Source organism: Thunnus albacares, chromosome 10, assembly GCF_914725855.1.
Source record: "Thunnus albacares chromosome 10, fThuAlb1.1, whole genome shotgun sequence".
Taxonomy (NCBI): Eukaryota; Metazoa; Chordata; class Actinopteri; order Scombriformes; family Scombridae; genus Thunnus; species Thunnus albacares.
The window spans coordinates 30,967,237-31,255,594 of NC_058115.1; the positions used below are offsets into that span (position 1 = coordinate 30,967,237).

Sequence of the window (288,358 nt, forward strand, 5' to 3'; positions counted from 1 at the left end):
ATAAATGTGGGCTTTCGGGCCTTTGTGGCATTAGAAGTAAAATAGACACAACCAGCAGTTTTACAGACAGCGTCATCCCAAGAAAAGGTTTTATTTTTTGTTCAGTCTTCATATTTGTGTTTTAAAAGGCAGTAGGTATGATTTTCACTGTGATAGAACTTCCATATTAATGTTAACATATAAATATGTTAATATGCTAACATTATGATGTTAGCATGCTAACAAGCTTACACACTGACATCCTAAACATTAGCATGAGCAACATGAGCCCTTTAAAATGCAAAAGATCACATAGTAAACTTTATAACATGCTAAATGTTACATATTAAGATTTAGTAGTTGTTAACATGCAACTCCTGGCACATTAACATGCTCATATGAGTGAAAGTTGAGCCACGTCTGAAAATGTAGAGAGCCTGACAAGCTGAGTCAACATCCTAATGTCACTTTGGGGGATTTTGGGCCTTTTCAACAAGTATGTCAGACAGAGTGTTTTCTGCATGACTGTGTATGATGACAATTTTAGAATCAGGAATGTCAACAATCACTGAATCTGAGGGACAGATTAATGTTGTAGACTGAGAGAATGCATATAAATCTGACATGCTAATCTTTCCGTTGAGGCCTCGTGAGGCGGTCTAGTAAAGCTGTTTGTTCCCAGACGTTCAGGTGTATGTGGGTCCAGATAAGAATATCTAAACCACCATCACTTGTTATTACATTTCATAGGAGTATTACCTACCTGATTGAAGGAAACTTGATATAACATCTGTTTTAAAAGTGAATTGAACAATGAAAACTGGGTTAAAACGCCAGATCAAGTGGTGATATACTGCTGATCATTTTGGGTGAATGAAAGCAAAATATTGTGATACTGTATGGATCCTCATCAAGAAACTGTCAGATTAATTTCAGTGCACATTGTGGGAGAATTTTTCCTTGTTTTCATCTCTTCCTCTGAAAAAACTACATTTCTATACAGCTCCAGTGTTGAGATCTGCCGCTGCACAGCACACACACTACCCAGTATAATGCTGCCCTTAAATCAGATACACTTCTGTCTATAAACTCACTGTTGCAATATTCATCTCTTTACCATATTATGTCCAACTGGTTGGTTTTATAGTCTCTGTTAACCAAAAGGTACAACTGTCACTGTGTGAGCCTCACACAGAACCCTCCCTGTTTAATGTGTTTAGGTTGCATAATGACTTGATTCTTCTACCACTGGGAGGCGCTCTGTGATCAAGATGTGCACACTTTCTTGAGAGTTGTTAAAAAATACAGCTTGTCTCTTCTTTAAATTGTAACTTATTTTTCTGTGCAGAGCTCAAGGACAGTTAGTTTTTTTTTCCCAGCGTAGTCGGCACAGTTGGAAGGGGATTAAATATTTACTAGTTTGTCTTATCAATGATCCTCATAAAACCAAATAGTGATGTGAATCAGAAGCACATGGTCCAGATTGTCACTGCCTGTGTGATTTCTCTCAGCAGAAAGCAAACTTTTGGAAAATTCAGCAGAGAAAATTCCAACATGACTTTGCTGAAAACCTCAAGAGTTAAATCATCATCATCTCAGACGTCATCCAGCTGGTAGGTTCAGTTATGAAATGCAAAAGTACTGAACTTTCTCTGGTCAAATGAGGCTGAATTTCAGCATTGAGGGCTCAGTGAGACAGATGGGTGTTTCAGTTCTGTGCCATGCATCATATGGCCCAGATATTTCTGCACAATCTGAAACTTATAACACTTTATTGATCCTCCAGAGAGGAAATTATATTTTACAGCAGTACAAAAAAGAGACCACAGAGGTAGGTAGGAACTGGATACCTGAGCAAAGTGACACAGTAATTATACATGAAGTATACCATATATAACAGATAATGTAGTATAACGTGAATTCAAAGCTGCAACATGTAACTTTTTGTCAATAAAAATAAAAATCTCTGTTCATCAAGCTGCTATCACAGACAGATTCACAGCTGGTTCGACCCTTGAACTGTCCCCGTGGATGACGCCCAGCAGGACGGTCACCAGCGAGGCGTAGAAGAGGGTGGCACAGCAAATGTAGAAGGTCCAGCCGAGGTGCTTCAGCAGCTCAGGTTCCTGCTGTTCGATGGTCACTAAGAAGGCGATCAGTGCGCTGGCGCAGAGAGCAACTGCAGAGGAGAGGATGAAGATTACATGAAATGTCCTCATTACATGCTGTAACTGCAGGACGGAGATTTGTCAAATCCATGATGCTCAGTGCTCAGAGGCCACCGGTAGAACATGTTTCATTACATGCAAGTAAATGAAAGCACCATGATATCCTTTGGGCAAATGGGAAATTATCTAGATACCGTATTCTACCTTAAAAACAGGCAGTAAATTAGCTTTCACTTTTAACTTTATACCAATTTTTTCTCTATTGTTTCATAAGTAACCAAATAGCCTACCTCAACTGAAGTTTACATTATGTAAGAAACTTAACGCTGACATATCAGACATCAGTGTGCTTAAATGCACCAATAGGGAGTATATTGAATAGACCTTTAATTCAAAATACAAATGAGTCATAATTACATCATAATTACTCTTACTGGTTTGTAGAACAAAGAACTAACGTGGTAGTAAAGTATAATTTTAATAGATAATTTTAATAATAAATCCATGCACTTTTCATGCACAATTACAGTAGATACAATACTAGTAAGTCAGTTTTTATAGTTTTTAATAGTGTGGCTAAAGGGGCATTGCAAAATATTGCCAGAGCACAGGTGAGCCACCTGCTTTCAGCATTCACTGATATTCAAACTGCTGCCTGGATCTACAGTTTTGTGCATAATTCACTGTTTGCTGTATATACAGGGACCAGTGTTGTTGCTCTGTGGTGCTCCCTGGTGGTCATTTGAATAACTGACAAGATGGCCTTGCTGGATAAAGAGATAGTGATGTTTGCATGTATACAGTTGAAATGTACAGCTTTAGTCAGCTGTATGTCATACTGGTAATGATGTTGAGGAGCAGAGCAGCGATGGCCTTCCTTCCTCTGGTCAGAGCAGGTCTGACGGTGAGCAGAGCAGTCAGAGACAGCAGACTGGAAGCAGACAGAAACATCCACGACAAACTGTAGCTACCTGCAAGTAACAGATTTAAAACGTTATAACAAGTGATGGTGGTTTAGATATTCTTATCTGGACCCACATATGCCTGAACGTCTGGGAACAAACAGCTTTACTAGAACGCCTCACGAGGCCTCAACGGAAAGATTAGCATGTCAGATTTTTATGCATTCTCTCATCAAGTTTGACAGAGTCTACAACATGATCTGTGATGCCCTCAGACTGAACGGTTGTTGACATTCCTCATTCTGAAATTGTCATTACACACAGTCAAAAAACACTCTGAACTGTAATCAACCTGGGGTCAAACTGTGGTCTGACATACTTCTTGAAAAGGCCCAAGATCCCCCAAAGTGACAAGGTGACATTAGGACGTTGACTCAGCTTGTCAGGCTCAGCTCTACATTCTCAGACTTGGCTCAAATTTCATCAGTCTAATCTGTCTGTCAGCCTCAGCTGACCTCTATGTGCTTTGAGCTGAATTGTAGATTTAGCATGCAGCATATCAGCATGTTAATGCGCCAAGAGTTGCATGTTAACAACTACTAAATCTTAATATGTAACATTTAGCATGTTATAAAATTTACTATGTGATCTTTTGCATTTAAAGGGCTCATGTTGCTCATGCTAATGTTTAGGATGTCAGTGTGTAAGCTTGTTAGCATGCTATCATCATAATGTTAGCAAATTAACATGTTTATATGTTAAAATTAATATGGAAATTTTATCACAGTGAAATCCACATCTACTGCCCCTTAAAACACAAGTATGCTGTTGAAGACTAAAATGATTGAAAACCTGCTTAAAAATAAAAAAAAAAATACAATTTCCAGTGAATTTTGACACTTCATTTTTAATGCAACATTGACAAAAAGTCTAAAAGTGCTATGGATGAAATCATAACAGCTACTGGATCAACAGATCCATCTCCATGACTCCATCTGCAGATTGACATCGTGTGAAATGATCGAAAGCTCTTAAATGGAACTTGAACCCGCATACACGTACTGCACAATTTAGTTTTTATGTACAATGACGGATACGGGACTCTTGCAGTAGCTTTAATATGAGTTTCTAGTTTCTATGAAAAAGTATTGACTGACATGTATAAACCCCATAACCTACACCTGACTAAACCACATCCTTTCTTGGATTGTTAACTGATGATGGTGATTACCCCCCAAAAAACATTAGAAGACATAACTTCCATAAGTTATATTTTTTTTGTCTAAACCTGTCTTTAGTTAAACGATGCTTACCCAGCCAAGCTGGAAACGTGGTGCAGCTGGAGAAGCCTTTGTAGGCGCTGCAGAGGGCAAAGAGTCCCTCGCTGGCCCCCTCGGTCTGAACCAGCCACTGAGGCGAACAGAGACTCATTGTGTACAGCAAAAACTCCACAGATAACAGGGTTGTCAGCACAGTCACTGGATTCCTCATATTACCCTCCCACACACACACACAAACACTGTCTCCCTTCAGTGGGTCTGATAGTTTGACTGTCTGGATAATGTTCGTTAATTCTTCTCTGCTGGAAGAAGCTGCAGTCTTCTTCTGGAGTTCGGTTTTCTGTTCCTCTAGGTTTTTAGTTTGAAGGCCTAAACTGATGTAAATATTTCTGTCACCACTTGAGCGAGGTACATAGTCCACAGAAAGTTGTTGCTCGTAGGTGTGACATGTGTCTTACTCAATGAAGGTGAAGCTGAAGAGCAGAAAATGCTTTTTGTAGGCCTCTCCTTGACTACTAACATATTATGTGACTGGGTCTGATATATTAAATAAAGTGTATTTCCGCTAACAAATATTGGCTTCTGTCTTGCCACAGTCGATACAATTAATGTAATATACTGAAGCAAATAAAGCATGTTTGCTTTTATCCTGAAGCTAATGTTGACCAGCGGGTTGCCATATTGAATCCATGCTCAATGATTAACACACTTTTGTTGTGTATGTTGAATACTTTTTCTTAATATCCTTTTGAATGAATAGACAGCAGCCTTGAAATTTCCATCAAGTGAAGCAGTAGGGCGGATAATACCTGACCTTTGTTTTTCATGGTTTTGAGACTGAGCCACTTAGACAATAGTGAGATTTAAACTGTGGCAGCAGTTTGGGGAAGGCCCTTTCCAGTTTCAACATGATTATGCCCCTGTGTACAAATCCAGGTCCATAACAGCCTGGTCGCCAGAATAAAACGTTAGCATTGTACGTATCATCTCAACATTTCTAAAGTGACGTAGTTCACATGTGATCTATATGAGTTGATCTTTTCTGTACAGGAGGAGGAGGGGCAGGTGGTTGGTTTGTAAGTTGGCAGCAAATTGGAAAATCAGCAGAGAAAACGGTTCAAGACCACCTCGAAACCAAAACCAATGTCCGCTTCCTGTTTCAACCGACAAAAGCGGGTGTTTTTAGCGAGACATTGGGAGATTTGCAGCCGTTTTTCTGGCGAGAAAACCGTCTTTTTTTTAGTGAGACATCAGCTGTTTAACTTTATGTTTTATTTTTATTTTAACCCAAACCATGATCTTTCCCTAACCCCAACCAAGTGGTCTTTGTGCCTAAACCACAGCGTTGTCACACCATTAAACATCATTATTCAACAGGTAGAAATATTAATATGCTACATTTGTAGAAATGTTGATATGATACGTAATTCACGTGTTGAAATGTATATATTCAATGTTTCTGTGGTTTGCAGAAACTTTCAATGCCAACGTTTTCTTCTGGCGACTGGGTTGTCCATAAAGAAATGGTCCCAGTTTGGTGTGGAGGGACTTGGCTGGCCTTGTCCACAACCCCAACCAACACCTTTGGGATGAACTGGAACGCCAACTGTGAGCCAGGCCTTAACGCCCAACATCAGTGTTGGACCTCACCAATGCACTATTGTCTGAATGGGTTCCAACATCTAGTGGAGAGCTATAGTGCCCGAAACCATGAATAGAGGAGGCTGGTAAAGCAGCAGATCAATGCCCATGGTTTTGGAATTACAGTTATAATCATATATGGGTGTAAAGGCTTCAAGAATGGTTTGTATACAGTGTTGTGCAACCACATCTGTTCCAAATGTCCACACTCAAAGGCAGGGAGAAAAACATGCCAATTTATAAAGTGGTGTGATTCAATGAATTGTACAAATGGGCATAACGGCGCACACTTTTGGACAATTTCTCAGCCTATCTTCTCACCTCTAGACACCTGGCAAATCCCTGTGTCTAAATATCAATTGCTGTTTTGAAACGTTACAATTGTCGGATGCATTCGCCCTTCAGACTAACGAACGGAGAGGGAGTTTCAGTCACAGTGAAGTGATCAGACAAGCACTTTGTTTAAGACACACTGCCCAGATAGCGATATTGCTGTGGCCCAGATCTGGCCCACACCCGACACTTTCGGCACGCTCATCCGGCCCACATACCGCGTGGAATGATGGCACTTGGGCAGTCCGCTCATGTTTCCCAGATCTGGGCCACAAGCAAACCGTATGTCAACCAAGAACAAACCAGATAAACCAGAACTGGCCCACATCCAGGATACACATACCTGAGAGCACCACATCTTTACCAATAAAGGCCCACATTTAATTTGGGATATTTGGACCATATTTGCTATTTTACATGTGGGCCATTTCAGGCTCACATCCATTTTGTCTGGGCCAGAAAAAGGCTGGCATTGCCGCATCACTGTCTGAAGTGGCCCACTTCCGTATGCTATCTGGGTGGGGCCTTAATGTCAATGTGTCCACGTACATTTAGTCATATAGTTTAAGTTGTAGGCAATGACTTCATTTGTCATTTTATAATTTGCTTTGTGTGCTCACGTGTTCTAGCTTTCATCAGGGAGAAACACAGCAAGTGCAAAACCACTTTCATGCAAAAAAACAGACATTTTTTGTCTTTTTTAATGTCTCACCACATAAAGGAGATAGTTTCTTTATGCATATGGAGCGCCATGAAACTTGTGTGTCACACTTCACAAGGAAAAAGAGAATAGTGTTAAATTTTCCCTTTACGTAATTTTAAAAAACTCATATACTTGAATGAAAACACTTCTGTCTTTAGTCTTTTCTTTTTCTCTCTTTGGACTTTTCATACTCAGCTCTACATTTAGCAGTAGGCTGTGTCATCTATATAGCTGTATACGTTTTTTCAGAGCATTCATTTTGACGTGTCATAGCAGGAAAAATACAGGTGTAACTAATAATCGTTCCACTTTAGTCTCCCAGACAACATGAGGGCCCAGAAACCTGCACATGTAAATGGAAAGCAGCAATGATTCATGTTATTAATTACACCTGTACTTTTCCTGTTATGATACATTAAAATATCTGCCATGAAAAAAGGTGTTAGGCACTAATATTAGCATATTAGCATATTAACACACTATAATATCTCCCTCACACACACACTCGTACTGTATACACTCTGTCCTTAGCTGACCAGTAACAGGTAATATACTGTGTGTGTGTGTGTGTGTGTGTGTGGGCATGTGTGTGTGTCCCATGGGTTGGGTTGGGGTGGGGTGTAGTTAGGACTGTCAGATCCTGTCCAGTGTGCCAAAACAAACACCCCCATCAGCAGGAGGTTACATCCAGTGTGGGACCCTGCGGCTTCACGTCTCTCTGGGAGTCTCCGCCGTATATTTCCTCTCCGTTTGGTGGAACTTCATCATCCTGTTCTGGCTGGAAATTCATGTTGACATTTGCCCATATTTCACATCACAGTAAATGTAATGTAAATGCAGAGTGCTGCTAGTGGAATCCTGTTTGGTCAAACCTGTGAAGGTAAAAGAAACACATAAACACATAAATTTACAGATTTTGTGTATGACAGTCCAAGGTAATCATAAGACTAAACGTTGAGAGCTACATTAGGGGCCCCATGATGCTGCATTGCTCATCACATACAGATGACAAAACTGTTGGATGGATTGAAAATAGAAAGGATGTAAAATTTTGTAATTTATAGCTTTACCATGTGGAAGATGTATTTTGACTCAGATATACTTTGAACTGAATGCTACTATTAGCAGGTTAGCTTGCTACATTTCTATTAAGCCTTTTGTTTTGTTGAAATTGGCTTTACATCCTGATTGTTTGAGATTTTCCTGCCACAAGAGGTGCAAAAAAAACTAACAATCAGACGATTGAATGATATGGGATCTGTACAGGTTCACACAGTCCAGTCCTGATGAGTCAAATCAGGCACAGTTGTTTGGGGAGGGATTGAAAGCCCAAACACTGCAGTGACACATGGCATGAATAACGTCGGGACAGCAACACACAGCCATGTGATATTTTGTTGTTTCTTAGTCCAGCTGCCTTGTTTTGACGCGTATGAAGAAGATTCCAGTTTTGATTCGCATTCCAAAATTGAAAGAGTGCCCAAATCTGGATCAGATATTTCAGAGCATGAAGACAAGAACGCAGATCAGATTGGAATGCGATACGGACTATCTAGAATTCCTGCTATCAGCATGATCATGTCCTCATTCATATCATGTACACACAAATGCATATGCACAAATATATATGTACAGGAATATAAACACACTTGAACACATGGCGGGAAGGAGACAGATCAAGCTTGAAAAAGAGATAAAAACAGACGAAAACAGACCCTCAGAATCACACAAATGCACATGTTCATACATGCACATGAACGTAAACACGTATACATGTATTGTATGTGGTTTTATCTGATGAGAGAGTGGAGGTTGTGGTGGAAAATGTTTGTAACAAACAAGATGACATTGTAAGAAGCCTGGAACAGCCAAAGATACCCTTAAAGAAAGATTAATTACACTAATAAGTCTTAAGTAGAAACATAATGTTCGGTTTTGCCCTGGGCTGGTGTTGTACAGTCATGATTTATGAATAATACATATGCAGCTCTGAGCCTGCTATATGGTTGTTACTTGGAAGTTCATTTCTCCTCTCTGCACACTAGACTCAAATATGTGACATTTAGCAGCCTGTTGGCATTCAGCAGTGGTACTCAAGCTAGCAGGAGACTCCCATTATGATGTCTCTGTGCTTCTGATGAAGGAGATTTAAAGCTCAGATAGTTTTTGCTGACGACTCAGAGGCATGTATGAACCTGTGAGTAACACAACTAAAGGCAGGAGTTTTTATATCTGCTGATGTTGTGAAATAAGCTTAAAAAAGGACCTCAGGGTACTTCTTGAATCACTGTATCAATTGCTAGAGGATTATTGACGCAAATGTGGAGTTTTGAACAATTGTGAAGACAGGTGGTCTGGTCACAATGCTTGTTACACCAAGAGCCCAGAAGATACTGTAGGTTTTGATGTTAGATCAGTGCACATACACTATATACTTTATTTACTCAAAAACTGTACTTTTGTACTTTTGAGGTACTTTTCTTTACTTGAGTATTTCTATTTTACAGTATGCTACTTTTACTCCGCACATTTATCTGACAGCTATAGCTTCTAGTTACTATACAGATTAATATGTCACTATGTAGATAAATACGCAAAAGCCTGTAAAAACAGTGATCCCCAACCTTTTGGGATTTTGATTTCTTATAAAAAAGCAGTATTTAATTGAGGCTTTGCTGTTCCCTCTGGAAACAGAAGCTTAGTTCCTCTAAATTAACTATGTGAAAGTACTTCAAACAAATGGGGGAAAAGCTGATTATTTGTTGTGAAAGGCTTTCCCTTTCTATATGATTTAATTTTAATGAGCAAGTTGGACTGAAATAAGAAAAACAATACATGGAAACTAATTGTGAAATGAACTGTTTTGTTGTGCGCCGGTATAGTGGCAACAGGAGAAAGTGACTGTCCAATTAGAGCCGAGTATGTTACTCAATTACTGGCTTAACACGAGACTGTCCTCCTAGGAAAATCGACACAATAGGTGGTGATGTCAGTCGCCCAATATAGTTACGTTTGATCTAGTTACATCTAGCCACCGTAGTAATTATGACCCAGAGCAGTGGTGCAGTTCAGATGACGTATATGTGGACAGCTTTCCTCATTCAGAGGAGGAGGGGTGGATTGAGGCAAAACCGTAACTACGATCCTTGACCTTAACCACAGCGTTGTCATCATTATTTTTTTTAACAGTGATGTGTAACAGTTTTGGGAAGCACAGATAAATGATCTGGGACTTGTAATTATACGTCTTCTAGCAGGTGCTCAACCCGTAGTGTTCTCACGTGCTGTTCCTGTTTCTCTAGTTTGTTGTGGTTTAGAAATGGTGGTTGAGTCCCCATCTGCAGCTACGTTTCAGGTGAAGATTCCTATCTCTTCACATGTGGTCTGTTGTCTATTACCTAGACATTTAGTGGAGTAGATCTAGATGGATTAGACAGATATAATGCCATGGTTGTCTGTTATCTTGGCCTCTTGTGGTGTGGTTAAATGGGTAATGTCAGGTGGTTGAACACTGGTCCACAACTATTGGATGGATGAACATGATGATGATGATGATGACATTGGTGCAAAAGCTGCTAACATGCAAACAAACAACATTCAGCTCAAAGTACAGCAGAGTCAAGACAAAAAAGCCAAAAGTTATGCTGAAAGAGAGTTTTGAAGAGATCACTCATATACAGTATCTGTATATGAGTATGCTAAATATGAAGCTATAGCCAGGGAAGGGTTAGCTTAGCTTAGCATAAAGATTGGAAACAGGGGGAAACAGCTAGCCTGTGTCTGTCCAAAGTAAAAAAAAAAAAATACCTGCCAGCACCTCTTACGTTCACTATTAACATCTTGTTTGTTTAATCTGTACAAGAAACTACAATTTGTCTTTGTTAAACTATGTCTGTTGAATATCCCATAAATTGTACACATTGTTTAATATAAACTCATGGTCCTTGAAAACTCTAAATTTGATGTCTCAATTTTCCCTTAATTTGCACTTCAGGCCACTTATCTAGCCTAAACTTTAAATTAAGTAATTAAAAGTGGTGAAATATAACAAGGTATATTTACTCAAGTACTATCCTTAAAGAGGACCTATTATGCTTTTCCTTATTTTCAGTCATATATATAATTCACAGTGTCAGATGTTAATATTAAACGTAGCCATAGTGTTAAATAATGAGGTAAACATGTGTAGAATTAATCCCAGTGAGCAAAAAGCACCAGCTTCAGACTGCGCTGAAAGCTCGGTTTCCAATGTTTTTTTCTGCTTTCAGCTCAAGCCGACGTCAGCTCGTGACAGATTTTTTTATATGGTCATCAGCTCCACACACAGTGCACCAGTTCACTGCTCCGCTCCACTGACATTGTGGCATTTTTCCATTGTTTTGGGGTAGTCACGCGGAGCCATGACTGGAGTCAAGCTGGCACGCTGTGAATATTTTTCCATTACACAGCAGGGCAAAGTAAGATAAGTAGTTCACCTGTTGGAGGTGAGCTGGTCGTCTGCAGCTCTTCATCAAACATCATCATCACTGTTTCTGCTTGTACTATTCCTCCCAGCATTATATCTAACTGAACAAATAGCTGCAAATATCTCCATATCTTGTTGTGTCAACCGTTTTTTTTGCATCGCTAACAAAGGTCTGCTAATTCATTGAGGTACACATTAAATTTCCTGTAAATTCTTCACAGTAAAAGTCTCCTATTATTTATTCATTTAAAAGCTTTTTTTTTAAGCAGTAAAGCAGGAAATGTTGGGTTTGCATCAGTGATAGCTTAACACGACTCTGATACGCCCCTTGACAGACTTCCAGAGCTCTACAATATTTCACAAACATCACAAAGATAGAAGAAATTTTCTTAAACATTAATTAAATTCATCATCTCACGACCCCTCAAATTTATCTTGTGACCCAAGAAAAGCAGTTCAAACAAACTCCACCTCAACCAGCTACAACAATAAAATACTGCTTACGCATTGATTTACCAATGCTTTGTTAAATGTATTTAACAGTCACAGCCCGATTTTCTGCAAAACGAGTACTTTTACTTTAGTGTTTTAAGTAAATCTAGCTGGTAATACTTCTATACTTATACTTGAGTAGGACTTTATATGCAGGACTTTTACTTGTATTGGAGTATTTTTACATTGTGGTATTGATACTTTTACTTAAACCTGCAATGTGGAACTTTTACATATAAATCAACGTCTGTTGCAGTCAAGCCCTCGTCAAACGAGTTCACACAATGCTAATTAAGCCTATCACCGCCAGATAAATCTCTCTGTATTTCACAGTATATCAGAGTTTGTAATCGGGTTCGACATTCCTGCACCAGGCGGATGAATGCATGAATGCAGACTTCCGCCAGCCGAGCCGGCTAACTTCTGGTTAGCTCTCTGCTAACTTCTGGTTAGCTCTCTGATAACATGAAGGGGGATAAAATAATTTAATCATGTGACTCTTCTAGACTTTCCAAATGTTATCGGACCAAATGGATCAAGTTCTGATAGTGAAACGAGTAATTTCATGGGGGTTGTGTGACACTCAAAACAATTTATCTAGGCTACTGTTTTACAGCCGCAACAGTAGCGACAGAGTAGGCTACGGCGGAGCCTATGATATAAGCACATGTTGAAAGTGTTTTTGTAATTTTTCTCACTGCCAGAAGGGGGAGACAAAAGTCCTGCACTCTAGATTTAAGTAAAGGATGTGAGTACTTCTTCCAACACTGGTTATTAAAACTCTTATGGTTCTGTAAGAACAGACTAAAGACTGTAGTTGTTAGTGGTTTTATCTCTTAAAAGTATTCCATGCATATTTACCTTAGTGTAATCTTATTTACTAACTGTTTAAGGGGGTTTAAGTTTTTAAATTAAGAGGTCCTTTGTGTAAGTGAAGCAAAATTGCTTCTGCCAACACCTCGGCTCTCCTAAAAGTACTTTCTGTCTGCCAGGAAGTGAAAGTGTTCTCAGTGTAATGAGACGAGACAGAGGATCTGCCCTCCATCAATCCACACTTCAGCATAAAAAAAAAAGTTTTATGTTTTATGTGCTGAAAGCTGAAAGCACTTCAACTCTTTTTTTTACTGCACTGCCTCGAGTCCCAGCATCTGATGTGTCCAGGCAGAGTGTTGGTGTATGTGTGTGTCGTGCCAAGATTGGAGCCAGATACAGTAAAAATCTGTTGTGTGTGTGTGTGTGTGTGTGTGTGTGTGTGTGTGTGTGTGTGTGTGTGTGTGTGTGTGTGTCTGATGTCAGTACACTGTGTCCGAGCCGCAGTTTCAGCTCTGGTTTACACGTCACCAAACTGTCTGCTGCTGCTGCTGCTGATGTCTGCTGCTTTGACTCAGTCCAGTGTTTCAACAGAGGTGAGTATTTAACCCCTTTATCATAGCTCCCCTTCCCCCCTTAAGTAGGTTTACAGTTTGAAAAATCCACACTGACTGACATTATCATATTTATTCTATTACTAGTTTCATTGGAACTATGTTGTATGTTGATATTTATAGTGAGTGAAATATTCAAATCTAAAACTTTTATGGCTGAACCACTCTTATCATCTGGGATTATTGTAGATGTTTTTTGACATAGTTTTAAATACATTTACCCTAAATTCAGCAACATATTTGGTATTTTTTTAAACTTTGAGCTGTCCTTTAGAGTTTAAAATACATTTTGGGTTTTTTGAACAATGTTTGTAATGACTGACTCACTGGTGGATCAGTCAGGTTTATTAATAGATACCTAAAATAGCGCTGCAGTCATAGCTATAGTCAACATATTGGTTAAGTTTGAGTCAGTTCTTATATCAAATCTAATACTTATACCAGTTATGGGCTTGCTAGGATGATTCATGTTCAAAAATCTGGGTCTTATTTCTATATTTCGGCCATCATTCTTATCAGCTGTGATTGTATTTACCTCACCAACTTCATTGCAGAGATCTGGGAAAAACAACAACATCACTAAACTGCAGTTCAACAGTGAGAGAGCTCTGACATGTTGTAAACAAACCCTGCAACTACAATAATGACAACTTGAAGTCATGAAGTGAGGTTATGTAACTTCTGAATGACGGGGTCTTGCAGCAACAGCCGTACTTCTGCAGTAGCTTATGACGGCTAGCTACCGTTTGTTGTGTCAGTTTGCTGACTTTATGACTCTTTTCTACTTGACACAGCTAAACATGTGAATGTTTTAATTCCAAAAGTAAAACAAGAAGTGTACACAGAGACTATTACCAGGAAATGTTTTCTTCTTCTCTCTCACAGGATTGCTATGCATAGCTGTAGGCTTCAGCTAGCTGTGCTAGCTAGGCTACTTGCATTGTAAAATTCATACTGTGTGGAAGTAGTTGAGAGGTACAACATGGTCCTTGAAAGTTGAAAATTAGCTAAACTCTACAGAGCCCCTGAAAGTCCAAAAAGATTATTTTAATTATTTTTATTTTTATTGCAAGAACTTGCATGCACAAGTTGTCATCATCTGTTCACAACATTTTGTGTTCACAATATAGCAACTCACAAGATACTATAAGCATTTTAGTAAAAAGACAACAAACATGATTTCACACAGAATTGTGACCATGTAAAAAATGGTTTTAATGACCCCAGAGATGCATCATACTGGTCCCCCAACAGTTTCCCTTTCTGCCTGTGGATATTTTCCTCTCAAACTCAGTCAGGTCACCTTTAACGCAACTGAATCAAGACAATCTCATGAAATGAAGGGAAATTCAACATACCATCATCCCGAAATTAACAATTGCGGCCACAGTGGTTGCTGTTGAGCAAAAGTTACATATTTTATGCTTTTAAAGACAATGCCACAGTTTTTATTATAATTGTACACAAATCCATTGAAGAGACCCAAACCATCAGCACATTTATCCTATGAAGTATTAATTTAGTAGCCACAGCCTGATAGCTTATCCCTCTGTGTCATCCAAAAACCGTAAACACATAAAAAACATGCACAAATATATTGTCTATTTTCTATCTAGTAAACAATATTACGCATGTGCTGTCATCTGATTGTATTAACAGACAAACCTCATGTAGTAATAACATGTTTTGTTATCACCTTTACAGATTTTGTCTGACCACAGATTTCAACACGTTCTCATCCCAGGTTGTTAAGTTTCCTCCCTCTGTGGCTGAATTCAAACACCTACTGTGGGCGACTGCGTGACCTTTACAAATCCTTGTAAAACTGGACTGGGATCCCGGTGGTCAAGCAGTGAGCTCATCTGCTGTCCTGTGTGTCGGTGTAATTACAGCCTGTAACCCTCCATCAGGGTTAGTCTCAGTGTGTGTTTGAGCCAGTCTGTTTTGAGGAACGGCTAAATCACAGACTTCCCTGGAACAAACAAACATGTCCTTCTGTCACATTTTAGGCATTCGGCTGTTCAACTACTCCAGACTGAAGAACAAAGACAGTAACAATATAGTACACTAACACCTAATACATTTTCAATGTCAATACATATCACAATTTACCCACACAAGGGAAATATGCTTGTACATACTTCACATAACATTTATGCTCTACATCTACTTCTATTTTATTACCACTTTTATTCTTTCTGCAGACCTTCTCTCTTAGGTAACACAAAATTTGATTGTTTTCTGCTTCTGTAAATTGAAGAAACTAAGAAGTAAATACCCTACAGCAACTCATAACTCAGTATAATCTGAAAACTCAAACTTTTAAAAGATGTAGATGTCCCAACGTAGAGGGCTCTGGTAAAAAAAGCACTGGGTCGTCCAGCAAAAAAAGTTGCAGCCCGGTGCCCTGAAACAAGTTGATAAGTTGAACTTATTAACAAACAGTTGTTTATTTCCACATCCAGCAGTCATGGAGCAACATTATCATTCATTTAGAGTCGTGTTTCTGCCCACCTGGTGAATGTAAGTCCAATATTCACTCTATTTTAGCTCTTGTTTTTGCTCTCTACCAACTCCTGAGGGAAATCTTTAGCTGCTAAATACTCCACTATGTTCACCAGCTAGTCACTAGGTGTGTGTTTGTTTGTCATTTGGTGCTGAGCAGATGGTGCACAGTGGGCTTTTAGAGCTTTTTTTCTCTGAAAACAGCTGCCTGCTGTGGCCCAAAACGACACTGTTAGAGCGCTGAGAGTGAACAAAAACAGTAAAGTTGCAGCCGGACAGCTGAACAATGAGCTGAAACTCGTTATATAGCTCCGTAAAGTCGATGGGAGCTGCAGAGTCGCTGATAATTCTCTGTAAGTTCATCACTACGAGCCACACCTCTGTCATTTGATACATTGGTATTATAAAAACATCGATTATAGCCGCTTTAAACAAAATGGAAGGAACAATGATTGTTGACATGTATTTAATGAGCTTCCTGGAAACAAATTGCTGACATTGTTGGTTCATTAGTACGGTGGCTACCTCAAAAAACAGTTCTCATTTCCAAGGCGTCAAATACAGATGCTAGTGTCTGTATAAGACGCACCAGGCTAACTCCAATCTAACTCCAATGCAAAGCCATCCACGTCATTATTAAACAGCATGAGACAGATGACGTTTACATAAGTTGACATTTTCCTTCTGGTTTGGTTGGATGGCTAGATAATAAAGTGGACTTTGCTGCAGGAGACCACAGTTTGCCTCCCGCTTCCAACCGCGAGTGTCACGTTCCCAGCCACGACTCTGAACGGTTTTCAGTTGTGGTGTTTACTGTTGCTATGATGACGTTTCAAGTGATCCTTTCAACCCAAACCACGATCTTTCTCTAAACCTAACCAACTGTTTTTTTGTGCCTAAACCTAACCAAGTGGTTTTTGTGCCTAAACCTAACCAGACCGCACCAGATGGTCTGAGCGTGTGATAGTGCCATGGATTGATCTACATTGGATTTAGTTGAAAGCCTGGTGCGTCGCCAAAGGGTGCCTCGTGTGTCTGCATGTGATGCCAGAGGGGTGTGACAAAGCGTCGGTATTTGACGACGTGGGATGAAAACGGGACTGCCGACTACTTTGCATCCATTAATTTGAGACTTTTAAGTCTTTTAAGTTTCTTTTTGTCAAATTCTTACACAATAAAAATAAGTAGGACAGGCAGGTTTTGCATAAACTGTCACACAGTCTGATTGTTTAATTATTCAACCTGTAAGCACTGAAGGTCTCTGCTGTAGTATGTGAAAAAAATCAACTTGAGACTTAACTTGGTGTTGCATGACTTCAGAACACTGTAACCACATTAAACTTATGCAAAGAAAATGATTGGGAAGTTTCGTTCTTGAGGCCGTTGTGAAGATTTCTATTTTAAATATCATTTCTGTTTTGTCTGGTCGACCAAAGAGAGACAATGCACAGCCAACATGTCATTTACTTCTCAAGTTCTGCTCACATGAGCAAAAATCCCCTCCAAAAAGACCCATAAATTCTTTTAGGTGGTCGTTTATAGTGTACCGTGTGTTTCTGCTGTTATGTGTCAAGCTGCAGCAGCAGCAGCAGCAGCAGGAGGAGGAGGAGGAGGAGGAGGAGTAATGTGACTGAAGGCAAAACATCTATCAAAGTGAAAAGACTCCCTGTCCCTCAGCATACAGTAGTAATCATTTTAAGAGCCAGTGTGACTTTATAGAGGAAGCAGTGGTTAAAAAAATAGCTTTGATGTTTGCTATTGGGTTTAAATATTCGGAGTCCTCCGCTGCCTTCGTCTACCCTCCCCCTGCACTTCTCTCTCTCATTTACAGTTTCATAAATACACTGAAGGTTGATGTTGACTTTTACAGGTGAGCCTGGAAGGCAGAGAAACTTTAACTGAATTGAAAAGTTAATTAAAGTCAATTAAATTAAAAAACAAACAAACATGGAAATCTGCCATAACGCTTTACTTTAGCTTTTATAAGCAATATACAAACATTTAACCCTCCTATTGTCCTCGGGTCAAATTTGACCCGTTTTCAAATGTTTTTATATCAGAAATATGGATTTCTTTCACCTAATTGCCTGAAAATCACATGGATGGTTCCACACCACACACTTTAAAGTAAAAGTAATGATCACTACTCTCATTTAATTTGGGATGTTTTATTAAAATTTATAGCATCTGTGGACTTTTGTCCTCCCAAGTCAAAATTGTAGTCAAACACCTTTGTAATAATGTAAAGTGTGTCTTCATAGTTGCTGACTGTACTGTAAAACAACAACAGAAAAACAAACAAACAAAAAAACATATAAATCACCATATAACTGCTTACATATATATGCTTATATAAATGTTTGTGTGCATGTTACTGAATAATCCTCACAAATGTTGTGCATGTTTGAACAGTTTAATCATTTCAGTTGTGTTATGAAGTAAAACGCACGAAAACCAAAACAAAATCAAATAAAAAGTGAATACATTTTGGTCAGCATGCAGCTGGGACATATTGATACCTAAACTGAAATAATGATACTGTTTATTACAATCAGACAAAATTGTAGATTAACTGTGAGACATAGAAGCAAGTCTTTAACCTCATTGTGTAACATTGTGAAATCTCTCACTGAGCATCTTTTATTCTGAAAAACTGAAATTTCCAATTTTACACCATTTTGATCTTTGAGCAAAATGCTTTTCTTGTGCATTTTATTTTTTTTAACCATTCTTCCAACAAATTTCATCCAATCTTCACCAAATCTGGTACATGACTATATATTATATTCTATATTCCAGTAATAGGTCACCAAAGTCTTGGTTGTGACATATAGTATTCCCAGGATTTACATCAACTTCAGTTCATACTAACCCATAGTTGTTAAAGGGATTTTATATTCAACCATCCACTTGTGTGCCTAGAATTGGCCAGCCAAGTGAAACCTAAAACACACACAGATTTGAACTTACGATACATAAAATATTATAAATTACACAAAACATATATCAATATTTAAAACATGTTAAAACCCCATTGCATAAGCTCACATAAAATACAACATAAAAGTGCATCCAGCCGTCATCATTCAACCCAATTATCAATAATTAAATATATCATCGCTACCCACAAACTGTTGAGGACTCATGATTATCATCTACAATCCAACTGAAATCACATTTAATCATCCCTCTTTGCAGTCAAACACAGATTAGATTAGAATGAAGAAAACAGGTCTTAAAAATATCAAAAATGTTCCTCTTTGTGTCACTCGGTTGACATTAGCTAGCAGGCTACCGATGTTACGCTGTACAGAACAGAGACAAAGTAAACTGTTGTAGCAACAAATCATGGACAGACAGTGTGTCACTAACAGGGATTTTGAAGAGAAACGACCAAACCAGCATCTAACAGGTCTGAAGTGACATTTGCAGCTGTTTAATGGGCTGCAGCTGAGCAGCTAATTAGCTAACTAGCTGCTAATTAACGTTAGCGGTGCACTTTTCCCCAGTGAATGTTTGTTTGGTGGCTCGTTCAATAAGCTAAGCCGCAGGACAAGATGTGTGTTCACATTCGTGAGTCAGATAAGAAGGAAACTTTAGCAGGAAAGTTAACGTGGGTTGTTGTTCAGAGTCTGTGGCACTTGGGTTGTGTAGCAGGATGCTATCAGGCTCAGTGTGACTGTCTGCTCTGCCTCTGATAGAACAACATGTTATCGCTTTATGCAAGATTTGATTTGCTGTATCACAGTAAGGACTCCATCTACGTAGGCAGATGATGGAACGATATTTAATTGAAACATTGTATATCAGAATTTGAAATATAAATTTCTCCTTTTTGGTTTCTTTTTGGATTTGTTTCTGGAAGGAGAACACAGGACATTTATTTAGAGCAGATATGTCTGATGCGGTAGACAGAAAAAGGCAATTTAATTTCGGTTCAGTAACTCCCAATTGTTACCATTGTTTCTTATCTGGATCTAGACGCAGATTTTAAAAAATGTAAATATTTTCAGTTAAGAATTGTATTTTTAGTAAACAGTTTTGGAGTATTCTGCAGCCTTAGATATACTGTGTGAATGCTGTTTAGTTTTATCTGTTTCAGCTTGACTGATAAGAGGCCAAATACTTTTAAATTTTTGTCCTCTCGCTGCTTTCTTCTTTCTTTTCTTTTTTTTTCCAATGTGTGACGTGGCACAGAGATGTACAGTATGTGTGGCTTTCATAGTATTTAATAATTTGACTTTTGAACTGTCTGTAAGCGTGTGGTGTTGTTACAGTGATGGTTGTTTCAGATCTAAACGTGCTTAAACCTGCAGAGCTGCGGATGGATAATTTAGCAGCAATTGAAAAGAACATAATTATAACCCTGCAGTTCATCATCTCTGTGAGACTTGTTAAGTCAAATACAGTGAGACAACTGCCACGTATACAGAGAGAGAGAGAGAGGGAGAGAGAGAGAGAAGAAGGGGGTGAGAGGGAGAAGAAGGGAGAGGGGGAGAGGAAAAAGAGAGACAAAATGGTGTGAGAGGAGAGAGGGGAAGATAAAAGAAGCGAGACAGAAAACGTAGACAGACTGAGGAAAGAGGGGAGGAAGGGTGAACGAGAGGATAAATGAGGTGGGCGGAGGAGAGAGAGAGAGAGTCTCACGGTATAACGACACCTCCTCCTCCTCCTCCTTCTCTTCTCTCCATCATCGGCCGGACTGTGGCTTCCAGGCAGAATGGAAAACGCCACGTTGCATCGCAGCTTTTTTTTTTTTTTCTCCTCCTCTCCTCTTCTCTCCCTTCCTTCCTCCCTCCCAATCCAGCTGTTCCTCACATCAGCTCTGTTCTACATGGTGGGAACAGACAGGAGTAATCTATAGGAAACACAACAAACCCATGCCAAGTGTTTCCATAAAAGGACGGATTTGGAGCTTGATTGCTTCTGTCTGTCTGCAGACCGCAGGTGTTTGAAAAACTGAATCATGAATCCCAGCTGTGATGAGGTAAATGTTCCACAGGCCAGACGTTTTTTCTGTGAACTCTCCAGAGGATTGAATGTTTTCACTGAGTTCCAGCCCTGCAAAGGAAGCCAGACCGATGCTACGGAGCTGTAACATGCTCATAAACAACATAATGGAGATGCTTCCGTATCTTTCATACTGCTCACAATAACAATGTGTTTATAGTATGAGCAGGGTGTGAACTTTTATTTGTACAGCACATTTCTAGACACAAAGTCACAACAAATGTTTTCTTTTAAATCAAGCATGAAACTATTTTAAAAATGAAGTGATTAATATCATGCCTGATGATGTCAGATGAAAGGAATCATAAAAAAAAGTCCTTACATGAGTTCTTAAGAGCAGCGGAGGTGAATACTTAAAGCTTAAATTTAACAATAATAGAGATAAAAGTTTATTTACATACTGTACATTTACACAGAAGTTTTCTAAAACTCTTCAAAAATAAATTTAACGGGAAAAAAAGACATAAGGCAGACATTAAATAACGGAGGGGTATAATAAGTATTACTGAGTCGGATTATTGTTAGATTATTATATCGTATGTATGTATATTGTATGTAGCTCTTCCCTCCATGTGATCACCCTGAAACAAAGATGCTTCATGACAGCTGTCGTGTATCTGAGCTTGACCTCTGACCTCCCTTAAGGAGGAGTGCTAGACCGGAAATACAGACGTGTCACAGCGGGTGTGTCGCAGGGTCAAGAAGGTGAACATCAAACACGTTTCCTTAAATTAGATCCATGCAGCTGCATCTCCTTTCAAGTTACGTTCATGTGCAGTTAATTTACATTCACATCCAGCTTCTTTTTTTTTTATTGCTTCAAGTCACTGCTGATTTTTTCAAGACAAGACAAGACTACAGTCCAAGTGGTTTAACTTCCTAAACATAATCATAAATACCTTTATTTAATCACTTTTTGGGGCATTTTATGCCAATTATTAGATAGCGATAGTGGACACCTGACAGGAAATGAGAGAGAGAGACAAAAGTCACTGACTGGAATCAAAACAGACCAAATCTGAACCCCCGACGCCATTAGTACAATAAATATTTCGCAGACACAAAATGAATGAATTGAATTGGTTTCCCACAGGTCATTTCAGGACCCTTAAAGACCTCTAATGTGGAGATATCAGTGTGCGCAGACACTTGACATATTATGTGCATCTGTTGTCCTGTTTTTGGAACATATAAGCCCTGACAGACTCCAACACAGATGTGGACAGCAGTGTGGACACACACACATGTGTGATTCTGTAAATACAGTGTTATATATGCATGCTTCTGCATTTCGGGGCACATAGAGCATGTTCAGTAGAGTCCTGTGACTGACTTCCTGTTGCCTCCGTGCACACATGATTGGCTCAAAATTAATTTGATAATGCTGCTTTTCTAGTATTTTTAAAATTCTATTAGATGAAGTTGTGATTTTACAAAAAGTAATGGAGAGCTTGTGATGCTGAGTGTATTGATTGATGATTATGTGTGAGGAAATGATGATGCGATGATCCTACAACACCAAATGCGGCAGCTACGCCAAAATGACCTCGCAGCTCATGCAGCACTGTTCCTGTGTGTGCCACCATCCTGTTCCTCATCTTCATCATTTAAAACAAACTACTGTCACTGTCATTATAAATCATTTATCAATACATGTGGTTAAATGTGCCAAAAGTTCAGTGAGCATCCCTACAGAATCTGTAATTTAGAATTGTTTTATTTTATTTTATCACTATTCTTGCTTTTCTTTTTACTTTAAAATGTTATGTTTTGAAATAGGTGTGACCGTTTTAAAGAAAGATAATGCACTTTTTTAACAACCATAAAAAGCTTATCTTTAGCTGTACACATGAGTGAAGAAACATCCAGAAAAAGTTTCATTCCCAGACTGCAGATTTTTGTCCAGACTGGGATGTCGCTTGGTGAGAGCGGAGAGTTAACATTAGGCCCTGCCCACATTTGTGGGAGGGTGTAATGGGAGGTTTGAGTAGAGTGTGTATATGTGTGTATGTGTGTGTGTGTGTGTGTGTGTGTGTATGTGTGGTGGTGGTGGTGGGGGAAGGGGAGGGGAGGGGAGGGGAGGGGGGGTCTGGGTCCTAACTGGGACATCCCACTGGAAATGTCTTCTGTGTGAAGTGGTGAAGCTGTTAGATTGTTGCAACCCTGCACACAGCTGACTTCTCTCCTGGTTTCCCTGCTCTGTAAAGTTGAAGGTAAGAGCTCTCACTCTGCACAGCATCTCCTGACTGTTTATCATGTGACTTTAGCGACGTGTAGAAAAAGACTTAAGATTTTACTCTTTTGTAACTGCAAGATTTGGTTTCTGAGGGCATTTAGGGGAAAGAAAGATCTAAGTTTTAAGAACTTATTTACTTATATACTAATTTGTATTTTAGTTTTTTTGTGGCAAAGTGCCATCAGGCCATAAAACTACACTTCTGTGTTTGCGTAAGAGTTTGCAGAAGTTGTACTTTTAAGCTCTAACATCAAGTCAGATTAGTTTTGTCAGTTGCAACAAATCTACACATTTATTTTTCTGTCAGTGTGACCAAAAGTAAACCAAGCCTCAAAGTCTCTTCTTTGCAAGGTTTTAACACATAAAGTTCAGCAGCTACTGTATTAAAATTCAACCCAGTGTTGAAAATCCATGCAAACAACTGCCTGCATGGTTGTCTGTGTTGATTTCTTAATTCCTCCACTGATTTCCACTATTTAAACTTTCTTTGAAACACACTTTAAACTGAGTGACACCTGATTTAAAAGTAGCTGCGACCTCAAACCTCAGTCAACAATCTCCCCTGTCATTACCGCTAAACAGCTGCGAGGAAAATCACTGCCTGCAGGTAAACAAGCTGTGATTATGAGAATTAATTCTCTGTGGAGGTATTGTGTGCCACATCGGCAATAGGAGGGGGAGGAGGAGGAGGAGGAGGAGAAAGAAGAGGAGGAGGAGGGCTTGTGGGTTAAGGCTTAGGGGAGGAGGGAGATGCAGAAACGCTGATATATGCTCTTTAATTTATGAACTTTTTGTGTTTTTATGTAATTTATATTTCAAAAAAGTCACTGTAAGAGTTTGGATGCAGAAATGTCTTTGTTTTTTTTTTTGAGGATTCTCAGTTTTGTAAATGCACTTCTGCAGAGTTTTTTCTGTGAAACACTCCTGCAAATAAAGTGACTGAAACAAACAGAGAGAGGGATGAAAGAAAGAAAGAAAGAAAGAAAAGAAGAGAGAGAGGAGGAGGTGTAGAAGTGGGGGAGGATGGGATTCCAACAAAGCCTGATGAGTGAAACGGGAACGTTTCTCAGACAAATATCTCTCCCCTCTGTAACTCTCCCCCCTCTCTGATTACTACCATGTAAAGGAATGCGGGTTGCCTTGGCGATCGGTTACCAGCTGTTTAAAACGCTCTGAGTGAGTTAGTTCAGATGCCTTCAAGTGTCACTCATGTTCACCCAAAGAGAGATGAGATGTGTAGAAAGAGACAAAAAAAAAATCTCGCGTACTGTTGGTGAACAATAGTCTGGAGCTGTTTGTCACGGTTTGCTCGAGGCTTTAGTTCAAATGAAGTGAAATCCAAGATATATCGTGTGGCAACTGACCCTCCCTCCCCTGTTTCGTCATGACAATACCCTCAAGCACAAAGCCAGCTTCATAAAGAAATGTTTTTTTCCAAGTTTGGTGTGGAAGAACTTGTTTGGCCTGCACAGAGCTCTGACCTCAACTCCATCCAACACCTTTGGCATCGGTGTCCAGGGCCTTATCATCCAACATCAGTGCTTGACCTCACTAAGGCTCTTGTGGCTGAATGGGAGGAAATCTCTGCAGACAGGGTGCAAAACTGGGTGGAAACCAGAAGAGCAGAAGCTGTTATAGCAGCATATCAATGCCCATGGTGGCAGAATCACATGCTTCACATATAAGTGTTTTGATTTTGATGTCTGAAAACTTTTCAATCTCCACTAGAGTTTGAAATAAAGTTGTGTTTCCACAGACGTTCAGTGCAACGCAGATTCCTCCTTTCTGTCTTTCTTTTGAGTCTAAAAGAAGTTCTTGTTTTTCCGTGTTTGTCACACCTGTCGAGGATCTTTCCCAGCTGTCTGTGGAAAGACTGCAGGACAATGTGTCCGCATTAGTATGAGCGAGGTAGAGACAGAGTGTCTCTGGCTGGTTAATTGTTGAGGTGGCAGGTCTGGACCGAAGTGGGTGGAGGAGGAGGAGGAGGAGGAGGAGGAGGAGGTGGAGGTGGAGGAAGGGATACTGGGAAATATCAGGCCAGCTTGGCAAATCTCTAGAAAGGCTCTAATCCCCTTGACAGGAAGGACTGCTGTCTGGGCTCGACGTGGAGAAGAAAACCCGGAGTTTAGTGTCAGCGAGAGAAAGAAAGAGAAAGACAGAGATTATACCAAACAGACAAGAGAGAAAAGAGGAGAAATACCAAGAGAAATGAAGGTATAGAAAGTAAGGAAAGAGACTAAGAGTATATAAGAAGAGAGAGTCAAGACAGTAAATGGGAAAGATTACGTGTGAAGTAAGAGAGGATTGGAAAAACACAAGTGTGACTCAGTCCTACTCAAGTGGAAAAATCTTAGTGACTTCAAATTTCTGTCTGAACTCTTCAGTTACTGTTTTACTCAGAGAAAGTGAAGTGACTGATTCACTTATTCAGGTTGAAGATGTGTTTCCATTCGGTCTCTTAACACTTCCTATCAATCAGGCATCGTTAGCGGGACAAGTGATGCCCTTTGCTACTTTCTGCTCCATTAACTTTCTGTGGGTGGAGATCGAGACTCACGCTGACTCAACAGTTCATCTTCAATTGATTACAGACTTCCTGTGTTGCAGGAAGAAATGAGCAGACAGTATTAAGATCAGACAATGTAGATGCTTTCTTGAGCTGCTGGTTAAATCAGTGTTATCGGTGATTAAAGTGCAGCTAAACCTACATTTTCTATGAAGCTTGAACTATTGCCATTAGGAAGACATAATAGCAAAATTGCCAAAATTATTTTTACATAGATTCCTGCTGGCTGGCTGCCATACTGACCACATAGAGTCAATGTCTCCTGACCTCATAGAGTTTACATACAACAGAAAGAGTGATACTGATCACTGGAGATGACAAATGTACTTTAACCATAAATCTGCACCCAAGAGACTTTGACTGATAACATCTAAAAAGCAAATTACTTTTATTGAATCTTGATCTGTCCAAGGAGGAAAAAGAGGAGAGCAACATCAAAATGATAGCCACAAAGACAGAGAAGAGCAAGGATGAAAGAAAAATGTGATCAAAGCCAAATGAAAGACAGCAAATCATAATTTTCTGCTGCGATTCACTGAAAAAGACTCAAGAGAGTCTGAAATCAATCATAATGACACGTCTAGTGACTGCACAACAACACAGCGTTGTAGTAGAGACAATGACCCTTTACAATATATTTTGGCTTCAAACCACAGTGGAGACCTCAGACAGAGAAGACTTGAAAAGACAACAACAATGTGGAGGGAAACTGTTCTGTGGAAAGCCAGAACCTGGGGACTTGTCCTACTGGAAGGGGAAGGGGGGAGGGGAGAAGAGGTCAGGTGACGAGGACCTCAGGTTACACAGATGCTGACTTTTCTCCTCCATTCTTATCCACTCTCCTCTTCTTGTTTGTGCTCTTTGTGCACAGTGTTTCCTGAGTGATAGGGACGACTGTTGGTGTCTCTGAAAATTAGCCTTTGTCCAGCTAACTTGAGGGGATTTCCCCCCCTCCTCCTCCCGTGCTTTCGAGAGAGGAAATGACTTTGTCAGGTGTCATGTTGCGGGTCGAGTAGAAGGAGGTAGTTTGGTTTGAAGGAGTTTGATATTCAAACATCAAAGCAGTGAAACCTTTCATCGATGTGGAGCTCACATTCCCTGGAAACTACGTCAGCTAAAGTCAAAGTTTGTTGTAGCAGAGCTTAACTTAGCTATTGAGTCCTGTTTCTCTAATAGTAAACTGATATTTGGCCAGTTTTTTTGCATTCCAGCAATCATTTTCATTGTGCTCAGCATCTTTTGGGCAGGTTTCCTAAATTGTCATCTGCACCTACAAACTTTTCACAAGGAAAAATGACAACAGATCAGATTTCAAAGATTTGATCCAGACTGTTTGCTGTTAGATTCATTTTAAAGGATAGAAATGGTGTTACTGTATGTTCTTGTTCTCATCAATGAAGTCTATGAAAAGACCAAAAGGTGTTATATCATGGCTCCTCGCCAAAGAACTGCATATTAAAACATGATAAAAAAGCCATACTGCCAAAGCAACACATCACTCATCGGTGTCTCACAGTGAGATGACCAAAGATCTCACCACGTTCCTCTCACAATTATCAATTTGCTACAAAATTGCACAGTTGTAAAGAGGCATCCAGTGGCCTTAAGTTTCTTTCAGTAATCTCAGTAATAATAGCAAAACATCAAGAAATCACAGTGAAGCAGAATTGATCAGAACGATACAGATTAGTGTTAAAAAGTGAAATTTGGAGCAGCAGAGTAGACATCACTCTTACATTTACACCTTTTCCATGCAGCCTTAATTTGTTTGAACAGACCAAATCCAAGGGCCATTAAATGATAATTTACCATCGGTCACTCGGGGATTTATTGACAACAGTTTACGTTTTTTTGACAGTGTTTTTACTCAGTGAACACAAATGGCTTAGCGAGGCTTTACTGCCGGACTCTCTTGACAGGGTTTACAACACCTGTTTGACCTGTTTGCATCAGTCCCTCATAAAGACCAAATGGTGGAAGCCAAGAATCTTCTTCCTCATGTAGGAATTTCCACATCTGGAATGATTTTCCAGAAATGTCTGCTGTTTGGAGGGGGCAGTGAAGAAGCTGTTGAAGACACGGAGACATGACGTCCAACTGTCACCTCTTGTTATGACATAATACTCAACCAGCATCAGCTCTGAGACAAGTGATACTGGAGTTGAAAAGTGATCTTCATCTCCTTCTTGATGGCTTCTTGGAATTTCAATCTTTCTTTCTGTCATGAAAAACGGAGACAGTAGAGGAATTGCTGGAATGTTTTTTTTTATTGGATTTTGGATTCAAACATTCAGCTTTTCTTTGCCAGGAAACAAACTGTTAAATCTTCATATTTTACAGCTGTAACATGAGCCCATAAATCTGCATTTTTGACGGTATTTCATTAACTTCGATCTTCCTTCTTCATAACAGTCCCCAGTCTACAGAACTCAATACAGACAGAGGAAATCACTGTTGGTTCTCGGAGCCTTTATAGCATACTTGCTTCTTCACAGTCCTTTGCACGCCAGTGTTGTTTGTCGGCACTGTTTTTCTGGCAGACAAACTGCTACAGGTTGTTTTTTTCCAGGTTTCCAAACCCGCCTGTTATGTCACAGAGGAGAAGAAGAAGAAAGAATTCCTCTAAATCTGTTCCCCTTTAAAGAGCGACGGAAAAAAAGGAGACAGGCCCAGAGAGGGGGACAGGAAAAAAGAGAGAGATATTAGAGAGAAAGTGAGGGAGATATCTGTATTTGCGGCAGGTTGTTTTCCTCCGTAGAGAGTTTACACTTGCTTACCTAACTAACCTCCCAAATTAAATACATTTGAGGGGAAAAAGAGCCCCTTTATGAGCCTGAAGTTTCCCCTTTAGCCTCGACCCTGTTTGATTATGAGAGCAGCTTTCCAAATAAAATAATTTGTTTTGCTGTTACGTCGTTCATTCCGGCCTCCGCCTTCCTGAACCCGAGCCGAATGACTCTCTGACCAAATAGGAATATGTTAAAGCAGACATACGACGGGAACACTGTGTCCCTCCAAATCAAACACCTTTTGGAGATGAGACCTTTTTTTTTTTTTTATTTTCCTCTCCTTGCGATCTCATTTAGCTCTGCTTGCTCTCCGTCAGACACGCTACTTATAAGTGTGTCAGAAGTTCTTTTTATGAAATTTCCCGTCAGGCAGAACACCTTTTTTTAGCTCAGCTCTTTGAAAGGTACAGAGAAGTTTCCTTGTGCGCAGGTTATTTGGAGACGTCACTGTCTGCGTCCTCTGCCAGAGTTTCTGTATTTTTCCACGTCCAAGCCCGCTCATGACTTCTTGGCCCGACATCTCTGGAGCTTCACAAACAGTGGTCACCATTGTAAAAGTCCTGATGCTGAATTAAGCACTGAAGAGTTTGAAATTCCCTCTGACAGGACAAAAAAAACAATGCAACAGCCAGCATCTTTTATTCTCTTCAATCAGAGGTTATTCACAGGAGATTTCCAGTACAACCACAGTATTCATCCATTTGTCTTGCTCACTGCAGAAGCAACAGCTAAGGGACAGAGGAGAATCTCTTGTTTTCTCAGCCTATCTGGGATTCAAAGGGGCTTTTTTTTTACAGTCATGGTCTTGTTTTCTCCAGCATCAAAGGAACAGGCTCCCACATCTATACATCAAAACAGGAATGCAGATCCAAGATATGATTTACTGGATTATTATCAGCCTGTTAACACATAAAAAAGTAGGAAGCATTTTAACCCTAACCCTAACTGACTCTAACCCCTAACCCTAACTAACCCAAAGATAAAGTAAAAGTAGCTTAAAATGGAACAAATTAGCATCTCAAAACTCAAACCTCAAAAAAGTATTTTTACTAAGAAGTCAAAAATCACAAGATAATATTTTGTTATCCCACAAAAATTAAATAGAGGTAAAAAAACTACACATATGTCGTGACAAAAAAAAATCTTGCCTCAAGGTCCATTTAGTAGCTGTTCCAGAGCTTTCTACCATATCAAACAGTACTCATCAACTAATTGAGATGCTCAGTTACTAACGAATTGTAGATGTTCAAACTTTCCATGATTCTGAGGACTTAAAAGTTTAGGTTGAAAGTTCAGTCTTGACAAAACAATCTCACCTCGAGGTCCATTTAGCAGATGTTCTGGAGCTTTCAGCAGTATCACACAGTACACACTCGTATCCTCTCTGACCTTTTGAATGCAGCTGCTGTGCTGTCGCTGAATGGTGTGAAAAGAATGCAAAACTGACCTCGTTTCAACCTTCAGAGGACACAAGAAGTTTTCTCTAAACAATGCTAAATCTCAAAAGCCTGGATGATAAACTAACGTAGTACAAATTGTAGATACTTACAGGATTTGTGTAAATTATGAGAATTCTTTTGCTTTAAATCAGTTGTATAATGTAAGAAAATGTCAGCATTGCAGTTAGTTTTGAAGTGTATCACTGTTGGAGTCTCTCCAGTCACGCTCTGAGGGTTTTATCTGATGATAAAACTTGTACAAACTCGCTGCAAGAATGAATGATACAACTTGATTACACCAAATTTCCAACATGTCAGTCAATTATGAACTATTTTGAGAGTAACAACGGAGGAAAAATGTGCCTACAGGCAAACAATCAATAAAACTCTGTAGTCAAGAAAGTAGACAGAAAGCTCGTGTGTTGCTTGGGGGTTTGTCAAACAACTCACGCAATAACGTCAACACCCTCCGACTCGGGTCGTCTGTATGCAAACTTTACCCTTTTCGCTGCATCTGTCCAAACATGTAGCCCTTTTCAGACGCTTTGTACCGAGAGGCCCTCCTGCATTTTTCAGGACAACTAGCAGCCAACTGAACAAAGTGTTCCTCCACCCCCTTAAGATATCAAGTCTCAAGGCGATGTTTTTGAGAGCAAAGGTATTCATCTCCTTGTCCTAACTGATAATTGCAGCAATTTCCAAAGGTCAACTTTCCAAAAGAAGATTGGATTATTTTCTTATTAATATATCATTGGTTTGAACCTGTTGCCTTCTTATCGGAGGTCCAGGAATTCAAACTATTCCAAGCTCTGTTTTGTAAATTGTATTATCCCCCGCTGATCCCCTGCAGCGTTCAGTATATTGCACAAACCGTGTCAGCTCACTTCAGCCTTATTGGCCTGCATGAGGAATTTCATAGCAACACTTCAAAAACAGATACAGACACACAGGAGATATAGCCTGTTGTTTTGGGGTTGTTGAGGCCAATTCTAGTTCTTTCTGATATCCAGCCAAAACAAATGCAAACAATGATATAAAAAGGAAATGGAGTGAATGAAATAACAGTGAGAATTTTTGATCTTTGCAGGCAGCCTCACCAGACACTTGAACTAACCCCTATATACGTCCTTTGATGTCAGAGATTATTTCTGGATGTCTGCGTGAAACAGCTGACTCTATGGGGGTTCAGAGGGAGATAACTAATACAGAAAGAGAGAGAAAGACCAAGCAATGTAATGCTCCATTACCAAACAAAAGAACCCTTATTTAGTCCTTCAGATGAGACATGATCAAGGGAGATGGAAGCAGAGAATTACGTATCGAGTCCCCAACAATGGATGCTCAGACAGTTAGATGGAGAAGAGAGGAAGACAGATAGACAGATAGGGAACTCTCATCTCACAGCAGCCACATTTTATCTCAAAGGAAATCTATACCTGTCTGTGTATGGAAAAGTCATATTTTCCAACTGGTTTGATGAAAAAGAGCTTGTTGTAGCACGTGGACTCGAAACAGACGATGAAATTATGACCAAAGACCCATTCTTCTTCTTACATAACCCCCACAAAATCACAAAAAAAAAATAGACAAAGTAGATTAAAGAGGATTTTATTTGTATTAATAAAATAGTCTACAGCCATGTAGTGCTAAAAAGCTGGGCTGTAAGCTAATGATAGCTTGCTAACATGATCACAGTGGTTATGCTAAGATGTTGATGATTAGCAGCTATAATGATTACAATGTTCACTGTCTCAGTTTAGCATGTTAGCATGCTAACCTTTGCTAACTAGTGTTAAACACAAAGTACAGCTAAGGCACTAAAGTCATTACTAATGATCCAGGAGATATTTCAGTTTTGACCAAAATGGTGGAACGACCTGAGAGCAACGCTGCTAGCATGGCTAAAAATACAAATAAAAATCTTTCATAAGAACCCAACCAGACGTATTACCCAATTTATGCTTATTTCATATATATATATATTGGAAAAAAGAAACAAGTAATTAAAGTATGGAAATGCCAAAAATATGTTGGTAGGAGGTAGAGAGTGTTGTGATTACATAGTTTGTCCACCAGAGGGCAATGACGAGTTTATTTTTCAACTATAAAACTTCCAACTCAGAACATATTTTGGTCACGGTTCTTTCATAACAATTATTAACTTTAAGAACACACACAGAGCGAGTTGCAGACCAGCGTGAGCTTCAATGCAAGTCCATCAAAATTAAAACATGTCGTACAACTCATCTCCAGTAGCAACCGGCTTTAGTCGGCTCAAAAATAGAAGATGGCCGACAGTGTTTGGTGAATAAACCATGGCGTAACTTCTTTCATAAACAAATTGATCCTTAACAAAAACGTATTTTTATGTTAAAAACAAAAATACATATTGATTTAAAAACAACAACCTCATAAACATTGCTAGTCCAGTATCAGGTGGCCTCTATTTCATAGTAATCTTGTTGCCATTTTCTCCCATTAAATGAAAAATCCAGGATATGTACGAACATTACTGTAATTACTGACATGGACAAAGTAAATGCACATGGAGGCTTATTCTTATTTATAAATCTGATATTACAAGCCTTTTGGTGGATGCTTTTATCCAAATCACCTCCTATTATCATTAAGTATCATAGAAGTGGCAGCAGTGGGGAGTTGAACCTCTAACCCCGGCAGAGTTAATGCCTTGCTCCACCAATCCAGCTACACATAACACCCACATCAGGGTCAGATTCTTACATATTTGTCTTCGGTTTACAAATGTAAATATGTGTTTAGAGATTTACTGTAACAGACCAAATGGAAAGCGCAGTAATTCTCCAATCAACAGGTACGGTGGAAAAATAGAAGGAGTGAAAGTATGATGCCTCGGGTCATGGAAAAAACGCTGCACGGAGCTGTTTACATGCCTGTTTCCATCCAAACGACAGGAAGATACACTCGCCAGGCCTCGTGTTTCTGTCTGAAGCCTAATTTAGTGCAATCAGCTTCTGTGCATGTCGACAGCAGCTCTCAGATTTTAGCGCTCCTGACTGATGAAATCATTCATTCAGCAGACAAAATAATGTTCTGGGTGTTTTTTTTTTTTCTTTTTCAACAAAACCACAAACAGCTTCAACCAATTTCAACACGACCTGCCAGTAAACAAAGCAGACACTGAGGGTTTTGTTTTGGGGAATTGGAGAGCTTCCATTAGTCAGTAGTGAGAGTGGTGTTGCGTGTTGCATTCAGATGCCTCTGTTATCTTCACAACGCCTGCAGGGCTTCATGACGTGAGAAGAGTTGGTTATTGTTTAGACTTTAGATGTTTCTGATTCTAATTCTGATTTTATTTGAGTGGAATCAGCCCGAGCAGGCGCTGCAGACATGAATTAAAATAGGAAAATAAACTAAAACATGGTTTAAGTGAGAGCCAGCTTTATTTTCAGCAGTTCCAGGCCTCCATAATTGGTCATTTGCATGCAAAATTGTACTGCACGCAATTTGAAAGTGTAAAGTCGTGGTATTTATACACAGATTGAAGAGAACAGCCTGAGAAAAACCTGTATCGGTGTCTGTCCTCTTCATTTCTGCTCACACTATCAGGAACGTGTCTCTTTAAGGGGAGAAACAATCATAAAAAAAAAACAATATTACTGGATTTGAATGTTTGGGGATGTTTGCGTGACTATGAAAAGAAAATCTAAATGAAAGAGAAGTTATCTCACCTGTCTCTTTGTTTGTTTCCACAGACTTTGAAGATGAGGGTGTGGATCATCTTCCTTCTGTGCCTGGCTGGCCACGCCATGGCTGCTCCCGTAAGTATACTTTACGTGTGTGTGTGTGTGTGTGTGTGTGTGTGTGGTCTGCCTTTGTCTTCTTCTTTACAGGCATGTTCCTCTCTGTGTGTGTGCTTTCCTGAGTGTGTGTCTCCTCCTTTCACCTTTCCTGTGTGATTATGTTTTATCGTGACAGTTACCATGTGTGCCTTTGTCTGTGCGTGTGTGTGTGAGTTCCTGTGTATATATATCTACTTGTGGGTGTGTGTGCATGTTCACATAGCACGTCTGTGAAGATGTTTGTTTTCCTAAATCAAATTGCTCCCCTGAGTGTAGGTTTGGCTGTGTCTTCATGTGTATAAAGACTCAAGCTGTGTGTGTGTATGTGTGTGTGTATGAGATCTTTTTCTGACTTCCTTCTGTCCAGCGCTTTCCTGTGACCATCCAAGTGTGTGTTGATATGTTCGTACAAGTTATAAAAATTTAATGTGTGTGTGTGTGTGTGTGTGTGTGTGTCTCAGACTGAGGAGGATGTCATCGTGGAAGAGTCAGTAACTGAGGAGTCAGTGACTGAGGAGCCAGGAACTGAGGAGCCAGTTGTTGAGGTCAGTCCAGATGTTCATCCTGTTTTTACCTGCCAAAATGTACTTGAAAAGTCTTTAAAAAGCCTGAAAACATTTTGACATTACACCAACTTGAGACCCTAAATAGCTGATGAAAGACTTAAAGGTCAATTGAGTAGCTGTTCTGGAGCTTTCTGTAATATCACATGAGCTGCATTAGCGGGTGGATTCGGCCCAGTCGCCATAGAAATGTAATGTTTATTCTATCTGAGCACTTTCAGGACGTCTCGTCCATGTTTGCCAACCTCAATTAACAACCAAATAAACTGCAAACAGGTCTTTGATAAAGAACAGACACAAATATTAACGTCATATTTTTATAATAAACCAGTTCTAATTAGAGAAGGATCACCAGACGTGTCTTGTTTTTTTGTCACTCTTTCAACATGGTGGCTTGTCTTTTGTCATAGTGGGTTTTTTTCCACCCCTTGTTTATCTCCCAAATATTTCCTGTAGCCGTCCTCCAGGAGCAGAATCTGAACTACTTTTTATATTGTGGTGCAAAACATGTGCAGTATTCAAAGGATAACTCTGGCTTAGGCCATCATTTTTTTATCAGTGTGGTTAATATTTTACTTACCAAGTTAATTGCTTGGAATATGGGAACATGGTTAGTCACAAAGGCAAATAATACAATTACTACCCAAACAAAGTGGTTGGATAATCTGAATAAAGTTTCAACCAGTCTGATTGCTTGTGTTTCTTTCTGTAATGATGTCACCTCATTCCCAGATCTCAGCTGTTACTTTGATGCGTGCAGTGTTATAATAACTGATAGAAACGACGGGCCAAAACTATGAAAATACTGTAAGACACAGATTGTTATAAACTGAACGTATCCTTTTAAGCTCCGTGGAGCTCTCCAAAGTTTATATATCAGGGATTTCTTTGGGAAACTCGGCCCAAATTCTTTCGCTCTCATCTGAGTTTGATTTGGCGTCTGTGATGTGTTTCCTGAGCCACGCAGCTGCTCTGAGAGATTATCCGATCTGGGACGGAGCTCTGGGGTTTCAGCGCCGCAGCCAAAGAGGTTTGGTGGTATTTGTTCATGTGACGGTGGTTTCTTCTCATGTGAGCGCTCACAGCTCAATGACCCACATTGATTTCATGGATTTCTGAAAGAATCGATCCGTCGAGTAATCTTGGAGAAAACTGCAGAAAGTGCAACTGTGGAACAAACATGCTACAGACATGAATTACTGCATGTTTGTTGCACTAAATGAATGAAAACAGAGGAGAGTATGTTTGATATGTTTAAACAGTGGTTCCTAAACTTTTTGGCTTGTAGATGCTTGTAAAACTCAAAATAATCAATGTCTACTGAGAAGACATTACAAGAGTTTGGAGCAGTTTAATAGAAGACTTTTTTTTTTTTTTTAACAACCTGATTACCTCTCAGATTTTTGTTGGTTGGGAACCACTGAGTCAAAATAATCTGAACATTTCACACCTGTATAAGAACAAGATGTTCTGGTTTGCAGCAGACTTGGAAGTCCCTGATTTCAGACTTTTCCACTTTCCTTGGACTTGAATGAAGCAGAGCAGTCACATCTAAAAAAAAAAAACAAAAAAAAAAGGATCATCTACTAATGGCTGAACTCCCAGGTTTGGATCATTATCAAAATCTAATCAATCTGTTCACCAAAATCCACCCAAATCCATTTGTTACCTCTGAGACTTTTGATTAATCTTTCCATCAAACAGAAAGGGATGAAAACATGAAATCCTTCCAGCTGCTTTCCAGCTTTCATGCTTTTTGCCATTTTAGGAAAAACAAAAGACCAGTGATGGAAGAAGAACTCAGATCCTTTACTTAAGTAAATGTACCAATATATCAGTGTAAAAATACTCCATTACAAGTAAAAGTGCTGCATGAAAAATCATACTTAAATAAAAGTACATAAGTATTATGAGCTTGATGTAGTTAAAGTATTGCAATAAAAGTAGTGGTTTGGTCCCTCTCACTGATATATTATTATATATGACATCATTAGATTATTAATACTGAAGCATCAGTGTTAGAGCAGCATGTTACTGTTGTAGCTGCTGGAGGTGGAGCTAGTTTACACTACTTTATATACAGGTAGCTAGTTTAGTCCAGTGGTTCCCAACCTAGGGGTCGGGCCCCTCCAAAGGGTCAGCAGATAAATCTGAGGGGTCATGAGATGATTAATGGGAGAGGAAAGAAGACTTTATCTCTAATCTTTGATTTTTGCTGAAATATTGGATCATTTATTGAAATGAAAGCATGTGAGAAGTTTAGAGGGAAAAATCACTATTTGGTGGAGCTGTTAACAACTCATAGACATGTGAAATGTGACCCCGACTACACACTGCTTTTTGTAAGACGTCAAAAGCCAAAAAGGTTGGAAACCACTGGTTTCATCTTTAACAATGTGTTGTATTTTAAAAGCTTGTTATATTATCCATTGTGTCAAATCTTCATCTGAAAAGTAATTAAAGCTGTCAAATAAATGTAGTGGAGTAGAAAGTACAATATTTCCCTCTGAAATGTAGCAGAGTGGAAGTTTAACGTAGCATCACATGGAAATACTCAGGTACCTGAAAATTGTACTTAAATACAGTAGTTGAGTAAATGTGCTCATTACTTTCCACCACTGAAAAAGACCCGTTGGAAAGACCACCAAAAATCACCAGAAATATCCCCGTACCAAAACGCTGGAGCGAGGCTTCATGTGAACGTTTTATCGTTTCCTGCTCCAGAGGTCCAGCGGGACCAGAGATCCCACAGCTGTTAATTTTAGCCACTGGTTCGGCCAGCCAGCCGGTCAGGAAGCCATTACGTTTTTTCATAGCTTCACCACATGTGGATCCAGCTGCTTGTTATTGTTGGATATTATGGTCTCGCTGCTCCCAGACTCTGTTTGGCCTTCAGGGAGGAACCTTCTTTAGTGGTGACGTTTAAATTTTTTTTAGGAAAACCAAGGATATTTAAGCGGTTTTTGGTTTAAGTGGACATCATGCAGAAATAGACCCGTGCACGGAAGTCATCTGCTTAACCAAAGTCAGAAAGTGCTTTAAAAGAAAGTTCAGAAATATTGACTGAGGTCTTGCTAAAAGGCTCTTTGACAGTTACAGATTTCTCTTTCCACACCCAGATGACATTAAAATCCTCTGCGTGTGACTCAAGGGGTTTAATCTGCTTACAGTCTGACCTCTGACCTCTCGTTTTCCCCAGGAGACCGAGGTGGGAGCCAACCCAGTGCAGATTGAGATCGGAGAGTTTGACGAAGCCATCGAGGTTGTTGAAGATGTTGCTGCTGAGAGTAAGTTCACACAAGCTTATTTAGGATGACGTTGACATACATTAATTCCTTCAAATCCATAATATGAACCAGGAAATTTGTCCCTAAATCTGTGGCAAGTCCCCACAATGTTAATGTGTTTATATTTTTAAAAAATAGTCCAATATCTTGCTCTACAGTATTTTATATAATATTTATAGTTTGTTTTGTTTTTTCATCATATTTATTCTCTTTGTCATGTGTTCTTTTGCCGATTTTATGTGAAAGACTTCTATTCTGTTCTATTTAAGCCCTGCATGATTAATTCAAGTACACACATATGTGCTTCCTGCAAGTCATTTCCTCTTCACACAACACTTAAGCATGCACATATGCAACCATGTTACATGTTTTAAAAGAACAAATAACTAACTAAAAATAAAACAATGACTAAAGCAGAAGGGAAAGTTACTCATTATACCTACAACACCAACACAAGTATAAATAAAGTCCAGTTATGTTGCATCTAAACAAACAAAAAACTAAATATAATATATAAACTTTGCTCCAAAATGTATTTTCTGTTTCCTTAAATGTTACAGATGAAATTAAATGATACTACTACTACTAATAATAATAAACTTTATTTATATAGCACTTTAGTGCTTTACAATAAAAGGAGAACATAGAATAAACACACAAAAAAGATTAAAACTAAATGAAACGCCATAAAATAATACATTGATTTTTAAAAAGTGGGTTTTTAAAAGTGATTTAAAATCAGAGTTTGCAGCTCTGATCCTCTCGGGCTGCAAACTCAGAACCTCAAACTGCAAAGACTCATCTCTGTGTCTTAATCTGGACGTTTAAACAACAATAAAAGACTATGAAACTGTGTAGAAATCTGTATTTGTTAGCTAATTTATACGTAGTCTGGGAAATTGTAAAGGCGTAAATATAAATGTTGCTTCCAAAATGAAGTAAAATTGTCAAAAACGTCAATACTTAAATAGAAATTCCTGAAAAAGTATGTCCATTACGTCACCCCACAGTACAGATGTATACATGCATACACACATACACACGTGGCACACACACACACACACACACACATATGGATAAAAACAGCTGATTTCATTCGCTGCGTCTCACTCCTGCAGCCTGCAGCTACAGCAAATCTAGGTTGTGATGTACTGCAGGGTTCGGTGACGCCTAAGTCTGGCAAACAAACATCCGTAATAACAGACTCCCTCATTCTGTGAGGAGACGGCTGTAATTACATGTTCCACCCTGCGTGCTTTAAGGAGCAGCTCAGCCCAGTAACCAGCCAGCCGCAGGCAGCACCAGCAGCAGCAGCAGCAGCAGCAGCAGGAAAACATATTGCACACGGCTGCAGTCAGACTAATGGACTGGATGAGACATTTTGTTCTGCCTGAGCAGTGCAGTAAAACATACACAACTCCTTTATTTCAGTTATACGTAGCAAATACTGCAATGGAAAACTACTCTATTGCAAATAAATGTGTTTAAAGTTATTAATCGGTTCATCCAAATTGGAAAAAAACAAAATAAAAACGTATTTCTCACTTAATATTTGGAGGTATATCTGATTTCTCCCTTCACCTCAGTGCATTTTCATTTATTGTACCATTTACTGTTACTCTGTTTAACTCAGAGAACTCGTTGTAAACTGTTTTCATGAAAACTACTTTTTAAAGGACACGCTCACGATCTTTTAAGCCGTTTATCTGAAGTTAATATGAGGCTTCAACCGTCCAAATTAATTAAATCAAGCAGATATCTTCCAGTCTGTTTACATTCCCTCAATTTTCACCTCAACAGGGAAACAGAAAAGGGGAATTTTATACTTAAAAGTCTGTTCCTATGGTCTCATATTAGCTTCACATAAACTTTAACCATCACTTATACTGAAGGTGCATTATGAAGGGATCTTTTGATGGTTAGTAGGAAAGATAAAAGTGAGCAAAACCTGTTTAATATAAATTATATCAACTTTAAAAACTGTGAACCCAACAGTCTCTATGAACTGATGACACTTTTTATTGGAATTATTAAGAAAATGTTGTTTCGTCACTTTTATTTCTATTAAAGTAAAAGTAAACAAGTATTAACAAACACTCTGATGCATTAATGTGCACCTGGTACATCTTTAATACATGTTAATGTATCAGTAGAATTTAAAAAAAGAAAGGTTATGAGCTTATATCATGTTAAATTACTATAACAACATTAAAAGCTGCAGTAAGATAAAAGAAAATAAGGTGTGAATACGTCCAAAATGATACAGATGCCAGTTACTGAGAGTCTTTTACCATTTTGGGTATCTGTATCTGTAGTTGCATCCTTCACCTCTAACAGAACGATTATTTACCCACATGTAAGCAACACAAATCATATTATTGGACCCAAATGACCACTTTAGTGTGCTTTGAGGTTTTAATTTAGTTGAAATATAGCTTAAAATTCAATTCATTTGCATTTTATTACCAGAAATGTCTGTTCTGTACAGTGATTTTATTATGAGTTTGACTTAAAGTGCAGAAATGTGTGTGTGACTGCTCAGTTTGTGTCTTCAGTTTTAATAACTGAATGTTCCCTTCTGCCGTTCTTCATGAGGCAGCATTTTCAGGGCTGTAATTTTCTTTATGACCTAACAGTGGTCAAATTCACACACAAGCTCTTTAATGGCAATTTTCTTATTAATACAGTCATTTCGTCATTTTCCTCATTAAGCCACTCACATATGAATGAATTCACTTGAGTTTTCTTTTGGCATAAACGTCGGCCCTAAAGGACTGGAAAATACCTGAGACATGATGTCTGTGTACGGGACTCGCGCCGTTATTACAGAGAGACTATAACTCTTTTCTTCTTCAGATCCCTGCCTGAGCCACCACTGCAAGAAGGGCAAAGTGTGCGAGGTTGATGACAGCAACACCCCCATGTGTGTGTGCCAGGACCCCTCCACCTGCCCCGCTGCTGACGGAGAGTTCGAGCATGTGAGTTCAAAAACAATCAGCCCAACATTTTTTTTAAACGTGTGTTGAAACTGTAGATTTGCATTTAAGCAGAGAATTTCAACTCAGCACCAAAGAATCATATCATATCGGGCTGTTAGTTAGCACCAGATTTCAAAAGCTACTGACAGATTTCAATGACATTTGGTGAGAAATAAGGTCATGAACCAAAGAAATAATTAGATTTTGGGACAAATAGAGTGACCACTTGGCTATTTATAAAATACTTCAGGTTTTCACACAACTTATCTATTCATGTTGGTCACACTAATTTGAACATTTTCCAAAACTACAAAATGGTTTTTGAGGCAAAAGTGTTTCAATTCCTGAAAAACAATGTTTAAGTGATACAGAAAATGTTTTTGTGAAGTTTAGTAAAGAGGAGAAACTTTTCTTCTTCTTCTTCTTCCTCTAATTTAGTCTTAATTGTATTCACAACCCTGTCTCCTAGAGAATTACATTTATATACTAATAATAAGAGCAAATATGTTTTCTATGAAGTATAATTATGAGGAAACGTTAATTAATACATCTGCTAACTTGCAAAATGTTCATACTGAACATATTTGCAAAGCATTTACTGAGAATATACTGCATTTCTTTTTTTCCTACAATACCTACTCATAGCAACTAAAAATTATTTAAGAATTTAAAAACTTTATTTCATATTAAAAGAGTACATTGCACTCCTATAACATAGTTTTAAAAAAAATCAATGCAGCAGAGCCAGAGATATTGCTTCTTCTTCGTTGTCATAACCTGGTGTCTACACTACCCACAATGCAACTCGGCTGTTATGCCAGTAGCAGTTAATGTAGCCTGATGTTCTTACATACTACTGTAGCACCCAAGAACACAAAAATAGTATTTACAGTAAAGTATTTACACCTACAATCATCCTCAAAACATATTTGACCTTTAAATACACTGTGAATTAACTGTTACATGAACTTAAATAATGTTAAAATATATACAGCATGTGATTACAACAGAAACAATTTACCAAATATCAATATGTGTTGTCTTTTTTTTGTTTTGCAGGTTTGCGGCACCGACAACAAGACCTACGACACCTCTTGCCACTTCTTCGCCACCAAGTGCACCCTGGAGGGAACCAAGAAGGGCCACAAGCTGCACCTGGACTACATTGGATCCTGCAAATGTGAGTTCTCACAAACCTTTTCCAGAAAACCTCCGCCCGACTGCTGAAAGACTGAATAAACAGTTACTGTTATCCACGTAAACAGGATCACTTCCAAATCTGTTACGGCTCCATTTCTAATTCCACTGGCCCTGACTCAACACCTCGAAATATTTTAGATCGTATCAGAAAATTATGTACAAGGTGGGATGTAGATTTGGAGGAAAATCTGTCCTCGATCTTGAAGCTAATCTAACCACTTTTCCTGGAATTTTATCTCATTATCTTTAGTTTATAAATTTCGTTGTTCTCTCTTTCTCTTCTCCTTTATGTTTTGATATTGTGTGGTTTCTTCTGTTTATCTGTTTCTCATCTTGATGTAGTGGCATGTTCACTATCCCTTATTTTTAGCTTCTTTCATCCGTATGATAAGCTAAGAAGCTCAGCTAAGCTCTCTCAGCGTGCCGTTAGCGTTCGGTGCGATTGACGGGGCGGGTTGGGCTGTCATGTCCGCCCTGCAGGCTGCGGCTCAGCGGCGGGAAGATCCGTTCAGACACGCAGGTTGCAATTCTTCCAGTGTTCAAACTGAACATGACACACACGCTCGCTGTGTGCGGTGATGAGTCAGGGCTTAAGGGTTCAAATGGAGATCAAGGTGGAGTTCGGTACACTCAAATAAAACAGGATTTGGGGGATATTTGAGGATGAAATGAACTGTTGTTTCACAGGCTTCAAATTTGCTGTAAGTGACTCCAGAGAGGAACAACTGAACTGAAATTAAACTTAAATCTACTTTAAGGTGCACACTTATTTGTTCAAAAAATTGTAATTAGGTTAAAGTTCTTAAATTGGCAGAGTTAATGGCTAGTACATGTGAATCATGAGTTAAAGTGCTTGTGTTGATGCTGACGGTGTCGTCTCTCTGCAGTAATTGAGCCCTGCATGGACAGCGAGCTGAGCGAGTTCCCCCTGCGTATGAGGGACTGGCTGAAGAACGTTCTGGTGACTCTGTACGAGCGCGACGAGAACAACAACCTGCTGAATGAGAAGCAGAAGCTCAGGGTGAGTCATCCTCTTCGTAAGATGGATTTACACTTGTGAGGTGTTCCGATGGTCTCACTGTAGACTGTTCTAGTGCAAGAAATGACTTAATGTTCTTTCAGCGTGTTGGGTGATGTACCTGTTTGGTGTTCTGCGAGAAACCCGAACATTTCAGCTACTCAGACAGTCATAAGAATTGAGAAGAATGTGGAATATATGACTCATGTAAACAAAAACTGCAGCTCTCCTCGGCTTTATGGAGCTTTATTGCGAGTTTCAGCTCATTGTTTATCTGTCCGGCCGCAACTTTACTGTTTTGGTTCACTCTCAGCAGTTCACTCATACCGTCGTTTTCAGAGACAAAGCTCTTAAAAGCCACTATACACTACCTGCTCAGCACCAAACAGACACAGTTAGCTGTAGACTAGCTGGTGAACATAGTGGAGCATTTAGCGGTTAAAGAGCCAGATATTTCCCTCAGGAGTTGGTAGAGAACAAAAACAGAGCTAAAAGAGACAGAATATTGGACTTATATTCACCTGCTGCCCCCTGGTGGCCACAAAGTCAGTAATTGCAGGTTAAAGTCAGAACGACTCAGGTTAAATCAAAACTGTGCTCAGTGCTGCCACTGGTGGCCGGAAGCCATATTGTTTTAATACTTAACAGTACGTAAGAGCAAAGATGCTGCAATAAAATCATGTGTAAGTGTTTTTTTTTTAGTCTTCATGACTCAGCATTTCAAATCTACTTTTCTTCTTTTATGTGACGTATTTACTGCTGTAACATAATGTTGAAGGTGGATAAATGTAAAATCATATAAAACCAGAAGAAGAACAAAAGCATTTTATATTCTGCAGCAGCAACACGTCATCCAATTAAAAAGCACAATCTAATATACACATGTAAAATACAGTGAGCAGGCATCATATAGTTGTAAAAGAGTTATATAAAGTAAAACGTACAGATATCAAAATCCTGTTTATCAAAGCTGAAATTTAGACACCAAAGTTTGCTTCCAAGTTGTTCTACAAGAAATATTTGTTCACTTGTTTAGACTCAGTTCAGTGTGGAGCCAGGCTTGTTTAATGCTTGAAGTGACTGATGAGCAGCATAATCCAAACTGTTTGAGAATGCAACTCATTTGGACTGAGAAGTTATGGATGCTTTATACAGCTCCACATCACACTGGTTTAACACATTAAGAACAATTTACAAGCTATTAGGCTGATTCAGTACAGCAATGCTTTGACACAACCAGTGTATCTGACATCAAACTGCTGCGTAAGAGCTCATGGATGATGTTTCAGTGACACTAGATGTGTCCACTCACAGATCTGTATGACTCTCTATAAATATGTTGTGATGTAGGTTTTTGGGGTTGATTTCTCGTGATGTGGTTTGTGTCCGTCCGATCTTTCAGGTGAAGAAGATCTTCGAGAACGAGAAGAGGCTGCAGGCTGGCGAGCACTCTCTGGACCTGCTGGCCCATGACTTCGAGAAGAACTACAACATGTACATCTTCCCCGTCCACTGGCAGTTCGGTCAGCTCGACCAGCACCCCGTTGATGGGTACGTACAAAAAAAGGAAGAAAAAAAACACTTTGACACAGCAAATAATAAAAGTCTGTGCTGAAGATAAAAAAAGTCAGAAAGTAAAACATCATTCACTCAGTTATTCGGGTTCCACAGTAATCTCAGACGTGGCAGAGTCAGCACATGTAAGATCTTGAAAACCAAAATATCTCCGGTGCCCAGGCCGGCGGTTGAGCTTCTGGCAGACTGGGAGCCGATTGGTTTCCAGTGCGGATCGTCCGTTTTCTGATCTCAAACACCACACGAACCGAAGGATCCAACAGTTTTCACCAGCTGCTCTTCCCTTTATATAAGATGATGATGTGGCTGCTAGACTCTAAATGCACCAACCACATCCCACATTCCTTCCCTGGCGATAATGTCCGAATTTCCCAGCGGTCTAACAGATGGCAAATGTGATAGTATAAGAATGAAAGAGAAGGAGTTTTAAAATGACATCTGATTGATAAATTATCTACTTGAAGCAGACAGGACATGAGTGAGGATGATTTTCTGATGATGATACAACCCTTGAATTTCATAAATACTGTATGCTGCCATAGTGCAATTTGAATTTCTACAAAAAGCATTGCCTCATAGTTAAGCTGTCGTCATTAAAGGAGATTTGTTAAAGTTGGTGAGCCTGCGTGAGACAGATTTAAAAAAGAACAGTCCGGATGGATGCAGAAGAGGTCGATATGCTGAATTTTAGTCCATAATATGCATAAAAACATTTCCCATAATGCAACTCGGTAGCGTTTGTCATTAAGCCGCATTCACGTCATGTTGGCGGAATGGGAAAAATGAGAGCTGGTCCCGTGGTAACGAGTTTGTTTATGTTAAATGACAACGTAGCCTTAATCGGCCATATTTCTGGCTGTTTTTTGGGCAAATTTTGTGTAAATATCAGGTTTCATTATCAGGCATTTTTCAGCCATTTTGGCACCTGTTTTGTTGGATGTGTCTCTACCAAGTGGGAGATATTGTAGCCATGAGAAATTCCTGATATCTCTGATGAGATGTGAACGGCTTTTTCTCCACTCGGCTGCTCATGATTACAATGTGACATGAACATGGTGTTAGACTCACACTACCCAGGACATGGATATGAGTTTTTTTCAACTTCTTTTAGTCTTTTTAGTCTCTTTACACTTATTATGAATGCCTACATTTCAATCATAGAGAAGAATTGAGCCTTTGCTTGAGTAATGTCTAACCGGATTCTCCTGTCTTTGTACCAACAGCTACCTGACCCACACAGAGCTCGCCCCCCTGCGCGCTCCTCTCGTTCCCATGGAGCACTGCACCACTCGCTTCTTCGAGGAGTGCGATGCTGACTCCGACAAATACATCGCCCTGGAGGAGTGGGCCGCCTGCTTCGGCATCAAGGAGCGTAAGTATCGACTGTGCACAAACTGAGGAGGACGAGCACGAAACAGCAAATATATTATTGACTTATAAACCTTCCTGTTAATGAATATATCAGGAAAAATAAATTGTAGCATCACAAACATGACAGCAGAGATGTACTTTTAAGCAAATACCATTAAAACAGTAAGTGATGTACTGAAAGTACCAAACATATTTATAGTGAGATACTGAGATAAGTCTGTCATGTCTGGATATTTACAGCAGCTCTAGTGTTTTTTTTTTAATAAATTATAATTTAGTTAGTCTATAAAATATCAGAAAAAGGTGAAAAATTTCCCACAGTTGGTTGTTTTGTCCAACCAAAAGTCCAAAAACTGAAATATATTCAATTAACTATAATATAAAACAGTGAAAAGCAGCAAATATGAGAAGCTGGGACTGGAGGATATTCACTATTTTGCTTGATAAATGACTTAAATTGTAAATAAATGATCATAATTCATTTATTGCTAATCGACTAATTGTTTCAGCACTAATATGAATCATTATGAGTAAATATCATTAGTTGGAATCAAAGAACAAGATTACAAATTATGTTTTATTAGTTAAATCTAGTCATTTAGCCCTGAAACATTTTTACTCTACTTATTTTGTCAGTTTTTTTTAATTTTTTTTTTAAAGTTTAATTTTGTTTTAAAATGAAAACAGTTTTAGACCATATCTTGGCCAAACATGGACATTCTTACAAAATCACAAATATATATTGTGGAAAATATCATATTTTTTGTTTGTACATACTTAAATATTCACTCCAGTAACTCATCTGCTTTTTAACAATCTGGAAAAGTCAGCTGTCAAATATTTATTATTAAATAAAATGAGATATACTGTGTATTAGAACATAATTTCAAAACATTTCGGTCCAAACATAGTTATGACTTCTGCACTTATTTTTTTCACACTCTAACTTAAATTAGTTTTCTGTTTTTATAATATTATTCCCACATTGTTCAACGTGCTGACGGGTGTTTTTTGTGTGTTTGTGTGTTTGCAGAGGACATCGACAAAGACCTCATCGTCTAAGCTCCTCTTACCAGCAGCAGTATGACAACTCCTAGTCGCTACTAACGGGACAAGGTGCTGATCCCTAAGTTAAAAAAAAAACAAATCACAGTAACGGTGCTAATTGCAAATTATTTTTTATTTTGTTTTTTTTTAATAATGACCTTTTTTTCTGCCTATACCACTAAAAAAAAAAAAGAAGAAGATTACAAAAGAGCAATGTGCACAGTGTGTACTAACCATCACGAAATGTGTTCATGCAACTTTTCAATTCTCTTGTTTGTTGAACAAAACACCCAGTTAAGAAAACTAAAGACCTCTGATGTAAATGTATGTTGTTGACAATATTATATATATGTTGTGAATTGTTCAGGGCTTTAATTCGAGATCAATTTGAACATTATCTTGAGGAGACAAAAACTGTAAAGTCAAAAATAAAGTTTCTAAATAAATGTTCCCTCTGCTTGCTTTCTACAAAAAAACTATTTAGTTTTTGCACTCTTCTGGTGGTGGATTGATTTTGTGTCATTTTTGTTTATTTTTTGATCTTTTGACTACTGCTATTGCTACTGCTATTAGAGTTGTTCATTTTTATTTTCCATACAAGAGTCCACGTCCCGGACGAGGACACAGGTGTACTGATATTTGAAACAATAAAAGAGGATATATTGTTTGGACGTTTAATGAGGGGAAAATCTCGCAGGCTGAGAGTTTTTCTCACACTTAACATGTTTCTACTGACACTGAGAGCACGACCGAACTCTTTCCATGAATAAAAGACTATGAAAAGATCTGGAAATCTCTGCATGCATTCATATCTTTGCAAATTTCCCCACTGGGGGACTAATAAAGGATGATCTTATCTTATCTGCGTTTCTTTCTCCTCTGCTAAAGAATTTCTATTGAGATAATCTGACGAGAGTCACAAGGAGGCCGGTTTGTTTACTAGGAAGATTTGACCACATGAGAAATCTTTTTCATAAGAAGCTTAACCTTCCATCTCATCCTCGGTGGTCACTTCTCATCTATTATGTGTCTCTGAATGCAGCCTTTGTGCGGCAGAAATGCTTTTAAAATCCTCTCTTGTGAGTTTAGTTTGAGACACCAAAATAGGCTTTTTACAAGCTTCTGAAACAGCCTCTTCTGCTTTTTCCTGCAGCACACGTTTACTTTTCTAGCAGTTTTTTTTTTTTTTTTTTTTTTAAACCATGATCCATCTACTGAGACTGTGGTTTTGTATCTGTTTACTGTTTTGATCTGGAATTTATTCTGCTTTTATACACTTATTGCTCAAGATAAGAGAGTCAGCCAAGTGCTGAGGCAGATGTTGCATGCCTGCAAAATCCTGCACGGCCTTGCCTTTATTATTTATTCCACCCTGTCAGTAGAGGAATTATCACCTGTTTATGAAAGCTTTTAAATTCTTTAGGGCAAGTCAATGCAAAGGTAGAATTAGTTGTCATCCTCTTCATATTAAATAGTCCTGGGAATGAAATTGTGTTCCTGTGCTACAGTGTACGCAGCAAGAACAGATCCATTAAAAAGAAAATAAAGTGCAAGTAGCAGTGAGTAAAGTGCAACGGATGAAAAGTGCTGTCACACTTAATGAAATCTATAAAAATGTTCCAATGGGTAAAAAATGTACATTAAATAATAATAATGCTTGCATTAGTAAAAAATGTATGTTGTATGATAACAGAGTTGGTCATATGAGGGTTTAAAATAATCTGCATTGACCAAATTATATTATATCCATTAAATTTGGATTTAATTACATTAAAATTACAGATTTTGAATGATGTGAGGCGTCCATGTTTGCTGGGTTTTTAGGCACTTTCATATTAATATATCCATAAGTCAGATATATCAGAGCTTACAGAAAAATCCCAGTTTCTCAGTCATAATTGACATGAACACTATTTACAAGTTGGAAAATCGTAATTACGGTAACTTCAATATGACATGAAAACAGCATAACTCTTCACCTTGCAGCAGCAGTGATGTGGAAGTGTACTCCAGGGTGTGTTAGTACATGGTGATATCACTTTTGGGTGTGGTCACAGGTGCAACAGATGTCAAACTTTCACCAAAGAAAGCAGTGAAACATCGCTTTTATAGTCCAGTATTAAGTTACTCTTTAAAACTCTGCAAAACCACAGGGGTGTTTTCAGTATTTCTGATTACACAGCTGCTCGAGTTGAAGTTGGGCGGAGGTCACCGGACTCCTTAAATCTAAAAGCATAACATTTACAACAAAAACTAAACAAACAAACAAAAAAAAAAGGACAGCTGTGCAAATGAGAGTCAATCCTGTCAACACAAATGCAAGTGCTTACTTGAAATGTTGTAGTTTAGGTTCACAAGCTAAACTACAACAACAGTGATTGGTTACTCATTCATGCCATTTGTACTTCCTGCCCATCCCTCACTATCTGACATCTGTTAACCTCCATGAGGGAAACTTGTAAGCTACAAGTCTTAGAAAATTACTGAGTTGTGTTGACTCCCAGCACTTTCTAGTCTTTGATGAGTTTTAAGAAGGGGACTTATCAGGCAGAATAAGTGAAAACATCTCTAAAATACAACAAAAATCAGATGATATCAATGCAACAAACACACTAGTGCCTGTTGAGCTTAAACATGCTTAAATAAACTTCAGTTATATTGGTCAGAGGAAAGACAGCTGAGGCCGGAGGCATTATGTTTTTAGGTTGTCCGTCCGTCCATCCAATTCTCATGAACGCGATGTCTCAGGAACACCTAGAGGGAAATTCATTACATCTGGCACAAACATCCACTTGGACTCAAGGATGAATTGATTAGGTCGAAGGTCAAGTTCACTGTGACCTCACAAAACAGGTTTTGGGTCCTTGTAGTCTGTGGTCTCCACTGGTGTTGCACCCTGTTTTACACCTGGGTGAGATGATCCGACGGCTGGATGAGCTGCCCGTCTGCTACAACTTGTTGTAGAGAGGGTCCAAGATGGCTTTGATCTTGTCCCTCGTCCTCCTCTCCACCACTGCCTCCACACTGTTCAGTTACAACCTGATCACCTAGCTGGCCTTCCTTAACAGCTTGTTGAGACTGCTGACCTCCAAGCCTTGATGCCACCCAACACGGTCTACTACAGACTGATAGAGGATCTGCAGGAGGCTGTTGGACACACTGAAGGATCTGAGTCTCCTCAGGTGGAACAGTCTGCCCTGTCCCTTGTTGAAGAGGGCCTAAGTGTTGTGAGTCCAGTCCCATTTTTTAATGATTTGGACCCCAAGGTACTTGTATGAGTCCACCCTCTTCACTTCCTCTCCCTGGATGACAGGAGGCCTCCTGTTCCTTCGGTAGTCCACCACAAGTTCATTCGTTGCTGATATTGAGCTTCAGGTGATTATTGTTGCACCATGTGACGAAGCTCTCTATCAGTCCTCTGTACTCCTCTGTAAAAATAGTCTCTAAGTGAAGACAGCATGTTTCTCACTAAAAATCATTCACTGGAATCATACATGTCAATATAGTGATAATGTCTGTTTCGCCAAAAAATACACTTAATACCTTTTACAAAATTCCTTCAAAGTATTTACTACAAATATTATACAAGTCTGGACAGACGTAAATGCAAACTGCAACTTGACTGGTCGGCAGAGGTATACAACCATCAGGCAGTATCTCTATTTTTGTCTTTATATCCTGAAATGTTGATATTTTAAGCAGCAGTAGGTGTCATACTGTGTCAACCTGCATATTTCTTACATTCATACATAAATTAATACCTATAGGCTACAGTAATACTTTGAAAACCCCTTCAGTATGTATAATATTAGACAGTACTAGATAGGAACAATTCATCATGATCTATGTAAAATAGTAACACACATACACAGTGTAATCATAATTTTTTATAACAAGCATATATTGGGTTATATTGTAAGTTTTACTATAAGGCCTGAAGTTAGTCAAATACTAAAAAGACACATGTTCATTGGAAACCTTCCACATGAAAAAAGGTTTAGAGAATCATAAATGTTTGATTGCTTTGGACATAAGCCTACAATAGTAATGTATTTTTTCAGACATCATTATCGTTGGGACTTACCAAAGCCTAGACAAAATAATGTAAGTATGTTGGGAATCTGTGTGAAAAGGGCGATAAAACAAGGCAAAACAAAACACAAGAACATTATGTTCACAAAGCATTTAAATTGAGAGGCTGTTCACTGCAGAGTCAATGGGGGGAGCTTGGCCTAGTCCAGATCCCAACCCAGCTCATTTTTACAACTTGGTAGCACTAGTTCAGTGAACACCACTTGGAAAGGTGGTGGACAGACACAACTCACATCGGCTGCTGGTCGTGGGGCTCCTCAAGAAAGAGGAGGACAACCCAGAGGAGGAGGACAGGAGCTGTGATCACGGTGAGGAGGCGATGCTCCCCGAGACTGACACCGAGGAAAACGACTCCTCCGCAGGCTCCAATGTTGGGAGGCTTAGTGGTTTGTTTCAGGTTTATACTGTAAACCCACGTTTCCTAAAGCCATCCATCATGTTCCTCGTCTTGCCAATTTCTCTTATTCCCAGAGATAGTTCTTAATCTCTGTCTAACAAACAGCCTTAAGCTGAAAGGAGCAAGCCGTTATTTGTAATTTTAACCTTTAATGTCTAAAATGAACTAAATTTAGATCATAACAATAGTCTAATTTATTATTGTCATGTTTCTCATGTGTCCTCCTCTTCTTCAACAGACTTTATGACCAATGATGACATGAGGAACGTCACCATGACGACCTGCTACATGTTTTAAAGAGTCCACCACAACTTCAGATACTCTGGATAATGTGATACCGTATTTATTTCAATGCTTCACAGCGTGGACTTATGACTATGATACCTTGCTGACAAGATACATGAACAAAATGATTTAAGTCAGTTTCCTGATTCTCTGTTTAAGCAATGACCACTATATTATAACAGTTTCACCCAAATGAGGAAAAATGGGAATGAGTTGCTGTAGATGCAGAGTGAGGGTCTCTGGCACAACTTCACCTACTTCCAAGGTGCACGGAGAAGGGAAAGAAGTCTAGAAAGATGAGAACTCCAGCAACCCTGATGACCCTGATGAAGGCCACAAGCCGAAACGTGTCGGTCAACTAATAAAATTGTTCTTCATACTACAAGTGTTGCTGTAGTTCTCATCTTTCTAAGCTCATGAGTTGCCAAAGCAGCCCATTTTAGGCCTACTAATACACAATACATGTATGTGATATTTGTTTCACAAACGTATTTATTTTTGATGTATTTGTTACATCTTTAAGGAAAATAAATGAGTAATATTCTGGTTTGAACTGGTTTTGAATCATTTCTGTGACTGCATGCTGCATTTTGGATCAGTGTGTGTATTATCAAATTAAACACACTGGTTTAGCTGTGACCTGAGTGTGTGCAAAAGTGCAGTTTAAATAACACATTGCATGAAGTTTAGACCTAAATAAAAGAGGGGGTGGTGCTTCACTAGGTCCAGAGAGGTGGAGCTGGACTAGGTGAAGCTCCACCCATTTGGCTCTGCAGTGAGCACTACTTATATAAATTGTAGACTCAACAATATAACGACCACACAAGCCTGACATGTTAGTGTCTTTGCTGTTAAATGTAAATAAAGTCTCCTGCCTGTGGGTTTATGTTGCTGCTTTATACTCTCCACTGTGAGCTGTGAGCTGTGCATGAAGCTGTTCACGGTCCCCTGGGAGACAGGAGAGGGAGAGGCAGAGCACCCTGTTACCATCCCCACCCGTTCATCCAGACTCCAGTGTCAAGAATGTGAAACAACAGCCGAGCCTCGTCCACAAAGCCTGGAGTCCCTCCCCTCAGCCACAGCAGGAAAAAAACGCTCTCAGCTTCCTCCTTCAGTCTGTCTCACAGCAGACCTCAGAGAAATCACTTGTTTCTAAATTGATCATGATATTTGTTTTTATGATAATTGACCTGTTGGTAGATTCTTCTTAGATTAACAGTCACATGTATTTCCGGTGTAAAATCTTCACTTTTATAATAGTTGTTTGATTAACTGGGTCACTCTGTAGGGCCCTTTCTACATCCTGGTAATGAGATGGTGGCTGCTAGCTCGGTTGAAATAATAAGACAGTAATATAGTAGATGTTATGAAGTTGAAAAGTCAGGATATAACCTTCATTCCCTTTGCATTTTCAGGAGATACCCCACCGCCCCTGTGTAGCCTCACTTCTAGCTCTCCTGCAGTCGTGACTCCCCCTCTTCCTGTCTTTCTTTACCACCTTTGCTTGTTACTACTCTGTTTCATTTCTTCCCTTAAACACCTTCAACCACATCTGTGTTGTTATTCTTGAACTAGTTAGGTGGCTAACTGATGCTGCCTTCAAATGGGGTCGTGTTTACCATGTTCATGAGAAGAGTCCATATGTACGCCCCCCTCTTGTGGTATTCACAACTTTGGAGGAAGAAATTTTCTGAAAGCTCTGAGTTCACAAGTTGTGACGTGTTGTTGACATTTTCAGAAATGTTGGAGGCTATGGAAGTTCATTTTTTGGTGAATGGTGAATTAATATTTTGTAATTTTTGTTGTATAGGGTTTTTTTAAAAAGTCATTTTATAATATGTCTGAGGAAAATGTTCATATTACCAAAGGCCTCATCTTTTTCCTCTGTCATTATGCCTTTGCATTTCCTGCATTACGTTACCTACTCGCTAGCTAGCTAACTCGTTAGCCTTGGTGGCTTCTAGATGCCGACAGAACAACAAGGAGTCTTTTGGCATCCATGTTGCATAGCAGCGGTGTTCTCACGACTTAGCCGCTTGAACACCAAGCATGTCGTGTACGTGACTTCCCATTTCGTAACAACAAGATCATGAGGTCCATTTGAAGGGAGCATGAGCTCGAAAAGTCATGTAAAAATTAATATTTTGAAAATGAAATTACAAATATGAATGCCGAGATATTTAACACATTTCTTAACAGGTATATTACATAAAGTATTTTCCTCAGTCTGATACAAACATAAAATTTCACATTTAGATTTATTGAGTTTTAAACCTGCAGCCAGAGACTGGTCTATTAGGGATATAGCATGTTCAACCTGATGTTTATCCCTTAGAAATAGCGCTGTATCATCGGCTAACTGGGTAAATCAGATTTCTTTACCGAAAATAGATAAACCTTTAATAACTGGGTTATGTAAAACATGCAGTGAAAGTAATTCAACCACAATCAGAAACAAAGAGGTGAATTTGGACATTCTTGACAAACTGATCTCAGAACAGGAAACCTTAGGATACAGCATGACACAACTGTCGAATACCTTCTAACAGTCAAGAAATACTCTGAGCGCATCAGTTTCAATGTCATCAGAGTGATCCAGTAAATCAAGAGCAGGTTTTATATTAAAACTTATGTGGTTGGTCATAAATCCTGTTTGCATTTTACATATGATCTAGTCAAGACCTTTCCTTGAAAGCTTCAATCAATGAGATAATTTTGTAATCTATGTTTAGGAGTGTAATAGGTCTCCAATTTTCTATCAATAAATGATCTTTATCAGGCTTGGGGATTAGAGTTATACTCTGTTTCATAGTTGTGGACATTTCTTTTCTAACCATACATTCTTCGAATAATTCAAACAAAGGACTTTCAATGATATCCCAAAAATGTACATAGATTTTAACAGAAAGCCCGTCAGTGCCTGGTGACTTTTTCATTGAGGGAACTGCCTCTGAGATTTGAGTGTAAATTCTTTAATCACAATCACTGACCTGAGAATTTGACTTGCATACATTACTATAAAATGAACCAACATATTTTGAAATGTCTAAAGGGTTGGAAATTATGTTATCGTTAATTGTAAAGGCAGTAATATTATTTCTTTTGCGGTTTCGTTTCTCTAAGGCAAAGAAGTAGCTATAGTTTCTTTCCCTTTCCCTCTTTCTTGAACTTGAAATATTTGCATTTCTGTGTGTGACTCATTTCATTATCACCAGATACTCTTTCTGCTGTTGTTTTCACCAAATTGCAAAATATATCATCATTTAATAAGTTGTTATCTAATTTCCAATAACCGTGTAAATTACTTTTCTGTTGTTTGGTACCTACTAAATGGATTGTAATTAGTTTGTGATCAGATAGTAGAGCGTCATAATGTGAGGATTCTGAAACAAATTGTAGACAAAAGGGAGGATATAAACCATAAGTCAAGATCTATTGGTATTGCTCCAATTAAACTCTTTCTTATCAGAATTTAAGAACCTGCCAAACATGTATAACTGAAAGTTGTTCACAAATAAATGCAGTACTTTTGAATCTTGAGTGCTGGACTGTTCTTGCAGGTACTCTATCTATAAGATCATCTGGAGCATCATTATAATCTCCTCCAATGACCACATGTGCTTCCCTATATTTGTTTTTGTGATCTTTGCCTGAGTTGTGTTATGTGTTATGGCTATATTAATTACAAACTCAGCAATGTCCCCTTTGAACTTGTTAAGGACGATGGCGACACCTGCTGATTGCTGAGAGGCATTGAGAGACAAAAATAACATTGATCACCCCACTGTGCTTTCCAAAACTTCATATCACCATCACCTGGATGAGTCTCTCGTAAAAATATCAAGTCAGCATTTTTTGGTCTACAGAACATAAGAACAGATTTTCTTTTACTACTGTCACAAATACCTTTGACATTAAGAGATATTATTTTTAAGGAACTAAGATATAAGTGCAAAAAAAAAATATGTATATATAAACTGGATGTCTGTTAGAGACAACTATGAACTTATAAAGCTCTGAGATAGAAACTGTCAGAGAAATTAGATACTCTCGGGTAGAAATCTCTCAATATTGAGTATCTAAAAATCCTTAGGATCTCTCTTATTTTTTAATTAATGAAGTGAACTTATGGCTTAATCAAAAATGTAAGTATGAAGATAAAAAGTAAACCACCCAAAACGTAGGTTACACAGTAAACCTCAAGTAGTTGAATCACCTTATGAATCAGTTAACATTATTTTACGCAGCTAATCTCATACCGTCGAGAATGGCAACAGGGCTCTGCCATTTGGTCTTCTTTCCTTCAGTGTGTGCTTGCTTGACAAGCGGACAAAGTTTGTTTCTGCACTGTCTCTCCAAACAAGTTAGATCCTCCTCCATCCGAAGATTCTTTTTCTTCATGACATCAGCGTTTAGGGGAGCCCTCCATACCTTATACCTGAAGGTGCACATGGTAAACTGCATAATGATGGGGCATTCACTTTTATCCTCTCTAAGGTGCCCGACTCTATGCACAGTGTCAACCATGAATCCAAGCTTGTTCTTCTCCTCTTGGACAATCTGAACGATGATCTCCAGTACTTCCTTTCTCACATCCTCGTTGTTGCTCTCTGGGGAAAAGACGGAGATTCCACCGTTTGCTGTACCGTCCGCCTCTTCTTGTCTGTCCTGCAGGGTATTAATCTGATGGTTCAACTTCTTCACTGTGTCATCTGGTCCTTTCCACTGAATTTCCAGTCCTTTCATGTTTTCTTGCACGGTAGTGATCTCAGCTGTGTTTTTATTTACCATTTGCCCAAGTTTAGAGATATGGTCATTCAGCCCATGAATGGCTTTTAGGATGTCAGCATTGGATACCGCTTCATCTCTCCCTTCTCTCTTCAGTGCAGATCTTTTTAGGGTCGGGACTTTTGATAGGAGTCTGAGGTAGAGGTTGTTTTTTTGGTACTCGATAAATGTCCAAGAGCTTAAAAGAAAGCATCTGCACAGGCCAAAATCTTGGCCTTGCCCTAAAAGTCGTGTAAAGATGTAGCTATTGCTGTCTTCGAATGGAACTCGTGAGCTCATTATTACGACATGGTGAGTCATGTACACAATATGCTTGGCGTTCAAGGCTTTCTGGTGGTGGTAGAACAAATGTTTAGACAGAGGAGGAGACTTTGTGATATTCAAAACACCAAAACACTGGACATTGTGGTCAAGATAATCACTGCAGCTAACATCCTGCAGAATATGTGCATTGAGGTGTTCAGTATATGTGAGGAACATCCTTATGGATGTCCAAGACAAGGCAGTGCAATATTTGATGGGACTATAGAGATGCATATAGTGTACACTTATGAAGTTCTTCATGGCATGACACCATTTTCTTTTATGACATTTGCAGGGGATATTTGGCATTTTCTTTGTAATCAACAGATGAATAATAAATGAATGACTAAATAAATAAATTGTTATGAATTTACAATACAATAAATATAATTTAACTGAATAAAAAGGCTTCATTTGTTCTCATGTTGTTACAAACTCTTGGATGCATTTGGACCTAACTAGACATTTTTGGTGTGTAGACATTACAACATTACTGAAACATGCTATGAAGCAGCACAGGGAGACACCACTGGAAAAAAAAGCTTTTGAATGGTTTAATTATGTAATGTGTACTTAAGCGCATGAATTTAACAGTTTCAACTGGTCAAACAGAGCTGCATAAAAGTTCAACATTCAATTAAATAATTCATTTAAAATGCATAAAATGTGTAACAAGTCAAGTTAAATTAAATGTAGCTTATTTGATTGAGAACTGCAGACAGTAGAACAGTAGAGGATCTCCAGAGCTTCATTTCAAGTACATTGACATTTGTTATGTCCATAAAAATAACATAACAAAGGTACATCATTCTTTGAGCAGTAAATAAAAACAACTCCAAAAAGGCACAGCTTGCTTTTAAAATAAGACCACACATAATCATATAAAGAGCTTGTTTGTATAAAAGTAACTGACTAAGCAAGACTAAGTAGTCCAAAGCCAATATGCTGTGTGTGCGTGTGTATGCGCAATTATCCACCTGTGTTGTGTCCATTTCTCATCCCTTCCCATTCCTCTTTTTGCTGTTCTCCTTACACACTTTTTCCTTGTCCCATTCTCCGTCCCTCCCCTAATACCAGCAGTCTTGAGTAAATGTGTTTGAGTTCAAGGCACATTTCAGTGGCTACATTCAGTTTGAGGTAGCGGATCCAAAACATGCAGAGTTTGTTGTCTACAGGTCAAACACTGCATAGTGCTTACAAACAACATTGTTTTTCGAGAAAAGCTCTAGTGAGTCCCTCAAACCGCTTGTGAAAGGACATCATTTCTCTGGCTTGCAGTATCAGACTCCCTGAGTTAGTCAGTCAGCTGGCTCTGTGCAGTGAGGCGAGTCCTCACCCTGAGCCTCCCACCAGCAGTGGTTGTGGGAGTGCTGGTGTGGTCAGCAGAGGCCTCAGTAGAAGGGCTACTGGTTGGTTGACCTCTTACAGAGGTGGGAGTTGCCAGTTGTCCTCCTTAGGAGGTGGGAGTTGATTGTCCTCTCAAGGCCTCTGATTTTCTAATTTCAACTCCCCTTTGTGTACCCACGACAGGGAAGGCAAAATCATGGTGACCCGCAGTCAGCTCAAACTACACATATCCTTGGCCAGTGGAGATGTTATCCTTCACTTTTTTGAAGGAATCCTCAAGTGTCTGCACTTGAAGAAACTTTCACTGGGACAAACTTAAGATTAAACTGCTTAGAAAGATTTTGAGATATTTCCTGCCAAAACAGTTATTTGTGGCCGTGGGCCATACGAACTCTGGCCCCAAGCTTGGCTAAGGAGCTTGGCAACTTTTCCTCATTAGAAGTTGAGATGCTGCCTCATTAAATCAATTTAAAAAAAGGGTCTGCTCCCTAGAAAAGAACTGATGGACAGGTAGGTCAGCAGAGGTGGAGAGACCAGAGGTAGTAAGCTGGCAAGAGGAGCTGGAGAGGCTAGAGATGCTAGGTAGTCCAGTGGTTGATCAAAGTCCAGCTCAGAAGGTGGTAGATGTGTGTCCAATGGATGAGGGCAGATTTCCCATATTAAGAGGTTTTCTATCAAGAGATTTTAGTGTGCACATCCCCCTTTCAGTCAAAAGTTGTTGTTTTTTGGACATGTTAAGATAAAGCAGATTCCCAGTATCAAATCACACAGTCATCTTGTTTCATATTGAATCATTAATTTAATGAATTGTCACACACCCAACATCTACACGTACCTACATGAAATTACCTGCAGTTCTGGGTCCAACCCGGATAGGGTTGACGTTGGGGTTGCCGCCTTCCTGAAATGGAAATACAGAACTTATAACATATAGGATTTATCTAAAGATACAACATAAAAATGTCCACATACTTGGTTGTGAGAAGTCCTATCCTTACGATACATAATCACATCAAGGAAACTGCAATGGCTTCAACAATTTACCAGACCAATTCTGGCACTACAATGAGTAGTCATGTCAGCAAATAATATGCAAAACGTGTCCCAGCCATGCAGCTAGATTTTGGCCTAAATGCGCACACTCAGCTGGACCGCGCTGGTTTTGAAATGCCCACATAGCTGTGAGGCTTACAGCCCTCCACGTCAAAAAATTAACAGTTATTTTTAGATACTCAACACAACATGCGCAATATATTTAACTATGGGTCTCAAGTCTGCACTCTGTTTTGCAATTATCTATGCAAATAGCAGATAAAAGCAATAGAAATTACAGAATATGCTGACACATTTACAAACAAAACTTATGCTTATCTTGTCTAATTTTCCAATTTAAATAGTCCACACAATTGCCATGTCCTCCTGTCTATCCTCCCTTTTTTGTGTTTTACTCTGTTTGTCTGTGGTGGTTCTGTGTCCTTTGGCACTCCAGTGATTAGCCTGCAACTGGTTACTCTCCACTTGAAGTGCCAAACAACAGTCAGGTGCCCATATGACCACTGACAGAGGTTTTCCTCGCTGTAATCATTGCTCCTGTTCTATTCAATCTATTCATGAACAGCTCTCACATAAATCTGAAAGAGGAGCAGCTCTGTGGAATCTAAGTCAAGTCTCCGGTTTTTGGCGCTGTCTGGACGCTGTATGTTGGATGAGTGCTGTGCAGTCTGGCTAATCCATTTTCTCTCTCTCTTTCAGAGGGATGCTGTCGGGTGGAGACATGGCGGCACCGAGGTGGGAGGTAGTGCTGTTCCTGGCGGCCGTCCTGTGCGTTTCCTGCGGCGCCAACCTCAAACACATGCTGTATCAGTTTCCTGAGGAGCAGCCGCCCAACACGCTGATCGGCAGCCTGGCGGCGGTCCAGGGCCTGCCTGACGCTGGAGATGGGCTCACTGTACCTGTGAGTGGACAACAACACGGGCGACATCTACACCACCGAGATCCCCATCGATCGTGACACACTGAGGGACTGCCATGGCAACATATGCTTCCTGGACTTCAAGGTGTCCATCACTGACATGAGTGAAAAGCATTGACTCCAACCCGCAGCTGATGCCATCGACAGGGACTCCGGAGATAATGGCATCGTTTTTTACTTGTTGAGAACTGGGCTGGACAACAACCAGTTCTTCGACCTGCAGGTCGTCCATGTTTATCCTTTTTTATTTCTTTATTTTAATTTACGAGTCCGTTGGGCGGACCGGAGAGGATGGATTTCAAATGTGTCTTTGACAACCAACTGATGAATCATTTATCTGAAAAGAGCCAGTTCAAAATGATTTGAAGAGTCTACGCTCTGGACTACAATTATAATGTAATTTAGTCAACATTAAGCCAGACAGGATGTTCCCACTTCTGAAGTGTCAAGTTTGTACAAACTGATTTACAAGAAGATGTTCAAGTTTCACAAGGAATGAATGGTTTGATTTGAAAAACAGGAGAAATTTTATGTTTTTGTTACATTAAAAAGGCAAAAACATGCTGAAAAACTAGTCTGCTCATTTAAGAAACAAGTCAGTCTCGCTGGTTAATTGTTTACTGGGAGATAAACAGTGTTTGTATTTGTGTTGGCCTTGGAGAGCAGCCAGCGCAGCTCTGGCCTCATCACAGCGGCACTGCGCTCCAGCAGCTCAACTGTTCAATACACAATTCTCAGAAGCTGTCAATAATTCAACGCTGTTTGGTGATGTCTGCTGCGTGAAGCCACACTGGAGGAAAGGTAATCAATGGGCAGGAGAAATTATAATTTCACTTTCATGCTTTCTTTAACCTTAACCTCTCTGACTTGAATCAGTGACTTCCACGGTCCCCCCCCCCCCCCCCCCCCCCGGGTGCCGGTGACGGTCTATCACAGTCTGTGATCCTGAGCAAACAGGAAACCAAATATTTATTATGTGGCAGTACGAACTAGAGTCTGTGTTAGAAAGAAAATCCCTCAGAGATTCTGTTGACTGCATTAACCTTTAAAACCCCTGATTTCCACGTAAAAGTTCACTTAAATGCTTGTGTGAAATACAAAGATGGTTCCAGCTCTTTATTGAAGCTATATGATGTTTATATTGAGAGAAATATTCAACCCCAAGACTACATGTTTTTATTGCTGCACTGTCCCATCAAATGGAACTGATATTTGGTATCTTAAAGCAAGATTTCAACAATTTTGGGAAACAGCCTTATTCACTATCTTTTGACTGAATATCAATTGGAGATTGATACCACACTGGAGTTAGCAGATGGTTAGCCTAGCTTAGCATAAAGACTGGAAACAGTTGGCCTGGCCCTGTCCAAAAATAACGAACTCGGCCTACATCTCTAAATCTCACTAATTAACATGTTATATTTTGTTTATTAACTGAACAAAAACTGAATTGTAAAAAGTAGAGCTGCAACAATTAGTCAAATAATCAATTAGTTGATAAATTAATTAAATCAATTAATTGTTTTGAATCATTTTTGGACATCTTTGGGTTATGGGCTGTTGGACGGGACAAAACTGGACAAAGTTTGACGACGTCACTTTGAGCTTTGGGAAACTGTGATTGACATTTTTCACCTTTTTTTGGACATTTTATAGACCAAACAACTAATCAATTGTCATGAAAACAATCAACAGATTAATAGATAATAAAAATAATCATTAGTTGCAGTTGTGGTTTATAGAAATCAGTGCAATGTGTCTGGCCAAGAAATAGTCCTACACATAACCCCTGTAAAACCACAACTGTCTTTTGTACTGATGTAACATTTTAATTAGCAAGCTTTAGAGGTGCTAAAATGTTTATTTTTTGCCTTGGCCAGGCTAGCTGCATCCTCCAGTTAAACTAAGCTAACCCGCTTCTGGCTGTAGCCTCATATTTATCATATTCTATTCTTTCTATTCTTTTCAGAAACTTTGGATTTATATTTCTGTCTTTGGCCTGAACAACAGGGTTTAAATATTTATTTGAACAAGTTCAAATAATCTCACCCCTTCTTGTTTTTTTAAGAAACCAGTATTGTTAGGACTTGAATTTTTCAGAGATTATTTTGCAGAGTACAAGCTTTGCCCAGATCCAGTCCTGCTTTAAAAGAATAATGGCCTATAAATTAAAAAAAAACCCAAATTACATTACTGTAAGTCTCAGGGGAAAGCTGTAGAAACGCTGAACCAGCAGCACCTGGAGATTTAAATGAACTAGTTCATGTGAAACTACACACCGACCTACATTTCCTAACAGCAGCCGCGGCATTTAATGAAAGCAATTAGAAAGTTTTAGATGTGTAGCTAGAAAGGCTTCCTAATGAGTAGATCCAAAGTGATATTCTGCTGACTGCTCATACTACCTAATTGACTAATTACCTCCATTTACTTTAGATTTGGGTGTACGAAGCCGGATCATGGCCATGCTGGTCTGTCCTCTCCAGTCTCCTTATGGGAGACATGTGCAGGTCACGTGTCTCTGAAGATAAAAATTGCTTTAATTTTTGCCCGGCAGACTGGATTTGAATTTATGATATCATTTTTGACAGTTGACTAACATTAAAAATACTTAGAGAAGTTTGAGGGACTTTCATCTCACCAGTAGGTTTCAGGCTTTGACTTTGAATGACTTTTGTCTGTGTTAAAGTATCCATGGTTTTAGCAGGACAGTGTATGGTCATGAAAGGGTTAATCTTCTGTTTTTGGTCCTTGTAGGTCAGAGCCAATTACGCAGATACAGGCACCAATGGAGAGATTGACTACAGCCTTTATCATGTGTCGAGGGACGTTGCGAGTCTACTGCGCATTGATCCATCCACTGGCATCATCTATGTCGAGGGTCTGGTGGACTGCGAGGAGGAGAACTTCTTCAAGTGGTTCTATGTGGTTGCCAAAGGTCATGGGCCCGACTCCAAGAGATCCCAGGCATGGGTGATGATCAACCTCAAGGATGTGAACAACAACTCACCGGCCATCGAGATCCGAGGTATTGGCTCCGTGACACACCAGGATGGCATGATCAAAATCTCTGAGGACGTGCCAATTGGTACACCAGTGGCATTGGTCCAGGTGACAGGCCCTGACGTGGGGGAAAATGCAGAGGTGGCATGTGTGGTTGCCAGTGATGTCCCATTTGAGCTCCACACTTCTGAGTGAGTCTATCAATGTTTGGAGGAGGGAGTACTTCCTGCAGACAACTACCCTGCTGGATTATGAGCGTATGAAAGATTACAGACTTGAAATTGTTGCTGTGGATTCTGGCACCTACTCCCTCAAAGTTCAGCTCACTGACATGAATAACAACACGCCAAACTTTTCACCTGCAATGCTTGAGGTGGACTTTGCAGAGGGCAATCAGCCTGCTGACAAGGTGCTGGATGTCATGGCGACAGATGCAGACAGTGGCACCAATGCAGAGCTGGCCTATAGCATCATCTGGAGCCTCGGCCTCAAGGCTCTTTGAGATTGACACCAACACCAGAGACGTCAGTGTGAAAGCCGTGCTGGATCGGGAAGAGAAGGAGCGTTATGAGTTTGGTGTGGCTGCAGCAGACAAGGGCCTTCCTAGCAAAACTGGCACTGCCATGGTGGTGATCAGTGTTCTGGACCGCAATGACAATGACCCCAAGTTTATGCTGAGCGGCTACAGCTTCTCTGTCATTGAGAATATGCCTCCACTGAATCCTGTTGGTGTAGTGACTGTCACTGATGCTGATAAGGGTGAGAACGCCCGAGTGAGGCTGTTTGTAGAACCACACAATGGCAAATTTGTCATCCAGAACGGCACAGGAACCATCCTGTCCAACATCTCCTTTAAACATGAGAAGGAAAGCACCTACACCTTCTGCGTGAAGGCCTTGGGCGCTGGCGATCCACCTCGTTCCTCCTATGTGAGTGTGACCTATGTCAACAAAACAACTCCTCTTGCACATACCTGACACCTGTCACTGCTCCAGATACTTGGATAGAGGTGGTAGAGGCGAAGGACATTGACTATCGACCCAAATCTCTGCATTCATTCATATCTGTGTTTCTTTCTCCTCTGCTAAAGAATTTCCATTGAGATGATCTGACAAGAGTTATGAGGAGGCCAGTTGGTTTACTAGGAATATCTGACCACATGAGAAATCTCTCTCTGCAAGAAGCTTAACCTCTCATCCTCGGTTGTCACTTTTCATCTATTATGTGTCTCTGAATGCAGCATTTGTGCAGCAGAAATACTTTTAAAACCCTCTCTTGTGAGTTTAGTTTGAGACACCAAAATAGTCTTTTTATAAGCTTCTAAAAATGCCTTTTTTCCTGCAGCACGCATACTTTTCTAGACGTTTTTATTTCAACCATGATCCATCTAAAGAGACTGTGGTTTTGTATTTGTTTTCTGTTATGATCTGGAATTAATTTTGCTTTTACACACATCGCAGGAAATAAGAGAGTCAGTGAAATGCTAAGGCAGATGTTGCATGATGTTGCAGCCTTTAAATTGTTTTAGGTCAAGTCAATGCAGAAGTAGAATTTATTGTCATCCTCTTCATATAAAATACTTACGGGAATGAAACTGTGTTCCCGTGCTACAGTGCACACAGCAAGAACAGATCCCGTAAAAACAGACAAAAGTAAAGTGCAAGTAGCATTGAATGGATGAAAAGTGCTGTCACACATAATAACGTCAATAAAATGTTCTAATGGACAAAAAACGTACATAAAAATAATAATAATACCTGCAATAGTAAAGAAGAGACAACGTAACAACATATATTTCTGTATACTAAGAAAATACACAGGAAACACATGTAAATCATGTCATATGTTTAACATAAATCTGTTGTCACAAATAAATTTGGTTAACTTTGTTTAACTTTGTTGGTAAAATGACACATTCTGAACCACTCCAGGGCTAAAATGAGTACTTCTTTGTTTAGAAACAATATGTATCTGCTAAATGTCTTTAAAGAAGCAGCCCTTTCACCACTCAGGGGTTTTTGTTTTTGAAAGAAAAATGTTTTATATGCCATTCACTGAATTTCCCCCCCAATAAGAACATAACATAACTTGAACATAAGAAACGAGAAAAAAGTGGCCAAATAGTGTGAAATAACATGACGCCATGGGTTTTCCTCCTGTCCTCCCCAATTTTTTGAGTCACCAGCCACCACTGATATATACGTATATACAAGATATATTTAGTTATATTGTAAATTTTACTGTAAGGATTGAAGTTAGTCAAATACTAAAAAAGACACATGTTCATTGGAATCCTTCCACATGAAAAAAGGTTTAGAGAATCAAAAATGAACAATTTGTTTGGCCATAAGCCTACAATATTAATGTATTTTTTCTTACATTATTATCGTTGGGACTTACCAGAGCTCAAACAAAATAGTATAAGTATGTTGGAAATCTATGTGAAAAAGGCCATAAAACAAAACACAAGAACATTATGTTCACAAAGCATATAAATTGCAGAATTTACAATATAACGACCACATATGCTTGACATGTTTGTGTCTTTACTGTTAAACGTGTAAAATAAAGTCTCCTGCCTGTGGGTTTATGTTGCTGCGTTATACACTCCACTGTTTCATTTCACGAGCTGTGAGTTGTGTACAAAGCTGTTCATGGTCCCCTGGGAGACAGGAGTGGGAGAGGCAGAGCACCCTGTTACCATCCCCACCCGTTCATCCAGACTCCAGTGTCAAGAATGTGAAACAACAGCCGAGCCTCGTCCACAAAGGCGGGAGTCCCTCCCCTCAACCACAGCAGGAAAAAAAAACACTCTCTCAGCTTCCTCCTTCAGTTTGTCTCACACTCACTGCTGAGAATGGAAAGACACAGTGGGTATAGTGTCTGCATGTCTCTGTGTATGTGTGCATTATGGTAATTTGATACAGCTTCTTTTAAAGGATTCCTTGCTACTGAAAGTAAAACCTATTTAGCATTTTATCTCCTTATTATGACATATATACACACATAACACACACGCAGGATTTAAACGTGGTATCTTTTTAATGTATTATTAAATTAAGATATCAGTTTGTCTTGTGAGTTGCACATGTATGTTGGTTGAAAACTCTCTGTACACTGATCGTCAGGTTGCACTTGTTCTAGTTGACAGTGCCAAAGAGGTTCATTAAAAAAAAAACCAAACAACAGCAAACAGGAAGTGACCCCTTTCACAACATGTTTATATGCTCAGGCATTAAGAGTTTATAGAGCATAAACTCATTAAGTGTCACATATTTCATCCAGGTGTCGGATTGCACACAAGCTTTCATAACAACTCCGCACACAACATGACTTTCAGTTAGATTCACATAATTGGATGTGATACTGATGCATATATATTTTGCATATATATTCCTGCAGTAAAGCATCTTCTAGTCAGCTGACAGCCAGATAAAAAAAAATCATTAAAAAACAGTTTCCAGTTTTTTAAGTCTGTCTTAAAACAACATTCAGGAGCCCAAATGAACATTGAAAAAGGTTTTCTTGTCACAATCATTCCCCCTGTTTATACTGTTCACCATGAGAAGATCTCTTCATAATACACTTACAATGTGCAACTGTGCAAAAATATATTTACAAGTTTATCTGAAGTTAATATGAAACTCTAGTGATGTAAATAAGCCTTAAAGGAACAGTGTGTAGGATTTAGTGGCATCTAGTGGTGAGGTTGCAGATTGCAATCAACTGAATACAGGAAAAACGTGAAAGGCCCTCTCTAAAGCCAGTGTTTGGTTTGCCAGTGTTTGGTTTGTCCATTCTGGGCTACTGTACAAACTTGACCCGCTCCCTATGTACATATAAAGGGCTCATTCTAAGGTCATGAAAACACAGCAATTCTTATTTTCAGGTGATTATAAACAAATGAAAACATAATTATGAATATTTTATTACATTCCTGCCAATAAATCCCCCTAAATTTAACACACTAGTCCTTTAAAGAACAGCTTCATGATTCTTTATGTCTGTTTTAAAACAATTGTCAAAAAGTGATTGGGGGAAGCTAATATGAAGCTTCAGCCATCCAGGTGAGTCAAATTAAGTAGATATCCTTCAATGTTACAGTCTTTTTAGTGCCAAAGTCCCTCTTTTTGGTACTATACTTCCACTCAACAGGGAAACACTGTCTTAGGAAACACAAAGAGGTAATTTGATGCTAAAAAGACTGTAAATGTGTCAGATATCCAGTTGATATGACTAACTCAGACTGCTGAAGCCTCATATAAGCTTCACATCAACTTTTAAATGACTGTGTGGACACACTGTAGATTTTGACCTCCATCACTTACATTGAAAGCACATTTGAAGGATCTTTTAATATCCAGTATGAACAGGAGGAATGATTACAGCGAGGAAAACCTCTTTCACTGTTCATATGGACACCTGACTTGTTTTGAGACACACTTGAAAAATTGTGAACCTATACTTTATGTAACAGCAATGGGAAATGCCACAAGTCGGTCAAGGCTGACTCTTGGTAGCTCTGTATTGTGATCTTTCTTTCTTTTTCAGTCTGTGGTTGCAGGTTGCAAGATTTCCACAGGGCTGACACATATAAACAAACAGCTATTCACACCTAGTGTCAGTTTAGAGTCTCAGATTAACTTAACATGCATGTGTTTGGACGGTGGGGAACCGGAGCACCTGCAGAAAATCCATACAGACATGTGGAGAAAATAACTCCACAAAGAATGGCCATAATTGGCAATATATAGTATAGTATAATATATATATATATATATATATATATATATATATATATAAACAATCAAAACACATGCATGTGATAAAATATTATGAAGTCAAGATTCACTTTCTAGTTTTCTCTGGAGCTTTCCTCCATATCTCACAGCTCTCTTCAGTGACTGGAACTTGCATAGATGTCATCATGTGACCTATAAGTTTGATCATGTGATAAAAGGTGGTTGTATATCGGGGTTCATACTGCATAAAACCCTGTTCTCTGTTAAAAGATGGTCTCTGGCGTGGGATATGAAAGGCATCTTTGACCTTTTTCCACTTGTCTTAATCAATGACTTATTACTTTCCCTGAGCAAGTTCAGTTAGCTGAAGAAAGCTGTGGGATACGGTCAAAAAAGATTGAGTGCAGGCTGCATAGAACTGAACAGAACTGAAAACCAGGATTTAAATACAAACTGACAAGGGGGTGAGGTGCAGGCGGAGAGATAGGCGGAGAAGCTCAGGTGAGGTGAATGAGGTAATGAAACAGGAGAACAGGAAAGGAAGCCGACAGGCTGGGAAGACAGAAGGAGCAGGGCAGGGCTGACGAGGCTGATGCAGGAGGGAAAGTTAGTACAGGAACACAGGAAGGAAAAAACACAGAGCAGAAAACCCAAAAACCCAGAAAACACAGCACTGTTAATAATAAACCAACTTACGTCCAACCATCTAAGAATATACATGAATATACACAACAGTACACAACACTATAACCTGCAACCTCTCTTATTCATAGCAAACAGAAAACCCAAAAACCCAGAAAACACAATCCTCTTTATCACTGTGTTTATGCTGTGTGATTTCAGACTGGAGTGAAAACAAAGACAGACAAACTAATATAGGCAACTTAAATAACCATGCAAGATAGTCTTCTGAAGATACAACTCATATCAGCTTTCTCCCTTTCAGTACAGTCTAAACAAACAGGGAGAAAAGTCTGAGGGCCTCTGGTGGACTGATAGAGAACGGCAGCTAGGGACATGGAGCCAGACTGTCACATGTTTGAAATGATCCAATATTTCACCAAAAATCAAAGATTAGACCAACAGTCAAAAAACTGAAAACAGATTTGTGTATCAGAACTTTGTTTTTTTCTTCTTTCCTCTCCCATTAATCATCTCACGACCCCTCAGATTTATCCGGTGACCCTTTGGAGGGGCCTGACCCCTTGGTTGGGAACCACTGGACTAAACTAGCTAACTGTATATAAAGTAGTGTAAACTAGCTCCACCTCCAGCAGCTACAACAGTAACATGCTGCTCTAACACTGATGCTTCACTATTAATAATCTAACTATGTCATATATAATAATAATATATCAGTCAGAGGGACCGAACCACTACTTTTACTGCAATACTTTAACTACATCAAGCTCATAATACTTATGTACTTTTACTGTAGTAGGATTTTTCAAGCAGGACTTTTACTTGTAATGGAGTAGTTTTACATGTGGTGTCGGTATGTATCCTGACAGTTGGATGTTTGAGCTTCGCCGTGCAGAGTTTGACACTAGAAGACAGTTTTCACGTTTATCTGCTGAAAGTGGAAAGTTTCTCTGAGCTCATTGAAAATCAGACTTGAGGCGTAGGCCTGTGAGCATGATTTGTGACATCACACCTATCCTGGTCCAGTTTACACAAGTGTGCTGTGGAAGCTTGAAGTCTCCAGTGCACATACACTGAGAATGGATTTAACAGACATCTTGTGTCCAGCACTTAAACTTCTATTTGCACATTTATAGAATCTGGAATTTTTAATGAGGGAGAAGATGTGATTTTTAAGGATTTTAACAAGTCAACTGATCTATTTTGTGGAAAAAAACATGCTGAACACAAATTATTATTCAAAGAAGAGTATTTTATATACATCTTTAAATATATCTGGAGAGGATCTTTAAGTTAATGTTCTGGATACTTCTTCCACCACTGCTGAAGTACATTTTGAGTGAAACAGTTTAGAGTTTAGGTGGGTTTATTTATCACTACATCTCCTATTCTAATCTGTGATAATTATATTCCCACATTAACACATTAAACTGAATGAATAATCTGCATAATTTGATAAATCATCAGCTCTCATAAATCATTTCAAGACATCGAATATAATCTTGTCGCCCCCAAGCGGAGAAAAGGCTCCGGTGCACCTCTCGCTTAGCGCTAAACGAACCGGTAGACGCCAATTACTAAGACAAGCGCACCTCCAACTGTTACTGTGACGCGATTGGCTCTATTGGGGCAACCCAGGTAGAGGCACGGCCCGTCGGGATTGGCTGTAAACTAGGGGCCGTTGCGGCAGCCTCAGACAATTGGTGGATGAGTCATAGATCGTGGTTGTGATTGGCTAAGAAGTCTCGTACGGGGCGGGCTGTCAGGTTCGGTTGCGGAGCTGAAACCGGTAAGCGAGCACTGACTCCAGCACGTTGTGAAGCTGCTGAGGTGATTCAGAGAAATCACTTGTTTCTAAATCGCCGATTTTTTTTGATAATTGACCCGCTGGTAAGTTCTTCTGTTAGATTAACGATCACATGTATTTCCGGTGTAAAATCTGCAGTTTATTATTTCATAATATTCGTTTGATTAACCGGGTCACTGTGTTGGGCCCCGTCTACCTCCTGGTAATGAGATGGTGGCTGCTAGCTCGGTTATTGTGCCTTATTTTGCCGAAAGCAGACATTATTCATTATGTTAGTGTTTGGAATAATAATTAACTAATATAGTAGGTATTGTGAAGTTGAAAAGTCGAGATATAACCATCGCCATCGTTTACTTTGCGTTTTCAAGAGCTACCCACCGCCCCTGTGTAGCCCCACTTATAGCTCTCCTTCAGTCGTGACTCCCTCCCTTCCTGTCGTTCTTTACCGCCTTTGCTTGCTACTACTCCATTTCATTTCTCACCTTAAACAAATTTAACCACGTCTCTGTCGTTTTTCACGTAGTCTTTGAGCTAGTTAGGCGGCTAACTGAGCTCGGAAAGTCGTGTAAAAATGTGGCTATAGCCGGGGACACGTGTTGGGGCTGCTCCTGATTCCAGGTTATAGCCGGTGTCTGCCCTAGTTTTGGGGGGCCGTGTGCTCGTCCAGCTGTCGCGGTTAGCTCCGCAGCGGGCCAGCCTGTGTACCATGTGAGCTTAGGTTATATCTGGAAACCAGCGGTGGACTCCCCTCAAAAGCCCCGCTGACGTGCGGGAGGAGCCGGGATGACTGTATGCGTGCAGGCCGGTCGTGAACGGCAGCATCACGGCGTGGCCTTTGTCTGTGTGCCATGCTTGCACTTTTTTTTTTTACACAGGCTTGTTCTCTGATATGGCTGCTGCAGTGTAGCATGCCCTTATTTGCGTGTACTCTTCAAATAAACGAGGTCTCATGCAGTTAAAAGCCTCTCCTCTGATGTTAGCTGGAGACATTAGATCTGTCCCAGCACACTTGAGGCTGGTTGGTTTTCTTCACCTCCTCCGCCTCAGGCTGGAGTGATTGGCTTAGCGTGATGGATCAGTAATGTGTGCTGGTTGCTAAGTGTGTGTGCCAGAACAACAGATGGCTGTAGGTTGTGTGGACAGGTGTGGCAGACAGTCCATTAAAGAGAGCACCTCCCCTTGGTTGCTGAATGACCACACCAATGTGTTTGCATGTTTTAGCCCTCTTACCACAAATCTCATGTAGGCTAGGTTCACACTTTTTTCCAGTCTGTCAGGTGTCCGTATGAACAGTTGAAGAGGTTTTCCGCATCAAATTCCCTCTATGTGTTTCCTCGGACAGTGTTTCCCTGTTGAGTGGAAGTATAGTAACAAAAAGAGGGACTTTGGCACTAAAAAGACTGTAACGTTGAAAGATATCTACTTGATTTGACTCATCTGGATGGCTGGAGCTTCATATTTGCACAGAAGGAGGTCTATAGATTTTGTCCTCCATCACTTCCATTGTAAGTGCATTATGAAGGGATCTTCTAATGAGCAGGAGGAATGATTACAGCAAGAAAAAAAACTAATGTTCATTTAGGCTCCTGATTGTTGTTTTAAGACAGACCTGAAAACCTGTGAACCGTCCTTTTTTAATATTATCGTTGACCATCATTCTCTTGTGTGTCTGTAGTGTTTTAAAGACGTCTGTGGGTGTTTTTATATTTGTCTTACTGTCAAATCCCATGAGAAGATAAAAACAGCGATGAATGTGTGTGTGACTGTTATCTGTGTATCCAACGCCTGAGATCTTTATTCCTTTTGTGCCACAGAGTCCCACTTTTGTTCGAAAACTATAAACGCATCACCGAGCCGCACCGTCGCCCTCGGTGACACGTTCCTTCAGTACCATGAACCACCGGGCTGCCAGAAATACTCACTAGAGCACCAAATCCGCTGCTGAAAATAGTCCCCAACAAACACACTACAGCTGTGCGAGCGACGTTTATCTATTTTAGGAAGTTATTTAGCCTTTTTCAGTAATTGAATTAACATTTTAAAGACATACATCTCCAGTTGGGACGGATGGGCTCGGGGAGGAGTGCCACACACCGACTGGAACGCATCAGAAACGTAGAATATTGCCAGATTGTGCCTTTTTAAGCTTGACAAATTTATTTTTCCTACCTTCCAGACAGACATCAGTTTCAATTTTTTTGTCAGTGTAGAGTGAAAATCAACTAGCACAGTCTTGAAATTTGCTTGAAACGGGTCATCCATCAAGCCTGACAAGCATGGAGGCACTTGTGTGCAAATATTTATAAAGGTGACTGCTCCCACTTAACGGCAGCACGAGCGCCGGGTTGCGTTTACCAAATGAAAACGTACAGGAAACGGAGAATAATGTGTCTGTTTTTAAAGCTCTTCACTGTAAACCGTCCGTCATGGTACGTTATCAAGGTTTGTTCTTGAATGAAGTGTATTCACACGGCGGTACGCTGGGTTTGGTGGGTAAATGGAACCAAACTAAGAATATATACAGAATGATTCAGTAGATATTAAACGGCTAAATGGTACCAAACCCCCCTGAGAAGCTGCAGGTGTTTTAGTTACAGTGTGTCGTCTTCTCTCTAATAAAGATCGTTTGCTTTCTCAATGTGCGTCAGGTTCAGTCGTCAAGAAGAAAAAGGCGTTGGAGTGACATTTGAATGCAGTGACGGTGCAATTACAGATTTTTATCCACTCAGTACGAAAACAACCGGCGAACATCTGGGTTGATGTTGTTTTTAACGCCCTGGGCGGGCTGTTTTCATGTCGTCACACCTAGACGGGGCAGTAAACACGTCAGAATCAGTCGGTTTTTTGCAGATCAAACGCATTTCATGCCGCTGGTATTTCAACACAGCCCAGACAAACAAATTAAAAATGAGCCTGTAGCAGAGGTCATGTTTACCTAAGCTGATTCACACTTCAGACTCTTCAATCAGGACATCCGGATGATTCATCACAGGGATACATGCTCAGAAGTGCTATTGCTTCTGTAGAATTCAAACAGGTTGTTTCTTCAAAGTATTGTACATAACAGAGGCGCAATTTGTCAGACTCCTCTCCAGCTCTTTGGTTACCACAACAGTCGTCATGGCATCCCATAATGCACAGCTGCCTGCGCTCTATGGGAGTCTGAGTATTTCTGGAACGAGTCTAAAGTTATTTCCACTGTTTGTTGTAAAGAATTTACACATTTCCTTTAAGGATAGAATTAGAACTGCTTCCCTATAATGAGTTTTAAAATTTTGCAGATTAAATTTGGATCCCATATTTTGCTACAAAACCACAAAGATACATATATCTTTAAAAAAAAAAAAGAAAAGGGAGACGCAGCAGCCGCTCACAATCATCACACGCTCTTCTAATCGGCGTGAGAGCAGATTGCGCTTCAGATCAACAGCAGATAATCTGAGCTCAACATAAATCCACATTACAGCTCTGATGTGGTTTCTCTTACATATTATCAGCAGGGTAAAGTTTAGCGGGTAACCGTCTGCGTAACCTGATCCTCCTCCTTCTTCTTCTTCCTCCTCCTCATAGAGATTTCCAGTTGACCAAAGAAATGGTGATGGAGAAGCCAAGTGCCCAGCTGGTCGGGCGAGAGTTTGTCCGACAGTATTACACACTCCTGAACCAGGCCCCCGACTACCTGCACAGGTACCGCTATCAGCTGTTTTATCTGTCATGTGATTATCATTCTGGAGACTCCTTATCTTTTCAGTTACATGTCATTGTTTTACATGTATAGATATATGAGTGCATCATGTTTTAAATTGTCTTTGCGTTCAGGTTTTACGGGAAGAACTCCTCCTACGTGCACGGCGGCCTGGACAGCAACGGCAAACCGGTGGAGGCCGTTTATGGACAATCTGTAAGTAGACGACTTCATCCAGCAGATAACAGCTTTTTAAAAACGGTTTTCCCATAGAGAGACACACAACACTTGACTCCCACATACTCGACGCAAGAGTGGGGAAAAAAATACAGAGCTGACATGAAAGCCTGTTTGCTAGAGATGTTTTAGTCTTTTAAGCAGTTTCCTTTTTAAAATCTGGAGCGTTTGCACCTTCTCATCCAGTCCGTCTGGCTAATCCAGTACCGAATGCAACGCCTATTAAAATAGGTTTCTAAAACGAGGGATAAGAATGTGAGGCAGCTGCAGACGGACACGCCTAAATGCAAACATGTAGATGTATGCAGTAGGGGTTTGGCTTATTGTGTTGTTTGATGTGACAGAACAAGGACTTTGATAAAAATCTGTCCAAACAGGAAATGATATTATCTGAACAAACAACATCACAAAAACATCCTGCAATATTTTAAGGCAACACCGCCCGCCAAATAGTCTGCAGTTTATTTTGAAAGTCCCAAAAAACGTAGAGCAGCTGGACGTTCTCTCTGAGTTGTGAATAAAGATTTTTTTTAATGTAGCGCCAATTTTAAAACAAAAGTTGCTTAACAATTAAAATATTTGCCGCCAAATATGAAACAGGAAGGATAGTAACACACTCCTTTCTTCCTTATTTTTTTCAGGAGATCCATAAGAGGGTGATGGCTCTGAGTTTCCGGGATTGTCACACAAAGATCAGGCACGTGGACGCCCACGCCACCCTGAACGAGGGCGTGGTGGTGCAGGTGATGGGCGAGCTGTCCAACAACATGCAGCCCATGAGGAAGTTCATGCAGACCTTTGTACTGGCACCGGAGGTTCGTATTTCACCTTTTTTTATGCTTATGTGAAGCCATGATGAATATTCAGTGTTTCCGTTGCCACAACAACAACAACAGTATTCATCAGTATTAGACTGCTCAGTCGACTCAGATTCTTCAAATCGAACATTTGTTTTTTCCCCTTTTATCAGTCAGTGTACACACTTTACAGCTGACTAGAGTAACTTGACCCCTGCTAATAGCATTGACTTTTCTGTGGCTGCGGCACTTCCCGCAACAAACCTGCAATAATGACTCACTTACACCGTTAACACCGGTGCAGTTAGGCTGTTATGTCGTTGAGCGAAGCAGGAGAACGGCGAACTGTAGAGGACTTTATTTAGCACTGATGGTGCACATGGTTTCATCTGCATTTGCTCTACCTTTCTATCTGTTACTGTGTCATTCTGCAGTCTTCTACTCTACACAGTCCCACAGAGACTACCAGTGAGGAGGCGAAGCCACAGTAACAGTGCAAAGCATCAACATGCACATCAAGCATCTCTGTGTTTAAACACAACAGCTGTGGGTGTATTAACCTAGCTTAAAAAAACATTATTACTGTCACAGAATAATAACTATATTAATTAATTTAATTAGTCCTCCAACAAGTCCTGCAAGCTTTCTCACTACACACACATTGGCCCCACAGCAAACCTCTTGTTCCTGATATTTCTTGTTTTTCTGACAGCAAACCTCTTTGACATACAGTAGAAAGTGTTTGATTAGTTTTCCTGTTCTCTCAGGGAACCGTCGCAAACAAATTCTACGTCCACAACGACGTGTTCCGTTACCAAGACGAGGTGTTTGGCGACTCTGACTCCGAGCCTCCCGAAGGTGAGATAATGTCCTCCTTCGTGTTCATCCTTCACCGGGGGTCACCTTTCTCTTTTTTTTCATCCTCTCGATAGATACCATCATCATCTCTCTGATCTCTGTATTATTCGGCCAAAGATTCCATTAAGTGAATTTCCTCAGTCAGCCTGTAGAGATTATATGACTTGTATCAAGAGTTAAGCATCACAGTTCAAGTGCTCTGATCATCTATCTTTGAACCATGTCTTTTTTTTTTTTTTTTGTGGTTGTTAAAGCTGCTGAAGAGTGAAAGAAATTGAACACGTTTGATGTCTGTGAATATTTGATTGAAAGCAAACAAAGCAGTAAATTGAACAGGAGGAAGAAAGAGCTCCAAGATTAAACCACAAGCTTCACGATGAGCAATATTTTATTCTCTTTAATGGAAAAATTGAAACGCCCCACAGCCTTTCTTCTTCTATTCAGGTTATTATGCAGAGCTGCAAAATTGAGCATTAGTATAATTTGAAACAAGGCTATTTGAATAGTCAAGATGGTCGTTTGAGATTTAAATGACATGAAGCTGTCAATCAAGAGGTCTGACGTGACGCTATGATGCCACATGAACACTTTTCTACACGTAGTTGGTTTACATCACGTTGCGCAACACGTTATGAAACCAATGTTTGGGATACCGCGGTCGAAACACCGCTGTGTAGAGAGTTTGATGTATTTCTTCTTCTATCCTCAGTCTCCATGTTTCACTGTCTTTATATCTGTGGAACTCAGCCAGTCCAACCAACCTCCAGACGTTAAAGGTTATAGTACTGCAAGATGACGGCGCCCTTTGCCACGAAAGATATATAACAGGGCTTCTTTTTTCTTTTATAAGTTATATTCCATCCGCTCTTAAATGAATCAGGATGGTGTGAGTAGATGGTGGCACTTTTTGGTTTAGGTTTTAATGGGATTTAAATGTACAAATTGTTTTTTTTCCAGTAGCAGCAGCAGGTATGTGTTTTTCTTTTTACTGTCCTGAACATCTTTTTGTGTGTTTTCAGAGTCTGAGGACGAGGTGGAGGATATCGAGGAGAGGGTTCCCTCTCCCGACGTAGCTCAGGAGGAGTCTGCTCCTTTCTACGACCCGTCATCCTGGTACGGATCATAGTTTGGGTTTATCAGGCACTAACTTGCATACTCATGTGACATAGAAGGAGCATCATCTATTACGCTCTTGTATTATAAAGGTGTTGTCTCTGTGTGTTTGTAGTTCAGAGCCGGCGGTCCCTGGCGACGAGGAGGAAGCGGCGGCGAGTCCGGAACCAGAGCCAGAGGCGGAGAAGGAGACCGAACCCGCAGTCGTGGAGCTGAAGTCGGAGACGATGCTGGAAACTCAAACAGACGCAAACACAGCCGACGACCAGACAGAGAAAAGCCCCGCCGCCGCCCCACCGACCGCCGAACCCGCCGCCGTGCCCGCTGAACCCGCCCCCACCGCCCCAGAGGAAAACAGGGTACGTCAGAGGATACCTGAGGGGGAAAAAATGGCTGGAGGTATCAGGTGTTTGTTCTCGCTCACACAGATGAATCGGCTTAAACGTCTCTCCTGTGTCTCCGTCTGTCTTTCCCACAGCCCTTCTCCTGGGCGTCGGTTACCAGTAAGAACCTCCCTCCCAGCGGGGCGGTCCCAGTCTCAGGAATCCCACCACACGTCGTCAAAGCCACTCCCACAGCACCGGTAGGTTTAAGACCTTCTTAGAAAAGGACAGGACGGGTGACACTGGATTATATTAATCTGAATACTGGTCTAGACTGTGTGCTGTCATTGCATCTCATTATGTTGCATTAGAAACTAGTAAAGATGATGATATATAGCAGCAGAAGTTGTTTGTTTTTTGTCATAGTGCAGCTCTAACGCAGCTCTCCTGTCTTTATTAGCAGTTTTATTTATTTTATTTATAATTAAGAACATGTGATCGACAGTGTGCAGGGTTTTTTTTCTCTCAAAAGCTATTAACAACAAATCAGAACATGTGCAGAATCTAAGAGACAAAGAACTGCTTTTAATGTAACTTCCAGTCAGCTGTCTTTAAATTTAAGCAACCAACCTGCTTTAGTTTGTGTGTGTGTGTGTGTGTGTGTAATTCCAAGCTGCTTCTATATAGAAGTATTTCAGAAAAGTTTGATTATGGTGTCTAATAAGGATTATCATGATATTTTTTGGTCACAGTAATAAATGAGAATGAAAATCTGACACCAGCACATCCCTAAAAGCAGGGTTCAGGAATATTATTTGAAATCATTATCGCAATATTAATCTAATCTGGCGATTATCACGATGTGCCAAATGTATACAAAAGACTGTAAAATGATAACTTGATGTATCATCGTCATGATATTCCACTTAAAGCTTCATTATCTCCCAGCTCTTTCACTAAACGGCCAAGTCTAGACAGTCATCTTGCTTTTTTTTGTGGCTGTTACTTTTAAAACAGCAGGGATCTTGCTTTGAAACAGACATCTTTATATTACGTAAAGATTAAAGCTGATGGGTGTCTCCAAAGTGGTACCATCCGTACTCAAATCACGCTGTTGTGTTGCATCTCCCAGAAAGAGAACAGGACACAAACACCCCCCCCCCCCCCCCCCCCCCCCGCTAGCTAGTTTCTTTACAACGATAATCAAAGTTGTTGTTCTTTCTTTATCCGCCTGAGGTTAAATTATAAATCTCAGCTGCGGAAAAAAACACATTTTTCCGACTCTTACAAAAGTGTGTTGACTCTTTCAGCCCAGAGTGGAGGTGAAGTCAGAAACCCAGACAGCAACACAAAGACCACAGAGAGACCAGAGACCAAGGGAACAGAGGCCTGGAGGTCCTCCACCGGTACACAGAGGCCCCAGACCAGGTACCCAACCACACACGCACGCACGCAAATACAGTATAAACAGCGGTTAAATGGCCTCTAACCAGATGTAACAAGCAGTCATCCTGACAGGTAACCAAGCATTACACCGCTAGTACAAAGCAAGCATAATGACATTTGACAAATGCTGTTGAATATGGTTCTGAGGGCAAATACCGATGTGTGTGTGAATACTCACTGTGACCGCAGGTATGTTCAGACACATCCCCAAAGTTTCTTTAGAAAAAGAGCAGAACAGTAAAACTTTTTTTTTGAATTTGACAATATTGCCAAGTTGCAGGCAGCAGCAATCAAAGGTCAAATGCGCGTCTTCTTTTCGTTGTAAAACCACAGTTCTGCCTGTGAGAACGCATCAGATGTTGCATAAATTTTATAACAGAGGTGAGAAATCTTCAAACAAAAACACTTGAATTGTAAGACTTCCCAAAAACACTGGTCAGTGGAAGAATAAGTTAATTTCATGACAAATGAATGTACGCTGTCCAAACACAAGGTCAGAGATACTGCTTCGTTCGCTGGACTCAAACATCCAGCAAGTCCTGTTTGTCCACTTTGAAATGTGCTTGAAAGATAACCCTAACCCTAACCTCTAACCCTAGCATAACCCTAACTATAACCTCTAGCCTCTAATACTAGCCATAACCCTAACCTCTAACCCTAGCCATAACCCTAACATCACGTGTAGCTGTGTAAGTGTTTGTTATAATGCACTAACTGCATACAAATGGCTTATCTGCAGTAAACTAAATAAACTCCTAAACCTGGTAGATGTTCTATATATGCTCACAGTATATTAGCTCCTTTTTGTTCACATGTTGAATTGTTTGTCGTTTTTACAGTCCGTGAGGGTGAGCAGGGAGAGTCGGAGGGTCGCAGGGTGGTCAGGTACCCCGACGCCCACCAGCTCTTCGTGGGCAACGTCCCTCATGATGTGGACAAGACCGAACTGAAGGAGTTCTTTGAACGTAAGTTGGATCTGATGATGCTGGTACAGCGGCTTAAGCACTTCAAGGTGTTAAAGTTGAGCTACAGAGTAAATTTTAACTTTGAATACAGCAGCATTTAGTAGCGTTCTGGAGCTTTTTATCATCTCATTTTTATCAGCAGATGTGAGTGAATAGCTGATCATAAAGCTACAAACTGCAACTACATGTCTAAACTTTTTTTTTTTTTTTATGTAACTTTTATCACTGTTTGACAGGGGATGTCATAAAACACTACAAGAATAATATGTAAGATAAGATAAGAAGGACTTTATAAAGGACTTGAAGCTCATTTTCTGTCATAAATTGGAATTTTTATTGTTATTGGGAGTGCTACTTCCAAAACAAATATTAACATAAAGTCTACTTAGTCTACTTAATATATTCAAACTGCAAACATTTTTTTGTTGAAACCACGTCTGTTAAATACTTGCCTCCCCCTTCTCGACAGAGTATGGTACAGTCCTGGAGCTGAGGATCAACAGCGGAGGGAAGCTACCAAACTTTGGCTTTGTGGTGTTTGACGACTCTGAACCTGTACAGAAGATCCTCAGCAACAGGGTAATTACAGCTCACGTTTTTCCTTTTACATTCTCCTGTAATTATTTGCTAATGAGACGTTTTCATGTTTTTAAATATCCTTTGTCACTTCCTGTTTATTCCCTCTCGGTAAACATTTTTCTCACTGTTGGAATTATATTAGATTTACATATTTTTAAGAGATTCTCCTCTGTCGTCTCCTCAGCCCATCAAGTTCAGAGGCGACGTCCGTCTGAACGTGGAGGAGAAGAAGACCCGGTCAGCCAGGGAGGGCGATAGACGGGATGTGAGGCCCCGGGGTCCTGGAGGTCCAGGCGGCCCCAGAGAGAGAATAGGAGGTGGCGGAGGACCCAGAGGACCCCCCACCCGCGGAGGCATGGCACAGAAACCCAGCTTCGGCTCCGGGCGGGGCGCCGGCCCCAACGAGGGGCGCTACTCTGCCCAGCGCCAATGAGACACCAGGGCTCCAAACCTGAGTTAGATTACTGTTTGAAAATGGATTCAACTTACTTCTGAGTGGTTATTGATTTGCTGCAGCAGGAACCAATTGGACAAACCCCAAATTTAACCAAAACCCCTTCTTTACTTTGCATCTAGGAGTAGAAATGAGCAGGTGTTACGAATCTCGAGTCAAAAAAACCCTGATTTTTCTGATCAGTATCCACCTCATTCTTCCTCCTAAATGCTCACTCTTGCTTAAAAGGCTTAAAGTGGCAGTAAACAAGTATTACAGAAGGGATTTTCGTTAGTAATTGACGCAGGTTTGGTCGAGAGCTTTCACCGTCAAGTCACGCCAGCTCCTGCTGAATTCGAGAGCCAGTCTCGACATCTGTCTCTCACGAAGATGGCTGCCTCCTCTTCCTCCCTGAACTCCCCCTTCCTTCCTCCTCCTCCTCCTCCTCATTCTTCTCCTCCACCTGCTGCTTTTTGTTTCCCCTCCAAGGAATCCAGAATGTCACTCCTCATTTTCTCCATTCTTTCTTTCTATCCTCCTCTTCGTCTCCTCCTCAACCAACACGTGTTATCTGGACTTTTTTTTGTCTTTTTTTTTTGTTTTTCATGCTTGAACTTGAATTTATTAAGAAACAAAACGAAACACGCAAACACATGAAAAAAAAAGGGTAAATACTACTTGAATTGGGGATTAAAAAACCCAGAGGTTAGGTTTTTTCGCGTTCTCTCTCCCTGTTTCTTAAAGGAACGTGTACTTTACTGCTTGGGCAATCCTGTGTATTGCTGCCACCGTTGTATCTAGCGATGGATCTGTCTTATCTTTTTATTCTATCAGGTCAAGAGCTGAACTGTAGTGGTTTTATTTGAGTAATAATGTTGGCTTGTAATATGTGGATTCACGGACGCGTCTGAATGGAGCATGTTTCAAATCATGTATCAAATCCTGTAAGGCTTCTACTACCGATGCACTTCATTTGTCATCATGTTTAAAATGAGCTCACCTGCCGATGAGAGAACTAAATTAAAAGTGATTTACTGTTTTAAAACCTTTTTGTCTGTTGATCTTGTTTTTGACTTTGCACAGATGGGTTTTTCAGTAGATTGTTTGTTTGTTTGTTTGTTTGTTTTGAGAAGGGCTGGGGATCAAACCTTGATGCTTATTTGGGTGCCAGCCAAAATCTGATCAGAGTATCAAACTGTCTGAATACGATACTGTACTGGAAACTGACTGGTCAAATTTGTTCTCTTGTTGACTGATTCTTTACATCAGATCTTTACCAATTTAATACATTTTCTACCATTTTTAGACTGTATTGTTTTCAGTGTTTAAGATCTTTTACAGCTGCTTTTAACTTTTAACATTTAGGAAGCTATTAAAGCTTTGAAATTAAAGAAATTATATTCCTGGAAAAAAACCCTATTCCTCAAAGTAAAATGTACAAAATATTCATTTGATATCAGTACAGACACTCGGGTATTATCGGCACTGGTATCAAAAACTTACTATTTCTAGCCAGTTATTTTTGACAAGAGTAATTTGGAGATGTCACTTCTTGAGAGTTCTGCTTGAGGTACTTTTTAGGGATGACACTGTTAGTAACTTGAGACTGTAGTTTATAATACATTAGACACTTTAATAATATAACTGATAAGTAATAGTTAATAAAAAACCCTCCATAAATAGACAACTTTATTCTGGGATTTTTTTTAGGATATTGTGCTGCTCCCAACAGAATACAAACAGGTCATGTTTTACTTCTGGCCTCCATCACTTACATTGAAAGCACATTTGAAGGGGATCTTTTAATATCCAGTATGAACAAGAGGAATGATTACGGCGAGTTTGTGAACCTGTTCCTTAATGATTGCTCAACAGCATTTATTGTCCCAGTGATAATCCATGTGTAATACTAGAGCTCCACAGAGGAAACGCCTAATCAGAATGCTGCCATAATTAATGTGTTCTTTGTGATCAGTAGTTTTCTTTTCAAACAGGTCGAGGCAACATATAAAATACATCATATGAAAATGTGTGAGCTGAGAGACAGAACACATGGAGTAGAAACCAGCTCACACAATTATATGGCTGAACAGTAGACAACACTGAGATTGACAAAAGGAAAATTCAAATTAATAGAAAATAACTGAATTGTTGTAAATACTTCACTGGAAGATAAGAAGGTTATTGAGTGTCACATGTCACAGGTATAGATGGTTCTTAGGGATTTAAGCTGATGTCTTATCATATATGCAGAGGCCTCAGCGTCCTTTAATGAAGGAGATGTAATTCGCCCACTTAGCATAATATTTCAAACCTGGTTGATGAGTCTAAAACAGACACCCTCGTTGGCTGCCACAATACCCGTCTGAGAGAACCACACCCTGGTTGGTGGTAGGGTGGTCGCCTTATATTCTGTTACTATGAGTTTTCTCCCCAGCATAAAGGGATGTCTGGACCCAGTCTGCCTGTGCTGCAGGGAGGACTTTTAAGGGGAGAAGATCACCCAGAACAAACAGGCTTGGGCAGAATCAAACCCCCAGTAATCCGGACAGTTCTGTAAGATTTTGTTCCATTCTCATTCTGTGAATGAAAGGTTGAGATCAGTCTCCCAGGCTGACTTCAGATTAGAGCCCTTACTATTGGAATTCTTCAGCAACAGGGAATAATATTTTGAAGCCTCGTGGCCTTTACCAAATACCTTAACTACATAAGAGAAAACACCAGAGTTTGATGGAACTGTTGTAGTGGAACCAAAGGTTTAAGATAGGAGATCTAATTTGAAGATATCTCCAAAATTGCTGTTGAGGGAGGTCGTACTGTTGTACCATGAATAATTTCAATGTGTCACCATCACATAAGTCCCCCAGTACAAGGATACCTTTTTTCACCCACTGCTTCCAAAGTAATGTTTTTTTGTCTATATTTACTTTGGGATTCAACCAGATGCCTGCTGGCAAATTCAAGTGGGGATTGATTTTAAGCTTGATTGAAATTCTTTTCCAAATCCATTGCATGTTCACAAGGATAGTGTGGGTCTGAGCCTCTGGACAGTACTGCTGTGATAAAATGGAGGGGAGGGAGAGCATCACAGAGTGTGCTTTCAATGCAGAACCGGGTGGGGAGAGGGAGAGGAGGCACTCAGTGGGCAGGCACCAGTGGACAAGGTGCCTGAGGCCGAAGCCATGATAGTATAGTAATAAATTTGTAATACCCAGCCCACCCTGGTCCACTGGCCTTTGTAGTTTTTGTAAATTAAGCCTGGGGTGCTTGCAATTTCAGGGAAATCTGTTACAGAGCTTATCAAATTGTTTGAAATATTGAAGTGGAATTCTAACTGAGGGTGCCTGGAGAATATAATTGACCTTGGGTGCACAGGTAATTTTCAAAACATTGGCTTTCCCCCAGAGTGATAAGAAAACAGGGGCCCATCATTCAATATCTGCTTTAAATTGATTCAGTAGAGGTTCAGGGCTGACCTTTACTAGGTCTGCTAATCTAAGGGGGGTAGTAACACCCAGATATTTGATGCCATTGCTGGGCCCAGGAAAAATTTCCTCTCTGGAACATTTTCCTAGGGCAGTGTGAGGTGAAAGGGAGGCCTTCTGATTTCAGCCAATTAACTTAGTACCTGACAGATGAGAGAATGTGTCTATAATTTTAAATAGCGTAGGAAGTGAGTGCTCAGGCTCAGAAACAAAAGCAAAGATGTCATCTGCATACAACATAAGCTTCTGAGTTGATTGGCCAAACCGTATCCCTGGAATTGACGGTTCCAATGGGATGCCTGTCGCCAGAGGTTCCAGGGCCAACGCAAAGACACCCACCCTGCTTGGTCTACCTACCTGGTCCCCTTACCTAGCTCAAAACAGGGTGAAACCAGACTATTAGTTAACACTGTGGCTTTGGGATGGGTATATAGGAGTTGTATCCAGGTGATGAATTTATCACTAAAAGCAAATGACTCCGGGGTGACAAATAGATAGATAGACACTCAACCCAGTCAAACACTTTTTCTGCGTCCAAAGAGATGGCAGCTGAGGGGGAATTATCATTACAAGTTGCCCACATAATGTTAATCAGGTGAGTGATTGTGATTGTCAGCGTAGCCGGATTTGGGGAGAAAGCCAATCTGATCAGGGTGAATCAGGGTAGTGATGACTTTGTTGAGTCTGTTGGATAGATGCTTTGACACAACACCTTTTCATCATAGCCAAGCAGTGAAATGGGCCTGTAGTTTTTACAATCTGCCGGGTTTTTACCGCTCTCTAAGATTACAGTGATAGCTACCTCCATCAGGGAGGGGGGTAGGGAGTCAGTTTTAAATACCTCTGTGCATATATCTAAAAGTTCAGCTCCATAGCATAACACTTGTAAAACTCTGCCGTGAGGTCTTCTAGGCCAGGGGCTTTACGAGATGGTAGGCTTCTAAAGACCTCCACAATCTCCTCCACAGTGATGGGTGCATCCAATCAATCATGTTGTTCTTCAGATAGAGTAGGGAGGTTCAGGCTGCTGAGGAAGGATCTGATAACTTCACTGTAATTCGCCTGTAATTCCAAGGTATGTAAGTCAGAGTCAAAATGTCTAAACTCTGCATTGATGTCTGTAGAATTGGATAATAGGCTCCCCCCGGTCTCTTATCGCTGGTATGGCATTCATAGTCTCCCTCTCTTTTATGTATCTAGCCAGCATTCCTCCTGCTTTGTCCCCCTCTTCAAACTGCCTTTATCTGGCTCTTAATAGGGCAAACGCAGCTTTCTCAGTGAGGATAGAGTTATACTCATATTTGAGCCAGGTTAGGGTGGTTAAATTTGCAGGTGTCATGTTTTGTTTGTAGGTACTCTCAGCTGTCTACATCTGCTTCTCTAATTCAATTTGTTTGGCAATGTTGTTTTTTCTTAAATGATGGATATGTCCTATAAGGAAAGCTTTCACGGCTTCCCATGCTACTCCCACTGATGGGACTGTGGGTAAGTTGATTTCTTTGAAGAGGGTAATTTGGGCTCTTAAAGATTCTCTAAAGCCAGTTTCCAGTAGAAGGCTTGGATTGGCGTCCTATTAGACTTATTAAAGGGAGGAATGCTGACCATCACATGGGCATGATCTGAGATGTGAATACCTCCTATACTGCAGTTACAACGGAGATACAGTGGAGTCAGAAATGAAGAGGTAGTCTATCCTGGAGAGAGAGCCATGATGCGGGGAATAGTATGTATATTCTCTGGATGTCAAATTACGGAGATGCCAGATATTTACCAGGTCCAGACCCTCGCACATATCCTTTAGCACATTCACTGATTTATGGAGCCGGGGTATGAGGGCTGGGGTCCCACACGTGATTAAAATCCCCGACCATGATCACAGTGTAGTTCCCCATCTCGCTCAATCTGCACACTGTGATACTGTGAGGGTGCAGATAGACCTACTTGCTTTCTTCAGGTTGTCAAACTCACAGCGCCGTCCTCCATCTCCTTTGGGGTTCATAACCAACACCACCGGGCACGGTGCCATAATTAATGTTTTTATCAGTCCTGTGTTTTTCCTGCCCTGATATGTCAACGTTGGCTGCAAAAAAGCTTATTTTCCACAATTGCCAGTGTTAGGTACAAATATATGCAATCAAATAATCCACTTTATGTATGTAGCACTTGTCGAACAGTTTCATGTTAAATAGGAACAAAAAAAGGCAAAAAAAAAAGAGCAATGGTGAAGAATTACATGTTAACACTTTTTAATTTTGAGGATTAGAAATTAAAAATCCTCACACTTCTGTCAGCAAGAGATACCTTAATCAATTAAAGCTTCATTTTAGATTTTCACATTTTCATTTTTCCATTTCACCTGATCCAGAACCTTCTGCTCGTTCCCTCTTGTTACCTTTCATTTGGTACAAGCCTCCCTCCAGATAATGTACATTATCCATTAGACACGTTTCCTCTCAGATTGGATCAAACCTTCGACTTCACACAAATTGAGATCCCCACCAGCTGTGGGGTCGCTGTCCTGTAACTGACGCTGACCTCTGACCTCTCTGCAGAGGCAGCCAAGAGAAAAGACTTATTCCTCTCAGTGGATCGATACAGTACCAGAGAAGAGACGGATGGCTTCAATAAATCACTAAAGCCAGTTTTAATGTGATGGTGTTTCTGCAGAGGCTGCCAGATTGCAGGATGAAGTCATGTGACATTCACCAGCAGGGCAGATCAACTTTCCTCCAAGCTGTGAAATCAAACACAGCTTGTATGTCATGTCATGAGCTCATGCTAAATAACGAGAAAGTATGGCAGTATTTAAGTCTGTATGGAGGAGACTCTTGTTCCTTCAAAGAAAATTTGTGTATCAGCTGCCATCAAAAATACAAGACATGTAGGGACATAAATACCTAGTAAAATGATAAGATATTAGAATTTATAGTGTAAATATACATTGTATACAATGTATATTTACACTATAAATTAAATTGTATACATTGTAAATTGTAAATATACATTGTATACAATGTATATTTATGTTTACGACATAATTTAAATTCACTTGAGGTACTTTAAAGGATAGTATAAGGCCACAGTTTAAAAAGGACTGAAGTATTTCCTGACAATACTTATGTATTTTTACCTAAGAAAAATGTTGAATGCAAGACTTTCACTTGTAATTGAGTAATTCTTCATTGTGGTATTGCTACTTTTACTTAAGTAAAATATATGAGTACTTCTTCCACCACTGACAGCCTCACATACTGGCTGTAGACTCTTAGTCTTGCAATTTAGCAACCTCTGTCTGTTCTCCATTTTTAAAGTTTTGAGCAAAAGATCAAAGAAAAACAATTATGTAATTTTCAGTGTACATTAATATTATGTCATCTTAATGGGAAAAGACATTTTTAGAGATTAACACAATGTCAATTTTTTATTTTCTGGCACCAAAAGTTTGTTATCAATAATAGTGACTAAATAATATTGTTAATGGCACTGCAATCTTTTAGACCTTTGGTTATGGGCAGCCTTTCCTTCTAAACTATCCAGGAGCATATCACAAAGTCTCAGGAGTAGAGGAGGACAAATGAAGCTTCTGGACAGTTTTTGGTTTTATGGATTTAATCTTTAATGACACATTTTGTTGGCTAAGCTGTTAGAGGTTCAAATCCGGTCAGGAACATTTTTTATGTCAGCCCGTCTCTCCACTCCTTTCCGTCTCCGTCTTTGAGCTGTCTAATTAATGCAAAACAGCCCACAATACTCTCAGCGGGTGGATCATGTACAGCGTAACTTGAATCATTTTTCACTGTGAGCTGAATAATGATTTTAGCTCAACTCTGTTAGTAAAGCAGCCACGTCGCAGCTCACGCAGGACCCACTAAAATCCAGATTTCCCTGACTTAATAGCCCTTCAGGGCATGTTTAAGAGGTACTTCTTCATGGAAACGTATATCCAGTCATCACAACAGTGCATGAATGCACAATAAGACAGGCCAATGGCTATTTTAATGTAGGTTGTCATAGATAACAGAGAAGGTAATTATCTTTTGCAATTTCTTCTTGATCCATTGTGGAGTTTGGAGAAGGCCTGGAGACATACGAGAAGTGCTTCTGTCAATATGATTAGCATCGATTTTCAGCCTCTCATCCGTCTCTTGAATCCAAACTAGTCTTTCACATCATGAATGTGAGTTTAAACTGGTCATTTATTGCAGTGATCAAAGGGGCCTAATGATCAGAGACTGAAAACATCAGATCAGCTGATGGTCTTTAACTTTGTTACTCATCTACTGGTCCTTTCATTTCAAGTCACTCTGGATGAGGGCAACAGTTTCCTGCTGACAATGTCAAGCTTGTGTATGTTTTAAGTTTATAGATGATGATATCTTATGGTTTCTGAAAGACAGAACTAATACCTTTTGAAATGATGCTGATTGTCAACATTTTGTGTATTTAATATCGTAGAAGTTTGACCATTTTAGTACCCTAAAACTTCCATGAGCTCAGAACAATAACTTTGTCAAGATAAAAAAAAAACAACCTCTGAAACAGCATTAAGACCATCAGGTCAATGGTAATTCTGATGATTTTTTACATTTTCATAACATTTAAAAATCTGCTAAATAAAGCAAATAAGTAAGGGAGCAGAATTACTCCAAGACAAACACAGCCTGATATTTTTCCCCTCATAAAAAAGTTTTATGGCTTGCAAACATTTGCCTATTAATGTTCAGCAGACACAGAGCAGCATTTCTCATATTCACTCTCTTTTTTGCTCTGTTTTGGTCTCCACCACTTCCTTGGAAAAATATCAGGCTCTTTTTAGCGAAATGTAAATTTTCTTCAGCAGTGTTGGCCACTTTATCAGAGTTTGTCTGCTGACTCTATGGGTTCATTAGTTACCCCTTTCATATCACACAGTCATTTAATTCATTAACACTGAATCAAATATATTGATACTAGAGTTTGAAGTCAGCTGTCTGCTCTGTTTCTTCTTGACCGAACTGCGGGTTGATCCATTTTAAGTTTTCAGTTGTGGGTAAAGAAACCAGGGTGTCACAAGGTGAGTGAGCGACCCAGGTGAATTCAGGTGACTGTGAGTGTGCGTGTGTGTGAGCTTCTCCCGTGCATTCTCTCAGGACCTCTGATTTTTGTCTACCCCACTGACTTCACTTGAACTGAGGATGAACTGAGGAGTGTAAGGGGGACAGAGCCCGGAGGTAGCTGCAGGTGCTGTTGCTAAGTGTGTGTTAAGCACAGTTCATGTGAGTATGCATGTGTTTACAAAACTGCATCTGGTAATAATTATACAGAATAATATTTGATTTGTACTTTAAAAGAGAGCACATATATTAAGTTTTCTTTTTTCAGCATTTAAAGCAAGTTTCAAGTTAAACAAAATGCTCTTTAGAGATTGTTAAAAGCTGCAATTGTTCAGCAGCCATGTTTATAGTTTGAGCTGGCTTATGGTTAACTGGCTGAAAATAATACATTTACAATGTTTAAAACTACTAAATGAAAGCTGTGGTGCTGACTCAAAGTATCCTTCAATGTGTAAAGTAACCACATCTAATAATAGTGGAAAATAAGTCGACCTTGTTTCTGAAAGTAAAGTATATAAACTAGATTAAAACAAAGAGAAAACAATTTCTCTTCAAATAAACAAAAAATACACACATAAACCATTCCTAAACATTCTCAATTCATGATAGCAGCTGAATTGGTGGACTTAAAAACAATATTTCACATGTAGCTGATGCTCTCACCAATGAGCAGACAAATAGGTCAGTGCCTTGCTCCAGAACATGTGGCTCTTAATGGACATATTTGTATTCTGGGGTATTAAACCTGTGACCTACTAGTTACAGTACAGCCTATGTTAACAAATGTTCACCTTGTACATACACACACACACATATAGTATATTCTTGTGTGTATCAGTATTCAGCGTGAGTGCAGCCCTCCTGCTGTGAACAGACACATTATTAGTATTCAGTGACCAACATGGCTTCCAGCATGTTCTGGCCCAGCTGGCAGCAAGACTTCAAGCATACGGATAGTGCTTACACACACACACACACACACACGAAAGAAACCAGAACTACGAGCAACAGAGGAGGGATCCCTCTTCCAGGCAGACATGCAATAGGTCTCGTGTGTACAGAAAATAGCTAAATTACAATATAGAAAATTATGATGACATCATTATAGACAGATTGTAAACATATGGAGACCTTCACAAGGAGAACAGTACAAAGACAGGCTAGTGTTACTTCATATTTAATAAGAAAAACAGATACAACAGATGCTATTCAAGGGTGTTACCACTGCAGTGAGTAGGTTCATGCTCAAATGTGAGTGAAACCAAAACTGAACCAAAAGTGACAGAAAGGTTTTATTTAGAGGATTGAAAGCCATATTCTGTAATAATATATAAAAAATCACCAAGAATTAAAATCTCAGAATGAATAAGAAGATTTGAGAAACTCTCCAAATTCTTTAGAAATTGGGAATAAAGGAGCAGGAGGTGGACAGAGTATCACAAGATGGAATGACCAGAGTCTGTTACCCTGGACAAAGCGATTCATAGCTGATGGAGATGGACTTAAACAAAAACTGAGTTGAATTAAATGTCAAGTTTGGAGGTTAAATTAAAAATAGACTAGATTAAGACAACAGCCTCATCTTATTCAGCAGCCCACGCAGCGTGGGTGTTAGTATAGTCAGCTTCATGTAATGGTAAGAAAACACTTAAACCATTTTGAGACTGTACTCAAGAATCTGATCATCCATCAGTCAGACTTAAGTCGACAGTGATTTGATATTAATAAAGACAAATTTGAGGGTCTTTTTGGGGCTGCAGCTTTTAGTAATAGGCCAATCTGTAGAGCTACTACAAGATGGCATAGAGTAATTGAAGCAAGACAAGGTTTTGTAGAAACTTTTGGAGTCATGCGCACACATGTGATGATTACTTTTGATGTTTTGTTGTGCAGGATATTATCTGGTGCTTTCTGGCAAACTTTACCGCCACCAGCACCAGATTATAGATTTTTGTGATTCACATGTTTAGGGAAAAAGAACTTGTGAGTAATACAGCAAGGAAGGGAGACACTCAATGTTATAAACCAAGCTATTAGTCTGATCGCTGCACTGAGAGGTTTCCCTGCTGGACACCTCGCAGGCTCTCTAATCACCTGCGACCTGCCGAGTGCCAAATCCCTCATATCAAACTTGACTTGACACCCATCTGTAATCCCAGTTGGATGAATGCTTTCAGCAGGTGAGGGCGGCCCAAGAAAGAAGGTCAGTTAACAAAACCAAATACCTGATCATTACGATAACGAGCCAGCCAGCGGTTCAGTGAACTAAGCCCATTGTAACATCAGCATTACCCTTCATGGTCAGGGACTCCAACGTCCTGGTTGGGCTTTTTGTGATCTACAACTGCTTCATCCTTATATCATTGGTGCCAACATGGATTATAATGTTGCTAAAGCTAATGGTGTAGTTTGTGTGGGTTCTCCAGTTCTCCCTACATGATACCAACACCTGACTAGCTCCTGGTTCCTTCTGAAAAAATTTCTGAAAGGTGGACGAATCAATATTTTTTAATATTAACAGAAAATTAAATGATTATATGTGAAATAATGTTACTCATTGACAAACCTACAGGGAATTATCACCAACTCTGCAGCTCTATGTAGTGTTCTCTTCTTTTATCTCATAATTTTGGCTGTACAGCATGTTTACTGTCACTCAGCCCATTCATCAACCTTACTTCCAGCAGCAGCAGGTAGGTGTTTTCAGCAAACAAGCTCTGATAAACCAACTGTACACTACCTGTCCAGCACCAAACATCAGACAGACGAAGTTAGAGACTAGCTGGTGAAGAAAGTGGAACATCTAACTGGATATTTCTCTCCTGGTGGAGACCAAACCAGAGCTAAAAGCAGAGTGAAGATTGAACTTACATTCATTAGGTGGACAATCACGACTCCAGTGAGATGGTAATGTTCCTTGGTGTCTGTGGAAGCAGGCAATTGTTTGCTAACATGTTCACTAGTTAGTTTTGAAGTGCCCAAAAATGATTATTGCTTGTTTCATATTTTAAGTTAATTTGTCTGTGGTCTAGACTTTGGAAAAAACAAAAAAAAAACATAATCTGAAGATCTCAGATAGCAAACTAGCACATTGAAATGTCCCAAAATAGGAAAAAAAGTAAGTACAATGAGCATTTAAACAGTGAATTTATGCAAGGACAGGAGTAATGTGCTCTTTTTGTACCAGTAGAGGCTGCACTTTCGGCCAGAGCACAGAGAAAAATACAGGCAAAATGTACTGTAAGGAAGGTGAGTGTGACCATTTTCAAGATTTTCTGAGAAAAAATTTCAGTTAAACAAACCTATGGTAAAAAAATGAAGACTGCACAGCTGTTGAGATAGATTTCTATCTGTCACAGGGATGTCAGACAATAAATACACCCTACAAGCAAAGATTTATTTGCAATTTTTAATACTTTTTCTTTAATGATTACACAGATCCTTGAGTCGAGTAACAGAAAGCAGAAGATCCAACTCCAACAACCTTGACAATGTTTCAAAAACAGGTAAAGAGATTTTTGTTCAGAAAACCTTTAATCGTTAATAGAATTAGTATTATGACATATTTCAATAAATATTTAGATATATACAGATACAGCAGAAACGGTACATTCTTTTTTTCTCTTCAAATTGTTTCACATTTTTTGTACAAGCCAAAATATCTGCCATTGTATTTATATTCATGCAAAATATTGTTTCTCAGATTAATGAAAAATAAAAAGGATTTGCTGAACTTCTTTTTTTTTTTTTCATCCTGCTTTGATATGCACTCTCGGATTATAAGCATCGTAATGAGCTTTGTCATTTTTGCAAATTAAACAGGTGCACTTTGTGCCAATACACAATAGAAGCTAGTAAAGCAAAATTAAGGCCATTCCAACTTGTGCAAAGAAAAAAAAAAAATCATAATAATCATAATCATAACAATGTTTCCTTTAGTTCACAGCAGTTCAGGAGTCACTGTATTTTCCCTTCTCCCTCAGGGCATCGGATTGTACGATACATACAAGAAAATACAAGAGAACCAAACAAAACTCCAAAAACGAATAGTCATTAATCATCAACAAATCAAACCATGCTACTTTAAAATCCAGTTCGGAACTTAAGGATTTATAAACTTCCAAAAACACATCCTTCATTGTTCAGTCTGTATGCATCACATCTCACCGTAATGCAATATGAACACATTATCTATCTCATCTTAGGAACCCATCCCTCCCCCAAACCCCATACAGTATAATAATGATCAATACAATGATGCGAGGCCTATGACAAAGCTCTAAAATGACTATGATACACACAACAACCCACGCCTGAGGAAAAGGGTATGAATCATGTAAAATGGTGGTTGAATGAATGCATGATATGCTTATAGGTCCTTGTATTTTGTTTGCATATTCAACCCCCATATGGCACAAGAAGATCAGTACGTAGAAAACGGACGACTGCTATTGGCAAGAGGCTGATGGACAGAAGTGCTTCTAACTTTTCCCAGATGCAGTTGTCTATGGCACAGAAGTAAAAATGAGTCGTCCTAATTTGACTGAGTCTGCTGAAGTTTTCCAGTCAGGTATAGGAGGCCGTGATCAGAGAGGAGGCATCAAGATAGCATTTTTTCTGATGAGGCATTGCAGAGTCTCAACATCAGTATTAGTTTTCTTTTAAACAAGTATTTATTTTGGCATTTGCAATGAAACTCTAAGACACTACTCATATCCCAAACTTCATAGCTCATGGAAGCTGACTTTTTTAGCTTTTATGGAGCCCCCAAAGTCACAAAAGATGTTTAAATTATTATCTTGGGGTTACAAGACAAAACATACTGGAGCTCTGTGGTTTTTCGTATCATGTATTTATAATAAGCTGTGCTATATAAATTAAATTTGCTTGTCTCAAAGTATAGCAAGAAATAAACACTAAGCTAAATAGCATGTTTGTACTGTGCCGCCTTCTCTCTCCTTTTGATAGATATCCACCAGCACTTAAAAACTACAAAATTTTGCAGACAAAATCAGTTCACCTCAATGGATTAGCACATGAAGTAAATCAGCGCAAATTTAAGTGTCATGTTTAGAGAAAATATAAATAAGCTCAAGTAGCTATCGTGACTAACTTGCGCTAACATGTTCCTGGCTTGCTAGCGTGTTAGCAGTTAGTTTGCTAACTACCCCTACGAGTAGTCATCAAGCTTGTTGAACCTAAGGGCTTTTCTTGAAACTTTACTAGTGGGAGTTGCATGAAAAACAACCAAGAAAAAGAGGTGTAGTTAGGGATAATGCCACCTGGAAGTTAGTTGTTGCTGCAACTCTGTAATGGCACATCAGGAATGATGCCGTCTAGAGTCGTTTGGGGCTAATCACTATGCAGCTAATTAGTCTTTCCCAGCTAACCTTCAGTTTCTGAAGTTTACCAATAAAATAAAGGAACCAGGAGAAGTTTGAGAATCCTCTGTGTGCTCGTGAAAAAAACAAAGAGGATGATGGGTCCATTTCTAAAAGAGAGCAGATGCTGCTAAAGCTAACACTGTTCTCTATGAAGCTAGAACAAACATTTCGTGGCGAATTTTGGTCTTCACATCCAAAATGTCAACAGTAGAGGTGTACCTGCTGTGACCACATAATGGAAGATAAAACGTCCTCAGTGATCACGGCCTTGAAAGGTTTTACATCACTTTATCCGGTAATGATTTACTGCATGAAATGCATAGTTTTAGGGGGTGAATCGTATTCTATGGCACTTCCACTTCAAAGTTAAAACATACTGGAATGTGAGCAGAAGAATGTGTGTGCATGGCATAGCCCTTCGGATCAGTCTTACACACTCTGAAATAACTGAATTCACTATTGAATTTATGACATAGTGAATCAAATTGAAAATATCGACACATCCTCATAATTGAATTACATTATAGGTCTAAAATTCAGCCGGCAAAAAAACGCACTACGGTTACGTTTATGACATCTAGTGGCCATAGTAATGTACTCCAGAATGACCCATAGGTCCATAATATGCCTCTTTCCAAAACAGTTACAAATCACTGTTATAAAATAATGATGTTTTATGGTGTGACAACACTGTGGTTAAGGTCTGGTTAGGTTTAGGCACAAAAACCACTTGGTTAGGTTTAGGGAAAGATCATGGTTTGGGTTAAAAAGATCACTTGAAACACGGTTTATACTTCCTTATAGTTATGCATCCTTCATCGTCATGGCAACACCACAACGTTACGTTTTTTAAAAGTCCAATTTTTGCCACTTTCTGCCATCTAACTATCAAACCGTCCACCCAACATGCCTCCTCCTAATTAGGCAAAATCATCTTATCAAGTCACCTTGTACTGAAATGATCTGAACTGCGTCACTTCCCCGTGTCATAATTACTACGGCCACTAGATGGCATAAATGTAACTATAAGTCGTTTTAGCCGGCTTGAGCTTTAGACCCATACTGTCATTTTTCCTCGTGAGGACGGACACATACATGTTGACACACTGTAAGAATGATTCTTAAAAAAGGACAATTCTGTACCACCGGATCAAAAATGTCAAAGAGAAGGAACAGCATTTATTGTGTGAGGAATGATCCACCTGTTTTCTTCGTCCGAACGTGCTTTGCTTAAATTTAAAAGGAAAAAAAAGTGAAAATGTGTAGGCTCAGCTTTTAAGGGATAGGTAGTAAACTTCAATCAAATGAAAACTGTCTGCTTTCTTTTAAAACAATATTAATTGAATATAGAGGTAAAATGCAAAAAAAAAAGTGTCATAAGAAAATATCTCTGTATATATTATAACCATATTTCTTATATCTGAAGATAATCTGACAAACCCGATACTGCATCTGGCAATCAGTTAACATTCGGATTAACTGAATAAAACATCCTCAAACAAATCTTCAGCATTTTCCCCTCAACAGCAGCAAAAGGTCATGGCTACCACCTAAAACACAACAACAACAAAAACACGTCTTTGGTTTCTCTTCAAAACCAAGTTTGGACTGGGGTTTAAATATTTCTAGTATTTCTAGTGAAATAGTATTTTCATGGTGATTTATACTGGTACTGGACCACATTTTCCCTGTATGTGATGTTCAGGGATGACAAATCAAAATACACATCATCTGGATTTTTATTGTGAAGTTTAACATGTTTTAATTATATCTTCTTCAGCCAATAAGAAGCACAGAAGCTCCTCAGGATAAATGCTCATCTGTCATTATAGTTTCACATTTTAAAAAATCCAGATGACTGTTTTATTTCAGGTGACTACACAGACACGATGGTGTAACAGTTGCAGAGAAGTGTCTCACTGAACACTGAATGTCGAGAGTTTGGTGTGAAAAGACACATTGTGACATTGTGACTGAAAATGCTACTATATACTGACAAAATCATGCTGAACACATTTTTTTTTTGAATGAACAATATTTGCAAGTTCGTACTGTAATAATTTTCTAGGAAGTTTCCTGGAAAGATTTATGTAATTTGGTACTAATTCTAAAGAAAATACAAACAATGTTGAGTTTTTTAGTTTTTTGTACAGCAAACAGGTAAGTGTACAATTCAATATGAAGAATAATTCCAATTTTTAAAAAAAGGGTTTAAATGGAGCCATTTTTTGAGTAATTCCTTTGGAAATCAATAATTTCTTATATATTTAACATAATTAGCAATTAAATAAACTCAAATAATTGTCTCAGGCATCTGTAAATTGTCACTAAATGTGGGAAAAAAGAGTCGTAGTTCTTTCTAGAAAACTTCCTGAACCTGTACTGTAAAGTGTTTCCCAAATATGAAATAACAATACTATGAATCTTAAACCCAGTTTCGCATGAAACTAAGTTTAAATGCTTCGTTTGAACATTTGTTTTGCTTTGCTACAAAATTGGAAAATGTCAAATTTCTATTTTAAATAAAGAAGCCCTTTGGGATTTTTTGAGTAAATGATACAGACAAAATAGCAATATGAAACAACCATGTAAAAAAAAATTAATTTCAACACCTTCTCTTTGAACAATAATCTGCTCTTTTTTCCTGTTAAGTGTAATCAAGGGGGGCTGGAGCCTGTCCCAGCATGCATTGGGCCCTGGACAGGTTGCTACTTCATCACTGCATTTGATCACTTTATCTTCTCCATTCGTTTAATAGTTACCAATAAGCATAAGAAACTTTGTTTGGCGGTTAGCATGTACAGTATGAGTCCGAAAACTCACTGCACTCTTGAGATGGTGGAGCTAAAAAAAGAGGAGAAAATCATAATTGCATATACTGATCATTGCATAGAGAAGCCCGGCGCAAAGTATAAGAAAATAAAAAAAAAAGTCTTCTGACAAATCATCAATCAAACCAACCGACCTGCTGAATGATGAAATCCCGTCCAACATAGCTATGACAACATAAATCCAGTTATTTACTCTCTGTGTGGTGGTGACGTAGCTTTTCACAGATGATGATGTTTGCAGCTACATTGGTGCATGTCAATGAGATGAAAATATAGTTAATTAAGGTATAACAGGTGTTATAATCAGTATAATTTACTTCATACAGTATGTCCTCTCAGTGAGGGAGGGGGGAGGGAGGATGGGTTGGGGGGGGGCGTCACATTAAGGCGGGGTCAAAGCAAGGAAGCACTAATAAGATGTAAACATATCTATGTTTCAGTCCCAATGAACACAACGAGGAAAGCAAACGAGGATCTGTATTTTCACTCTGTCCAGGATCAATTCGCGCTTTCTCCGGTCGATGAAATCAAATTTACATCTTGTGGATTAAAAAACAAAAAAAACCCAGAAAAAGCACGTGAGGAGACGTCAGTCGACGCAGCAACTGACCGTCGAACCGTCGCCGTTCCTTTGGATGAAAAAGGTCGGAGCTGCAGAGCGCTGCACAGCCACAAGCGACATGTTTACTTGGCACATAAATTAAGAAAGAAACCAAAAAAAAAAAAACAACAAATGCAATATGAAATAAATGAAGGACAGGTAGAGGAACACGTTGACCACAGATAAATGAGATATTTTGTCTCATAATCTTCAGCACTGCTCGTCCAGTGTTTGTTTTTTTTTGTTTTTTTTTTTCTTTTTGTCCAGTCATGTGATTGACAGCGGCAGCAGCAAACCTCAAGTGTCTCTGCAGTTCAAGGTTTTGTGGTGTTGGCGGGGGCGGGGGGGGCGGGGAGGGGGGGGAGGAAAAGCGCTGACGAGTGCTTGCAATACACATTTGAAGCAAATCTAGATATATAGAACGCGTGATCCTTGCATTGCTCTATTTAATGGAAGCACCAATCCGACTTCCTTCCATTTTTTTGGGTGAAAAATCCCTCATTTCCAGATGGCCCTCCTTTGGAAATAAAGTTCATATTTTTTTTTTTTCCATTTATGATAGATACATGAGTATATTACACTGCTGTATGCTTCTCGCACATTCCCACCCCGTCCCCACATCACTTTTTTTCATATAGAATTATATATCTGTCTTCACACACAAAAAAAAGACCTCAAATCAAATACAAGACCCTTTACAAGACTCTCTCGTCCTCTCCTTTCGTTTCCAGTCTGTCCGCTCCCACACAGTTTGTTGGGTGTACCTGCAAAAGTCTGTGTTTGCTTTTTCAATTTTTCATCTTTTCATTAATATATTGCCACATTCATATATCATGCATTTTACTGCATTGCTATTGCACTGGTCCGGATTATTCAGGAGGTGTAAAGAGACGGGGGACGGGGTTTGGGATTCGGGTCAGGAGAAGAGAATAAAGGGAAAATAAAGCAATACGTATCTCAAACAATGTCTAGTAGGGGTCTGGTAGGGGTGAGGGGGGTGGGAGGGTGGGGGGGGGCGACCGCCACAAAAAGCAACTTATCCTCGACCGAAAGAGGAAGAGGATGCAGGAAGAGGAAAAGGAAAGGTTGGCGTGAAAAAAGGGCGCAATGATATCTCCTATCCAAGTCTTCTCTCCGTTCCCTTCTGTTTCGTTTCTCTGCATTCTACTCTTTGCACCGTTCTCGCCTTCCTCCTCCTCCTCCTCCTCCTCCGCCTCTTGACTACTGCTTGTGGATGTCCTCGCTGCGGATGATCTTGTAAATGATCCAGTAGAAAATATTAAAAATGAGGAAGACGAGCGGGAAGGCTACGCGGGACACCGTGTCGATGCGTTTGGCCCGGCCGATGAACAGCTTCTTCATCTCCTCGATGCTCTTCTCGGGCGCGGCCGAGGCCGGGGCGTTGTTGTTGTTGCCCTTGATGGCCATGCCGTCTTTGGCCTGCAGGCAGGCGGGGCCCATGCCGTAGCCGGGGAAGCTGAAGCGCCCCTCGCCCGTCTCATCCTCCTGCAACACAGGCCAAGACTCAGGCTGTTAGGAACCAGAGAAAGACGTTACTGTTGGAGGTGTGCGTGTTTGTGAATGAGTGTGTGTGTGTGTGTGTGTGTGTGGAAGTGTGAAAGTGTGTTAAAGGTGAGTAAATGCAGGTGTTGAAGCTGTACGCATCAGAGGTCAGTTCCATTTCAGTTCAGTTAATTACAAAGTAGTTCAGACATGAAAACCAAATATTTCAGATGACGTGAAGTGAAAATGAAAAGTGAGAAGGTGAGTCGTTTCACTACGTTTCTGTCTGTCTGAATTAAACCAGTAATAAACGTTCTAGGTTGTGCGTTCATATTCCGTGGTGTAATTTCCATCACTGCAGTGTTTCCTGAATCTGTTCTGACACTGATGAGTTTGGATTCCTGAAACCATACATAACTACGACTTTCCTTAAATTTCAAGGAACACTCGGACAGTTATTTGCCGTCTCACTGGGAGTCAGACGAGAAGAACAATATTTAATTTGATTTCTGTCCATTTAGTAGGGAGATAAATCCAGGATGTATTTAGCCTAGCTTAGCACAAAGACTAGAAGCAGGGGTAAACAGTTAGCCTCCAATTAAAGAGAGCTGCTCCAAATTCATCTTATCCATTTGTTGTATTTTGTTACCCAGCAGGCTTGTCACCATTATTTCCAAGAATGACTAGGGGTTTCGTTCAGAGTTATTTGAAGTTACTGTTGACAGCTGTTGTATTTAAGATATTTGCATATTCTCTTCATTGAGAAAAATCAGTCATACTGTGTCACCTTTCACATCAACATCAACATCATCACTGTTCAAACACAAAGCACAGTTTTCCAATGGTCATTTGTGGCTGATTAATTAGGTGTCTCTACATCCAGCTGTGTTTATTCATATTTTTATGCTTGGCTGAGTTCCTCAAATTAATACATAAACAGAAATGTATTTCCATCATGTTTTCTATATTGTTTTTCACTATTTGAGGTTTAATTTGTTCTCTTTTAATAACTTGTTGTGTTCTCTTCTTCTGTAATGGTTTAATGGCCCCCAACTGGATGATTAGCGCCACCAGCTGTTTATCTCCATGACTTCAAATATTCACATCACAGCAGTTTATGGAAACGCATATTAAATTGAATTTTCTTTTGTTGATCTTTTTGGAGAGTTGGATAAAAGAAACCTGACTATAGTTACTTGGTTGAGGAGTAGTTTATTGGACTGGTCCATGTGTGACAAGTTAGTCATCTTGCATTTTTTTAAAGTGTTTCTGAAACTTTTCTGACATCACTTGTCCGTCTCTTGTATTCTCCTCCAATTCTACTTATTTTCCTGTGCATCACACACTTAATGAAGTGTAACCTCTATAGGCAGCAGTTCAATTCATACAAATCACCCACAGTCTATATGCTGTGAACTCATTAACTATATAAAGATGGAACTGAAGGCTCCTAATGTCTCACTATGAGCTTTCATGTTTCACTATGCGCTTAAAAAGATAAAATAAATGCCTCATTACGTAAAAACAATGTTGTTTTCCTCCGGTATCTTCCTCATACAGCTTATCTGAAGACTATTATTGTCATTAAATAGTCAGCTTGGTGAAGACAGTTTGACCTTTTAGGACTTCACACTTTGTGTGAAAGCAAGGCAGTAAGTAAGGCTATTATTATATTTAATTTATTCTCTCCGGTCATAATCCAGACTGAGATCTGTTTACAAAAGATTTAATTTAAGGAGGAATAAGAAGTAAGAAGAAATCAACACAAAGGTAATAAAACAAAGTCACATTCTTATTGAAGTGAGTACATATATAACTTTTGAAAGGACTAAATAATGCATTCCTAACGGTGTCTCTGCTATGATATATTATGAGCTCAATATTGATCACTCCACCTGCAGCACTGAGATCAGGGTTGATATCTCTCCTTTTGTAAAAGTCATCAATATGAGCTGAAGCTGAACGTAAAGTGTGTTTATCTCACCTGTCAAGGGGAGTACCGGCGCTGGGTGGGGGACGGGGGGGGGAATGGGGGGAGTTGAGGGTTGTTGAATGGATTGGATTGACTGACATGCGCTGTACTCAAGGTTATGAGCGTGAGTGGCGTTCTCACTTGAGCACAGTGAGATATTGAAAATCCTATCTGCACCGTCACCCTGGCTTTTCATTACAGGGGACACAATGACTTCCTTATCTGGTCCAGAGACTCCAACACAAACACTGCGATGGGCCGAGAGAGACAGAATGTGTGTGTGTGTGTGTGTGTGTGTCTGAAAATAACAGGCGTTCCAAAGTGCCCCTTTAAAGATAAAACAACACCCATGAAATTAAAAATTAGCAGACAAAAAGATCCCCGATGATTAGGAGTCATGTTTGTTTGGATTCACATTTTTGATGAAAGACGGTGTCAAAAAATTCATGCATGAATGCGACTTGTGTTCCCTGTGGGCCGCTAGTGGGAGACTGTGTGGCAGCCTATCAGCAGGGAATCTTTCTGGTGCATTCTGGGTAAGAAAAAGAAAAAAAAAAAAGGAGCATTTTGTCATTAGAAAACAAGCAGGAACGCAGCCCGGAGCAGGAGGAACTGTTGGCAGCAGGAGAAGTTAACGACTGACGCAAAACCTCTGCAGCAGCAACAAATCAACCAGCCAGTAAAAAAAAAAAAAAAAAAAAAAAAAAAAAAATGGCCCAAGTCTCCTCTGTTGGAACAGCCTCTAGTTTACTGCAGAGGAAAAAAAAGCTAAACACATTATCAATGAGCCGATAATTACCAATGTGCATCAAGGAAATGGGAAAAAAAAGTATCAGAAGTAATCTTATTATAAAAATAAGATTAAATGGGGCAAAAGCTGCTGCAAGGGAAATTTTTTTTACCTTTATTGTTTGTGTGCAGGTATAGCGTTCATATGTGTGTGTGTGTGTGTGTGTTGGACCACCAGGTAGCGATCCATTTTTAGCGCCTCATGTCCCCGTTCTGTCCTTGCATCCACACCAACCCATCTATTACTGTTAATACATGTACACACACACACACACACACACACACACACACACACACGGAGCGTCTACACATTAGCCGCGATGCTAGCCGACCTCTGCCCGTCCTTCAGTGATGCTGCTAAACTATTACAGATGCTCTGCTTTATTCTCCCTGCCATGTGATTAATGTGTAGGGCGGAGGAACGTGAGGAGGAGGCGCAATGAGCGGGACGATGGAGAGAGGGGGAGGAGGAGAAGGAGGAGGAGGAGGAGAACAATAAAGAGGCGAGAAGGGAAATAGAGGAAGGAGGAAGCCCGATCTGCAGCCTGACAGACACTGCTCAGGGCAAAACAAAAAAAAAAAAAAGCACAATCACCACTTTTGATGTGAGAAGACCCCTGACTGAGACCGAACCTATGCCCTTGGATGGCCCAGGTGATTCATTACATTCATGCTTAATTAGAAATTTCCTCCATTAACGCATCAAGGACTAGGCTTGTGTATTGGACGGAGGGATGGATGGATGGTGGGAAGGACAGAGGAGACTGAAGGAATGAAACATTGCCCTTTGGGTTGGACGCGGGAGGTAATTTATGGCGTTACTTTAGGATGCAGCTAATCGCTCCTCTTTCCCTCTTTTCTCTCCTGTTCTTCTTCTTCTTCTTCCCTCCATGCTCTCTTCTTCTCTCCATCATTCTCCTTCTGCCATCTTTCTGCAAATCTTATGACCTTGTTACATATAACACACATCACTGAATGAAACTTGAACAAATTTCACTCTGCTGAAAACTGGCCCCAAGGTTGTTTCCCTCCTGTCTTTCGTCTTTTGTTGCTACAAACACTTTTACAGCTCTCCTTGATAAAGTAAATATTGTAGAGTAGATATTGGTACTTTGGATCCAGTACATTATATGAGAACACATACTCTTAGAATAGATGCTTACAGTCCATAAAGGTGCGGTTTTACAAGTAACCTACAGCCAGTTCAAGCTTATTTACTTGATTAAAAAAAACTTTTGACTAGATTAATCTCAGCAGACAGGCTGCTGAGCCTTTGAATGAAAATGACAGCATCAGTCATTTGTTCAAATGCCTAAATACGACCTTCTCGTACTCTATGACCTTCTACAGAGCCATAAAGTCTTACAGAGATAAGGTCAGGCTGAACGGGTAAACATAGCATGTGATTTGACATGCGAGACTGCTGACCGTCTCTCAGTTCCTACTGACGGTTAACATTGGTTAACCCAATTAAATCAAAACCATGGCAGTGGCGAATCAGGAAATGTTCATGTACTTTCAGGGGGTACTGACAAACCGGGTAGTCTGGTCCTTTGGGGCACTGGATCGGAAAAACTTTATGGGTCATTTTTAAAGGCATTGACAAAAGACCCACTTTGTTTAGTTAGAAGGACTTGCTGCCTCTTGGTAGTGAGCCAGAGCTACTCTCTCCCCAGTCACTATAAGCCATAGTTAATCTATTTCCCATCAGTTTGTGAGCTCACATCTCCAAAACGTATTCAAGCTGACTCTTGTCCTTTTCTGGTGCAAAACTTTATTGAAATAACTACGGGAATTGCTTTTATACAACGATTCTGCTAGCAAATTGTTCCCATTTTAGCACGGTTTATTTCTAGGCTTTTAGGTAGACCACCTGCCAGAGTGATGGAAGGAAGAGAAGAAGTGAAAGATGAGGAAAAAAATGGTGGAGAAAGCAGAGAAGGAAAGATGGAAAGTGACAGAAAGTGAAGCAGAGAAATAGAAGGGACTGAAGAAAGCGGACATGGTGAGAAATCCAGAAAGAAAGACAAGGTACGACGAAGAAAATGAGGTCATGGTAGACGAATACGGAAAAAACTAACCAGGAGAAGAGAGACGACTGAGGGAGATGATGGAGGGGAGAAGAAGAAGAAGAGGGTGAGACTGGGACTGAAAGAGGAAGAGAAAAAAGAGAGCAAGAGGACCTCTTAGCTCGCTCATCCATCATGCTTTCCTCTCTCGATTGAAGCATTTATATCTCTTGCCTCTGCTGATGTGATTAATCGAGCAGATTAGCAGGAAGCAGGAAGCAAACTGCGTAAGGCTCGCTATCCTCCACCATCTCCTCTGCAAATATTACCCTTGGATACTTGTTTTAGAGACCCGCATTTACATAAAACACGATTCGGAAGGTGTCAGCCCCAACTAACACCGGCATCAGTCTCTCCTGAAAGAGGGCCGGAGGAGGAATTCCTTGGCTTGCGTTCCGCTTTATGATTTCCCCCTAGAAGCAATTCCAGCCGAGCAGCGGGGAAGGAAATGTATTATAAATTTGCCTTTGCTGATCCATTTTCTGGTGGATTCATCTCAAACCGTCCGCCACCCTCCCTTCCTTTTCTCCTCCCTCTGCCTCTTTCCTCGATTAAGGCCATTTGAGGCTTTTTAGGATGTTTCAGTATCAATATGTCAGCGGTGAGTGGATTCTGTGGAGCTGAGAGGAATGTCTAAGTAGATGTGAGATTAAAATAAAAAGTTCTCTTTTGGTCGACAGTTCTACTTAAAGATATTTAAAAGACAGACGTTGATATTCTTTCCATTTGTGATTTAAATTTGGGTTAGACTGATATCTAGCTGAGACTGATTGCACTTCACACCCGAGAATAAGTCTAGGATCCATTTCGAAAGACCGCTAGCGATTGGTTTTGGTGACATAACTGATCGCTGCTGAGCAGAAAAACATATTTTTGCACAGTCATCCAGTGAAGAGGACTGATGAGACTATTTGCTATGTCCCCTTGTGTGCAGTCTTAAGTCTTGCACGGTAAAAGCAAATCAACTAACTGAGGGTTTTCATGCTGTACATGTGAGGAGAAGTGGTCCAGAGTGTAGTTAGAAACATGCATGCAGTCATACTACATACTGCATGTGGTCACATGTAGCTACTTTAAAGGCAACACACACCGGTGGGGTAGAACGGACATCAAAACATCCACGTCTTTTGATTTTTATGTAAGTCCTCACATCGACAATGCCAAGACATCTCTTATTGAGGGTCAACATGTGATGTCACATCTCGACACGCTACTGTCCTATTCTCCAGAGTTGACCATGGATGTATTAGCTGGAGATGGCGCCACTACTCAGCCTATTTCACCAGTGGCCACTTGCGGTACTGCAGTGGCCCCAAAAAGCATTTTCGCCACAGACTGCTGTTATAAAAGAGATGTTGACAGGACACCTCAAACTGCATGAAGGTTTTATATGTCTACAACTTTCCCAGAGCCTACAAAAGAGATTTTAAAGTTTGTGATGTCATCCCAATTTAAAGTCTATGGGCTGAATGGGAACATGTGGGTGGGGCTGGGGCTAGTACACAGTAATGCATACATTCAGTGTGCCACACAAAGAAAGCAAACCTGGAAGCTAGAAGAGTTTTTCAGCTTTTGTGCCAGACGAGCAATTTTCATTTGAGTGAATAGGCACCATCTTTGAGTCTGGTATCCATTTCCTATAATACATCTCTAGTGTTGACATGTGTCAAAGCTCTACTATAGCAGAAATTAAATCATATTTATTTCCCAGAATGGCACATCCCAGCTACCGTACCTTGACTACTTCTGCCTGTACAGCACATCCAATGTGAGTTATTGTTGTAAAACAATGCAACACTGCACAAAGCAGCAGATGTGTTTCACCTTATAGAATGTGGCCTACATGATCAGAGTCCAGTGTGGTTTCTATGTGGTTAGGTGCATTCACATCTGTATTTACATCTGGCCACTTGTGATTAGACCAAACAAGACATATTTTGTGTGTGAACACCAGCAGGCCTGTACCCATGAAGGCTACAGAATCCATGTATCTCAGTTGTCTCTTTTGGCAATTCATGTATTCTTTTTGTGATTGAAAAGTCAATCCTATGAGCTAATTTAGCCTCTTTACGGATGTTTTCCAAGCTTTAGTTTGGCCGCTGATGTCAGTCAGGTTAGCCAGCTAGCCTGTGTAGCATTTATCATAGAGAAAGTCTTCAGCGAAGATGTTGAATGCTAACAAACAAGCAAAAAAGTGAATCATCTTGGTTAAAAGCTGCTCAAATTTTACTGTACCTTACAGTTGTAGATACCATGTATCTTATATAGAGTATGATCAGTATATTTTCCAGTGTAGTTAGAGTACGCTAGTAGAGTAGAGGCTTTGAGACTTTGGTCATACAGCACCTATATGCATTATAAATGCTACTTAGGCGATTCAATTAGCTTGCTAATTAGCCTGTGTATCATTTGTTATTATGACGCACGTTTTAGTGCCAAGCATAAGTTTAATTGCTGCCACTAAGGTAATTAAAACCATGAATATAGTATAATATTCTAAAGAATAGTTTATAATATTATATAATTGAGGGGGAATGTATTGATGTTGGAGCTTGGTTCCATGTTGCCAGTGTTTTAAGTCTAATCCCATTGACTTTCCTGATCATTTTCTCTAAAAAATGTGTCCATGTTTTTGATTCTCCATCCAGCGATCCACTCATCCATCCCTGCTTTTCTGTCTCTCTCCTGCATTTGTTTCCGCTGGAGTCCCCGCTTGCATTAAGGCATGGTGTGTTAATGTCTCTCGCTCATCAAGCCGCTGACCTGGAATGATTATCCACATGATCTGCTGCACTGTTCCTTTCTCTCCCCTCTTTCTCTTTCAGTTCCAGCGTTTGGTCTGAATAACATTCTGGGAAGCCACGACACCTTTAGCTTCATGCGTTAAATCTGATGTTTAAATTTTAATGTCAATTAGGGTTCACTTCACCCACGTAATGTGGGGTTAAATTTAGTCTTTGATGTCAGATGGGCATAATGAAAACAATGTCGACCCTCCACAGAAACACTCAAAACCTGTTATAGACCCCAAACCTATGTTTCAATTAATAGTTTTCCTTTTATCATAGTTTATTTTAATTATTGGTATTTTAAATCAATATTACAAATATCATATTACATTTATGGTGCTTTTTTAACTAAACATGAACATCTACACACTAAAAATAAATTAAATGTACATATCAGAGATGTCTTTACTCATGGATAAAATTCAGTTTGCATGTCATGAATATAAAACCTGAGATAATGTATCATAACTTTTATATCGTGTCATAACATCAAGACTACACTGGTGCAAAGGCCGTGCACCAACATATTGACTTAAAATGAATTCTTAAGTAAGAATAAATTGCAAATGTCTGTATATCTGTCAAAAGTAATCATAACAGCAGTTCTTGTAGTGTTATTTTTCCATATTCTCTAGTAAACTTTAATCCGGCCACCACGCTGTGCACTTATTCTTCTTCTATACAAACAATTTTCAACTTCTGGATTGTTAAATTTCTCCTTATTCACGTTGTTCAATACAGTTACTTAAAGTGTTTATGACTGCATGCTTCCTGACCTGCTGCTGCACCTTAATTCCATCTACATGAAGAGGTGTGGGAGGCCTTGTGTCCAAAAGTTCAACCTTTTACTGTTGTAAAAACATAAAGAGCCTGATGAGGATTCTTTTTTTTTTAACTAATCCAGTGGCTTTTAAGAGCATAATAAGGTCAAAGAGGTCAAAACACTTTTTCGTCCAACAGAGAATCACATAATTTGGTAATATGATAATTTGGTGCCGGTGAGTTATATTAATGAAGTGTCATCAGTACAAATGCGCACATGCAGGATGACAAAAATAAGGGAGTCCACTCTGTCCATTAAACTCTTCTTCCTCTAATCAGAAAACAGTGAGTGAGTGTTTCATGCCACTTCACAGCCGACCTGTCAATCTCGAGGTTGAGTTCAGTCCACGGAGATCACTGATCGCTCTCCCTGTGCTTCTTTAGGCCTTTTAATCCCTGCGCTCTCTTATCTGCCTTTGTTCTCAAAGCTGCTGAACAGCCTGTGAGATCAAGGCTTTTAGAGCAAACCAGCATGTAGTTCTTCCCCCCCTGCTGAAAAATGCCTAATCACAGCTAATGAGCTGATTATAGCCGATCAATCAGAAAGTCGGTTTCCCTAATAAGGCGCTGTCATTGTTGAACAGCGGGATGGCGTCTGCAGTCACGGGGGGTAAGAGGAGGAGGAGGAGGAGGGGGAGGAGGTCATGTCCCTCAGGCCACTTCTCCAAATGTACATCTTTTTTTTCCCAGAAGGCCGAGTGTTACCAAAATCAGAGCCAGCTGCAGGGGAGGAAGCATCTCAAGGCGCCACGGTCGCTCTTGGTTATTTGTTTCCTCGTGTAGCTGAGGTCAAAGAGGAGTGGAGGAGGACAATCGTCAGGCTTTAGTAGCTTTTTGCCTTGAGGCTAAATGAAATATGGTTATTGTACTTTTTTTTTTTTTTTTTTACTATGATACTGGATGGTATCTGGGATTTGTAATGTAGGACAGTTATTTTTGATGCACCCGACAGCATTGATTGCACTCCCGAATGGATAATTCCTCACAAATTATTTATTTTAATGAAAAGTTTTCTTGATCTAAAAATACTAATTTGCATTCTGCGCCCTGAACTTCAGAAACTGCACTGAAGACAGTTCTGATTGAAACGGATGCGAGAGGCAGTAATGTTCGACTTCCCTTTGATTTCTGAAGGGGCTCTCTCTTTTTCAGTCTGGAGAGCTTGTCTGTGTTAAACAAGTGAGCTGCTGCCAGGCGGGCCTATCCTTCAAGGATGAGTGGCGCTATTGATCTGATCCCCCTGCAGTTGCTTGAGTCCCCCAGCAGGGGGGGATGTCACTCCGCATCGATGCTCAGAGGAGCCGGCTCTTCTTCTCTTCCCTCTCACAGGGCTGCGGTATCTGTCCATTTGATGCCCTCTCGCTCTGTCTTTCTAATTAGACAGGCCTCTGAAGCAGGTAGCCTCAGTCTGATTGCTCCCGCTCTTTCTCCTTCTGTCTTGTTCTCTCCAGACTATCAGTGTCACTAACGAATCAATAAAGCTTCAGAGTAGAAACCACAGAAATCAGCACCACTGGGACCACTCCAACTGCTGCGGCAGCAGCTACCTGCACTGCAACGACGGCTTCACTTCCAACACTGAAAGACGAGCTGAAGTACAGCGCTGTGCTCATGTCAGTGCAGGGACGGTAGCGTTTGTAGTCCAGCTTTAATTCTGAGTCACATATCAGCTGGTTTCAGATCGATAAGCCGCATTTCAACTGTGCTCACAAGAAGCTCGACTATTGCTTCCAGAAATCCCGGAACGAGTTGTTTATCCTTCCAGCTTCCTTTCATTATTGTATAAATGTGCACTTGACTTCAAAGCTTCAAAAGAACACTTTTAAAGAAGCACACATGCATCCTAACGGTTGCATAAAGCCATAAAACCCTTGAGGACATTCTTCACTGGGATTACAGAGACTTTTAACTGTACTCAGCTGCCCCTCATAGCTATTCATCAGTGTTGTAGCCATAATCACAGTAAACAAATCCCTCTGGGGAAATGTTGCTCTAATCCAATACATCCCTAACACAATTACCATTCAAAATTGAAGACGTGTGCTAACCATGCTGGTAATTCCCATAAAGCACAACTAGCTGTGTGGTATGTCCGCGCTAATGCCACTAAGGTAGCTTTTAAACACAGACAGTTAGGTTTCTCACGTTCTGTCTTCTTTCAGACAGCACATATATAACTGTTTAATTTGCAATATTTATATCTTCAACAATGTGACAATGCATCAAAACTTTGTGGTAATAATTTAACAAATGAATCCTGACAGTGTCACTTGTTATGCAGGGGCCTCGAGTATTCATTGAACATATCCACATATCAAGATATCAGACTATTAGTCTTTTTCGGAGAACACTGAATGTAAATTTCATCTAAATGTGTACAGTATGTGTGTTCATGCACGTTGTCCTGAGTTTGTTATAACCATTCATGACAAGAAGAGATGCTAGCAGCAAGATATTCTTAAAAATTTAAAGAAAAGCAAAACTGATTAACAGAACAGAGAGTTCAACAAGTTCTGAAGAGAGAAACCTGCTGTCGTTCTCCTGCAGTCCAACACTGAATGTAATATGTTCATACTGCTACACTAATCAACACTTGGATTAGTGCCCTTCTGTCTGACAGTCACACCTTTTGCACCGAGGTTTAACACACTGGTTGCTACGTCAATTCACCGTGCTGCCTTGTTGTGTAGCTTCAGTGGTTAAATGATGGGCTGTTGGATGTAAAGTTACTCTATGGACAACTTTTATTTATGTTGATGCGTTTAGCTGATTGTTCCAGACCTTTGACCTTATTATGTGATCAATAAAATTTTTAGTATCTCTGTTCTATCAACCCTTTCAGTAGTAAAGAGCGCTGATATTGGACAACTCTGGATTGTATTCAGTGATGCTTTTTAATGTCGAATGACAATGTGTTTAAAATGATGTCTTTAACAATATCAGCAGCTTGGTTATGTTTGGAGGAAGATCATAGCTACAGTAAATAAAACAAAAGAAAACAAAAGCAAACATCAGTCACAGGTCTGTGATGTGATGTGGACTCTGGGCAATCTGGCATGAAAATCGGATGTGTTGTTTTGTTTGTTTCACTGGACAATAAAACGTGTCCAGGAGGCGGAGGCCGCACAGACCGCCTCCCTGTCCGCCTTTTCCTTTGTTTTTTTGGAAACAGAGAGGTGAGCGGGCGGGTAGACGGCGACATAACGGCGACTGGACAGAATAGTTTATACGTGCTGGAGGCCGGCAGTGACCGTTCCCTCTGCAGCGAGCTAAGACCTGACTGATAGCCTCTCAGAGCCGTAATGGAGGGCTGTGGATCACATTAGACTCACATTAGAAGGACTGGCCAGAGAGGTTAATTAAGAACGTGTGATGCCTGAATGACTGTCTCTCTCTCTCTCTCTCTCTCTCGGGTTTCACCATCACCAGATTTATTTCATAGCAGAGCAGTTGGGATTAATGGTGAAGATCTTATTGAGGGCGCTCATACTTTTATTAATGAATCATATTCTTCGGTTTTTATTGTGCTTGAAATAAAGTAAGAAGACCAGAGGAGCTGAATTTAACACTTTTTGAATGATTCCTCCATTCGGACCGTGTTATTATTATGCAACCCTCTCAAGCAAAAATCCTGTTTTAAAATGCAAACACCTCAAATTCCTCTCTGTGTTTTCTCAGCACGCTCGTAGTTTTGCTGAGGTTTCAACTGGAAAATAGAAAAGCTTCTTAATTTTTGAAGCTGTCACAGTTCGTATAGAGATGAAGGAGTTTGTATGCCGGTGGTGGAAGGTGAGTACTGAAATAAAATACTTAAAGTCTCTGTCTGAGATTTCTTTTTAAACACATTATACGTGTTAGAAAATAATTGCTGAAAAAACTGTGAACTGTGTAGTACTGAACTGTGGACTTAGAGTGTTAAACTGTTTTTCACCATTTCTGATTTTTTTGGGCTGAAATGGTGGTACGACGACATAGAGGGATGACTAGCATGAGCCCTTCCCTCACTATATAAATACTAGAGTGCACTCATAGTTACTATTTTTACTCCGGGTAGTTTTACAAACTTTCATCGGAGACAACTGGGATTCTCAGTTCTAGATAGAAAATCCCTAATAAATAAATCACACGGTGTGAAAAATAGACTGAACTGTCACCAAATTCACCTCCAGAATGAAAAAAACATGGGGCACAAACCTGAAGCTCAACTTTTGTCCTAAATTCATCTTCTGCTTCACAACATGACATAAAAAAAAATCACATTATATAAGAACCTGAGAGGCTGAAATCACCTACTTTTTTGCGATATGAGCTGAAACAGACATTGACGAGGATTCCTCAGTAAGAGCCGTGAAGTCTCAGCTGATCACACGAGCTCCTTCATTAACAAAACTCAAATTACGCAACGCAACCGATGACCCAAATTCACCTCCTGCTTCTGCCACATGAGCAGAAATAAACTGTGTAATAGAAAAAAAAAAAAAAAAAATATGCAAAATGTTTGACGTGCCAGATGTGGGTCAATGCTGAGCCTGCGGTCCTCTCTCTCTCTCTCTCTCTCTCTCTCTCTCTCTCTCTCTCTCTCTCTCTCTCTCCTCCTGCTCTTGGGGTGAGAGAGGGTCGAGAGACATAGAGAGAGGTGTACGAACAGAGCGAGAGAGAGAGAGCGAGGCAGCTGGAGTTTGTGTCTGATTCACCTGAAAGTGCAGCGGCAGCCGGACCGCTAATCTACCTCTTCACCTACCATCACAGCTCAGGAGATTTGGGATTACAACAATGGGATTTAGGATTTAGGATTTATATATTTTCTTTATTTTTATATTTTTTTTTTCCCGACAAACCCCACTTCGACTGCCTCACTCCTCTTCCCTACTAGGCTCTTATTGACTGAGACTGATTTCAAAGGAAGTTTAAAGGTGCACTATGTTAGATTTGACCAAAATTTTAGTTGAAAATGTTTAAAAATTAATTAATTATCAACAGAATGTGAAGAAATAACAGTTTTGATGTTATGTCAAAGACATATTGTGCTGACAGATATCTACTGAAGTTAGCATGCTAACCAGCTAGCCCCAGTCTGTCCTGTCTCATAATACCACTTTGTACCTGAGGGGGCGATAGTGAGTCACCCAGTCTGCCCTCAGTCCAACATAAGAAGAAGAAGAAGAAGAAGTAGCGCCTCTCTGTGCCACTAACTTTGCACTCAAACCCAAAGATTCATAAGCGACAAAAGCAGCCGGCAGTCATTCATTTTCAAGGAAAGCTGGTGAAAGCTGGCTTCAGATGCCTTGGCAGCAGCGAGCGGCGCGACGCCAGCACCGAGAGCGATGAGTTGAAGTCGAGCAGAGTTTAACTTTATGCAAATAGCAGCAACCGACTGCAAACATCTGTTCCGTTCCATATTGACAACGGAAGAGAAATTGATCATCGTGGTCTCCAGTTTCCCGGAGCTGTACGATTCGTCATTGTTTGTTTACCATGACATAAACAAAAAAAATGACATATGGAAGAAAGTGTCAGAGATAGTAGGGATGTCTGGTTCACAGCCGGCCTGCCGAAGAGCTCTGCTACAAACTTGATATTGGCCACAACCAAACGTGAGGTCCGCAGCGCTGCTTGTATGCCAACGACTGCTAGACGGCTGGCAACGAGCAGCCAGCGACCAGAACGCTGCTTATGAATCTGTCGGTGTGAATGCCCAGTAAGGCAGCGATGGTGGAGATTTTGAGCCAGGCTGAAAGCTGCTGGCCGGGTGACACAGCTGGTCATCTCAGCTGACTGATCTGATGAAGTGATCTGTGAAGCTCTTTGGTAATTTACTGCTGGCTCTAATGTCTCCGGAGCATTTTGATATCTTGACGACGCCGGAGCACAGATTCACTGTAAACAGTAAGCTTCACGCTATATTCAGTGAGTATTGGGGGGGAAAAACAGTGCCAAAATACAAAATATATTTCTATTAATCCCTAAATCTTTGTTTATTTTCTTATAATACACAGGGAATGTTTACCTCTTCAGACCTCTAAACACTACTAAAATGAAAAAATCTTAAAGGAGGGAACATATTTTAGAAATCATAAACATATACATATATTAACAAGGGGTCCTGAATATGTATTACTTGGCTAGAAAAGGTCACAAGCCAACCAGTCATCTAGGAGAAATATGCAATCTGAACTGAGCATGACTAAGCACCTCAAATGACAAGAATTTATGATTTATTTTCAGGTGAAGCTGAAGCCTCTGACAAAGGACAAAGTCATAAATGTGTTATTCTAAGACAAAGTTTTGATTTTTCAGAAGATGTTACCTTTAAAGTTCACTTCTAATGTCTTTCTCAGTGTTTTGAGAATCATAATTGGATTGCGGCTTAAAGAGAAACGCATTTCGGATCATGTTTTCTTAATTGTGTGCTTCTTCAGCGGAGAAGAAGAGACAGACACTTCATCATGTTGAAGTCTGTCCTCACCACAACAATCTCTAGGATGACAGGTTGCCACAAGCCTGTCAATTAAACAAGCTAAATGTGAATCAGGACTTTTGTTTACAAGCCCTGCTGTGCTTTAAAATTGGACATAAATCTTGAAACATTGAAGTCATTTATCAGGCAGCAAAAATGACATTCTTTGGTTCTTCTTTCAATATTTTTGGGTTTTGGACTGCTGGTTTTCACCATTTTCATCATATGTTTTTTGAAATTTGATTAATCAATTAATAAAAAAAATAAATGGATCAAAAACAAAACAACTTTAAGCTCTAACTCTAACTTAAACCCGCTCTCGACTCAATCCTTCCCTCCGAACTGTAACCCTGAGCTGGCGAGGTGTCCGCGCTCGGCAGCACCTCCGTCACCTTACCAGCCTTGTGGGGACACGAGGTCCTCGTAAATACAGAAACACGAGGACATGTTAACGCACACACACTAAAACGTGTCAAACTCAATCAAGCAGCTCCAGACATGGCAGGCACGAACACATGCCCTACAACACCAAAACGCACGACAGCACTCGTGAAGGCACTCATGCATGTTCGCTGAGTATATACAATCTCTCTCTGTCACACACACACACACACACACACACACACACACACACACACACACACACACACACACACATACGGACACAAATCCAGGACTTGTACGGATTGTTTACTGCAGGCTCACTGTTGGTTTTCTTGTGGGTGTTTGCATATTTTTTGCCCTCCACCCACACAAAACACACAAACCACCAGTTTCACATTCAAACAGCACTTCAATATTCCCTGCAGGGCTGACAGCTTTACTCCTTATTCAATACAGCAGCCCGGGACTGATAAATCCAACCGGACAGATAGAATTGATTGATTAAATGCTTCAAACAACAAAACCAACGAAAAAAAAGTAGAGAAAGGGGGGAGGGATAAAAAACCCTGATATGTATCAACATTTCTCCCGGGAAAACTGACATTGTGCTTTGTCATTTTTTTTTACTAAATATATCCAAAGCTGTTTCAAGTTATTAAATAAATTGACATATTTTATGGCCTCCACTTCATCTTCATTTCATCAGAAGTAATCTTTTAAGGTTTGGAGACAGGTAATAAAAAAATATGAGGTGGTTTTGAGGCAGGCGTATTTGTTCTTGACTTCACAGCAATGTCAAAACTAAGAGAGTTGAAAGGCTGTTGATGTGTTAATCGTGTTAAAATGCTGCTTTTTTTCCTTCATCAAGGACCAAATTAATTGCTTTAAACATGGTTTCTTATACAGAGCACAGACACGTATTACTTTCACACACACACACAACACACCTATATATGCCCTATACTGTTATTATCAAAGATGTATTAGACATTTTGAGCCACTCGGTTCTCTTAAGTTTCACTAAAAATCATTATATTATTATCATATTATTGTAATCATTACTATCATATATCATATTATCATTATATATACACACACACATATATCAATGGCCGAAGAGCAAAACCTGCTATCTGAGAAATGCACTTTTTGGAGAAAACTTGTTGTTGTTGTTTTCCTGCAGAATGCTATTATGTGTTAACAATACTGTAATAACCACACAAACATACCGTAAACAACAACACATAATATAGTAATATAGTCCAAAAACAGTGTATTATGTATTGGGTATCCTTAACAAGTAGCATTCTGCAAGAAAACAACAAGTTTTCTCAAAAAAGTGCATTTTTCAGATAGCAGGTTTTGCTCTCCGGCCATCGATATATATATATATATATATATATATATATATATATATATATATATATATATATATATATATCATTAAGTCCATTTAGTAGCTGTTCTGGACTCTTGATCATATTGCATGGTCTTCATCTGTAGATGCAGTAGGCTAAGATGTCATGCAAATGTAGATGTTAAGTTTTATTTAGAACAGTTTAAGGACCAAAGTTCATTCTTGTCCTTGGAAACAACAGAATTTCATCACAAGGTCCATTTAGTAGCTCTTTCTGGAGCTTTCGATCATATCACATCACCTGTTTCTAAGATCAAGAATGAACTTTGAACCTAAACTTTTAAGCCAACATGGGTGAGAAGTCCTTAAACCGTTCAGATAAAACGGATATTTGAACATCTACATTTCCATGACAACTGGGAAAACTCCATCTGGCGAGGAAGATCACGTGATATGATATACATAGGAGCTCCAGAACAGGTACTAAATGGACCTTGTGGTAAGTTTGTTTTCTCAATGGATGTTTCCAAGATCAAGAATGAACTTTAGCTTAAAAGAAAATATTTTTTACATTATTATGTGTAAAATGTGTAAAATGTTTTTTTTTTTTCCATTTTGCAAAGTTGGCTTTGACAGGATGTTGATTTTGGAATAACCAAAAATAAGAGACAAATAGCGCAGTGAGGAGACTGAAACCAGGACTGAAAGAGGAGCAGCACTCTCATTGTTGTTTCCTGTAAATGATGCATTTCCATAAAGTTTCAGAGCCGAGGGAGAAAGTTTCCTCTCTTGTTTTTTTGTTTTCCCTTCTACACTGTGAATCCATTATGAGCCTCATCTCCTGTTTGTTCAGCAGCTCACCCTTTAATCATGCTCAACGCTCCACCCATGAAACATTGATGCCTTGTGTTTCTGCCTGGTGATGAGCACCGCGCAAAGCTAATATCAAGCACGAACTGAATTTTTCAGCAGGCCGGAGGACGGAGGAGAGTGAGGAGGGATTTTTTATGCAAAGTGCATCCAAACTGTTTACAGCGCCAGCCATCACCTCGATGACCACAGCAACCTTAAGTGTTTCATACTGTTAAAAGCTCAGCGGCAGAGGATTTCCACAGTAACAGCACCGCTTTTTACCCCTTAAAAAACAACAAATTTAGGTTTTTACAGTATGTGTTTCTTTCTGTTTGGTTGTTTGGAGACTAAAAGTGTGATTGATGTCGATGCTCATGTGTGGATCAAACAAATGTTGGACTGTTTGTATTTCACCATTGGAAAACTGAACTTGTCTGGTTTGGTAACAGTTATGCCTTGAACTTTTCCCCCAAATACCCTTTGTACAAACCTATTCCCTCCTAAAAATGGGCTTTTTATGTCCTTTCTTATTGAATTCTTCAACAGCTACAGGAGAGAATGTAAATGGCCGATATAGAAGATCGTGGGATCAGGAGAATTGAAGAGTTTTGAGACAAAAATGAGTTTTTCAAGTTTAGCATCTAAATTCCTCTTTGTCAAATCCGTAGGTCGTGTATCATTCTTTTAAAAGTGTGAGCAGCTGGTTTCATTCTGTGTTATCAGACGTTTTGTTACTTGTTTTGTCCCATGGATAATTTATAATTACAACTCTTCAATTCACCTGTTGTCTCTGTTGATGCATCAGGCAAAAACACAGAATTGGTGGAAAGATTTAAAAAAAAAAAACAAATGTTAATGTGAATGTATATATTTGATTGTATCACAGATGTCAGTGAGTTTTCACCTTCATGTGTCGTCGCCTCCGTCTGAAGCGCAACAGCTCCTTGTGTTGGCGGGCGATGAAGTTGACGGCGGCGTACTCCAGCAGGGCCGAGAACACAAACAGCAGACATACAGCCATCCAGATATCGATGGCTTTTACATAGGACACCTGTAGGTGAGGGGCAGAGAGTACAGAAGCGTTAGATAGCCGCTGGGTTTGGAGGATTTCTTGTCTCCCGCCAACCATGATGTTTGATTTCTGTTGAAAAAAAACCCAACACATCTAACAAGGACTGTGATGAGTTTCATACAAAGTCTGGCAGGAGTCAGGTGGGGAAGTTTGTTGATAAATTGCTGCCTAAGATGAGAAAGTTGTTTCCTTAAACTAATCTGTGAACGATGAACTTATGTTGTTCCCCAAATTAAGTAATTTATACCTTTAAATTAAAAAAAAAAATACTGTCTGTTTAACAGATAACCTGAAGTATATGAAGGGGGACCCAAAAATTCCCAGAAGCCATTGATAGAGTGGGAGTAGGGTGTGGTTATTGGATTTGCCGCTATGTATGCAGGCAGCTTGGTGAAACTAAAATTGGGACTGAAAGGGAGAAGATTCATCACTGTGGAAGAAATCTAGGAAGAATAGCAGGAGGCTCTGGACACCGTGACAGAAAAATGACTACAGGAACAGGAGAAGCGCTGGGACAAGCTGCCTTTTACACGGTTAACCACCAAATCCTCCTCTCCACACTCACTGAGCTTGGTATCTCAGGATCTGCCCCCCGCTGGTTCATGTCCTACCTCTCAGGGAGATCTTTTAGAGTATCTCGGAGGGGGGGGAAGCATCCAAACCGCACAGCTTATCCACAGGGGTTCCTCAAGGGTCAGTACTCGGTCCCCTTCTCTTCTCAATATAGACCACCTCACTTGGTACAATCATCTGCTCCTATGGTTTCTCATACCATTGCTATCCTGACGATACCCAGCTCAGACCACACAGTGTCGGCTTGCATCTCGTCATGCCTTGCCGATATCTTGGCATGGATGAAAGAACACCACCTTCAACATAACCTCTCTAAGACCGAGCTCCTTGTCATCCCAGCCAGTCCCTCTATACAACAACAGATCAGTATCCAGCTTGAATCAACCCAACTTATGCCCACAAAGTGTCCTTAAAACTTGGGTGTCATGACTGATGACCAACTAACTTTTAAGGTTCACGTGGCCTCAATTACTTGGTCGTGTTGATTTGCCCTTTATAACATCAGGGAGATCAGACCCTACCTGTCTGAGCATGCAACACAACTCCTGGTACAGGCTCTTGTAATACCACGTATTGATCACCCTGCTGTTCATATCCCTCCACTGGCTCCCAGTTGCTGTCCGCATCAAATTCAAAACCCTGACAATCGCCTACCTGAACTCCCTCATTCAGGTCTATACTCCCTCCCACTCACTACACTCAGCCAATGAAAGGCACCTGGTACCACCACCACAACAAGTCGCTAGCTAGACTCTTCTCTCTCTGTAGTTCCCCGTTGGTGGAATGAGTTACCAAACTGTTCGATCTGCAAAGTCCCTCTCAATCTTTAAGAAATGACTAAACAGCTCTATGCATTGCCTCTGTGTACTGCCTGTCATATCAGACTCAAACTTAGCTTAGTATTTACTCGCATTGTTGTCTCCTGACTTGATACTTGCTTGTGTTGTATCAACTCTCAGATGTACATCGCTTTGGATAAAAGCATCCGCTAAATGAAATTGTAAGATTGTAATTTGTAAGACAAGTGTATTGCATCCCAAGGAGAGTACTTTGAAGGGGATTAGAAAGGTACCACTGAAAGATTTATAATGATAGGTTTTTTTTTCAACAATTCCGGGAATTTGTGGGTCTCCTCACATATACATTATTAAATATATAGCATGAATATATAAATATATAGTACAAACATTATTAAATCTAAGGCCTGAGAGGAAAAGGACAATGGAATTCAATTTATTATTAATTCAATTTAGCAACCCGACGGCACAACTTTGTTATCATAAGGGAACACATTAAAAAATTCAACAGTATGAAAATGTGAAGTTAAATAAATATATCAAGTGCACTAATTAGTAATTAAAATTTGATGCATGAATTACTAATTGGAGGAAAAGATTTGTCAAAATTTCCTCTCTTGACACCTTCAGCGCTCTGCATTTTGTCTATCCGGAGAGAGTTCCTCCTTGCAGCCAGCAAAGACACATTTTCACCATTTTTTGTACCACTTTCTGTGACATTTTTCATCTTTTTATGGACTCATGAGATTTGGAAAGTGACAGTGGCTTATCATTATAGATATTTGTACGCTGTTCAAAACCCACTTTATTTTAAGTTCTAGTCTATAATCCAAAGTTTCAAAATATACTTCTTATTTCAGGCTGAATTACAGCAAAACCTGTATACAACAACACGAAACACATCAAGTTGCACATTCCACTTGATGTTGCAGTGTTTCAATACAACAGGGCAACATCTCTTGAGTTTGAATTTTTCACTTACAAGTGTGCTGAGGCAATTCACATTCTACTATCTGCTCATATGATGAAGAAGTGCTTGTTGACAGAGAAAGGACAACAGTATGGGACAAATACTGTATGAAGTTAATTGGGGAATTGTGCAGTAAATGGCTAACTATGTAGCATTGGTGACCATCTGCAACACTACTCATTCATTAGAGGGAAAACCTCGAGTCCAGTTGGTTTTAATCCAGGTTTGAAGGGAAGAACTAAGAGGGGGAAGTAAATAAAACACTCTCCTTCTTTGAGCTCTTCTGCTGAAGTGCTCTTGAACATGACATTCAACCTTGACTGTTATGGTGGAGCCATGCAGAAAAAACTGTCTAGAGTAAATGTGTTCCACATACATACATACAACCTTTCCAGGGTATGAAGAACTTAAATCACAGTTTTAAGATGTTATATTTGTATATTATTAAGTTAAATGGACAGCCATGTGGACAATCAGCCACAGAACAAGACAAAATCTGCAGACAAAGCCGGCTGCATGTCAGCAGCTTTTACATACATAGAGTTCGGTGTGAAGCAAGATGGACAGGGTGAGGACTGTCCAGATAATAAGGGCTAAATGAAGTCTGGTTGGATCATTGTCTGATTGCTATCTGCCCGCCAAGTACCATTATTCAAGTGCATTCACCCTGGCCTGTCATTACAACTCTCCATCTCCACACGCAATTACACTGTGCAGCCTGAGAGTGGGGGGGGGGGGATCCCTATACTGTCACAGAGAGAGAAAACCTACAATCAGCCATTTAAAACCCAATTAAACTATGACTTTAGATCACTTTCACAAACACGCAATGCTTATCGTCGCCACTCGGCCTTCTTGTAAGTCGTGCTTGTTTGCGCAGAGTCTGATGCTTATGAAAACATTTATCTTTGAATGCCCGGCTGACTGATTCCCCCCCAGAGCTTCTGAGAGCCGCTGAGGCCTAAACGGTCAACTGGTTCACTCGGTTTGATGGTCATCCATGCAGAGAGAGAGAGATGAACAGAAGAAAAACAGAAAGCAGATTGTAAATTACATCAATTTAGAGATTAAATATATAACAATATTTAAACGGGAATTTAAGCATAGGCATTAAGGGCATTAGATGTATACGCATCCTCAAAAACACGACCACTATTGTTTTCCTTAAAATGACTATCTTATATAAAAATTTGGTTTGGAGATGCATAAAGAGAGGATGCAGTCTGGTTTCTGCTCTAAAACTGCAAAATAACTTTGTATTTCTATCAAATTAAGCCATTTTTGGTGACTATGTGAACTATGTTAAACCAGGCAACAAGTTATGTGGAAAACTGGAATAAATAGTCAGCATTCAGCGCAAACAGCATCCTGTTCTGGGGTTGGTTGAAAGGCTTTCTGGGAAAGTAAGCCAGTAAGTGAAGTAAATGAAGCAGATGGAGGTAGAGTGAGTGCAACAAATTGTTGGACATCATGTCTCGGAACAGTTTATTTCCTGCTGTCTTTGTTTTACTTTACTGCAAATATATAGGTTTATAACGTGTTTACAATCAGAAATAAGCTGGAATAAGCTGGTTCTTCATTTTGCTGGTTAAACCATTCTAATGTTCAATTTTAATGAGCATTTAAAAGGTCTTAAAAAGTCTAAAATTTGGCAGAAGAAAGACAAAAACTAAACACTTTCTTTGAAAACTGCAGTGTTGTCAAAAGCTTAGAGTGAGCTATGGGCGTATTGAGTTTCAGATGATGTTAAAAATGGCGTTTAAAGTAGTCTATAGATCTTTCATGGTAGATAGACTTATGGCCTGGCACCGGGCGAGCTGAGCTAAAACAAACCCAGCTACAGTCGGCCTGGCCAGTCCAGACCAGGCTCCTCCATGCCCGGTCTTGTCCTGACTGAGATTGAAAGCTTCTGACAGACAAACTGACCAGCGGCGGCCTGCAGAGCTGCAGCTTAGGTGGCGTTACTGCACTCATGCTTCATAGGACAATGTTCAAAAAAAGAACACAGTGGAGAGATGCAGCCAGCCAGAGACTGGACCACTGATCAGCTGACTGACTGGTTAACCGGCTGACTGGTTCGCTATTTGGCAAAAATGAGCAAATAACTGGCTGACTGACTTATTGACTACACAGTAAAAATCACTGGGTCAAAATTCACCCAGTTTGGGTCATTATAGCACAAACACTGGGTTAATGTTACCCAGAAAGCCCCTCAGGGCAAGGGGTTGTTTCGACCCAGTTTTAGTGTTATTTTTTATTATACTGTTGGGTTATTTACCAAAACTGAAGCTTATTACAATCTACTCTTTTAAAACTTACATGTCACAGTGTATCTTTTGAATGCACAGTCACAGTTCTCAGCAACTAAAAAGTTTATACTCAGTGAATTTTAGTGTGCAGGTGACAAACACACTGCCTGGTTGCTGACTGTCAATCAACTACTGCATCACTGATGAGCGGGATTATTCTTATACCAACATTTTCCACCAACAAAACAAAAATAATTGTAGATATAATCTAATATTTTATTAATACGTTTTATCCTTGATGTGTTGACAATTGACCAGAATAATTTTGAGGTTTATTTTCAGAACTTTTGCAGTTTTAACAACTATAGTTCTTTGTCAACTACTGTCTTAAAGCTTTAATAAAGTTGTTTTTGAAAAGTTGTTTTTTCCGGCCACTCAGGGTCAGTGGAAACAAGCTGTAACCTCAACACTGACATATTATCACCTTTTTAAAGTTCATTTGGCTAACCTATTAGCAAAACAGTTGCCTGTTTGCACATCCAGCAGACACAGAGCAACATTAGCATCCATTTGGAGTGATGTATCCGGCCTCCCAGCAAATGTAAGTCCCATATTTATTCTCATTTTATCTCTGGTTTGGCGTCCAGCAACTGCTGCTAGCTGTTAGTTGCAAGATGTTCCACTTTCCTCACCAGCTATCTGTCTTTGTCTGTCTGTTGTTTGGTGCGGAGGAAGTAGTGACAGTAGGTTTATCAGGGCTTGTTTGCTGAAAACAGCTGCCTGCTGCTGGAAAGAGTGTTGATTAGAGTGGTGAGAGTGAACCAAAACAGTAAAATTGTGGAACCATAAAACCAAAACTGTGAGTTGACAAAGACGTTGAAACTCTCTGCAGAGCTGAAGAGAACTGCAGAGTTGGGTTTATCACTACAAGTGGACGCTTTCACATACAGGTAGTCACATGATCTATTGTTAATATAGCAATACTGATTATATACTGATTATAACTCATATTGTATTGGAGCTCTGTTAAGCCAGGATCAGACTAACATGTCAAACATGTTTACGTCTTTCCTGGCCAAGATACATGCCAGACTATTTTGAAACCTGACCAATCATAGCTTGCAGTCTTTCACAACCTGTAATATGTGCAAAGGTGATCTGGCAGGAGCGACTAGAGACACACCTCTGGGATCCAAAACATCAACAACCATGGCCCTGAAAGGCTCACGGAGTATTGCATAGATGTTACTAGACTAGGTGAATAATTCTGTGTTCCCCTATGACTCAGGCAATGAAATAGCAAATTGTTATGCCTGATGCTTGACGTCTGAGGGATCAGGGCCATTTTCAAGCTCATATCAGTCGTCTGATCCCAGCTGTAGTTGCTTTAAAAACTCATCACAGTTCAGGAAACTCTTTAAAAACATATAATATGACAAAACTGTGCAGCAGAGCTGACACGTTGAGTGATTATGACTGCTGGTATGACATATTTTGTATCCAACCATAGCGTCTAGTGAGCTGACATCACCTTTCTGTCCATCTATATACAGGAAACTAATGTTAACAGCTTGTACAACATCACTAACAACAGTTTGCTAAATTCTCAAATCCAAAAATCTCCTCTTCTCTCTTTTTTTTTGTCTACTTTCCTAATCTCCACCTTCATCTGGCCCCGCCTGACACAGTACTCTCTGGCATGTGAAAAGAGCTGTGTGTGTGTGTGTGTGTATGCTATCAATCACACATACACACACACATTCAGAGGTATGTGTGAGCAGTATGCCCACCTAAGCTCAGCTGTGCTGTGTGATCATTATTGTGACAGCTGAACTGCAGAGGAATCACGGTTCACTTGTTCAATTTTTAGAGCGCATGAAGCACCTAATGTCAACAAACACAGAGCGAGTGTGTGTGTGTATGTGTGTGTGTTGAGGATTACAGTTTCCCTGGACATAATTATACAATCCTACTGGCTCACGCAACCCCCCCACCCCCCCACCCCCCCCCCCCCACCCCCCTCCTTAATCTGAAAATCTCTCACAGGAAAAGATTTCTTTTTTTTAGTAAGTCATTTTTCTCATCTTTGTCTCCTTGAACTTCCTCTGTTAATGTCTCTTTATTCTTCTCTCCCCCATCATTTTTCTCTCTCATCCCTCCCTCTGCCTCTTTTTGACCCTTTACCCTCCACTTTAACACACATTTGTCAATGAAAATGAGATTTTCTATCCCTCCTTCCTTTTATTTCATTTTTCTTTTAACTCCTCTCTATTTTCTCTAAAAATAATTCAGCAAAAAAATGTATTAAATGATTCTCAATTCTAAAAATTCATACATCCAACAGCTGCTTGTGAAGCGTCTCACATTACAAAAGCTCGTACTGAAAGGTGCGTTTGTTTTGTCCTCACCTTGGGCAGCGAGGCTCTGGAACCGGAGCTCTGCGTGGTCATGGTCAGCACGGTGGTGATGCCCAGACCCACCCGGGCCGGCGCGGCGTCCATGTTGATCCAGAAAGAAACCCAAGACAGGATGACGATGAGCAGGGACGGGATGTACATCTGGATCAGGTAGTAGCCCATCTGACGCTCCAGGTGGAAGCGAGCCTCAATACAGGTGAATTTACCTGGATGGAGGATGAGGTGAAGGAGGTGGGGGCGGATGGAAAGAGGAAGGAAGAAGAAGACAGTTTTATTAAGTATTATGAAGAGGAAGAGGTTGGTGGTCATTCTAAAAGCTGAAACATAACAAAAGTATCTACCTCTGCACTGGACATGACACTTTTGTTTGATTTTTACCATCTACTCTCAGTTTGGAACGCACAGTCTCCTCCGCACTGCAATCCTTGTATCTGTAACTATAAATTTTATCCCGTGGCAGCCCATCCCCAGGAATTACGTCCATGTTGGACACTTCTACACCTCACGATTTACGCCTTGTGCCAACGTTCAATGCCACTGCGGAGAGCAGTGTGTCCTTTATGTTTTGCGAAGCACAGAGTGACGGTGTGGAGGTCGGGCGTGGTGGACGGGCATATAGAGAGTCGGACTTTTCATGCAGGAAATCAGAGTTTGTGCCTCATCACAGACCTGCAACACTCACCTCTTTATTAACACATTAGCCAGCTGCCATGCAAACATATTGTAGAAATTTAGCATTGGACATATTCTGGAGTTTTGCAGAATCACTTCCTCTTAACTGCCTTCAAGCTAAAGATATGGACCACTTTGCTTTTGTCATGGATTCCTGGTTTTTGGACTCTTTTTGTTCTCTTTGTTTCCTGTGTTAAACTTCTGTTGTCCATATGGTTTTACTCATTGATATGGACTGCCTTGCATTATTAGCTAGTTAGCTTGTAATGTTGTATACTTAAGTTCATATTCTTGTGTATTCTTTGACAGGTTAATGTATGCTGCTTTGTGATTAAGAGGTATTGTGTTTTCTGGGGTTTTGGTTTCCTGTTTGCTCTGTGTTTCCCTCCTACATTCCTGCGCTCCTCCCCAGCCCGTTTTATTTCCCTTCACACCTGCCCTGCGTCAAGCTGGTTAGCCCTGCCCTGCTCTCAGTGTTTTCCCCAGCCTGCTGTTACCTTCACACCCGCCCTGTATCAGCCTAGTCAGCCCTGCCCCGCTCCCTGTGTTTCCCTCAGCCTATCAGCTCCCGGCCTGCCTTTGTGTCTTGCCACCTGTTCCTTCAGCTTCGCTAGGATCCTCTGTTCTGTTCAGTTCAGTTTGTTCTGCTCAGTTCAGTATTGTTCAGTTTAGCTCTGGCTGCCCTTGAGCCTGAATAAAGAAGTTAATCTTCAGCCTTGCCTGTAGTCGCTTGTATCTGGGTACGTTCCTGCTTCTCTCCACGGCAGCTTTAGCAAGACATGTTTTAGCCTCTAACTTCATATCAGACTATTGTGTTTCTGATATGATCTGATGACATGTCATTGACATCTGTATTAATTTGTATTAACTGTTTTTCCTTAATGAGACTACTGACTACCAAAAGCAGGACTTGAAGCTCTGCATTGTTTCATTCTTCTTCTTACTTTTGGGTGACACCTGCCCACAAACAGAGCAATTTGGCTGTATCCATTATGCATATGATCGAATCTCATAAGCATGCACCTATTCAGTGGAAACAAGTAGGGCTGCAACTAATGATTATTTTCATTATCAATTAATCTGATGCTGATTATTTTCTCATTTAGGAATTATAATGAGACATTTCTCACTATTTTCGGACCTTTTACAGACCAAATGATTAGAGCTCACTCATGTTGACGTCTTCAAACGTCGTGTTTTATCTGATCAACAGTCTAAAATCTAAAAGATATTTAGTCAAATCCTCACATCTGCTTAAACAAATTACTAAAGCATTTATTCAATTATCAAAATAGTTGCCAATTAATCTTCTGGTGATCGATTAATCAATTAATTGATTAATCATTGAAGCTCTAGAAACAGTTAAATACAAAGTTTGTGTCATTACGAGAGTTTTGAGAATACTGAATACTGAGAACAAATGTAGTTTTAATCAATTTTAACTATATCTAGAAATGATGCTGCTTCGGTTAAAAGTTCAGTCAGTCAGGTTTAGAAAAATACAGATTTGTGTAATAAACCTTAAAAAAGCAGTAATGATGCCAGGTGAGGTTATTGTCTTAACCTTAAATTCCAGCTTTAAATATTTATATATGCGAAAAGTTAAAAGAAGCATCAAAGGTAACAAAAACCTTCTGCTACTGAGAAATTTATTTATTCCATTTTAAATCTACTCTGATGTTCTGCATTTGCACCAACTAAAAGGTTATTATTTCATAGTGAGAAGACTCATAATACTTACAGCTTCAAATACATTCGCTGCTTAGTTTTTTTTACTCACGGAGCCAATTATTTTCAGTCTCAGTGGGTGTCCTGTTTCTCAACATGGATATCTCATTTTGGAAATGACTGAATTTGCAGTAAGCATACACGATTGATTCCAGGAAAAAAAAAGAAAATAATGTGGAAGACTAATAAAGCTGGGCGATGTTTAAACTCTGCTTAAAGCAAAAATATTCTTTCATCAGTTTGCTTGAGGCGGTGCCGTTCCATTAGCGGCGAAGAGTGTTTCTGATTTCCTTATTATCTTCATCTGAAAGGACACATTATCTAAACACGGACGCAGTCGTGTCCCCCGAAACAGGTGGATATGATGAGACGATCTAAAAATTAAAAGGATGATGTGGAGAGATGGGGAGCGAGGAGGGAAGAAAGTGAAAAAGAGGGATCGGAGAAGGGAGGAGATGTTAGACTGGCGGTGAAAAGGAGGATGGGCCAAAAACGGATGGACTGAAGGTGAAGTTGACAGCTTTGAGAGAAAAATGTCATATTTCTTCAAGCACTCACACTAAGCCAAAGTGTAAATCATGAGCGGAAAATCGGAGAGACACAAATGCCAGGCTTTGCTGAATATCAAATGAAGGCAAACATGTTGTATTTTTGAAAACAGACACAAATGGTGGTTTTGGATTTATACTGCCAGATACTTGTTGCGGTAACGGCTAGTCGCAGAGGGTCTGAAAGGCTGCTCAGAGGATCATACAGGAAGTTAAATCAAACTGATAATACTTCTGGTGATGGTGGCACCAAAGTTTAGAGTTTTCTACACTCACTGAGCCATTGTACTGTACAGAAATTAGGTTATTTAACAGTTTCTGACTGAGATTAAATGTATACGAGGAATGAAAAGGTTTATCATGCCAGCAGCAACACTACAAGACTTCAAAATAAGATTCAAAGAGACACAGAAATCCTAGCAGACTGTCTTAAATCCAAGGTATCTCCATTCAGATTTTGTTCATTGTTCAAACTCTTACATCACATTCAGATTTGTCCAGATTCCAACAAGTCCCTTCAAACTAAACAATCAAATAAGTCGTTTGATCATGTGACTCTTCTGATCTAAATCTATCAAGTTATGAGAACGCTGTGGTTAAGGTCTGGTTAGGTTTAGTTTGGGTTAAAATGATCACTTTGTTAAGGTTAGAGAAACATGTGGTGTGGGTTAAAGTTACAATTTCCTTAAAGTTAGATCACCTTCATCGTCATGGCTACAATAATAACCACGGGGTTTAAGGTTAGGGGACGATCATAGTTACAAGATTTACAAAACTGTCCTGACTCGCAGTTGGAAACAGGAAATGAACAGCGGTCTCCTGTGGTAAAGTCCACTGTTGGGTTAAAGCCTCCATCCATCCCTCCTCCCTTCAATGAGGAAATTTATCAACTTATATACGTCATCTGAACCGCACCTCTGCTTCGGGTCACAGTTACTACTTACAGTAGATGGCATCATTCAAACATAATTATTAGGGATGTGCAGAGAGCCCAGTATTTGTATTTGTATCTGTATTTGTTGAGGAAGCAAAATTATTTGTATTTGCATATGAATAAAAGTGGACAGAGGTTTAAAAATCCTGTTTTTGTTTTTATTACGCTTTTAATTTTAGAAAATTAAAGTGTTCATGAAACGCGTGTCAGTAGCTCAGCTTTATCTCTGGGGAACACTCCCAACTCCGGGAAAGATGTCCAAATTAGGAACTGTGCGTCATGTAGCAGGTGGATGTGACTCCCCTCATTAAGACCTGCTGATAGACGTCACAGCGGAGCAGAGGGGAGACACTGAGATAGCGATGTAACCGACCTGCACTCTGGTATTTGACGTGGTTTATTTTTCTTCCTGAAAACAAGTAATTTGTATGAAACAAATATTCATAAAAAAAACCCAATATTTGTGCTTTGCCGAATAATGTATTTGTATTCGGGCACACCCCTAGTAACTATATGTTGTTTTTGGGTGACTGACATTATGACCTATTGTGTCATTTTTCTTGGGAGGACGGTTTCACAGATTCATAAAAGCGTGAAGCAAGCAAAATAAGGTGCAAGACTTGTTTGTGGTAACCATGGGGACAAGAATCTAACATTGTTGTGTGATTGTCGATGCAGTAAGTAAAGTTGGCAGTAGTTTCCTTTTGAAGGATATTTGACTCTTTTTAGAGTCAAACACTTGAATTTGGTCATTTTTATTCTTTCCCGGTGTTACCTTCCCTTTAACTCGCTATCTTAACCTACGTGTATTGCTTTCTTATGCTGGTACACTGCACACACTGTGTTGCTGCAGTTGAACGTCTGGTGATCTGCGGCTGCCAGAAGCACTGTTAGTCCTTGTGTGGCTGTGAAGGGAAAGTAACTGTGAATGTTTACGCTCGCAGCGTGTTGCTGTAAAAGGAGAGTGGAGGGATTAGAAGGAAGGGAGTGAGTGAATCTCACCTCCTCCTGCCCCTTAAATCTCCGCTCCCGCTTTCCTACGATATGCTTCGATATCCAATATTATATCTTGTAGTTAAAAATCAACAACACTTTTTTTTAAGAATGTTTTTCAGTCTCTATGTTTGGTGCTCGACACTCTTTGCTATCGGCTTTTCTGTGCTTCACCTCACAGCCTTCACCTGTCAGTCAAACAGTGTGAGACTTTGACAGCTGCTGCCTGAGATTTTTCTGTTGTTGTAGTTTGAATTTCTGTAGGTGGTGTTTTTTTTTTGTCTTTGTCTTCTCACTGCTCATATTCATAATGTTTTGTTTCTGTTTAGCATATTATTGGAATATCTGACATTTGTGCCAAACATGGCAATCTTAATGAGAAGAAAATAGTCTATTTTTTTGTCTGTTTTTCATGGTTTGGGCTATGTTTTGTATTTTAAATTAAATAAATGTTAATAAAGTTTACTGATGCACTGTATGGATGAAATGTCCAAATATGAAATATGTTAAAATGTAAATATAAATATTCTACATCACATATTTTCTGCACAAGTCATTGTTTGTAAAGGAAATCCTGCAACAGAGATAATTAAATTAACACATGCTGCAGTGGGCTTATTTACATTGCAGTGCAGTAACAGCAACACTAACAAATGTCTCTCGCTGTAATGTAATGAGAGCCCTGGGTCTCACAATAAACCACAAGAGAACCAAAAAGCAAGATGGCCGACGATCCATTTAATCAAAGACGATCAATGGAAGACAGCCTCATCAATTAGACTTAACCTTAAAAAGACTGGAAACCGGAGAGAGGAGAAATGATGGAAAGAAGACAAGAAGGAGGGATAGAGGAAACAGGAGAGAGGGAAAAAAAGAGAGGACGAGACGGAGGAAATGGGAGTGTTGAGCGAGAGGAGAGAGGGATGAGGCGGAGAGGGAGATATGAGAAGACAGGAGGAAAGGAGGGAAGGAGAAAAAAATGACAGCAGGAGGAGGAGGAGGAAGAGGAGAGTCGATGGGGTTGGACTTGATTTATAGCTGTGATACACTTCAGAGCTTTTAAGTGCTGTCCATATTTTCCATCTGATAAGAAGATTGAAATTATTCAGCCGGGCCCCTATCTCACTGTGTGTGTGTGTGTGTGTGTGTGTGTGTGTGTGTGTGTGTGCTCTGTATGTAACAAGGCACACACTTTTTTTTTTCACTGTATGAAATGGCTTCCAGTCTTGTGTGTGCACTTCTGCATGTGTGCATGTGTGTGTGTGTGTGTGTGTGTGTGTGTCATAAAATCAATACTTTCTTTCAGTGTGTGTGTGGAGTGTTTTTGTGTGTGCATGTGTGTTTTTTATACTACTTTTGTAAGGACCTATTTGTGTTTTAGACCTTGAAAGTAAAGATATACAGTTTTCAGGAACATTTTTGAAAAGTGAGGACGTTTTGTCCAGTTCTCACTCAGTTTTAAGTTCAAGGGCGTTTTCAAACCTGTGTTGTTTAGTCCAGTTGAATTCAACTCTGGCTCATATTCACCCTCGGCACAATTCATTTTGCCAGATCTGAACACAGCGATTGTACTGACACCCTTTACAGGAAGTGTTTTTTTTTTTTTCTATGTGAAAAGAAACTGGACCAAGAGGGAAAAACACACCAAGCAATGCAGCAGAAACCGTAATTAATATGTCAGAGCAAACCAACTGTAGGTTTGAAAATGCCTTTAGGTTAGAATAAGGTTTAGGGCTAAGTTATGGTCAGGGACTAAGAAATGCATTAAACCCTGTATCTTTGTGCTTTGCACCCAAACACACTACAAACATATCACCAGCAAGAAAAACAAAGGCGCCCTGCAATGCAGCAGAAACCGTAATTAGTATTTCAAACATGGCATGGGTTTTCTTTTGTGTGTGTGTGTATGTGTGGGTGTGTGTGTGTGTGTTGGGGTGGATGGAAGGGAGATACAGGGAAATGCTCTCTCTCTCTCTCTCTCTCTCTCTCTCGGAGTCACAATGGACTGCAGCTAATAAATCTGAGTAAAAACGACACCTTAATTCCCTCTTAATGCTTGATTGGGGAAGCAGCGAGGCGTGTGCACGGCCAACCACTCACACTTACACACACATATATATACACACGTGGTCGCACGCACGCCCACATGAAAGTACACACGCAGTCACAGAGGAGCAGCGTGGAGAGTAATAGGCCGGAGATGAGATGAGAAAGGTGCAGAAAGCGAAATGTAGGAAAAGGAGAGAAAGAAAGAAAGAAAGAGCGCGGGGGTGGGTGGGATGGGGGTGTAAATTGTCCTTGAAGAATTCATGTCTGCTACTGAAGAAAAGACAGAATAGAAGAAGACAGCGCAGGTTGGAAGTTGTTATGGTTAGATTAAACTAGGGTCACTTGGGTGAGCGTTTTAGCTTCTTTTAGCTCATAGTTTTGGTTTTACAAAACATTTACTGAACAGTTCAGTCTCAACGCTCTCATCCAGCAGCAGCAAACAACCTCTGATAAACTCACTGTCAACCCTGTCTTCTTGAAATAACCCTCATATAATACTATAATGCAACAGTAAATAGTTTTTGCAGGAAACATAATGATTAAATGTTGTTAATTAACTTATTTGGCAGAAATGTTGATGCTGAATGTATGAGTGAATGTTCAGAGACGACAAAGTTCTTTCTTTTTATGGTTATCTAAAGGCGCTGGCAGCCCTTGGTTAACGTTAGAGAAATATGTTTTTGGTTTAATACAGAGATAAAATCTGCAACGCCCCAAAAGCCCCACATTCACTACCTGTCAATGCGAAAATTATTTTATTTTAAATCATGGTCACATTATGCATATTTCTAATACTGTTGTATTCAATAAACTTATCACAACAAATATAAATAAAGTGTTTTTCCAGAAAAAGATCATTTTTGCCCTGGGGCAACTTTATCTCCTACAAATTACATTTACTGTATGTACAACTAAATTGTTTTCCCAATTATGTTGTTTTGGCAAAAACGTAATCACTGCATGGATAATATTCATAGGCAATGTTTTTTTTTTTAACTCAAGTCAATTTTATTCATATAGCGCCAAATCACAATAGAAGGAAACGCAGGACTCTGACACCAGAGACTGAGTCATGTTTGGGGTTTAGGCAACAAAAGCACTTTAGTTTGAGAAATCATGGTTTTGCTTAAATCTCAATAAACCTGCTGTGCTTCAAGTCCCCTGGGAGTCATAAGTAATTCAGGTTGCAGATGACAGAAAAAGTTAGCGACTAGCTTGTGAAGAATGTGGAATATATAGCAGCTTAAGAGCCTGATAGTTTTCTCTGGAGCTGGTGGAGACCCAAACCAGAGCTAAAACGAGAGTGAATACTGGAGACAAACACGACCACAACGGGATGATAATGTTCATGTTGTCTGTCGGGTGTGTAAGTAGGCAACAAACAATCAATGCATTGCATCATTTGTCATCTATCACTTTTCTGGTAGGACAGTTTTAATTTCTCAAACAGGAAGTGATGTGAGTTTGACTGAGTGGGGCTCAGTGACAGAGAAAACAGACTTATATGTATTTATATAACAAAGCTGTGGATTATTACTTGATTGTCTCTGTGCATGCATCTGACTGTGCATGCATGAGAATATGGATTTAGGTGTGTATTTATACACACCTAGGTGTGTATGTGTGTGTGCGTGTGTGTGTGTGTGTGTGTCTGTGATGTGTGATGTGTGTGTGAGTTGTGTCAAGGCTTTTCGTCTGGAGGTGGATCGTTCATCTCCTCAGCGGCGACAGCAGACGTCAACCTCTGTGTGAGTGATGGCTCTGAATCTGAAGTAATCAGCCTGCTGCACACACACACACACACACACACACACACACACACACACACACACACACACACACTTCGAGCTGTGCTACGGTCATCTGAAAATGGATTTTCTTGTGACATATAATTTTTGTTTTTTTGTAGTTTTGGGTTCCCACAAGAGTTTGATGGGCTTCGCTTTTGTGTTTCTATCTATTTATAAGAAAACTAAGAAAACTAAACAATATCTGGTCATGATGTTTAGTTCCTGGTTTTTGTTTACACTTAGAATTAAGCATTTTTCTTGTGTCCCTGGATGTTTTTCCAGATTAAAGTGGAGGTTTGGATGGAACATAATGCAGGGAGAGACCATTCAAAGTAGCCAACATATGGAAGAAGAAGACATTTTTATATGTTTTATATGCAGATGAGAGTCAAAGTCTTATGATTGAGTATGAGGTGTCTGTTAGGGGGAAAGAAATAAAAAAAAAAAAAGATTTTGAGAATAAAGTTGAAATATCTGGAGAAAAATGTTGTAATGTTTGGATTATAAAGTCATACATTTGAGAATGAAAGCATAATATTACAAGATAAATTGTAATTTTGCAAGTAAAATCATTGTACATATTATGAGCATTAAGTCATAATATCGCAAGGAAAAAGTTATGTTTATAATATAAAAACGAATCAGTCTGCAAAACATGTGCGCATCTTTCTTGTCCAGATGCTGGGTCTATGCTGGGTTTCTACTTCCCAAGGACTCCACAATGTTACATGTTACTGCAAATAACTTCTAGCAGTTTACAAGAGTCATAAAGCCTTTAATCTTTTTTTGATGCAATGACTTTACTCTTGAAAATGTCAGATTTTTAATCAGAAAAAATTTAAAACTGGTACTATTTCTGGAAATGTTTATGTTCAATTACAGTAAAGCAATGTAGTAGCCACAAAAAAAATCCAAAAGGTTAAAAAAAAGCAAATCTGCAATCTGTAAATTGCACTTTTCTTTCATAAATTTAGTTAAAGGGGACATATCATGCACCTTTCCAGGTCTACATTTATACTCTGGGGCTCTATTGGAATATCTTTGCATGATTTACAGTTAAAAATACTCTTAATTTATCTTATACTGGCTCTTCATGCAGCCCCTCAGTTCAAACCTCTGTCTGAAACAGGATATCTGCTCTGGGGGCCACGTCTACAAACCATGAAAGGTAGTGAAATAGTAGAAGGATTTCACTACTTTTTCTGTTCTTTACTCGAAATGATAATTTCTCAAATACAATTGTACATGTTTGAGCTGAAATCTGATCCAAAATATGACAATAGACAACGTGAACAACCCATGGAACAACCTTAGCAAGCAAGGCTGCAGAACAGACGGCCGTTTATGGGCGTAGCAAGGTAGAAAAAAACACTGCAAACAAAGCGTTCGGAGCAGGCTGAAGGCATTGTAACGGTATATAAATAACAGAAAACCATGAAAGGCATAATAACACTACAAATATATTTTAAATGATGCGGGATGCAGGAAATGACAAGAAAGTCCAGTGTGCACATTTAAGGTTAAACTTGTGACATGAAAATGAGCATTTAGGGTTAGGGTTATGGTTAGGGTTAGGGGTTAGGGTTAGTCACAATGATAATTTCATTGTGACTGTTAATTTCTCTTCTAGGTTTTTGTGCCTTCAAGTTTAGAGATAATATTATTGTTTTTGATGTCTCAGTTTGTCTCGGTTCCTTTCTACACAAAGGCAAAAAATAAAAAAAATGTCCCTCCCAAACATCTACGGCTCTATTTGTGCCTTTTCTGTCTATTGTACACTGGTATCTCAGGCTGATATATATATATATATATATATATATATATATATATATATATATATATTCTGTTTTCTCTGGAGTGTAAGAATTGTGGACTGGCGAGGTGGACTGGACAGATGGTTTTCAGCCACACTTGGAAGACCTGGAGGGAGAAACAGAGCGTGGCGGCCGCCCCCGTCCTCGCCCGTCCTCTGCTAGATTCTCCTCGCTTCTCTCTCTCTCTCTTTTTTTTTTCTGCTGCTCTCACTTATTTCAATCCTTCAGCTACTTTCTCACATGACTTGCTGTCCTTTCTCCCCAATTCTCTTTCATTCCCTCTGTTTTCATCTTTCCAGCACCATCTATTCTCTTAATCCTTCTCCTCTTTCCTTCTTTTCTTTCCTCTCTACTATTCTCACATCTTCTCTTATTTTCTGTCCTGTTATTTCTTTTTCTCTCTACATCTGTTTGTTTTTCTTTGCCCAGTGCCTCCATCTTGCATTTGTGTTCTAGTCTGTTTTCCAGTCTTCTTCCGTCTTAACATTTTTCCTTATTTTATTTTTTAACACTTTCTTTTTCTGCACTCTTATCTTATTTTTTTTCTCTCTTTTTAATCTTCTGCTATGTGCATTTTCTTTCATGTCCAAAGATGTCTCAAGATGTACACTGGGGCTCATTTTGATTATTATTCATTATTTTTCATGCACATGGATAAAAAAAAAATCTTCAAAAACAAACTTTCCCATCCCACAGTGTTTTCCTCTTCACTGAGCCTTACTGAAAGTTTCATGACAGTGGAAGGAAAAGAGAAAAAATATTTGGGGAATACTGTATGTATTTCCATTTCTCTGTTATTTCCACATTTCACACAGTCAAATAAAATAAAATCCTGTCTCTGACTCATGCACCATCTTGGTCCTCCAGGCATACATTTTTTGAACGTCTCCTCTGCTTAATTTCAAAGTGTGTGATTGCCAAGTCTTAATTTAGATAATATTCTCTGGTCTTCATATAGTGAGATCCATTCTTCTCTCTTCTCTTTGCCTTGAGTCCTGCTTTGCTTTATTTCTCTCTTAACCTCCTCTATCTCTTCTCTCCCTTTCCCTTTTCTTTCTTTCTATCTATCCCTCTTTCTTCCCTTTACAGTGCAAAGCCCGGAGAGAAACAAAAAAAAAGATGGATGGAGGCTTGAGAGAAACAGAAGAGAAACAGGAGACAGAAGAAGGTACAGAGACAGGGATGAGGAAAAGATACAGAAAGGGCGAAAATGAAGAAAGAATAGTATTAATGAGAGAGAAAGAGAGAGAGATAGAACCACTGGAAATACACATGTTGCTAAATTCCTTTTGTTTTCACCTTCATTCCTCACATTTCTCAAGTCCACAACAATGTTACTGTGCTGCGCAAGTAGGTTTTGTTTATTTTTATTTTTGAGCCCCCAAAGTCTTGTTTTATTAAAGTAAGTGAGACACAACAAATGCTATACTTCACAAGCTCTCTCTTATCTGATACCCAAGCGGCAACCTCCGGGGCTTTCAAATGAAGGTAATGTGGAAGTGCCAAAAACTGCAGTTCCCCGAACGGCCACTTGAGGCTCCAAAAGCGAGTCAATCCCCATAGACCCCCATGTTAAAATGCCCAACTTTACAGCAGAAATGAACATGTTTACAGCCTGGTACAAAAAACGGTTTTGGTCTCTATAGCTAATTTCCCCTTTTAGTTTTATTAAGCCGTAAAGTTCTGCATAATGAAGGACATGGCTGCTTTGAGTGACAGGTCCGCCAGCCGCTAGGTGGCTTGTTTCAGCCATTCGGCCCGCCTCTTTGCCTATTTTTGATCGGCTGGGAGTTAGGCAGAGTCACGCACTACCAAGATGGCGACAGCCGGAGCGGCTCGCTTTGAGCTTCAAAACCACTCTTCAGAAACCAACGAATGACGTCACAGTAACTACGTCCATACATCTATGCTGATACCTCCATCTATAGAATGACATCATTGGTCAGCGCCTTCCAACACCATCACAAATGGTCGTCATATGTTATCAGAATCATTCATGTGGTGTATTATTCTAATCTGTCACCTCTATGGTTAAGATTTGGGAAAGTTTAGGCACAATAAGTACAGGATGATAATCATATCTCATGGTTATTGTCAGGAAACGGGTATTGTAGGTATTTCAGTAAACCACCAATGCTGCTGTTTTTCTAGTGAGGAAGTTCCAGGAAAGGATGATGTAATTTGGTACTAATTTTAAGGGAATTGGATTGAATTATACACTTCAAATTAATCAGTTCCTATATTTCTCCGGAGCGTCCTTCAGTTTGTGGACAGCAGGTCAGCTGAAAATGAAAAGATGTGGATTGTGTCCACAGGCAGACAGTGTATATGGAGAATAAAGTTTCCAAGGTGATAATAGATGCATATTTACTCGGGTTTAAATGGTGCAGTTCTATCAGGGAAGTTCCTCTGAAAATCAACAACTGCTTTAAAGTCAACACATCTAAAGAAAGGGTGTTGAGACTTTGTCGCTACGTTCCCTGTTAAATTCCATCGTTCTTTTCAGGAACATTTCCAGGAAATTGCAGATTCATAAAGTACAGAGTTACTACCAGTGTCCGAATGAAATCAACTTCTTTTAAGAACCTTGTAGAAATACTGCAAGTGTCAGTATATCAGGAGACGACAGGAAAAGGCACCTGATTATAGAAATTTCTTTAACAACAACAACTAAAAACAGGTTGAAAGTATCTCAATGCAAGTTCTTAAAATCTATAATATAGAAAAAAAAGCTTGATAAGACGGAAATTTTAGCACAATAACCTCAAACTGCCAGAAGCCATATTTCCGTCTTTGTCTCACTCACCTGTGTTGTAGTGCTTGGTGCAGTAGCGCAGGTCCTTCTCCTCTTTGAGTATGAACTGAGGTAGCGTCAGGCCGTCTGCCACCTGCACGGCGCCCTTCTCATCCCACTCGAATATGAGGTCGTTCATGGTGTAGCCGACTGGCGGAGAGAAGAGAGAGAGCGGGAGGTTAGACTGTCTTCATCAGCGTGTTGGTCATTTATTTTATTCTTTTTTCCCCCTCGAGGAGGAAGCTGAGCTCTCTGCGTCTGGTTGGATGGAGTGCAGGGTCACCTAGTGAGAGGTTCACCCCCCCTGCAGGGTTTGTGTGTGTGTGTGTGTGTGACCAGTTCAACACAAACTGGAAATTCTACTATCTAGCACACCACCACCACCATGTCATGTGTTGTAGTTACTGTAGCTCACAGTAATGTCCACAGCTGTAAAACAAGTGCGGTACAGTGAATGTGGTCGTTTGTAACAGCAGTGAAATGTACTCAATTATATAAAGTACTCTTTGTAAACACGAGTGGAGTTTAGTTCAGATTTTTTTATGCTAGATGAAGATGAAGAAGGAAAGACAAAGGAACCAAAAAAAGGGAAGAAGAAGAAAATAAGGAAACAAATAGAGAATGATTGAAAAGATAGAGGAGGAAAATAAGGAAAGACAGAGAAGAAGATGAATGAAGGAATGAAAGTGATATAAAGAAATAATGCAAGACAGAGGGAAGAAGTATGATAAATCAGCAGGAAGGAGAGAAAGATCAGAGAAAATATGAAAAAGCGATAAATGAAATGATGTGGAAAGGAATAGAAATAAGGAAAGAATCATGGAGAAAGAACATAAAAGGAAAGAAATTAGAAGGAAAGAAGGAATCATTACAGGAATAATGATAGAAGGAAGGAAAGACAGGATGGACAGAAAGGAATGAAACATGGACATAATGTGATATTTTATAAGCTAATGTTGAATATAAAATATCTGCAAAATAGCCAGTTTTATACATTTAGCAAGTATTTTTCTGAAATGTAAAGAAATATGGAAAAGTCTCCAGTTTAACTGAAAGATTAAACTAAATATCTTAAAAATTATGAAGTGAAAACTTGACTTTACAACACTGATTTGCTGCTTTATCTGCTCGCTGTGATCGGTGGTTGTACAAATTACAAAGGTGGTTTGAGTGACACGGAGAAGAGGAAGTAATACCAGACTTTAATTCCTAGTCTGAACTGTTGAATAAAATTTCACATAAGAATAAATTCACATCTGACCAGAGCCAATATTAATTACGAGGTTAAAAATGTGATTGTGTCAGACGCTGATGTTGCGAAGCCCTTCTGATGCCGTGAAATCAGACCTGACGCCACATATCAGTAGCGAGTATCGTATTGTCCCTTTCTTTGTTTTCTGATCACTGAACCTTTGTAGCAGCACTGAGCTCTTTGAACTTCAGCTCCGGTTTTTGTGATTCCGCTCACGTCCGTTGGAAGAATGAAAAGGCCACAGAGAAATCTATATCATATCTCTCACCCTGCCAGCTGCTCAGTGACTGATCGACCGATGCTCTCCATGTGCCCCTGACTCAGAGAGAGAGAGAGAGAAAGAGTGTGTGTGTGCGTGTGTGTGTGTGCATGCATGTACTCACAGCTCTCCAGCTGCATTATGCAGGTCTGGACGTCCATAGGGAAGTTCTTCAGATCCATGGGACAGGCCAGGACCAGTGTTATTCTATGAAAACACACACACACACAGAGAAACACACACACACACACAAACACACAGTATCACTTAGTATTAAGAGGATTATCTGCAGCTTTATCAGTGTTACTCAACCAGCCGGTGGCAGACCACCACGCCGATCACACACACACACACACACACACACATCAGGACAGGTTTGTAATTGATAACATTTTATGAATTTGTATCAATTTATCTGCCTGACTGAATAATTGCAACAACAGCCTAAAGCCATTCATTACTGGCGTTATTAGCAGCTGCTTTCATTACATTAACATCATCATCATTTCATGCTCACACATGAATAATACAGGAAATAAAATAGTTTAATTACTTCACATGAAAAATAAGGAGCTGGATTTCAGGAGTTAAAGTCGAACAAATTAAATGTATGAAAACAAGATCAATAAAAATATAAGTGAATTGGCAAAAAAAGAAATGTTTTGATGAAGATGTGGATTATTTTGATTAAACGATTCAGTTCATTAAGTAGCAGGTTGATCACAAGAAAATTTATACATGACAATAATTAGTAATTGATTAATCATTTAACTGTCATTTCTCAAGAAAAAAAGCAAAACATTTGCTGTCTTGAGCTTCTCAGATGAGAGGATATGATGCTTTTCTCTGTTGGTCAAACAAAACAAGCAACTTAAAGATGTCTCTTTGGGTTCTGAGAGGTTTTAATGACCGAGTTTCTTTTTTTTCATTTAAAGAATAAGTCAAAACAAGCAATGAATTTATCCTACAAACAAGTATTGTGTGTATATATCAAAGCCTGATATATCTTATTCCTCTGCGACATAAGGCTCCGTTGTCTAAAAACTATTCAAAACACGTCAATGAGCCTCACCGCCGCACCGGTTGACATGTTCCTTCATCACCACGAACACACACATCGTCTCGTATTTTGACTCAATCCCACACACACCGTCCTGCTGCCAGAAACACTAAACTAAAGCACCAAATGTGGATTAATCTGCTGCTGAAAATAGTCCCCAACAGATGCAGTAGTTCATCCTGTTTGAGTAACATTTGCTTAAAAACTACAGTAAAAAATAAAGATTTGGGAGGAGTTTTTTTTTAAGTACAAACCAACAATTTGTCGACTGTAAGAAAAATGTAAAATAACAGCAAACTTATCCTTAAATGAATCCAACGTGTAAGTATGGATTGTTATTTCTGAGTAACGCACACACAACTGCAGAAACTACTATAACACCGGTGTGATTTTAGAGGTCACAGTTTCCAAACCTCAGCTCGTCTTCTTCTCTGCTGGTGGACTAAAACAGGATGAAAACCTGTAGCTGAGCGGGAGGACGTGCAGCAACGTGGGAATGAATCTTGTTTCATGCAAGGCTGATCCGTGAAACTCAGAAAATTAAAATGTTCGGGGCAGCCGGTCCCGCGTCGTGGTGACACATTAGGTTTCTGAGTCTCAGGCACCGAAATTAATTACTGCTGTCACATGGAGGGAATGTATCTCTGCAGAACTTTTCCCACAAATTAATGGAAAAACCGCTTTTTTTATTTTTATAACTGATATAATGCATTACTGAAATTAAAGACTTTCATTTTAAAATGAGATATCACACCATTTTAACAATACGGCTGCTGCATTACATCCATTAGACCTCAATATCTGCCGTTATGGAATAAGTCGCCTTTTGGAAGGAGTTTATTTAGAAGATGTAATCATGTCTGTTCCCACATTTAATTTAACTCACCGCAGATGCAGTTTAACAATTATTATCAGTAAACTGCAGTTTGTAATTTGAAATATATATATATCAGAAAAAAAAACAGCAAAGTAAGTCTTAGCTATGCTTATTTAATTGATTAATTTTTGATGCTTTCACTAGAAAATTAAAATTAAGCCAATAATAAAGTGACTTTGTATATCAATTAATCACTTATCAATATTATACTTAATTCATCATCAAGCCTGACAGTAATAGAAGAGTATAAACATTCAACTGAAGACTCATCATCGCAGAGCTGATTTGAGAAAAACATTCTTACCACAAGGTCCATTTAGTGGCTCTTCTGGAGCTTTCGATCGTATCGCATTATCTTGAATTTGCCTAAATTAACTTTGAATCTCTGAAGCTTTTATACCAACATGAATGACAAGAACTAAAATAATTTAGAAAATTAAACATCTACAGTACAAACTCCATCTGCTGATGAAGGCCATGTGATACAGTTGAAAGTTCCAGAACAGCTCATACATGGAACTTGTGGTGAGATTAACTTAAGTACCGTTTCCAGACTTTGAACCTCGATATCACCAAATATTGATGGTTGTCCATCTTAAATACAACATTTTATAACTGACTTCATCTAAACAATCTGATTGGTTGAAGACATTGCTACTAATTGCCATAACGCACTAATTGGTTGCTTTGTCATATGTTGTGCTAATTAGGGAGCGTGTTACGTGTCGTGCAACTGATGATGAAAACCGCTATCACCACTAAATGTTCTCTAAATGATCTATAAATCACTAAATACTACGTCCGAGTGTGTTAATCTCTCCCTCACTCTGGCTTCAATTATGTGAGTTTGAGCTGTCAGCAGGTTGTCATGATTTCGCCGCACACGCTCAGTCCTTCTGTTCTGCTCTAACAGGACACCCGCCGCTACAACACACACGTGTCCGGTCGGCCTGATGTATCAAATAAACTTCGCCTGCGTCTGCACATTGTTACAAGTCCCTGACAGGATGCTGAATATGTATTACACACATGATGTAGCTTCAGCAGATGTCCCACTTTCTCAGAAAGAGAGACAGAGAAGTCCGCTGCGTCCTGACACCTAAACGCCAAATGCAGACAGAGTTAGAGTTTATACTCTTAGAACTTCAGAAGGAGTTGAACTTACAACCTTGCTGGTGGTTTTGTGCTTTTGTTCCACTATCGGAGAGATAACAAAGACCTGGAATAACCTGGATATGAAGATATTTGATTACAGTATGTAATTTTTCTGCAGCTAAAACTTGAAAAACTGTTTATTTGTCTTTTATCTCAGCCCAGTTAAGGAGCTAATTGTTGTATTTCTTTACACCTGATAAGGAAGCAGGAACATGTGATGTACATTTCACTACAAACAGCCTCCCCCTCTCTTATAATAAAGCTCATTCAACTTGTGTCAAGAATTTTTCTAGAACACACACGTCATTTTTCTTAATCCTAGTGCAGTGATCTGTCTTAAACAATAGGTTCAGATTGATATAGATAATACAGATATTGTCTTTTGAAGCGAAGTCCTCCTGTGACTCTGAAGCTGACGCATTACGCAGCTTCAGCAGCCTGAATTGTTCAAAGAAAGACGGTATATCTAAGTTTTTTGCAGGTCTCTCACCAGACTAGAGATACTTGCTTTCTACAATATCTTCTAAAACTATGGTATAGTTAAGGTTATGCAACTAAGATTAGGGAGAGATTGTGATTATGGGTAATAAAAAGATAGCTAGACATGCTACATGCTTATCCACCTGCATGAACGCTACTACTTCCTGTCTTGAGATCGAACTTCGTCATTGTGAGGTCCAGATGATCATAATTTCTGGGCTACTTGAGTTTTGTAGACTATGAAGATCCATGTGAACCTATTCTTAAAGTCCAACTTGATTTTAAATCTAAATATGAGATTTATTATATGAGACAAGTCACCTTGAAAGATGTTTTATAATCTAAAATAAAAGGTGCTCAACAAGATTTATCCTGATAAGAAAAAAGAAAAAAATGATCCATGAGCGTTTATTGATCTGCTACCGTACGGTTCCGTTGGGCACAAAAACTACTTGCTTGAGTTTAGTCGAGGTTGAAAGAAAAACAATGCTCTCATGTCCAAGCCACATGCTTTATCGACACATACATCCTCCTTCTTATGAGTTTTTTTTTCACGCTACTTCTGCCTTTGCTCCTGACAGAAAAGTGTAATTCTTCAAACAGCCACTAGGGGTCCTTATCAAGTAAATGTAAATATAGTTCGATCTGGGTATTTTAACAAACAACAAACTGTCTTGCGAGGACATTATTCTCAGATTTAATCATCCTAAATGAAGGTATGTAAAAAAAAGGAATGAATTTTGTCATTTTTTAAAAAAAATACATAGAATTATCATAGATTTTTCCTCTGATATAGCACCCCACATCTACAAACGGGGCTACATATCAGTTAAGTGCAAGCCTTGCATTCCTGCTTTGAAGCGCAGCAGGAGATTCGGACTCCATGTGAATCCGGTCATTCCCATCTCTCAAAAAGTTCACTTTCATCTCGGCGGTCATCGGTCACGACTTCTCCTCTCGCCGCTCGACTGTTGAGCGATAAACATCAAAAAAAAAAAAAAAAAAAAACGGAGTAAACAACATTTACAAGACCCCACTCTTTCCCCCGGGGACGGTTTAATATCCCGAGCCGCGCCTCCGTCGCCTCCGAGATCAAGCTGATCAAGAAGAGGGTTCATTCTGATGTTGTCAAGTTAAAAAATGAAAGTGGCAGAGGGGGGAGCGCAGGGCTCATCCCTTTTTTTTTTCTGACGATATTTATAAAGGGCCAATCTCACTCCTCCTCCTCCAGCTGGACAGGAAGGTGAAAACTGAGGTTGATAACGGATCAGACTCGCCGCTGGAATACTAACAGGCTGAGTAGATTACCATGGCTGCTGCAGCGTTTTCTCATTCGCCCCTGAGCAGAGGCAATAAAAAGTGAGGAGGAGGAGGAGGAGGTGGAGGAGGAGGTGGAGGCACCGGCAGACTAAAAGGTTTGTCGGCTGAAGGCGGCTATAACTCTGAGAGCCTTGAATGGGATGTCTTGGAGATACAAAGAAGAAGAAAAAAATGTAGGGAGTGCAGCTCAGGAGGAAATAAAAACCTCCAACTTGGATGCAATAAGAGCGCTCTAAAGCAGAGGATGAAGGTCTCAGGAATGCAATAAACAAGACGTCAGAGTAGGAGAGACATTCGCTGTTTTCCATCATAGTTTTATAACCGATTGTTTCAATATAACCTCCAAACTTATAACTCCGCTCCTTCATCTTCTGCTAAAACTTTTTTTTGATATCATTCTTATCTTTTAAAACCATCAGCCAGATTCGTTTCACTGCTATCAAAGTTCTCTCTGCTTTTTTTTTACGGACGCTTGAAATGTTAATTTCAAGAAAACTTCATTCTGTTGTTGCACTTTTTAACAAGTCAGGCTAGATAAGGACAAGAAATACAGAATATTCGACACACATACTGCACATGTAGCATCATGTGTCATCAAGGCTGAATGCATTTAAAGTGAGTTTTTCTCCTTGCATTTTAACACACACATTTACTTTTTGTATACAGATTATTAGCTGTAGCTAGCTACCAGCATACACGCCAGTTGTCCATGCAAATGTGTGTGTTGAGTCCTTTATAATTACTATTCAACTAATGTTTGAATAACAAGTGAAGCAGCTGAATAACCTCAAAACTCAACAGTCACTGCAGTCACTTTCTGTTATTTTCCTCCATTTTCTTTGCTTTACTCTCTCGTCTGTGTACATTTAAGAGCCGCACAGCCTCAGGATAAGCACTTTTTTTTTTTTTAACTCATACTGAAACATTTTCACAGTTGAATCTTCACCTCAATTTGTGCTTTGTGACTTGCTTTGAATTTTTATGGCGCCGTCTCTGAAAGGACCAAAGAATCCTGCATACTGTCCATCACTTTACTGACTTTATTAACAACATAAATCTTTGCAGATGAAGGTCTGAGGACTGAAACGTTGTTAATAAAGTGAGTACAAGTGATGGATTGTATGCAGGATTTTTTTTGGTGCTTTCACAGTCAGTCTGCTGATGAGACCGTCTGGAGTGCAAGAACTTTGTAGCGCTGTCTCTAAAATTTGCTTCATGTTGTGTAAGAAGCTTAAAACTCTACTGATTGTTTTGTATGTATGTATTTTTTTATTATATATTATCTTTTTTTATGTTTATTTATTTCATTTTGTATGTATTAGTTCTGCGTCGCCCTCCAAGTAAAACTTTCAGCATTAGAAATATTTGGATTACTTGAACAAAAAGGCGAACTGATAAGAAATGAAGGACAGTAACGGCATAACAAAATTTTAATTCTGCCTATCTGAAACTTTGAAATAAATGATTGAATGACTTAAATCACAGCAACAACAGAGAATGCACAGCTAAACCTATTAAACCTTAATGGAGTGGCAGGAATGATAACATTTTCTATCGCTGATATCAGTTTAATTTAATGCCAAACAAACACGATCAGAATATTTTTCCTGATTTATAAAACTGCAACAAGAGGTTATGATTTGTATTGTGTTATTTAAATACTATCAAACTGTATTGAATGATCCCAGCTGAATATGTAGAGTAAGAAACCAACACTGTATCACAAATTCAGGTTTTTTAAAAGATCCACTAAGTTACATTAAAATGAGTACAGTAAGCTGCATTACTCTCACAGTTGGGATATGAAACCTCACACCGCCTCCATTTACCGTATGCTGTAAAGCACGTTGCCGTTTTTGGAGATCCGTAGCAGCTTGTTGTCGGTGGTGACCTCGTGGAAGTTGGCTCCCTTCTCGTTGGCGAAGAACAAGTCAGGTTTCCAGATGGAGTCCAACATAGAGGGGTCGAGGTCCAGCGAGTCGTCGGGATACTCGCTGTAGGCCAACCGAGGGTCGTTCCACTGCTGTCTCAGGAAGATGTTCACTCTGTAGTCCTGCAAGGAGACGGAAAGGACACGGAGACTTTAGAGGGAGGGAAACCAAATATTCTGCAATTACGGATGCATGTACAGATAAGAAAGACACATATTTAACAACAAATGTAAGCGACTTTACTGAGAATAAATTTACAGTAACCAGTAATCCGATGATTGAAAAGACATTTCCAATAACTTCCTCTATAAAACAACGATCTGTAGTTGAGTGTGGATGGCACATTCAATAAGTCAAAATGACAAAATACTGCAGGTTCTTCCTTGACTGCCTCCCAAAAATGACTCATAGTGTTTTCTGATCTGGGACCTGTATAGTTTAGGTTTGGTTCTGTTGCTGCTGGGCCCAGATAAGATGCAAACACACATCTATCCAGCCTGAACTCGCCTCTAAAGGGCAACACGCACACACACATCAGATGGATTCATATCAAAACGCTCGCTTCCTATGTACAATTTTAGCCCTACGACAAAAATGAATGAGCCCCAATAGTTGTAAAATCCTGTATCTGATTAGTATAAACAGTATTTCTTCCTTCCTGTGTTGTCATTCATGTCTGACTAGTACCTGAAGCAACACGTCCCCCACCGATGCAGCCCCTCGTCGTGCTGCTTTAACACACTGACGATGTGTTGAGACGCATCATCGAGGACTGACATCTGAATGCACTGCTGTCATACAGTATTTTCAAGGGTTCCAGCGTACTTCCACTCTTCACGCAGATGCTGCTGAAGTATCATAAATGACCTTCCAAGACACTACTGGTGTGTTTTGCACTTAAAACCTACATCATGTCATGCGACTGAGACAGAACTGTAATTATTCTCATGACCACAAGAGGTCCTCGCTGGGAAAACGTAATTATAGGTCACTTTAAGCAATCAAATCAATCAATCTGTTGAGTGTTGGTGTTATTGATCAATGGATGTTATTTTTGCAAGCGTTTCCGAGTGAATTCTTCACTAATAAATGTGAAACAAAACTTTCTTCCCCTCTGTGGTGGAGCAACAGTGTGAAATATGAGATTTCTGCAATAGAGATGCATGTATTCACTCCAAAACTGTCTCATAATGGCATTCACTATTCAGACCTTTATCAACTGATGAAAAGAAAGAAAGGATGATGAAATGAAGAAAAAAAATGTAATAGCAGAATTTCTAGGATTTAATTAGTGAGTTTTGATTGTTTAGTGGTGTTTGGAGGCCTGATACCAAAACAAAGCTTAAGCAACTTCAAATCTTAACAATTCAATGTCAGATTTTGGTTTCTGTGCGTTCAGTATCTTTCAAAAGTCAACAAGCACACAAAGAGAAACGTATTAGCGGGACAGGAAATGCAATCAGAATGCAACGCAGCAGCCACACAAATTGAAAGTGTACAATCTCTCATCTTTTTTAGCTCGTATTATATTATCACTATCTCTACCGCTTCCTACACCCTCGTCTATCACAGCCGCGTTCTCTGGAGGTCGAAAAGTCTCTGAAGCAGACGAGGCAGGAAATTGATTCGGTGTAGAAATTAAATTACAACAAAACAGTGAAAGTTATAAAGCATAAATCCCTGAAATGTCTTGAACGGAGGGATGTTAAGAGTATCTGCGGGGAGATGTTCCCTTAAAAAAAAAAAAGAAGAAGAAGAGAGATGAAGGGAAAAAAGGGCTCGTTAAGGGTCACTGAACTGCTGACTCAAGATGCTCTAACTAATGGATCGACAGATACACCGGCAGATATAGAGATGGACTGATGGACGGGATTTTGCGGTCGGATGAGCAGCTGGTTACGGGTCTTCATCCGTATGTCATTTTCTGCTTTTCTGTGAATGTAAGAGATTTTACTGATCACGGCGAGTTGTGGCCTCGAGCTATATCTGAAATCATTTTCCCGCCTGTGCGCTGCCTCAGATCCTCTTCAGCCTTGAAGACTTCAGCATAATCAACCCAGATTTTTTAGCTTTTTCTACTCTTTATCCTCATGCTCTACTTGTCCCTTGAGTCTTGTCTTCATAGTTTTTTGATTGGCAAATCACTCTGCAGAGTTTCTTTTAAAAGCGCTGCAGAAATACGGTCGTTTTTACAAAATAAAACGCATTAAGAGCAGTAAAAGCACCGAAAAGGAAGTTGCTGGAAACAGAGGGATCTATAGACAGGCAGATGGATGTGTGGAGTGTTGACCCCAGCGTGAGGCTGGAAGGCAGCTGAAGGTCATTGAGCTGCTGCTCCCTCTTTAGTCTTACACAGGGAGATGGAGAGATATAGTGAGAGGACAGACAGAGCGATAGATGAACAGAGGATAGAGGGCTGCATAGTGCATGTTTGAAAGACGAGGCCTGTGGGCTGGATGTATACATTTCTAACTCACAGAGCCTTCAAAGGAGAGATGATAAAGAGTACTTCTGTTGGCTGAGAAGAGAGGAAGTCCAGGAGGAAGTCGCTCTTCAGGGAATAATTGGAAAAAGCCTTTATGTCATGGCTAGTTATAAAAAAAATAGTTCATATCAACTACAGTGTTTGACCATGGTTTGTTGTTGTCATTTATTTCCTTGTTCCCAAAATCTGTGTGTACATGTTTATGAATTATCTGGAATCATGTACAATGGAGGAAGTAATGAGATCTTTAATGGAAGAAAACCGCAACATTTCAAGAAGTCCTCATGCTTTCTTCTTCTCTGCACAACACAGGAATGTAAATGTTTGACTTTTGACTTGAGTGAAAGCCGCTGATCTCTGCTCACGTACACGATTCAGAGATTCAGATGTTCAGTTGTGCTTTTGAAAAGGTTTCATCCAGCTGGAGTCTGAGCCCACTGGAGGTTAAAACCCAACCGCAGCGTGGAAATGAACCTCCAACAGATGGCTTTAAGACCTTCAGCCTCCACTGTTTAACTGAAAGAGGAGGATCAATACATCTCCCACAGGTCTGAATGTGTGTGTGTGTGTGTGTGTGTGTATGTGTGTAAGTACTCCTTCAAATCTATCTTTGTGGGGACTGATTTTGAGACTTAGGCGATGAGAACACAGATTTTTCCTCCTAATGACTAAATAAGTCACTTGTCACTGTGTTATAAAATGACCGTTCTCAAAATAACTGAGATGTTTCTGATCTCCCACCATTATGGTCATGATTTAGTCAATAAAACTATTTGGTTAATAGAAAGATTGTGACCATGTTTAGGAAAACTTCACTGAAACCAACACTGACTGCTGGAAGGAGACAGGTAACCATGGTTTCCTGAGTCAAAGTCTTTGTTGACCGAACTCACCATTTCCCTAAAAGAGTTTGGAAAGGTAACAATGTTATGGTACTTCTGCAACATGCTTTCATTTGGAGTCGTGTTTCTGTCTGCCTGGTGAATGTAAATCCAATATTCACTCTCTTTTAGCTCTTGTTTTTGCTCTCAACCAACTCCTGAGGGAAATATCTGGCTCTTTAGCTGCTAAATGCTCCACTATGTTCACCAACTAGTCTACAGCTAACTGTGTCTGTGCTGAGCAGGTAGTGTACAGTTGGATTTTAGAGCTTTTTCTCTGAAAACAACTGCCTGTTGCAGTTGAAAATGATGCTAAGAGAGCGCTGAGAGTCGCTATGAAGCTCCATAAAGCCGAGAGGAGCTGCAGAGTTGGGTGACAAGACCAAAACCAACATAAATTGTCAATGAAGCCAAAGTCTAATAAAACTAATTCCTCCAAGTATTGCACGAACATGTGTGTGTGTGTGTGGTAGGTGGAGCTTCACACAAAACATTTTTACTCATTTTCTTCTCTCTTGGATGTTAAAACATATCCTCTATATTCTGTAATATCTCAGTTTTAGATGACTTGTTGCCTAAATTGAAGGTTTTACAAGTCAAATTTCCTCTCTCTCATTCTCTCTCTCTCTCATATCCAGGTAGAGGATATTAACCGCTTTTCCCTCAGAGCTTTTATTGTATAACCCCCTCCACCACCTCGTTCTCCATCCCGTTTCACAATCAGAGATGGAGTCTCTTTATTCAGCGTGGGGTGGCATTTAGCTTGCCCCTCCGTCCCCCTAATTGTCAATTATTCTCAGAATATGGAGCTCGGCCGCTTCGGCCAGGCCGGAGCCATCATTAAGCTGCGTGGCCTAGCAGAAATACATCGCAGGGACGAGGTACGGCCATGCCAGCAGCCCCAGCGGGTGGCATTTAAAGGAGCAATCAGGCACGGTGCTGCATGTGTGTGTGTGTGTGTGTGTGTGTGAAATATAGTCACGTGGCAATGAGCTCCCTTCACTCTTTATCACTGTTTATTAACTGAATATCTCACATGAAACAAATGAGCTCGACCTTTACGTTTTCATGAACGAGTCGCCTTTTCTCCTGTGGCGAGGATATGATAAATAACCTGAAATGGCGCCGAGATGAGGAGCGTCTGTCGATGGAGAGGAGGGACGAGGGGATATAGAGGAGAGGTATGAGCCTGCACCGTGATCGTTAGTCATAAACCCGCCTGCAGTTTGACACCAGCTCGGAAAAGGCAAAAGTCAATCCACTAAGGACAAAGATAATTATGAATTTTGGTGCCACACAAGTCTCACAGTTTACAGAACGAATTGTTGTGATGTTGCGCAAATCTCCAACATTAGTTCTTCATTTCTCCTTCTGGAAACTCTTCCATCCTGTAGCTGTACACATGCGTCCATGTCTGTAATATTCACCATTATTTAAAAATGTGACTTGATGCATTTACAGTTCATCTATCGTGCATTGATACTGCTCATATTTCTTTCTGAGCGCCATGCTAATAAAACAGGTTTGTGCAATAGTGTAAACAACTTTCATTCAGCTGTTTAGCCAGCGGTTCATTTTGAAATTGCTTGGTAGCAAGAGTATTTTGTTTTGTTTTTACTCACTAAATTATACAGGGAATTATAATTATAATTTTAATTGCTCATTCCTTGAAATTTTCTCTGAACTACTGATTCATTACTGCAAATGATATCATTCATTCTCTCCAATTACTTGTGTGTGGTCTCAAAGTTATCTGCAAATTCTCTAAAAATGCTAATTTTATCTCTCAAACTGTCGTCTTTTTCACTATTTTAACATAGTTCAGGTGATATGTGCCAAATTTGAGGTGATATGTTCACTTTTTCATAAAAGCATGAAACTTGGCACACTTGAACTTGAACATTTTCAGAAATGGAGCCATCACAAAAAAGCCTCCTGGTGGCCATGACGACCAATTTACTTTCCGCCATAACCTAATTTCTGAAAATGTTCAGGGCTCCAAACTGTACAAGTGTGCCAAGTTTCATGCTTTTATGAAAAAGTGAACATAATTTTCACATATCACCTGGACTAAAAGGTCTGATAATTAAATGTTGGTTATATATATATATATATTTATGTAAAGCATATAAATAATTCAGGAGTTTGAGTTATGTGTCTAGAAAATATTTTGTGTTTCAATGTTTATAGTTGATATAATTCAGATCTTTATACAAATCTACATAAGGTAACCAGAGAATATTATACATATATTTAGTTTTGGTGTAATATATAGTAATATATAGTATTAAACTACTACGACTGAAGGCAGGATCCAGTCTTGTGTTTTAAAAGGTGGTTTACTACACTTTTTTTTACATTGGGACAACAGATTCCACATTTAATTTATTTTGTCAGAAGACGTCTTCTAAAAGAACTCCATCATATGCAACGATTCATATAATTATGCCTGTTAAATCCAACATTGAAAGCCTTTAATGGAAGAATAGATTGTTTCATTGGAAAAAAAATGTTCATATTACAGATGTCATCCGGTCCATAAAAGCTCAGCTTCATGGGTCAAGGACTCTTCATGGCTGCAGATGGATGGACATTAAGTGGGGTGGGGGGGGGGTCCAGTCCAGGATTCAAATGAAGGAAAAGTAATTTGAGAGTGCAAATGATTAATTCCAGGGATTAATTTACAATCGGAGGGAATAGATGACTAAACTGAGTGTTCGGTTTATTAAAACAGCTCTGTACTGAATGTTGCCTCCTTTCTGAGGACAGTGGAAAAACGCTGCAGGACGTCGGCATATGTGTGGTAAAAAGTGGGACTCCTACCACGTCTGTATGGGTCATACTCGTGGTTTTAATATCCTAACATAAGGCTGTTGGACTGTTAAGTGCTACCCTGAAATTACCATCCACCGCCGCCACGCTGCTATGAAACCATTAGCAGAGGAAATGCTGTACTTACACAATACCGCACTCATTTCAGCATGTATTAAAATCAGGCGGTAAACCACGCATGAAAGAACTGCATTCTTCCTCCTCTTCTTCTTCTTCTTCTTCTTCTTATCCTTCCTCTAACAACAACAACCGCAATAACCACAGAGACAGCAGCAGCCATATTCTAATTCCACGCCTGTCATAACACCCTGCTGGCTCCCTGGATGCTGCTCAGGTAGGAAGAGGAGGTTATGGAGACTCACACATTATGGCAGCACATCTGCTCCGTTCAGACAACGCTGCACTAAGAGAGAGAGAGAGAGGAAGAGGAAGATGCTGTTTTCACTATTTGGCCTCAAAATAAGCCACATCACCACCAGCACTGTGGGATGTCAAATCAATTTTCAACAGCAAACTTCTTCCAGGATCTTGAGGTGATTTTAATAAGAGAGAGAGGTTCGACTGTTCTGATGCAATTAAACATGGTTTATTAAAGCTGCATTATGTGAGATTTCATGTGGGGAAAAATTACAAAGGGATTCTGCGATATCTCAGATCGAGCCTGTGTAAAGCAATTTAAAACTCTGGCGTCGACACCGCTGGGAATGTTATTCCAGTAAACTACAGGAAGTAGAGAAACAAAACAACTTGGACCAGTAGTGTAAGAGTGACTCAGTTTATACCGAGATTTAAACAGCATGACATCCAGATTTACCGTTAAAGTGAATAAAGATAAAGTGAAAGTACAACAGACTTTTTTAAAAGCTTTTTTCTCTGAAAACAGCTGCCTGCTCTGGCCCGAAAACGACGTCGGTGAAACTGCTGAGTGAACTGAAACAGTAAAGTTGCAGCTGGACAGTTAAACAATGAGCTGAAACTCGTTATAAAGCTCTGAGAGGACCTGCAGAGTCGCTGATAATTCTCTGCAGGTTCCTCACTACAAGCCAACCCTGATACTTTGTTATAAACATATTGATTACAACCTCTGGTTAACAAAAAGAACCTATTTAAGTTTAGGGAAAGATAGCTGTGATGGTTGAAAGAAGCCAACACTGACTCTTGGTAGGTACAAACAGTCGCTATGCCCAACCATCAACTCTAACCTCCTCCCTAAGTGCTTTTACAGCCTTATAACATGTCACTCTACATCTTCATTCACACAATAATATTGACAGCATGTGCAAATCTTTTGGTTATTTATTAAACAGACTGTTTCTTTAAGAGAGAGGAAATTAACTATTGCTGCATTTGAAAGCAACACGGGAGCTTAGTGTCCTTCTTCCTTTGAGGCTACTGAACATCCAGTGATGTGAACTACATACAGTCACAACTTCCCCCGTTGTATAGGAAGGAGGAGGAGAGAGAGAGAGAGATGAAGAGAAAGTGAGAGAGAGAGGGATAAAGCTGGAAATAATACTTTAAGTAACACTGTAAAGCCTGTTCACGGTGCTCAGCTGTCTTTATATGGAGGGCGAGAGAGAGAGAGAGAATGATTGAGCGCCGAGATAAAAGTGTGTGTGTGTGTGAGAGAGAGAGAGAGAGAGAGAAAGAGAGAGAGAGATGACAAAGGGAAATAAAGTGATTGAGGTTTCCGTGTGAGAGGGATGAAGAGACTAGAGAACTACAGTACAACCGAGCAGCAACTACCACAGCTTGAGGCTGAAGCCGACGTGGAATTAATCTCTATTAACAGATATCTGCATATAAATGCTGAATCTGTAGGCAACGGAATGAGATTTAGGTACCGTTTGTAGTCCAAATAGTATTGACCAATCTCGTTTGAGCAGGCTTTGGTTGCATGCAGGTAAACAGCATTCATATGCATATGTCTATTCATAGAAATTAGCTGGAGCGTCTCAAGTTGCTAATCAGACTGGAAACAACGACCTGCACATGGAGGAGGGAGTCTTGGCTTAGATATCTGTTATCCGGATATCCGCTGGCTACACTGGGAGCCCTGAAATATCGGCTGTTGCCCCCAGAAGCTAAATCATCGTCAGACAGATAGCCGATGAGTTCCCAGATTGAAAGTACCTTAAAGTGCAAAACATTCGACTCCTGTTCAAAAAGCCTCAACTCAAGAAAGTCAATATTACGAATCATATTGTCGTAATATTTCAGTAAGTTTAATGTTGGTTATGATGCCTTCCCTGTCCTAGTTTCCAGAGCGTCAAAAGGCAACACGCCGCTCCAAACAAACAAACTCTGGACTTCAAACTGATGCGAACCAGCAGGTGACGTCACACTTCACTACGTCCATATCTATATACAGTCTATGAGTACAACATCTTACAAAGCACCACTCTATATTCTCAAGGTTTGTAGAAAATAAAAAGAAACATTTATTTTACGATCGTATTGTTAAAACACGACAGGATCCTGGAGGAAACTGGAGGATTATCTTAACTGGTGAATTTCATCTCCAAAATGGCCAAAAAAAAATTATCTCTGCTCCTCTTTTGAAACATTCATGACTGAATTTGAAAATTAAACGAAGTCTCTTAAACTTATCAATAATACAAAATGCGTATATATATAATTGATCTGCTTCAGTGATTATCAGAAGAGATTTAATTTGGATAAATGGACTTTTTTTTTTTTAATTGTTGTCTTTTATTTGTTTTTAACCCTGACATACTCTACATATTCTGACCCTTCACAGTAATTAATCTCTAAACCAAACTCGTGAACCACATTTTGCCTTCACTAAAACCTCATCAGTCATTCATGAATAGGTGATTAATCCTTAATGAAGCTTTCAGAGAGCAGAGAGTTTATAATTTAGGTTTTATGCTATTTGTTTATAGAGAAAAAAACTTCACAATCACACTATATTATGCTCCTATGTGACCTGAAACAGAAACAAACAAAACAACCATAATGATTTTAATGAATGTGAACAATGCAGCAACATTTTTGGATGGTGAATTTTAACCTGGAACATCCTCTGTATACAAAGATATGTTTCGGCTGTGAAAAAAAAAAAAGTTACAATATTTCGATTTTTGTATTTTCTGGGTCACTTTAGGAAAAAGTCATAAAATTTAATGCTAAAAAAAGGTGTTCGGGGTGTTTTTACTGCTCTCAAGTGTAAAAATGGATCAAATTTGACCTGAACATTATGTAAGAGTTAATGGATATAGATGTCTTTGTTCTGTCACAGTTGTTCAATACGTGATGCCATTTCCATTAAAGAATGAAAAAAAGCCACCTTTCTCTATCTGTGTGTGTGTGTGTGTGTGTGCGTGTGTGTGTGTGTGTGTGTGTATGTGTGTGTGTGTGTGTGTTAGAGTGAATTAGCGAGTGTTTCAGGTTCAAGTGTGTGTGTTTGACCGAGAGAGAGACATAATGAGTGAGTGAGGTTGGAGTGTTTTGTAAAGAGGGAGAGGAAGTAAGAGAGGCAGAAAATGAGTGTGATGGAGGGATGAAGAGAGAGAGAGAGAGAGAGAGAGAAGGGTTTGCGTGCTTGTCTGAGTGTGTGTGTGTGTGTGTGTGTGAAGGAGAAAGAGAAAGAAAGAGAGAGAGAGTGAGCGTCGAGAGCACTGAAACAGGAATAAAGCCGTGTACCGCCGGGACTTCAACAAGCACTGCGCCATTCTACCGACTCCATCTATCACTGTGCTCCAGCCCCAGCACAGCACAGTGTGTGTGTGTGTGTGTGTGTGTGTGTGTGTGTGTGTGTGTGTGTGTGATGAGGACGGAGTGGATACTACGGTCCAGAGCTACACTACACTGCATCATCACCGCATCGAGATCCGGTCCTGGGCTTCCTGCTCGCTCTGTGTTTCGCCTCTTGAGCTTTTAAATGGATTTTCTGCTTTGATAAAAACCTGATAAATCCAATTATTTCAGTACTTTGTTGTTTTTGTTTCTGATCCAGCCTCCGAGAGATCAGAGCAACAACAACACCGACTGTGGTCTTCGGCGGGAGAACGTCCAGCATCCACAAGTTACCCTGCATTCACAGAATGTGAGCTCAGTCGCAGCCTCCGATGACCTCTGACCTCTAGCAGTGACATTTTATTTATCCAAAACCACTTTTATTTCTCATATACTTAGTAAAGCATACGACACAATCTAATAAGATCATTCATTCGCATAATGAAGAAGTCTAAAAAACCTGGAAATCAGGAAAAAAAATGGGAGAAATCTCAAGAAGAGCGACAGAGGACGGATCCTTCTTTCAGGACAGAAATGCAATAGTTGCAGCATGTTTGAGTAGACAGGAAGTAGCAGAAGTAGAATTATGATGCAAAGTAGCGAGCAAGCAAGTTTCTTCTACAATATTGCTTCAATTTCACGAGTTAATATCGCAAGAAACGGAAAGATCTAAATTTGTAGGAGCAGTAAATGACCTCGGAGTGGCGTGTGAGCTGTCAGGTGATGAGTTTTAAAAAAAGATGCGATGAATGTTCTGTTTTTACGTCGCTATGGAACAAATAAACAACCAGATGCAGCTAAATTTTAATGAGAAATTACTGAAAAGTTAGGATGCAGGATTTTGTGCGGCTCTTTGTATGTAAACAGATCTGATAAAGGTTTCTTGTCTCCCCCCTGTTGTCCTCCCCTCATTCATCCCCCATCTGTCCATCTTCCCGCTCCCTCCTTCGTCCCTCCCTCCTCCTCCTCCTCGGTTTATGACGAGGAACGATTCTGCTTCTGCGGGAGGGAAAATCTGGAGTTTGTCCCGCGTGACGAGGATCTGCAGCAGCCGGCAGTTTCGACGCAGAGATGTGTGTCAGTGTTAGTTCAGGTTGGGATATCCTCCCTTCCTCTCTGCAGGTGCTTTTGTTTCTGTCCCTTCCTTTTCCTACATTTTTTGCTTCCCCCCCATTATATCCCTTTTCTCTTTCCTCTGTGTGTCTCTTTCCAGTTTTCAGTCCTTTCGCTCTGGTTCCTTTGCATACACTTCATACTTCCTTTCCTTCCTTTTTTCTTCTTTCAGAGGCTAGTGATATTCTTTTTTTTTTATTATTGTCAACCAATCCGATGAAAAGTCCAAAACTAAAGACAATATTTCCCACTATTTCCTACTTCCTTCTTTTCATTTTTCCTAAAAACGGCTGGGCACTGTAGTTCCTAACAAATGTTACTCAAATGAGACAAAACAGTGCATCTGTTGGGGACTATTTTCAGCTGCGGATTGATACACATTGGTTTCCCTTGTGAGTATTTCTGGCAGCAGGACGGTGTGTGTGTATGATTGAGTGTGTTCACGGTAATGAAGGAACATGCTATCCAGTGCGAGGATGCGGTTCATCGATGTGTTTTTAATAGTTTTTGGCGCAGAGGAATAAGATACACACACAGTACTTGTTAGTAGGATCAATACATTCCTTTTTTTTTATTCTGCCTTTTCTGACTGTTTGGTACTAAGAAAATATGGAATATCACCAGCTCTTAACCTTCAAAGTCCCTGAAAACTCCTCAATCTTAGAATCTGAATCTGATAACAGTTGTTGGGGGTTGTTTGTTTGTGTTGCCAGGGAGACGCCACTCTCAATCAAATGTAATCAAACCGCACTTACACTTGATGAGAGTTACGGTTATTTACTTTCGGTTTCAGACCACATGATTAGCCTGTAAAATTACAAAAAGCTCTGATGGTTAAGTCTGTAGCTGGAATTGTAGAAATGCTGAATCCAATTTGTGTTCCAAAAAGGTTTAAAAATGTACTCATATGCTGTTTAAAAGCCTTCTACCAGGAATACAGGCGGCTACTTCTGGAGAAATATTAAATTCTGTTGTATTTTAGGCAAATTTAAACACACCGAGTCGGACAAATATCTTAATTCCCCCTTAAAAAAAAGTCTTTTTCCTTCTGAGATCGTTAAAACCTGACTCATCCCCAGAAACGCTACCAAGGACATGACCTTCCCCAGTGGAAGCCGCAGATGGTTTACACAGCTGACAAGCTTGATGCATTTGGTGGATGAAAACATGACGCATGTATTTTATGGAGGTTAGAGAGTTTGGTGTGGTGCCTGTTTTTAGCAACAATCATGGATGCTGTGGGTGCAGAGATCACCTCTGCTGTCACACACACACACACACGTGCAAACACACATATCTGCTCTGTGAAGGTTGATAGTTCAGTTATATTAACACTAATGGATTTTCTGTGTAATGAATGAGTGTAAAATTTCCATCCCATCGCTTGCAAAACAGGCACGACAGCACGGCCGTCGCGTTGTTATGCAAATGGCCGCGTCGGTGATGCGCTCTTTCAAATGAAGTGTTGGAAATGGGAGACAGGTTCAATGAGGCGGAGAGAAATTTCTAAAACACTCAGAGGGCAGAAGGCTTTTAATTTTTGAAAGGGGAATAAAAATGAAACTTTGGATGTGCCGAATATCAGCGCCGCCGTCGTTGTTTCAATTAATCGTATTTTTTTTTACCCCGAGCCGAAATGGAGCCGCGACGAGATGTGACGTTTTCCATTAGCCGCCCAACTGTCCGCATCCACACACGAGTGAAGAATAAATACTATCAAGACATGTGTGTCGAGCTGTGTTATAAAGTGATATTAAGAATAATTGAGCTTACCATTGTCGTCTCAGCGATGGACCCGAAACTGTTGATAAAAATGTTGCAGGTTACGTTTACAGGCGGACCTGCAGAGAAGGGGGAAAGAAAGGGAAAGAGACACAAAAGTTACATTTCATCAAAGAGTTTTTCAACAAGCGGCATGACGCCCAGAAAACAGCAGGTACAACGATGTCATTATTCATCATCATCATCATCATCATCATCAGAAACATTAATAAAGGACAACAAAGTTTTTATTTCATGTTTTTAACATCGACAGGAAGTTGACAGTCTTGTCTTTGTCAGACATTTCCATTGTATGTTTAAGGAATTTGACATCTTGTGTGATAATCAGACTGAATTGCAGAATTGCTCCGTTATTCAGTCTGTCGTGTTCACTTTAGCTGTTGTCTGTTCGGGAAGGCAGATTATTTTGCTCTAGAGATTGCTGGCAGCAGTCGATCAGGGAAATAGGCCAAATCGACTGCGCTGATTGATTTTTTTTGGTCACTCGGGAGCAGCCGAACAAGCTGTACACATAACATGGACATACGTATAATAAAAAACTTGTTAGGAAACACCCAGCAGACAAAGAGCAATATTACATTTGAAATTGTGTTTATGTCCACCTGTAAGTCCCAATATTCACTCTGTTTTTAGCTCCGGTTTGGTATCCACCGACTCCTGAGGAAAATATCGGGCTCTTTAGCTAAAGTCTCCACTTTCTTCACCTGCTAGTCTCTAATTTTGTCTTTAGGTGAGTTTATCAGCCCTTGTTTGCAGAAAACAGCCGCTTGCTGGAAATTACGCTATTGAGAGCTGAGAGATTGAAACAGGAAGTGAAGTCGGGGGCTGTAAAACCAAAACAATGAGCTAAAAGGCTTCTCAGAGCTCAGGGGAACAGCAACGTCAGTCTTTGTCATTTGTTATAAAAGACACCTTTTACTTTACACACAAAATATATTGATTGGTGCAGCTTTGAGATTTATTTCTGGAAGTTAACTTACAACAACCTGTACAGCTGGGTTGATCTCATCCACGTTTGATGGCCATTTTGACTCAACAAGAAATCATCCTTCTTAACCTGACTTACAGAGCTCTGATTGGCTCGGTTGTTTTTCCAACAGCATTAATGAGCGTAACACAAGACCTGCTTGAACCACCGAACAAATGCAGGCAGGGAATCAGAGGTCGACTCTGAAATCTTCCCCGTTGATCGAAGATAAGCCCAAAAATTTGATACAACATCAGCACTTTATCTCATCCTTATTCTTAATCGTTCCTCTTGTTAAATCATATGAACTATTTATAGTATTTTATGTATTGAAACTGGACTGACAGTGTGTTTGTGTGCATCAGACTCTGTGTGTGACTCCATATTAGAGCAGCAGAGAAGACTTAAAGCTGAAGTGAGTTCATGACAGACTGCAGAAAGTAAAGAAAGTGAAAGTGAAACTTTCTGGTAAGTCGGTAGTTAATGCAGGATTTGGGTCTGCAGTGAATAGACCGATCCTGCTCTGGACTTAAATACTCCAACAATGTCTGACTGCCTGACGACAGCAAGTTTGTTGAGACGGAAAATAAATGTGTCAATATCTCATCACGACTTAAGAAAACTAGAAACGAGAAAATCTATTTCACATCCACTTTGAGACTTCAAACCCCCCCCCCTACCCTCCCCCCCACCCCCCACACCACCCCCCCCGTTGGTCAAACTCAGACAATATCAATAAACACAGTGTCATCATAAAGGAATTCATAATGACAAAAACGCTCCTCACTCTTCTCACAGATATGAGACGCTGCGTTCAAGGTTGTTTTCAGATGAGCGAGTCAAGGTGAAAGTAAATAGCATTCGAGCCTTTCGCAGCCGCTTCATTGATTCACTGTGTTACCGAGTTGTACAAACACAAATGCGATTACGTGGCGACAGGAGTGGAGTTGAAGTGGCGAGGACGGCCAAACGGACAGTGGACATGATATTGGCTTTAACAGATAAATCACAGTGAATAACCCTCAACCTCAGGGCGGTTTGTCTCCAGTATGATGATGACAGAGAGTCAATCGACCCAGTAAACTGCAGAACTTAAATTTATACACACATCTGACATTGAGACCGCAGGTGTCGTTCAACATTTTGGGAAATGTGCTTGTTGACTCACTGAGTGTTAGATACTACTCTCATGTCTGAGTGTTAGCAAGTATGGAGCTGGAGTCAAGAGGTGTTTAGCCTAGTTACCCCAGCTCTTCTTCAGGGAAATCTATTTATTCAGCCGCCCAGCACTGCTCTGCAAAGAATTTCTGGCTAAATGGCTGTAGCGACAGGAAGTCACCATGCCACAATGTTATTGGTGAAGAAATACTTCCAGCTCATAACTCCTCATATAACCACAAACTACTGTTTTTATGTTGTTTATGTGCAGGTTAAAAAGGCTAGCTGTTTCCCATGCTTCCAGTCTTTATGCTAAGCTAGGCTAACCCATGTCCTGATTCCAGCTCTGTCTGCACAGACATGAGAGTAGAATCGATCTTCTCATGTAACTCTGAAAAAAAACCAATTTCTTGCTTGAGTTTGCATTGCAATTTGCATTTTCTAAAAGGTAAAACTATTCATTTAAAAGCTTAAAACCTCACATCTAGGGGAAGGAAAAAACTTTAAATGCCTCCATGAATCCACTTAAAAAAGATTTAAGACATACAGATTCAGAAATATACAGTAGATTCAATAGACCATCATGAGATAAACTTTCCATATCAATGTAAGTCATGATTAAATTTTGTTTCAGCTTGTGTGACTTCAGTTCTCTTTTTTTGGTGCTTAGTGTCCATATTAATGCATTTTGGCTCGACTTTCCAGATAGTTAGCTTTGTGCTTGATGCTACTGCAGTCTGAACACAGTCTCTGGAACTCATTTAGTTTATTTCATCAAGGTTTACTATCATAGCAATGATTTACCAAAATAACTGTCATCTAATCTATTAGGAACCATCTTGGAGGCTGTGTTAGTATTGTGACTCACTTCAGAGCTGGTTCTGGGGACTTTAAATCTTCAGAATACACACAACAAGCAAAACAAGGAAGGGATCAAGGAAAACACTTTTTTTGGACATCTTCAAATAAGACAAATTGTGGACAGTTTGTTACAGGGATAGTCAGCAGTAGTGTCTATAATGTGAATTCCTGGATATTAAAGGTTCATCAGCAATTTTCTGTAGTCATCCCAGTAATATTTGTTGTTAAAGTCCCAGAGAAACAGAAGTCTTTAGCTTCTGTATTGAGCGTATACAGTTACAAGAGGGATTTAAATCAAATCCTTTGCATTTGATTGGACTGCAGAAAGTGGGCGGGGCTTAGAGTTCAGCATGATACGGAGCTGCAGACGACTGTTGGCTCCACTCACACCTGCCCTCACCTGCTGTTAGATCAGGAAGACGAGGGAGAGATGAAAGAATCAGACTCAGCAGCCACATTGTTTTAGAAATTAAAACAAAGTTTTTGCCCACTGATATCCAAACTCTCACCATATCGCTCTGTTAGCTACTAGCAGGTGGGTCGTAGCTACTCGCCCAAAGTCACGTTTGATTTGATGAACTTTTGTAAACGCCCCTGAGTGCAGGATGAGTCATCACACATTTGAAACCATTGTGAAAAATACTGATTTCTTGACATATATTTGGCATATAACAAGAGATACTGTAAATGAACAATTAACACAGGGACACATTATTAAAATTTGGGAAGTGGGAAAGTGTACTGAAGTAGCAAATCACATGAAACATACGCATAAGGAACCTTAATAATAAATACACTCAGAAGGGGTTTTTTCTCATGTGTTAACTAATATTAAGATTCACTAAATCTGTGGAGAAAAACACATTCAATTTTGTTCAGATTTTAAGTCATTATTCATACAGTGCTTTTTCCATTAACGCACAAGAGACTTTTCGCTGTTATAAAGTAATTATTTACCATAATAGCTCCTTTGCATGCCGGCCGGTCTCAAAATGCACTCGTGCATTTTTCATGTATAGAAACTTATTAGACAAAGTGTGATAGTTTATTCATTGTCTGCAAAGTAATTAGATTGGACACATTTTTGCAGTTTTTTGTAATCTGATTCCTGCGATCCAATTTCATTTAATACATTTTTTATTAGACTGTGTTTGAGCAGAGTTTTATCATAATATTGTATTTATTATAATTCTGGATTACCAAATGGAATATTTTTAATAAATCATGAGGCTGCATCACAGTCATATTCTGATACATGTTGATGCGACTTAAGGTCAAACTATGCCTCATGAAAACACACACACACACACACACACACACACACACACACACACACACACACGGATACAGAGTTTGTGTTTAATATCCCTGGCTAAACTCGGTGTCTAATTCCACTCGCCGGCGGCTAGCTGGGAATGAAGGAAGGGGTCTGGATTATTTTGATGGCCAATTACTCTCCCTGTCACAGTCTGAGGACTGCTGGAGGCCACTGGGGAGGAATATCATCTGAGAGTCATTCACATACACACACACACACACACACTCACTCACACACAAGCACGCAACTGTGGTTAAGCCATGAGTAGAATCATAGGGTTGAAGATGCACGGTTAAGAGGGAAAAAATCATTAAAGCTAGCCGGAGGCGATCGTTCCCTACGTGACTTACATGTACAGCATCTAATTAGAACAAACAATAGATTACTCACAGGACTGCGTGAGGAAAAGAGGATGAAGTAATAAAGATGGAAGGGGGGGTGGGGGGGGAAACTTTCTGATATTAAATCAGCCAGGTTTGCTTCCAATGCAGCAAATGAAACTGGCTGCAGATGAAATGAGTTTGTTCCAATGTAGCTAAAGAGAAATAGCTGCGTACTGTAGCTGGATGAGGAGAGCAAGACACTAAAACTGCCAGGGTAAGAGGTTCAATTACTTCAAAAAGTGATAGATGATAGTGTAACTGAAAGGATGTTTATATAAAAATGGTGGAGGCATTGTGTGGAAGTCTATTGTTTGTTTGAGACAGCTAGACGGTACTTTCAAATCCACACAGTGATTCATTTATGTATAAAACACATATAAATTGCATATTCAAGCTTTAAAAAACTGTTCATCTGTCCAGATTTATGATGACCAGCATCATATCTTCTACCTACAATCACCTCATGTAGAGTATTTTCCTGTTAGCAAACACAAGTGATAATATAGCCAAGCAGAAAAGGTACAGTAGCCAGGATGTGCCAGTCTGGGGAGTGAAGCTGTTAAATAGCTTAGATATATAAAAAAACAGGCTTACATACATTTTGTTTATACTACATTTGGTGTCTGTATGTGGACGTGTTCGCTTTTGTGCAGTTGGCGTGTACAATCATAAATTTTTGTACACAGAAAGACACAGAAAGTATCATTTGAGTTTAAAGGTGTCAGTCTGCTCCAAGTAAAGAGCATGTTGGATGTCTGAACAGCGTCTGGAACCCGCTCCCTCCACACCTTTCTGACATCTGAACCGGGAGGGCTTTAACTTTATGAAACTGACTATCCGACATTCAAGTAAGTAGACTTTAAAGGACCAGTGTGTAGGATTTAGTAGCATCTAGCAGTAAGGTTGCCCCTCCCATTCAAGCGTGTTGGACGGTTAGGTGGCTGCGAAACATGTGAAACCCGTGAAAGGTCCTCTCTAGAGTCAGTGTTTGGTTTGTCCATTCTGGGCTACTGTACAAACATGGCGGTGCAACATGGCGGGCTCTGTGGAAAAAGCCCCACTCCCCATGTAGATATAAAGGACTCATTCTATGATAACAAAGACACAATGATTCTTATTTTCAGGTGAGTGCAACACTATGAATTTAAATGAATACCATATCTTACCCTCATCTATAATGACTGGCTTTTCTTACTCTATAAGCAGTTTTGCCTTGGATAACACGGCATATGAACATTGTCTTTCGAGGAAACCCCTGCCTTAATACTCTACTGTGCAGCTGTTCATAAGATATTTTTACTTTAAGGTTTGAGGACTTTTCATAGAAACAAAACAAACACATGAGCAGATAGATCTTAACTGTTTTCCACTGTGACTGGATGTCCCCAAGCATCCAAAAGTTGTTGCATCCTGCTGCAAGAAGATGCTTATTATGATAAACTTGGGGAAAAAAACAAATGCCAGAGCTAAAGTCCCTCAAATTTACAAGTAAAGAAACGGTTAGTTAATAGTATTATTTTTAAAAATGCATTCAAAGTAGGCACCTAAATCTTGCAAAAACCTACGTCTCTGTTGAGTTTGAAAGTGCACCATCTGTTCGCATTGGAACAAACAAACTAGGTGCGATTAGCAGATAAATAGACTCCAAAACCTTCCTGGTAATAATCACTACGGCTGGACCACTTGACAGTAGCTGTCGGATGTATAAAGGCTCTACAAACCCGGTGGGTAACATGCTCTGATATGTCTGAGTGCATCATAGTGTTTATCCATAAACCAGCTGGTATTACATTATCACTGTGTTTTTTTTTCTCAGAATGGCTTTTCAGGCCTAAACTCAAGTCCCCTGACACATTTCCTCTGCATCCTGGCTTTGTTTAAAATCCCCTCCTTCAAAGTCCTCTCTCGCTCCGTGGCAGGAGGGAGGGAGGCGAGTGGAGGGATATCATAATTTGTCTTTTCTCTTGACGTTCCTCGCAGCGTGTGACGCAAAGAACCTGAGGGGGGAGGAGGAGGTGGAGAGGCTAATACCCCCCCCCGAAAACCTCCGCCTTCTGCTTCTCTCCCTCTTTTCTTTACCACAGCGGTTCATTTAATAACCATCCAGTGAGGGAGAGAAAGATAGAGAGAGAGAGAGAGAGAGAGAGAGAGAGAGTTTGCTTTATAGCTTTCCAATAAAGACAGAAGACGGGGGTGCAGCAGAAAAAGACAGAAAGGAAAAAGAAGCGACAGCTCATTAACTGTCATGGAGGACAGGCTGGCAGTGTGAGTCAGAGGCTACTGTAGCTGCACATTTACTTGCCTCGGTGTGTATGTGTCAAACGGTCTGAGCCACACACACACACACACACACACAGACACGCCTGTACGTCTATACCCTCATTGACATTATGCATATCGACTCTTAATTGAAGATTTTATCAGCTGTAGGTCGCTAACTGACTAATGTTAGCTCCAGTTTTTGCACTTTTTCCTCATTTACTTTTGGTTTTTGAAAGGCAGCGTACTGTAATACTGTATCCAGAGCTTCACATGGCCGCTCTGACTAGTTAGTCTTGTTAAGCCAGTCAGTCAAAAGAGGCCTGAGCTCTCCTGGAAGCAACAAAAATCCAAGTCTGGGAGGTTTGGTCTTGAAAAATTGATAAATAAGCATAAGAAATACATCAAATCTATTTAAAAAGCTAATGTCCTGTCATCGGTCATTCTAAATGTGCGCGTGGTGCGACTTTATCATCTGTCAATAATGTGCGTAACATGTAATTATCGGGCGTGGATTCGGTGTCAGATCAACACGTTCACATACGCACAGATCAACACCTGAACGCACACACATAAACATGGAGAAACACAAGGAAATGATTAAGTGACAAACACACAAACTCATACAACAAACACCATTGAACATAGATGAGAAAGATAAACGAGTAAACGTGCTGATTGAATAAAGACACTTAATTAAGGAATGTGCATTATATACATAAACACACACACACACACACACATACACTGAATTATCTTCAAGGACGCACACTAAATTAAAAATGCACAAAATGAACAGCCAAAATATACACACACAAACAAAAATACACCCAGGAACAGACACTATATATGCTAAACTGTAGAGATGAATATGCAGGCGCAGTCAGGCATGAATGAACCACACAGACACACACATACGGTATGAACGCGGCTTACAAACACACACACACACACACACACACGCACAGAAAGAAATAAAACCTATTAACACTTATTAACATATAGTTCTGCATGGATACATATTGTCAACACGCCTCATTGGTTCTTGATCTTTTGCAGCTGATAACATTTAACCATCTTACACACAGTCATTGGTCTCTGCCTGTTCTTTAAGTTTGTCCCTGCTGGCTGCCGTACATCAGATTAACACAAAGCAAACCCACAGCCTCATAATCAAAATGTGAAATAGTAGTAGCCAATACTTAAAACTGCATTAGCAATTTACTTTTAAACTTATTAAACTCGCTAAATCATTAGCGCTACCTTTCAGACAGAAACAGAAAGGATGAAATGTTTTTTTATGAGAAATGAATCTAAATTATTCCGACTGTTCTTATGAGACACAGTTCAGGTCCGCTATGTGAGCTGAAAACTTAATTTCATTGAATGTACACACACTCTCAAAAACACACAAACACAAGCTGACACACACACACACACACACACACACACACACACACACACACACACACACACACAGAGAGAGAGAGACACACGCTGAGGAGGCCAATCAAGGGCAGCGAAAGTGCTGAAGTCCTGCTGAGGTGTGTCGGCACGAATAAATCCCCCCCTTCTTCAGCTGAACTCCACTTTCATTAAAAACAAGTGACAACAGCAATAAAGCAGGGCGAAACAAACGAGTCGGCTCGGCTTCTCAGCACTTCTGCTAACTGCAGCCACTGCAGCCTCTTACTGTATAAATGCTCTAAACATCCCCCGGAGCTCTCAGACTCTACGTGTTTGATTTAACCTGTAAACTGAGCGCAAAACAAAACCTTTAGAAACAATTTATACAATTCTGTTGCTATGATAAAATACATTTGATTTTTTTTACTGATGCTGATGTCAGCAAACTTAGATTTCCTCTCTTTTTGAGGAAACTAGATGGTTGTAATACATCTGAACTTGGGATTGGATGGCTTTAGAAATGTCTTTTTTAATTAGCCTTAATAATAATTAATAATAAAGCTACGTGTTTGTGAGCTTTCTCTACTTCATGTTAAATAATCAACGCTGCTGCTAGCTAACCAGCTAACTGAGTTTAAAGCCTTTTTGCTGACATTTTTTGTTCAATATTGCTGTTAAATGCAATATAGTGTTAAGTGATAAGTGTCATTCAATTGTAGTTGCAGATAGTTACTGATAGGGAAGATGGTTTGATCATAAATATAGAAGCCAAAGCAGATGATTGCTGGTAACTGCTTGATTTGCCGTGAACATGAACATTGTGAAACCTCAAACAAATTGACTGCAAATACATTTCACACTCACATTAAGGTTCTTCTCTTTAAGCTTTGAATTGTATCCATGTACATGTTCAGGAAAACACAAACTAACTTATATGAAATAAATTAAGTCTTAACAAAATTTTCACCAAGCTGTTCATGTACTCATTTCGTTCTCTCATGTAAGTTTCAAGAGAACGTTTTGACATGCAAAAAATGGTAATTGTTATTAAAGGATACTGTAAATAGAGGTATTCTGCCTTTTCAGTATTTTCTTTTAAAAACTGAAGTTCATGGATGTCATGGCTGCCATCGCCGCCGTTAATTTGGCAGGACACATTTGTTGTATGTTATCCTCTCTGTCTCTCAACATTTCCTGTCTGTGTATCGCATATATATGTTTTTGGTGGAATATAGTGAAATATTGCTCGAAACAGACTCCAGAAAGTCCATTTCTTTATTCAAAAGACACAAACCTACACAACTTTGCTCCCTGGCAGTGATTCCCCACTTTGGTTCTCCTTGGAATCTTTTATTTTCCAGAGTTGCACTCTGTGGTCATCGTCATCTACTCATTTTTCACCTCGAAGCAGAACTGACATAGAGAAAAGAGTGTTTGGTGGTTATCCAGGAAGTAGATAGGTCTAAATAGAGATGGTATGAAGATGACAGCCTGATAAACCTGCCAGGGAACTGCCTGTAATTGCTTTTTTAATGATTAATAGTTCGGCGGGTTTTCCGCTCCCCCCCTCAGCAGACTTGGAACGTTTTTCCGGTGTCAACTTAACATCTCGTCCTCGTTGTGATTTTTAAACTGACACTGGAACCGACGCCGAGCTGTGGATTCAAGACATGAGCCTGTGGGAATGTTTCTATATCATCTCTAACCTCAAATTAAGTTCAAGCACTGGTGAAAACATGACATATTTTGGGTTTCTGCAGCTCATCGCTGCCCCGAGATAAAGCTTCACGTTCCAACCAGAGCCTCTCAATTTACATGCGCTCATGATACTGGAAGGTGTTTTGGATTAAAGCATCTACTAAACAGCAGGTTATGCCACGTCCACCAAACGCCATATGTTAGGATGATATACCAGGTGCATAAAGACTGCAGGGAGCATCACTATTGCCAATGCAGAGGAGAATCTCCAATACAATGATGCCCAGCTGATACTTAAAGCGACTACAGTATGTATAGCTTTAAAAATATTCTGTTGGTTTGTAGAAAAATGAGACAATACCAGTAAAAATGGTGCAGTGTTATCAACAATCAAGAAAAGAGAAGCATCTTTATAGTCTGAAATAATGAAACTAAGTCTTACTCAATCTTTTCCGACTGGCTAAGCGACAAAGATCGTTTTATCATCTACTGGGACAAATGAGAAAGCAACAGAGTGATCACAAACACCACAAGTACAGTAGGACTCAGCTTGTCAATAAATATAGTGATGCTATCGTAGCTGAAATGCAGAAATGTGATTATGAGTATATATGTGCACTACAAAGTGTCAGGGAGGAAGTTGGGGTGGATAGTTTAGAGTACAAAACTTTGAACTTTGACTTTAAGGAACAAAGTTTGAATCCCGTCTTTTACCAACAGTCAGTGTTCGTTTCTTTTTAGTTATGAAAGCAATCTGTCTTCTGATTAAACTGTAAGAAAATCAGAAAATGCATTTCATGTCATTTAGGACACGGTTGAATACTTCATCTGCTTTACAAGTCAAAATCCAGCAGGATCCTTCACTTCAGTGTTACTTCTGCCAATAGATATCAGATATTAGATAACACGTCGCTTCAGCACGCAACAACAAAAGATGCATCGTTTCTCTTTGATCTTTGATTGAATTCTAGCAGCTTGGCACTACTTGTTTCAACACGGCAGAACAGTCTCTCCAGCTTCAAATCATGGCACCGTTGCAATTCTTGCCTCCTCACCAACCTCCAACGGGGCTCGGAGGTCTTATCAGCATCAATCCAGGACTCACTGCTGCCATCCTCGAGCCTCTGGTGGTCTTTTGTTGGATCGCGACAACGCCAACGATGACTCAGACAACTTCCACAAAAAAAAAAAACAAACCTCATCTGACACACTGAAAGCAGTCACAGTTCACTTCATGCCGATGACGGAAGCAGCTGAGCTGTGCATGTCTGACGAGCAGATTTACATTTTTAAGGAAGACAAACTGCCAGATGTTGTTGTTTTGGTGGACAGGGACTTTGATTCCAGTGATTCATTCAGAACAGGAGTGTAATCCTGGATTCATTCATAAAGAATTAGCAGTTCTGACCTGTGAACACTTTCACTCTTTGAATAAGGATAAAGATCTCTGAGCATGTGAGTTAATTTTGTCACCAAATGTTGGGTATCTCAATTTATCTCACATTATCAAGTCAATTATAAGATTTAGATTTTGTTGAGAAAACTTCAAAAACCTTGCTGTTAACAAAATACTTAATAAAATACCACTTGGGAACATTAGGAACACATGGTGATCGAGCTAAAACTAAGAGATTCATTAAAATAAACTTTTTTCTGAATACAGATGCAGACCAAGAACCGAAACCCAAAACCACCTGACCGAGGTGATCTGAGATTGGTTCAGGTCAGACTGTAGTATGATTTGTAAAAAGTCAAAAAGCAATCAGTGCTCTGTGAACAAAGGATACTCCTCTGTGCTTGTCATCACAACATAATTAGGGACTGAGCCCAAAAGGCAGAGGACCCTGTTATTTTTCATGTGTTTGTTTGTTTGTTTCTTTCTTTCTTTCTTTATTATTACGGGACTTAAATCCTAAATTTGACCCCCTAAACATGCTCAAAAACTCACTATATTTGGCATGCACATCAGGTCTGGTATAAAATTTGATAAAATGTAAAAATGAAACCCTAAAGTGCCAAAATGTGCTCTCTAGCGCCACCTATGTAACAAAAAATGGCCGCCACGGCCAGTAGGAATGTCGTAGAGAGATCAAACCAAAACTCAATTATTCGTCTCATCAAGACCTACAAATCAAGACCTACACTGACACCCCTGACCTAAATCCAACAGGAAGTCCGCAATCAGCCTTTCAAAATAACACTTTGCCCCAATTTTGGACCCCGAACAAACGCTATCTCCTCCAAGGACGTTAATGGTATCGGCTTCAAACTTTGATGCAAAACTTGCATGATTTTGGTGACACAGGTGTGAGCAAGACAGACATGTCTCACCCTGCAGAAAATTCTCATCCTGTCAATCAATCTTTCAAAATAAAAGCACACCACACTTGTAATAAATATCCCTCATTTTTAAAAGGCAAAATGATCTGATCCCGACGGGCAAGAGCGCGAGGTCCCGACCGACTCTGCTCACAGCTTTAATTAATGGTAATTACTGCAACTAGGCAACTGAGGAGATAAAATGCCTCGCTGATGCACTTGAATCAGCTGAGAATCAAGTTCAACATGATATGATTCTCCTAAGAGGGTAAAAGGGAAATAGAGTGTTTTGTTTTACTTCTTCCATATGTTTGCTCACTCCAACATTATCTTCTGGCGACAGTGATTATCTTAAATGAGAAAAGCATTAAGCAAACACACTAAAACACGGGAACAGCAGTAAACAATCATTTATCCTCTTTTTTTTTTGCTGATGAAATAGAGATACCCTGATCTAAAGAGACTATGCTCGTAAAAATAAATGTTAAATGAAAAACAACAATGAAACAAAGCCAAGGTTATAAGGAAGGGGAGACAATAGAATTTGGTTGAAATCAATCAAACAAATCCAGAGAGGGGGGGAAGAAGGCCAAAGTTCCACTCACGCAGACATTAAACTGTCAACAAAACTTTCTGCTGTACTTCTTTCTCCTCTCGCTTTCCATTTCATCGCTGTGCTCTTTTGATAATGACACTGCGCAATGTTTAGGTTTCGTCAACCTTGGTCCTTCTCCAGCAGCATCCTCTGGACTCTCAAACTCACTCACGTATTTATCCAACTATTGCCGCAGACGGATCGGCCTGCGGGGATGCATCCCCCCCCCCCTCGAACCCCTCATCATCGATACACCATTTACAGGGACCAATTAACTGGTCAAGCCATCAGCTTTCCCTGCTGACACATTCATTACTAGCACCTCCACACTGTGGCGTACCTGGACCCGCGAAGTGGAACTAATGAAGCGACATAAATCAAGCACACACCTCATATTTTTACAAGAAGGAATGAGTATAGGTGGTACAGTGGGGTACGCTCCATTATCAGGCCTTCGGAGGGTTGTAAAACACAGGTATCGAGGGGATTGTCTCGGTCCTGCTCTACTATGCTTTATTTAACTCTCTCCTCTCCTGATGCCCAATTTGCACTCCTCTAAGTGACACCTCAGCGGCGCAGCCGTGAGGCCGAATCTATTCACAGCAACAAATGGCGCAGAGCTAAACAAAGCAAAAGGGGGAGAAGAAAAGTCGCAGGCTACAAATTATATGAATAATACTCTGAATTACGCAGGATCGCCTATTTTGCAATTGAGCTGCCTTCAGCAAAAAATACTACAATGGCTGTGAGACATTAAATATTTATAGGGCGTCATCTGTAGGCTATACGGTCCAGGGGAAGCAGTTTTACTTTTTATTGAACTAATATATATTCCCCACACATGCTCATGGAAGTCGAGGAACACTGCTCATTTTACAAGCAGGACGGAGGGAAGAGGAAGAAAGAAAAAGAGAGAATAAAGTAGAGAGAGTTGTTTTTCTTTTTCCTATATTGCTCTTTTTTCTCCTCCATTATGTCCTGACATGACAGCTGAAGAGGTGATCGTTTCGTTCTTATCCTCCATGCATAAACATCAGAGCTGAAATGCCAGTAAGGAGAAAAAAAAAAAAAAGTTTCCCTGGGAACTTTAAAGCTTCATAAATCTCCCGACTCGATAGTGAAACAGTGAAATAATGAACATTTTATCAAAAGCTTTATAGAGTTTTATATTCCTGGACATTACTCAGCTCAACTTCTAAAAAAGTTTGCTAAAAGTCATAAAAAGCTGATTCTGTAAAAAAAAAAAAAAACAGCCTTCAAAAGCTTTTCAGCCACAAGCTCAGAGTGTACTGTACCTGTGTGTGTGTGTGTGTGTGTGTGTGTGTGTGTGTGTGTGTGTGTGTGTGTGTGTGTTGCAGCTGATATCCGACGGCTCTTTTGATGGCATATGGAACTTAGAGCAGTTTTTTTTTTTTTTTAAGAAGACTGTAGTCCAACTGTGAGTCATCAAACATCAAACATCAAATAACATGTTTTACTTGCACTGGTTCTCTAATAGAGCTCTTAACCCTGGGCATAGATCTGGGTATGGATGGTACCAGTATCAAGGTGCTGCTCTGGATTGTCCCTACCAATATTTTTTTACCAATCTGGCCACTTTAACTCCACTTATGATAAAGAATGAAAGAGCAGAATATGAGGGATACTCCACCTGATGATCTGGAAACCCTCAACTTCACTGTGACTCCATATATATCACAGTTATCTCAGCTTTGGCTTGAAGACCAAACATTTTTATCAGAAAGACTGCGTGACATAGAGTTTGAAATATGTCGGTTTCAAGGGAGGGTCTAACAGAAGACATTATCAAGCTGCATTATGGGAAGTGTAGTTGTTTAAGGAGCTTGACCTAGACTAGGTCTAGACTTAGGATATTCTTTTTATTTATTGTTTTTAACTCTTATGATACCCTCAACATCAGGAAAGTGCAACACTAAATTGCTGGACTGCCCTTTTAAGTCAATTAATCCTAGGATAGTGCCATTTATGGAGAACATACTGATTAATTTGGTACCTTGGCCACAAGGTATTGCCAAAACAGCAATATCAAGAAAATTGTGCCCACCTACTCAATTAATGCATCAAAAAAAAAAAAAAAAAAAAACTACTGATGGAGCCATGCATGTGTTGATTCGGGCAAAGCCTGTATATGGACTTCTTTGAATATACCGTATCTAATGAAGACCTCTAATCAATAAATATTTTTCAGTGCACTGGCTTTATATCTTTTTTTCTAAAATCAACAAACTTTCAAGGATTTTTCCTGACTTTACTCACTGCACACCTACAAGCAGGACAACAGGCTGGAAAAAAAAAAAAGGGAGAATAAATTTCATTCTTCCTGCTGCTATTTTTCATTTTTTTCCCTCCATTACATCCAGACATGACGACGGAGGAGGAGATAAACATCAAGGCTGTGAAACGCCTGGAGGGGGAAAAAGAAAAGAAAATGCTCGAAGGCTGCGAAACATTAAAGTGCCGTCCGTCTCCTGATTCAACAATGAAACACTATTGAAACAAGACTTGTTTCCCCCCAACCCCCACCCCCCTCCCCCCTCCCCACTCTTCTCTTCCTTAATGTCTACCTTCTCTAAAGTGATATCCAACACCTGAAAAAAAAAAAAAAAAAGCAACTGTCTGCATCTTCCTCCTGTTTATTTCTGCCTTTATTCCCATGTAGATGCTGTGGACCTTCTCCTGCGCCGCATCCTTTACATCCATTTACAGAGACAGCTCTCATTATTCCCTCACATGTAAAAGCCTATATGTGGCTTCTCCTATAGAACCGTATATACCCTTTTGGTTTTTAAGCGAGGGAGTAAACAGTGCGGTTGATCAACAGCGAGGGGGAAAAAAAACAACAAAAAAAAAAAACACTTCCCGTCACATTTTAATTGGAGTGGTGAGATGAGGAATGGTTGTAACTCCCACCGACATATTCAGCCATCCATCATCTCCTCTTCCACGGTGTGAACTTTAGGGGAAAAAAACTTTATTTTCCTCCCCAGCGAGGGAGGAGAAATGTCATTACAGTATATGTTTTTACTCCACCTCCTCCTCCTCCTCCTACTCTATCTGTCGTTCACTCTTTCCACGAATCTATTTCTCTCTAATTTACTTTTTTCTTTCTTTTTTCCTGTCTCATTGTTGCTCTCTCATTCGTATTCTCTCTCTCTCTTTCAGCCACGGGGTGTTCAAGTTTCATTATGAGATGAAATGTATTCAAAGTGGGAGGCAGGCAGAGAGGGGAGGATGGAGGGATGGATGGCAGCCTGGTCAGAATCCACCTGAGGCTGTGTGTATATGTGTGTGTATATGTGTGTGTATGTGTGTATGTGTGTGTGTTCATCTATGCATATTTACTCAAAATTGGCATTCATGCCTGTGAGCATTTCCAGTGTCTCTGTGCGGTGTGTGTGTGTGTGTGTGTTTGCTGTGTGAATATTTGTGTATGTTTGCCTGTCAGCATGTGCTTGCATGTGTGCACTTCCTGTGTCCCAGAGTCCCTCTGTTTATACATATTATTTGAACACACACACTGTTTCATTTACACTCTATCTATGATATATATATTTTTTAATGTCAACAAACCCCATGAAAAGACAAACATAAACAATATCCAACTGAGGAAGCGTTGTGCGTGTTGGCGACGCCTATAGTTTACTGATCTGTGCTGTTACAGTAAAACTATTAAAAACACATCAGTGAGTCACACCGTCGCACTGGGTGACACGTTCCTTCATTACCGTGAACACACACATTGTAGTTTAGTTTGAATCAATCCCACACACACAGTCCTGCTCCCAGAAATACTCACTAAAGCATCATATGGTGGGATTAATCCGCCACTGAAAATAGTCCCCAACAAATTCCCTCCAGTTTGAGAAACATTTGCAAAAAGCTACAGCTGTTATTTAGGAAATTACTGAGCCTTCTTAATATTTAACTATATATTTGGGAGCTATTTTTAAACATCTTCAGAAGGAACCAATAGCCTCGAGGCTGAGAGTTACAGACAGTCTGAGAGAAGGACCAACAAATGATCTGCCTAACAGGCTAATAGATATTTTATTATATCATACTTTGCATTCGCAGGTAGCACAAAGGTAGCTGCAGTCTAATTATTATTTAAAGGGAGGGCATCGGTAGAGTCACTCTATCAGCTCATATCTGTACCGGCTGTTGTTCAGATACTGATCTAGATATCGGTCACGCTCCAACAGTCTATTGTCTGAATGGTCACTTCCTGCTTTCCTGCAAAATAAAGATAATTGGTGGGATTGAGCAATTAACACGGAGGAACTTGAAAAGAGTTTAACAAGCACTTGGATTCTCTCAAGCTCTCTTTTTCATTCTTTACACAACCATGTCACCAGTATGAATACCGTCCAGGAGGAGACAGTCTGCAGATGCATCTCGTTACCCCCCATACTTAAACATCTTCCCCTTTGAACAAAAACCTAAACCTAAGCCTGCAGTGAATTACAAAGCGGTGTTCTTAGACCGCTCAGGGCTTTCCAGGCCAGGTTTTTTGACTGACGGGTGGACATGACAGGCTGGCAGCCGCTCGACCGCAGAGGGACAGAAATCGATAGCAGGTCTACGGCGGCAACACGGCGACGGAGATGAGGTGACCGGAGCTTTGTTCCAATGGATTACAGAAAGGTAGCGACGCTGCAGAGTGTTTGTGTGTCAGCGAGAGACGGAAAGAGAGGAAGCGGGAAAAGTTTGCACCGTATATGCGTGTTTCTGTATCTGTGTGTGTTTTCATGCATGTGAACTTGAGCGTATGTGTTTGCTTGATCCTTCCTGTTTGTTGTTTGCACGTTTGCTTGCCTGACAGTGAGATATTTTCTTGTGTGTGTGTGTGTGAGATGGTCATCTGCTCAATAAATCAGTCTGTGATTTAACGGTGTGTCGTGATGCTCGGCTGTTAGCTCAGTGCTTTTAATCATCTTGAGAGGAAGGTAGATAGTCATGTGGGATTAGTGGAGAAACACACACACACACACACACACACACTCCATCACTTCATCTTATCACACAAACACTCACATGCACTCCTTCTCTCAACCTCACTGATAAAACAGGTTGAGTCAATATCATCATGTCCTTGTTTTCTCTAATTCAAGATTAAATTAAAGGTTTTATCATTTTAATACTATTTTACTTTTTATTGTATTCAGACAACTTTTATTTTATCTTATATGAGTGTTTTGTCAATGCTGAGTAGAATGATAGAGAACAATAAACAGATGTATGAATTTTCATTATCATTATTATTATTATTATTATTTAAAAGAGGAGATAAACTGACATCTGACAGCGGTAGTGATGTATCGTCCATATGTCTTCGTGCAATAATCACACGCTCATTTGGATGTAAACAGAAAGTGTGATATGGATTCTCTGCAGTGCAGCGTATTTAATTAGCTACTCTGTTCTGCTCTTTCATTATAAAGTTTATATAAAGACTGAGACACAGGGATCGATTTTCGCTTTAATAAACACTTCTGACGTCCGTGCATTTATGCCCTTGCCAATTTGATTATTTTAAGTATTACTGATACTCATAAAGCTTTATCCTGGATATCTATATTTTACTCAAAAATGGTGCTGATGAAAGAAAAAAACGTTAAAAATGCATTATTCTCTCTGGTATACTCATTAAGGCTAATTAGTACATTTCTGAGAAAACAACAGGGAAAAAAAAGAGACTTTGGATAAGAAATCTAAAGCATTGCAGACAATATGAGAAACATATAAAAATGCATTCTTGCACGTTGAAAGACGGGTTGAGGTGGATGTCTTCTACCAACAGACAATATTGGCTTGTTTTAACCATGAAAATATATGTTCTGAAACCTTAATATATGGTTTTTAATGCTTAAACTTGGCCAGACCTTAGCCAGAGGGGGCGGTGATATAAAAATCTGAAGCATGGCAGAAAATATCCGGAAGGACGGCAACACCAGGATAGTAAATTAACCCTGTGATTGTTTATATATTCCGATATAGCCCCTTGCATCTTAATTAGCTGCTTTGTAGGATTAGTAAGGCTTTATTTAATGCTCTTCACCCTACACGGTTCCTCACACTAGCTGTGCACGCTTGCACGTTTGATGTGAAAGACGGGTTAGCGAGGTGGATGTTTGACTTTGACACAAAAGTCCACAATTCATGTCCTGTGTCCTCCACGGTAAACACTGGATTATTACAACTAAGAAAACAATCTCTCACTAACCTTAAACATGAAGTTTTACTTGCGTTAACTTAACCAGACAGGTGACAAATCCAAAAACAAGCCACTACAAGTATTTTGTGATTTAGCTTTGACAACTGGGATTTCTACAGTTGAGGAAAACCCTCACAATCACAGCCGAGTATTTCCCTTCTGAAGAATTGTGCAGTTATATTATAGTCTTTAAAATAGGCCACTTGGATAGGCATTAATCTGTGTAGGGGGATATTCTGCTTTACATTCACTAAAACCACACTGCGTGCTCTCAACATGCAGCGATCATTGTGCAGCGTTAGCCCTCTGCAGCACTGTGCAATCACATTATAAAGGTGTTCTCTATGAGACAGGCCACTTGGATAAGCATAAATCTACATAGCAGCAGATTTTTTTTTCTTTTGCTCTCAATAAAAAAGTAAAATAACCGCAATATGCTCCAACCTGCAGTCTTCATATTAAAGTGTCACCTTTCTGAAGCACTATGCAATCATATTACAAAGCCGTCCTCCATGAAACCGGGCGCTCGGATAAGCATAAATCTACAGAGACAGATTGAATCCTTGGGCCTCTCGCACGGCACCGAGGGGGGAAGGAGAGCCCAGAATCTGTTAGCAGACAAATATCCCTTGGCCTAACATTAATCTGCATAAAGCGCCGGTGCAAGGAGGTGAGTTGTGTGTAATATGTGCTGAACATCCCACAACAGAAGGAGCACAGCAGAGCCTCTAATCAGGAAGAACGGCTGCTGCCGACGGCCATGGCGAGGCTTCGGGCCCTGACCTGCTGACTGGATTCTGCTGAACACGCTGGAAGAGAAATCTCCTCTTCCTCCCTCCCTACCTCCTCCTCCTCCCCCTCCTCTTCTTCTCTTTGTGTCCTCGTTCCTATCTTCTCTCTCCTCTGGTCTCCCCTTCCTCCTACCACCTTGATGAGCACGCCGCTCCAGGTCTCCACATTGGTTTGTTTGATTCTTTCATTCATTTTTTTTTTTACCTCTTCTGTCGCTTTGTTTTGTTTCCTGTCTTCATTTTTTTCTCTTATTTCTTTGCTGCTTATTGTTTGTTTTCTTGTGCTTCCGTCTTTCTATTTTATGCTACTTTTCTTCAGTGTATTCTTTATTTCCTACTTATCTTTTCTTTTAACTTTTTTGTCTCTTGTTAATCATTTTTCTTTTTCTTTCTTCATGTTTCCTTTGATATCCTCTCCTCCCCTTTACTGTCCTTTAATTGTTTCTTCTTATTGTTGTTTTTTTTACTTCCTTTCCTTACATAATTCAATTTTTTCCTCATTTCTCTTTTCTTTTTCTTCCTGACCCTTTTTTTATTTGCTTTCCTCGCATTCGCCTCTCCGTTCCTTTCCTTCTCGTCGTCCCCCCACCCCCCCTACATTCCTCCGTATTACATCTTTCCTCTCTGCCTTCTACATTAACGTAATCTTTTTTCCCTTCATGTCTCCTCTGTTGCCCTCCCCCCCCTTTTCTCATCTAAAACTGACATTTCCACCAAAGTTGCCTAAACCCGACCGTTTCTGCAGATTATAGAGCCCATCCTTCACGCTATTTTGTAGAAAAAAATTAGCATCACCGTTACTGATGATAAAGAGCTTGCGTGGATGTCAATAACCGCCGTTACACATAAGGATACCGACTGCGGATCAAGTAAAACCGGTGGAAGGAAATAAAATACTCTCTTACTGCTCGCTATGCAGACTTAGAAATCAATGAGCTTTAATCTCCAGCATGTCAAATCACTTTTGATAAGTTCTTAGATGTCAACAGAGTGTGTTCAGCTGATTTTACATGGCGTCTGAAGGTCATATTGGAGGTCATATTCAAATTTGAAGGTCAAATGTTTCTGATCAAGAGCTCATCATCTCATCAATACTCCATCTGGTTTTAGATTCTGACTGTCCTATTTTATCACCCTGCATATGACTAGAATACTAACTGATTTATGTTAGCATGTAAGCTAGTTCTAGCATGTAAAGATTAGCTAACAGTAGGAGTTTTTTGGAGGGACTGAGAAATTGTGCCTGACAATAGAAGTTAGGTGGACCAGAAAGTGAACACCTATACAACATTATAATTGCTTATTAATTATGCATATACGACATAGTCAGGCCACAATGACCTAATGCACCCTGAGCTATTTAACAGCTGTAGCAAATTCTCATCATTTCACTGTATACAATCAACCTTAACCCTAAAATAACATTTAAATTCTTACTATATATAACATGATAATAAATAGTCTTTATTATGTTATACAATATCTGCAGTTTCTTTAGACACTTCCTTATGCAGTAGAGAAACAGCCTGCAATGACTGTATTTCCTGATTAAATGATTGTTTCCTTCCAAAATGTTAAAACTTTCTATTATTGAACACTATATATTGTAGTTGTGCATGTTGCCTTGTTTATTAGTTATTACACTGGAATTAGATCACTTTAAAGTCTAACCACAGTTGAATATATTATAAATAGCAGAGGAAGGCTCAGAAAAATGTTAATACCACAGTAGTAATTACAAACATTTGTATTTTTGCTGCCTTTGATTGGCTTTCTCTCTAACACATCTATTATCTTAGGCTATAATTTTCTCCCTCTATTTGAACATTAAAATGAGAAATTATTTCTTATTAGCTCTGCAGTTTTTTTTTTCCCTCTGCCGAGCCAGTGGGTAAGTTATGCATCGCAGCAGCCTGGAAGCAGGCGGGCTGCTGCCTGCTAATATAAAATGTCGTCTCCTGTGAAGCTGACAGTATTGGCCAGCAGAATAAGCTCAGGAGGTAATTGGGGTCTTTAGTCTGCAAACCAACAGAGTCTCTCTCAATAGTCACCCAGAGTAATCAGACACAAAAGGATCATATCTGCAGTATCGCAGATGAATTTTTGTTTTAATCTCCTTAAGACGGTGCGACTCGAGTCCCGATGTTTCCTCGGCATTGTTTCTATAATCAGTTAGGAGTACTCTGTTGCCAGAAAACATTGGAATAACCTTTCTCAACTCCTGTTGCACTCTGTCGACTGTTTCTGGCAGCGTCGCCCAAAAAGATTGCCCAGTGCATCACCTCTGCTGTTTGCTCCATCACCAACTGTAATTGTCTGGAAAGTCCTGCAGCACTAATTGCAGGATGGATGCAGAGTCTCTGTGTGTGTGTGTGTGTGTGTGTATGTGGGGGTTCTCCTATGGCTTCCACTCTGTGCATACAAATTAGGGCCACATACACATTAGTTACGAGTGACAGGAGCCACAGTGTAAAGGGCCTGCTGTGCTACGAGCGTTAGCATGTTAAGCTAATGAGCCAATAGGCTGAGAGAAATTCTTCAACATGGAACAACACAGAACAAATGGAGAGAGGTGATTCTAGTCACATTCCATATTGCGCTGTACTATACAGTACCGCCACTGCGTACTCTGCTCTACTGTACTATACTATACTGCACTGTTCTGTACTCTGCTATACTGTCTGACCAGCTTAATAATTTAGAAGTGGAGTAAGATTATAAACCGTACATCACAGGCAAAAAACCTGTTTGTTTGAATTTACCTTCATGATGGGGACAAAAACTCTGAAAAGGTCTTGTTATGCCAGAAATAACTGACTGTTACTAAACTATACTGTATAAAACTGCACTATATATTCTTTGTACTACACCCTACTGTGCACTTTTACATTATTGCTGTGCTATAGCCTACTATCATTGTACAATCCCATACTATTACTTACTTACTTATGCTATACTACACTATATGATACTGTACTATGGTAGATTAAACTATACTATACTATATTACGCTATACTACTGTATCCTTTCTGCTATGACCATCGAGAATTTTTAATTCTGATTGGCTGGCAGGTGTTCTGCTTTGCTAATTTCTAGTAAATTGGGAGTATGACACACACACAGTTCAGAGTACTGTACTGTACTACATTAGATTACACTCTGCTATAATATCCTAAATACAATATACTACACATTATATACTACACTACTCTACACTACACTACACTATACTATACTACACTACACTACACTACACTATACTACACTATACTATACTATACTATACTATACTATACTATACTATACTATACTATACTATAATATCTCTTATGATGAAACAGAATGTATGAAAACAAAAGGGAAGTCTCTCTGAAAGGTGAGTTATGTCCAAAAGACATATTATTGGATGCTTAAAGTTTTGTTTCTCTCTGCTGAACACTACTGTACAAGGACTCAAATGCAGTTTTGGACAAAACATATTTTAACTTAGTGAAGGTTGTGCTGAGTCAGGATCTGTACTACTGTAATATTAGTTTCCAGAGTCGGGTACAATATCTGGTAGGTGACACATGCTGATATAATTCTCTCCTAAACTTACTTATACTTACTAAACCTACAGTACAATTGTCCACTATGTTATTGCAAGTATGGATATTATTATACTATTATATTATTATGCACTAGTTGAAAGCCTATAAAATCATCATCACATCAGCACCATCACTGTCAGGTTGGTACATGTAAGTGAATCTGTTTGAACTTCATTCATTTTCCTTGTTCTGTCTGTTGTTTTTCAGTTGTTTAACTCAACCATGACTATCAGTGTAAAAATCAGGTTAGTTAAGGTGGATCCAAGATGGCAGCATCTCAGTCTATGTCAATGTTTAGTGTCATCTGTTTTTAATAACGAGTCTTTTGTTCTTTTAACATTTATACTGAGGAAAAGCAAAATATTTACATAGTGCATGTGCAAACTTTATTTTATGAAGATTATAGAGATATCTCTTTCCTGGGCCATCTAATTGGGATATAATCTGCTCTGGTCCTCTGAATCTATCTCTCCAACTATCCTGGGTTTCAAAAAGTGCACCAGTCAGTCAGTTTCTACCTGCCTGGCGTCTCCACCTGCCCTCGCCATCGCATCTCCTCCTCCCCTCTCCCCATCCCCACTCCTCTGCCTGCGGCCTGCTGTGCATTCACACACACACATTCTCTGGACAGAGACAGTAGCGTTTCTCGTGACTTTACTTTGCGTGTTGTCTGTGACTGGGACTTACAAGACAAGTGATCGTTCCTGGGTGAGTAAGTCTAACAATGTGCTGTCTCCACTGGACATTGCTTATGGATGTACTTGCTCTATGGCTGTTGTATAATCCGTGCATAGCCCGTAGTGGTTGGCACAGGACATGAACTTATCATGGTAATTACCTAGAGACTGGCTTTAAATAACTACTTTGCCTTCAATGAGAGATCTCGTTTGGATTTAATATATGAAATGTCGAAAGAATTGTCATGTAACATTGCTAGACAGAGATGGCTGATTGGTTTTACTATTACTTAAATCTGATAAGGTGCAACCTAACCCTAGCCCTGATTTGCAGTATATTCAGATGCCATCTGATTTAAAATCTCTGTCTGGTCTAAATATTTATTGTCTCAATGTGTGCAATTTGTTATCCAAAATGGATATGATTAGAATATGGTTTAAATTAACACATGCAGACATTGTTCTAATATCTGAAACTTGACTGACAAAATCAGTTATTGATGAAGATATAGACATGAATGGATACAATGTTTATCATGCTGACAGACCAAATTGATTCACCTTTTATCCAGACTAAAATATAGTAAAATTGTTTTAGCTGGTGATCTGGTAACTGGGATTGGCTTAAACCAGTATCTGAGAATTTTGAATCTTTTTGTAATTCTGTCAATCTTACCCAGTTGATTAATTCACCCACTCGTCTAAATCTTCAATGCCCTGAGAAGTCTACCTCAATTGACTCGATTCTGACTAATTCTTATAAATTTTCAGCTGTTGGTGTTTTTTTGTGATGATCTAAGTGACCATTGTGTTGTTGCTGCTATCAGGAACACTAAGGTCCCTAAATTAAAACCATTTAACAAACAGGGGCTTTATCATGATTTGCCTCCTTTTACTTTTACATAAATCATAAATACACATGCTCCATTCAGAGATACAGATTAAGGGTTGTGATAACTCCTGGTTTTCCTCTAAACTACTGTAGCAGATACTATTCATGAGCGAATCTTGGCTTGGGCTAAGGTAAGGACAACAGGTTCTACCACTGATTGGCTTGTTTTTAGACAACTAAGTAACACTTGTTCCTCTTTTATCAAGAAAGCCAAATAAGAATATTTTTTGTCTGTCACCACTGAAAACTAAATGACCCTTGGAAAACCATAAAATCCCTTTCTGTGAGCAATAATTCTCAAGCTGCACTACCTTTGTTATTAAGGATTCTGTTGCTGATCATGACAAAATGGAGCTACCGAGTTGTTTTAAGGAGCATTTTATATCTTCTGGCTCTCTGTTTGACTCTGCTTGTTCTGCATCTGTGAAACCTTGTACTGAGGTTTCAGTGTATACTGATCAGTCTTTTAGTTTCGTACCTTTCTCTGTTCACAAAGCCCTCAAAGCTTTAGACCCTAGAAAACCCTCAGTACCTGATTTTATTGATCCTTACTTTTTGAATTTGGCCGCTGATTTTGTACCAGAGCCTCCTGCACATCTTTTTAACCTTACAGTGGAAAATAAGGAAATTCTAAAGATATGGAAATCTGCTTTTGCCTTTCCTTTATTTAAAGGGGGTGAGCCAACTATTTTAAATAACTATAGGCCGATATCTTAATTATCAATACTAGCTAAAAGTCTTGAAGCTCTTGTGAGTGATCAACTTAAGGAGTTTTTATACAACAATGCTATTCTATCAATATATCAATCAGGCTTTAGAAAAAAACATATAACCATCACAGCTGCACTGAAGGTAGTAAATGGCATTTATGTTGCACTTGATCAGAAGCAACATTGTGCATCATTCTTTATTGATCTGTCCAAAGCTTTCGACACGGTTGACCATGTTTTAAAACTTAGATGTCTTAGCAAGAGCAACCAGTCACTTGGTTCTCAAACTATCTTAATAATATGTCTCAGTGCATTGGATATGATGGTCTATGTTTTGATACTGTATCTGTTAACGAGAGTGTACCACAGGGCTCTGTATTAGGCCCACTATTATTCACTATCTATAAAAATAATCTGGATCAAAATGTGTCAGATGCTAATTTTCATTTATATACCGATGACACTGTTATATACTGCTATGTCTCAACTCTTGTACAGGCCTCTGAATACCTGCAAAATGCTTTTATTGTTGTCCAAAATACTCTACTTCATCTGAAACTCATTCTAAATGCAGATAAACCAAAACTTATGTTGTTTGTACTTGGGTATGTTGATTGATGACTCCCTCACTTTTAAGCCACATGTGCGGTACCTGAAGAAAAAACTGAGGCTAAAACTGGGTTTTTATTTTCATGTAAAAAAAAGTTACTTGTTGTAGTCACTTTTTTTTTTACCTGTGCTGGACTATGGTGATCTTTTATATATGCATACCTCTGCTCAGTGTCTTCATATGCTTGACACAGCTTACCATGCTTCCTTGAGGTTCATTTACAATTGTAAAGCTCTGACTCATGGCTGTGAGTTATTCTCTTGGGTAGGATGGCCTGCTCTGGCCACTCCTAGGCTTTTACATTGGTACACCTTTATATATAGTGCAATTCTTGGTCTGCTCCCTTACTACCTATGTGTTTTTATCATGCAGACAAGTGCCGGACAGAACTTTTTTTATGCTGTCTGTCCTAAATGCCTGCAAGGAAATTGGAAAAAGGGCATTTGTGTATTCTGCACCCTCAGCATGGAATACATTGCAAAATTACTTGAGACTCAATGAATTAATCTTGTTAAAGGCTTTTAAATCCAAAATGAAAGAATTAGAGGTAGATTCCCTAGGATGTAAATGTTTTTAATTTTCCTAGTTATGCAACTGATTCATGGTAATGTATCTATTGAACCGTGAGTTTCCCTATGCTTGTTCTTTATTTTCTTTTTAAATGTGTCTCCTTTTGTGTGTTATGTATGTAACTATGTGTTTTTATTTATGATGCTGCCTGTCTTGGCCAGGTCTCCCTAGAAAAAGAGATTCTTAATTTCAATGGGACTCTCCTGGTTAAATGAAGGTGGTTGAGATTTTATTCTATTCTACATAATATACTTAAGTATCACAGCCTCTTTATTTAACACAATAGATGTCCAGTGCCATATACTGTATCTACAGTACATTTGACTTTGCACATCAGCCATGATTAAGTGTTGAAAACCTTGTTATAAAACAAAGTATTGCAGCAGTTTTAAAACTTTCTGACCAGCACAATGATTTGACAGTGGTAGGTTACAGACAAGCCAGGATAAAAAAGAGCTGTAAGTCTGAATTTACCTTCATAAGGGAGACAAAAAACATTACATTCTCAGAAAAGGCCCTGTTTGGCCAGAGAGAACTGTCAGGAAACAGGCTTACCTGAGCCTGGGATAAAAGGCTTAATATCTGCTGTTTTGGAGGAATTAACTGTTGTCATACTGAGCAATTTTTTTCCAACATTTTTTACCACTAATGAAACAATTATGTGTGGCGTTAAGGGAGAAAAATGTCTGTGTCAACACAATGAATTAAGTAAAGCTTGAATTATTGCTGATGTCTGACAAATACTTTTTTGCTTAATTGCTCCTGTCACCAGATGTTCTACAGTGATTTCTAGGCAATAAAATTGGCACCATTTTTATTCACATAACCTAAAAACAACACATGGCAATGTCTATATATTTAAACCAAAAAGGCATTTCCCTAACATTCCTAGTGTTGTCAACGTTTGGAAAATGCCTCATCATTGCATGAGTGACAAACACAAAATCATGGTCAGGGAAGAAAAGAAGAAGAAAAAAAGAAAAAGGGAAAAAAGAAAAGGAAAGTACCTTTCTTGTGAGTAGCTTCATTTTTGGAGCCTTTGGGGTCTAATAAAAAAAAGATCAGAATTAAACACAGCATATTCTAACAACACGTAACCAACTATACGTTGTTTGTCCTCATTAAGGAAAACAACCGCTTTGTCTATCAATGAGCGAACAAGACAGCAAGGCTCGATTATCTAAGCTGTCGCACTGCTGCCAACACTCAGCGGGGGTGAGTGTGTGGCAGTGGGGGAGACTTAGGAGGGGCAGGGGGGAGAGGGAGGGGGGCAACATACTGTGAAGGCAATAGCAGGAAGGAGGGATGCACGAGTCTGTAGAGGTACAATCTACTGCCATACTGCAGCGGGCAGGAGAGGAGAGGCGATGCACTGAGATGAAGAGGAGGAGGAGGAGGAGGAAGAGGAGGGTTGCAATGCAGTTCTGTCAAGAGGAGCTGAAGTAAGACTAGCAAAATGCACTACAGGAGATGCAAGAGGCCAGAGAGAAGGAAGAGGAGGAGGAGGAGGAGGGCGGGGAGAATGCAAAGACTACATGTCAAACTGGCTTCATTTTTGATTTGTGCCTCACTTGGCCTTCATGGAAATGACACTTTTTCTTTATTTTCTGTTGGGCAACAGGTTGGTGGTTAGTTGCATATTCCAGAATGACTTGACCAACTTCTAAATGAAATGAACCACTCTAGTAACAAAGTTCTCAAAATGGATTCTTTGTCCCTTATAATGATTTGACTACAGCTACAGAAATGGAGCTGTAACCCCACAGGAATGGATAAATGATCTCCAAATCTGAAATGAAATTCTACTTCTTCCTTCAAATGGGCGCCATTAATTTTAAGTCATTTGGCTGAAATGGAGCCGTACATCATTTGAATGACAAAAGATTGTACTCCCCCCCCCCAAAAAAAATGTAAATCTTCAACTTCTTCCAAATGGGCTCCATAATTTCAGTCATACCACAGAAAGGGACCTTTTAGTCTGCAGAGAGGCTGATTTATAATGGAAAACTGCCGACTTGCTAATGTCAAGAATTTGGAAGCTGAGGCTGAACAATTCATTGTTTCACAGTGACAAGGCCTTTTCACCTGTTCATTCCAGGAAAGTTACTGTCTGTTCTTCTGTGTCTGATGTGCCGCTGTGATCAGTGGCTTATCGGATTCGTCTAAGAGGTTCAAGAAAAGCATGGACAAAAGTTTTCCTGTCCTTCAATCAGCAGACACTCTTCCAACCCCACAACACTCCATCTTTCATCCTTTATTATGTGTAAAACACTGTGTATGAAATATACTTTCTTGAATCCATCTCCAAAAATATCCTTATGTAAAGGTCTACCAGTATACAGCTCATTCTGACCTTCGCACGTTAAATAGTTTCCGAGCAAATAATCGATCCCATCTATGTGTTTGACAGCTAAATGTAGTTTCTTTGTAATTAATCCTTAACAGAGTTAGAAATGTCACCACACAGCTTCATTCTCTTTCATTTACTCTGTGAACACAGGCCAAAAATGTCCTCCCACTACACACAGAGGAGGTTTTTTTCTTTTGTAGCTCAGATTTGTTGATTGATGTCCTCTTTCCCCCCCGAACCGCATTGAACTGGGTAAACCGGGCCCGGCCTGCTTTGCTGTACTTGACAACTGCCATTGTGAAGGATGGCGACTACACCGAGTAGAAGTCTGGGAGCAATATTGTAATCTGTCATTGTCAGCCAGAAAAAAAAAGGGAAATGGCTCCTAAGATAGATGGAAAGTATTCGTCGCGACCATGAACTGTTGTAGACAGGTGACTTAAACTCTATAATCTGCCTGAATCCATGAAAGGCAATTTTTCCTCCCTCCTCTGAGCACGGCAATCTCTCTGTGTCAGGGCTAAGCCCGAGCTTAGCCCCGCGGCCAGGCAGTCTGTCGAACATCTGAGCACCTGATCCTGGCATTAAAACCACAGCAGCTTTGGTTTTTGGGGCTTTGCTTTGCTGGCAGCAGAGATCTCATAACGCGAGCTAATTACTAGCACTGTGCAGAATCAATTCTCCTGGCTTTGCAGGGGAGGTGTAAAAACAAAAAAAAAAAAAGCCCTGCCTTTGTGTTGGAAAACAATGTTATTTTTCTGTTTTTCTTGTGTGAAATGAGTACAGGGATTTTCCCTAAATGTTTTTTCTCCCTTTGGTGTACTCCCAGGCTGCACACATCAGCCGGAGATTAGACATGTCTGCCGTGTAGAATCTGAAAGCAACAGCTTGTCGTCTTTGTGATCATGTCGCGGAAGTAAACAATTATGTGTCAACCTCTCCATCAGGCCTTTTAGACTGATACGGAGGGCTTATACCCTTTTTTTTTTCCCTCAAGCTGGTAATTAGAGGTGTGATGGGATTCCACTGGAGGACTGATTGGCCTTTTATAAAGCAGTATTCCCCTCCTTACAAACTTATTAGCCATGGACCAGTGAGTTGCACAGGGAGGAAGACACAATAACGTAGCCGTCAACTGTTCTTACACATCCCACATTAGCTTTACATTGCCTTGAGCTAAAGAGACTCCACGTTTTGTACTATCTTTAGATCAAGAGGAAACAATAATGATGTGAGGTATTTATAGCAAACTGTGTGGCTAAAGAGACATGGAGTTCATTCATCTTGACAACACAGCTCATTTGACTGTGATTTAATTACCAGCGTGATCATTTATAGTGTACAGACTTCTACTTTTGGCTGCACAGTCAGTGCAAACATCCGTCCTTCTCTGTATTTGTCCGCTCCCTCTCCCCCACCCTCCTATCAGTCTCTCTTTCAGTCTGTCTTGAGTGCCCTCGTACGTTTGGCTGCCTTTTACCATTACCCTACTCAATATTCCTCTCTTCGCTGCCCTTGCCGTTCCGCCTCCTCCCGCTAGACGTTGAGGCGTGATCAATATTTTTGTCATAACTCAGGGGAGAGTCACCTCTGCAACGACATTAAAATTCCTCGCTCCGTGCAATATAGTCCCCATCCAAATTTCCTGGCTTGGAAAGGAGAGGGCCATTACCTAGAATACTAAAAGAGACACGAGACCTTCCTCTGTGCAAGGATGTCCCCTCACTCCAGCAGATTTCTATGTTTGCAGCCTTGTAGAAAGTAAGCTCTAGGAAAAATGGAAATAAGAAGGGAGTAGGGAGTAGATATTACAGTTTGTATCTCTAGAGTTGCTTATTCATGTCTGCTGCAAGTGTTATATATAACCGAGCAATACTGAAGCCCACTGGGAACTGTGTTGGCATCAAAATTCTGGTGCTAAGCTAGTGGAAAACATATTCTGTGTTTGCAGTGTGAGACCCTGGATTGCACTTTTGCCATCTGCGGTTCTTTCCAATCTCCTGTCGTAAGCAAATCCCTCCAAGTCGGATAGCCATTTGCAATGCTACCTTCCCTTACCTCCCCCTCTTTCTCTTTCACTCTCTCTCCCTCCCTCACCCTTTCGTTTTTTTTTCCCCCTGCAACCATTCCTCCATCCCACGCTCATTACCTTATGCCCATTAATCCCATTAAGTAGCCATTAAACAAGTGCTGATAACACCAAATGAACGTCAAGCTCTGACAGCTAATAACTACAGTCCCACCTCGGCACGTTCAACCCTGGCAAGGAGAAAAGAAGGTGCAGGGAGGAACAAGGGGAGTGGGGGGGTGGGGGGTGGGGGGGTTGTGGTACAACACAAATGTAGTATAGAGTAGTGTAGCATTGTGTAGTAACAAGCACTCCACCTGTGAAAAGAGAAAGAGGAAAGAGAGGAGGAGGAGAGAGGAGGAAGCCAAACATGTAAATATACTGCCGTACTATGTATATTTACTCAAGTCCACTTATTCAGACGAGAAAGAGGCCACCGCATCATTCAGCTCAGAAGCACAGTGGTGGATTCTCGACAGAGGATTTTTTTTTACACTGATCATCACTGGGATTTACGAGCAGAGAGGAGGAGGGAGCTTTGCAAAACCAACCGTGGGAGCAGCGTGAAATAAAAGGATTGTATCCGAAGGGGCAAACCCGAGCTAAGAAAGCTAGTGTGGCCATTTAAGAGAGCTGAAGATGAAAACCTGCTGAACGGCCCTGATGCACACTGAGCGTGAGGTTGGCGACGCATTCAGGGTCTTTTCAAGCACTGATTCCTGTCTTGCGGGATGTTGAAGGCAGGAGGAGGGTTAAGTAGTGGCAGTGGTAGATAGCTGGCTTGCTAGCAGCCTGCTCTGGTCGAGCTTAAAACCAGAAGCTCGCTCACGGTCGTTGTCCTCGCCACTGCTCGGCTTGAGTGATGAGGAAGGACAAGGTTATGGCGGAGAAGGAGAGGGGAGTCGCAGCTGTAGTCTCCTTCATTCATCAAGTGCGCACACACACTCAGACACAGGAGGGATCACACAAACACTCTTACGTGCAAACAGACACACACCTTTCCTTCACTGGTTCTCTCTCTAAGTCCCCATCTCTCTCTCATACTCATACGCGTTTATCTGTGCAGCACCATGTGGCCATTCATTACAGGAGCTAGTAGATCAGAAAGGCCGATTGTTGCCATTCTACTACACCTCCTTGTCCTCACTACTGAGGAAATGTGCAGGCTCTTCCTGCTCTGTGAGCTCGGCTGCTGCCAGATGCCCACCTGGTCAAATGAGTCAAAGGAGTCCAATTTGTTTCACGAATCAGTGGGATCGGTAAACAGGGCTTGAATACAGAGGAGGCCTGACGACTGGAGGAGAGAGGAGGGGAGGAGGGAGGAAAGGGGAGCGGTGGGGGGGGCGATCATGATACTAATGACCTTGTATTTCATTCATGCCAGAGGAAAATGGATGTCTGGACAGTAAAAAAGAATATGTAGGAATGGATGAAGGAAACGAATGAAGGAAAAACAAAGAAAGTATACAGGAACAAATGATAGAATGGATTACGATTGATTAGTTTTAAGGCTAGACTGAAAATGATGATGTTTGAATAAATTCATTAACAAACAAGGGAGGGAAAAATGAAAGAACGAACGAAAAATGACAATAGAGCAAGAATGATGATAAATGACGAAAGTAAGATATGTGAGAAAGGTGAATACAAGGGAAAAGTAAAGAGATGGAATGATTGATTACAAAACAAAAAAAGAAGAAAGGAAGAAAGATAGAAGGAAAGAACAGAGGTGTGAGGGAAGGAAAAATAAAAAAAAATCGGAACAAAGAAGGAAAAACTCATCATAAATCATCAGAGAAGGAAAGGTAACAAAAAATGAATGAATGAATGAAAGAAGGATGAGGCAAAGGGTTTAAGAAAGGGGAAAGAAAGGATAGGGAAAATTACCGATAAAAGACTGAGAAAGCAGAAAGAGACAATGAAAAAAAAACGGATGAACTCATGGATTATAAATGGCTTGTCCCGAATGTGTCAGGAGTGTTTGCTCTCCTCTCTCTCCAATGCAGGAACCTGCTAAATCAATCGGAAGCTTTTTGCCCATACAGTGGACCCCCGGTCATGATCAGTGTAATTTCCTCTCATGCTGGCACATTCGTAGCTTCAGGCAAATCTCCCCTATTTCCCTCCCCGCCCCTCCCATCTACTGTTGCTACACCGCAAAATTAGCAGGGCTGGTGCTAATTTGATGAGGTGTGTGTTTATGTAAACCGTGTAGTCGGAAAAGAGGAGCACAATCATCTTGCGTTTAGCAAAAAAACTAGCTGCACTTTTATGCTGTTAACATTTTGTATAACATTCTTGCCACATTTCAGTACCCTTAAAGACTCTGGAAATTTGGCTTGAAATAGTAAAAATGCATATATGATATTGAAGTTGAGTGTCTCATTAAGCATCCACAAAAATCTGAATGAAAGAAAGAAAATAAACGATCATAACTTTTAGAAAACGTAGTTCAAAAAACAGCTCATTTTGCAGTTTAGACCATTTCTCAAGAGTGTGTAGGCATGGCAGATCACGTTTTGATTGACATATCCCTCATTTTGATTGACATCTCCCTGGATACTGGCGGGTACTGTGATTCAGGCGGTGCTTGGTTTTGGCTTGTCTGTTTTCAACATGGCAGCCGGGTCATAAACGTTTTCATATTACAGCTAAACAGTACACTAAAAAAATTCATATTTGATCAGCAATGCCTAGTTGTCTGTGTTTCACAACACATTGCTGAGATTACGAAGGCAGGGGGGAGGAACGTGAAATGATTGTTTCACAACACTAATTATGTAATTTTTGTAATAAATGTCCCAGCATAACCATGCCCAATTCAAACCCAATATCGTGAAAATTTACAAAAACTTAAATGACAATATTTTGAACTTTTTAGATGCTTATTATTATGTAAATAAGACCCTAAATTACATAGTTAGAAGGCTATTGTGGATTTTCGGTTTCCAGTGGCTTTAAATGTCTACAGGTCTAAACATTCCAACATTCCAGAGGGAGTTCTAGAATTAAGTTTTTCCTCATTCCATGTTCCGGAACATAGCCAAAATGGCATTTCTCTTGATCCTCCCATTCTAGGTTCCATGATGTATTATTATCCTTACAGACAGTAGTTAATAGCAGAAGTTCATAAACACAGTTTGATGTCACTTGTTTTGTACAGAATCCCACAGTGCAGTGTGCAGACCATAGATTGTAAAAAAAAAAAAAAAAAAGGACAAAGTTACTGTGACGTCATCCATTGGTTTGTGGACAGCTGTTTTGAAGCTTGGTTTGGTGATTTGACCATCACCATCTTTGATTTTTGGAGCCAGAAGTGACCAAGTTTGGACGAGAGGATGGAGCTGACCCTAGTGCTAGCTGCTAGCTTTGTTAGCACGGTGCATTTACAGTCTATGGTTAACTGTGATAATGCAATGCTAATTTTTGCTAGCGGAAAACAGGCTTAAAACCATTAAAACAAAGTGTACTTACCGGAAAAACAGCCGACTCCTTAAAGGGTCTTTTAGTACAACCAAATGCTGGACTTTTTTTAGGTGACCAAAATGTTATAATTAACTTTCATGAACTGAAAACACACTGTGAAATAGCTGCAGCTACGCCTATAATTTGTGATTTTGGGGTTACGCCATGTTTACGCTGCGTAATCAACATTGTCGCCATGGTAGCGACTTGTCAATCGCAAGGTAGTCACGCCCTAGAGCATGCACTACTTTATCATCTATCTTACTCTAAATGGGACCATAATTTACAAAATAAACATCATGTTGTATTAAAGAAGACTTGAAAGTAGCAATTGAGACCATAAACTCTTTGGAAAAGTGTTTACTGTGGTAATAAATCAAGTGAGAAACAGGGTCATTTTCCCATAGACTTCTATACAATTGGACTTCTTTTGGAGCCAGTTGAGTCGCCCCCTGCTGGTCATTAGAAAGATTGCAGCTTTAAGGCACTTCCGTATTAGCTTCACTTTTCAGACCTTGAGCTACCTGCTTGGTGCAGACACATCATTTTCCTCTCTTTTCAATTCAGAAACTTGATTACCTTGCTAGCAAAGTGTCTACCAAATTAAGCAAATGAGATTACTACCTAGCGATCTACCTAGCAACCTTGCTAGTGAGCTGTTTCAGCTTCTCAGTGTGGGACTATCTCCTTTTCACCAGGTTAGTGATGTTCATGACATCCCTTAACTTTGACAGGCTAGCCGACAACACAATCAACATGTGTATTTTGGACTTTGAACACTCTGGTTCTGCTAATAGAACTTAAATTAAACAAGATTGCATTTGCAGTTTCATTTGTTAGCTCATTAGCTGGTTAGCTGGCAAGCTAGTGAGCTCAGTAGCTCAATCCAATGTTAGCTTGCTCGCTAGCTGATTAGATCACCAGCTTAACTGTGTAAACATCACCATTTTTTTTGATGTGTCAATCTCTTCTGAATTGACAATAGTGAACAATGATTCCGAGCAAATACTGCGACATCATATTGTCTGAATGAACTTCTGTGAACGCTGCAACACTCTAACATTCCAACATTCCGGAAGCAGGCCTAGTTCTAGAATCCCACAGCACAGACACATTTTGGGATATTTTAGCATTCTAGAACATTGGTATTCCATTTTCACTTGCCCAATACAACATGTATCATTATCATTGTTGTTGACTATTTTTATTATAATTATTCTTACACTAAACCAGGTTCTTAAATTAAAGGTTTTTTATGAGGGTTGTGAAATGAAGATTCATTTAAATACTTAAAATATATATTCACTGTGTTATTTACACAACATTAATAAATTGTTTAAATTATTTTAAAGATCATTGTGCACAATTAATCACTAAATCCAACCCTAAAGGTTTTCCATGCTGTACCTAAATCCAGTAGGGCTCTGTGTTATTATTATTATTTTATGTGACATATGATCATTTCAGAACTGTTGCACTCGAACAGTCCTCCATTTTGCCGTCCCCTCGGACTGACTCCCTCTCACGCTGTGCAAGTGCACTTTTTTGTTCCTCCCTCCCCCCTCATAGTTTTTTAAGGAGCAGAGCTGTCAAGCTGTTTATTTCATGAACGTGATTAATGCAGTGGCATAGTTAGCTGTTAGGAGACACACACACACAAAAAAAAGAAAAAAAAAACTGCTTGAATGAGCAAGTTGGAGAGCTCACGCTATGCCACTCTGTCGACCTGACAGCCATGACAGAGTCTGGAAATTCACATCGGGTCCTGTCTGCTAACAATGGAGCCCTGACACAATTATCTTAGCAGATTACATAAAAGATGTGCTCATCTTGCTGAATATGTATTTTCATCATAGATCCTCCCTCAGCTCTCATTTAGCCAAAAAAAAAACAAAAGTTAAATAAATTATCATACCTATTGAACTTTATTTTCCTAAGTTTTTCTGTGATTCTGTGATGGGGTGGAAATTTTGAAAGCTGTAAGACTATTATTCTCTGCATGTCTAACACACTGCCAGAGAGTACTTTCATCTGCATTTAACTTATTTTTATTACATCACATTAAAAGAACGAATAAAACATAAAAGCTATAAATTCAAATAACTGTCACGTCGGCCTGTTTAAATCCTGATTTGTAAAGGTCAATGCAGCGCTAGCCTCAGTTAATCACACCAGGTTGTTGCCAACCAGAGCTGCAGAAAAATCAAATTAAAAAAACAGAAATGGTCTCCAAAACCGACTCATGACGACGACGACGCCTCACAAAAACACCAGATCATATTCTCGGCAGGTCAGGAGGGACGATCGGTTTCAGCTGTTTTGCAGCCGTTGCAGGTTTAATAATACACACTTAGTCATGGTAAAAACCCAACCACCCCTCCCAATTCTATTTTGCATGAGCTGAGAAATCTCACTTACAGAGATCACCATATAATGGGTTATACCATTATGGGCTCAGCGGAAAAAAAAAAAAAAAGGGAAAAAAAAAGCTCCATGGCAGCATTCATAAACATAAGCTGTGGTTCACTGCTGCACATTCTAGCAGTCTGTTTACCTGTGTGTTCAGTGTACAAAATATTAGGACACCTTTTTAATTTCACCTGTTAAATCTGCTTTAGAGATGAAGGGATAGATGCAGACAAGTATGCAGAAAGCATCACATCCCACGCAAGATGCAGGCAGCGTTTGGGCCAGTCAGTAGCAAAGTACATCGTCCCTCCAAGTTTTATCAATGCCATTGGTGGAGGTTCACAGGACTTCTAACCCTCACTGGTGGCTACTGGGTTTTGCCAAAAGCAGACCAGCAGTGTATGAAAGTATTACGTTTGAATAAATAAACATCAGAAAAATGTATGAAGATTCAATAACACTAAATCAAATTAGCCAAAACTCTTAGAAACTCTGTGATTTGTTGATTGGCATAATTGAAGAATTATAATGAAAGTAATTCTTAAAATGTCATATCCATCCAGCGTGAATCTCTGCTACAGTTCTGCCTAGTGCTGCTACAAATGAAGACTGACATTTTTTTACTTAAATCTTATCTTGCAGATACCACTGCTCTGAGTTTGATAAAACTTGTAGGAGAAACACACTCTTCTCTACTGATTGAACCAATTTTCATATCCAGAGCAATTTAAAAATAACTACAACAGTAGAATAAACGTTAATCTCCAGATTGCACGGTGTCAAGGGAAATGTCAAGGGTCATATTGCCTTGACAGTATACCTGCACCACCGAGTTACCACGTATTAAAAATGCAGGTATATGATATAAAGATTTTGATGCATTAAATATTGAGCATATACTCTGGATTAGAGGGGAGATGTAAGGTGAAATGTCACAAGGGTACTAATATTTTGTACACTCAGAATACACAAACTAAATATACGGCAATAGAAATTACTCACATCCATTCTGGAAACCTCAGTTATGGCAGTGTTTAACATGCAACAAGGCTCAAACGTAACATTTAGCGTTCTTAATTAGTAATATCAGTTGAAATATATAAGGTGAAACTCAGGCCATTTCCAGTTTTGTTTCTGTGCCTGTTCCAATTACTTGGGAATCATTTTGGTTAAGATGCTGAATGATTTTTTTCTTAACTGGTTACATAATTCATATACTGTAATGAATATAGAGGGTTGCCCCAGTTCTCTAATGTCATACAAACGTATTAATGTCCAGACTGTATTCCTAATGTGAGGAAGTTTAATATAGAAACCTCTGACATGTGTCTTTATGGGGGCTTCCATTCAGGGAGAGGTTACTAAATTTCATAAAATCATCATCACCATCATCATCATCACCATCATCATGAAATCATATTTAGCAGCACACTTGTGGGGGAGAGGCACATTACCTTGACCACCAAAACAAGCACTCAGGATACTATGTGGATACCAAGGAATGTAGCCAACTAGCACCATGATGACTATAGATCCCAAAAAAATCTCTTAATGGGAATGTTTTACAGTCTGATTGGAGCTATGAGTGCAGGGGCAGGGAGAAAAAAAGGGGTTTGGGGGTCTAACACCTGAAATAGCCTTATTCTGTCTTTAGCATGTTGAGCAATTGGCAGATTTACCTTTGTTCCACACTGCAAAGGGCAAATGAAAGAGATTGACAGATTGTGAACAACCAAAACCATGAGAGGGTTAAACATACAGCAACAGAATTTAAATAACTTCTATATTGTTTCATCTTCTTCTCTTTTTTTGTCTTAGTAAAACATACCTTTCTTGGTGACAATCTTGGCTAAACCCTTCAAAAAGGCATTTATAGAAAAGGTAATGAAATACGGAGACAACACATTACCAGGTCTTTTCAGGATAACGTTTGGCTACATTCCTGTCTTATCCGACTGAGTCTTGGTGGCAGCTCCTACCTTTAAAATTCGGTCGGATTCTGGCGTCGTAACCTGAAACTTTGCCCATGAGTTTGTCCAGGAACTCGGAGGGCGGCATCGGGGAGGTGGCTTTCCTCGCCGCAGCTTCTTTCGATGCTGCCAAGCTGCAAGACAGAGAGGTAGAGGAAGGTTAGAGAAAGAAGATGCAAAAGGGCGAGAGAGCGATGTAGCCTAAGCGATGTTGTGATCGGATTGTAATGAGAAAGAGAACATTTGACAGGCAGAAAAATAAATGCAAGATTGGATTGTAGTCATAATACATCAGCATTCTTTGCATGAGTTGCTGAGTTTCACATCCAAACCAATTTATCATCTACAGCAGTAGCCTGGCAGTGTTACAAGCACCCAAGAGTACAAAAGGGCCAAGGGTTAAAGGTCATAGTAGCCTGCCAATAGACTGATGATATAAAAGAGAGAAGCACTTCACAGGAGAGGAGACCACCCTCTCTAGAAAACAAACCGCTTAAAACAACTTATTATATTAGAGACTCCATTAATTGAGCACTTGAACCCACCAGCACATCTTCATATACTGTACAAAGAGTCCAGCCAAAAGTTTCCTTCCTGCAGCACACATCCTATCAAATCAAATTGCCTCTCTCTCTCTCCATAACTGATAGCCTGTTGGTTTACATGTAAGATTAATCACTCATAGGCCTCCCTCAACATCTTGTTTTAAAATGAAATACATCGCTACTACATCAACTATTTTGTGAGACCTTTATACTGCAGAAGCAGAAGCAGAGTGACGTTCTTGTAATGCAGCAAAAAGTTACAGGAACGAGGTGGAGATGGATGGATAGGCGTACAAAGCATATGACTACTTCACCTTATAAATGTAATCTTCCTCTAGTCTTAACCAAGTAGTTTAAGGCTACGTTCACATTACAGGCCTTAATGCTCAATCTGACTTTGTAGTCAGATCAGATGTTTTTGTGTTGCTGGTTCACATTGATGTTTGTGTGGTCCTAAACTGCCACGCATGCTGAAATTTAATGTGATTAATGTAACTGAAATGTGAGCCACATGCGTACTATCATACATGTCCAGGATTATATTGTTGATTATTAGTAGTGGAGGTCTGCAGATTATACAGATGATGAGGATGAAAAAGAAAACAATCTGATCTCTGAAAAAATTTGGTTTGTTAACACTTCTGTGAAAAAAACAGATGAGTCACTTGCAGATGTGTAATGTAATGTGAATGTAGCCTTAGTTGTCTAAACCTGGAAAAGTGCAACTATTGATGGCTGCAAAAATCAGCTAACCCATTTTGAGATGAGATGAGATGTTGTTGCAAAGTCAAACTGCCAAAATTCGAAGAGAGAGTTAAAAAGCCTTCAGGTCACTTTTGAATATGGTTGTTTTTGCTGAATATCATCAGCAGTTTCTTTAATGCATGTTAAGGCATTAGGGACACTGTTAATCTCATTCTCATGACGGATTAACAGCTCATGAAGGTGAGAAACAGGTGTTTGGGATAAGAACTTAACCAATGGAGGAGAAAGAGCTCAGGACTAACAATACAGTGCAACAGTGAATGTATTGTGACAGCAGTTAATATCAATTAATATTAAATAATAAACTCGGACATAACACAGGAATATCATTAAAAATGCAGCAGTGAGATGTAACAGAGCAAACCAGTAAGGTGAAAATATAAGTTTTAAGTCATTGGTGGGGTGTAAGTGGTTTAAAATAAAGAGATTTTACAATTATGAATTAATGTATTTTTCATAAATAAATTGTATATAAGATAAGATGAATGAATGAATGAATGAACTGCTTATCAGTGGAATTATTCAGTCATTTTAAAGTGAGATATGAAAACTGGAAGATTAGTATTTTATAGGGGTATCAATCCTCAAATACCATTAATTCATGCATTCATTCATTGTTTTATGTCTTTATTCCAGGATGTTATCCCAGCATGCACTGGGCAAAAATGCAGGAAACCATTTTTGGACATCAGTCCATCACATGTAATTAAATAAAATTCATTTAATTTCATTCAACTTCATTTAGTTTTATCTAATTTAATTAAAAACCAAATAATTAAAAGTGAACTTTTACAGTCAGTGCTGGCTATAGTTGAATGCATTAGTGGTTATTACTCACACTTCTTTTTATTAAAGTAGTTATTCAAACTAATGCTCTAATTCATTTAACCAGGCCCGTGTCCTGCTGAGTGCCATTGATTTTACAATAAGACCGTGGTATTTGCACAGTTGACTTCTTTACCTTATTAAGCCCATCACGCTCATTAGATGCTCTCTGCATAATGTCAAATCCCCGGTTCGGCCTTTTGCCCATAGACATGCAATGACTTCAGTGCTGACAGTCAATAACGCTCTCTCTCAGACACACACACACACACAAACACAGCTGATGGATCGAGCCAAAGTAAGTGGACAGCTATATGAAGTTTATTACCGAACGAAACAATATAGACCAAAAACTTGAGAACAAATTAAAGCAAGCTGAAAGCTCACTAATTGGCTCCCTGGACGCCACGAGAATCAACACATCAACCTATATATACCGCAGCTGTACAGCGTATCTGACTTGTATACAGTAAATGTCAATGTCAGCTCGATATACAACTGGGTTCATTTGACTGGTGCTCCTGGGATTTAATGTATAAAACAGTGATTCTTAGTTATTGGATTACCAAGAAATGTAAGTCACTACTGTGCTCACTTACAGCGATACAGACATGTAGATATACTTGTATGCTACTAAGAGGACCCTCATTTTACAACATTTCCTAAGTCTGATTCTAACCATAAGCCTAAAAACAATCCATAACCCTTAATAATCCTTTGAAGAGAGAGCAAAATGTCCTTACTTCCAATCATTCCTTCAATTTCCACAAATGTCCTCACTTTACAAAATGACCTGACTTTAAAAAATGTCAAAATGCTCCAAAAACAATCTCACCTTTCAGAATGTCTTCATTTTCAAAAACTGTCCAGAATTTACAAAAATTTCCTGATTTTCCAAAAACCAAAATTTGCAAAAACATCCTGACTTTTCAGATATCATCAGTTTCTAAAATGCCCTGACTTTCAAAAAAAAAAAAGTTCTTACTTCACTCCTCACCTTCAAAAAACGTCCTCATTGTCCAAAAACCTCCTCTTTTTATACATGTCCTCTTTCTAAAAATGTCTTCACTCTCAAGGTCTAAAACGTATGTAAATAGGTCCTCACAAAGACAGAAGCACCGTCAGTCTCTCTATCACGCTTACTTCACCTTCACATTGGATTTTTACTTCATAAAAACATAAACATGCCATTTAACTTTGTTTTTAGCATCCACTTTATGCCATTAAGTGCATGAAACACAAAGGTTTTGTAGTTTTAAGTAGTTTAGTAGCTTTTTTGTTCCGTTCATCATTCATTCGTTCATCCAGGAGATGCTGATATTGCTTTTAGTTGTTGTGTTACAGACTGTATAAACATTTTAAAGAGAGGAGTCTTGGGATTTGAAATAAAATGCTTCACTGCTTCAGTTGTATTGAAAGTAAATTGACAGTGACTTCCTCTCGCTGAGCGAGGACTGAACTGACCCATGGCCTTACAGTGGAACTGCATTAGCCGCCACTTGTAGTAGTGCGGTTTGTATTTGATTGCATCATCTCTTGCTGCGCCTGGAGAAAGAGCATGGACAGCAGTGCGATCTGGGCTATAAATAAGCTGCTGTACTGACCCATTTCATTTGACTACAGCTTCACACAATGAGCTTTGTTAAACAACAAGAACGAGCTGTATAGCTGTTCAAAAAAAAAAAAAAAAGCACTTTGGTTGCTTCCCCTTGTTATCTGCCTTCAAATATAACTGCAGCTACAAAGTTTCTCTTGTTAGAATACTTTTAAATTTTACATGATGTAGAAACTTGTGTTTCCATTATTGTGCAAACTGATTTTGATTTTTTTTTTAAAAAAAGGAAACCAGTCCAATTTTGATAAAAAATACATTTCTTGGGCTTAAATGTGTAGCATCATTTCTACACCAGTTTCTGCAGAATTTTCCCTTTTCCCCCACTAATATCAACCTCTTAAACTCTGCTTGACCCACTTGGTTTTAAATTTTGAAGTTGAACTGTCAAATTTTCCAACTACTGTATATCATATATTAATTTTTTGGAAAATATGGAACATTCTAGATGTCTTGTGCATCATTTATACAGTTTTATGTGAACGTGCAGCCACAAAAATCTTCGGTATGAAGCTGAGGAGTTAAAGTCAATAGATAGATGTCAAAAAGGTTATTAATATGACAGTAACAGCTAGAGAACTGAAAACATGTTACTTATTCAGTTGGCAAAGAAGTCCTTGTCATTCACTTTGCTGATCCTCTTAGAACATTTGAACCAAAACATGACTCATGAAAATGTATAAATATGTGTGAAAAATGTATTCAAAGCCTAATAGGATTTTTTTTTTTCCTGACATGCAAGTTTTTATTCTGGTTCTGCCTGAGCCAAACTTTCCCGGCGAGAAGAGGAGAAGTTATGGATTGTGTTTATGAGGAATAATTCATTTTGGTGCTGGAACATTTTCACTTTGCAGCACATTAGACATCCAGTGAAGCAGCGGTCCGTCTCAGCCGTTAGAGCCCGAGACTCGGGACTTCCTTCTCTCGGCTGCGCTCGCTGTATCAATGATTGAAAACAAAATCATTTCCTGAGAAAGTTGAATCCAGGCTACAGAGTGGAAGGACATGACCTGGATCTGTTAAAAGCTGAAGGTTTTAAGACTTTTTTAAGTTCAGAAAGTTGCATCTAAAGAGTAAAATATTTTCTTAAAATGTCTATAAGAGCAACAAGGAGAGTTTGGAAGAGGATATCATTATCATTCAGCCGTTAGTTGTAACTAAACTGATGAACAAGAGGGGGGAGAAGAGTCGCTGCATTAATCTCTTATAAATTAAAATGACAGATGATACGGTCGATCGTGCTTAAATTTTCACCTTCTAAATGTAAAACCGCTAACCGTGACTTTCAATAATGCTAAATCGTGACGCGCGGCATGATAAATAGCGCTATTAGCAATTCATAAACACGTTATGCAGTCGGTGCTGTCGCTTTATCAGGAAACTACTGATCAGAATCGCAGCCCGTGGAGTGAAAACAGGAATTATGGAGCAGCCGTGATCGGAAAACGAAATGAAAGGGGACGAATCTCTTATTAGTTCTTCTCTCGTGATGTGTTCATGTACATAAAGAAGAAGACACACACGAGCAGGTACACACAAATGATGCTGCAAAACCCTACATATACACACAAGGTATTACGCAAAAGATAACACACACATGTGTACACACTCAAAAGGGAAATTGTGTGCAGTCGCATGCACACAAACACACACATTGACCTTCCAACCAAGTGGCCTTCATCAGTGAAAAACATCGAAAAACAAATCATGCCAGGCACTGATGAGACACTGAGAAGAGGAGGGTGAAGGAGGATGAGGTGTGTGTGTGTGTGTGTGTGTGAGGCGTGAAGAAGAGGAGGACGAGGAGGTGAAGGAGGGCAGCAGATGAAGTTTAGCTGCTGTCGCCGTCCAGCGCCGCTACCACCCGCCGGGGTCACCCTGCATGTCAGGTCACCGGCCAAAGCTGCCTCGCCTGCAGAGTCACATGACCTCCTCTTCATCACACACGCATACGCACGCACACACCCGGAGGCGACTAACGATGACGGACCCAGCCATGCGGTCTCTCCGTCTGTCTGTTGGCGTTAAACGTTGTCAGCGGCGACGCTGATGATGTTGTAAACGACTATAAATCATCACACTGATAATGACATTATAATGATCATAACTGAAGCTACTGATGACGCCGCTGAAAGTAAGTTAACGTTAGATAAATAACGGCGCTGTGCTTCTCTTGTCTGATGAATGATAATGATGATGCTGAGGGAGACTAACTAACGAGCTCATCGCTGCAATAACATCTTAAACTGAAAATAAGTTCCAGCAGATTTCAGGAAAACAGTTGTTTTTTTGGCTGCAGTCGCTCAAAAAACATCAAAAACATTGAGTTAAAGCTGCACTACTCAGTATTTTTATATTAACAACGGATCAAATGACTTCATGAGATGTAAAAAGGGTAACTTGTAGAGACAACAGAGAATTATCACCAACTCTGCAGCTATAAGGAGCTTTTTAGCCTTGCTTAACTTGCTCAACATTGTTTTGGTTTCATGGCACATTTACTGTTTTAGTTCACTCTCCTCAGCAAATATTTCCAGCAGCGTCCGGCAGCTGTTTTCAGCAAACAAGCTCTGATAAATTCACTGTACACAACACATCTACCCAGCATCAAACAGCACACAGAGTTGGTAACTAGCTGGTGAACATTTAGTGGAGCATCTAGCAGCTAAAGAGATTTTAAAAGAGATTTTACTCAGGAGTTGTAGGAGACAAAACCAGAGCTGTAGGGAGAATGAATATTGGATTTACATTCATCAGTTGGACACAAATATCTCTCCAAATGATAATGATCATGTTTGTTTAAGTGTTAAGCATAAACCAAGTGATGTGTCAGGGGCTGTATGTTAGGCTCAGTAGCCTCCTTTTACCAGCTGGGGGTGCAAACATATTTTGCCTTAAATCTACAACATCACAAAATAAAGCAGTTAGCTTAGCAACAGTTGTTAAATTTTCAAATCATGACAAACTGTCTTATTTCAGCTGTTACCCCCAAAACATAATTTGGATGTTTTCGTCTGTATTGCTAACAACATTATTCATGCAATGATTCAATGCTACAGGTTATAGATTTGTAAGTCTTTAAAGGAGTTTTGACAATTTTGTAAAGAATCTTTAAAAGGGAAAAACAAACGGGGAAACATTTTCCTGACATGGCTTTCACATAACTTCAGCAATTTCTTCCCTTGAAAAAAACAAAACAAGCTAATAAACAATAACATAAAAAGGAACCCAATAAGCAAAACCATCACTGATGATGTTTCAGACTGTGAACATGAACAGCGTCTGTTCTGATGAGGCCGCGCTCTCTCTGTCTCTGTCTGTGTGTCTCTGATGTTGAATGATGACAGTGATGCTGATGATGCTGCAACGGCTGTAAATCATAAAAGCGATGATTACATTATAACCATCATGACTGATGATGTTGATGACTGAAAACTGTAAGTGAACAGATCACAAATGATTAGATCATAAATCAGATCATAAATGTCACAGTGGTTCTGACTTTAAAGAATGTTGGAGTGACGTTAGCTTATGAGTGTTTGTAGCATGTTTAGTGACTTTTGCTAACATTTGCTTACTTATATCTTATCTGAGAGGTAGACTTTCTGTTTTTGTGAAGACATTAAACATGCAGAGATCTCGTCTTTAGGAAGAATGTCATTTTTTCTTTTTTTCTATCAGCTATATGCAACATTAAACTTAATAATTCCCTGTACGATTTTAAAAACATTTAGGCTGCATTTGTTTTGTATCAGTTTACATCTCTTTTAGTGGATGAAGCCTGTTCTGCATCCAGGTTGGCACACAGTAAGTCAAAAAGAGGGGACAGAGACAGTTTGAGGGACTATAATGACAAATATTCTTGCAGTGTATGAGGGGGTTTTGACTCAGTCTGCTGCCATATGATTCAGTCTGAGTCCACTGGAAAATGAACCAATCTGGAGGAAATAAACATGTTGATGGAGGCATGCTTTAGGCCAGTCGGGGACAAGATGCATCAAACTATTGTAGCAATTGTGGCCTTTCAAAGTCTGAAATGTTGACCTTTAGTTAGACCTCCCATTTGACAAGCCTGTGATTTTTTAAATGCCAGTGCACAGAGCCAACGTGTGTCACACCTCAAACTTTTATCTTTTAACTTTTTTTTTCACTTTTGAACCTAGATAGCAGCATCCCACTAAGAAGCACCTACGGATTTAGGACATTTCAAAGTTTTGATGTATTTTATTGATGATTTTTCTTAAGCAGAAACAACATCGTCATCGTTGTCTGTTTGGGAAAAATTTGACAAATCAAATCAAATCCATTGTCAAAGGTTAGAGGTCACACCACTCACACATTATATCAGTGATGCTAGAATGATCATGTGGGACAAGAAGTTCAGGATGATAAAATAAAAATGGTGACTAAAGAGAGACATGGAGGTTTTTTTAAGGGCGGTTAGAGCGAGCAGAGGGATGACTCTTACTCCTGTCTGGGTCTTTAATCTTGTCTTTCTGCTTGTCGTTTCTGCCTCTGACATCACAATGACAAACTGACATACTGAGCAGCCGTATCGGGAAACAACTGTTACTCACACTGGCATCTTTCACTGCCTCTGATTGGAGATAATTTGATTTGAGTAAATACTACTGTGATAATAACCCAACAATCCAAAATTGTCAAAATCTAAATGCTTTCAGTTTCTTTAACATGCGTTACAGTTTAAGTACAAAAATACTGCAGCTTGTAGTAGTATTACAGGTATTGGTTAAAAGCAGCTTAGTATTTTTTTATGAATGCAGGGATCTACAGTATATTTTGTAGTGACTCACGGTGTCTGTCATAAGCAGACTTCCCTCTGGTCGTCCTTGTTGCGCTGGCAAAAGGTCACATGTCTGCAGGCCAACGTTGCACTTTATGCTGTCATTCCCCTAAAGTCAAAATCTGATATTGATTTTTTTTTTTTCCCCCTCACATGTGACACACATCAGAGCTTTAAAAATTCAGAGTGAAAGCAAAATGTGCCCTGAGGTGTTTTTATTAAATATCCTGTGACAGAAAGTAAGACTGTTCCCAACACTGTGTGAAGTGAGTCGGAAATATAATTCGTATTGCTAGAACATGGGACGCAAGTTACATCATGGGTGGCCAGAATTTACAATTATATTATACACAGTTAACTGTATTTTACAGGACTGTCTTGTATTGACATGTAAAACAACATGTATTGATAATTAGAACTATTTTACTTCATATATTTTTTTAAAAAAATGCACTAAATGTGTCAAATGAATTTCTTTATTGAAGAAACCGTTGTGGATAAACAATGCATCCCATAAAATCAGGAGATCTATGAGAAATGGAGAAACTGCTAAAAGCAAAAAATGCTAAATGCAACTTGCACTGTAAACACAACCAAGGTCGTTTTGTCTATTGGAGCACTGCTAAATGATTTATTTGCCTCGATATTATCTACTATCAACACTGGAAGAACATTGATTAATTGTCAGAATTTTAACATACAAACAGCTCTACCCTCTAAAGTTGATTTGATTTAAAACTACAGTCTTCACTGTGGCTGAGAAGAAAGCACGATCACCTCGGACCTAAGACTCTTTAAATGGGATCATCTCTGCTGAATTACATAAAGTTATTTTTCTGAAGACTCCTGTGGGTCTCCTGCACATCCTCAGACCTACAAGCTGACACGACTGCTCTGAGGTGAAACTGTTTTACAAGACAACGGCCGCAATCAAACACTTCAATAATATCTTTCAGTCATTCAGTTCATAAAATATTAAACGTCACAGTTTTCAAACAAATGTCTAACTCTGGAACGAAACTAAATTTTCATGTCATACTCGTTCAGTTCACATCTAAAGAACTGGAGACATATGTGATGTTTCAAACACTAATTAAGTTATTTTCTATTGTTTAGGGATTGGACTGCTGGAGCCTGTGAAATGTGTCAGTTTGTATATGCAATTGTCAAAAGAAAGCATGACACCTACTGCTCTTGAATTCTCATTCATGTACGAAACATAAACCAGCCCCGAAATCCCCCTCTCAATGAAATTACATTAATCAAAATCATGTAGATCATTATTATATTAACTGCGAAAATGATCCTCATATTATCGTGACCACTGAGATTAAATCAAGCACATTTTCATGAGTGATTACCCCGATGAGATAATTGTCTGCTTGAACATTTCGTACTAACTGCTCTGTTGTTTAAATGCTCCCGAGGTCACAGAGGTGACTGATGAGAGCGAGCGAAGTAGAGCCGATTGATGATAACGATCTGTAGCTGTCAATGATTTATCAGAGCGTAACAACCTCAGGTGTCCCTGGAGAACCAGTGCGGACAACCTGAAGAAACGCACCATCTCCAATCCATCAATGATCAGATAATGGACCTCTGATGGCGTCTCCCAAAACTGCAGAGCTCACACACTCTCGAGAGTCGATGCCGATCAATAAGAACACATCAGGTTTTTGAGACACATCAGACTTCATCCAATTCTTTTCTCTGTAACGGCAAATTAGGTGGATCAGAGATTATCTCAGCGCCAATAATTCCTGCCGCAACGTGACGAATCTGAGCTTAATCCTCTTTGCAATGATGACAAGTGGGGGTGTGATAGGATCAAGCTCTCGCAAAAAAAAAAAAACAAATTTCTGTTGTTTGGGCACAGCGCTCACAACCGAGATGATACAATAAAGCTTAAGACCCGTGTGAAATGGCTTTCAAATTAGCATTGAACAAACACACTGCTGGGTTGATGACGGTGCAATCAGATTAGTCACAGATTGGGATTACACCAGCATGTCCTTGACACAAAGATAATTTCCCCCAGTACTCGTAGCGTGGGACAACACTTCTGGTTGAATTAAGACTCTGTGAAATTCTTGAGGGGGAGTTGGACTCCCACTTGTAGCCCTTCAACTTGAGCAGATAGATAGATTAATCCCATAACAATTCAAATAGTGCAAAGGTACCTCCTTTTCCTGAATAACTACTGCAACAGACCCTTTAACTTGGCACCTAAATCTAGTTTTCTGAAGCTGCTCAGTGTCAGCGGTTGCATAGCGCAGCTCCAAGGCGTCAAAATGAGTAACAGACACTTTAAATCCTTCATACCAACATCTACAATCCCAGAATAAACAACGGTTAAAGATCACCCCTGGATGATCCATACCATAGCTGAAACTTTCTGTACCCAAACTCCACCGACACATCCTCAGAGTATCAGTTTTTTGCCGAGGGAACTGTGGTTAAAGCGATCTGAACATTCCCTGATTTAAGCGTCTTATGCTGCATTTCATCTCAGCTTGTGTACGACTCCCATCTCCATCAGTATGACTGGAAAGGGTACATTTACTTGCACCATGTGGCGAGAAGCAGACAAGACAAGGCATTGGGTTCTTCCTATTCTGCTGCATACATAATTTTACCACGGAGTTAAACAACAAGGATAAAAACACTCAATACAGTATGTCTTAAAAAAGAAGCTATTTTTCAGGAGGATGTTAATTTGGAGCGACCCCTAAGGCATCATAAAGGCACGATCAAATATTTGAAATGTGTAGGGAGCAAATTTGGGTCTGACTTCAGCACAACTCCGAGCTAACCATCTGTAAAAAAAATTAAAAAATTAGAGCCTGTTGAGGCAGAGAATCACGTCAAGTCAGTTAAGTTTTACTTATACAACAAAAATCCTAGATAATTCTCAGATAGCTTTACAGTCTTAGACCATCGAGAGGCAATGAATAACTAGATAAATTATTCTTTTTGCTTCTTAGAACAGGACACAGGTCTCCCCAATGAACAAGCAGGTTTTCAGTAAAAACTCTGGTAAAGTACAAATTATCCGAAAAACACACATCTGCAGCCTTCACGTCAAAGAAAACCATCAGTTTAGAATCGACATTTCAGTAACAGCCATTTCTGTTTTCACACTTTTGCGCTGCCACAAAATACATATTCACTGGGACAAATGTCAGAGAGACAAATGTCTGCCAGGTGTCTATATTCCATTTGCATAAATGCTTAATGGGTACTTTTAAATCCCACCTGCTGTGATATTGTTGCCGACTGCTCACACTGTAAATGCCCTGATTTTCTATATCCATGAATGAACCAGTTAAGAGAATATTCCACCTCCCTCTCCGACTGACTCTAAGTAGCTTCTGATGCAGGCGAAAGAAAGAAACAAGAACACCTGCAGTAAGTTTTGCTGTACAGAAACAGTATAGCACAAAGTCAACGTGACCAAACAGGACTACAAAAAGCATAGCAGCATACAAAGTGGACATGAAGTGTCGCATTCAAGAGTCTTTTTGTGTTACGTCATTTGATTTCTCACCTGAAGAGACAATCTTTCCAGCTGTGACTCACCAGGAAATGTCTCCTCTAATATTATCTTCATAATGCTGAGACTGTGACTGTGTAGAAATATTGTTGCACCTCAAATCATCTCCTGTGACAGTTACAACACCCCATAAAAAGATAAGCCACTACCACTAATCCAGAGAAAAGGTCAAGCCACTCGAGGCATACCGATAGACCTTTTTCATGACGGACATTCTTACTTTTTTCCATGAGAGAAAGACAGGTGAAGCTAATTGACTCCATCCATACTAGCTGTTGTCTGCTGAGAGATCTGAAATGTTGTCTTTTTTGCAATGTTTACGGGCATTAATTACTGAAAATAAGACATGTTGTGGATTTACTTTTAGTAATTATGTATAACAAGCAAATATAAGCAGCTGTTTGGACTTGCAGTGTACAAATGCAGGTCAAGATGGCTGCTTATATTTGTGTGTTTTAGACTTGGAAAATTAAAGCAATATGTAATATATAATGTTTCTATGCTACAGTGAGCAATTTAATTTAAATGTAATCAAGACATGCAGGTAGTTTTATGATTTAGTATTGTACATTTAATCATGTAGAGGTTGTGAGAGAAAGATAAAAGAACAGAAGCTACAGCTGAGATATCTTGACTTTGAGTGCCTAGTAAGTGTCACGCTCCAAAACTCAGAGCCTACACTTCCCATAATGCAACTGTATAGAATCATCAGACCCTTCCTGCCTAGTAGACGCCCACATCTTTCTAGTTCCATGTGCCCAATTTGTAACACAGGCTACCTACTACAAATTTGTAGACTGAGCCGAGCTTCTACAAATTTACATAGGAACAACCAATCACAGAGCTCTCTGATATGGTTTCTACCTAGTAACCAGCCAAAATAAGATCCTGATTGGGTGGGAAACAGGGGGCTTTATTTTCTTGCCTGTTAATTTTTCTAATAATGACAAATTGAAGTGGTGGTGGGATGGTTCATTTTAAGTTAGAAACATTTAGATTTTACCGTAAATGACTTTGAAAATATATATAAGAAAAATATACATGATAAATGCTTTTCATAATCAGATTTCGATGGTTCCCCACTGCAGTAAACTGATCTTGATTTATCTGGTTTAACAGTATTTTAAGTTTAAAACATAAGATGAGAAAAGATAAGACTTCCTTTATCCCACAAACAATAAGTACACAGAGGGCAGAGCAAGCAGAGGAATAAAATATAAAGATGGGGAAAACAAAATTAAATTAAATCTATATACAGATACCAAAAAGCCAACAGTGAGCAGGTGGTCTTCACAGTGCTTTCATTGCTATTCCACATATAAACATACACTTTAATGGGACCATAGTGGATTAAAGTGTTTCACAATCAACTACCAACATGGTAGAAAGCTGTCCAAGGCCTTTCTATCTGCTTTCGTTGCTAATCTTCCCCCCTTACCGTCCTGTTCTCTGGGTTTCCATGATCAAAGTTGGGATTTGCTTTAATTATTTCAGATCAATGCTGGCCGTGGCTATACTGTGGAGACCTGTGGCCAATGCTGAGGCAGCAAAGAAGAAGAAAAAAAAACAGCTGAGTCGTCCTGTGCCAGTGTCTAATATGCACACAGCGAGCAGAGGGAAAGGCAAGAGCGAGCGAGCGAGAGAGAGAGAGAGGTGTGTGGGCTAATGCAAGGCTCCAGTCATTAGCCCTAAGTGTTCCTCATTATGTTCCTGAAGCCTCTGAAGACCCGAATCCCTAATTGATCTCATCCTGGCATTTAGTAACACTCAGGAAAGCAAAAGGCTGCTCGCTTCCCTGGCACTAACAGATAGGCTGCCTGGCTCGCCCAGCAAACACTCGCTCATCACTACAAATGAAGGTCTGATACTCGGATGGCTGAGCCGCGTAGCACACTCCGCTGCTCCAATAACAACCCAAACCACAGCGAGAAAGTCACATTTTTTCACATTCACGGGGCAAAAGTCACTCCCTCTCTCTCTCTTTCTCTCGGTCTGATTGGTATTAAAGCATTTATTGTCCATTTAGCGGCAATTTTACTGAACTAATTCCAGTGCAGATTATCAAGTAAACACTCACTTTGGCTACATATCTGTGGCTGCTGCAGTGTTTCATGTTGGCCAGTATTCTCTGATCCTGCTGGCTGTGTGGTGCCAACATCTCTAACATGCTGCAAACTCCCTCCATTTTTCTTTTTGTTGCTACAATCCCAGATAGCATATGGAAGTGGGCCACTTTAGGCAATGATGCGGCAATGCCAGCTTTCTTCTGGCCCAGACAAAATGGATGTGAGCCTGAAACGGCCCATATGTAAAATAGCAAATATGGTCCAAATATCCCAAATTAAATGTGGGCCTTTTTTTGGTAAAGATGTGGTGCTCTCAGGTATGTGTATTCTGGATGTGGGCCAGTTCTAGTTTATCTGGTTTGTTCTTGGTTGACATATGGTTTGCTTGTGGCCCAGATCTGGGAAACAGGAGCGGACCGCCCAAGTGCCATCATTCCACGCGGTATGTGGGGCAGATGAACGTATGAAATGTATGAAAGTGGGCTGGATCTGGGCCACAGCAATGTTGCTATCTGGGATACCACCTTGCCAATGTTTGCTGTGTGGTAAAACACATTAATTTTGGAATAAAGCCTACAATATTTAGACAAATGAGACTTCTTCAAGACAAGGCCACATGATCGGGTAGTAAAGCAGGATCCACCTTGAAGAAATACTTGCTCATTTGCTTTCTTTCTAAGAGGTAGATGAGAACATTGTCTCTACGGAGACTGAGAGGCTAGCCTACGTAGCTTAGCAGAGTGTGGAGGGAGGGGAAAATAGTTACCCTATAAGCTTAACAACACCTATAAAGCTCACTATTTAACACAAAGTATGTTGCTTGTTTAATCCAATGACACATTGTTGTTGTTTTAGGGGAGTTATTGTATTTCTTGACAAACAAGAGGTTATTCATCCACCCAATGCCCAGTGTCTCAGGCTATAGCATGGATTGCTAAATGGTCTGTGAGTGCAGGTTTTAGTATAGATCGGTAAAGACATGATGGTATTTAACCTGGCAACATCACTTCTGACAACAAGACTCAGAGACTTTCCTCTCAAGCAGAAAGGAAGGAGAGCGTCAGTCATTTCAGCAAATGCCCAAAACTGACACAAGCTTACATTCAAGTGATGAAGACCTATCACGGCCGAACAGTACTGATTGTGCCTCTTGTCAGTCGGGAGAAAAGGTGGAAGCAGTGTGATGTTAAAGAGCCACAAAGTTCGCAGAGGGAAGAGGTTGGGGTGGATGGATAGGTCAACAAAACATCTGATGTGGGAGACTACTGTTCATTTACTATTTCCTACCAAGTGTCAACGCTGGTTTATTTTTACCATGATCGTGGTTGTTAAAGTTGTTATTGCAACCATGATGACGAAGGTCCTCTAACCTTAAAGTGTCTAAACTGTGCCTAAATTTAACCAAACTTTAACCATAGTGGTGTAAGATCAGAAATCAGTTTTATTTATTATGAAACAGCCTTGAAATATTTTGTCGTTAGTGGTGTCCGACGAGAAAACGCTTCTATGTGTCGCTCTGGAGTTCATGGACAAAATTTTGTTGTTTAATTTGGAGGACTTGTTGCATATTTTTTGCAGGGACTGAACCTAAAACATTCCTTTTTTTTGTCATCTCCAATGTTTTGAATATTTTGCTTTTTATTATTATTTGCTATTTTTCTTTTTTTATGCTTTAAAACCTTCAAAGCATTTAGCTGAATCTCTTGCACCACATATGAAAGTCTGTCAGTACATTGAAACTTTGGGAAAAGATGCACAAGTCAAACACGGTTTTCAGGTTTGATTCCCACTGGGACCTGCCGTATTAAAAATGTATGTGCTCATGGTGCTGTGAGGCACTTTGGATACTTCGGAGTCCACCAAATGTAATAAGTTTTATGTGATATAAAAAAAAAAAACTATAAAATTAAAAAGCTTTGAGGGCAAGATGGAAATGAAAAATTAAGATCTATATTTAAATTCCCACACAGTTGAATTTTGCACAGTTATGATCCTGGAGGGCTGCAGCTTGCAGAGAGATTATTCCTCAGCATGTTTCATATTTATTTATCCACATTAAAAAGCTAATTCAAACATTTAATCACATCTGTAAACAAGTAATTGCATAATGTGTCAAGAAATCATTTCTTTCCCACAAATGTACATTACATTTACATAAACACTATTAGTAGCTGCATCATCCTAATCAATCTACTTGTATTAATCTGGCAGGAATGCAGATTTTTGATTAAGTTTCAATTTGAACACTTTTGTTAATATATAAACAATATAAACAATAAAATTACAGCGTTTTTCTTGAATTACTGAGCTGCAGCAACACAGTAAAAGCAGGTGAAACTACTAATTCCTTGTTTTACAGATTTGATCTTAAAGTTATAATAAACTAAATCATGTCACTCATAATTAAAATGGCTATTTGCTCACCTCCCGCTGTTAATAAACATATAAAACTCAGAGAACTGAAGCTCATTTCTGTACCAAAAATGTTTGATACATTTCTCTAATCTTTACAGGCTTTAAATAATTAAAAAAGTACTTTTAAGATATGACAAGTGATGAGATTCATCTAACAAAACATAACCTGGTTTTTAGGTATTTGCTGCAAATGTGCAGCGTACAGGGAAAGAAAAATGTCCCGAAACAAGCTACATTTCAACATGTTACTGAATAACAGTAACAGTAATATTTAAACTGGACTGTTGGTAAGAAAACACTTTGAATAACTGTCTGTCGCTGTCCAACTCCACTTTAATTACAGAAATGCACTGTAACTCCAAACATTTCCAGGAATTCACTTTCACTGTAACTGAGTTGCAGCACTGAGAGACCATTGATAATATACTCTGTTATTTATGGTGCAAATCTGTCTCTGTCTGCTAATCAATAATGTATTATCATACATCAAGTTTTGGAAATGAACCTGCCGAGAAGTTAATTATTGTAGAGATGGTAGCGAACTCCACCGGAGCAGTCGATTGTTTTTCATTAGAGGAGTTGGGAAATTGATTACAGAAAAAAAAAAAATATATATGTTATGATTTGTTATGATGAGAGACGTGAGTGATAAATACTGATAGAGAAAGCTGCAGAACAAATAAAATAGCTTGAGGGCAGGTTCATAAATAACGCAGTCGCTTTAATTTGGCTGAAGCTGGTGTGTATGCTAACTGACACTGGATGATTTCTGAGAGGAGTGTGTTTGTGTGCTGAGTGCTCCACCTTTCTGTAGTGTCCTTGAGCAACAAAATTAATCCCAGACAGCTGCAGTGATTCAGTTCTGTAGCTGACGCACACCTACAGAATAATAATATATATGTATACAGTATATAATATCTACCATCCATGTTCACAGCAGGAAGACAAATGTGTCTGATGCAACAATTTACACTTTAAAGATCTTCTCTAGACGTGTTTTAACAACAAAAAAAAAGTCATCTGCTTTGAATAATAATTTGTGTCCAGTTCATCTACTCCTTCTCCTTCATCCAGAAAGCATACTGGACCATGATTGGCTCCAAACTAGTCGTGATGTCACTGAATGAACAAACTCTGCACATACGTCATTCTGCACAGTGAAGCTCAAATGTCCAACTGCATTTTTTGAGTATAAGGGGACTTTAAACTTCTTTTTGAACATTTTAAAATATTTTCTAATTACATATTTAAAGCCAGCTAATGCCTGATATCAGAGCCTTTAATCATAGTATTAGCATCAATCTGTGATCAGCTATATTATAATGTAATATTATTAAGTTCCCGTCTACTTCTGCTTCAGTATTTCGTATGTTTCACAGAATTTCTTTCAGCAACAACAGAGAACCAAGTGATGCCTTCCACCCACAACTTCCCTGAACGAATAATGGATTCAAAAATTAAATAAAATATATTAGCAGCCATGTTTCAAACAGGAAACATCAGATGTTAATAGTTAAGCTATTAATAGTCTTTTTTTACATATCTGAGACAGTCCTTTCAATGCTGATGCCTGATAAAATAAGGAGGATGTAACGTTTCTATGTCTATATTTTTAATCTTGTGCTCTACTGGAATATCTTTGCATAATTAACAATTTAACAAACTGCTTATTTATCTTATAATGGCCCTTTATGCAGCCCCTCTGTCTGAAACAGGGCTTTTGACTTGAAGGAAGTATTTTTACCACCTCAAGTTTTGGAACTTTTACTGTGTTTAACATAGAAATCCAACATTATACACAATATATAAATGACAGAAAATCATAAAAAAGCATGTTATGTCCTCTTTAGGTGAAATATTTTAGGCTATACAATGCCTGCCTGTCACTCTTCACATTTTTTAACACTCCTGAATCTTAGCAGGTCTATCTAGACTTTAAACTTGAATGGTTTGCTTTCAAGTCTCAAGACTTCAGGGAGTCTGAAGTAAGTCGAGCGGTCAGGTCCAGGTTACTTCTCAGGTCTTTAATTTTGTGACCCAAGTCTGATTCAAGTCCAGGTCTCAAGTGTACTAGCTTTGATATTTACCACAACTGTGATATGATATAAAAGCAGCAACAGTGCTCTGTTTTCCCCTGTGAATAACAGCACCAGAGAACAAAAAAAAAAAAATCCCCTTTTCTTTCTTTTTTTCACTCAAGTTTGACCTTGTACTTCACAAAAACAACACAGAACAGACATTATTTTCTGCTCGATATGTTCTGGGTTGAACTTACAATCTGGTTGTAAGAAAAGAGATGTGACTGTAAATACTGCTGACAACCAACACTGAGTCACTCATACAGCTAATGAATGCTACAACTAGAAACGTTACACCGAAGTGAAATATCACTCAAGGTAGCATGACATTCCAGTAAGTCACTCTGTCCCAGCTGTGTTTTTTTTTTCTACGCGGAGGCTAACCTTTTATTTAATGAACAAACCGTCTGGACCTTCAGTTCAGGATAAGGACTTTTATTTAATATCAAGACTCAACAGTGTCTGACATCCAGGGCTTCTTTACTTAAATCATTTAAGAAAGCCGATGAATGACCTTCTCTGAATTTCTCAATTTCAACATCAATTTACTTCATGAACCCGTAGAGTCTGATTTAATTTATCTTGCGACTTGATGGTGGTGTGTGTGTGCTTTCTCAAGGCCAGCTCAAGGTTACCTTCCAGCCGCAGACAGGTAAATGGCTGCAGGCATGACTGCATATTCGTCCCGCTAATATAAATTATAGATTACATTATCCTTATAGATTCTGCATACGTTTTTCCCCTTGAACAGCTACTTGATGGTGTTCCTCGTAAAGATCTGTGAAAGTAGAGCTCATATTTCAGCCCAGAGGTGAATTGTTTAGATTGCATGTTTATATGGACTGCTTGCTGTTTCCACTTGAGAGAGTAAAGCATTTTATTGAATATAGAAATCCATATAGGAAAAGGTCACTCTCTGCAGATTTTTTGTTTGGGGTGAAGATGAATAGTTTGCATACCGAGGGGCTGTTGCATGCATGTGTGCATAGTAACGATCTGTGCAAGCACCCACAAATGAGAGAGGCGATCAATCTGTGTTATCACAGGGGTGGCAGATGTGAAATAAGCAAAGCGCCTGATGATCAAAAGAGGGAAGGAACGTTTGTTTGTTTCTCTTGAGAAGCTGAACTCTTGAAACTTGGAGATACTTTAGTTGTTGCAGTTGCACTGCGACAAACAAAGCAGTAAAAACGCACTGAGCCTCGTCGCAAATCATATCCGATGTCAGTTTTTTAAATAAATAAACAGAAAGGTACTCCTTTTTTTACATTCTTGCACAATGTTACGATAATATATTCAGTCCGTAATTGTATCTAAATCAGTGAATACAAATTTCCCCCAAGTGAAATTTGTGGCAAACTGTACATATGCTCCAGTTTTGGCATAAACCTCTTTTACCTGAAACACACATTCAGAGCAAAACACACATACTCACATATGCAAAGTCAGTGGCACAAATACATGCATACATTGAACATAAGCATCTAGAAATATCCAGGTAACACACACACACACACACACACACTCATGTTGCAGAAGACAACCTGCCAGAGTTTCAAGCGCTAACCTAAAAAATTCTGCTGTTCCAACAACAACCTCCCACCTGGTAGAAAAGCAATAAGGCAAAGATGTCAATGGCTGTTCAAAGGCCTGTCAATCATTTTGACTGACTGATCGGTATTCCCTGATGGTCCTGGTTTGTGTGTTGGAATTCACTGAACGCAACGCTGACCGACTTGATTAATCATTCCTGCCTGAGTGGTCGATACGAGCGGACGACGAGGAACAAGCCACCTTGTGCATTTCAAGTCTCTGCTGTGGTTCCGGTTTAGACACAATGAATGGAGAACAGTGGAGTAAAGACACTAACACACCCTTTGTTGGCCATGTCAGAGGTCCTGAGCAGCAGCAGAACTGATTGTTTCATCACTCATCCAACTAATTTATTTCATGTTTAGTCAGCTTTTTAGTCAGGTAGCTGCCGTACCGTATAATTTACACTTCTTATGTCTTATCACTTCTAAGACGAAGCAAGCGTTGTAGGATTGTTAGCAAAAGGGTAATGGACACTATTTACACTACATTTGTTGTTATTTCAGGATAGTTTGAGGACACTACAGTGTTTGGACATTCAAATAAAATAGCAGAAAGTGAGCTAGATAGCAAGGCAGTTATTTGGGACATACCACACTTTAATTTAATTTAATTAATATATCAGTGTTTTTGCTATACAAGCCAAATAGCCGGGTAGCAAAGCACCATTTCAGGTTAATCGAGTTACATATTCTCAAGCTCCAGCTAAGTGATTTGGAGTATAGAGCAACGGACAATAAATGTTTCTCTTCAGACAATTTACTTTGAGTTAAATTATTGCTGCACTTCTAAAAAATATATAAATGAAAAGGCTATTTTGCTCTGTTATTGATTTTTAAATCATAATTTTCTTGAAGCCAATGAAAAAAAGTGAGTGTATATGGGTTTCAAACTGATGCAGCAATCTGTCTTATTCTTGAGATGATACTGACTATCTATTGTGATTCTGAATGGTTTGTGATTGTCAGTATCTTAATAGAAGCTTCCAAAAGCTCCAATTTCAGCTGGAAATTTCTCCTGTTTTTGGAGATTTAAAGGTTGAATTGGAGACTTTTGATGGATGTATTTTGGCAGCAGAAACAATTTCACAATATGTCAAATCTTTTACAGCTCTTTTTTCCTGGTCAATTGATTTTACTCTACATTTTACCTCTATGACAGATCCACTTGCATTCATATTTTACAGCTTGTGCTCTTATCCCCATTGACTAGTCTAGTAATGTGACAGCAGCAAAATCTATTCTTTTTTTCTGAGATAACACCTAAAGGAATCTGTATAGTGAAGAGGTCAAAGGTCAGTTTCACTTGTCTACAAGTGCTCTTCAAACCTCTGACAGTGTCTTAAAGTAAGGCCGGTTCCTCAAAAACCCTGATTAAAAAAAAAACTTCAGTGAAAAGAAGTTAAGATGTGCTGGCAACAAGGGAAATTATCTCACCTACTTGGCACTTTCTGTCACCTGTCTTGACAGAATTCACAGTTGTAAGCCTGAATACAAGATTAAAGGTTTTGTTGAGATGAACATTTCCTGCAGGTCCAATCTCAATCTAAATTCTCTCCTGCTAACGCTCTCCTCTACTGCCTCTTTGATGAATAATAGGAGTGGGGACAGAGCGAGAGGGAGAGATATGTGCGAGCATTAAATGTGTATTCATCAGGTCTGGCCTCAGCCATTGACAGGCTAATCAATGTTTAGTAATAAGGCTGAATGTGGAATGAGGTGTGGGGGGTCCGGGTGGGGACGGAGAGGAAAGAGATATCAATTAAGCAGGGAACTGCAGAGTCCAGGCCCGAGGAGCTGAGACAGCAATACCCTGACTCTGGTTCATTAACTAAACAGAGTGCGCTGAATGCAAAACTCCTCTCTGACTCCCCCCCCCCCACCCTACCCCCCACACCCACCTCCAACACCACCACCACCACCACCCATCCCAACTGTAAACGGCTGCCTGATTCAATGGAAATGAGGGAGTCGTTGCAGCAGGTAGAAAAAAAGGTCTTTGATAGTTCATATAATGAAATACCTTCGAGGCCGTGTGGGAAGATAATATCCACACATGATGCAATAAAGCGAAACGTGCAAGGAGCCTGCAGGTTAGAAATGCAAAGCAGCACCCAAACATATTATCAAATTATATTGAGAGATATTTGCATACAATATGCATTCAGTGTAAATTGGGAGAAACAGTGGCTAAACGTGAATTGGCTCATTCTCGGTTCTTGGTTCATTTCCAAAATGGTGAATCACAAACAAGCTAAAGCTGATCGTTTAGTTTAAAACATCTGGATCCTGCTTGAAGTCGTGGAACTTTTGTCAACCAACAACCCTAACCCCAACCCTAACCCTAACCCTAACCCTGGCCCTAACCCTAACCCTGGCCCTAACCCTAACCCTAACCCTAAACCTAACAACTGAAGTTGCCTCCTAAAAGTAAAAAATGATAGATTGTTTTACTTTCTTCATATTAGATAAACGAGTACATGTACCTCATTACAATTTTGAGGTATGTGTTCTTTTTTTTTCACTACTTCATACTTCTACCCCAAAACATTTCAGAGATGTTTCACTCGACTACATTTACTTGAAAAACTAGTTACCAGTTATTTAGCAGATTCATTTTTATCTTTGTTTATAAATCTGGTAATTTTAGTGAAACTTCCAGCATCCTTTACAGACGGTGGTCAATTTGCTTCCATCGGGGTTGATCTTCTACCTTCCTGAGGGTACAACCAGGTATATGTGGTCTTTCATCTTATTAACTATAACCTTTTCTAAACAAAGTGTTATCTGTGTTTTTTGCTTCTTTGTCTATATTTTGATATTGATTGGTGTGCTGTCTGTAGACCAATGTGTACCTGAGCACATTAAAGCTCTACCCTACTTAAATATCATCCACCTGGCAGTATATAACAAACTTAAAGGGGAACCCCAGTAATTCACTATTGCACTTTGAGGACTTACATGAGACAGATTTAAAAAAAAAAAAACAAAAGGTGAAAAACAGATGAAGCAGACATTGTGATATCCTGACTTGCAGTTCCTAGTATAAGGCAAACTCCCAAAACTCTGGATCCTACTATTCCCATAATGCAACTTAAAAGTGCCTATCATTAGGCTCTGCCGGTCTGGTAAACACCTACATCTTTTAAACTCTACACCCTGAGTTTTAAATGCAGCCTTTTTTCTTGAAAAAAGTTTCAAAGCCTATCAAAGATAATACCGCTGACATAATCAGGGTTATTTTCTAGACACATTATACATTAGGTCGAGTAGTACAATCTTCCTCGTGACAAGTAACTTGAACTTCAGGTGTAAAATTTGTTGCATGCCGCTGTGAAAGTAGTTAAAATTAGCTCCATCTCAACCAGCTACAACATTAAATCCTTGCTTATGTGTTAATGCATCAGTAATAATGATAATAATCCAACAACACTGAAAGGGCCATTCTACATGAGTAAGCTACTTGTACTGTTCATTAGAATGCAGCTCCTTTACCCGAGTAAAGTGATTCTTCCATCACTGCGTATCAGTTATCATGTGAAAGTAGTAGTCATTTGAGAAAATGTTTGTCATTATGTCATAATCAGGGTCTTTATAAAAGATGAATGATAAACTTCTTGCTTGAACCCAGTGAGCTCAACTAACCCAAAACCTGCTGCCATCATTTTATGATCCCAGGAGAGCAATTTCAAGCATGTGAAGGGCAGTGACATCTGGCACTTGTTCACTCTTTATTAAATGCATTCACCTTGTTGATGACGCATTAGGTGTCCCATAGTGGCTCGGAGCCAGGTACATCCAGAGTCCAACTACCTCTCTTCTGTCCCTCTGATCTATCCTCTCTACCACATTCCTCTAATCACAGATCAACTTCAGAACAACCTTCAAATCATAATTTCATTATCCTTTCTTTGTGGTTTGATTGGGTCCTGCTACTTGTGTTGTTGATCATTTTTAGACAAGTGGAGTGTTAAAAAACTGTACACTAAACTCATAAACGTCTCCATAAACCATATGGCATGACTAATAATACAACCAACATCTACAAGAAACAAACATCTCTTTCTGTTTACAGTAATTTCATTATCAAGACAAAACCAACATCTACCTCATCCAGTCAACGTGAGTCCATCTGATGTTGACAACAACCTCAAATTCTCATGTTCCTCATTTATCACGGACAAAACGCCGGCTGCATTACGACGTTTCGGTCAACATCGGCCTCAACGATCCAATCGCAGAGCGGTGCTACCATATGCCCCGCCTACTGCTGCAACATTAGCAAGATGATTTGGTTGCTAGGGGGGCCTGCATGCAGCACGAGAGGGCCTTGATGAATAGGCAACTTTGGAGTGAGCAGAGATGAGTAAATGTTGCTTCCGGCAGGGAGAGGAACCAGAGATGACCTCAAAATCAACATTGGTACACCAGGGAGAAAAAAAATATGGCTGGCTCTAGCTGCTAGCAAAAGTACTCCCTGATTATGTGGCGTGCAAATGTTTGAAACACATATTGTGTCAGTAAAAAAAAAAAAAAAAATGCATGTCTTATTGATGTGTTGTTTTCCTTCTCCCTGGTGTTTTAGGGATTTAGTTTGACTTACGACCTGTGCAGCAGCAGCAGCAGCGGAATGAATGGCTGTTAATCGGTTAATGGATTACTTGTAATGAAAGAAGAAATTACAACCCAAACCTCGCAACAACTGATTGTCTTATTGAACTGGTGAGACAAATGAGATGAGGATTTTCAGGAGTGAAAGCCATTGTAAGTCAGAGACAAATATAATGATTGAATTTTCACAGCTTCTTTGGGTGAAAAATTCACTTTCACATGGACAGAAAACCCACCATCTACTCAGGGGACAGATTTAGTGATTTGGGAGCAAACACAATCTTGCCTTATTTCCACCCTTTCTCTAACTGAGAATGTTGGTATTGACAGTGGTATAAGAAGTACTCCACACTTTTTTTCTGAAGTAAAACTATGATATTAAAACTATTTATACCACACAGTAAAAGTCCTGCATTCAAATTTTTACTTAAAGTGAAGAGTGAAAGAGAGGTATTATTAGCACAATGTACTTAAATTTACTTATAATGCTGAATAGTTTAATGATGCATCATATTTTAATTGTAATATTTCGTGAGTAAAATTTGAATCTGCAACTTAACCAGTAACATTTATCTGTTAGTACAATGTTTCCTCTGAAGTAGAAGTAAACAGTAAGTAAGTAGTGTACAACTGCATATTTTTAAGTGCTTTGGGGGCCTTTGGAAGTTATTTCAGGGTACAATGACTTATAATAGTGACATAATTTCAATATTTTTATCTATCTAAACCTCATAATAAAGCTATAGCTGTTTGGGACCCCTTTAGCTGGGGGCCCCAGGCAGTTCCCTACCTTGCATAATGGGAAAGTCCGTCCCTGCATCTACTCACTGATCAACTGGAGCAACGTGAGCTTTAACATCAGTCTGTACGTGCATTTGTCACTGCTATTAAAATCACAAATAAGGGATCATCTAAATGCCATAAAAACATGAGCAGAGTCTTCTTTTCTCTCTTCACATGCCTGTTGACATTCTGGGACAGCACATCAGCGACTTATACCGCCCACTAGCAGTCGCTGTTTGCTCCACATACTGTCCTGCATGGATTCCATGAGACTTAATTCAACTCACTAGTGCGTGCAGGCTGGCGTGCACATGAGCAATAACACACACAACCCAAAGGCAACTTTGATTTTCACATGGATCCTTCCCTTGAATATTCTTCCCTTCAAGACTTCTAAAAAGGGAGCTCTAATTTCCATTCACGTCTCCAAATGGCAGAAAAAAAAGCAATAAAAATGCAAATTTCAATTTTTTATCAAATCCATCCAAATAACACACACATCGTTATTCCCACTCATGAAGTCCATTTCATGCCTCTGCTTACCTGAAAAATACTACCGTTTCCCACAAATAGATCCCCAGCGCGTTTAGTCGGCACATTTTTGCCAGTCTCATTTTGTTTGGAGGGGGTGGGGGGGTGAAGGTGTTGCTGAAGGGGGGGTGGGGGGGTCACACTCTTGAGAGGCTGAATTTCCCCTTCAGAAAAAAAAAAAAATCCTTTAGTGGTGGAAAGGGAGGAGGAAGAGGAGGAGAGGGGAGGGGGGTTTATGGTTATGGTTTATGACCTCCAAGGTGAGCCGAAAATGTTTCCGCTTTTTTTTGTGTGTGTGTGTATTTCAGATCCCGGAGTAGCCGGTGATGAGCCGCGGGATGCTCATGACCTCACCGGCCATGAAATCATGTGTCCGCTCTCACGCCTGCAGCGCCGCCACCGTAGAGCGGGAAAATCCACAAAATCCACCCCGAAATTGTTTTCAGGACCACGGACAGAGACAGGAAGAGACACCGGCGGGGCTGCGGGGAGGAAGCTCGTCCAGGTTTTGGTTGGGGGTGGGGGGAGTGGGGAGGGAGTGGGGAGGGGGAGTGGGAGGTTGGGGGGGCAAAGTGAGGAGGAGGAAGAGGAGGAGGAGGGGGTGGGGGGGTGGGGGTCGAGGGGAGGTTAGTCGCTCACAGGCTGCTGTTAATTGACACACAATTACACTCAATTACTCTTAAGTCTAGTCTGTGCGATCCACAGCGGATAAAGGGGAAACAAGACATATTCCTTCAGTGGTAGAAAAAAGAAAATACTGGGAGTTTTTGGCTGCGGGTAGCTGCGTCTCAGTGTCTCCAGAGGTCTCACAAACTGTGCATGTGTGTTATATCCCTAAATCCACTCACGGAATAGACCTCCCAACACACAAACGCACACATTGGAGTGCTTTTTCTCAGATCTGGCTGCAGGTTTTCTCTAACATGCATCCCACAGGCAGTTGAAACGTCGCTCCGTGCGTATCGGCTGTTGCGGGAGTCCCGGAGCTGCTGCTGCTGCTGCTGCTGCTCAGAGAGGGAGGTCTGCAGGTGGAACAAGTCTGTCTCCTTTTCTTCCTTTCCCTCTCCTTCTTTTTCTTTACCTCCCTCTCCTGCTGCTGCTGCTGCTGCTGCTTCTCCTTCTCGTAGTTGTCTCCCAGGGGCGAGTAGTAGTAGTAGTACTTGGAGGTGCAGCTGCACGGCTCAGCTACTCCCATTGTCTGGTGGTGGTCAAGTTGGAGACGCACCGGCGGCCGCTGCTGCGCTCCGCATTCGCTCCCATCCGGTCACTGCTTCCGTTAGAAAGAAAAAAAATAAATCAATCCACACAGGAGAAGTGACAGTGTTATAATAACGTGAGGACCTGCGTGTCGGACTGATGTGGACCCTTTTCCATGGCAAGAGAGCGACAGCGACACACTGGCCCCTGCCCGGCGCGCACATTCACACACACAGAGGTACAGTTTAGACAGCAGAGCCAGCCTCTGTGCGCTCCGACACTGTAGCCTATATTCTTGCTGCAGTCATTTAGCAAACTCCAAAAAACGCACCTCGCAGTGGACAGACACGCCCACAGGACGCTGTCATTGGCTCGCTCAGCCCTGAAGCTCGCCACTGATTGGCCGGCGCAGGTGTCACTTGCTGGACATGTGCTCTGCCCCTTACGCATAGATCCCCACAGAAAGATTGCTGTAATAAGAACTTATTGTTGAGTTTAGTCTGACATGCACACCTACAATTTTCTAGAGGAGAGTTATAGTTTATCTGTAGTTCTCAGTGGTGTGTTTATAGTGATCTTTTAAGAGGGCAAGTAAAGTTTAATTACCTTTCAAACAGAGTCAACATAGCAGTTGATAAGGAATTTAAAAACACAATGAAGAGGAAAATAGAATGAATTTAAATAGAATAAAATGAGATAAAGATGGATAGTGTTTGAAAGCATTTTCAATTTATAGATTTGTACTCTATTGTGCCTTTTTTCCAATTATACCATAATCATACAGGAATTCACTGTAGTGAGCTCTTAGTGCTTGATTATAAGCCTACAAATGACTTTATCATATGTAATTTATTGGTTTAGCTGCACAGGGCCGTTGTGTCTGTATAGTCACATGATGTAGCTGCTTTAGTTTCAAGGACCAGCAGACAGAGGAGACATTTTGATATGTCAAAGCAGGAAAATCACAGCTGTAACTGAAAGCATTAACGATGGCTGAATCCCATTTAGTTTTTCCAAAACTCATGCTTATTGCTTTCTTCTGTGCTTAATGACAAGTGCAGGTGATTTATGCTTCACCTGCTATATGACAAGTCTAAATGTCTATGAAAACAGCTCATAAGCTGGAACGTTCATCATACAATGTCATAGGTGCTTATTGATACTAAGCATATATTTTTTAGTATGACTATGTTCATATCTGAGACCTTGTGTCTTGGGTACTCAACAGTAGTCTGGTAGATTAACATGAAATATTAATTCATTCTCCTATCCATAATGATTACATTGAAGTCATCATCATCCCCGTCACATTTTATCTATCTTGTATATGATATTCTTATTCTTGTTGGTGTGGAACTCTAAACTTCAACTTTAAAAGACAATTTGCTGCAGATATTGATGATGTCAAGAGGATAAATCTTGATGATTTATGTTACATTTTGTTTTCCTCTAGTGCTACCTTCAGGGCAAAATGTCAAATTTGCACAAAAGATGTTTTACAAGCTACAGATTGATATGAAATTTGCTGAGCAAAGCAAATAGAGGAAAGATGCTAGCTAGACGGAAGCATGAGCTTTCCTTTAGCACCACACTCAAGACAAAGTTGATAAGGCTCTATGAATTACACTGAGAATGAGAATTATGTACATAGAGAGACAGACAGATAGATAGATAGATAGATAGATAGATAGATACTGTACATAGATGTTAATCCTAGAGGTGAAACTGCATTGTGACAACAGCCTATACATAAGTACAAACAGCAAAAAAACTTAGGAATGTGCTCATGGAAAACATAATATTATTATAAGTTGATAAATAAAATAAGTAGACACACTCTCCTCCTCCTCCTCCTCCTCCTCCTCAGGACCGTTTTGTCCGAAGTGTCCGCTGGAACATGACTCTGATTCTAATGCCTGCAGGCTCTGAAGGAATCACAAGGCTGAGTGACACTTGGACTGAAGTGCAGACACACACACACACACAAAAACACACAAACACACACATGCACGCACAGAGATAGAGAGATAGAGAGAGAGAGACAGAGAGAGAGAGAGAGAGAGGGAGAACGTTAGTTAAGTATCGTAACTCCAGATTCTATGAGTATAAGCGTAGCCCTCTAAGAGCTGTCAGTGATGGGTTTAAACCCGTTTACATGTGTAGACATGAAGATCTTCTTTTGCGCACAGTTGCCCCCTTCAGCTCTTCATCTCTGGTATATAATAACGTTGTGACCCAAGCTTTGCTGCCAATAGCCAGCTTATTCTTCAGCTGCCACTGATGGAGCAGGGGGGCCTGGATCTTAGAGGGCTACGCCTATTCTCATAGAATCTGGAGTTACGATATGTAACTAATGTTCTATTTTGTATAGGCTTCACCCTCTCAGAGCTGTTGTTGTTGAGTTAAGAGGGAAGCTGATGAGGTCAATGCCCCATGTGACACCAAAGTCCACAAGCAGATACACATACCAGTTCGCAACCCCACTAAGCGCGGGGTATAATAAGATAAAAAACATAGACTGTGCCACGGTCATTCTCCATGCCAAGCCCCATGTGAAGGTCAGAGTGAAAAACTTCACACTCCTTTCACAGAACACACCTGCTGCTGCAGAAGAGTGGGACGAAAATTACGCACCATAACAGTCCCAATGCGAGCAGAACAGGTGATTGTAGGACAGCACAGCTCACTAATCCATGATGATGAGATTAGACAGAAATCCAGAGAAATAACCCTCAACCTACAAGAACTGGTTGTGACTTTAGGCATAAATGAGGGATTTGGTTGCAGAATAACTGTGCTCCCATCTTCCCTGATAGTAAGACAAGACGGAGAGACCGATTGTGCGCATAAGTCACTCACTCTCTTAGCTGACATCAGGGCTAAGAGGAGGGCTGTTTTCAAAGACAACATCTTAAGACATATTTGAGCTATAGGCTTGAATGAGAGACCCCACAGAGCATGCAATACCGGGGGTAAATCCCACTGTGGTGCCAAAGAGCGCATGACGGGTCTCTGTCGCCTGACTTTTCAAAAAGCGCTGTGCAAGAACAGAACTCTCTCCATTGCTTTTGTGACAGGATGAGATGACTGTAGCTTAAGCCTTAATCAAAGATGGCGCAAGCTTCTTATCTACCAACATCAAGCGGACCGTCTACTTGTGTAACGGGCTGTAGTAGAAGGAGCGCTCGCCCACTGGATAGTGCATATCACCACAAGGGGCAGTCCTAACCTCTCCAAGCACTCCCATCCAGGGGCCAGGCCCACAACCGCTGCCCTATCACCAGGAGATGTAGGATCACATCATCCAACTGTGACAGTGCATCTCTGTGCCATGGGAGTCACCATGGCTCCCCTACCAGCAGCTGCACCATAGTCAGGAACCATGATGCACTCGTGTGTTCAGGGGCCACCAGAACGACTGCTAAATTCTCCTCCTGAATGCGTGATAAGAGGCGAGGAATCATGGGAAATGTGTGAAGAGGAGCTTTGGGCGACGGCTGGTGAGAGAAGGGGTTCACCCCCAGTGGAGGGTCGTCTCGCACGTTTATGGTGAACCACAGTGCGCATTGTGCATTCTCTTGTGAGGAGAATAGATCCACCTCCACTCTCCTGAATCTGCTCCAGAACATCTGTGCAAGTGTGGGACTCAACCTCCACTTGTTGTGGTAGGGACCTCTGCATGACATCAAGTCTGCAGCTCGGTTCTGTTAGCCTGGGATATACACCGCTCTCAAGGAGACCACAGTAGGGGACTCCTGGCTAGTTCCAGCAGCTCAGCTGAGCGCACATTGCCCTGGCGCTTTATATACGCTGATACCTTCATGTTGTCTGTCCTCACCACTACATGCTTGCCCATCAGCAGTGGGGCAAAGTGTCTCAACACTTTCAGCACTGTGGACAGCTCCAGGCAGTTTATGTGAGGAGATGGAGGCTATGGCAATTATGGCCATATTGACACAATCCTCCCCAACCGAAGAGATGTGTCTGTGTACACTGAAATGTGTGACGTAGCTCTCCTGAGGGGAACCCCCATCGACAGAACATGGTGGTTTTCCAGTGTGTCAGATCTGACGGCAGTGAGGGATGAATAGTTATATCATGCGCCCCTTTGCCGTATCAGGTCAAGGTGGAGATGGCTGAACCACCTCTAGGGCTTTCTCATATGAAGAAACCCTAGAACAGTGGTTCTCAACCTTTTTTGGGACAGTGCCCCCTATCCATTACCGAGGTCACTGAGCATATTTAAGCCACATGCTGCTCCAGCCAGAGGGGTGGAAAGTACTCCGGGCCTCGTCGTCGCTCTGGATGTCGATAAGATGTTCCTGGATAGTGGGCTCACATTCGGCTACGTCTGATTTGGCCACAAGGTTGTGGCTGTGCAAGATACAGTGGACTGTGAGGATATGTGGGACCTGCTCCTTCAGCACAGTGGTGAAGCCACAGTGCCTGCCAACCATCAGTGGCGCATGCGAGGATGCAGGAGATTGGGATCTACTTCTCTTGTAGATACACATCCAGTGCACTAAAAGTGGTCTGGCCCTTGGTGTCTGTTTCCAGATAAGTGGAAAAGAAAAATTTATCAGCCGTCTAACTGTTGGACTTATAGCGGACATAGGCCATAAGCAGAGCGTTGTAGTCAGAGTTGGTTGTCTCATCTGGCACCCACCCACATTTGGCTATCAACAGGGAGATGTTACAGGATGCTGTTAGCCAGCTATCACTGTGGCTGATCTTCCTAGCAAAGAGACTGCTGATGGTGCTCCTACCATGCTTCTCTTTGAGGGCACAGAAGAACAGACACTTTTTGTCTGCACTTGTTCACACAATAAACATAATAGAAGTTGTGCATTGATGGGAGAAGGTATGAATCCATAGCTAAGGTATTCAGCAGAATATTGGTGGCATTTTTTCTCATTCTGTGCCATTTTGATGATACGATATAATTGTTGTTGTTTTATGACGCTAATAGTTATTCATCTGTGATTGGACTTTGAGGAAGTGGTGTCAAGTCACATGGTTGCATATTTCAGCTGCATTTTAACCAGCTTGCAAACGCTAGCTTGGCCGCAAAGTGATGACATGACAAGACATTTTGTGCTAATATGAACTGACAAATGACAGGCAGCTAAAGTAGGCCTATTTTAAATTCATGAATGTTGTCTGCTAAGCAACTTCTTTAACTGTCTGCAAAGTCACTGTTTTAACTATAATGTTTTAGTTCATTCATCTGTATTTGTCTCCTCTCCAGGGGCCAATTTTAAGCTGTAGGAGAGACTTGACCACATTTTAAACATGTTCTATTCCACTCAACAAAAACAAACAAACTAATATTTGTTGTTATTTGCTGTAGTAGCCTAAGTCTAATAAGACAAGCTTTTAATTCATTGTTGCATTGGCCTGTACATTACAAAAATATCAGCATCATGAACAACTGCACCGCTGTGAATCCCATGAAGTTTGTTAACCTGATGCTTCCTTCATGTTACTTGGTGTAACCATTTTTCCCCTTGGAATTAATAAAGTAAGGTAGGCTAGCCCTCTGGTTCTCAAAGTGGGGTCTGAGGATCCCCCGGGGTCCTTAAGAGAGTTCCAGGGGGTCTCCAGCAAAAAAGGGGAATCATTTATTTTCACTATAATGCCATCCATAAATAACACAATGACAGAATGTATGATTATTTTGGTCATGGGTTTCATACACGTTCTGTAATAAAACATGTAAAAGCACAAATCTTATCAGATGGGGGTCCATGGTCTAATTTGTGTCAGTTTAGGAGTCCTTGATGTGAAAAAGTTTGAGAACTTCTGGGCTAGCCTACTTTGTTGGAAGTGTTATGCTGTATTATTTAATTCTGGACAACCAACTGCCTCATTGAGGAGGACAATGGAGATTTCTAATCTGTAATCCAAGTGAATCAGTCTGCATCAAGAGTTTACAATGTTGATATTTTTCCAGTTCAGGTGGTTCATCTATTTAAGTGAACTTGGTAAGAAATGAAACCCTTAAGTATTAATAGTAGTGTTCCCTTTTGGGATCATGCAACATTTATGTAGGGCATTTAGATTAAATCTGGCTATTACAAATAATTAATAATTATCAGAAATAATTAATAATTATATTAAATACTAGGACTTAATTTACATCAAGTCCAACCTCGGGGCATCACCCAGGAAGACAGGGAGAAGACTGATTCAGTCTCATTAAATATACTGAGCTATCAATTTGGAACTCTGATTAATAATTAACTTAATAATTATAACTAAAATTATCATATCAATAGCTTGTAATAGTTGAATGAGTTCTTGCAGAGCAGAGATTGGCAGTATTCACTCTTGTGCAACATTAAATAGACAGCATGTATCTTCAAAAGCATTTATTTATAAGGATAACAAAAGTAAAACAGACTATGTGATTTTAACTAAACTTAACTATGAGATAAAAGAATAAAACACACCATATATAATCTAACTGTGTCTATATAAAGGTATATGAGTGTATGTATGTGTGAGTGTGTGTGTGTGTGTGTGTGTGTGTGTTGCACCAAGTGAGGACAAAAACAAAACGGCAGAATTCAGACCATGTTCTCAAAGATCTCGCCAGAACCACATGGCATGGGAGGGGACGAAGGAAGAGAGAGTGTGTCTTCTTTGTTCTGCCTCCGTGTGTTCGAGCATGAGTTAAAAGAGATGTTAGTTTGCATGCAAAATGTGTTGGTTGCTGGATATAACTCCAGTCCTAAGAATACATGTGTCAACTTCACGGTGTGGCTATCCAAAAACATAACTATGAACAGACGTCATAACAATAAAGCTCAGTTAATAACATCAAATCAAATCAATACATGTACAGTGGCAAAGTTAACAGTGTTGTGCTTACCCATGTGTGCTACTATGCTATGCTACTCTGTGCTTTACTAGGCCCAGTTGTTACCAGTCTCTGGATGGAGAGAGGTGCTGCTTTGTTGAGCTGGTAATCTGTAGGTGAGTCAGGCTGAGAAGAGGTGTGGCTCCGAGGCTGAATGGTGAAGGCTTTGCTGGGCAGTCGGTGATCAAATCATGCAGGCTGGAGGGCCCAGGTCGCTCCCTTCGTTCAGTTCTTACACAGTAAGCAGCAAGCTAACTGTTTAAGAGTTAGGAATTAATTTAATATTATTGTTTATTGACTTTCAGCAGCATAATTTCATGATGATATGACCTTATTGTTCGACAAACTCCTGCTGTACAAAATAATGGTATTGAGCAGGATGTAACTAAAAACTAACTAAATTAGTTACTGAAGTGTTTCCTGTAATGTGATGCATAACAGTAGAACACAGTTCAATGTTTTGAAAATCAGTTTTATTTTAGAGTTTGGGGACATTTGCTTAATATTCAAATGTGCATTGATTTTGGGAAATGAAACCTTAACATCAATCTGCTGTACTCTAAACAGAAACAAAAACTCCTCAATTACAGTTATTTTACACCTTTTTTTTGCAAATTCTGCAAAAATATTAGTTTTACAAGAGGAAATGTTCTTTAATTGTCATTTTTGCAGAGTTGGGTTTTTTTTGTTTGTTTGTTTGTTTGTTTTTTGTTGGTCACCACAACATGAGCAGAGATCCTACTGTACATAAACTTCCATACAGGGAAATTTTCCTTTTATAATTCAGTGGAAAGTGGGAAGTAAAAAGTGGAATGCAAAGGAAGCATGATGAATATTTATACCATTACACAGCCATTATAGCTCTTTATGTAAATGCAGAGTAAAGTGCTGCTGTGGTGGTTATTTATAGTCACAACAGGCTGTAATTGGCTTCAGTCGTTGTTTGGAGTGGGTCGAAACACTGATCACTGTAGAGGATGGTGCACATGGAGGAGGCTGGGACAGTGTGAAGAATCTCAAACAGACCAGCAGCTGTGTGTCTGGATGGTTGCAGGTTCAAACCCTTAATGGAAAAACTCTCAGTAAACAAAGTAATTGAGAAACACTCTCTCTTCCCCTAAATAATTACCATTATGTATCCGAGCCTTTCGGTTGCCTAAATGCTCCCAACAAAACTGAGTTTGACGTATTTTCAGATGCTGTCAAACTGCTGTTCAATATAATGCTGCAATTCACTGTGAGCCAAAATAGGTTTGTTCAGTGGCATCCACCAAAATTTTTAGACCCACAGTTTTTGACTGGATAAAAGATAATTCTGGTTTATTAAAACTTGTCTTACTTTCATAATTTTGGCCATTGTTGCATCCTAAAATCAAAAGGATTACCCCATATAAAAAAAATATGGATGGAGACACCGTGACATCACTCATTGGTTTGTGGACTGCTGATCTGAAGCTTGAATTTAGCAGTTTGACCGTCGCCATCTTTGATTTTTGGAGCCAGAAGTGGATGAGAGGGTGGAGGTGACCTTAGCACTAGCTGCTAGCTTGGTTAGCATTTACAGTCTATGGTTAAATGTTGTAATGCTAATGCTAGTTTTTGCAAGTGAATAACAGGCCCAATACCATTAAAACACAATACTTGAAAAACAACAGCCAACTCTTTAGAGGGTCAACCACATGCTGAACAAAACTTTTTTAGATGACCAAAATGTTACAATTATCTTTCATAGACTGAAAACACACTGAGAAATAGTGGTAGCTATGCCTATAATCTGTGAATCTGGAGTGACGCCATGGTTACGTTAGTAATCAACGTTGTTACCGTGGTAGTGATTTGTCAATCACAAGGTAGCCATGCCCTAAAGCATACACTGCTTTATTGTCTATTTTACTTATGGGACCATAATTTACAAAGTGAACATCATGCTGTATTAAAGAAGACCTTCTCAATCTGCACGGTTGAAATATGACGGTCTCAATCACCAGTTTGTGGTGATTGAGACCGTAATTGAGACCATAAACTCATTAAATGTTTACTGGGGTAATAAATCAAGTGAGAAGTAGGGTCATTTTCTCATAGACTTCCATATAATCAGATTTCAGGATGCAGGATGCAGGATAACATCTATCTGTGATTGTTTTTAATGCAATGCTTTATCGATCTCTATAGAGGCGTTTTTTGTTCTCACAGAGCAGGAGAACAACTGGTATCCTGAAACTAACACACTCAAAATATATTTACTGTATGTGCTAGTTTGTGTCACACATGATTGTCTTTCCTCACTTGTAAATCACTTTGGATAAAAGTGTCTGCCACGTAACAAAATGTAAATGTAAATATAAATGATGCTCTGTGAATTAAAAAGCAGCCACTGTTAAAAAGAGCAGCAATACATGTTATTTTTCCAGAACTTCACAGTTCATGCTCAAGACCGGTATTGCTAGGAACAACTTCCACACCTTACGGTTGACATGCAGCGCCAACGTTCAGAGCCAATGCAGGAAGTAGTGTGTCCTTTATGTAGTGGAGCAGAAAGTAAGAGAGAGGAGTTCAGGGTGAATGGGCGTAAAGCAAGCTTTTTATTAACCTTACCCATGATCGTTACCTAACATAGCCAAGTGTTTTAGTTGCCTAAAGGCTTGACATATGTTTCTTGTTGGAAACCCCCTCCCCTTCCCCCCCACACCTCACCAGAATTGGGGTGGACTGTGTCCAACCATTTCTGTAACTTCCCGAAACCGACAATCTGACATTCACACCCACTTCAGGCAGTGATTGGCCAGCTGTGCGGAGATAAGAAAGGAGACACAGTTTGAACTTCTCTCCAGCTCTCTTTTTTTCATTTGTTACACAAGTAATTCTAGTCCAACACTATAAATGCCTTCCAGGAGAGAAAGTCTGAAAATATTTGCTGTTAACCTCGTATTTTATGATTATCACGTCTCCCTTTACTCTATGTGTCCATTTGGAACAACTATAAACCATTTTTATTACTGACATACTTCTTCTTTTCTTGTACCCAGCCCTAACTCCAGTTTATTTCCCATTACCACAATCTTTCCCAGTTGAACCATTCCACAGATGTCATTCAGGGTTTTGTTGAATCGTCCAATATCGATGTTCTTGTCTTGTATTCTTACACTTGATAAAACACATTTTTCTCCTTTGATGATAACAATGCACCACTTGATCAGAAACCCTCTGAAATTAAACAGAAACTTACCCGACTCAAACAGAAGTCATGGTTAAAAGAAACTAGACTGGAAAAGTGAGTTTTTCAGCAGTAAAACAAAAGTGTGTGAAGTCTCCTGATGCAAAGACAGCAGAGCAAAAGGTTCACAGCTGAGTGGTGCGATTGACTAACAGTCTTGGAATTATTATGGTCCACTGAGAATAGTGGTGATTGAAGAGTCTGACGGCAGCAGCACAGAAGACCAACTACACTGTACTACTGTATATTTACCCATGCGTATATGTCCAATGTCTGTTTGGTACCTGCTCGGTAGTATCATTTACCATCCGCAAGGGCCGTCATTCATCAGATTGTTTGCTGCTCGAAGACGAACAGATGCTCCGAGTAAAGATGATGTTCAGCAGCAGGCCTGCAGGACGGATCAATAGCTCCAGTTTCCTAATGAAAGCAGTGGCTTAGTAACATTTATCTATTACTAAAGGTCATCATGTCCACTCTCACAGTCTTTAGAAGGAGACTTGAGTAAAGGCCTGAACTTGAGCACTTTTCATATTGGAGCAGATAATCGATGGTTGCTATAGGATACGGTCTTGTAACACATATCTGAAATGGATCCGACACGGTGGGAAGATACAACTGCAGTATGAAGATGACAGGAAATATATCTCTCTACTTAGACTTACAGTAAACAGTGTTGGTCATTCTCTCTTACTTTGTTATTGTCAATCACTCTCTTAACCATATAATTTAGTGAATTCCAATGACTTTTAATAAAACATTATTCTGAAATAATACCCCCAAAGCACTGTGAAAATAAGACTTGTATACATTTTTCAATTATGAACAGGAATGTCACAATATTAGACATCAACAGGGCAAAAGTGCCCTTTTCTAAAGGCAAATCAATCAATGTTTATTTCCTCACTTCTTGAATTCATCTAACAGGTGTAGATTTAGATTTAGCCTAAAAGACAGATAAAAAAGACACATACAGAATTACAACTTGTCTTTCTCCCTGACACTATTAAAGGATGCTCAGTGGTGTCTGCCTTAAATTGAACTACTCTCCAAAGACTGAAAACATGATCATTGTTATTAGTCTTTGGAACTGTTTCTAATCAAACTGATGTGACCAAACTTTTCAGCGGTGTGGCTCATTGACGTGTTGTTAATAGTTTTTGGAAAACAACGTAGGTCTACGGCCAAGAAGAATAAGATATTTCAGGCTTTGGATACACACACAATACTTACAAATGGATCATGTAATGTAGCTGGGCCAACTGAGGGAGCAAATTTGATAGAATTTCTGCCTTTCTGGCGAGCTGCCTTGCATTGATACTGGGAAATATAACAGTGGTGTATTCCAACCCAGTTTCCTTAAAATTACATTCATATATTCTTAATTTGCAGCAGCAAATACAAGAACTGTAATTTCACCTGGATTACATTCTTTAAATGAACTTATGTGCAAAGTTGTAAAATGTTCATAATGAACAAATCTGCAAAATTTACACTGACAATGTATTTCCAATAAGTCTTCTAAATCAACATTGTGTATTACCCAGTCATTTGTTGAATGGGTGTTTATGCTAATGATCCAAAAACTTCTTTCCTCTGAAAGAAGCTTTGGGAAGCAGTTTAACCAAACCTACTATTTTCTTCGTCAAACACGAGCCGGTCACAACCCGCGCTCTGCTTCTCATTAAGCGTTGAGACTATTTTTCTCTGCTTGTGTTTTTTCAGAAGCTCTCCTCACGGTTAGTGACAGCCTGAGCTGCTTTTGTCTCTTTTCTCTTTTTTTTTTTAAGCAATTCTGTTTCTGTTTTCTTTTATGTCCTAACAAGACGACGCCTCATTGTTTTCATTCTGTAAATGTACCAGTTATTATAACCTTCAGTTTCTCAGGTAGTTGTTGAAAAGAACGATCCTGCCTGAAATTATGGCTTTAAAATCCAGCCATTAGTGATGCACTACACTTTTTGGTCCATTTGGTTGTTTGGTGTATGTACTTTTTCTTCTTGTGGTTAATTGGCAAAACAGATTATGTAACATTACATTTTTTATAAGCTGCAGTAGAGTTTGACAGCAGAAATACTTTCAGTAATTTAAAACATCAAAATGATAAATGACAAAATTTTGTCTTCAGTTCCCCAGAGCAAGGACTTTTTCTCTTGAACCACCATTTTCACCATCATACTTTCATTTCCACTGGTGCAACCAATTTTCTTACCCACAGTAGCACAGAATACAGAATGTAATGAAGCCACAACACAGGTTGGGTTATGAGTAAAGATTAAGATGACTCTCAGTCAAGAAAACTGTTTTTGATTGTTGTGTTTTAGGGAAACGCTCTCATGTTCTCATGTCTTTTCTGAGGGTTCGTCAAACAATAATCCAGGGGGATGCAGAAAATCACAACCTGAAACAGTACATGAAGCAAAAAAGAAAGACACAACAGTAAAATCTTATAAGACTTATGATAAAATTGTGGCAGTGATGTTTTGCAAGGATGTTTTGCAAGGATAGTGGTAAGAGTTCTGGTATTCAAACTATATTACCTTCAAATTCTGTTCAATCAAATTTCAGTTACATTTTGGGAGAATCAAAATGTAGCAGCAAAACTGTCACTGCCAGAACTTTACTGCTGAATATATCTGCAAAACCCAAGGCCACTAAAGAATGGTTAATGTTCGACTACTAAGACCTGACCTGCAGTATTCAGGTTTGGGTAAGGCTTAAAATATAAATGTTGCTATGACACATTAAATGTTACTTTCTAAACATTATGTTCATAATTGAAATTACAACTCAAACCATTATTTCAGGCTGAAGCAATACTCTACTCCACACTTTTTGTAACACTACTTCATGCATCGGCAATAAGGGGCTATTAAAGAAAAGCCGCATTCAGCAGATGGATCCTCCAAACAGTTTAGGCCATGTGTCCTTCAGAGGATTTGCTGGCTGAACATGCTCCTCCAAATGAGACGGTCAGACCTCAGAGAACCAAACTAATGATGCATTTGGGCGCTACTCATTATCTTGTAAAGCTAATGTCCATATAAGACTATTAGCAGGAGGATGCCTTGGAATAGAATGAAGTAGCAAAACCAGCAAACTTCTGGGTGTAATATCCAAGATATCTATGAGTAGTTTCTCAGTATTGGTTTGTTACTTTCATATTAATCTCATTTATCTGCAACACACTGTGATAAACAACATGTCAGTGAGTTTATGCCTGATTGATTTTCTTATTATTCTCTTATATTTGTTCTTGCACAAAGCAATAAGAGGAAAATAAGAACATCCTACATGGGATTCAACAAACTTTCTTAATTGCCTGAACTTGTCGTGAATCACTCGTTTCAGCCTGATGAATGCCACGTCTTCATGAGGAGGTGCACGTTCCTGGGATGTGATCATTATCATAATAATCTACACCCCTAAAATTTGCCATATAAGGCTCCATGTTCTGCTCATTCACAAAAAGTTCCCAAAGAGTAAAACCACTGTGCAGCTTCAAGTACGGCAGTCACAGATATTAGAGGAGAATATTATAATCTACACGTGATGTTACACTGTCAGCTGCAACACAAGATGATACTGGACAGAAACCTGCAGAGAGACACTGAGGCAACTGTTGGAGTGAGAGTTTCCTAGTAACCACCTTACTGAAATGCAGAAGTTGCTGCAACAAAATATGGCCATAAAAATCATAGAATCTAAAAAAAAAACACATCACAGTCATGATGATGATGATATGGTAAGCAGAATATTAATTATTGCATTACGATTGTTTTAGTTATATATTTATTTTTTTGTTAATTTTGGTATCATATATAAACTCAAAATTAATTCATGACACATACAAGAGGTCTGGACCACTTGTAAATTTTGTTCATACATGAGAGAGAATTCTAAGTATGAGAAAATTGATGAATGCCACGACTCGAATCTGTTAGTATGAGTGCCTCTTGAATGAGGCCCTTTGATTGCACACAAAGCCTTAAGATGCAAACAAGCAGTCTGGCTCTAGTTGATACCAAGTGAAGCAAAGATTTGTTTGTTTTTTGTAGGCTAATAATGCTGTTTTCCAATTCATGAATGTACACAGACAGGAGGAAAAAAAGACTGATTGAAAAACAAAAGACAAATTGAGTTTGTGATGATGTTTTGAGATAAGTTAAGGTCTGATAACTGCACATAACTGCACAGAAACACTCCTTGGTTGCTAACAAGCTAACGTCTGTCTATACAGTCAGTATATTGGCTGTTTGGGGTGAATAAACAAAGAATGAAAAACACTCAAGTGATTAAATTTGAACAATAAATTAAAATTTGCATTGCATTCTGTCTGGACACTATTTCAGACTGACCAGCTCTTGTATGTGTAACTGTACAGATGTGTAGGAGAGCACAGAGCATAAGCTAACTCTGGCGTTAGCAGTTAGCTGTCAGCTCGGCTAGCTGGCCCGTTCTGCTTCCCTCAAGGTGAAGCTGCTGACTGGCCCGAGCTTCCTCTCTCCCCCTGATGCTCGCCTGGCATCATCACATTGTAAATGTCCTCGTATAATCCCCCACCACCGCCGCCGCCATCACCCCCCACTGCTCGCATCATCCAACCTCAACCTTGAGTTATGGCGTGGCCGCCGCTGGCAATCACATTAAGAGGCACATTTCTTCATATTCACACAGGGGACCACATTTAGCAATCTGCTTAATTTAGCCAGACTGATGAATAGTACTGCTCTGCTCCCTCTCCTGCACTCTGAGTGTATCTCTCTCAACCCTCTTGTTCTCTTTCTCTCTTTCTCCCTCACCCCTCTCCATCTCCATCACCAAATCTCTCCCTCCCTGTCTTTATCTTTTTTGTCCCTCAGCCCCAGCTTGTCTTTCTTTCTCTCATGTGTGTCAGACCTGCTGTCTTTGAGACGGCTGGCTGGTTCTCTCCATGGTTGGTTGAAATGTCAGACAGCCAAAATAACCTGCAGCTACCTGCTACCTGCTCCTCCATGGCCGGCCAGGCATCTGTTCAGGTGTGGAGCTGAAGCTGGAGCTGGAGCGACCAACCAAATCACCATTTAGATGTTAATCTTATAGAATGAATAACTTATCTAGAAGCAGAGCTCACAGCATGTTTTATACATGCTTTTTTTAAGATCACAAAACAAGAAAATAAATTAAAGTAGAAACATACATAAAGTACTTTATATCCTGGTAATTAAATCAAAGCGACAGCAGAACAGACATAAAATATTATTACGAGCGAGAGGAAATCAAAAAGAGTCTTGCAAATATGTTTTAACGATGTGATTTAAAAAGTTTGTCTGACATCTGAGCACTATTCAGTGATGTGGCTGAGCTCTTTAATTATTTTATGCAACTTTGATGATCTTATGATCATGTAGCTCAAACTGGTGCCGATGAGCACATTTTTAGCACTTTTACAAAGAGGAATCACATAATTGGGTTCTGACTTTATTTACTTTCATACATCCTGCTAGAATCAAGCGAGTGAAGATGTTTGGTTTTCATTCTTGTATATATTGTTTGGCACGATGATATATTTACTTTGAAATACCAAGACAAAATTAAAGAACCTTAGGAGCAATTGCACTAAATGTTTTATCATTTGCTTTCAGTTGATGGAGACATTTCGTAATGAAGAGCAGTGAAATCCCAGTTGTTGGACAAATGATGAAAGCCTGTCTTCTGTAAATACTTAATTTGACCCTATTATTTTGTAAAATGATTACCAGGCTTGTGCTGCCTCCTGTTTCATGCATAACTTAAATTCCTCAACAGCAAACAGACATGCTTGTCATGTTAGCTCAGTTATGTATTATTATGTATGAGACAGATATGATTACAAAGAATGAGGCTGGTGAATTTATACTGGGTTTTTTTTAATTGTCTTTTTCAATACATTCTGTGTGAAATAAATGTAGTAAATACATTTAACTTGAGTGGACTGTAACTGTTTTGGAGTGTTAATGTAGACTGGAAGGAACATGAACATCTCAGACCTCAAATTGCACTGTTTGTGATCCAGTATGTGAAAAACACTTTCAGCTACTGAGTTTCAGGTAGTGAAGCTGCTAATTACTGATGAGCAGCACCTGTTAGCTGCTGCTACAGATCACCTCTGCCCCTCACTGTTTGTACTTGGATTATTTTTGTTTCCGTGCCTTTCACATCCACCTGTTTTATGCACATTTTGAGTCTGCGCTTTAAAAAACGGAATGGAAATGCTGCCAATTTGAGAAATTATCGCAAAAGTCATTTTGATGCTCGGTTGAGGTAGAAAAGTTGGTGTATCAATAAAAACAAAATGAAACAAAGTGTGACGGATACAGACTTAGTGAATAAATTATGACTTTCATGAAAAGTGAACAACGTTGAACTGTTACAGTTACAACTGTTACTATTTGTCTCGATGTGCCCAATTCCTAATATGTGCATAACAGTCATGGATGGAAAAGCACATTAATTCACATTTGCTTTTGGCAGATTTTCTGGAAATTAGGGATGTGCAGAGATCCCAGTATTTGTATTTGTATCTGTATTTGTATTTGTTGAGGCAGCAAAATTATTTGTATCTGTATTTGTATTCGAATAAAAGTGGAAAGAGGTTTAAAAGCCCCTTTTTTTATGTCACTTTTAATTTTAGAAAATTAAAGTGTTCATGAATAAACTACCTTACGAAGGAGGTCCCCACATTGGGTCTTGACCTGGAGTCTCCAAGATCATAGACGACTGCGCTGATTACTGAGCTAAAACTTTACTCATCACTTCATGCAGACAGACTTCTACCTATTTATACACCCATAACACAGAGACAGCACACCATGTAATGTGTAGGGAAGAACTTGGTTTGCACTTTTCATTTATTGCCTATTTTTTACAACCTAACTTTGTGGAAAGGAGAAGGGGAACAACAGGTTATGGAGAGTCCATTGGGAGCACTTCACTTGTGTCAGTAGCTCAGCTTTATCTCTGGGGAACAACCCCAAACAAATATTTGTTTCACATATACCCACTATTTGTGCTTTGCCAAATAATGTATTTGTATTCAGACACACCCCTACTGGAAATTCAGTTCAAAGTTGTGTTACATTAGGAAACTTGACTATTGTCCAATTCTATCACCTCCTACCACTGAGTTCATGTCAGATCAATAACCTAGAAGGCTGCTGTAATTATTTATAGTTCAGTCAATTATCAAGTTCAAATCTATGGTTATGAAAGGTTCCTAAAGCTTAAAACAATACTTAAGCATACATGCTGCACATTGCCTGTGGTGAAAGTTATAGTTTGTTTTGTCTCCTCAAGTGAGCTCTCATTAAAAATGTATGAAGAATGTGTTTAATTCAGATGTTCACTGCAGGGTGCACATCATAGTCTTAGTGTATATAGATATAAGAACAAAAACAAACAAAAACATGAGAAAAAAAGGAAAAATCTTACCTAATAGCACATGGGAAGAATACAAATTCAGTCTTTATCTAACTCCTCTTTACATGCGCCAGAACATAAAATTCTATTACGCTCAGCAACACCAAAAAGTAAAAACAATGTTAACATTTCCTCTGTTGTTAGAAAGAGTGCAGGACAGAGTTAAGTTCCCACAAGGTCTCATCTGCCCACTGAGTTCATATTGAAATGCTGAGATTGTCCTCTTTTAAGGTACAACAAGTACAGCATCTACAACCACAGTAGACGGGTCGGTCAAATACAAAACGTCCTCTGGAGGGGACAGAAAACAATGGCTGTCCCTCAGGAGGACAGAAACAACCTGGTCCTGTTGTGTAACACTAAATACAGAATTGGAGAGACACTTAATAATATGCTCAGCTACAGCTATCAACACAGAAAGAGGGATTTTGAGTAAGTTAAACCAAATTGAAATGGAGGAAAACATCATACAGGTTTCCATTTTCAAAGCAAAACCTTTACCACAGCACCATTTTTCATCTTCCATGTTCATGTCTTGGATGTTTAAAAAAAGGAATATGTGACCTTTACTTTGATGTGCGCCTTTAAGCTTGGCTGACCCACTTTAAAAAAAAAAAAAAAAAAAAGTTAAAAAAAAACAACCCCTCAGATCCTCTTCCTCACTTTAGGTTGAAAAGAAAGCAGGTGACCGTGCAGCTACGCCGAGCTCAGCAGGAAACCATCCGTTCATTACATCAGTCAAAATCTCCATTGAGATTAATACCAACGGGTCGCACCGTTTTATTCTGAGGAGAAAAATGCAGTTGTCAGTCGACTTAATTGCGCTCTCATGGTGCATGAGGGCCTGCTGAGTTATTGAGAGCTCTACCAGGAAAATCATGATCGACGAGCAGCGGGAGGGTCTGACATCGCATTTCACACACCGGCTGCTCTGTCAGGACGGAGGTTTGGGGGGTGGGGGGAGGGTTGAGAAGAGACAGAAGACAGAGAGATGGAAGAAGAGTCCAACAACAGAGAGAAAGAATCCCTACGTGTGTTTGGATGAGTTCATCGTTTGTAATGTCACTTGACTTTTTAAAGTGTTTTGTTGTGTATTATGTTCCCCAGTTTTCTGTATCGATGTATGTATCAGTGCTTCCACTTTGTTTACACCCGACCAGGTAAAATCTTTGGACAGTCTCTGGCTCCGTCTACTGCAGTGACAAATGATAATGAAGTGAAAATATCAACCAACTACCAAACTTTTTTTTTCAGTCGGAAAATATGTTTTGAAGTGAAAGGCGGTTCTGTTGGATTAGGTTTCTTTTTAGCAATATCGCACTGAACATTCGGTATAATGTGTATGCCAAGTGCCAACCTTTTATTGATTTGGTTCATCTTTGTTTAAGTCTCTAAGTAAAAACATAAATGATTAAAACTGAAAACAGTAAAGTACAGCTTTACTGTGCACAATCCTGAAAATAATGTACCCAAAATAAAAAGGTTACTGTTCTTCAACCCTTTTGATTACAGTCATAACCCCGGTCTCATTTGAAAGGCAACTATTTCAATTTTACAACCAAAAACTCAGAATGAGTGTAAGAGATCCTGAAAATAGCGGCAAATGTCAAAAACAGATTACAGCAATGACTAAAAGGCTGTGAGCCAGAGAGCTAATTACACCTGCCCCTCTCACAATACAATACTGTATAATTTATGAACAATAAATGAAAAGGTAGTCATGCATATATACAGATATATATATAAACATAGATGTATTGGCAACTAAATTATGCTAAATTACCTTTTTTCTTTACAACCTGGGTCTTATTTCCATCACTAAGAAAAGAAAAATACTGCAAGAACAAGTGAATGTGTGGACTTGCATCAAGGTGTTTCGGTGTGTGACTGTGAAGGTTCATTAACTTAATTCAAATTTTCAGAATAGTAGAATGAGATAAAATATGAAAGTCAAATCTAAAGTGTGTGTGTGTGTGTTGTGTATGTATATTCTGTATGATATGATGTGATATGATGCTATAACCAGTATTGTTGCAGGTTACTTTATTGGTCTGTAAACAAAAATCAATCTGTGCTTTTTCAGTTGCTGATAAAGATATCAATAATGGTGCGAGGCCTATTTCTGCCACATTACTCAATAGTAACAAAAAATATATTTTCCCTGCTTGGCATCAGTTTGGTCCAAATAATCTCCCCAACTGTGGGAGAAATTCGGTGCGGACGTTACAGCCCAGTCGCCAGAATAAAACGTTGGCAGTTTTTCGGTTCTGCAAACCACAGAAACGTTGAATATGTACGTTTCAACACGTGTAACACGTAGCATATTAACATTTCAACAAAACGTATCATATCAAAATGTCAACAAAACGTATTATGTCAACATTTCAACGAAACGTATCATCTCAACATTTCTAAAGTGACGTAGTTCACATGCAATCTATATGAGCTGATCTTTTCTATTAGGAGGAGGAGGGGTCGGTGGATGGTTAGAAAGTTTCTTGGTGGCAAGTTTGAAGTCAGCCGAGAGTATGGTTCAAGACCATCTCAAAACCACTGCCAACCGACAAAACCGGGTGTTTTTAGTGAGACATCATGCCCTAACCCTAACCCATGATCTTTCCCTAACCCTAACCAAGTGGTCTTTATGCCTAACCAGACCTTAACCACAGCGTTGTCACACCATAAAACATCATAATTCAACGGGTAGAAATGTTAATATGCTACGTTTGTAGAAATGTTGATATGATACATGGTCTGTGGTTTGCAGAAACGTTCAATGCCAACGTTATACTCTGGCGATTGGCTTGGCCATTAATGGTTATCAGAGGATGAGTTTGTGATCCTTACTTTCTAAAATCAGTTAAATTTCCCTGGTGGAAGATTTTCTGAGATATGACATGAGGATGAGACCATCATCAGGTCAGAATATCTATTATTTAAGACATTTTAAAATCAAATGCACAGTGACTTCTTCATCCTAGTTTACTGGACTCATTCATGCTTTTCTCAGGACAAGCTCTGTAGTTTTTCTATACATATTTTAAGCGTTGTAAATGCCGCGGCCTGTGGCGACGGCGAGCAGGGAGAATCATGGGAGAAAAATGTTTTAGCTGACCTTGTCGAACAGCACCCTGTACATTCTAGACACGATATGTCTGCTCGCTGGGTTGAAGAGTCAAACTTGAACTGTTTGAATAATTTATTGAAGCAAGATTCAAATCCGGGACCCCGAATGAAAACCTGCTGCCCTGCCAAGTGAGCTGAAACACCAGAGCAGCTGCTGGATAAATGTACAGGTGTTTTATGTCTGTGTCCTGCAGCGCTACATGCACAGTGTTGTGGTTTCACTTTTCTGTACTGACAGAGAGACATATAGCTTACACTGCTCACTGCTCAGAGCTTGACAGGATAACAGAGTGTCGCGGTAAGGCGTTGTGTTAGTGGACATGGATGACTACGTGGATGTATGTTCTTTTTAGCGTATGTGTGTGAATTCACTGTCAAATTAAAAATATCTGATCTATATTTATTATTCTGTAATACTTTCTATTATTTTCTGCCATTTTTGTTTTCTAATAGCCAAATACCTGAAAATAAAGGGGGTGAAACACACAAAGAAAAGTCTGTATTTTATCCTTTAGCCCCACCAGACTGGACATATTAGCAGAACACTGACCTGGTGGTGCTCTAACAGGTGTCAGGTCACAGAGCCATATGCTTCCAGGTGTAAAATCATTAAAGTTGTATGCAGCAAGCAGAGAAGTAAGCTTTAATCCCACCAGGGAGCTAATAGATAGCAAACACACAAACCAACATGTCCTCCAAATTAAACAACCACATAGGAGGTCCTTTGACCATGCACTCCAGCACGAGCCATAGGAACTAGGGATGTGCAGAGATCCCAGTATTTGTATTTGTATCTGTATTTGTTGAGACAGCAAAAGTATTTGTATTTGTATTTGTATTCGAATAAAAGTGGAAAGAGGCTTAAAAAGCCTGTTTTGCACTGACTACTGAGCTAAAACTTTACACATCGCCTCACTGCAGACAGACAGAGTGATGTCTAAATTAGGAAATGTGCGTCATGTAGCAGGTGGATGTGACTCCCCTCACTGAGACCTGCTGATAGACGTCACAGCGGAGCAGAGGAGAGAGACTGAGATAGCGATGTAACCGACCTGCAAGCTGGTATTTGACATGTTTTTGTTTTTTTCTCCCCAAAAACGAATAATTTTAAAAATATTTGTATGAAATAAATATTTGTATAAAACCCACTATTTGTGCTTTGCTGAATAACGTATTTGTATTCGGGCACACCCCTAATAGGAATCTTTTCTAATATGGCTCGCCAGGGCAGCATGACTCGTCTGTGCTTTCCAAAACTGTTACACATCACTGTTAAAAAATAATGATGTTTTATGGTGCGACAACGCTGTGGTTAAGAACTGGTTGGGTTAGGATTAGGGAAAGATCATAGTTTTGATTAAAATGAAACATGAAAACCTGGTGTGGGTTAAAGTTACTACTTCCTTAAAGTTGGGCAACCTTCACCGTCATGGCAAAAGTAAACGCCACAATGATCGTAGCTGACTCGCAGCTGGAAACATGACACTTGTGGTTGGAAGCAAGAAGCAAACAGCGGTCTCCTGCAGCACAGTCCACTATGTCCAGGTTTTGCAAGTTAGGATCTAACCCGCCACCTCCAAATATGGAAATTTGTCACCTTATATAGACGCCATCTGAACTGCACCACTTCTCCAGGTTATAATAACTACAGCTGCTAGATGGCGTCCATCACGCTTTTTGCGACTGAAATAGCGACCTATAGTGTTGTTTTTCTTGGGAGGACGGGCTCACACAAATACACCTCTACACAAACACACACACACACAAAAATACATACTGATAGGCTTGGATATACTTGTACATGCACACAATACAATAAAAGCACTATGAAGCCATGCGCGCTAGGAGAGGCACACACACACGTACAGATGCATATAGATTGATTTATGCAGACACGCACATGCACAAACACACACACACACATACACATATGCATCTTGTGGAGCAGGTAATTCCCACGGTGTCCTGAGCCAGAACACAGGATGACCTCTAATTTAAAAATCCAGCGCGCCATGTTAGACAGCATGAATAATGCATGAGGCCAGTCTGCTTGTATTATTGCCAGGAGGAGGATGCAATTACATTTCCCTCAGGTGCTCGAGTGCTGGAGAGTAAAGGAGACGAAGAAGAAAAGAAAAACACACCCAGACTATTAAAAGAAATAATAATAATTTGGGGATTATGTACCGGTGGTTTTGGTGGCTGTCTAGGGAACAAATCTGGATGTTGTTCTTTATGTGGCTGCTTTCTTGATTACATACCCAAAGACTGTGGGAAGTTATTGGACAGTTCGATAAGGAGTCCATTAAAACAGATTAGAAGTTTTTATTGTGACCTTTAAAGCTTTTTTTGTTTTGGTGCTTACTCGGAACACAGTGATAATAGTGTGTTTGGCCTTTTAGTTTTACCCCTTGTGCGATACATAATCTGATTTTAAAAAGTTTCCTTCCCTGTGGAGGTTTAGACTTTCAAGGGTAATTCCAGTATTTTTCAACCTGGAACCCTATTTCCCCATCATTTGCTGCTTAAGTGACAAATGGGGACAAAAACTTTTGGAACTGGTCCAGTATGGAGCAAGATCGCTTCAGCCAGCAGCCCCAAAACAGGCTGCAATGTAATCCTTGGGGGCAATTGAACCCATCAAAGTATATCCACTAAAAGTGCTTGTTTTTGCCACTGACAGGCTCAGATTGTTATTATAAGTGTCTGACAATGACAGTAAACACAGGAACTAGCTGCCTTTAGCAGCATTATGGCTAACTGCATAGGGAACTACATCTGGGGCAGCTTGAACACCAGTTTGTTTACATCTGAGGCTCAGCATCTGTTCATGCTAGAGAGGTAGTAACTTAGAATATGAAATAAAATGGTTCACAAGTTTCCTAATTGCAACGACAAAATGACCAGATCCACACTGTGCAGTTTTCATGGATTACTGCTGGACGATAGAGATTTTCATACTGTAATTCTTCACAGTTACGTGTCGAAATCACATTTTTCTTAAAGCTGAAAGTTTGATCCAGCCGGCCTCAGTCTTTTCATCCAGTTGATTCTGTGGAGGTGAAACAGTCTCCAGGGCAACAATGTTGATAAATGCTGTAAATCCATATGTAGTAGTTACACAGCTGGGATCCCACTCTTCAGAAAAAGTTTTCCTCTTCACTCGTCAGGAGAGCAATGACTGCAGGAACAGCAGCATTTTCTCTGAGGTAACCATTACTGTATGTTGTCTTTCTGCCTCTATTCTTTATTTTTCCTTTTTTGTTTTGTTTTATCTCCTCTCTCTGTACTCTGGCTCAAATAAATATGGTTGTCCAGTCGAAGTGAAATGACTCACGATCGTCCTTATAATAGTCTACAGGATAATCCGTCATTGCACTTTGTTTTGTTAGTTTCCTTACAGTCTAACTGCGGTGAAAGTCAGCCTCACGGCAAACTGCCCTGGATGTAGTTCCCTGTGCAGTTAGCCATAATGCTGCTACAGCTCTCTGTAGCATGGATCCTGTGCTTGCTTCCATTGTCAGACACTCATAATAACAATCTGAGCCTGTCAGTGACAACGATTGGATTACATTGCAGCCCGTTTTGCGGCTGTTGGCTTAAGTGATCTTGTTAAATAGTGGACTAATTTCAAAAATGTTTGTCTCCATTAGTCACTTAGACCCCAAATGATGGGAAAACAGAGTCCAGGTTGAAAAAATACCAGAATTACCCTCTAAATAATACTTCAGTGGATATGCTGTTGGTGTTTAGAAATAAACCAATTTATATAAATTGTGAGAGTTGTGGCTTTAGGAATTCTGAGTTATACATGTAAGCAACAATAAATTATGAGTTTTGGAAGTTAAGAGTCCATTGTTTTCTATATTACAACACCTCCAGAGTGTGTTATCTTGCATGAACCATGGACACTTGCAGCAGGCAAAGAGAGGAGCTCCTATAGTTTGGAACAGTGGTTAAACTATTGTCTAGAACTATAATTGGAAACATTTATCCTACTTTAAGATTTGAATGGACACCTGCCACCTTTTTTAGAAATCAGAGTCAATACCTTGAAAGAAGGCAGAATAAGGCAGGTTGTTGCTTTTATTCTTCAAACAGGTTGAAATGTAATGGAACAAACAAAATATTTAATATCAAAATACCACCAACACATTGTTTTCCTCAGCTGATAAAAGGCTTGACAAACAAGAACACGGTGTCAAACAGTGATAAGATAACAGATTCATCATAACAACAAAAGACAAATAATAAATTATAATGAGAATAATGCCCAAACTATAAAAAAGGAAATTAAATACCACACTACAACTGAATAATAATAATAGAATGTGCCAAAATGACAAGAGTACTAAAAACAGAAGCCGATGTCTGCTGGTGTAACAAGTTTCACTGCTGTCGTTTGAGATTTTCTAGCTGAATGTTGTGGCGTCTTCTGCCACCATACTTCTCCTGACTGCAGGGCTGCACCTCCATGACAGGTGGAGCTGCTCCAGAAGAGCATAAAAGAAGAAGAATAGAGCCACTTAACCATCGCTCAGCTGTTCTCAAGTCCACACAGTCACAAGACTTTCACTCCGTCCTTATCTTCACATTGTAGGTCACAGCTGTCTCCTCAGGTTCATAAAGACTGTTACCAAACATTAGTATCATCAACAACTTTGTCATCATCACCACCTTTCCATCATAATGTGCTAAACATGCTGTGTTGCCACCTTCGCTGCCTCGTTAGCAGCTGTCTTGTAGCCTCTAAGTTAAACAAGGTGCCAACACTGCAAGGTTAATAAAGGTCATAAAGGTTTTTATTAGGTGTCTGAGTAGCGAAGGTGCATAACATAACTTTTGAAATGCTGCAAACGTCTTCTTATTCTCCCACCTATTTTGCGGTAAACTACTCCTCCCACAGTTTTGGGGCTACATAGATCTACACAAATATTTAGGATATCATAGCAGAGGACACCTGTGCTATGACTTTTTGTAGCGATCCAACATACGTTCTTTGCACAAATTATGAAAAAGCATTGATTTTTGGTCCCATATGAAAAAATGGAAAACATGGCTGTCAACAAATTTCTCATCTGATATCTCAAAAACGACCAGCACACGTACAGTTTCTTCAGAAATTTTACCTTTTCTAGTTTCCTTCTGCAATTCACCATCTGAAATAATATCAGGATTCAGGTTCCAAGGTCCAGACACACATTTACAAAAATTGATTAATTTCTTTCTTTGTTTTTTTTTTTTCATTGAATGTGAATCTTCAATTAGGCTACATCTCTGAAAGACATAAGCTTGGTGTATCATTTTAATATTGATGTTGCTGAACTGCAGCTAGCAAGGAGCACTCAGCAAATACTAACACACTGAATACATATAAAATAAAATGCTAGTGACAGGAGCTGTGAAACTCCCCAAATCGATGTTTTTCTGTCATTTTAAAGAAGGTAAGAAGGTGATATGTACCATTATGAAAGTCAGCCTCAGGAACATAACTGAAAGTCTTTTATTCTGCGGATGGAAAACAATAACAAATGACAGAACAATGAAATGAGCTTTGACCTTGTCAGAGTCAGAGCGGCTTCCTGTGCGCACTAACTTTCTGCCTCAGGGTTGCATGTGAACCTGCTAGTGATTGCAAACACGAAACGGGTCAATGTTACTCACAGGCATGTTGGATTCAAATTTACAGCACACAGCATATACCGAATGAGTCACATGATATAAAAAAAAGATTATCTGCTGTAGCTGAAATCCAGGGAGACGCTGATAAAACATGACAGAAGAAGAGCAGGAGGAACAATGTTTACTACCTCATGACATCAAGCTTAATAAACGTGTATTACAGCATTAAAAAGGTGTAATAACTTAAAATCCCCAGTAATGTGCTTGCATCTCATCTACTTGTCTGTTCCTTTCAACAGGCAGACCAGGTTTGTACCTAGAGGCTCATCCAAAATAGCACAGCGAGGAGTTACATCACATCCTGTGGACTCTGAAGCCTCAGTCCAGCCAAAACTGAGCTGCTCTCTGCATCCCTGCATCTCCGTGACGACAAAAGTTCAACTAGGAGGGGGGGAAACATGGGGAAAAACCTCCCGCTCGGTCGCACGTTCTGACAAATGCAGCGGTCAGTTGAGCAATGAGGTTCACTCATGACCGCAGGAACACATATCTGGGAGGAAATATCCTAAACTGCTACTACAATTTCTCTTTGTACAGTAAGTTAACACAGGTAAGTGCACCTTGAGTTTAGAATATTTTGTCAGTGTTTCTATGTGGGAACCCAGTGAGGGATCATGCACTAGCTCCAACTGGTTGGTCAGAGTGCATATGTGGGGGAGGGGTTGGATGGATTTATGGTGGATTTATGCTTCTTCATCATGTTGGAGAGTGAGCCCACCATAGATGCCTCCAGCATTGGAATTGATTTATATTTCAAGGTTATATTTCACACATTGATTGTCGTAGCGCCACTTCCACACTACCTAGATGTGTTATACATCATCAGTGTGTGTTCTGCATTAATCATGCACCTGAAGCATTTCCGTTCTTTCATTCACTGCGGTGATGTGATGTGAAGCAGCAAATGTGGTGAGCAGGTTTGCAGCGGAGATGACTTTGCAAATGTGTGTGACTGAAAAAGAGAAGATTACTGAGCGTTTCCTTAACTTATTTATGTTGCATTTACGTCATTTTGGAGTTATTATAATTATGAGATTCAGACTCATGAATTATGGCTCAGACTTTTCTTAAAGCACCAATGTATCCGACTTAGCACTTGATAATACAGAGATACTTGAAAATGTAGCAAATATTGACACTTACCATCAGCCGAAGTCTGTCATGCTTGGTGATTAAACCCACATTTAATGGATATAATGTTATATTATCAATGCACAGTATTTTTAACCCTCACCCGACGCTCACAAGTCACAAACATGGGAATCAATCCCATAAGACATGAATGCAAAATTCGTGTCTTTATAAATAATATCCACTGGCACCAGAAACCTGAAGGAGAAAACAGCCTCATGTGACCAGTCACAATGCTTATGGTATTATCTTGAAGTCCATGTCAGCTTTCTCAGGGCCTACAGTGTAGCTTTGTAGGCTAAATGGTTCTGTAGCTACTCTGTAATAGGGATGTGCCCAAATAAAAATACATTATGTGGCAAAGCACAAATAGTGGGTTTTATACAAATATTTGTTTCATACAAATATTTTAAAAGTTATTTGTTGGGGGTGTTCCCCAGAGATAAAGCTGAGCTATTGACACAAGCAAAGTGCTCCAAATGGACTCTCCATAACCTGTTGTTCCCCTTCTCCTTTCCACAAAGTTAGGTTGTAAAAAATAGGCAATAAATGAAAAGTGCAAAGCAATAATTGCCTTTGAAGTTCCTCCCTACTCATTACACGCTGTGCTGTCTCTGTGTTATGGGTGTATAAATAGGTAGAGGTCTGCCTGCAATGAGGTGATGAGTAAAGTTTTAGCTCAGTAATCAGCGCAGTTGTCTATGATCTGGGAGACTCCAGTCCAAAACCCGGTGTGGGGACCTCCTTTGTAAGGTAGTTTATTCATGAATTCTTATTATAATTTTTTATATAATTTTCTAAAATTAAAAGTGTAATAAAAACAAAAAACAGGATAAAAACAGGATTTTAAGCCTATCTCCACTTTTATTTGAATACAAATACAGATACAAATAGTTTTGCTGCCTCAACAAATACAATTACAAATACAAATACTGGGATCTCTGCACATCCCTACTCTGTAACCCTGTGATGCACAAATAAATACAACATAAAGCTTCTTGCTCAGAGAAGCTGGTAGTTTCATCTGTATCTAAAGAGGCACACAGTTAGCAGTGTCGATAAATAGGAGATCACTGTTTCCCACTGTGAGTCTACATTATTATTTTGTTAAACTATGACTATGATTATCCCCTAACCTTAACTACATGATTATTTTTGTAACCATGAGGACTTATAATTCTAAGTTTATAATTCTAACCCAAACCAGATTATTTCTTTCTCTTCTTCTTTTTTTCTTTTCTCTTCTATTTTTCCTAAATGTAATCAAGTGCTTTTTGTTGCTAAACCTCACTAGGCCTTAACCATAGTGTTGTCACATCATAACACTTTTTAAACATTGATTTGTAATGGTTTTGGAAGACAGACAATGTATATCTCATTGTGCAGATAATGTCAATAGGGGTACCAGATCAGACAACACTTCTGTTTGTTGTTCTGGAATTAGTGCACCAACTCCAGCATCAATTTTGTCATTTAATTTGGGAGACTTGTTGGGGCGAGGAGTCAAAAGTAAAGTTGCAAGTCAACTTTTTGCAGATTTCAGGTATTTGGAGCAGGCGGTGACACATGGAACGCCAGGTCACTGTTTGATTGACATCTACTTATAAAACAATCCTGTTCAATTTCTGCCTGTTTGACCACAGAAAACACAGTGGAGAGGAAATTGAACCTTGTTCTCTCCACTTTTCTCATTACTTGTAATGCATAGTAATCTTCTGGGAAATGTTAGGTGTATCTTATCCAATTGAGAAAGAGTTTATGCTTTTTATCCCAATGTCCTCTATTTTGGGCAGACTTGGCAGATTGTTGGATTGTAAGTGATCAAAACTACCCAGCCTTAAATATAAAGTACAGCAGCTGCTCTTGTCAGTAAACAGCTTTCTGTTCAGTTTGTTCTTTGAGTTAAAGAAGTAAATGTGTAGTCTTGGTACTTGTGTATAGACTGTAGCGATGGAAGGACAAAAATTTATCTTTTGAAAACTCGAGAGCTGGAATTAAGTGCCATCCAAAGGTGACACGAGTGCTGCGAGCTACACTCCAGTGTGTCCAGTCTTTGAGTGCATTCTGCACTATTAAATGTCATTAAAATGTCAAGGAGCAGTTAAGAGTTATGGACAAAATACACCAGGCGTGACACGTCTGTGGCAGCTTGGCCGCAGCAGAGTGTGTTCATTCTGATCAACTGAAGCTGCTACGCTGATCATGGAAGCCGCATCGCACAGCTCATCTCTATTTTTATGTGGCTGGTCTATTTTTTTCACTGTATGTGGCTACATGGCCCTCCAACAGGTAAAACTACATAGAACTGTAAAAAAAAAAACAAGTACAAACTGTTAACAAAAAAATAAAAATTAAAAAAATAAAATAAATACCTCATTGTAGGCTACCAGAGACAATGTGATGCAGCACATTGCACATTAAAATAAATCAATCAAATCAATGTGTATCTGTGATCCTGAAGTTAAAACAATCTAGTTAAATAATTCAGTACCAGTCAATAGGGCTTATGCTTCCAAACCCTGCATAAACAACTGCATTATCACTTGGCAAAACTCAATATGCACAGAGTGACAGAGACTGAGTTAGTGTAGCAGGTAGAAAACATCATGCCGACGCTACGCCCCACATATGTAATGCCTCACATCCGCACTTGGTGTATTTCAGCTGTTACGAGCAAGAAACTTAAATTAGAGCTGTTTTGAAAAAGAAGACAGAGGCATTTCTTTTACTAAAGCCTGGAGTGTATCATCTGTAATGACTTGACATAGCCGTACTGTGAATTTGAAACCAAACATCCTTGACAGACATATTTTCAAATGGTATAAAAGAAGGAAACGCTTTTCGTCACAGCCGTGAGGATCAGATTGATCTCGGGTCACTTCGGTTCATCTTCAACTAGCTGACAACCGCTGATGTCAACATCGATCAGAATATACACAGCTGCTGACCTCAGGTTTATCACGGATGGTGTGTGTGTGTGTGTATGTTTGTGAGTGTGTTCAAGCGAGATGACGGTGGGGGTTGGAAGGGTTCATCACTCGCTTCAAGTGTATTTGACTTCACGTATCTTTCAACTTTTTCTACTCAGTAGGGAAGACATTGATTTCTTCCCTTTTTGTTTGATGCTTTAGATCTTTGGTCCATCGACATATCTATTTCTAATTATTCAAATAATGTTCTCCATGTATGAAAACAACAAATAATCAGTTTGCTTCTCCAATAACAGATTCTTTTGAGGAGCTATTGGAAATACTTTGACACTGATATATTTGATTTCAACTCTAATGACTGATGGAGGTCATTTTGATCTTAAGAAATTTCACAGTGGAAACAGGAGAATTATTGGATATAATCCTAGCTGGATTTTAACCAATATTGATTAATCTGTATATATGAACAAATCAATTTTAAAGACCTAAAAGTGTCTTTTAAAACTAGATTTCTCAGACCTGGTTTGGAACCATTTTGGATTTGAGTATTGTTTGAAATTTGTCATGACCAGGGCTAATACCTCGGTTTTAGTACAAATACCACAATGATACTTCTTCATTACATTTAGGATTATAAACAACAATTATATAATCCAAAAAAGCGCAAAAACTTACAAATGTAATCTAATTACATTGAAACCTGTAGCAGTATAATCAACTGAGCTTTCAATGCCAGCTTTTGGTACTTTTGGCAGTTTTAAATACTGTTTCGATCGGTTCTCACATGAATTTGAGTTTTATTACCCAACATTTGTGCATAGTCTCTAACACTAGCTCAACATCTTTTTCTGGATGAGGAATTTTAATTATGATATGTAAGGGGTATAACTTCAGATTAATGCTGTTTATCAGTGGAGACGTGGATTATTTGAACAATTTCCACAAGCACCACCAAACTGACAAATACAATATTGTCAGGAACAACCCAAGCAGTCATTTTATTGAAAATCAGTTTCTGAAACCTATTACATGTACAAAGGAAAGGCTGGAAATCATTTTAGTGCCGGAGCTCAGACTTACATTGTTGTCAGAGAAGAAAGTCTAAACCTCCTCATTCAGACTTGATTGCTTTAAGCTTTTGTGAATCTGATCTGTGGTTATTATTTTGTCTGTTTTTGCTCCTCAGACTCCATCAAGTTATGGACTTTTTTTTACACATATCTGGATATGTTGTCTGGATAATTATAACATTTGAGGATATTTGCATTTAGACCTGGTAAACATTGTCTTGATTCTGCCCACATTGTGATTTGATCTTAATGTGTAAACCAGGTAAGCGGAGCCGGCAGACCTGTCAACAAACATGGTACGTCCCAGATCAGGGGAAGTAGTATCGCTGTATCAGCTCAATTAATTTTTGCTTTGTTGAGGAGCGGCTCATCTGTACTGCAGCTTTTTACCCAACAGCTTGAGATAGCAGGAAGAGGCAGAGTTAGATGACCTTTCAATGTTTGTTTTGGGGTTTTTTTGGGTTTTTTTATTAAGAAAGCAGCCAAACTGCACTGATTACATTCACATCTTGCTAAGATCTTGAAGACAACACATTAAAGGAGACATACCATGCTTTTTGTGATTTTTCTGTTATTTTTATACAGTTATGATGTTGGATGTTAAACATGGTCAGAAGTCCAAAGCTTGAGGTGAATATACAGTATGTAAAAATGCTTCCTGCAAGTCAAAAGCCAGGGCTTCAACCTGCTCTGAATGCTCCATTTGCAATGTAACTCTACTTCCTCCTTGTAATGACATCAGATCGTTCACACATGCCCACAGTTGGCCGTCCATTCTGTAGCCTTTGTTGTTAAGGTTGTTCAGCATATTTCGGATCTGTTTCCATTTGGAGTAGGGAACAAGAAAAAGAAGTGAAATCCCACTACTGTCTATTTGCGTAGCCTCCAGAGCCAACGGAAGTTTGCCGAGGGGCAGCTTCATGAAACTGGCAAATCAGAACAGAGAGGGCTCACTGGGAGGGGGTCTGGACTAAAACTGGTTGAACTGAGGGGCAGCATAAAGAGCTAGTATTAGATAAGTTTTTTTAAAATTGTAAATCATGCAAAGATATTCCATTAGAGCCCCTGATCTGCATGATATGTCCCCTTTAACATTTGTTTTTCCCAATGCATCAGGAGTGTAATGGTATGTGTATTCGTCCAGAACCATCATCGTATGGATGTTGTGGCTTGGTACATGCAATCATACAAAGAATACGCTCCGCACCCAAACAATTACTGTCAAAATAGTTTAATAATCCACTTAGTCTGACGTGTGGAACACTAATTCTAAAGCACGTGTTCCACCCAGAACATTTTGGCACCACTTAGCTGTAGCATGCTCATGTATGTATGCTAGCTGGCTTATCCAAGGTAGCCTGGTTTCCCCGGTTAGTGTCACTGCTGTCAGACAACCAAGACATAACACTATTATTCAAATATGCTAAGTTATCTCCATTGTGAAATGTTACCATGTCTACCCGTTCCCCTTCCCCCTCTGTTGTAAGAACCAGTTCGACAGCAGTTCGTTAAAAAATATTAGATTAAAAGTAGTGGTTTGGTCCCTCTGACTGATATATTATTATATATGACATCATTAGATTATTAATACTGAAGCATCAGTGTATAAGCAGCATGTTACTGTTGTAGCTGCTGGAAGTGGAGCTAGTTTGAACTACTTTATATACAGTTAGACCATAAATCAGCATAAACCAGCTGTCAGCAGGTGTCCTGACTCCTTGCAGGAAAGGTTGTTTTCCTTTTCCACTGCAGCAAAACTTCACAGTTTCAGTAATAGTTTCCACTGCAGCAAAACTTAACAGTTTCAGTAATAGTTTCCACTGCAGCACAACTTAACTGTTTCAGTAACAGTTATGATCAGTGAGTCATTGGACCAAAATATTATTTTCTACCATTCTTTTTTTTTCTACTGTACCAAAACGTGACCCAAAAACCAAGGTACATACCTAACCGTGAGTTTTGTGTACCGTTACACCTCTATAATCCAGATAAGATATCCAGATACAGCTTGCATATTAATACCAGGTGTGAATGGGGGTTTTAGTGATCTGTTCCAGCCTTTATGATGAGCCTCGGGACAGTACTGAGTGCACACTGACTAACAATGACTAACACAGGTGGTTGAAATTAATCTAATTAATGTAGTCCAGGATTCCATGACTAATCCAAATGATGAACTGTGTTTTAGAAAGACATTTTCAAAAACAGGATTAACTAATATCTATTTTTAGATTGACCCTTCATTATGGTTTAATTTATACCTTGTCTTGGCCCTAAATGTGTTAAACATTTTGTTTTCAGCATTTTGGACCCCCAACTGTGTCAGTGTTCATGCTTCCCTCTACCCGCTCCACTACACATCACTGCAGATGTGACTGGACATTTGTAATTCTGCTTTGCATGGTTATAATTGCCCAATTACTTCTGGTTTTCTGGGTTAAACCTGTTTTTTTTCTCTTGATCTGGGTTTATCTTAGCAAACATCTGCACAGCGTATTTGTCCGGCCCTGTGGTGTATTCATCTAAATTACAACACTATTAGGCCACTGACTCCTGGGACTGTGTGTGCAAGACATGTGGGGTTTATGAAAGCAGAAATGATTCTCTTTCCCCCCTTGTCCTCCTCAATTCCTCACTCTCGCTTTGTCTCTCTCCCTCTGTCTTTCATCCGCTGCCTCTCTCTCTCTCTCTCATCTCCTCTGTATTGTCCTATGAAGGCCGAAGCCCAGCTGTATTCCCGTGGGGCAGAGCGAACAGATGTAGTTAGTTAGTTTCGTTTATTATCCTTTCGGAAATTCTCTTTGTGTCTGTGGCAACTGTCAGACAAACACAACCGCAACATAAAAGACGTTACAATTAAAGACAGACATTTGACAAGAAAGTGCTGCACAACAACATCACCAATAATCAAGGATTAAGTACAACAAATTGCAAGTGACACACACCTCACATCATCAGGATTTGTTTAACGGAGCTGTACTGAAAGGTATAAAGGATCTCTGGGCACAGGAAGTCCGCAAAGGCAGTACCGTATTTGCCATAGAGAGGGCGTGATACATCACTGAGGATTGCCCGCCCTTTCCTTGCCACTCGAGACTCACAAGTCAGTGTCATACTATGTTGTTGTTGACCCGCAATCTTGCTAAACATATTAACAATCTTATTGAGTTTGTTCTTGTTAACAACAGACAGTTAGAATTCTCTCCACAAATGAACGATAAAAGAAAACCAGTATATGTTGGTCCACTCCAAATGGTCGAAGCTTCTGAATGAAGTATAATCATTGTAATCCTCTCTGTAAATGACATTTCCATAGTTTTCTTGGTATTTAGATGAAGAAAACTAACGTGACACCAATTAACAAACTCATCTTAAGTGATCAAACCAACAATCACTGTATCATCAGCTAATTTAACATTGAAAACATCAGATAAGTTTGCCCTACATTCATTTCCATAAAGAGTAAATAGCACTGGAGAGATAGGACTGCTGGGCTCCATTGTTAATATCAATGAGGGAGGACACTGCAGTATTTACTCTGACACACTGCGATCTATGAGTCGACTCCACCCATCTGATGGTTCTGCTGTTCATCTCTAAATGTAACAGCCTTTCCATTAAAATATGAGGTCTTTTAGTATTGAATGCAGATGAACAGTAGATGAGAGTAAATTCTATGAAATACATACAAAAGAGCATCTTCTGTGCTCCTCCACTTTATTATTCAAATCGAAGTGGGTCAAGTTTGTTTTGCACCTTGCTGAGAACACGATCCAACACTATTCTCTCAAGACTCTTCATTACAATAGATGTTAAGGCTACTGGACGGTAATCATTTCAGGCTGTGGTTTTGATGTTTTTCGGTACAGGCCCTATAAGTGAAGATTTCCAGGCTCTGGGAACATAGTGTGTATCAAGTGAGATTTGAAACAATTGACTGTAAACAAAGTTAAGCTCTTCCCTACACTCCTTCTGTACCCGCCCAGTTAATCTATCAGGACCAGCAGCCTTTGTCATGTTAATCCTTTTTAAAAGTTTGCCAAACCTCCTCTGCTGTTATGGCCAGGGCCAAGCTGTTGCCTAATCAGATTCTGCTCAGTATTGAGATGTGAGGTGTCAAACCTGCCATAGAATTTATTTAATTCATTTGCAAAGGTCAAATCATCCCAATGATTACCTACAAGTGATTTCCTCTTTTCCTGTCCTATCATTGTGTACACTCCCTGCCATGCCTGCCTTAAGTTGTTCTCCTTCCGTTCTATCTTCTGCTTATAATTATGTTAATACTTAATGACAGTTTGCCTGATTTCCTTCTTCATAACTCTAACCTGCCTACTGTCACCCTGCTGGTGACTGAAAGGCTCACTTTTTCTTCTTCATCGCTGCTTTCAATTTTTGCATTTATCCATCGTTTATCATTTGGAAAACTCTTGATACATTTCATTGGAATAACAATTGGAATAACATTGTCCATACAAAAGTGTAGTGTTGAGCTCATCCAAGTTCTCACTGGTATGAAGATGTCCCATGATGTACAGTCAAAACATCTGGATGTCTGGATGGTTCTAAACTCATCCTTACTGGTATTAAGCCGTTGTTTATAGAGAGGGATCAGGTGGACAGCGTTGTGGTCTGAGTCACCTAGTGGTGGTTTTATACCCCCTGTATGCATCCTTTATGTTGCCAAAGAACAGGTCAAGTGTCCTCTCTCCTCTAGTGGGAAAGGTAATACAGTGATAGAAGTGTTTTATAGAACAGACATTGAAATGTCCCAGTACAAATTTAAGGGCATCAGGAGCAGTGTTTTCTAACCTAACCACAGTATCATATATTGGATCTGCAGCAGCCTGAGCATTCGCTCTCAGATGAATATAGACAACTGTAATAAATAACTGTCTGAACTCCCTAGAGAGGTAGAAAGGTCTAAATGACAAGGACAGAAGCTCAGTATCGTCAGAACAACGTGACTCTCAAAGTGTGTAGTTGTTGTACCATCCGTCATTTAGCTACATAGATACACACGTTTCCACCTGCTTTTTTCCCCGTCACCAGTGGATCATGATCCGTTCTCACAGGATCACTACACCCTGCGACACAAAGTCAGAAATGATCAATTGTAACCTTTAGAAATGTTTCAGTAAAATATTACTGACCGCTTGGGGAGAGAGCATGTGTTTGCAAGGGTAACTGTCCGCAGGCGACCCGCTACCACGGGCCCAGACCCTCCATTACACCCCTGCACGCCAACCTCTTTGCCTTCTTATACTGCCGATGTATTCGCTCCCTTCCTGCAATTCCATGGAGACATTGTTAAAGTCATCCTACTACCTCAACTGCCAAAGTTGTACCAGTCTGCTCAGCTGTGGAAGTATGCTCTCCTGTTGTTAAAGCTTGTGTTGGAACCTGAGGCAACAGGTGGAGAACAAACATCAGCCAGTAGATGTGCACTATTAGATACATCTGTAGTGCCTTCAATGTATTCCAGGCATCAGATAATCCATGAGCAGTAGTTGGTGTCAGTTTGATTACAAGTGAACGTATCTGACGTACCACAGACACCTGTCGCCACCGTGCCGCACCAGGAAGTGTCAGACTATATCTAGCTGGCATGGAGGAGGAGGCTGAGATGAGCAGCTGAAGCCTGACTGCCTTCTGCAAATTTGACTCTCAAATATTTAAAAAAGAAAATGAGGAAACATATAAAACACAAAAAACAAATCCTCATTGTTCAACTTATAAGTCATCCAGACAATACAGCTTAACTCCTTCTCTGTCTTTCTCCTCTTCTTTATGCTTCACAGGATGTTTTGAATGTGTTAATATGTAGCTTTATATGTTAATATTTGTCCAGACGTTTTCCCCCGGCGAGATTGAACTTGTTCTCTTACTAATTCAACAGCAAAGAGTGTATTTTGTATTTTCAAGAGTTTGGTTTAATGTAGGGATGTTAATATTAATTTGACCAGAGGCATTTTTTTAAAGCAGCACTGCTTTGTGGTTTTACTTTGTAATGTATGGAAAAGCTAGAGCGCTGTTAAATAATATATCTACACACAGATACACACATTAAACTACTGCTGTCTAAAACATTAACATATGTCCAGCAGCTCAGGTTTCTGTGTCTTTTGTATACATGTAGCATGCTAATGTAGTTGCATCTACAATATTTGTATGGGCTTAGTATGTAAACGTCTCTGTGTATGTGGTTGAGACTAAATACTCACTTGTAGAACCCTGTAATAACACTGTGTATGGAGATAATCTCTTTTTAATCATTTCTGTACAGGTTTAGTCAAGAAGTATGTCTGAATATCCTGTAGAACGTGTGGAAATATAACTATTTATATACCATTAAAACTATGATTATATGTGAGGTTTTTTTTTTTTTTTTTGTAAGTTACAACCAGCCCAGTTTTAGAAGTTTTAGCAGATGTCTTTCTCAGCTACAAAATTCCAAATCCATGTTTACTAGGGTGCAGATGCTTTAACAATACTGGCATGCTTCAATTTTGGAAGAAAATGGAACATACTGTAAATTGCACATTGTACCATTTGCTCAATGAGCTTTTCAAGGATTTAATTTAATCTAAACTGTTATATAAACAATTGACTACTCACATGAGTTAACATGATATTTTTGAAAAATTCAAATCGTTGAAACTGTTCTCCTTAGGTTGACCAATGATCTCCTCACCACTGATTCTGGTGAAGGGTCTGCCCTGATTTTACTTGACTTAAGTTTTGCATTCAATACAGTAGATCATAGAATCGTATCTTGTCATCTAAGGGACATTGTAGGAGATGCAGACACTGCTCTTGAGTGGTTCATCTCTTGCCTCTCAGTTGTACAGCCTCTATGAGCTAAGGAGTACCTGTCCTAAGTGCTCTTCTATTCTATATCTATTTGCTTCCACTTGGCAGAATAATCTATAATAGATCTCTTTTCATTGCTACGCCGATGACACACAACTTTATGTGTCTGGAAAACCAGGATCCACAACACTGAATGTGGTACACCAAGAAAGGGCGTAATGCAGTTCCTTGAGTTTTGCATGACACCGGCTCAGGCATACTTGACCAAGTGTGACACTGATGTCGAACACAGGAAGAGGATGCACACCTTTCACAATAAGGCAAAAAACATCAGGCCACTCCAGTGCCCCATGTCTCGGTCCACACAACTTCTGCTGCAGAGACGGTCAACCTGAAAACCCAATGCATTGCAAAGAAAAAGGCTGTTCTGGGAAATCTCATGTGCAGTGTGTCACATGTAATGTGTTCCTTTGCTTGCAAACTGGACTCAACAGCAGCATTTCAAACAGGGCAATAGGTGTGACAGACTGTTCTTACAAACAAAAAGGACATTCCTAGTCTGGAGTATCGACAAATCAAATCAATCAAACAAGGCTTTTAGATATGTTACATTGTTTGCAATTTTGTTTTTGCGCAACCATGTTCAGGCATTGAAACGAACAGTTTTGAATAGTTTTATACTTGACAATGAACAATGAACAGTTTCATACTTTGTTACACACCATTGACTTTGACATGTAATGTGTTCCTATGCTTGCAAACTGAGTGCAACTTTTTTGCACACAGGCTAATAGGTGTGACAGACTGTTCCTACAGACAAAAAGGACATTCCCAGTTTGGAGTATGGAGCAAGGAAAGCACCAGAATAACGTAGCATAACAGGTAGGTTACTTGTCTATTCATGGTGAAACGTTACATTGTGGTATTTCCAGCAAAAGTCACATGCATGCTATGGACACTGTTTTACATTCCATTGTGGGATATTTTATGACACTATATTTTGTATACATTTTAGGTCACTGTTTCAGACATAATCAACAGTTAATAGATTACACTGAGTAGAGATCATCATCATACATTTTTGCTCTACTGCAGGTATTTCTGAATGCTCTATAGTGCATATGTTTTGGACCCTCAAATAAGATGATGTTGAGCAAATACAGTTCACTATTTAGAAAACAGTCTTTGGACACAGCTGTTGGTTTATTTTGGTTAAAATGACAAACTGCTCTGAGTCACACTGATGTGAATGATGTCACCGTTGTGCGAACAGGATCTGTGTGTGTTTGTGAGTAAATTTGTATGCATGTGCGTGCTCACAAAGATGCAGGAATACACATGTGCCTGCATGTGTGTGTGTGTGTGTGTGTGTGTTTGTGTGTCTAATTATAGTGAGTGCTTTGTGTTGCGTCTCAATGTGATCGGTCCTCACTGAGTCTGACATTCACATCAATAGAAGCCTGACGATGATGGATTTCCCTCCGTTGCAACGCCAACACACAAACACACACAAACACACACACACTTTTGCAAATGCACTCTGCACATGTGCACCCACTATCCCTCATTCCGTATCTCTCAGTTACTTACTCTCTCTCACACACAAATAAACACGCGTTTTTTTTCCTGTGCACACACAAAAAAGCATGAAGCAATCTCTCTTTCCTACCTTTCTCTACCTGTCTCCCCCTCTCTCTCTCTCTCTCTCTCTCTCTCTCTCTCTCTCTCTCTCTCTCTCTCACACACACACACACACACACAGAGTTTGTGCAGCCATCCTTGTTTTACGACATTGCCTTGACTTCCATTCACGGTGGACAGCCTAACCCGAACCCTAACCAGGACCTCAGAAATGACATTTTGCCTCATTAGGACCTGGCTTTGGTCCCCATGAGGAGTACTGGTCCCGACAAGGTCAGTGTTTATATAGGAAAAGGTCGACAAGAGGTAACAAAAACGCACACACACACACACACACACACACACACACTCTCAGAAACACCCTCACAGGCATCATCTTAATTATAATTCGGTGCTGTTGTTGGACAGAGGACGGCTGGTGACTGCTGAATAGTTGGGAAGGAAAAACAGGGCAATCACGTGAGACAACACACACACACACACACACATACACACACACACACACACACACACATCATGTTTACAGTAGCAGGAGCAAAACTGTACAGTAAGCCTCTCAGAGGCTAAAGATAGTTTTGCTGAATTGCCTCGCGGTGTTACTGGCAGAATCGTTTTGAATTTGTTTTCAGGTGCAGCAGCAGCCCCTCCTGCTGAAATGTTTGGTTTGTTCCACATCTACATCCCCATTTATTAGCTGCTGCTTTCACAGCAAAGCTTTAATGCTGTAAAATTCATTATCAGCCTAATTATCTAACCTTTAGATACTAGGCAAATCATTAGGACTCACTTAAGAGTGTCTTAAATGAGTCGCTACAGACTTTCTTTGGTATCTTACATTTAATTTTGGTGATGGTACTGACACAGATGGAAAATATTCTCTAGACACAAGAAACAGTACATCAGAACTTACAAAATATGTGTTAAATCACTTTAATATGGAGCTGCTGCTAATGTAATGTGCATTCTTGGGATAAATTAATTTTTAATGTGCTTCTTATTAATGAGGATAACTGGACAGAGACCCTAACAGCTCGTCTACACAGGAGTCATTTCAGCCACATTCATCAGTCGTGCATCTGATGGAACAGATACGCTTCTGTTTTAATCAATACAGCTGTCTACCCAAGCTGCGTACAAGCATATTTTTACATATTTTTACATGTTACATTATTTTCTTCTGTTTTACACATGTAACTAAAGTGATCGTGTTTTGGGGCTGTAAATGCTGCCAAAACACAACCATGCCTGAACGGATCCTGTTTAGTCACAAATGAAAGCTCCTGCTGCTGCTCTGCTAATGTGCTGCTTTTTGCTATGCAGGCTGTGCAGACATTGTATAATGTCCAGATATTTTCAGGAGCTCCAACTCCAAATATATCAGTGATGGAAAATATCATCATTAAAGACAAGGGCCTCTTTCTGCACTTTTCCATTTGACATTCAACAGCCACACTGTGCAAAGGAGATATCCTCATATTTATAATTCATTTTTATAATGAATAAATGCTCATTTGGATCAATGACTGTTTACAGTCCCTACAACCCACTGGCCAACTTCAGAGGTGATGAATAACATTTGAATTCTTAATGCCACTGTCGCAATGACCAACACAAAGATAAAGCACGAGGTCATGGTGACAACAAATGTCATATTTGCATCTGTTATTTTCATTTATGCTGTGCAAAATCTACAAAATAGAGAGGAATATAAATCCCAGGATTGTGGTTGTGATCTCTGTCCAAATATTTGTCACAAACCATTTCAACAATGGATTATGATGAAAATGGCTCATCGAAGTGTAGACCAGCTTTTCAAAGTGGGGAAATAATAATCTTGTTTGCTTCTGTGAAGATAATGGAATTTCAGTCTGTCCAGTTATGTTTTCTATATTTATGCTTAGAAGACAGTTTTGATAATATATGCTGTCGCTGAATGTCAAGGAATATAGCGACTGTGTCGTAGGTTTGCCTTTCTGAAGTGACGATATGTATCAGGAATGATCTCTCGGCTGTCTTTTGTCTCCTATTTTCCTGATTTCCTTTCTGCCTCTCTTGAAGGATATGACTTGTTGTCAACAAACCTCATGTGCAGAGCCAAACCAGCAATGAATTGATCTACTAACAAGTATTGTGTGTGTATCTAAAGCCTGATATAACTTATTTTTCTGTGCCGTAAACCTTAGTTGTTGTCCAAAAACATATTACAAACATGTCAGTGAGCCACACCGCTGCACTGGGTGACATGTTGGTCATTTTAGTTTGTTAAGAAACAGCTCCAAAGACGAATAACAGTGATCACGTTTTCAGTCTCGGCAGAGTAGTTCTGTGTAAGGCAGACGCCACTGTGCATGTGCATGTTGCCTGTTAATTCATACAGTGAACTCTGAGTTGATCACTCACTAACCAGCATTAAGTTAACCAGCAGTAAGTGCAGACACCAGGTCTCACTTTTACGTCATCATGAAGCGTTCCTGCTTCGTAGAGGTAAGTATTTTAAGTGAAACTCGTCACTCTGGCAGTTGTAGATCCTGTTTTATCCACCTAACACTGGCGCATGTACACACAAGGTCTAAAGGATGTCCTACGTTTTCCTGTGTTAATGTCCAGTTAGATGAGTAAATTATGTCTAACAGCTGTTATCTTGCAGTCAAACCGGGAGCTGGTTATCAGAGGAGAGCTGCCAGCGGAGGACAACCGGGCCATTTGTTAGCACAAATTATTAAATCCACTCTGGTTGTTAAATACAGCCGTTGAGGGCTAATGTTGGGACACATTACAGCTTACCAGCGTCTTATATCTCCTTTTTAAATATGCACAAGGCTTCTGTGTGTGTGCAGCTTTTCGGATATAAAATTAAATAAAACACATGCACACACACACGGAAACGGTGAGTAAACCTGTTATGTAATTCTGGCTGTCTACTCAGCTTAAGCAGAGGAAGGTTTTGACTAATAGCCATATGTTGCTCTGAGAAAGATGAGGCATGCTTACAGAGAAATGCACTCTGCGGCTCCTTGCTTGGGAAAGATAATAGAAAAAAAAAACAGATTTTTTTTTCTTGACCTGAATACATTGAAAGCTCCCCGTCATCTGGTGCAGATAATTTATTTTAAAGGTAAAGCGAGATGTAACGCTGCGTGATTTCCTGTGTAGAGCCACCCAACGTGATGATGCTGATGACAGATGACGGATGATGTGGACTCTCATTAAACGTTACTGCTGAGGTGCCCTTGAGCAATGCGTTCAGCCTCGTGGGTCTCGTGAAACAACGCTGTATTGAAGCACTCTTTTATTTCCATCACAACATTATTATAACCTCATGTCAGTCACTTCAGCTGTAGCAACAGAGATTACCTTTAAACACAACAAAGAGCCGTATCTCTCTGTTCATGTCAGCGATGTGCATCAGGGCAAAAAAACCAATATGTGTTCACGTTATTTTGTATTTAAGGCATGTAAGCTGTTCCAGAATGAGTACAGGAAATTTCCTTGACTCAGTTTTCCTGCTGTCTTTTGAAGGAAGTTCATGTCAGACAGAAAATCACTTGGTCAAAGCTCCACTAATGAATATTTTTTATACTAATAGATCGGGGTGGCCTGGTGGGTTAAGACACCGACCATGAACTGCAGCGTCCCCAGTTTGGTCTCAGATGGGGACCTTTGCTGCTTGCTTCTGTCTCTCTTTTGTAACTTTCTACTGTCGCCTATCATACAGTCTTGTGCAAAGGTTTTAGGCACTTAAGATGTTTAGATTCTTATCCATAATGCAATACTATCAGGGAGGTATGTGATCGGTCTCAAACTTATCCTGCAGCATGACAATGACCCCAAATATACAGCCAGAGTCATAAAAAACTGTTTTTAGCGACAACAAGAAAAACGAGCCCTGCAACAGATGGTTTGGCCCTGAACTGATCCGATCTCATCTCAACATCACAGAGTCAGTCTGGGATTAACATGAAGAGACAGAAGCAGGTAAAACCCCTAAATCCTCAGAAGAACTGTGGCAACTTCTCCAAGATGCAGGAACAACCGACCTGCCGAGTACCTGAAAAACTGTGAGCATTCTCACTTTACTTTTAATGCCTAAAACTTTTGCACAGTACTGCAAATCAGTGGATCAAATGACTGTTTGAAAGAATTCATATTCGACTCCGCAGCTCTGTGTGGCTCATTGTTGTTATTTTTACATTATACTACTCATGTTGCCATTACGTTCTTCAAGTTTTGTTATTTTTTTCAAATACATTATTTAACCTTTATCAAACCAGGAAAACCTCATTGAGATTTAAAATCTTTTTCAAGAGTGTCCTTGCAGAAACAGGCAGCAACAACGAGTACAGACAAACAACATAAAACAAATAACACAAAATATGTCTCAAAGTACATCACAGTATCAGACACACTGCAATTAAAAATCATGAACACAATCTCCAATAGAATCATATAAAATATTTCATCCTAAAGACAACTTAAGACTCCTTAAAACAACCCGTTAGCTGTCTAAACAATTTCTGAAATTTCATCCAAGTAAAACAAGGATTAGTGCATTTGTTTATCAAATACCATTTTGCAAGTATATTCAACAGAACGGGACAAGATTACATAATCATTTGGGCATCAGCAACTATGAAATGTCTACGATTGTGATTGATAGTGTTGTGACATTTGTCTGCAGAACACATCAACTGCATTGCCATAACTTGAATGTGCTGATTCGGGGAGTGAATGTAGTTGCAATAGCTGCTTTTCTGGAGTGTTTATACGTATCTTACATTGCGGATACATATCTTCTGTAATATGACATTTGTGTCTTGTCATCTAAAATGGCCACCTTGTGTACCCTGTGATGTTTTTATCAGCTGCTTTGGTGAGGAGTTACACTCTTCTTCATTCTTTATATTTTGACTTTCCTGATGGAGTGGAGACCTCTAAAGGTGAGCGATGGCATGGGATGAATAGTTTGTGTACAGTAGAAGAGGAAGAAGATGTTAGCATGACATAAAGCCTTTCTTCTCTTTTTTGATATGAACATTTACATTACCTGCCCTGCACCAGATGACAGGCGATTTAGAAACTAGCTGGTGAAGATCTGGTGGAACATCCAGTGGCTAAAAAGACAGATATTTTTGGTGGAGTTGGTGGAGACCAAACCAGAGTCAAAAGGAAAGTAAATAATACATTCATGAGGTCTCCAGAAAAGTCCAGTTTTAATGGGATGATAATGTTTGTCTGTGTCTGCTAAATGTGCTAGTAAGCAATTATTTTCTATGTTTGCCATAGCGTGTGTGTGTGTGTGTGTGAGGTTTTTTTTATTCTTTTTAGCCTATTCTGCATATTCTGCAAGTGGTCAAAATATCAATTAATGCAGCTTTAAGAACATGAGTATCAGGCTGGAAATGTGTTTTTTCTTAACAGAGGAGGATTAAGCTGAGGTGCAAGTCAGACAAACTGATTTAGAGCAGAGGGGGGATGTGAATTTACTGAACAGACTGGTTCTTTCTCCTTCTTATCAATACATTACAACACTGCAATAAGCTCTGCCAAGTGTGTACCCGGGTAGCCTTCACTCTGGCTGTGACTTGTCTGCTGGAAAATTGTGCATTGTACAAGCAGCTGTCTACGTCCTCGTACCATGACATACAGTTGGCCTTTAAAAACCCCAAGAGAGACGTCAAGATGAGGACGCTTCTTCCTGTATTGTAAAGCCCAAGAGATAAGGGAGCAAACAGAGTGGGGGAAGGCAGGAATGAAACTGAAATGCCCCAAATAACAACAACATGTGGGGAAAAAAAAATATGTAAAGAATGCTCATAGGCATGTTGAGCAGATCTAGTAGTGTATTTGTAAAGATGAATCATCTCCCAGACCGCAGACCTCGCCCTTGCAGTTTGTTACGAATTCCGGATGTGTAACAATAGTCCCTTTGCAACCTCGATGGCATATTCATAAGATGTTGAGGTTGGAGGAACCAGTCAAGCATAAAGCCAGAACCAAGAGGAGACACTACAAACCACACAAGGCTGTTCTGTTCACAGCTGAGAGAGAGACAGAGTTTTGGTTACAAGATATGAGAGCATCCTTGTAATATCTGCACAGCTTCTGTTTTTGTGAACATAAAGTATTTTTCTCAACACGTCTGTGTATTCTGGATATTAAGAGCTACTAAGCATCAGCTGTCCATGGTGCTGAGAAGATAAATAAAATAAAACGACAAAAGACACAGCAGAAATGTATGTTTTGAACTGATAATAAATGTTATTGTGTGGAGGTAGATATGTATAGATAGGTAGTAGGGGTGGGCCCAAATACAAATACGTTATTCGGTAAAGCCCAAACAGTGGGTTCTTTACAAATATTTGTTTCATACAAATATTTTAAAAATTACTTGTTTTCAGGAAGAAAAAAACAAACATGTTAAATACCAGTGCACATGTCGGTTACATCACTATCTCTGCTCCACTGTTATGTCTATCAGCAGGTCTCAACGAGGGGAGTCACATCCACCCGCTACATGACGCGCATTTCCTAATTTGGACGTCACTCCCGGAGTTGAGGGTGTTCCCCAGAGATAAAGCTGAGCTACTGCTACGTGCTCCCAAGAGAACACTTCATGAACACTTATTGTAACACGTTAATTTTCTAAAATTAAAAGCGTAATAAAAACTTAAACAGGATTTTTAAACCTTTTTCCACTTTTATTCGAACACAAATACAAATAATTTTGTTGCCTCAACAAATACAGATACAAATACAAATACTGGACTCTCTGCACATCTCTAATAGGTAGATATGTATATAATAAATGTTACTGTATGGAGGTAGATATATATAGAAAGGTAGTTATGTGTATAATAAATGTTACTGTATGGAGGTTCAAGAAAGTTCTTTCTTCTTGGATCAACCAATCAAGTCAGCAGACTACGCAAAAAAACTAAGGACCAATCAGGTAATGGTGGTGATGAAAAGGTAACATCAACATATATGCAACTTTGTACTGCATGGAGCTGAATTTGCATTTGGGTAGCAGCTTGTGAAGATTATTATTGATGACACAACCAACAGGTATTTTTATCCGATAACTGTATAAAACTAATATGCTGTCCATGCTGATAATTCCCAGTATCTCCATCTGTATACTGTTTTTCCGCTCCTCATATCTGTCATGGTCACAGTACAGAACATCTTACCATGTACAGTAATGCATCGCAGCTAGCTACATGAAATACAGAACTTTTAGGATGAGTTACAGCACTCTACTTTCTTTAGTTTATATGTCAGCAAGAGTTTGGTAAATGGAGCCATCACATTCTTAAGTGTTGGATCTCTGAAATGTGCCTCCTCATTTGTTTCTCAGACAGTGAGTGATGGACAGAATGACGCTGCGGAGTTGCTGTGCTCAGAGCTGCCAAATGAGGATGCATCCCAGAAACACAGTGACATCTGCTACGTTGTAAAATGCTGTTATTGCTCTCTATTATGGCGCTAGATTTTTTTGCTTTTTCAGGGGACATAAAGCGAGGAATAGAAAGCTGACAACATCAAGGGGGAGAAAGGAGAAGGAAGGAGAAAAGAGATGATAGCACACAAGGCTGTATTGTTGAAAATCCCTCGAAACGACTTAGCCACAACACCTCGAAGGGATTTGACTTCATTCCCTCTCTAAGTATCTGTGCTAAAAGAGGCCTTGCAGATGCAATTTTGCATTCAGCATTTTTATTTTCTCTCTGTTCTACTTCTATCTGACACCGCCAGCAACAGTAGTAACCACGGTAACATTGCCTCTTCCAGTCTGTCCTGTATTACTACTGCAGGCAATTCTTTCCTGAAACCAATTACACCAAAACACACGAGTCCAGTGGGGAAAAGGTACTGGGCTCAAGTTCAGCAGACATCAATATGTCTGGATTTATCTATGTGGTTCTCTTTTTTAATTTGTAAGTTATAGATTGTGATGTGGAAATGCTCATTTTAGTTTCACTTTTACTTTTTTAGTCATAAAAGTAATAATTTGTTTAGTTTTGTTGTATGGATGATACAGAAGTTCATTTTATTTTAATAATGGATATATGATGAGGTAAGCAAGGTTCATCAAAGTTCCCAAACTGGTAGCATTGGTGCCTCAACCAACAATATCACAAATACTGAATTGTCAGATCATTTCAATGTGCCAACGTTCTATTTCCAGCACTGATATGCATCAGCTCTCCAGAAAAGCAGCAATTTTATTACATTCCCTCCCAAGAGCAACATCCTGGTTGCTATACCTTGATTATTTTTTCTGTTCTCATTACAGCCTATGTTACAACTCAGAACCTAGAAAAAATAAAGTCATTTATTGCTAGAAGATGATCAGGGATTTACAAACTTTAATATAATAGATACAAACAACAACTGGGAGAACTGAGTTTTTTAAATTTAAATCAAAATGATCTCAAATGAGACCTCAGTGTTGCCCGCAGCTGTTGTCAGCATAAATTAAACTGAAACTTTTTTTGTTTTTTCTCTTCTGGTGAAACCGCTGAATTCTAGTGTATATCTAGTGTTTGACAGTTTCTCTGTGGGCCTCATGGTGGCTCAGTGGTTAGTACTGTTGCCTCGCAGCAAGAACATCCTGGGTTCAAACCCCGGCTGCGCCGGTTCCTTTCCGTGTGGAGTTTGCATGTTCCGTATGGGTTTACTCCCACCATCAAGGCCAGTTATGTTGGGGGTAATACTCCTTTCAGTCCCCATGACCAAGGCACTGGCAAACAATCTTGTTGCTTGAGTAAAACTACTAATTAGAAAAGCAGCGTTTGTTACCATGGCAACAGCATCATTTGGCTCCTGGCTCCAGCAGCATTTGGGTGTTTAAACTTCCAACGGTTTTGTTTCTTTGTCTCTTCCCTGTTTTACATCCATCTGCTCTCATTGTTTCTCTTCACAGAAACAACTGTCCACAAAAGACAAGACAAAGAGCTCACACATCCAAACACTGTGTGTGTGTGTGTTTTAGATTTCATGCTGTTGTCAGTGTGTGTCTGCTTCAGGAAGAAAACCGTACAGGAGATGCAGTTTAATGCATAAAGAGAATGGAAAAAGTGCAAAAATAGAAAAGTGGTAAAAAAAAACAAAACAAAGAAGACAAAGAGGTTTTGGTTATGTCATCATCTGTCTGCACAAAGCAGGGATATATAGAGTAATCAATTACCCTGAGGGTGAAACTCCACTCTATTAAAGAGAGAGGCATCTATTTCATACAGTGGACAAGGGATCAAAAGAACACCTGTACTCTATATATACATACATATATATATATATATATATATATATATATATATAGAAACCGAAAATGGAAATGCCAACTATAGTGCATGAAAATGTATTATGCAAAACTGATCAAAACAAAACAATTTATTACTTGTTACTGTTTAACCCCCGGGGTGGAAGCGTCTTCAGATAGAAGATCCACCTTTCTGCCACCTGAACAAGCAGATCCATGTTATTTTCCATTTGTTGTTCATCAATCTGTTGAACAGCAGAAAAAATAATTTTGAACATTTATTTTGAAGTTGTGAGCAACTTCCTCCAAGAACTTTTAGATGGTCGCGCACAAATGTTTTTTTTTTTTTAGAATGAGTTCTTCATATGACTCATTTTGTAAAAGTAAAATCTGATTAAATGTCAATAATACAAAACTCTTGGTGAAATTCAGATTCTAAAAATAGCACCTGCTGAGCAAACATTTCCGAGGTTAAACATTTATTGATTTTTTTAAAATTACTTTGAGGAACTCTGGTGCATAATCAGCGGCTCATTTGCATTTTTTCCCAATTTTTCTCTTCAATTTTATTTATGCAAGCATTTTTAGAGCTGCACTCAACACAAGAGCATCACAGTTATTGTATTCTCTTGGGTGCAGTATCTTCGGTAGCAGGAAAATCAACATTTGGGGACTTTGGGACCTAAACTCTGGATAAAAATCAGTTTAAACCAGTCTACTCCTTTTAAAGATTCTGGGTATATGTGTGCGAAAATCAAAAACGATGAGCCGAAGGTACAGCAAGATGCAACGTAGCAACTGAACATTAAATCATTACCACATTAGTCGGTGATGTTAGTGTAATGCCTGTAAACAAATGTAAGCATCGGTTAGAGGAGCAAAGCCTGCAGCAGAGTAAAGACAAGAACACAAAGTTCTGTGAAAAAAAAAAAACATGTTAAACTGATGAGAGTCTTTCAGACACAGTCAGTCATATTAAACAAGACAAGGACTCCTCTTTTCTTTTCAAATGTTCTTTATTCACACTGACGATTTCCCAGAAATGAAACAACACAGTGATGCTTCACTTTGACTTCAACCTTGAGATGAAGCAGCAGCCTTTCCGTTTCTGATCACTGAAGTGTTTTACTGTCTTTGATTTGTGATTCTGGGGGCATTTTGTGTACCTGAGATTTTTTTTGGGGGGGTCATCCTGTTTGTGATTAATGAGCAGCATCTCTGTCAGACAATTGCTGCTTCACCACTAGAATCGCACACACATTATTTGTGTTGAAGCACGCAGATACACATTCACACATCAAAGAATGATCAACACTTTTGATAAGTGTCACTCTACAGAAATTAAAGAGTTGCACGACGTTTTCGATTTATGCTTTGGCGAAAGGTTTCCATGGTAACCAGATGCTATTCTCCAGCCAGCTTGTTTAGTTACATTACATCATCCTGAACGGGACTATTAAAAACAAGGATGTTACAATTAATCTAAAGTTACGGATCAAAATATCAATCAGGAAGTTCAATGAAAACTACAATCTCCATGGCAACGGCAGTAACACTACCCAATCACATTACGCAACAAAATAACTTAAATAACAAAATTCTCCAGGTGTACATAATAATAATAATAATAATAAGTTTATTTAGTATAGCACCTTTCACAGAAATGAAATTCACAAAGTGCTTCACAGGAATAAGAGTTAAAAATAAGACCATAAGAACATACATCGAGTAAAAATATATGCCAAAAATTAAAATTAATCTTAAAAAACAAAAAACAAAACCCAGATACCTCAAGTAGAAACACATGAACAAATGATCATTATGCATAACACACTCCAATCACACAACTCAAAAAGACACAAAAGCCAATTTAAAAACATGAAAGAAAAGTGTTGAGCAACAACTTTTCCGTCGAAAATATGTCATTTCTGTCGAGCAACATTATAAATCAGCCTTGACAGTGAATGTACTGAGTGTACAGTTGCAGCACTTTTTTACACAATTGTTGATTGGCTGAACTCATCAGCTATACTGGACCAGGTTTGTTCAACCATCCAAAGGACGAGTAGAAAGTTGTTGGGAAAGTTGGGAAAGTTGGGAAAGTATGAGGTGCTGGGGCTCTTGAGGATGAGCAATGTTCACCACTGCTTAGATTTACTTTGTACAACAAAATTGAACAGAAAGATGCTCCATGTTTGATACTGCTCAGCCAGCAGTTTCCCCCCGCTGCTGCAGTCTTTGTCCCAAACCTGCACAGTGATGACATTGATATCGATCTTCTCCGAATCTGGATTAAACACCAAGCAAGCACATTCCCCCAAATATATCAAACTATTGCTTTAAAATTACTTCTTAAACTTATCTGCTTCCATTTTATCGCCATCTCCTCGTTTTTAATTACAGATTTAATGAGAGAAATCTATTAGAAATAATGGCTCTTACCTGGATCTTCCTCATCAGTGCACTTAATGAACTAAGTGTCCCTAATATTTTATATGGCTGTATATCATCTTTAGCGTCACAGTATTTTATATTAAGTCTCTCACATTTTATATCCTCGCAGATTTATTAGGAGACATCAATATAGTCGTGATGGCTTTTACATGGGTTCACCTCATCGTTGCGTCTCACGTTTTACACTTTGTCTTAATTATTTCACACATACACAGAAACATGCAGTAGACACATATAAACAGAGAGGGGGAATGCCACGTCAGCAAACTGGATGGCTCTCTCTCTCTCTCTCTCTCTCTTAATATTTGAGAGCTTTAAATCTCAGCCCCGCGGAGTGTATGGAGTCTAATATGTGATTGGACGCCTCAGAGTGTTAATGTAACCTTGTACAGGGTGATAGTTGGCTGATGATTTGGCTCGGGTTGAAGGCGAGGCTCTGCGTGGTGCAGGCGCCGCGCTGTTTCAGCCCTGCAGGGGGACAAGCAAGAAGCACATATTAAGATGGTGCTTTTGGCTGCTGACCAGTTCCCCTCCGCACACACACACACACACACACGCTCTCGCAAAGCGCCATAGGTGGCTCTTAATCATATTATCCCTGCGAATGGGGCGAGCAGCATGATGTCTTAAGTACACTTCAGCAAAGTGTGTTGTAATCATACACACAGTGTGTAAGGCCACACTAACACACACACACCAGCATACAAGACAAACACGCACACAGATTTAAGCAGATATGTATAAATGAATGAATGAATAAAATGATGTTAATGTGTAAATATAAAAACACACGCACGCACTCACACACAGTGGTTGTCTAGAGAAACAGTTGCTGTCAAGGTGCCCTCAAGCAAAGTACAGCACAGACAGTATTTCACCTCAAAACACTGCAAAAATCTGCTCATCAGCCAACTGCTTTATTATAGAGCCCTGAATTTTGATTTAATTTCATTAATTTAGACAATATGTACAAAAAATACATAGTTTCTTATTTACCACTCGTGATATATATATATTCATGTAGATAGTTTATTAGTAGGAATAGTCACCATTAAGTTGTTGGTGGTGACGTATCTGTATTATTCAGAGTTACAGGGACACTAATTTTGGAAGAAGATGCTGCTGTTGAATTTGTTCTTCTTTTTGGTTGTATTGGGGTTGACAGAGAAATCCCAGAGACAGTTATTTACCATTAAACCCTGGACTAATAAAATTGTCTCTACGACTAGAGTTAATCAGATGCAAGGGAGAATATATTTGTAATTTTGTAATTTGTGTGAACCTACTTTTTTAAACAAGCAAATAAATGTTACAATTTGAATTTCAATTATTGGGAAAATACCTCTATTACTACAAATCAGCTTTTAAAAATTATTTTGTAATATTTCTTGTTTACAGGTCAGTGATCTGTCCATATCCTTGTTTCAATATAATGACATTCATTTTTTAATATACCAGAAACAAGAGAATCTGAAGAAATGACTCTGTCAAAATATCTTCTTTGCTAACTTTTTAATCTACCTTGTTAAATGTAAGAACAGAGTTAGTAAGTAGCTAAATACATTAACTCAGCACTAAGCACTACTTACATTAATGTGACTGCAGTAGTAACTACTCTGCAAACTAGGATTTTATATACAAAACATATGATCCATTTATAAAATATGATGTATTGTTGTATAATAATACAATAATCTGAAACTGATCACTTTACTTTTGATACTTAGAAAAAATTTATATAAGAAAATGTATTTTGGTGTAATTTTGAATGCAGGACTTTTACTTGTAATGGAGTATTTTAACATTGGGGTGCTGCTATTTTTGAATTAAATAATAATTGACTACACATTTGGTGAGTACACTGTTATTAAAACCACAAAAACAAACCCAAAGTTGTAATAAACCAGAATTATCCTTTAACTACAGAATCTAAATACATCTTAGTTACATGTTATTGTTACCGGGAAGCTCTTGGGACTTTCCCAGAATCCTCAGAGATTAAATCACACACACAAACAATGCGGCTGTTAAATATTGTCCGATGTGCTGCAACCTGAGAGATGCCAGCAGGCAGGCTGCGTACGTGGAGAAGAACAGCAGGAATTCGATCATCACTTCACAGAGAAAACTCAATAGACAATTCACCAGCTCAGCCTATTCCCCAGTCCCCCGTCCACACTGTGAAATCAATATGTAATTTATCGGCGATAAAGCTGAGCATCGCCTTGGGCTGGTTAGTGCATGTTGGTATGTATGTGTTTTTCAGAGAGTGTGTGTTTGTGTGTGTATCATCAGAGTGTGATGCCCTGTAATCCTGGTCAGCGGGTTGTGTTGTTAACCTACAGGGGGGTTGAGCCAAAGACGCCTGAACTGAGATTTACTGGAAACCAGTTTGCTTTGTTGTAAATGAGTCCGTCTGAGAATTTGCAATCACAACAGTTAACACATCAGCCAAGTGAAATTTTGCACAATCTTTGCAGTATTTCTGTAAAATAGCCAAATCAGAGAAGTCAAACATATTTCCTTGCAAGTATATTATTGCCTCAGGGACTTTCTTTCCCTTGGATTCTCAGTCAGTGTTTAACCTCTTGCTCTGAACCACCCAAACAAGGTCCATTAATTAAATCTCATAAGGGTAAAACCATCTTAAACCTAATCCTAAACTAACCATTTGATTTTAAAGACCCTGTTTGGAATCTAAATCATCTGGAAGAAAACACCACTTGCAAGGCAAAATTCAGGGGAAAACATCCCTAAAGTTACAGTCGACTTTTGGGAACGATCACAAACTGTTCACATTTATAATCAAAATTAAACTTTCAGCTCTAGAACATTTGCTGTTACTGTGACTCATAACAGGTTGTAATGATGTTGAATGGTAATGTATAATGGTGTTGAATGTCACATTTTATAGATACTAGTGCAATTGACGAAAAACAAAGCAGTCTTTGCCAACACAGATTGTCTTTAGCTCACCAAAATCATAAAAGCAGCACAAGAACATGACAACAGAGAGGACAGATATAATAATAAAACACCATCAAAGTATAAAACACGGTACATTAGTATAAAAAATACTAAAAACAAAGCATAAACAGTAAAGTAAATACCTTGGAGCATCATTTGTGTCAGTTGAATTTTGATTGGATGTTATATTGTCTTCTGATATGTATTTTATGTGAGCTTACAGTATGAGATAGGTTTAACCTGTGTTTTTGCATATTTTACACTAAATTTTTCATGTATTTTATTATGTGTTATGTATCCTATGTTGACGCATGTGTGCCTTCTATATTTTCCTTGGATACAAGAGAAATTTAGGATTGGGGACAATACAGATAAAGTTAAAAGTTGACAATGATCATATCAAAACTCAGTGAGTTTCTGATAGTACTGAGAAATGTCAACTGCACAAATTATATGGTAAATCTACATCTTTTTGTTTATAATTGCGTTTTTTCTGAAATTATTAGTATTTTGTATATAAGCTCAAAATCAGCCACTTTAAACCGTTCACAAATTATTGTACCTCTGCACTGTATGTGGGTCACATGTCATTCTACATCCATCTTGGCGCACTTGAGAATCAACAATCATGCCTCTAACCTCAAAAAACACAAGCGGAAACTTTTCTGCATGATGAAACAGAAATCACCTGAACATAAAACACATTTTTCTCTCTCGTTCTGCATCTCTACGCTGCTTTCCTGCCAGGCAGTCTGACTCAATCAAGCTGTTTGTTGTGACTGTATTATGGGGAGGAACCCATCTCACCTCAGCATTCGGCTGGGCTGTGTGGTGTGTGCCATGGCGACCCGCCGGGCGGCGTGTGATTGATCGCGCCGTTGCGAGGAGGATTACTATGCCATGATGCAGAGGCAAATTAATCATTCTGACACTGAGGCTGACGTGCAATTTCTCCCCCTGTACGTTAGCAGGGTGAAACCTTCAGCAGGTGAAAGGCACGAATATGAGCAATGTCTTGCCTGTGGAGGTGGAGTTGTACTCAGGCCTTAGTTATTTACAAACAGTATTAACATTTAAATGAACTTATTTATAAAAGAGCTGAATGTTTTCATGAGCATACCTCCCATACTTCATAGCTGCCATGAGCAAGATTGGTGAGGTGCTCTGGAGCTACGGGAGCTCTTGCTTTGAAAAGGCTACGAAAAGAGCAGAGAATGTATATATAATAACTTTACACGAAAAGAGTGATGGGTATGCAGCATACAGATTTAGTTCTATTAGTTATATTTATAATTTAAGCTCCTCTCTGCCTTCTTCAGACATAAATAGAGAATGCAAACCACGCAGGTTGAGAAGACTGTTTAGTGTGAATACTGCATGTTTTGTTCTGTAGAGGAACTACAGGAAACAACTACTTTTAAGGAACTCATGAACAGTACTTGAGAGGGAAGCAGGGTCTAAATTTAACATCTCTGCTAATTTCCCAAAAACAGTCCCTGCTATTGGCGTAGGACTTTCCGAGACGCCAGGAAGTATCAGGGTGAAGTTTGCAGGGCTGAACGACACTGACTGGTCTGAGACAAGCCACAAAGCTGCAACAACTTGTGTACAGTTTCAGTCACAAATAAATAAATAAATAAAACAAGGGGTGAGGGTTTCTTGCAAGATAAAGACAGAGAGTGTGGACGAATGAAAGAGCATGCAAGCAATAGAGTGAGTAATCATTTAAATGTCATCACATATCGTACTAAAGCAGAAAAATGACCAACATTCTTTCCAACATCCATTCAAGCATCAGCTGTAAATAACATCCAATGACACGATGACTCCGACAAGCTGTTGCTTTCACTTATATGTCTTATTTGCCTGGCCTTAATGGCTCTTCAGCTGCTGTGAAATGCAGCAATGCAGAAAAAAAGAGACTTTTAGTTTCTGAGTTTTGTTCCTGTGATTCCTTTGTGGGGAAAAGGCCAGAAAAGGCCATTGTCTTGTTAGGTCAATTACATCTATATCCTCCATTCTCTCTTTTTTTGGTAATTTCTCCAGAGAGGAAAGGTCATGTGGAAATTCTGATGGAAAATGTACTGTCAAAAAACTGACTACAGTTTTGTTAACATGATCATATACTGCCTTAAACCAACAATGTAATTATTAATCATATCACAAGTTTTTTGTTTTTTAGGCTTGAATGTCCTTTTTAAATTGTATCTATACTTAGCTTCTTTGGCGACATTTTGTGACTTCAAGGGAAATCAAGGACACACTCTTGTTTCTGCTTTGTTATACTACATATTATAAGAAAAAAAAAGGAAAGAAATGTCTTGTGGAGCTGCTGATAGATGCTGACAGAGCCAAAGGGCATTTTTGAACCAATCAGATATAATTTTTCTCCTGTCTGTTATACTGTACACTCTAGAGGACCAGTTGTTGTGGCTGGTGATGTATTGCGTGAATTTTATTGTCTTTGGCCTCTGAATTGTTAACAATGAGTCATACCGGTTGTATCAAAGTGTTTTGTAAATGCATCAACACAATTAAAAAATTGAGATGACTGTCGACTCAATTTAATTGTGCCAGATTCCATCTCCATGTAAAAAAAAAACCCTGCTTCTTATATGCATGAAATGAAATCATGTAAAATAAATTAAAAGATAGAAAAGATATGCAAGGTTGTAAGCGTCCTGTTGCACAAATTGACACCTGCAGGCATTAAAATAACTTTCAATAAAGACTTCTACCTTAAAGTGACATGTTTGTCTTATTCCTCATCCACTGGAGTTTCAAAAGACTCTCAGTGTCACTGGATAAATCAGCAGTGTCTTCAGAAAACTTCTCTGTCTACTGTCCTTTGTCACAATGTCCCTTGTGTATGACAGAATGTCCCTTGCTTTCAACAGCCTGTCACAGAGTTCCTGATACAGACTAACAAGGCCAAAGGCCACATTCAGACACATCAAAACGTATTTTGCTTCTTGTCTGTTAAGCTGGACACTGCTTGTATTGGTTAGTATTGTGCCTTGGTGCGGCTGGTCCGTTCTCAAGTGAAAAAAATACTGTCATGTTCACTGAGATTTGTTGCTGGAAGCCTTTGGCAGACTTGTACTTAAGTTTGTCTTCTTATGGAATTAGGACAGCACAGGAAGAGAGCAGGAAACAGAGAAGGGAAAGAGAAAGAAGAAAATGGAGCAAGACATTGAGAGTTGAGGTAGATTTCAGCACCTTAAGGTGACAGCACACCAACGAAACCTTCAGCTGAGGGGAAAACATGAAAATCCCTGACATTTCAGTCACATCCGTGAGGTGTTTGCAGCATGGCAGCTTCCATGGTAGGAGGTGACTGAAGGATAGGGAGGTGAAGCCCACCAACTAGCAACAACCAATCAACCAGAGAAGCCAAGAAACTAATTACACTGCCATCAAGCACTCAACCAACCAATCTACTAATAACCATCTACCTCACAGGCATCAAACTAACCAACCTGCCAAATAACTAATCAACTATCGAGCCAACGAATCGGCTATTCCTCAAGCTTAACAATCAATAAATTAACCAAACAGCATGCCAATCGAGAAGTCAACTTGTTATTTAACATTCCAGCAAGTAAGCAAACCAGTGTATCAGCCTGCAACCAGCCAACTACTTGACTCATGCTGGATAATGTAGCTTTTACCTCTTGTTAGTTCAGAGATGTTTTTGATTAGGAGTACCAGAGGTAAAGTTTCTGGATTGTAGTGTTTAAATTAACAAAATCTATTTATTTAAAGCAAGGAACCTCTATCTGTATGTTTGTCCTTCGCATAGCTCGAGAACCATTCATCAGATCTACTTCATACCTGGCATGTGGATTGCTGGTGATTCGAGGAAGTGCAATGTTGATGTGTGAAGATGTCTGGATCAGTGGTTCTTGAAAATATATAAAAATACCTCATGAACAACGTTGCTTCTACAACATTGATTTGCTTCTTCCTCTGCCCATGGAGTCGACGAGCAGAAATACGGACAGCGCCGCTCTGCCATTGCAATCCACATTGTGGTCAGAGGTGGGATTAGATCCATAGTGTTAATGACTTTAAAAGGTTTAAGAAACTTAAGCTCTACTATTGAACTGTGTACTATGAACGAAACTTGGCATGTCCGTTCAAGACTTAGTGCTGGATGTCTCTTCTACTGATAGTCTCCATGAGAGGCATTTAGGGGATGGGCACTGTTCTCTCTAGGTCTCTAGAAATCGGTCCATTCCAAACAGGTACATTTTGAACTGGCACCGAAAAAAAGGAAATTGTTGAGCACATCACGAGTAGCCCGAGTGTAAATTTTAAAGTTTTTGAACAGAACTATTTTGCAGAGGCTACACAATCTGGAAATAAACTGGACACTAAAGTTGTCCCCATCTGAGCAATTTTGTTGGTCAATAAATTGTTACCCTGTTCGATAGGAACAGTGGCCAAACATAAAGGTCTAAGTTGTTAAAAAATATATATGTTTTTTCATAGTTTCAGTTTCAAACCTGCAATGAAACCTGCTTCATATTGCTTTCCTACACACACAACATATTGTGTCACAATATATGAACCCCGAGAGACCCATTTTAGTTGGATTCAGACAAAGAGAGGGTGAGTGATAAAGAAAGATGAGAAAAGAAGGGAGCAGTAAAAGGTAGAAGGGATGGAATATAGGAGAATTAAAGTAAGAGAAAGAAAAACAACCACACCAAGATAAAACAGAGAAAGACAGATAAGAGTTGGAGAGATGTCATCTCTATGTACAACATATCTGACAGTCTGCCTGGTATCACAGCTCTCTCAATCACATGTTTCTCTCCAACATACAAACACATACATGCAAGCAAAGCTACTCTTCGATTTCACTCTTGTTCTTGCACTGATGCACACAGTCACAGTCATGCACACACAAACACTGACAGATGCATATACTAAAAGACACAATAATATGGAGACATTTACAGTCGCCCACTCACTCTTAGACACACTGTATACTGTTGTGTACATATGACATTTGTGCGACTCCAGCAATAGGAATGAGGACTCAAATACAGAAACCAAGACTTAACAGGTAAAATGCACCTTTCTGAGTTCAAAGATCAAATCAAAAGATTTAAAATGGTCAACAGACAGACAGTTAGACCCAGCAACCTAATCCAAAAATCAGCAGGCAGGCAGGCAGGCAGGCAGAACTAGCAGACACTCATCAAGAAGTAATCAGAACTTGTAACAGGATACAGGCAGGAAACTGGTTATTTGGTGGATAGGCAGGCATGAATAGAGTGAATGCTACAGCAGCTTAGCAACATGGACAATAGAGCAAAGGCCAGCTGAAAACTAAGCTGGATTCTCAAAAAGGGATTCAAGTGGAGAGGCAGGAATAGATACAGACCAAGGTTGAGGCTCTGGTTCAGGCTTTGGCTTAGACAGACAGGTCTTGGCTCAGGCTCATGTAGGTTTGGGATCAGGCCTAAGAGTGTCAGGATCCAGACAGAGAGGAAAAATATACAAAACCTGGCAAACTAAGATTTGGAAATTGATGCACACTCTGGCCATGAGGCAGAGACAAGATATCGGCTCTGCCAAGAGGTAGAGACAGGCTTTAGCAGACAGGCCATTTGCAGTCTGACAGAGGAACAGTGACAATACTTGGAGAGACTGGAATGCTGGTAAATTCGTCTGAGAAACAGACACGTCTTGTGTCCCATTTCCATACTACAAATCAACTCTATACAGTAAATACTACATACTAATCATTGTAGTATGCACTGAAATCTTTTCCCTCTTAGTGTGATTCATTTGGGCAGATCTGAACACAGCAATCATACTCGGGTGCGGACCACACCGACCGTACCGAGACTTTTTAAGGATGTGGTTTTGGTCTGATCCCAAACAAACTGTGGAGTGGTTCATTTGTGGTGGGAATGTGATCCAACCTCGATCTGGCCCAACTAAAATTAAGGTGTACCCTGTAAGTTTAAGTCTAAATGGCTCCTGTTCAGGAGTGCTTTGTATACTAGGATGCAGATGAGCAAAATCATCAGTTGCTAGCAGCTAGTTGGAGAGTTAAACAAGGTCCAACGTGAACAAGCACAACAAAGTATGTTGCATTTTTGATATTTGACAGATAGGAGCTTCTTCAGGACCTTCAGGCAGGTGACTGGGTCAGATGATCTCTAGAGGAGGAAATCACAGTAAGAGGAGCAGGACAAGGTATGGAAAATTCCCGAGCAGACACACTAATAGTGGGAAAAGAGAGTCTAAGGGAAAGTGGAAGAGCTGCAGGCATCATTATGACACAACAAAACCATTTCAATTAAATTTAAATTCCAGGACTCAAAATATCCAGAGTTAAAGAGGATGCATTTAAAAAAAAAAAAAAGCTGAAAAATGAGTCACCCTCATGACTTATAGGGGTTAATGCACCGACCATGAACCACACTGTCCTTGGTTTACATCCAGCTGGGTACCTCTGTTGCATGTCATTCTGCATCTCTCTCTCCTCACATTCCCTGTCAGATCTCTACTGTCAACTACTGTATAATAAAAGCATAAAACATATTTTAAAAAGGGCATCAATCCAACACTTTTGGAGTAGTTAGATTATTAGTTTCTTCTCACATCTGTTTTCTCATCTTCCCCATTTATCCCTCCTCCCCCCGTCTATTTCTCTTCTTTGGTCTCAGAAGATTTTCACAACACAAACAGATTCAGATTCTCTTGCTCTCACTCTCTCTCTCTCTGTGATACATCAGCATCCCTGAGAGAGGCAGCAGAGCCCCCAAAGTAATTTATAGATGCATAGAGTCCTTCCTCCATTCACTGAATACATATTTCCCTCATAAACAGACCACACATAGCATACTGTTACAGTATTTCATAGGTTTTCTTTTTTATTCAAATCTTACTTTGGGGGTATGGGCAGCAGCTGAATTGCAAATGAGCACACACACACACACACACATATTCATGCAGGTCTGCACACATATACTACAACAGACATACATGCATAAAGCACACATGTAAATATGCATAAGCATGCATGAATAAAGGGATCATTCAGTCAGGAATACTCACATAAAAATGCACACAAACACCCATCAATAAGTAATCACATAGCAAGAAGATTTTTTTTTTTTTTTTGCATGAGGCCATAATTCAATTTAGCACTCCTAATATGCTACCTGTTTTTTTTTTTTTTGTTTTTTTTTTTTACAAATGTTAAGTCTTATAAAATTGATTATTTAAAGAGACAACTTGCATGGACAAACTATCTGCTGTCCCTCAGGGGTTGAGTGGGTGTTGAATGGCTGATGGATAAACATCACAAAGAGTTGAGCACCATTGCTGTCTTCTGGTCTCAATCAGATTCACAACTAAAATCTAATCTCCATCTCTCAAAGGGTCTATTGTCCCTCAAATGTCTCCAGGTCATTAGCGATTCTGTCATCATGCCAGGCTTGATAAACTATCAGTGGTTGAAGCAAATGTTCTGAATGACAAACA

The 288,358-nt window shown here is 39.6% G+C and overlaps 3 protein-coding genes, 1 long non-coding RNA gene and 1 pseudogene across 5 annotated transcripts; 4 read left to right on the forward strand and 1 right to left on the reverse strand.

Annotated features, from left to right (window-relative positions):
• Nucleotides 1-23,008: 23,008 nt before the first annotated feature.
• Nucleotides 23,009-47,653, forward strand: sparc (secreted protein, acidic, cysteine-rich (osteonectin)). Its single transcript, XM_044363677.1, has 10 exons — nucleotides 23,009-23,115; nucleotides 33,667-33,732; nucleotides 34,215-34,298; nucleotides 37,516-37,603; nucleotides 40,460-40,581; nucleotides 41,641-41,761; nucleotides 42,669-42,802; nucleotides 44,202-44,350; nucleotides 45,598-45,746; nucleotides 46,779-47,653. Exons 2-10 carry the CDS (start codon nucleotides 33,676-33,678, stop codon nucleotides 46,805-46,807), a joined length of 933 nt encoding a protein of 310 aa, XP_044219612.1. The 5' UTR covers nucleotides 23,009-23,115; nucleotides 33,667-33,675; the 3' UTR covers nucleotides 46,808-47,653.
• Nucleotides 47,654-59,419: 11,766 nt separating this feature from the next.
• Nucleotides 59,420-64,720, forward strand: LOC122990124 (annotated as a pseudogene).
• Nucleotides 64,721-70,127: 5,407 nt separating this feature from the next.
• On the forward strand, nucleotides 70,128-81,651 carry g3bp1 (GTPase activating protein (SH3 domain) binding protein 1). 2 transcript variants are annotated; one of them, XM_044363852.1, is made up of 12 exons: nucleotides 70,128-70,152; nucleotides 73,741-73,857; nucleotides 73,990-74,071; nucleotides 74,734-74,907; nucleotides 75,657-75,747; nucleotides 76,767-76,860; nucleotides 76,976-77,219; nucleotides 77,339-77,443; nucleotides 78,494-78,611; nucleotides 79,469-79,594; nucleotides 80,064-80,173; nucleotides 80,358-81,651. In XM_044363852.1, exons 2-12 carry the CDS (start codon nucleotides 73,763-73,765, stop codon nucleotides 80,604-80,606), a joined length of 1,488 nt encoding a protein of 495 aa, XP_044219787.1. In that variant the 5' UTR covers nucleotides 70,128-70,152; nucleotides 73,741-73,762; the 3' UTR covers nucleotides 80,607-81,651. The 2 variants fall into 2 exon arrangements, with proteins under 2 accessions (XP_044219787.1, XP_044219789.1); XM_044363854.1 differs by having other exon boundaries at nucleotides 70,143-70,253.
• A 10,618-nt stretch (nucleotides 81,652-92,269) lies between these two features.
• LOC122989803 lies at nucleotides 92,270-95,400 on the forward strand. Its single transcript, XR_006405165.1, has 2 exons — nucleotides 92,270-92,433; nucleotides 92,623-95,400. It is a non-coding gene; the product is annotated as an uncharacterized LOC122989803 (long non-coding RNA).
• Nucleotides 95,401-98,506: 3,106 nt separating this feature from the next.
• Nucleotides 98,507-226,710, reverse strand: glra1 (glycine receptor, alpha 1). The gene is made up of 9 exons (XM_044363245.1): nucleotides 226,592-226,710; nucleotides 198,893-199,017; nucleotides 159,572-159,639; nucleotides 146,627-146,850; nucleotides 140,030-140,112; nucleotides 138,407-138,544; nucleotides 125,064-125,278; nucleotides 117,899-118,045; nucleotides 98,507-99,506 (listed from the first exon to the last, which is right to left on the reverse strand). The coding sequence occupies exons 1-9, from the start codon at nucleotides 226,708-226,710 to the stop codon at nucleotides 99,222-99,224; spliced, it is 1,404 nt and encodes a 467-aa protein (XP_044219180.1). The 3' UTR covers nucleotides 98,507-99,221.
• Between the last annotated feature and the right edge of the window lie 61,648 nt (nucleotides 226,711-288,358).

Excerpts from the sequence above, each read along its gene's own strand:
- glra1 (XM_044363245.1), bottom strand. The coding sequence starts at position 226,710 with ATGCGTAAGGGGCAGAGCACATGTCCAGCAAGTGACACCTGCGCCGGC. Across the intron at positions 159,640-198,892 it reads AATCCGACCGAATTTTAAAG|GTCCGCCTGTAAACGTAACC; the intron begins GTAGGAGCTGCC and ends CCTTCTCTGCAG. Across the intron at positions 99,507-117,898 it reads GGAGGCGACGACACATGAAG|GAGGATGAGACGGGCGAGGG; the intron begins GTGAAAACTCAC and ends CCTGTGTTGCAG.
- g3bp1 (XM_044363852.1), top strand. The coding sequence starts at position 73,763 with ATGGTGATGGAGAAGCCAAGTGCCCAGCTGGTCGGGCGAGAGTTTGTC. Across the intron at positions 74,908-75,656 it reads CCTTTGTACTGGCACCGGAG|GGAACCGTCGCAAACAAATT; the intron begins GTTCGTATTTCA and ends CTGTTCTCTCAG. Across the intron at positions 77,444-78,493 it reads AAGCCACTCCCACAGCACCG|CCCAGAGTGGAGGTGAAGTC; the intron begins GTAGGTTTAAGA and ends TGACTCTTTCAG.
- sparc (XM_044363677.1), top strand. The coding sequence starts at position 33,676 with ATGAGGGTGTGGATCATCTTCCTTCTGTGCCTGGCTGGCCACGCCATG. Across the intron at positions 41,762-42,668 it reads CTACATTGGATCCTGCAAAT|TAATTGAGCCCTGCATGGAC; the intron begins GTGAGTTCTCAC and ends GTCTCTCTGCAG. Across the intron at positions 44,351-45,597 it reads GACCAGCACCCCGTTGATGG|CTACCTGACCCACACAGAGC; the intron begins GTACGTACAAAA and ends TTGTACCAACAG.